This window comes from Ceratotherium simum, chromosome 13 (genome assembly GCF_057802395.1).
Source record: "Ceratotherium simum simum isolate JZ-2026a chromosome 13, ASM5780239v1, whole genome shotgun sequence".
NCBI classification, from domain to species: domain Eukaryota; kingdom Metazoa; phylum Chordata; class Mammalia; order Perissodactyla; family Rhinocerotidae; genus Ceratotherium; species Ceratotherium simum.
This window is the reverse complement of record NC_141912.1, coordinates 37,883,357-38,159,804: the sequence shown is the minus strand read 5'-3', so window position 1 is coordinate 38,159,804 and position 276,448 is coordinate 37,883,357. Positions and strand designations below refer to the sequence as shown.

The 276,448-nt window shown below is 50.0% G+C and overlaps 6 protein-coding genes and 1 pseudogene across 10 annotated transcripts; 2 read left to right on the top strand and 5 right to left on the bottom strand.

The window, feature by feature from the left end:
- Window positions 1-4,999: 4,999 nt before the first annotated feature.
- On the top strand, window positions 5,000-22,706 carry PPIL1 (peptidylprolyl isomerase like 1). 2 transcript variants are annotated; one of them, XM_004424201.2, is made up of 4 exons: window positions 5,000-5,275; window positions 8,261-8,415; window positions 20,869-20,937; window positions 21,511-22,706. In XM_004424201.2, exons 1-4 carry the CDS (start codon window positions 5,220-5,222, stop codon window positions 21,729-21,731), a joined length of 501 nt encoding a protein of 166 aa, XP_004424258.1. In that variant the 5' UTR covers window positions 5,000-5,219; the 3' UTR covers window positions 21,732-22,706. The 2 variants fall into 2 exon arrangements, with proteins under 2 accessions (XP_004424258.1, XP_087294651.1); XM_087438525.1 differs by lacking the exon at window positions 5,000-5,275 and adding an exon at window positions 5,446-5,792.
- A 13,036-nt stretch (window positions 22,707-35,742) lies between these two features.
- On the top strand, window positions 35,743-126,421 carry CPNE5 (copine 5). 3 transcript variants are annotated; one of them, XM_014782759.2, is made up of 22 exons: window positions 35,743-36,381; window positions 51,659-51,699; window positions 52,505-52,551; window positions 75,238-75,341; window positions 77,012-77,051; window positions 77,251-77,327; window positions 78,497-78,556; window positions 80,610-80,660; window positions 80,957-81,020; window positions 91,543-91,646; window positions 96,090-96,194; window positions 104,174-104,215; window positions 106,193-106,268; window positions 111,856-111,909; window positions 115,094-115,155; window positions 119,024-119,070; window positions 120,696-120,877; window positions 121,709-121,836; window positions 122,077-122,179; window positions 122,966-123,023; window positions 123,482-123,555; window positions 124,753-126,421. In XM_014782759.2, exons 1-22 carry the CDS (start codon window positions 36,287-36,289, stop codon window positions 124,969-124,971), a joined length of 1,833 nt encoding a protein of 610 aa, XP_014638245.1. In that variant the 5' UTR covers window positions 35,743-36,286; the 3' UTR covers window positions 124,972-126,421. The 3 variants fall into 3 exon arrangements, with proteins under 3 accessions (XP_014638245.1, XP_004424259.1, XP_087294650.1); XM_004424202.3 differs by lacking the exon at window positions 80,610-80,660; XM_087438524.1 differs by lacking the exons at window positions 35,743-36,381; window positions 51,659-51,699; window positions 52,505-52,551; ... (5 more) ...; window positions 80,957-81,020; window positions 91,543-91,646 and adding an exon at window positions 92,894-92,965.
- A 2,708-nt stretch (window positions 126,422-129,129) lies between these two features.
- LOC101406113 (allatostatin-A receptor-like) lies at window positions 129,130-130,254 on the bottom strand. The gene has a single exon (XM_004424463.2). It carries the CDS (start codon window positions 130,165-130,167, stop codon window positions 129,130-129,132), a length of 1,038 nt encoding a protein of 345 aa, XP_004424520.2. The 5' UTR covers window positions 130,168-130,254.
- Window positions 130,255-134,457: 4,203 nt separating this feature from the next.
- RAB44 (RAB44, member RAS oncogene family) lies at window positions 134,458-165,392 on the bottom strand. The gene is made up of 14 exons (XM_004424464.3): window positions 165,106-165,392; window positions 160,186-160,403; window positions 152,039-152,150; window positions 150,252-150,426; window positions 148,809-148,955; window positions 148,049-148,139; window positions 147,621-147,716; window positions 145,447-145,634; window positions 143,443-144,884; window positions 140,083-140,164; window positions 138,908-139,022; window positions 137,746-137,847; window positions 136,161-136,237; window positions 134,458-134,697 (listed from the first exon to the last, which is right to left on the bottom strand). Exons 2-14 carry the CDS (start codon window positions 160,390-160,392, stop codon window positions 134,607-134,609), a joined length of 2,925 nt encoding a protein of 974 aa, XP_004424521.2. The 5' UTR covers window positions 160,393-160,403; window positions 165,106-165,392; the 3' UTR covers window positions 134,458-134,606.
- Window positions 165,393-172,113: 6,721 nt separating this feature from the next.
- On the bottom strand, window positions 172,114-179,622 carry CDKN1A (cyclin dependent kinase inhibitor 1A). 2 transcript variants are annotated; one of them, XM_004424203.3, is made up of 3 exons: window positions 179,519-179,622; window positions 174,402-174,857; window positions 172,114-173,614 (listed from the first exon to the last, which is right to left on the bottom strand). In XM_004424203.3, exons 2-3 carry the CDS (start codon window positions 174,844-174,846, stop codon window positions 173,565-173,567), a joined length of 495 nt encoding a protein of 164 aa, XP_004424260.1. In that variant the 5' UTR covers window positions 174,847-174,857; window positions 179,519-179,622; the 3' UTR covers window positions 172,114-173,564. The 2 variants fall into 2 exon arrangements, with proteins under 2 accessions (XP_004424260.1, XP_087294649.1); XM_087438523.1 differs by having other exon boundaries at window positions 179,452-179,586.
- A 21,871-nt stretch (window positions 179,623-201,493) lies between these two features.
- LOC101403652 (metallothionein-1 pseudogene) lies at window positions 201,494-201,676 on the bottom strand (annotated as a pseudogene).
- Window positions 201,677-236,085: 34,409 nt separating this feature from the next.
- SRSF3 (serine and arginine rich splicing factor 3) lies at window positions 236,086-243,342 on the bottom strand. The gene is made up of 6 exons (XM_004424204.3): window positions 243,212-243,342; window positions 241,228-241,435; window positions 239,793-239,927; window positions 237,585-237,623; window positions 237,262-237,348; window positions 236,086-237,089 (listed from the first exon to the last, which is right to left on the bottom strand). Exons 2-6 carry the CDS (start codon window positions 241,431-241,433, stop codon window positions 237,062-237,064), a joined length of 495 nt encoding a protein of 164 aa, XP_004424261.1. The 5' UTR covers window positions 241,434-241,435; window positions 243,212-243,342; the 3' UTR covers window positions 236,086-237,061.
- Window positions 243,343-276,448: the final 33,106 nt, after the last annotated feature.

Below are 276,448 nucleotides of genomic sequence, written 5' to 3'. Positions count from 1 at the left end.
CCCGAAATTCGTGCACAAGTACACCAAGATACATACAAGATTATTCCTAGCAGCATTATTTGTAATAGCCATAATCTGGATACACCCCAAATGCCCATTAACAATAGAATATATAAATACATTGTAGTATAGTCATGTAACAGAATGCTATACCGCACTGAAAAATGAAATAATGGTCACTGCATACAACAATTTGGGTATATTTCACAAACATAATGTTAAGCAAAAGAAGCCAGACACAAAGAAATACCTTATGACTCCATTTATATAAATTTCAAAAACAGGGAAAACAAGTCTATGAATTCAGAAGTCAGAAAGTGGTTACCTTTGGGGAGGGGGAGGGGTAATGATTGGTAGTGGGGGCCTCTGTGGAGTTGGAAACATTCTTTTTCTTGATTTGATGGTAGTCACATAGGTGGGTTTGCTTTGTAATAACTAATTAAACTATTACACTTAGGATCTGTCCAGTTTTCTGGATGTATATTATACTTCCATTTAAATTTATACTTAAAAAAAAAAGTGCTCTGGAGGAGTCCAGAGGTCCTAAAAAGTCCATGTCTTCCTGGCCCTTCTTGCCTGCCTCCATACCACAGTCTGAGTGACACTTCCAATGTACAAAATCTGATTCTGCCACTTCACAGGTGCCCTAAGAATCAAGTCCCAAGATCCTTCATGATTCCCTCACACTCAGCTCCAGGACAGCCCAAGAAACACGCTCTGACTGCCTGAGCTCTTACAATGCTCCAGATCTACAAAGAGAGGAAACCTCTCCTGGCTTCTGGCTAACTCCAACATGTTCCAGATCTCAGCTCAGGTTATCACTCTCTGGGAAACCTCTGACTACCCAAAGCCAGCTCTGGAACAACAGCACTCAAGAAGCGTGGCATGCTTCCTTAGTACAGCCCTCACCCCACTCTCCTGTAGCTGTGTGTTTAATTATCTGTGTCTCCTAGAATGGGAGTTCCTTTGGGGCTGGGCACAGTGTATGTGACCCATCTGTATCTTCCTCAGTGCCTAGTGGCTGGTAGGTGCTCCAGGAAAAGATTTAGGGAAGAAGTGAACTTGGAGGTGGCCTGTAAGGATTCAGACATTGGAGCCTGAGAATAGACATTTCAGGCACAAGGCAGAGGAGTGAGAAGATTCAGAAGGAAGGAAGGTATGAGCACATTCTGGGAACCTGGAATGTCGATCTGGCTGAGGCCAAGGCTCCTTATAGAAGAAAAAACAATCTGTAAAGATCAGTTAGTCATAGCCAGAAAGGCCTTGAATTCTAGGACTTTAATCTGTGGGTAGTGGGGAGCCACTGAAGGTTTTTTTTGTGTGTGTGTGAGGAAGATCAGCTCTGAGCTAACATCCATGCTAATCCTCCTCTTTTTGCTGAGGAAGACCAGCTCTGAGCTAACATCTATTGCCAACTCTCCTCCTTTTTTTTCCCCCAAAGCCCCAGCAGATAGATGTATGTCATAGTTGCACATCCTTCTAGTTGCTGTATGTGGGATGCGGCCTCAGCATGGCCAGACAAGTGGTGCGTCGGTGCACGCCCGGGATCCGAACCTGGGCCGCCAGTAGGGGAGCGCATGCACTCAACCGCTAAGCCACGGGGCCGGCCCCCACTGAAGGTTTTTGAGCAGCAGTATGACATGATCAGAGTTCTGCTATGGCCATATACATTCGGTGGGAGGATGAGGGCTAGACTGGAAGAGGAAAAATTAACTTTGGAAAGTTCAAGGGTAAAACAACTTTGATAGTCTAGGTAAAGGAATGGAAGAACGAGAATCCACTCAAGAAACATTTCCCAGGTATAACAGATCAGAAAGGCTACCAGGTAGTAGAACGGTGCGGGGGAAAGGCTTGGGTTCCAGGCCACATGAAATCCTGGTGGGCCTCGGAGCTGGTTGCTTCCTCCTGTCAGTCACTCAGAGCCCTTCACTCTAAAATCTGGCCAGTGGGAGACTGAGACAAAAATCATGAGTGTGGAAGTTCATGGTAACCTGTAATGTGTGTGGGGACGTAGCTAAGGGAGTGTGAGGAGTCACAGTTTTGTCCGGTGACTAGGTCAATAGTGATTCGGGGCACAGGAGGAGGAACTGTTTCAGGGAGAGGATAGGGAGGGAAATGATGGGTAAATCGACTCATTTCATTAGTGTTGGTTTCTCTCTGTTGAGATTTAGAAAAACCCTTGACAAAGTTCCCAGGTAATGGCACCCTGTGTAACAGAATTTCTTGTTTGTGGGTTGGTGCCTTAGCTCTGCTCAGCCACTGGAGGCCCCCTCTGTTCAGGTTCTGGTCTGGAACAGGCCCTGTTTGAATGCTGAACTGAACTGAACCAGGACATGGTCCCTAACTTGGGCTCTTAACAATCTACTTGGAGAGAAGAGAATCTGACACAAGCAGTTAGAAAACAATGGAAGGCGGCACAGAATTCAAGACCAAGAAGAGAGAAGGGGAGAGAGTCTCCTGTAGACAGGAAGAGTAGAGAGCTTTTCGGGAGGAGCTGGGACAAGGGCTTGGGTGAGGTTTGGACAGCATTGCAAGGAAAGAGAACAGCCTGGGCAAAGGCCTGGAAGTGGGAATGTTGGTGGCACATTTAAGGCATGGATAAAATAGTAGGAAATCAGGCTGGAAAAATCGGTGAGGGGCCAATGGTGAAGGAACTTCAAGGCCTGCCAAGTGGTTCAGGACTTGAATAGGCAAAGGGAATCATTTAACATTTCTGGGCAAAGAAGTGACATACTACAAGATATTTTGGGGAGAAAGCTTTGGCTGCTGTGTGTGTAGGATGGATTCGTGGAGGAAAGCCAGAAGGCGGGGAACCCAGCCCGGGGGACTTCTAAATAATCCTGGGGTTAAGGATTATTATTCCCACTGTCTGCAACAGCAGTGGGAATGGGAAGGAAGGGATACAATTTGGGGATCTTTGGAAAAAGAATTGACAGGTCTTGATGATGTGTCACAGGGAGCAGAGAGAAAGAAGATGATCTTCAGGTTTCCAGCTTGAAAAATGATGTTTCTGTAAAAGTTCAAAATTTTGTTTTTAACGAAGGACATTTATTCAGAAGACACATGAAGCTTAGATACAGAATAAATGAAGTAAATACAAGCTTCTCTGATATTTAATGTGAACTATCAGTTATAACTCAGAAAAGGACTCCATGTCTCTTTGTCAACTCCTTCCTGAAGTCACTAACACCCAATGTTCTCTTGGGGACAAAAAGGCCAACAAATACTGAGCCTCTTGAGGAAGGATTTTGGAATGAGACAGCAAGTCACTCTCTTATTCTTGTGTAAAACCCCAATGCATTCTCACTAAGCCTACCAAGTTGTATAGTAAGGAACTAACATATGGTCCAGAGAAAGTCAACTCAAATAACAACAGAATGGACTGATGAAGAAGACTTGTCCATCCAGCTCAAGGGTCACAAAGAGAGCACGAACTTGAGACTGCAGGAGGTATAAAATTAATTGTACCTTACATTAGCACGGCACACATCAGTTTAAAATGTAGTTTTCTGTCCTTTATTCATTCAATGAAACCTGAGCACCCTATGCTCTCAGTACTCTGAGAGGAGGGCACAGAGATGGAGGAAGCCCAGTTCCTCTCTCAAGGAGCTCACTGCTGGCTTGAGCTTTACAATCTTCGATACTTTTATTCCCATTGACGATTAAGGTAAGTAGGATTGAACTGTGGTTAAGAGCACAGGCTTACAGCTGTGGGTATTTGGAGCAAGTTATTTAATATCTGTAAGGCTGAGTTTCCTCAAAGTAAAAAGGGAATAGTAATACCTACCTCGTGGGGCTTTGAAGATTAAGTGTTGTCAAAAGTTCAGAAATAGTGAATGTAAAACCACTGGGAACACTGAAATAGTCATTAGTAAAAGTTTATTGTGCACAAAAACAGTTTGCGAACTGGGAGCACTCAAACCCAGCACGCAGGAGGCTCAGAGGCATATTGTTACAAAGCAGTTTATATAGTGAGGCAGCAGTGCTGTTCATTCTTCATCGTGATTGGTTGTAACATTAGAGTTTTCCCAGTTATAGGGGATGGGTTAAAAGTGGTTACCTCATATCAATTTTGGGGAACAATTTAAGTTTCGTTTGTGACTTTCAGAGGCATTAACAAGAAGCGGCCCAAATTAAGTTTTGCGTGTTTTACAGAATAAGCGAAATTAATTTTGCTTGTGTGGCTAAACTGGTTTGTCTACTCAGGGAATTTTCAAGTCTGGTCTCCATTTGTGTTTGATTTTGAGTGTGAAAGTACACAATAGTGCTTAGCTCGATGCCTGGCACAAAGTAAGCATTCATTAGACGTCCTTATTAAGTGGTGTGCAAAGCATTTACAATATGAGTTTCTTTCTTTCCTGCCCTCCCTCCAAACCTCCTCGCAGTGCCTCTACTTTTCTCCTCCTTTGACCCTGAGCAAACCGTCCTAACAACCCTGAAGCACCATCTATCCCAGCCAGTCGCTCTAAGCCTTGCTCTAGCCCTGATCCCTTTGATCTTCATTCTCCTGTCTCGCCCTTTTCTTATCTCTCATTTTCTTCCCGGCCCTTCCCTTTCCTCTCTCCCCAGACTCCTTGTCTTTGGAGTCTGGAGGCTCAGCTTTGCGGTATGGCTATGAACAAATAAGTCATTTAACTGCGGAGTCTCAGTTTTCACAAGTGAAAAATGGGAATAATAATAATATCTACTTTACAGGATTGCTTTGTGGAGTAGATAAGATAATAAAGTGTAAGCGCTATGTAAGTTGCATAGCGCCTGACAAAAGTTAGTTACTGGTACCTCCCATCTCTATTTTCTTTCATCCTTCTCCCCGCTTTCGGTCCCTGCCCTTTTGTGGGACTAAGAAATTCTTCGAGTTGAAAGTTAGGGCATAACTCCAATCGGAGTTCAGATTTGCTGGTTGTTCCCGCCTTCCACGCCCAAATGAACCAATCAGATCGCCCGGAGAGAGGCGCGGTATCTCCCCTTGCAGACAACGTCTAATGGAGCTTGCACTTTTCTCCGTCCTGGCAGCCGGCCTTTTTCTCGCCTCGCACGCCAGCTTCCTGGCCTTGGAGGATGATTCCTTCCTCTCCCTTGTCCCAGCCACCCAAATCCTGGCATCTAAACAGTAGAACTGGGGAGACCGGGAGACCGGAAGTGTGCGCAGCAGCGGCGGGTCCCCGGCACATCCACGCCGGAAGTAGCTGTTGCCAGAGAAGGATTCCGCGGGCTTCGCCATGGCGGCGATCCCCCCCGACTCCTGGCAGCCGCCCAACGTATTCTTGGAGACCAGGTGAAGAGGGTCGGGCCTCTGGGGCTGGGCTGGCGGAGGCGACGGGGAGCGCGGGCTTCGCCGCGGGGCTCGGTTCCGGCGCGCTCCCCGGGAGGCCGGCCTGCTGCGGAGAGGCGTGGAGAGGCGGCCGTGAGGGCCGCCCGCGGGCTGAGGGGGGGCCGCCTCCCGCGTCCGAGCTCCGCGCCGAGCCCTGAGCGACAGCCGCCTGATTGTCGTCCTCCCTCCCGGTTCATTCATTCAACAAGCGTGTGTGAGTCCACCGGCCAGGGACTGGGATCCGGCATCTGAGGAGACGGGGGTGGATAAGATGCACACGACCTGGCCTTCGGAGCTGGCAGGACCTTGAGGGAGACGGACACGGGTCTTCACGTGATGAGTAGTGCAGGCGCATAAACGAATTATTGGGACACGGGAAGAAGCACATGTTCCCCCATAGACTTGAGCGCCAAACAGCTAGTGCCGTGCCCCTGATGTGTAGCATCCCGTTTAGTTGGATCCTCCTAGCAACTCAGGTCATGTAGGTATTATTCCAGTTTTTTTCCAATTTTAGCGGGGGGAAATGCCAAAATTGACATTAAATGGTTTGACCAAAGCCGCACAGCTAGTGAGTGGGGGAACCCCATTGGAGCCTGATCTGTCCACCTCACGTGATGGGTTCTGTAGCCCCATTCATTCCATTGCCTCTTTGGAAAAAGTTCAAAGCCATCTTTCCAGTGTAGGACAAGTAACCCTAAGTAGCTTCTTGCTGCTACAACACTATAAAATTAAAACTCCGCAGTCTGACGTTCAGGGTGATTTCTTTCGTCTGGCCTTTGTCTACCTCTCTGGCTACGTCTTCTGCCGTTCCCGCATCAGCAGCCAGGGTCCAGCCGCCACGTCCCTTTCTGTTCTTGTCCATGGTACTTCCCGCCAGAGCACAGAGTTCTCTCAGATGCTGCTTTTGCTCCCTGGCCGTCTTCTTCCCGAGCTTCTTATATGGCAAAATTCTATTTCTTCAGGCCCCAACCTGAAATTAATTTCTGAACTCACCTGTTAACATTTTTTTGAATTATAAAATCAATTGAAATTGAAATCCAAGCAGTGTAGAAGTGGATAGAATAAGAAGTGAAAGCCACTCCTCCCTGTAAAAACACTATTTTTTTTTATTTTTTGTGAAGAAGATCGGCCCTGAGCTAACATCCGTGCCAATCCTCCTCTTTTTTTACTGAGGAAGACTGGCCCTGGGCTAACATCCGTGCCCATCTTCCTCCACCTTATATGGGACACCGCCACAGCATGGCCTGACAAGCAGTGCATCAGTGCGTGCCGGGATCCGAACCGGCGAACCCCAGGCCGCCGTAGCGGAGTGCGTGCACCTAACCACTTGTGCCACCGGGCGGACCCCAGAAACTCTATTAATAGTTTGTTGGGTCACCTTCTAGATCTTTTTCTGTGTACATATAAAATGTCTCTTTTGTGTTCTATTTTTTAACAAAAATAGGATCATATGATTATACCGTATATAAGTTTTTCCTGTAATTTGCTTTTCTTTTATTCACTAACACATGAACTCCCCTATAGTATAGATATTTCATATTTTAGTCATTCCCTCTTTGAAGGACATTTAAATTGCTTCTTGTTTTTTGTATGACAAATACTGGAATGAACATCCTTGCACATACTGTATCCTTAAGCGCTTTTGTTAGTTTTCTATAGAATAGATAGGAGTTGAAATTGCTGAATCAAAAGGTATGCACATTTCAGAATTGTATAGATACTTCCTGATTGTCAATCCAGAAATTTATTCCCTGTGTTTTAAATATCCACCAGAGTGTCAGATTCGTAAGGGGAAAAGCACCTAGAACTGTGCCTATCAGAGTAATTGTTAATCTGTGTTGAATCTTAGTAGCGTGAAGGATAAATTACCAGTAGATGGGCTTTTAGAAAGCTATGTTCTAACACATACCACGTATATTTATAGAATGCTTACACTGTGCTAGGCAGTTGGTATTTAGGCTATACAGAGTTGACTCAATTCTCACATCCTTGGAGCATAAAATGTAGGTGAGTGATGGAGTGGAGGGGAAGGCACCTGTCCTAAGGCTTTTACTTCTTCCTTTTTCTTAGCAGTATGGAGTGGGGGTGCTCCTCACATTTGATAGTTGCAAAGGTTTGAAGTCATCAGGTTTGCCTTTGTTGCACTCCTCCTAAACACACACAAACTACCTTTTTTTGTGTGTGTGAGGAGATCAGCCCTGTGCTGACATCTGCCAATCCTCCTCTTTTTTTTGCTGAGGTAGACTGGCCCTGGGCTAACATCCGTGCCCATCTTCCTCCACTTTATATGGGACGCCGCCACAGCATGGCTTGACAAGCGGTGCGTCGGTGCGCGCCCAGGATCCCAACGGACAAACCCCGGGCTTCCACAGCAGAGCGCGTGCACTTAACCACTTGCGCCACCGGGCTGGCCCCACAAACTACCTTTTTTCATTAAAAATTTTTACAAATAGGTAATACATTTACGTGGTTCAAAAATACAACGGTTTAAAAAAGAAATTCATTGAAAATCTTCCTGTCTCCCATTTACCCAGTTCCCATCCCCACCCAGAAACTTAGGCAAATATAAATAAATATGACTCTCGATATTTTAATGTCCTCCTTTTTAAAAAATTTACAAATTAAGTGTAAATTTGTTTTTCCTAATTTAGGTGTTGATTATATGGGTTCCAGATAATTGGTGATTTTTTATATGTAAGATACTAGAATTTTGAGTTGTCTATGGTTGTTATTTTGCTTAAAAGAAGTGCCGGAAGCCCCTGCATGTGTTACTCAGAGGAGATATCTGTGGCTGTGTTATTTGCTTTGTGTTGTTTTCCTTTGCTGAGTGTGATCACAATTTCATGACTTATAAGCTTGAAAACGAAGAGTCGTGGAGCAGTCCCCTGATATTCCTGTTTGCTGTGACCTTGTTCTTGACTGAAGCTCTACTGTCCTCTCCCCCTGCAGCATGGGGATCATTGTGCTGGAGCTGTACTGGAAGCATGCTCCAAAGACCTGTAAGAACTTTGCTGAGTTGGCTCGTCGAGGTTACTACAATGGCACCAAATTCCACAGGATCATCAAAGACTTCATGATCCAGGGAGGTGACCCAACGGGGACAGGTACAGTTAAACTGATGTTAGTTTCTGAAGTCTCATTCTGTCCTAACTGGGTATAAGGCAGCCAGACCTCTCATCCACATACCAGGGACTGAGTTGGTTGATTTCTGCCCTCCCTACCACAAACCCTCCCCACCACCCACCCTCCCCCAAATACACGTGTGGGAATTGGCCAGAAATGGAATTGGCCAGAAACCAGCCTTGATTCTTGGGCTCCATAGAGTTTCTCATAACTTCCATGTGTTGCTTATTAAGAGCAAATAATTTTTGTATGAATTATATTAATGCATAGAGTAGTCTGATAATCAGCAGAAAAGAAAGACATCATTTGCAATGTTTTGGGTTTTTTTTTAAGAATGAAGATGCAAAATAAATAAATGAGTGTTTTACTGTGTATAAGTCACATAATGTCTTATGCAGACAATACCATAGCACTTCCCCTGTGGAGGGCTGCAGCCCTCTACAGCTGAGGCCTTTACTGGCCTGTAGGGATGCAGGTGTGGGAATGTCCTGAGGGTTCAGGCCAGGAGAGAGGCACTGCCCTCAACCTGCTTCCGAGGCAGACGAACTAGAGGACCAGGTTATTCCTGGCCCTGCCAAGTTGTCTGGGCACACCCACTTTCTTTTTTTTTTTAATTGAGGTAATATTGGTTTATAATGCAATGTTTTGAGAAAAAATATTAGATTCATTCATTTAAGAAATTTTGAGCACCTGCTTTGTGTCAGATACTCTTGTAAGCTCTAGGAATATAGCTGTGAACAAAGAAAAAAAATTCTTGCTCTCACTAAGGCAGGAAAAGGATGTGGGGGTGCGAGTTTACTAGAAAGATCAAGGAAGTCCTCTCTGAGAAGATGTTATTGGAGCAGAGATCTGAATGAAATGAGGGGATGAACCTTGTGACTGGGAGAAGAGCATTCTGGGTGGAGGGAAGAGTAGGCCCAGAGGCCCTGAGATAGGAGCCTGTGTAGGAGTTCAGGTAGGACCTTGTAGGGCATGGTGGAGACCTTGGGTTTTATTCTGAATAAGATGGGAGGCATCAGAGAGTTTTGAGCAAAAGAGTGACGTGATCTGACCTACGCTTTAGAAAGATCACCCTGGCTGCTGTTTGGAGAATAGATGTCAGGGAAAGAGTGGGAGCCGGGAGCTAGTTAGGAGGCTGCTATAGTCACCCAGTCTGGAAATACGTGGTTGGACCAGGCTGATAGTAAAGAAGGTGGTAAGAAGTGACTGGATTCAGGTTATGTTTTGATAGAAATGAAGCCAATGGGATTTGCTGAGTTTGGATTGGGCGGCTGGGTGGGTGTGTGAGAGAAAGAGATGGTCAAGGATGACTTGAAGGTTTTTGACTTGAATTTACTGAAATGGGGAAGATCAAGAATTTGGTTTTGGTTTGGGCGCATTACGTTTGAAATACTTGTCAGACCTTCAAGTAGAGATGTTGACGTGAGTGTGGAGTTAAGGAAAGGTCTGAGATGGAGGTATGAATTTGGGAGTTGTCATTATTTAGACAGGATTTATTAGTGAAATTGGTGGATGCTAACACTTATTAGTTACAAGGGCCCTTGCTTCTCAGTCTGCATTTTCTCTCTACTAATTCCTGCTTCTGCTCTTTTGCCTTTAAATAAGCTTGGTTCTCTCTGTGGCAGTCTTTTCTCATCTTGTTTTTTATTTTGTCATTCTCAACTGTCCTTTTTCCTTTATAACCAGAGACATTCCATTTTTTCAATGTATATGGACACATTTCAAAATACAGAATATATAGGAAAGTAGAAAAAAGAACAAAAAAATCACCCATAAGCATATCTTCTAAAGATTCCTAACCACCATTAACTATTCCCCCAATATCCCACTTCTCGGAAATGCTTAATACTAACTTTTGGTGGCCATTATTCTAGACATCTTTCTTCTCAGATATCTATTTAAAAGGACGAATCAATGGATAACTGGCTAAATGGAAATAATTTCAAAAGAATAGGCTATGTCATGCATACTATTATTGTTAAAACAAAAAGTCTTATATTTAATTTTGTATTTATTTGACAGAAAAATTGACTTCCTGCTATGAAAGATGTGACAGTTAGTACTTATATTTCTACCCATTCCTATCTTCCCTTCCCTCATTCCCAGTTTTTGTTGTTCTATTTTTCCCGTGTCAGAGTTTATAACATTTTCCATTCTGCCTCCTTGATTCCCTCAGCTACAGCATGGGATCTACATTTCAGAGGGTTCAGTGCTTACCACTGCTTCCCAAGTGCTAGAGGGCAGAATTTCTTGTTGAGTGGTTTTTATTGCAAGGGCTGGAGGGTGTTATATTTTTGAACTCATTCATGTTGAAGAATTTCTGCCTGTTGCCTTTATACTTAAAAAAGACGGTGACGGGGTGTGCTGTTCTTGGGCCACGCTCATTCCCTCAGATCTTTTTTGCTCCATCACCTTCTGGTTTTAAACATGGCTTTGGAGAATACTGAGGCTAGATTTACTCCTTCCTTCAATTCAGGGAAAATTTTTTTTTTTTTTTTTTTTTTGTGAGGAAGACCAGCCCTGAGCTAACATCCGATGCCAATCCTCCTCTTTTTGCTGAGGAAGAGTGGCCCTGGGCTAACATCTGTGCCCATCTTCCTCTACTTTATGTGGGATGCCGCCACAGCATGGCTTAACAAGCGGTGCGTTGGTGTGCGTCTGGGATCCGAACCGGCGAACCCTGGGCCACCGCAGCGGAGCGTGCGCACTTAACCGCTTGCACCACCAGGCCGGCCCCAGGGAAAATTTTTTGATTTGTATTTCTGAATATTTTCTCTGTTATGCTTATTGGACTTTCTATTTTGGGAAACTAGTTATTCTTTGTCTCATCACCTTGCCTTCATATCTGTCACATTTCTTTTGAGTGTGTGAGATGATGTTTTTCCATTTTTTCCTGTATCCACTGAAATGATCTCAGGTCTTTACCCTGTGCCTTATTCAATTTTTAGTCATTCTGTGCTGTTCTTTACTGCTCTAATTCATTTATTAGCACTGTATTGGTGTCATTTGGCTCTCAATCTGTTTCCTTAGCTCTGCAATCTTTTCACCTTATTCTGTTGATTTACTTTCTGTCTTTGAGCTCTTGTTTTATTGGATTCTTATTTCTTTTGAATCATCTATAGCTTGAGACAGCCATGGAGACGCCTTCTTGGATTATGTTTTCTCCCAGACTGAATTCCTGAGGTGTTTTTTTCTTCCATCCCTCCTTTCTTTCTCTCTTTCTATTTGTTGTATTATGTTTGCATAGTTTCTGTGCCATTTCTTTTCATCTTATCCAGGCTTAATGTCGGCATCTATGTTGTGCTCCCCTTTTCTTTGCTCAGATACAGTGTGAGTGGATTCACTTTGTCTCTTTCCCCCACTATGTGGGACCAGTTGTCTTTCCCACTCCAAATGCTAGATTGCTTTCTCTCCATTTTGTTCTAGCCTAAGAGGGTGTGGGATAGAACACAAGCTCAGCTCATGCTGAGTAAGCCCTTTGTGGGAGGGCTAGCCTCTGTTCTGTCTCCCCAGACTCCATTAAAGCCCTGTCCCAGGGCCCCCTCCACCAGCCAGTGGTGTTCCTCTACCCCCACCCTCGGCTCTGGGTGGTCCCCTGAGTATAGCTGTGGTAGAGGAAAAGGATCCTTCAAACCTTTTCTTTCTCAGCTGGGTCTCTTATAAAGACAGATTAATGGGAGAAAAGCATACAAATTTATTTAAGTTTTACATGACACTGGAGCCTTTATACGGAAATGAAGTCCTGAAGAAGCAGTTACGCCTGAGTGTCTTTATGCTAGGTTTGATGAAGAGTGGACAGTTGTGGGGAAATGTGATAGGACAAAAGGGACATGAGCTGAGTGTGGTAAACTAGGGGCAACTTAGCAGCCCCGTTCTTCCGATTCCTCTTGGTGTCCCTCTGTCTTGGAGATAAGGATGTTCTTTTCCTCCAGGTCTGGGGAAGGCATCTCTCACATGAGGGTCTTAGGACCTGCTTCAAGGGAAGGTCAGAAAGTCCTTCCTGCGCCTGCCATTTCTCAGATTTCTTCAGCTTGAAATATCCAGTATGCCAAGGTGTTGTATTTTGGGGTAGTGTGTACTGAACCCTATCGTGGCCCAGTGCTCCCCCACTTCCAAGATGGCCAGCGCTGGTAGCTTGCCCTGCCACTTCTCAGCGCTCCTGGTGAGTGCAGGCTTCTGCCCACAAGGGCTTCTCCTGAACTTTCTCAGGGTTACTCACCCACTCCCTTTGTTGGCTTGTCAAAATTGGAAGGTGTTTGTGAGAAAATTCTGGGTGACACTTCCTACATTCCTGATTACTACTTTTAGGGAGGACAGGCAGAAGAATCTCCTATTTCTTTTTTTTTTTTTTTGTGAGGAGATCAGCCCTGTGGTAACATCTGCCAATCTTCCTTTTTTTTTTGCTGAGGAAGACTGGCCCTGGGCTAACATCCGTGCCCATCTTCCTCTTCTTTATATGGGACACCACCACAGCATGGCTTGCCAAGCAGTGCGTTGGTGCGCGCCCGGGATCTGAACCGGCGAACCCCAGGCCGCTGTAGCGGAGCGCGCGCACTTAACCGCTTGCGCCACCAGGCTGGCCCCAGAATCTCCTATTTCTTTCCTTGGCTGACTCTTTTCAGAATTTTGGGAAGAAGTTTATTTCCTTTTTATTATTTGGTTGATGCTGGTGAATTTTTGGCTTTGAAAAAATTTGAATTTTTTGTGTTTGCTTCATCAGGTATTGGGGAAGCCAGAGTCTAATCCTGTTTCACTCCTCTTTCTTTATCTGAAGATGTCCTGTCAGCACTTTGATGTATTTCCTTCCTGTCTTCTTCCTCTCTGTTGTTGTTGTTTTTTTGTTTGTTTGTTTTGTTTTTTCTGTGAGGAAGATCAGCCCTGAGCTAACATCCATGCCAATCCTCCTCTTTTTGCTGAGGAAGACCGGCTCTGAGCTAACATCTATTGCCAATCCTCCTCCTTTTTTTTCCCCCAAAGCCCCAGTAGATAGTTGTATGTCATAGTTGCACATCCTTCTAGTTGCTGTATGTGGGACGCGGCCTCAGCATGGCCGGAGAAGGGGTGCGTCGGTGCGCGCCCGGGATCCAAACCTGGGCCGCCAGTAGCGGAGCGTGTGCACTTAACTGCTAAGCCATGGGGCTGACCCTCTGTCGTTGTTGTTATGAGATAAAATTTTAATTTGGAACAGCAGTGAACTGAGAGAATCCATAAGTAGACAAGAATTGGGGGTGACTGAGATGTGAGTTGCTCATGTCAGAGCTTCCCTATATTTCTGTAATTGGTTCACAATCCTTCATAATGTCACATTTCCATGATGTAATTTTAATGAAATTGAATCACTCAAAAGATTTCCAAATAATTGCACCCAGTCTCAAGTATAATTAATGATTGAGCTACGCCTGCTGGCAGGTCTGTGGTGGAAGGCAAACAGGAGTTAGGCCCTCCTTAGGTCAGTGGTACGAACTACTAGCTGATTAGGTAACACTTTTTTGCTAAATACCTCAGATAAGCAGCATGTGGCATCCTGGGCTCTTCAGCCAGTCAGTGTTCCGTTTCCATCCCTGACTGTCCCTTCCTTCAGTCCGACAGCTCTGGAACTATTCTTTCCACAGTCTTTCTGATATGTCTTTGCTGGATGTTTTCCCAACTCAAATACCCGTTGACTTCTTGCTTCATTTTAAACCATTTTTCTTCTTTTAAATTTCCCTATTGTAATAACACTATGCTGGCTCTTTCCTTAGCCCTCTGAATGTCTTTTATCTGTTTCTACTAACTTCTCTTCCTCTCCTCCTTATAAGACCTGGCATTCTATCAAGCTCTTCCTTTCACTCTTGTTCTGCACTTAACCTCACAGTGCTCATCGGCTGCCGTGATTGCAGTGATTAATTACATGCTGATTACGCTGTGCATCACCCTCACTCTGATTTCTTCTCTCCTCTTGGTAGCCCCAGGAACACCTGAAAGTTAACGTATTCAACAGCAAGCTCATTGTTCATTTTATTCATTTGGTGAATATTTGCTAAGAGTCTCCTGGGCATCTTGTGCTATTCTTAGGCCTGTGAGGAGTACTTAAGCCAAGTATTAGAAGCCAAGACATTTTTCTTTTCCTTGCAGTGCTCCCTGCCCTGCCAGGAAGACAAGATGTTCATTATAAGAAATATCTAGAAAGTAACAATATAATAAATGTGCAGTTATATGTGGTATGCTGTGGATTATGTATATAACATGGGTTGGAATAATTCATAATAAGAGAACAAGTACAGTGGAGTGGGATTAGAATGGGAAGGAGGCATATTTTGAGGTGAGCCTTGAAGGAAATGTAGAATTTTAATTCTTGGGAGGTACAGGGAAGGGCATATTAGATTTAGGAAGAAGAATAAGTACAGAGCAGAGGCATGAGTAAACAGAGGGTATGAAGGAGACCTCACCACCACAGCTGTCTCGTCTCACATGCTGGACTGGCTCTGTGACGTAACCTAGCCATCTCTCCATGCCCAGGACAAGTGCACAAGATGTGATTTCTAGGCCCCTGAACTGCATGTTTAGGGGACAGGAAAGCAGCAGTTTAGGGCAGAGTCCGCAGAGTAGAAGGAGATAGCATGGTGGGTAAGATCGGGCCAGGTCATGGAGCCTCCCAGACAGGAGTTCAGATTTGATCTAACATCATTCAGGGATAAGAAATCCCTTATCCCAGGGACTGGGATAAGAAATCCCTTATCCCAGGGACTGGGATAAGAAAAATATGAGAGGAAATTTAATCCAGCCATGGTATATTGCAAAGTAGTATAGTGTGGGAGTGAAGAGCAGGGTTTGTGGAGCTTGGTGGGCTTGGGGTTGAATCTTGGCTTCACATAAACACTTATTAAATGTAGACAAGTTATGTAACCCTGCTGAGCCTTATCTATAAATGGGGAGTGCAGTTATATGCACCTCATGGCTTTATTGTGAGTAGTAAATGAGCTGGTGTTGGTAAAATGGTTAGCATTGGCTTGACACAAAATAGAACCTCAAAAAAGTTGTTAATTCATTTAACAAATGTCTGTTGGACTCCTGCCATGGTCCAGGCATTGTTCTAAGAGCTGGGGATACAATAATGAGTAAGAAAGCCCTCGTGGAGCTCTCATTCTGATGGGAGAGACAGACAGTGAACAATAAGTACATAGTACACTGCAAGTCATGACAAATGATATGGAGAAAATAATGTAGTGTAAGGGGATAGAGCAAGGATTCTCCATCTTGGCACTATGGACATTTTGGGCTGAATATTTTTTTGTTGTGAGAGCGCTGTCCTGTGCATTGTAGGATGTTTAGCTATATCTCTGACCTCTACCTGCTAGATGCCAGTAGAACCCCTCAGTGTGACAACCAAAAAATGTCTCCACACATTGTCCAGTGTTCCCAGTGAGCAAAGGCATTCCTGGTTGAGACTGCTGGAATACAGAGTGAGGGCATGCTATTTTGGATAGTATGATTAGGGAAGACCTCTCTGGTAAGGTGGCATTTGAACAGGCCTCTGAATAAAGTGAAGTAGTGAGCCATGAGACTGCAGGGGCAAGGACGCTCCAGAGGGAACAGCAGTTGGAGGCTTTAGACGAGTGTGTTGGCAGGAAACAGCATGGAGGCCAGTGTACCGGAGCAGGTGAGTGAGGGGAGGAGATAACTCTGGAGGGGAGCAGAGCACTAGGTCATGGAGAGTCTTGTAAATTGTGAAGACTGGATTTTGTCCTAAGGGTGGTGAAATGTCGCTGGAGGATTTTGAACAGAGGACTGCCATGATGAGATTTGTTTTAAAAGGATCCGCCTGGCTTCCAGGTGGAGAATAGACCCGTGTGGAAAGGGGGAGGCAAGGCTGGAAGCAAGGAGACCAATTGGAAGCTTTCACGGTTGCTTCATGTTATACACTACGTGGTTTCCATGCATTATCTCACTTAATTCTCATAACAATCCTATGAGGCTTAAGTACTACTACTATTCCTATTTTATAGACAAGGAAGCTGAGGCTTAGAGAGGGTAAGTATCTTGCTTAACGTTACTCAGCTAGTAAGTGGTGGAGTCAGAACTGAAATCCAGATCCTCTTTGACCCCTGAGGCAAGTGAGAAAGAGAGGACTCCATCTTAAGAACTGCAAAGCTTCTTAGAGAACTGTAGCCTTGTTTCCCACTTGTTAGATCTAGTATCTGGCATTTGCCCTGGTAGTCCAGCAGCTCCACTAGTCAGTTCCCCCTTCCGACTCTGTTAGTAGCAAAGTGATTATATCAATTTGGGATGCTTTTGGCTACAAGTAACAGAAAACTCAACCACAATGACTTAAACAAAGAGCTTTTGTTTTTCTCACGTAACAAAATGTCTGGAGGGAAGCAGTTGCAGGCATTGGTTCAGCTGCCCAGCAGAGCTGTCAGGGACCCAGGCTTGCTGCCTTTCTCCTCCCATTCTTCATGTGTTGGTCTTTGATCTCAAACTTGTCTTATGGTTGCAAGATGGCTGCTGCTGCTGCTCCTGACATCACCTCTGCTTTCAAAGAAGGAAGATGGGGAAAGAGCTGTGGGTAAAAGACAAAGGAGTGTGTTTGTCCCTTTTTATCAGGAAAGCTGTAGCTCTCTGTTATGTCAGTATGTCAGAACTGGGTCATCTGGCTACCCTTAGCTGCAGAAGGGATTGGTCAGTACCTGGCTTCCTTGCCTTTGAGGTTGAGGCAGGCTGTGGAGAGGGGCTGGAAATGTGCAGAGGACAGCTAGCCTGCAGTGTCTGTTGGAGGCTCTCTGGCCAGAAGAGAGGCTTTGATTGGTTTGGTCAGTTGCCTTCTGGTGTCAAATGCCCCAGGCAGAGCTTTCATGGGGCCTCCTTATGAGTCACTGGCCCACCTGTGGCTGCTTTGGGGCTGGATGTTAATCCATGGTCCCATCAGCTGTGGCATGGGAGCCGTGGGGACAAGTAGCACTTAAGGGAAACGCGGGTGAAAACACTACAAGAGATCTGACACCTCTCAGACTGACAAATGTTAGGAAGTCTGGCGGAAGGACCTAGAGCAGGAAGAGTAAGAGAGAGCTAGCACTGGGTGGGTGCACATTGGCGCCACCTCTGGCAAGATAATCAGAAAAATCTAGTGATAGTGAAATACTCATAAGCTGTGACCCTGCATGTCCCCCAAGAGGTGTAGTCCCTGAGAGCTGCTGCACTGTGTTTGGGAGACAGTATAAGAATGGTTATTGCAGGGGCCGGCCCGGTGGCATAGCGGTTAAGTGCAGGCGCTCCGCTGCGGTGGCCCGGGGTTCGCAGGTTCGGATCCCGGGCACGCACCAACGCACCGCTTGTCAAGCCATGCTGTGGCGGCGTCCCATATAAAGTAGAGGAAGATGGGCACGGATGTTAGCTCAGGGCCAGTCTTCCTCAGCAAAAAGAGGAGGATTGGCATCGGATGTTAGCTCAGAACTGATCTTCCTCACAAAAAAAAGAAAAAAAAAAAGAATGGTTATTGCAGCATGGTTTATATTAGCAAAAACATTGGAAAGATCCTGAGTACCCATCAACATGAGAAAAGATAAGATTGGTTTGTAATCATACAGTGGAAAGAATCCTACAGAGGGCTGCATGGAACAAAATGGATGACTATCACTTGCAATGGTGAACCAAAACCACCTAATTGCAGAAGAATCTCTAGAGTGTAATACCATTTATATAAACCTAAAAACATGCAAAACAACAATGCTTTTTTTAGGCATGCGTACATATATAGTAAAAAAGGAAATGCATGGAAATGACAAACTTCTGGTCAAAATAGTGGTTACCTGGGAGGAAAATGTGATTCTTGGAAGCAGTTGTTAGCTAGTGGGAGAGTGCGGAGGAGGGGAGGGATGCAGGGGGTGTGTTCATGGGGTCTTCACTGGATTTGCCACACTTTATTTCTTGAGGGGAGGGTGCATAGTTGTTTGTCATATTGTTCTTTGTATCTTTTGTACGTCTGAAATATTAAATACATTGAATAAATGTTTAAAAGTGAGGACAGCAGAGTAAAAGAACTTTGAGAGTACAGAATTTAGAAAACAGGTCTGGGCTGGCCCCGTGGTGTAGCGGTTAAGTGCGCGCGCTCCGCTGTTGGCAGTCCAGGTTTGGATCCCGGGCGTGCACTGAGGCACCGCTTGTCAGGCCATGCTGTGGCGGCACCCCATATAAAGTGGAGGAAAATAGGCACAGATGTTAGCCCAGGGCCAGTCTTCCTCAGCAAAAAGAAGAGAGGAGGATTGGCATGGATGTTAGCTCAGGGCTGATCTTCCTCACAAAAAAAAAAAAAAAGGAAACAGGTCTGTGCCAATCTCTGGTGTATCTGTACTAGACCAGGCACACAGCAAGTTTTTGACTGCAAAGCTTCCAAATTGTCAGCTTTGTAAGTGATCCTTGACATCTGTGTAGCCTGCTCTGCACCAGAGAACTCTAATCACCTCCTGTCCTCCTACCATCTCTCCCCTACTCCACATGCCCAAAGGAATGTTTTGATTAGAATTATTTGTCTTTCTGACATTTTGCTGCAAACCCTACTGAGTTGAATTAGGTTATGAAAAGATAGCATATTACGAGTAAATGGTGCTGTAGAGACCCAAACTAGTTGCAATTGGTCACACTATGCCTGGTGAGTAAAAAGGGGCATCCATGCTCTTTTGCTCGCATCTCCTTCTGATCGCTTAAAACCCCAGGCTTCGTCTGTGACTCCTGACTGGCCTGTTCTGTAGCTGTCTTCTTGTTCGTGGTGCCATTTATGTGATGGCTTTCAGTTCCTGTAAGGTAGAGGCCTTGAGGTTTCATTCTGGCAGCCCTCAGCTTGCAGGATCACGCTTCCAAGGCTCAGCCTGAGGATTGACAGCGCACTACTGACCTTCATCCTCAGCTTGCTCGCTCAAGCCCTGGAAGGAGGGCTTGACCTCAGTTTTCCCCCACAGCTCTCTTTCTCCTCTCTTGTCTTGAGCCCTAGCACTTCCACTAACCACCCCCTCCCCACAACGTCAGGCAGGAGCCTTGACTCTGTAGTCAGAGGGAACATGTTGGTTATATAATTACTGTTTGGAAGTATACTGGCAGATTGGAATTTTGGAAATGAATTTTTACATAGTTTGGTAGTTCAGTAATTTTCCAGAAGCATAGGTAGCCTGGGCCAGGTGGGAGGTTTCCCCAAGTCTGTTAGGATTCACCCCCGTTCCTCTCTGCGTGAGAACAGTGTTTTCTTCCGGAACCGGGGGCTGTGACAGGCTCCCTGTGGTGGAACATCCTAAAAGGTAAAGCAAAGGATTTTTACCATGGAAACACCTTAGCTGGGCCCAGGGACCTGGGGCTGGACATGGTGCTTTAACATGCTACTTGCACAGCAGGCTGTGGAAGGAGGTGCGCTCCCTGTGTCTGGGCTCTTTTCTGGCTGCCAGGCAAGCAGAGTAAGCTGGTAAATCCAATATTCACCACGTACCAGGCTGTTTTATCTTGGCTGGTCAACTTGGAGAAACCAAAGTAGTTCAACAAGGCATATGGTTGACTAAATAATTGATGAGGAGAGTTACCTCCTATTAGGACATTTTTGCCTAGGGGAAGAACCATATTTAACATATCATTTTGCTCTAAGAACAAAACCTGAGTGCCCTGCACAACGTGCCACTCTTCTGGACATAATATAAATGACATATGTTAGTGATGTTGCTGACAAATCATTCCTAATTCCATAGTTCTTCATATTCTCCTTATGATATGCTACCTCTCCTCTCAATGGGCTCTGCCTACTGTGATATTATTTCTCTCTGCCACTTGGCCACTTATCACTGTCCCTATTTCTCCTTAAGCTGGATATCTTTGACTTAAATGAATTTTATTTTCCTTGATCTAGGTTAAGGGTAGCAAATAGGTTTCAATTCTTATGCCATCTCTGATCCATTAAAAATGTCTGCCTGGAGTTCTGAGTTGGTAAGGATTCAGAGGCAAGTCTAAGCTCAGCAGGGAAGAATGTCAGTGATAGGCACAGGAGTAGGGCTTGGGGCACTCCTGTCTAAAATACTCATAAAAATGTTAAAAATTAAGAAACCTCTTAACACGTCAAACTACAAATGGTAGTTATCTATAAATGGTTAGATTACAGGGGACTTTAATGTTCTCTTGATAAAATGTTCTATGTTTTCTACATTTTTGACAGTGAACATGTATTACTTTAATAAGCAGGAAAAAACACTCTTAGTGTTATTTTGAAAAGAAATGTCTGACTTGAATCAAACCAGTGATTTGAATGTGCTGTGTCAGTGCCTGACTTTGCTGCTGGGCTGTGTGGTTGCAGTATACCTAGCAGGAGGCTAGGTGTGCTCACTGCCTTTTCCTTTCCTGTACTCTAAAAAATCCTGGGCCATGGTTCTTGCTAGGAGGTGGAATGTGGGACTGGCTGATTGGTTTCTCGTCTTCTGATCTGGCAGGTCGAGGTGGTGCATCTATCTATGGCAAACAGTTTGAAGATGAACTTCATCCGGACTTGAAATTCACGGGTAAGTGTGTAATCTGGGTGGGAAGGGGGAATGGATTTTAAAAGCTCACTCTTTTGGCTATGATTCAAGGTGAATGCCTGACACTGTGGCATGGTGCCATGTAGCTGCCCAGCTGCGGCGCCACGAAGAGCCCTGGCGGATTAGAGAGAGCGGCGCCTCCCTCGGAGTCCTGGACAGTTCAGAGTGCTGGTCTGAGTGTTCTAGACTCTACCTCCTTGTTCAATGTTGCCGTTGTAAACTATAGGAAAACAAAAGCTTCCTCAAAAAAGCAGGAGACCTTGGTGGATTTTTGAGGGGAATTGGGAACATGGTCCAGCAGTTAGTGGGGATCATATGGATAGAGGCTGAGGAGTAGGTGAAGGCAAGGAAGATGAGGTCATCAGGGTGTGCAGTCGATGGAGTTTGTGCAAGGGCAGAGAGTCTTCCCTGGGGGAAAGGTTATCTAGGTCTGTGGTTGATGATAGAGGCCAGAACAAAGACTGGCTTCTTTTTGTCCCTAGGATGGTGTAGCAGCTCCAGGCTGGAGCCGTGGGGGTTATTCATACTCTTTCCTCTTTTCCTTTTTCCCACCAGGGGCTGGAATTCTCGCAATGGCCAATGCAGGGCCTGATACCAACGGCAGCCAGTTCTTTGTGACCCTAGCTCCCACTCAGTGGCTTGACGGCAAACACACCATTTTTGGCCGTGTGTGCCAGGGTATAGGAATGGTGAATCGAGTGGGAATGGTGGAAACAAACTCTCAGGACCGCCCTGTGGACGATGTGAAGATCATTAAGGCATACCCTTCTGGGTAGACTTGCTGCTCCCTTGGGCACACACGGGTCCTCTGAGATGGCCCCAGCGAACCAGCTTCCAGATGGTCTAGAATGACACGTGACTCTAAACTTCATTTTGGCCTTGCAAATTGCAGTGCTAAGGAGGCCTGGGGTCTTGGGTGAGTTAGAGATGGAAGTGTATTTTAATAAGATGCTTCTTTTCTCTTCCCCCAGCGCCTAGGTTGACAGAGCATTTGCAGAAATGCCCATACATGATCGTTCACAGGTTACTGCTCACTGTAGATGACCCATACTGCTCCTTCTAGTGTGCATCTGCTCTGATACACTTGGAACAAAGTGAAGCCAACTCTGTCATTTTGCAGTGCCTAACCAAACCTCCTCCTGCGGGGATTTATATTCTGGCCTACACTGCAGTCTTTGGTGGCTGACAGCCACAGAATTCAAAATCAAGTAATGTCTATCAGCCTTCTTAACTCTGTGCATACCTTATTTCAGTCTCCTACATTTGTTGTTCCCGGGAATGTATGCATCTCTATATATTTTCCCTCTCAAAACCAGAAGAACACCAACACTGCTGTTTCTGACACTTAGACATCCCACGCAAAACCACATTGAATTTTTGCCAAATAAAAAATGCGTCCAACAATCAATATTCTAAGAAGGTGTCAAGTGGGGAATGATAATGTGTAGTAATCGAGAAATGAATTTATTAAAAGGAAGCAGAAGCATTGACCATTTTTTCCCCAGGAAGGAGTAGAAGTCTGTAGTGAGCATAAGAACAGACTGAATTCTCCTTACAAAGCAGTATTCTTGTAAAGGAGAAGCACCACTTAAGTTTTTAAGCTAAGACTTTAGAGAAACTAGAAAAGAGTTTTTATACATTGTTTTTTTTAATCATTCTGATTTTTTAGGGGGGGCATGGTGAGAGAAAGGAAGTTAATACCTATGTAATACATAGAAACTTCCAAAATAAAATGCCATTGATGGTTAAAATTGCTGCTGTGGTCTGATTTTAAGTATTGTATGAGGTTCTAGCAGCCATTTTAATCTCTCAAGTAGTATTGCAGGGCTCATCTTCAAGATTTTACAGCGTTTTAGATTAGATTTGTGGATCTCCAGTGGATTGCTCTCATTTGAGAGCAGGTGTGACTTTAAAAAGGCAGTACTAAAGAAGGAAGTTAAGTGATATCTATTAGCATTTCTGAATGAGAGGGAATCACCTGTAGATTAACCAGGGGAATGTGCTGAGAGACCTGAACCATCCCTGGAACTTGGAAGAGATACACCTGCATGTCGCTGTGGGCCCAGAGGCAATATGTGTTGTGGTGTTTGCTTTCTTAAACTGGTCACTCCTTGGTCGAAGAGGGGATTGTACCTTAAATGTTCCTCCTTATCACTCTATATATTTTGGAAATGGTGATTTCTTTTATGGACTGGCCAGACAAGGTTCTATTCCCCAAGTTCAACCTCTTTCTCCATCCTTCTCTCTCTTTTCTCTCAACAACAAAAAAGCAAACTCAACACCAAACTATGTAAATAACTTTGTAATTTCCCAGAGATGGTTTTGAGGTTCAAAGTACTGTTCTGGGAAAGTAGGAATCCATTTCTTTCAGCCTGGACTGGGTGGACATAATTGGATCCACCTCTTGGAGCAAGGAATAAGACACTCATCCACTTACCTCCCAGAATTATAATCCTGAAAATCCCCACTTTCACCTAGGTCAGGGGAGTGGTGGAAACATGTTATCACTCCTTTGAGAAGTAAAGAAGGTTGTGAGTACACTTGGGAGGAGAGCAGCACAGGCAGTTCCTTGTTTCTGGAAAAGCTCACCAAACATATGCCAAGGTGATCACACAGGCAGGCATGTGCCAGTTTTCATAAAGGTATGACTTCACAGAGTGAAACTCGAATTGTTTCACAGTTTCTAGTGATTCTGCCAGTTAGCCAAAGATGTGGAAATTCCTGTTTCCATGTAAAGAGAGTCTGTTTAAAAGGAATCCTGGTTAATCCTTTTGTCATGTGAGTGTCCACACCCTCTCAGGATAAGTACAGGTAGGACAAGACTCATAAAATTATCGGGTGTGCTAGGGCACAGATGGCTCATTTCAGTCACTTCTCAGTAGACTGAGGTGATACCGGGTAGCTTACGAGGAGAAGGCGAGGATGAGTTTATCACTTAGATGGAGATTAATGAAGATAGGTTGTGGGACTGCCAGAGCTAACCAAGGGATGGGAGAGAGAGAGCTTTGGTGGGAAGAGTAGGAGATTCTAGACGTTTTGGAGGAGGCTTAAAGTTGAGAATAGACAAGCCAATGACAGAAGCCTTCAAACAAGTACCCCTGGGATGGGTAAGAAGTTTGGCACCCAGACTATAAAGTGCATGGCTCCCAAGGGCCCTGACCCCGGGCTTCTCACACTTTACCACACGCAAGAATCGGTGGAGGAGTCTACTAGAAAGCAGATCTGGTTTCAGCATCTGGCCAGAGATTCTGCATTTCTAACCAGCTCCGAGGAGATGGTGACTGCTGGTCTGGACAGCACACTTTGAGTAGTGAGATCCTAGAGGTCAATTTTCTCCGACATGGAATTGGGGGCAGGGGTTCCTCAGAGCATGGGGCAGTCAGGACCATAACCAGATCTTCTGCCTCCTAGACCAGCGGTGATCTTGGGAGAGTGAAGATCTTTAACAGCTCTTGAACAGCTCCTGACTTTGCCTGCTAAGATTGAGCTTCACAAATAGTGCTCTTCGTCTTCCATTCCTATTTTAGTACACCGTGGACATCAGACCGTGGAATGTGGCGCTGAGATCCTGTGGGCACCAGGGTGCGTGAGATTGTACAGTTAGTAGACATCACAGAAAATGCAGGGGAGATGTCATCAGCAATGATGACGTTGAAGGAAAAAGGCTCCAGAACCAGATGGCTAGAGTTCAGATCCCAGCTTCATCACTTACCAGCAGCGTGATGAATTAAGTTTCTTAATTTCTCTGTCAGTTTCCTCAGCTATAAAATGGGGATAATGATCCTAACCTCATAAGGCTATTGTGAAGATTAAATGAGCTAGAATAGGTATTTAAAACAGGGACCAGCATTTAAAAAACAGCTCTTGGGCTGGCCCCGTGGCTTAGCGGTTAAGTGCATGCACTCCGCTACTGGCAGCCCGGGTTCGGATCCTGGGCGCGCACCAACGCACCGCTTCTCCAGCCATGCTGGGGCCGCGTCCCACATGCAGCGATTGGAGGAATGTGCAGCTATGACATGCAACTATCTACTGGGGCTTTGGGGGAAAAAATAAATAAAATTAAAAAACAGCTCTCGTTATTCCCAGGGGCCCTTGAAGCCACCACATACCTCTCCCGCCTCTTCATCCCAGCGCACCAGCAGCCTGACCTTGCACACCTCTTCTTCCCACTGGGTTAACCTCTGAGAGCAAAGACTGTGTCTTATTCTCCTCTGGGAGTCCCCTCAGCACCCTATGCAATTCTTTGAGGTTACTGCTGAATGAATAAATAAAAATTTGTTCTCTGTGAGGAAAAGATTGAGATCCATTTGTAGAAATAACTTTACCCCAAGCCTCCAAACCCAGGCTTCAGCTGGTATTGGCAGCAAAGCCTTTCCACTAAGCCCTCTGGAAGTCCTCAGCTTGATTTATTTTTGGATTGTGTCTCCAGAATATGTCAAAATAGCTTTCTCTGTGCAAGGGAAATGATTCCTACCCCCAGATCCTCAAGCCAATCTGAGCCGTCACCGTGGCCCCTTCTGGCACTACATTCTTGCTACGTGGAGAGAAGGAAACATTGAAAAGCACATTTGTTTAAATGGTGGAGTTTACTGCCTCCAAAGCACTTCATGGCCTCAGAGCCCTGGTGCCTGTAGAGAAGGTTACTGCTCTTCAGGTAAGTACCAGGATGGGGGACCTTGCAGCAACATTCTTTTACAGATAAGACAGAAGCAAAGTGCAGGGAAAGAAATCACGCTTGAGTCTCACTCTGAGGTTGGCTTGGTCTGATTTAGAAATTGGATCCTCTGTTCTTCCAAGTGAGTAATTCATGATCCCTAACTGCATCTGAAACCACAGATGGCCAGTTTGGGGCAAGGTTTGTGGAGGGAGATGTGAGGCTTTTGTGTGACCTTGGGTGAATCACTTTACCTCTGGAACTCGGTTTCCTCATTCATCAAGCAAAGATCAAAACTAGGCCCCTTTTAGTCCTCATTTTCTGAATCTAGGTCATTCTGAGAAGATTCCTTCAGCTGCCAAGTTTCCACTTAGCACGCTATTTTAGAAATTCGCCGCTAGAGGCCACTGTGAATACAGTTTAGCCTTGCGGCTGCTTCAAAAGGCAGGAGCCTACCAATGCCTTTTCATGATTCTAAGCCAGGCCTGCCACCCCTTGGATGTGGACAGCCAGCAACTGCTCAGACTGCGAGGGGCCAGAATTGAGATGTCAACCTGGCCCTGAACAGGCTAGAAAGGCTGTCTGTCGGTACACGCCAACCAGACCTCTTTCTTGTCTGCTGGACTAGATGGAGAAGTGCTCCGTGCCTGGTGAGGTTGGATGAGCCCTGGTGACTGGGGCCTGATTCTGCCGCATGCCTCATAAAAGCCAGTTTCCTCTTAGCTGCTTAATATTCCACCTCACAGTTGAAGTCATTCATTCCACAGGTAATTGTGGAGCCCCTCTTGTATACCCAACAACAGGAAATATTATATAATCAGAGAAAGTCAACCAGAAGGAACCTTAGAAGAAAATGAAAAGTTATTGTTGTCCTTTCTCTGTTCCATGATCTGTGGAAGCTTATGTGTATTTTTCTCTTAATCCTCCAAACTAATCTCTGAGGTTGGCATTATTTCCCTTTGCATATGAGCAAACTGAGGACCAAAAGAAAGTAGCACAAAACCTGTACAGAGTGAATGAATGGATGGAGTAATGGGCCCAGGGTTGCGTGGCTAGTAAAAGGCGGGTCCAGGATTTGAACTTGGGAACTTCAGATCCCAAGTTCAGCCCTTTTATCTCCACCTTTGACATACAGAGGAGAAAGATGAGGTGCAGAAGAATGATCTGGTGGCAGGACAGGGGTTAGAACCGGAATCCTCCTGCCTTGTGGGCTGGCTGGGCTGTCAAATCCTGCTGCTCCATCTTAGAGCGGCCCCAGGCGGAGCTGTCTCCAAGCTCCGTCCAAGCAGAGGCTGCACCAGGCCTGCCAAGGCACAGTGGGAGGGAGAGAGGGTGGGAGCACAAATGACCCTAATCAGCGTGTTTACTGGATCATAACTGCATTATCTTCACCACTCAGCTCATCTCGTAGAAATCACTTTCCTCTCCATGAGGCTGTGGCTACAGCCCCATTGAAAAAGCTGCTGCCCTGCGTACCTGTGAGGAAGATTTTGTACAGCAGAAGCGGTGCGGGAGGAGGGAGCAGCAGTATTTCTACTTCCTCATTATGCTGACGGGGAAAAGGGCCATTTCGCATTCCTTGTATAAGAAAAGCCCCCAAAGGAAAGGGAATCCAAGGTTCACAAACTGTCTTTTTGGCAACATTCAGCTCTAAGAGAAAATGTTCCCTTTGTGCCTCCATTTTTGAAATCATTTGTGATGCTGTTTAAGCTAAAACGAGAAGGGAAGGAACTCGTGTTTGGGGAACTTAAAGGCACCAGGTGCTTAACACATATTATTCCATTTACTCCTCTCTGAAGGCCTGGGAACAAGCCATCGCATGTCCACTTCATAGATGAGTCCATTTCATGAATGGAGGCGCCATGTCAGTTGGCTGGGCCTTGGCAGGGCTGAGCTTCAAGCCTGGGGTCTGCTCTCACCCTCCTTCATATCCTGAACTCCCACAGGGAAGGTTTTCTTACCATTCTTTGCCCCCTCCTTCCTCCAGCTCAAAAAACATGGAAACTGGTTTTCAAGCCAGGTCACTGTGTGACCTTGACAACTTCCTTCCCCCAGCCTTAGTTTATCCATCTGTAGAATGAGGGGCCCAGACTTGGTTCCTAACCCCGCTCTGGTCTAAACTTTAACAATTGTATGATGCCATTTTTCTTCTAGGTAGCTTCCAGCCTATCCTCATCTAATTGGAATCTCATACCAACTTGGAGGGTATGGTGGTATGGGTATTATTATCCCCCCCCTTTTTTTTTTTGCTGAGGAAGATTCACCTTGAGCTAACGTCTGTTGCCAATCTTCCTTTTTTGCTTGAGGAAGACTAGCCCTGAGCTAACATCTGTGCCGGTCTTCCCCTGTTTTTCACGTGGGTCACCACCATGGCTTGGCTGACGAGTGGTGTAGGTCCTCACTTGGGATCCGAACCTGTGAACCTGGGTTGCTGAAGTGGAGCGCACCGAACTTAACCGCTACGCCATGAGGCCGGCTTTTTAAGCTGGGGGAACCTGAGAAGCAGGGATACACTGAGGTCACGACATGAGTGGAGAGAACCTGCACTCTGCCTCTTGCCTCCAGGCAGGCAGCAGGCAGCCTCTGAGAGGCTGTCAGCAGCAGCTCCCACAGCCTGACACCTGAGCCTCACCCTGGCTCCTGATAGAATTATCAGAGAACTGGGGAACACGTACTTCCCGTAATCAGGGCAACTTTTCTTAGTTCAGGGGTGGAGGAGGCAAGATTTGAAGTGTGTCTGATGAGCTCCTCTTGCAGTGCAGGGCCCAGAGTTAATAAAACCCAGGCAAATCACAGCCAGCAGCTGGAGATACAAGCAGGTGACCTCCAGAGGCAGGGCCACCAGGACTTTAGCTTCCACGCAAAGCCAGGCTTGTGGCGTTTTGTGCATATTCCAGTTTTCTTGGGCGGCCAGGCAGGCAAGTACAGGCAGCTTGGCATGAAAATGAATTTAGAGCTAAAAAAAAAAACATTTCACCTTTGGTGGCTTTTCAGGCCACCCCATGGCAGGTACAGCCAGGAGAGATGCTAAGGCGCAGTGGTGACGGTGATGGTGACAGAGAATCTGAGGCTTGGGGTGAAATGATAGCCCCAACCCCACTCATCAGCCTAATGTGGGGAGGGGCAGAGAATCCTGAGGCCTAGGCAGACCCTCACAGCAACTGTGGCAGGGGAGAAATGAGAGGGGCTTCTGGGAATAGAATCGATCGAGGCCTCCCAGGTGAAAATCCAGCTGTTCTGACCCTCCCGCAGGCCCGAGCGTGCCCATCAGGAAAGCGTCGAGTGTTGGTGGGAGGCTGGGACTAGAGAGGGACATAGTTTGCTTTTAAGCTTATGAAGAAATGTGAGGACTCACTCTCCATTTCCCAAGCTGCTCCAACAAGAGGAAATGGGCTTATATCAAGTGGAGAGAGAGAGTTCAGGAGGCCCAAGAGCAGACTGGCTGACTAGGGGGTAATGTATTCAAATGCAATTACATCCAGTGAAAAGCAAGAGGGAGGCTGAAGCCTGGGAGAGGCCAGGCTGTGGAGGACCAAAGTCTAAGGACCAATGCCTTCAGGGCACACCCCCTGCTAGCGAGGAGAGGAGAAAATAATCTACTGAGAGGAGTGTTTTGGAGGTTCAGTGAAAGGAGAAACTGGATCAGGTTGGGAGAATCCAGGCTGGCTTCTTGGAAGAGATGGTACCTGAAAGATGGGTAAGATTTGGTGGAAAGGAAAGGGCAGGAGGAAAGGCCAGGGGCAACCAAGCGGGGCAGGCTCTGGTTGGGTGCAAAAGCCCAGTGGTGGGTGTGGGGAGATGGACGGTCACGTTGGCCCTTATTGTGAAAGGCTAGAGATGGCACATTGTGTTTATCAATCAATAGAACATCAAGGGGACCCATCCATTCTTAAAGGAGCTGAGGCGAGACAAGAAAAGATCCAGGAGACTGATTCTAACCAGAGCCCCTGTGAGTTTTTATCTCTAGTTGCTGCTTATTGGAAAACCACCTTGGGCCAGTTTCTTTCCCTTTCTAGGACTCAGTTTCCAGATCCATAAAATGTAGGTGAGTTGCATTATCTTTAAAGTCTTTCGCAGCACTGAGGTTTCCAATACCACAACTAACAGTCCCAGGCTAAATACTGGGTTAAATGTTGGGGGCGGGGGTGGTTAGTGCCAGGCTGTGATGTCTATACTGGACATAGTGAAAAGCCGAAGGGTCAAGCCCTGAGCACAGGTCTCATGGTGCTGGACCAGGCCCTGTGGACCTGTGAGGGGCTGGGGCCCGGGCCTTGTTGGCAGACACTGAGGCTCCTGGACAGGTGCAGAGTGAAGACTGGAAGGAGGCAGTGTGGTGCCAGGCCAAGACACGGGCTTTGGACCCACACAGTCCTGGCGCAGCATGCTGTCTGCCACTCACCTGTGTGAGCTTGGGCAAGTTAAGGTACTGAACTGCTTCAGACTTTAGTTCCTTATCCGTAAAATGGAGCAGATAATGCCCATTATTCTACAGATTCCTAGAACATGAAGTGAAAATGAGTGCTCCAACTCCCCTGGACGGAGCTTCTGAGGAGTCTGGGTCCCTCTCATCTCTACATCCCTGGTGATGACCTAGCACAGCTCATGGCACAGAGGAGTAAAGGTTCGCCCCACGGGACAACAGCATCCTGGAGTTACTGTGAGGATTAACTGTGTGATGGATGTTCAGTTCTCACTGCTGTGCCTATTGCATGGGAGGTCCTTGATACAGAAGACGACTCCCTTCCCTTCTCTGTAGTACTGGCCGAGGGGCCCGAGATTCTCAGTCTGACAGGTGTCAAACAACAATTCAACAGCTGAATTCACAGTAGATGCTCAATAAACGTTTGCTGGACAGAAGGCCAGAGGAGATGTGTGTGGTGGGGATTGGTAGGTGGAAACCAAGGGTCCTCACGAAGGAGTCGATGTTTCAGAGGTGGGGTGGACTCTTCATTCGGTCATTTGACAAACTGAGCCCTGCTATGAGCCAGGCACTGTCTTAAGGGCTGGGAACGCAACCGTGAACAAGACAAGGTCCTTGCCTGCATAAAACTTGTATTCTAGTGGGGGAGACAGACAGGATAGTGCTATGAGGAAAAATAAAGCAGGGTCAGGGGGACGAGAGGAACGAGGCGCTATGTTAGGTAGTGTGGCCAGGAAAGCCTCCATGCAGAGGGGGCATGTGGGCAGAAACCTGAGGGACCTGAGCAACCTGAGGGACCCAGGGGTGAGTGTTCCAGGCTGAGGGAAGAGCAGGTACAGAGGCCCTGAGACAGGAGCCTGCAGGGCCTATAAGGAGGTCAGTGTGACTGGAGTGGGGGCAGAGGTCACCAGGACGGGTGGGGACAGCCCGTAGCTCAGCCAGTCCTTTTCCCGCGGAGTGAGGTGGGAGCCAGGGGAGGGCCTCAAGCAGAGGAGTGCCACAGCCTGACGCTGGCTTCAAGAGGATGCCCTGGCTGGTGTGAAGATTCCAGGAGCTCGACTGTAAGGGGCAGGGAGACTTCCTCACTTGGAAAAGCATGAGTGGCTGGAAGGAAGAAGACGGACGGGAAGTGAGAGAGGAAGCCAGTGCCCACTGGGCTGCAGACAGATGCCAGGGCGGGGCAGGGTGGGAGGCGTGGGTCCTAGGGGCAAGAAAGACTGCCGGACAGGCAGTCTTCCCTTTGCCCAGAGGAAGCACGGACCCAGCTAGCTGGTGCCATGATCTGGGGAGAGGCAGACGGGAGGGGCAGCGTGGGGTTCTGGTTGGGGTGGTGGGGCACTTGGCAGGGAGATCGCCACCCTCCAGGAGGGATGGGGACTGGAGGTGCGGAGAGCCTGTGCCGGCGTTTGCCTCTTCCTCTACCTCAACAGAGCATGGCTTCTCGCCACACCTTCTCAGGCACATCCTCACTGCTCTTGGGTACCTGACCTCACTGTTATTAGTGGAGTTTCTTATCAAGTGAAGAGTCAGGTGACCTTGAGTGCATTACTGCCCCTCTCTAAGCTTTTGAGTAAAAGAATGGGTTTAATCTAGATGGTCTCCAACCAAGCCCCTTCTAGCATTTCTATTAATGGGTGGAGTCAGGCGCTGCATCTCTCCCATCTCCTTACTGCCATGCTGGTTTCAGGTTCCTGTCATGCCCTCTGTCTTTCCTTCTCTCCCCAGGGCTGCCCTGTACGGTGGTGCAGGGTGTGCACTGCACAAGGGCACCCAGCCAAGGAAGTAAGTGGAGGCTCAAATCCAGCCCACACTCTGCTCCTCATGCCATGTGCTCTGGCTGGCTCAGGGCTGTATTTACCCAAAGTAAAGAACATCTTTTTCTAGTTTGTTCTAAGGTGCAATATGGGCAGCCCCCACTTCCCTGTCCCATGCACACTCCTTCGTCTGCTCTTCTGTGTCCCTTTTCTCCTACCATCCCCAGCCTCAAACAGGGCAGATGTGAGGGCAGATCTGGGGGAGGGAGGGAGGGCGGCAGCTGCCTCCTCTGTGAGGAGGTCTGCTCCTAAGCCCCGTTGTGCTTTTCCTCTCCTTATCAATGCTGCAAGTTGCCTCTAGAAATTGCTCTGCCGTCATTAACACTGCGGATTAGGTCAGATGAGAGCGTGTTTGCAGTCTTGGATGGCAAAGGCAAAACGCTGAGCTTATCATTCCCGATCTTCCGGGCATGGCCCATTCCGTGCTCACAGTTCTTAATCAGAAGGACGATTGCTGGCTATGTGGTCGGGTGGGCCAGGCTACGGTTGGTTCTCATCTGGCTGCCAGGCCCAGACAGCACGTCGGCAGTGTGTCTGCAGCACGTCTGTAGCACCTGCTGGCCTGCCCGCTGGCTTGCCTGGACATCACAGGTGACCTCAGTTGCTCGGCACTGTCATATCCCTCAAAGGAGAAATGACCCATCTGATGGCAGTGCCCTTGGGCTGTTTTTGAACCATCAGCAATTCATTTGAGCAAGGACTCTGAGCGTTTTGCCCTGGGCCTGAGCAGCAAGTTTTGTGTTCTGGGGCTCACTGGTTGCCCATGCAGCCGAGGGGTATCTTTCAGACCACCCCTCCGTCAGTGTCTCCTTCTGAAAAGCCTCTGTGGCCGGAGGAGGCCAAGGCCTGTGGCCTTGCATCACGGCCCCTCACCTCCTGGCCTCATATTCTCCATCCGCCACCTTCACCCTGTGCTCCAGCCACACCAGGGTCCCCAAACACAGCTCTCCGGCCCTTACTCATGCTGGTTCCCTGCCGAGAGTGCTGTGCAGCCTTGTCCTCCAGGCAGAAGTTGATCATCAATGCCCTCACCTTGACGGCTTCAGTGTGCTCCTGCTCCACATCCAACTGCCGGCACCTGCATTTCTTCGCCAGAAGCTTTTTCTGGCTTCTGGAACCTGTATTCCCGTTCTGTGCTGGTCAGGCCAGAGGGCCAGGGAATTACCACTCTCAGAAGCTGCCCTCAGCCACTGAGCCACTGGCTGACGCAAGCTGCCATATACACACCCCTGCTCCCTCACCCCTCCACGGGCTGCCTTTGAGGCGTGTTCTACAGGGTCTCCCAGAGCTCCTCAGTGGGAAGGAGCCTAGTTGCTCACGGTGACGACTGGCTTGATAAACCGCCCTTGGCTGCCTTCCCTGTCTCACCCCCACACTCCCCACATATAGCGTTTCCTTAATCTTCCAAATAAACTACCACTCACATTCAAATCTTCCTCTCACGGTCTGCTGCTGGGGGAACCAAACAGACATCATCTGTAATGTCCGTCCCATATCGCCTCCTTTTTGCAGTTTCCCCTGACCCTCCCTTGTTGCCACTCCGGGGGCAGAACTGTTGGTCACTCTTCTCTATTCCCAGGGCCCTTCATACCTGCTTCAACAGCACTGGTCATGCTGCACTGTGGCTTATCTGTCTGCATGTCCTGGGTCCCCACTAGCCTGGGAACTCTTTGGGGACAGATACTATGTCTTTTTGATCTCTTTATTCTCTGAGCCTAGGATAGTGCAGAGTTGGTGCCCAATACAATTTTTTGCCAAAGAGCCAGCAGTGGAAATGCAATGACTAAGAGGGAATGGCGAGAAACAGACAAGTCTAGAATCTTTCTAGAAAGAGACCCAGGGCTGCTACTCCAGAAGCTGTCACATTACAAGGTTACATGGTAGAACATCAGTCCCACCACTCACCTGCTCAGCAACCTGCAATGGCTCCCTACTGTTGTTCTACCCACTGGGCCTAATTTCTTAGATGGCTTTTAAGACCCTCCATCATCTGGCTCCATCCCAAGAGGCAGTCAAGCCTCTTGTTCAGAGTTAGGCTTTGGTCTCAATGGCCTGGGTTCAAATTCTTACTCTGCCAGTTCCCAGCTGGGTGATCATGGGTAAGTTACTTAGGCTCTCCGGGCACTAGCTTCCTTATTTATTAAATGTGGATAATAATACCTCACACCTATAATTATTTTGAGAATTTAAAAATCATGCATGGTCCTTGTGAATATACTAAAAACCAATGAATTGTACACTTTAAAATGGTGACTCTTGTGGTATGTGAATAATATCTCAAAAAAAAATTAAGCATGGTGTTTTTGAAAAATAGAATTGTGGTTATCATCGTTATCAGAGAAGTTTCCCAAGTGGCCCTAGCCCCGGGCCAGGCACGCAGCAGGCACTCAGTAAATACTGGTGGAATGAATGGCATTGTCTAGGACAGGTATGTGAGGGCTGGCGGGTGGCGGGCATAGAGATTCCTAGTCCAGTTTTGCATCCTTCAGGAAAGGAGGCCGGAAATTGTTCTCTGTGGAGAGAAGGCCTCAGGCCCAAACCGGCGAGTGGGGCCTTCCGACCCAGCCGCGCCCCACTGCTCTGGGAATCCCAGCGCCTCTGCCTCTTGCTGTCCATCCCAAGTGGCAGAACCGGGTCCAGCTGATTCGAGCCGTGAGTAGTGGAAAACACTTAATCCAGGCCGAGGAATACGTTCTTATATTTATCTTTGACTCTAGCTGTATCTGATGTTCCGGGAACTAACTTCAAACAGAATCTCGAGGCGCAGGTCAAGGCCTGGCTGCCAAAGTCAAGGCCCAGAGGGCGAGGCTTTCCGGGTCCAGCCTCAGGCTCTTGGCCTCCCCCGGCCCCTTCCCCGGCACAGAGGCGGGTCCTGGTGGGCGCGGAAGAGGAGGCTCCATCACGGCCAACCTTAGACTGAGGCTGAGGAGGGGCTGCGGGGCATTTTCTGGAGACGTGTCTACGCGCGCAGGCCTGGGAGACGCCACAGCGCTGCGACCCAGGCCCGGAAGGGCCAGGCTGGGGCAGGGTGGGGCCTGGCGGGGAGGGCGGCCGCCTGAGAGGTGCCTCAACTCGCCGCTCGCTCCCAGGGCAGGGATCAGAGCCCCGCACACAGCAGGCGCCTACTCAGTGCCGGTGGCATAGAAGCCCGAGGAGCTCGGGCCGCCCTCTCAGTGTGGTGGAGGAGGCTTCTAGACTCGGGTCTGGCTCAGCCGTGTGGTCACGACGGGCTAGGGATGGGGAGGGCGCTGGCGCGTGGCTTAGGTGGCTGACTCGCCGTGGCCAGGCCCGGCGGGAGCCAGAGGAGGGTGGGAGAGGGCCCGTGCACCGACCCTGCCTAGGCCTAACGGCCCTCACTGGGAAACGGAGGCGGCCCCTCCGGGCACTGGGGTCGCCCCCACACGGCTCCCCAGGAGATGTGGAGTCTGTTTCTGGACTGAGACCCCTTGCAAGCCTCTAGGGGGGCGGTGGTGTCTTTTGGGCACTTGTCCCTCCCCACCCCCGCCCCGCATAGACCCTTCTCAAACGGATGCCCCTTGGTTCGCAGAATCCTCTCCCTCCTCCAGTATGGAGACCCTTGAGGAGGGTGGGGAGTCGGGGGCGGGCACAAATGGAGACGCCACGGCCGGGACCATCTCTGGCTGTCACTCCCAGAGGTTCCCAGCAGCTGGAGCCGCGTCCCCACGCCCGCCACGCGCGCGCGCACACACACACACACACACAGACACACACGCTCTCACAGACACACTCACACCCGCGCGCAGACCCCGCCCGCGGCCCCGCCCCGGCCCCTGCGGGCGCCCCCTCCGGCGCTCGCGGGCGGGTCAAGAAGCCCGCCCCGGGTGGCGGGAGGCGAACGCTTCGGGCAGATTTGATTTTCCCGCAGCCCCGGCGCCCCGGAGCCGGAGCCCGAGCCGAGAAGGTGGCGCTCGCAGCCGCGTCCCCAGCCCCGCCGCCGCCCGCGCCGAGACCCAGCGAGAGGCGGCGCAGCCCGGGCGCTCCGGCCACCCCCGCCCTCCCGCGCCCATCCGGCTCCCCACGCCCCTCTCCCTCCCCTGCACCCCTTCTGCCCCCGCCCGTAGCTGCACGCCCCTCTCCCCGCGTCCCTCTCCACGACTCCGCGCGTCCCTCCTTGTGCCCTCTCCTCGCGCCCCGCCGCCTCTCCTCGCTGCGCCCCAGCTCCCTGGGCACCTCGCCCCTCTCCGCTGGGCCCCCAGCCTCCTCGTCGCGTCACCCACACCCCCTGCTCTATCCGCGGCCCCCGCACCCTCCACCCCCCTTCCCTCTCTCACTTCCCACGCCCCCTCTTCGCGCTCCTCTCTCCTCCCTTTGCCGCCCAGCCCCGGCTCCGGAGTTGGGGGAGAGCCCAGGGTTTCCGTTGCTCCGGAGGAGGCGTGAATCGCGCAGGGATTGACTAATTTGGGGTGGGGGGCGCGGCGGGCGATGGAACAGCCCGAGGACATGGCGTCGCTGAGCGAGTTCGACTCCTTGGCGGGCAGCATCCCCGCCACCAAGGTGGAGATCACCGTGTCCTGCAGGTGAGCCGCCCGCTGGCCGGGTCCCCCCGCCCCGCCCCGCCCCGGGAGCCGGGGCACCGCGGCCCCTGCCGCTTCGACCCTGCACATCCGCGCGCCCCATTCCGGAGGGTCCTCGCTTCCAGGACGACCCCCGGGCCTGTCCGGCAAGAGCCCCTGCTTAGCCGCTGGTGGCGACGGCGGAATGGGAAGCCAGGCTTGGGGTCGTATCCCAGAAAGTTTGCACTCTGGGCTGTTGCTGCGAGGAGCTATGAAGACACAGGAACAGGGGTCCAGGCGCCCGAGTGGGGAGAGTAGGGTAGTGAAAGGCTGTACCAGGGTCCTCGCACAGGCTATTTCTCATGAGCCCCTCCCCAAATCGAGAAAGGAGTGATTTGCCCCATCCCTCCCACGCGTGCCGAAGCCTCTGCCTCCTGCGCCCTCCTTTCCTCTCTCCTCCCCCTCCTTTGCCCCGACACCCTCATCCTCCCCTCCCCCACGCAGCCACCGTCCTCGACCCCACGATTCTAAAGCCGTCTTTCACCTCCAGCAACAAAACTGACTCTTGAAAAAGGATCAGATTGACCCATTCCTAGCGAGGTGCAGATAACTGATAACAACTTGAAGTGGCACATTAAAACAGTAACTTGGGTACAAAATCTTAAGCTGAAGGGCTAGAACACTGAGTGTGGACTTTGAGAGTCCAGCATGGGAGAGGGAGAGTGTTTTTACCGGCTACCACCCCCAAATCCTCAGTCAGGTCACACAGGCTTTGGGGGTAACTTCTCCATCTAAGAGCTGGGTCTCCCCCAGGTTCTCCTATCTGAGGGGAAGGCTGCCTCAGGCAGTAAGGAGGTCCAGGTGGAGAAGGGGGTTTTTCCCTAGTGCAGTCACCCTGTGGCTGGCCCAGGGTCACTGCCTTGCTGGGACTGTGAGGGGCACTGTGACCCAGGCATAGCCCACCTTGAGGTTCCTCTGAGATGTCATTCTCCCTGCCCCAAATGACCAACAGCATTTCCAGAGTCCTGGCTGTGCCCTTGTTCCTAATTGCCCACCCATCCTCTTCCAGGCCCCTCTTTGGTCAGACCCTTCGCCCACCCCCATGGCCTCCAACCCTGTATTCCAAAGGTGTGGCATTTGGGAGGTGTAGAGAGAGCCAGAGGAGCTGGGCTGGGCCTTGAGAGAGGGAGGAGTTCGAGGGGATTTGACAGTGAGTGGGAGTGAGGGCTGATGAGGTGGAATGTAGCTGCCCCAGTGCTCCAGGCCCTTCCAGGGGCTTCTGTGACAACTCCCACATCTCCCCCGTGGTCCCACACACAGTGCTGTCAGAATTATCTCCCAGCGCCATTTGCATCTTGGCGGTACTCTGCTGGGAGGTTCCTGATGGCCCATTAGCTCCAGGCTCACCTCCTCAGCCATCAACAGCTGCCACAGCCGGCCCTCCCTTCTCCTGCGGGGCCCACGTCCCAGCGCCTGCCTGCCGCTCCCTCCCAGCCTTCAATCACGCCTGTGTCAGAACTGTCTGTGGATCCTTCCCACCTCCAAGCCTCTGAACGGCCCATTCCCCAACCAGATTTCCCCCCTCCTTCATCTCTGCCAGTTCATGTCCCTCCATCCTGAAAAGTCTGGCCTCGTGCTCCCCACTTCCAGGCCTCCTTCTCACCCATGAGACACCCAGCCTGAATCACTGTCTTCTCTGTCCCCTGGGTCCTGAGTACTCAGCTTGGGCCACAGGGTCACTCACACACTGAGCACTCAACCTCAGAAGACATCTCAGGTGTGTAGACTTCATCGCTCTTCCCCCAAAGCAACTCCATAAGCATTGGAGGGCAGGGATCCCCACCCTGACTCAGACCCACGAACCCTCTCCTCCAGTGGAGAGGCGAGGAGGGAGGGAGGGCACATGCATTGTGGCCTTGGAGTCAGACGCCTTGAAATGGAATCTGCTGCACCACTTGGGACAAATTTTAGCCTCGGTTTCTCTCATTTGTCAAGTGAGAATGATGAACCTGTATTCATTGAGAAACCTTACTCGCCGAGGTAGCGCACGTGCTTGGAAGAGTGGCGTGCAGCAGGTACTCGACAAATAGCGTAGGAGGAATTAACTTAGAGAGTAGAGGGTTGTGAAGCACCCAGCATAGCACTTTGCACTTGCTTGGCACACAGTAGGTGCTCAATAAATAGCTACGATGATTCCTGTAAGGCAGTGGCGCTTGTCCCCTTCTGTCTGCTCTCTAGAAGTGGAGGTGTCCAAAGGACTCAAACCTTTTGCTGAAGATGTACTTAGGCAATCTGAGTTCTTGTGGGATGTGGTTCTGGGATCGACCCTGGTGTGCATTCCCTCTCAGGGGACGTGATCCATCAGCCCGAGGAGGGCCTGACCTCTGCTCCTGCTCTCCTGAAAGCCAGAGGGTGGGGAAGTGGGTAGAAAGGAAAGAGGGAGGAGGAGTCACCTGGAATGGAGGGGAGGCGAGAAAACAATCTGGATGGGCTTGAAATTGTAAATCCGTCTCTGTGCCTCAACCAGGTCCAACACTCTAGTTTCTAGAATAGAGAGAAAGAGAGGAGGAGGAGAGGAGGGGGAGGAGGATGGGGACAAGGGAGAGCTGCACAGAATAGCTTTCTCCAGCATATTCTACACTCCATGGTCACCAGTTAATGAGAGTCAGGTCCTGCTCCCCTGCATCCCGTGGTCAGCACTGACTGGGCCCCAGGAGAGGAGGCTATGGGTGCCCCTGCCCTGAGCATCTAGGTGACTCCTGCTGGTGGGTAGGGAACAGTAGGGCAGGCAGAGGGGATTGGTGGGGTGAGAACTCGAGGGGGCTTCAGAATGGGTGGCTCGGGTTGAGGGGGCCAATGTTTCAGTGAACTGGAAACCAGCATTCCTGAGGGCCAGTTCCCTTTCCTCCCTGCTCCTAAGGAAGGTCCTTGCCGTCTGCTGCAGCCCTAGGAGCTCTCTGCTCTTGCCAGGGGAGGACCTGACCCCCCACCATGTCTATACTAGTACACTCCCTGCCTGGCACAGGGACATGTCAGCCCCAGCACAGGGGCACAGCGGAGGCCCAGCCAAGCCTCTGCTGAAGGCAGATGACACTGTGGGATGGACATGTTCAGGCTCCTGCTTCAGGTAGGGTATCTCTTGGGCTTGTCTATGGTCTACTCCCAAACAATTGTTTATACCAACTTTGGCAAACTCGGGGCTGAAGATTACAGAGTCTCTGTAATCTTATAATTTCAATCTACAGCCTCTGCGCCTGTTGTTTGGCTCAGTGGTTAAGAACATGAGCTGTGGGATCTGTCTACCTGGGCTCAAATCTGAGCTCTGTCTTTGTGACCTTGGGTAAACTACTTAACCCATACCTCAGTTTCCTCATCTGTAAAGGAAGCATAAGAATCCTTATCACAGTTAGAAGCATGAAGTGGGTTAATCCATGAGTAGTAATTTATGTTACCTATTATTTGACACCTGAAAGTAATTAAAAATTTGTCTCTGTAGCTGGGTTCAGGGTTTGTGTGGGTCCTGGAGATCTGATCCATCTAGAGATTTTTATTTTTCCCTTAGCTTTATTGAGATATATTTGACATATTGTGTACATTTAGGGATTCTGAGGGGTTGTTTTGGGAGTGAGTAGGGTAGATGGTTTATGGAACCAGAGACCAGCAGACATTGTAGAAAGTGTGAGCCACGAGCTTCTCCTTCCTCTGATAGTCTGTTCCAGACCTTTATTAGCCTCCCGCAGACCCAATCAAAACTCATCTGTCCCTGTCCCATTCCTCAGGCTCCACTATTTTCCAGGTCTCTGTGTGTCGTCTGATGCAGGAATCTGGACCAGCGTCTTGGTTAGAAAGAGTGATTTGCATTTTTTATGTAACAGGAAACCTTTGCACTTCCTCAGGGTCCTGCTGGAAGAAGCGATGCATGATTCCACGTGGTGGGGCTCCAGAGACCCATGAGGAAGGCAAGAAGTGTGGAGGCCAGAGGCAGGCGGTTGCTCAGCCCTGTTGGAATTGCTCGAGCAGCTGCCCTCTCTTGCCAGCTGGTGTGGGGCTGGTGGGCAGCTGTTGCCTCTGCCCCCGAGATGTTGTTTCTGCTGTCTGTTCAGGTTGGCCTTTCGCTGCCCTGGGGCCGGAGAGGCAGCCTAGCTCAGAAAGGGGTGTGAATGGACTCTGACAGGCAGGGGGAGGGCGGCTCTGGGGAAGAGGGCCTGGGGCAGCGTGGCTGCTGTCAGAGCCAGTGCTGGGAAAAAGAGTCCATTCAGCCATTGAATATGCCAAGGCACTCTTTAGCGGAGCCAGGGGAATAATAACAGTGGGATTTATTGAGTGCTTACTACGTGCTAGGCACTTTACATCTGTATTCGGCCGAACCATATGCCATTGCCTCTCCTCAACTGATTTTGACCTACTCAAATAGCAATTTGGTTCAAACTAGGATTATTATATTAGTTTTCAATTGCTGCGTAACACATTACCACAAACCTAGCGGCTTAAAACAACGGCCATGTATTATGTCACAGTTTCTGGAGGTCAGGAGCCCAGGCGCAGCGGACCTGGCTTCTCGGCTCAGGCTTTCTCCAGGCTGGAATTGAGGTGTCTGCAGGGGCTCTGATCTCATCTGAGGCTTGGAGTCCAAGCCAGCTCCTTTAGGTTTCTGGCAGAATTTGGTTCCTTGCAGCTGTAAGATTAAAGTTCTGTTTTCTTGCCAGTTGTCAGATTGAGGTGGCCCTTAGCTCCTCGAGGCCACCCTCAGGTCCTAGCCACGTGGGCCTCTCACAGCATGGCAGCCGACTTCCTCAAAGCCGGCAGGAGACTCTCTCCCTAGTCTGCTACCGCACAGTCTTATATAAAGTAACAGGAGTGAGGATGCCATCGTATTTCCCAGGTCCCACCCACACTCAGAGGGAGGGGAGTGTGCAGGCTTTTACACCAGTGGGTAGGGATGTTGGGGACCGTCTTAGATTTCTGCCTACCACAATTACTGTATCTTTTTCACCTTACAACAATCCTATGAGTTAGATAGTGTATTTTCCTTTTTTGCTGATTAGGAAATCAGGGCTTGGAGAGATTAAGGGACCTGCCCAAGGTTACACAGTTAGTCTGTTTTGGAGAGGGGGATCCAAATCCAATTTCCTCAGACTTCAAAGCCTTGAGGGCTTCTTGAGGTTGAGGATTGGGGTCCCCATGAGGATCACGGCAGGGGCCTGACTACTAGCCGTGGTAGATGTGACCAAGAAGTAGGCGCTCTCTTTCCAGGGATGGGAGAGGCCATCCTTGCTCAGGGATGCCTCTGGCTCTGGGAGACAAACCCAGAGGAGTCCCCAGGGAACAGAGACCAGAGAGAGTCATGGGATGGCAGCCAACCTTTCATGGCATCCAGACCATATGGTGGTAGCTTACCATCCCTCCTTTCCCAGCCCATAGTTCCCCCTGTCAGACCCAAGGCCATGGCTGGAGATGAGCTACCACTGGGAAGAAAGGGTGAGGAGGAGATGAGGGGAATAAGGCTGGGAAACTTTGGGGCACAGAGGAATCAGGTTCAATTAGGAATGCTTTGGCTGAAGGTAACAGAAAATCTGATAGTGTATCAAACTCAAAATACATTTATTTTTCACAGATCACAATGAATCTGGAGGTAAGTTATCTCCATGCTGGTTTGTCAGCTCACTTTGCCATCAAGGTCCGAGCTATCTTTCTACTCTGCCATCATCCAAGTGCTGGGCCTCATTGTTACAAAATGGCTGCCTTTATTCCAGTTATCACAACCACATCCAAAGACAAGAAGCAAGATAGAGGGCCAAAGGCCTTTCTTTGAAAAGTTCTTTTTATCTGGAAAGCATAATCCCTTCCAAAATCTCTCAGCAGGCTTCCCCTTCTATTTCAATGGCCAAAGCCAGGACTCATGTCTACCCCTAGACTAGTATATTAGTCAGCTTGGGCTGCCAAAACAAAATACCATAGACTGGGTGGCTTAAACAAGACAAATTTATTTCTCACAGTTGTTGATGATGAAAGTCTGAGATCAGGGGGCCAGCATGGTCAAGTTCTGGTGAGGACTGTCTTCCTGGCTTCAGATGGCCACATTCTTGCTGTGTTCTCACATGGCAGAGAAAGAAAGAGAGATCAAGCTCTCTGGTGTCTCTTCTTAGAAGGGCTCTAATCCCATCATGAGGGCCCTACCCTCATGACCTGAAATAACCCTAATTACCTCCCAAAGGCCTCATCTCCAGATACCATCACATTGGGGGTAGTGTTTCAATGTATAACTTTGGGGGGGTACACAATTCAGCCAGTAGCAACAAGGGACAGGAGCCTACCTTCTCTGACTTCAGGGCGTCTCCATCAGGTACCTGGACCAATGTGGATTCTGTTAGCAGGAAGAGAGTGAGGAATGCTTTCTGGATGGACAGCTATGGTCTCTGCCACAAGGAGGCTTTGCAAGTGACCCATGGGCTGCCTGAGCTCCCTGGGGCTACAAGCAGCCTAGAGTTTGGCGTCTCTGAGGACTGGCTCTTCAGATTTTCCTGCAGTCAGTGGACAGCCAGTGTTAGGTGACTGGGGACTGATTTTCCGAGCACAGCTTGGCTGGACCCCTGACTACTTCTCTTCCTGCCAGTTTCCTGGGCAAGAAAAAAGACTTAGTGTGATTTCAAACATTACCAAGAGCCTCTGATCCCTAATATCACTCGCCTCTGCTGTCCTAGCATAGTGCCTGAAAGTCCCAAGAGGAGAGCTTTATGCCTTCGGGTCTTGAAGAATCTTGGGCAGGACACTGAAAGTCAATGCAATTCCTAGCTTACCTTCTCTGAAACCTTGGCTGGGTCATTTAAGTTCTCCAACCTCAGTCTCTCCATCTGTAAAGTGGGGGGAGATACTGGTCCTGTCCACCTCCTATAGGATTGTTGTGAAGTCAGAAGAGATTATGTTTGTGAAGTTCTATATAAATTTGAATGTGCTAAATAAACTTAATAATGATAATAGGTACCAATAACTGAACACTACTGACACATTCATTTATTTGATAACTGATATTGATTGTCATTTGCTATTGAGAGTCTTCTCTGTGCCAAACACATTGCGAAGTGCTGAGGATATAGTGGTGAACAAGATAGACAAATTCCCTCCTCTCATAGAACTCACATTGGCAGGGGTGGGGGTGGGGTGTATAAACAAATATACACATTTTTTATTAACCCAATAATGTCTGGGTAGAGATAAGTGTTCTGCAAGTAAGTTTGTGGTTGTTGACGATGCTTTAGACAGGAGGGGCAGACGACATTGAGCTGAGATCCAAAGGATGAGAAAGCCAGCTGAGGGAGGGTCTGGAGGGAGGGTGATTCAGATAGGGAGAACAGCAAGTGCAAAGGCCCTGTGGCAGAAAAGCCCTTTGTATGCTTGCAAAACTGCAAGGAGCCTAGTGTAGCTGGAGCAGTGTTCGAGATGGGGGAGTGGAGGAGGATGAGGTCAGAGAGGCAATGAGGGCTGCAGATCATAGCCTTGTGACCCATGCTAAGGAGTTTGATTTATTATTCTAACAGCAGTTGGGGAGGGGGTGTGTTAAACAGGAGTGATCTGTTTGGCTTTCTAAAAGAATTTCTCTGGTTACTGTGAAGAGAGTGGACAGGTGGGGGATGGGGAGAGCCAGGAGTTGAGCACATTGCTAGGGAGGAGGCCACTTCAGTATCCAAGTGAGAGACAATGGTGATAGTGGCGTGGGGAAGAGTGGACAGATTTGAGATGTGTTTTTAGAATGGAAACCTTGAAGACTTGATGAATGGGCCAGGAAGGGGCACAAGGGACAGAAGAATGGAGCATGCTTCCTCCATTTCTATTTTAGGCTATTGCCTTCACAACTGCACAAGGCGGGTATGTGACCCCATGCACAGATGAGGAAACTGAGGTTAAATAGCTTGTCCAGGGTCACCGAATTACCATGTGGCCCCGTGGAGATTCTAGCTTGGAAGACTCTGAGGCCAGAGCTCACGCTCTCTTCCCTTGTCCTCGCAGCATGGGAGGGACGATTATTACAATAATTAGTGATAATAAAAATGCAAATAGCTCCAAGAAGGAGCGCTCTTTAAGCCCTATGAAATTGTTTTTTAGACCTTGGCGAGGTGGCTTGGCAGGGAGACAGTGCCTGCGGGTGAGCAACGGGATCTGAAAGGGGAGATGGGCGAGTGCCAGGGCTGGGTGCCACCGTCCCTCTCCTCCGCGGCTCCGTCCTCGCCTTCCCTGGGATTTCTTCTGCCTGTTAGGACTGGGCGCAGGGCAGGAGGACGTGGAAAGCCCTCTGTTCTTCTCTTCTGTTATGCCTTTGAGAGCAGCCCTCATGAGGCCGGGGGCAGGAAATGGAGGAAGGAGAATGTGAGGGGGCACTGCTGGCCAGGATGGGGCTTTGGGAGCCCCTGGGTTTGGGTAACAGAGACGCTCCCCGTGGCACCTCCAGATGGCTTGGGCTTCAGGGTGCAGCCTCAGGGCGCTCCCTGGCGAGCTGGGTGACACTGCGCACACAGCTCAGCCCAGCTGCCTGGCCTGTAGCGTGGGCGATGTGTGCCTCCCAGCATTGGTATGTATGGTGAATAGGGCGACACAGGTTAAGCACCCAACAAAGGATTGGGTGCAGATTCTATGCGTGATTAATGTCATCCCTCTCCCACCCTCTTTGCCTGCCTGAGGGGTTGGCCAGATGTTTGGTGTTGAATTGCTCCGTAGAGAAATGGGGTGTTGCTGGCGGGCCCCTCTGTGGGCCTCTTCAGGATTCCTGTTCCTCCCTGACGGTGGCTCACCTGTCCCCTGTTTGCGCGTGGGCGCTCCAGGTCCTGCTGCAGCCCAGCACTGGGGGCAGGGAGGGGAGAACATGGAGTATCCCTAGAAACCACTTCATTCTCCACAGGCCTTTACTGAGCACTTACTGTATGCAGGCACTGAATTGCAACTTACCATGTGCCAGACATGTTCTAACTGCTCTGCATATATGAACTCTGTTACTTCTCTGAAAACCCCTAGGAGAGGGCCGGCCCTGTGCTTAGCAGTTAAGTGCGCGCGCTCCGCTACTGGCGGCCCGGGTTCGGATCCTGGGCGCGCACCAACACACCGCTTCTCCGGCCATGCTGAGGCCGCGTCCCACGTATGGCAACTAGAAGGATGTGCAACTATGACATACAACTATCTACTGGGGCTTTGGGGAAAAAAAGGAGGATTGGCAATAGATGTTAGCTCAGAGCCAGTCTTCCTCAGCAAAAAGAGGAGGATTAGCATGGATGTTACCTCAGGGCTGATCTTCCTCACACACACACACACACACAAACCCTAGGAGAGAGGGACTGTTGTTACCCCCATTTTACAGATGGGGATACTGAGGCACAGAGAGGCTAAGAGAGGTCATACAGCTAGTAAGCGGCAGGGCTGGGTTTTGGGCCCAGCGAGGAAACCCCAAGTCTGTGCTCTCCACACTTCTCACCTTTTTCTAGAGGGGGGAAGGATGCTGAGGGAGTGTTGTTAGGAAGAAGATAAAATATCTTTTCTTAACCTTTGTAGCCTCATGAGCGTCTTTGGGAATCTGATGAAAGCTCTCCAGAAGGAATGCATCCATATGTACCAATATGCCACAATTTGCTTACAGTTTCAGGGGGTCCATGGACCCCTGTTAAGGACCCCTGGTTCAGGAAAAGCTGAAGGCCAGCATTCTTAATGTGTTTCCTTCTATGCTGTAGGCAGTCATTGCTTAGTGCATCCAGGCAGCGTTCATGGGCTTTGTTTAGAGACAGCCAGGGATGTGTGATGGTCACTGCACCAGCAACTCAGCTCAGGAGCAAACGTGTCTCCCCCCTCAGACTGGGGCTCCCTGAGGGCAGGGCTGTGTCTCCCCTCAGACTGGGGCTCCCTGAGGGCAGGGCTGTGTCTCCCCTCAGACTGGGGCTCCCTGAGGCTGGGCTGTGTCTCCCCTCAGACTGGGGCTCCCTGAGGGCAGGGCTGTGTCTCCCCTCAGACTGGGGCTCCCTGAGGCTGGGCTGTGTCTCCCCTCAGACTGGGGCTCCCTGAGGGCAGGGCTGTGTCTCCCCTCAGACTGGGGCTCCCTGAGGGCAGGGCTGTGTCTCCCCCTCAGACTGGGGCTCCCTGAGGGCAGGGCTGTGTCTCCCCTCAGACTGGGGCTCCCTGAGGGCGGGGCTGTGTCTCTTCCTCTCTCTGACTAGAGAGCCCCTGCTTCTTCTCCCGACTCTCTTAAGCCTCCCAGCTGGGCGAGTGTCATCTTCAGGTCCCCTCCTTTAGCACCAGCAAGGAGCTCTCATTTCGGCTTTCTAGTGCTTTCTTCCTTTGCTGGGGCCTTGGAGACTTCTGAGCTCACCGTGCAGTGCATGGTCATTCTCTCGCTGCCACTGGATTGGAAGTGGTTCCTTGAGGGAGAGCGGGGGGGGGGGGGAAGGGGCCCTCGGCTCTGCTTCCCCAGCCTTGATTTAAGGAAAAAAACAAGCCAAGCTCCAGGCTGCCACATGGACAGCTGAAGGGTTTTGTGCTCTCTTGGAGAAAAAAATATATTTTGCCTGTTGGAAAAGGTTTCTCTTTGAGCTCTCCAAAGATGGAAAGTGGAGAAAAAGCACTTATGGTCTGGTCTCTCTGTGCCCTTGTGGTTCGGGCCCTGCTTTGGGGTGGAAGACCTGATTCCCTCCCCCTTGGCCTCTTACTGGCTGTGTGCCTGTGGGCAAGTCACTCACCGTCTCTGAGCCTGGAGTCCTCAGTGGATCAGGGTGAGGATCATGTAAGAGCCTTCAAGTGCTGCGCACGTGTATGTGGTATTTGGACAGCACAGAGTGTAGAAACACAATGTGTGTGTGGGGGGTGGAGTTTGTTTAAACATGGCTTCCGGGGCCCTGTCCAGACCTACAAAACTGGACTCCGGGAATGGGGCCCAAGAATCTGCCTTTTTACAAGTGGGGGCAGGGGCGAGTCCCAGGAACTGAGAGGCCTATTGCTCATGGGTGAAGGCACCATCTCAAGACCAAGAGGGCAGGCTCAGCGGCCCTGAGGTTTCTGTCAGGAGAGGCAGGTGGGGTGAGGCATGGTTGGGGACGAGTGTGGATGGGGTAGGGAGCAGAGAGGGGCGTAGGGTACAGGGACCCAGGCAAAGGGGCAGGGGGTCCTCAAGGCTGAGAGGAGAGAGGAAGGGAGGCAGGCCAAGGAGGACCCTGAGGCTGGGGTGAGGTGGGGCTGCTGTCAGCCAGTGGGGGGACTCAACACGCACTTCACAATGGGGCACTGGGAATGTATGTGTTGGGGATGGGCTTCCTCAGACCAGTGAGGGTGGAGGTGGCTTGTGTCACCCATCCCATCCGATCTCCCCTTTGTCACCAAGTGAGCCTGAGCATCCACTAGGAGACTCACTGCTCTGCTCAGCACCAGGCTGATGATGACTGACCCATGTGACGAGCCCTACTATGTCCAAGTGCTCCACAGCAGTCCTAAGGGAGGAACTGTTTTTAGCCTCACTTTACAGATGGGGAAACTGAGGCACAGGAAGGCAAGTAACTTGTCCAGACCTGGGATGTGAACCCATGCACTTAACCATTAGGCTCTATAGCTACGAGGAAGTATAGGGGCTGGCCCTGAGCGTGACCAGGCACCATGCTGGAGGGGAGACCAGAGCCTCACTCACCTGTCTGGCCATTCCTTTTGGTCTTCCTTCCTCCATCCAATTTGCCAGGCGCCTGCTCTGAGTCAGGTGCTGGGCTGGCTGGCGTCAGAGGTGGGGTCCCTGCCCTCGAGGAGTGCACAGCCGGTGTGAAAGACAGATGCACCCCTGCTTTTGCAGCCCAGGGTGTGCTAAGTACAGTTATGGGGTCCTACAAGTCAGAGGGTTGCACAGAACAGGCCAGAGAGAGCTCAGGGGAGGGGAGAGGAGGTGGTGGTGCGTCAGTGTCTGTCCAGGGAAGGCAAAATGAAAGAGGAAGGATAGGAATGGGTCTGGAAGGTCGTCTCAGCAGAGTGGAGGGAAGAGGGTTTGTATTACCCTCGGGTGCTGTGGCCAGGATGACCCATGCCCCAGGGCTCAGTGAGAGTCCTGAGGTCACTGGGCAGGGAGCCACTGAAGCAAGATGGCTGGATTCTATTTCTTAGTCCAGCTGTGTGCCTCTCACCCAGCTGGGAGGGCAAGTGGGGCCAAGAAAAGCCTCTTCTGCTTCTCTTTGAAGATAAGAACCCATCTCTTCCTCTCTCTCTCTCTCACACACACACACACACACACACACGCACACACACACACACACACACACATTTAGGCTAAAATTCACGGTCTCACTCTATTTCTCAATAGCCTAGACATGACTAAACCTGAGTTCCAGACCCAAACTTGGAGGAGACCCAGACCTTTGAGAAGTCAATTGACCTCTCTCTGAGTCTCACATTCCTGATTTATGAAGGAATTGGAAAAGGTGACCTCTGAGGTCCCTTCCAGCTTGAACATTCTAGGATTTTATGTAATTATAGAATTTCATTATAGAATTCAAAGATAACCCCCAGCACTTGCTTTAGTAGAGTAGTCCAACCCCCCCACCCCCCCAACCCTCTTCATTACTTTCCAGCTCCTTACCGTGCCTCAAGTTCTACCACTGTAGAGTCATCTTTGGTGTTAAGGCATTTTGTCCTTTCTTTAAGTCAAGACAGACGCTCCTGCCCCTAAACCTAGCACATGGAGGAGAAGGTCAGCTCAGCTATAGATCAGCCCACCTCGGTGTGGACGAGCATATATAAAAGTGATATCTTACCTCTAGCCCCTGCTGTCTACTTTTCAGAGCCGCCTTGTGTATCATTTCATCTGACGCTCACTGCAGTGGGCTGGGAGGTTTATCAGATAGTTTCCAAAGTGACCGCTGGCTGGGAGCAGGTCTGGTGGAGGTGTGGTGGGGGCCAGCAGAGGGGTTGTGTGCCTGTGGGGTCATGGAGGGCTAGCTGGGGGTGGCTGCCTTTGGGGAGAGGCCCCTGAATGAAGAGACTGGAATGGAGGATGGGGATCTGGGGATCCCTCTCTCGGGGACATCTCTGGGAATCTGCTCAGGGCCCAGAGCTGGGGTGATTCATGAGCACCATCTGGGGCCTCCCCAGGCAGCAGGAGATGCCATGTGCTGGCACCAGGTTGCTGCTGCATCCATCTGTCTGTCTGTCAGTTGGTCTTTGGCTCTCACCTCCGGATGGAGGCATGGGCAGTGGGATTGACTGTGGGGTCAAGTTGCCCAGACAGGCTGTCACTCCTGATGGCTTTGGTGATGGTGACCCAAGGTAAAGCCTCCTTCTAGATCTTTCTGACTCTGCCACTGCTTGCTGTGGGGTGTGGCCACTCCTTGCCCCTCCCTGGGCCTCAGTCTCCCCCTCCTCAAGAAGAAGGTAGAACAGATGATCCTAAGGGTTCCATCCAGCTCTGACATTGGGGGTTGGCTGTCAGGAAGCCACACAGACCAGAGTCCATTGTTTCTCCTCTTTGGGAAAGGGGTTCAGGGAGCAGAGGGGTCTGTGGGGGAGTGTGGGAGTGGAGGGAGGAGGTGAGAAGACCCCTGGGGACATCTGGGAGGGAGGTGGGACAAGGCTGAGATGACTGGCAAGGGCAGAGCTTAACTTTAGGGCAGTAGGAGGGAGTCAGTAGCTTGCACAGGCAGGAAGGCTGGTGGGAAGCTCCTTCAGAAGTGGAGCATGAGCGGGCCCTTGCCCAAGTCAACAAGGGTCTTCCATGAGCAGGTCTCCTGGTGGGCCACTGGGGCTCGGTCCCACTGGGCCCCTCTGGGAGACTGTGGGACATGCCTCAGAGCTGTCTCCTGGCGTGGGGCGGTGAGGAAGCGGGTATTTATCCGCCAACACCTGCCCATCATTGGTTGAGGGCTGCCCTGGGGAGCCTAAACTTCCTGGGATTTGCAGCCTGGCCTGCCAGAGAAAGCCCTTGGGAGAGAAGCAGGCCAGGAGGAAACGGTGGGCGAGCACGTACAGGAACTAGGAGGGCTGAGGAGACAGGGGAGGGCATCAACAACCTTCAAGCCTGGCACTATTTTCTCCATTGTACAGATGAGGAAACAGAGGCTCAGAGAGGTTGAGTCGCTTCTCAGCCAGAAACCAAGTTTCCAGTGTCTGTGTTGCTTCCTGCCAGCAACAGGTCACTGTAGAATGAGGGACACCAGATAGGCGGGACATCCCCTTGCCTGATCTCCCTCCGTCTCCACTTTCACATCTGGAAGATGGGATGATGCCTGCCCAATGCTGACCTTGCAGGGCAGTGTGAGGATATTTGCAGAACACTTGGGCCAGAGCCTGACCCATCACGGGGGTTCAATGCATGGGAGCTGTGACTGCGCGGAGGCAGGGCAGGAGGGGCCCAGCACTTACCTGTTCAAAGACCGCTCCGTCCCCAAATGCTGTGTCTTGCTGCAGTGCCTTCAAGTCTGATTATTAGGGCCATGTCTTAGCTCTGGCCTTGACCACAGAAAGACCCTGTTCAAATGGGTCTGCATCCCCTGGGACGTGTAATTCATTAATCCATCAGCACAGATGAGACGATGGAATAAACTGGCTGTAAGTAGAACCCTGAGAGATGGGACACTGGATGGATAAGTTTTGATTGCTTGATTTTTGTTTATTTGTTTGTGTGTGTGTGTGTGTGTGTGTGTTTTGTGAGGAAGATCAGCCCTGAGCTAACATCTGATGCCAATCTTCCTCTTTTTTACTGAGAAGGACTGGCTCTGGGCTAACATCTGTGCCCTTATTCCTCTACTTTATATGGGACGCCGCCACAACATGGCTTGACAAGCAGTGAGTCAGTGTGCGCCTGGAATCCGAACCTGCGAACCCCAGGCCACCGAAGCGGAGCGTGCGCACTTAACCGCTGTGCCACCAGGCCGGCCCCTGATTGCTTGATTTTATTTTGTTTTTTTGAGAGACAGAGAAGTGGTAAGAGGAGAATTTCTAGAACAGGCTAAGACATTGAGCAAATTGGGATTTGGTCCTAGTGCGAGGGGTTGTGGGATGCAGGGCACCTGGGTACACAGGGGCGTGTGTGTGTGTGTGTGTGTGTGTGTGTGTGTGTGTGGCGATGGTGGGCATGGAGGGTAGGAAGTGCCACACTCCCTAGGAAGGCGGTGCTGAGGAACCTCCAAGGTCGGCCAGGCTTTAATGAGCGCCTAATAAACGCGTGCTGAAGGAGCCGCCTGCCCTTCCTGTTTTGCCGAGGCCAGCCCCTCGGCAGCCTCTGGGTCTCAGTAAGAGTCTGAATCCCCCGAGATCACCTCCTCTCCCGAGCTGTGCTAACTCCTGCTCTCTCCCCCTCTTTCAGGAACCTTTTGGACAAAGACATGTTTTCCAAGTCTGACCCACGTAAGTCCTGCTCTGACAATAATAACAGTAACAGGAATAGCTCAGCATCATGACTGATTGCAGCAGCCGACACCAGCGCCTTTACTGAGTGCTAACTATGTGCCAGGCACCGTCTAAGGTGCATCAAGGCTGTTTAATGTTTCGTAGAAGATACTGTCCAGAGAAAGAGAGCCGGGAGGTCTGACCCGTCCCATTCCCCGTACTTGTGAAGCCTCAACACAGCCGAGCTGGTGGGGGAGGGGTCAGGGTGTCTGGGCCAGCAGGTCTGAGTCCCAGGGAAACCAGTGCATTTAAGAGCCCCAACTGGTTGTGATCCAAGGGGACGAGCACTGATTTTGGAGCCTAGGCTTCTAGTCCTGGGCAATGCTGCTCAAGTATATGACCTCAGACAGGTCATTGGCCTTCTCTGAGCCTCAGTTTCCCTTCAGTGAAGTGGCGCTGATGATAATAATGGGCCTCATGAAGCTGCCTTGGGCTCTAATGGGACAAGGCAGTTTCAGATGCTCTCTCCCACCACACCTCTGCCACCCAGTCCTCCATCATGCCAACCTGTCTACCTGCCTCACACTTCACACTTGCTCTGGCCTAGATGCGAATGGCCCCGGACCCCCCTCCCAAAGAGTGCCCCTCCCAGACACACCAATGTTCTAGGCCCGCTTCTCCAGACACCACCCCACCCACACCCAACGGTGCTGCCCAGGCCAGAGTCTCCTGAGGTGCCTGCCCTCCAGGGCCCTCCCCATCTGGGGCCCCTACCTTCCTCTTGGCATGGGGTGTTAACAGTTTTTTTCTCCTCTCCCCACAGTATGTGTCATGTATACTCAAGGGATGGAGAACAAGCAGTGGAGGGAGGTAGGTAAAGCCCCTTTCCCACCCTGGAAACTCCAGCCTGTCCCTGATTGTCTGTCTGTCTGTCTTTTCCTCTGACTCTGGAGTCCTCTCACCTGATGTTTCTAACTGCAGGGGACCATTTAAGTCCCTAGGAAGGAGAGTAAGACATGCAGTGGTGGAGTCTTGTCCCTGCTGGTGCAGGAAGAGACTGAAGGCAGAGGGAAAGTGCCTGTCTGAGCCCCAGTCTGAGGGGGAGACACAGCCCCGTCCTCAGGAGCCCTAGTCTGAGGGGAGACACAGTCCTGTCCTCAGGGAGCCCCAGTCTGAGGGGGAGACACAGCCCTGCCCTCAGGGAGCCCCAGTCTGAGGGGTGATACAGCCCTGCCCTCAGGGAGCCCCAGTATGAGGGGGGGACACAGCCCTGCCCTTAGGGAGCCCCAGTCTGAGGGGAGACACAGTTCTGCCCCAGGGAGCCCCAGTCTGAGGGGTGACACAGCCCTGCCCTCAGGGAGCTCCAGTCTGAGGGGAGACACAGCCCTGCCCTCAGGGAGCCCTAGTCTGAGGGGAGACACAGCCCTGTCCTCAGGGAGCCCCAGTCTGAGGGGGAGACACAGCCCTGCCCTCAGGGAGCCCTAGTCTGAGGGGAGACACAGCCCTGTCCTCAGGGAGCCCTAGTCTGAGGGGAGACACAGCCCTGCCCTCAGGGAGCCCTAGTCTGAGGGGAGACACAGTTTTGCCCCCAGGGAGCCCCAGTCTGAGGGGAGACACAGCCCTGTCCTCAGGGAGCCCCAGTCTGAGGGGGAGACACAGCCCTGCCCTCAGGGAGCCCTAGTCTGAGGGGAGACACAGTTCTGCCCCCAGGGAGCCCCAGTCTGAGGGGACACACAGCCCTGCCCTCAGGGAGTCTGAGAGGGAGACAGAGGGAGTCCAGGCCCACCAAGATCTCTTTGTCTGGTGGCCTGAGACATGGTACAGCATCTAGCACCATGTGTAATCCACAGCAGCCTTCCCATGGTTTCTGACTAAGGTGAGCATGGCTTCAGTTGGGTGATTTCCTGCCCAGAAACCGTTAGTGACTCCCCTTTGCTTTGAATCAAGTCCCAACTCTTTAGCCTGGCTCCCAAGCTCGGCCACAACCCAGGACAACCCACCTTTCCAGCCTTGTCTCAATTGCATCGCCCTCACCCCACTCTGTGTGCCTTTTGCCCCTGTGATAGTGTGTATAAGAAGAGGGCTGACTGGAAAGGCTCACTCTCAAGAATCACAGACTTTTAGTGGGTGGTTGCAGGTCTCCTAGACCTTCAGTCTATTCCCGGCCCAGCAGCCAGAGGGATCCTGTTAAAACCCAAGTCAAATTCTGTCCCTCCTCTGCTCAGAGCCCTCCAGTGCCTCCCATCTTGAAAAACCATAGTCTCTATGATGGTCTACCAGGCCCTCCACTTCCTTCCATTGACTTCCTTCACCTGGCTGACCTTATCTCCTACTGCTCATCCTTTCCGTCACTCCGCTCCAGCCACACCCGCCTCTTCCTGCCTCAGGGCCTTTGCCCTTGCTATTCCTCCTTCCTGGAATGCTCTTTTCCCAGAAGTCCGTGTGGCCCCTTCATGCTTCCCTCAGATCTTGACTAAGACGTCACCCTATCAAGGCCTTCCTTGGCTACCCAATCTAACATTTCTTTTTGTTTGTTTGTTTTTGTGAGGAAGATTAGCCCTGAGCTAACACCTGTTGCCAATCCTCCTCTTTTTACTGAGGAAGATTGGCCCTGCTCCCTGCTCCTCCCTCCCCAGGCTTGGCAGAAGTAAGTGGCCAAAGGATGAATTTTATCCATAAAATACATGGGAAATATTTCCACAGCGGCTGGACTAAAGTTGACTTTTTTGCCCTCTCCAAGACTCCAATTAAAGTGTAAACCAGATTGCTGGGGAAACGTTTAGCCTACTTAAGTGAACTAATTACTTTTAAGGCCTTTTGGCCGAGCTTCACAGAAAGCAGGAATGTGCTAATGTCTTAGTGATTCATTCAGAAAAGTCTAGAAGGGCCTCTTCAGAAGGGCACTGCTCCACTGGCCATTAATTACGTTCTGTAATTGAGACTTGTCTCCCTTTGGGTCAGGGTCCGATCGTCCGCGTTGCATCTTGTTACCACACGCACCCGCAGGGTGGAGCAGAGGAAAGGTGGGAGGCCTTGGTGTCAGATACATCTGTGCTTTGCTCCCGGCTCCAGCCCTTTCTGGAGCTGGCACCTGGAGCAAGTTGCTTAACCTCTCTGTGCCTCAGTTTCTACATGTATAGTTTGTGGATAACACCTACCTTTTAGGTCTGTGGTGAGGGTGAAACAAGATGATGGATGTAACATGCCTGGTGCGTAGTCATTGCTTGGTAAATATCATTGTGTAGCATCATCCAGAGTGTTGGGAGCCTTGCCAGTCATCCCCCCACCCCATTTCAGTCAATATTTGTGACAATAAGCATTTATGAGGTGCCCGGGGAAAGAGGGAGGTGGTCGAAAGAATAGAGCTTCACCAGAAACATGAGCTGGGAGTTTGCAGCCTGGAAGGGGAGAGTCACGTGCATGCATAATCCTAACAGAGGAATTGGTGAGAAGTATCGATGAGAATAAAATGGGAGTTCAGAGGAGAGAAAGTTAAGCCAGAATGCCATGTTTGGCTAAAGCGCTTTGATAGCTCATTGGATTTTTAAAAAATAGAATTTGAACCTAAACCCAAGCCATCTGGTTAAGGGGTGCATGATGTGGAGCAGAGGAGAATGTGGGTCGGAAGGAATTTCCGGGGTCATCTGGTTCAACCTCCGCATTCTATAGAGAGGGCCAGGACTGGAATCAGGTGGCAGGATCAGGGCACTGGACCCCAGAGCAGTGGGAGCATCCACTCGGAGGAGCTGAGCCGAGCTGGGTTTCAGTGAAGCTGGGGGACATGGCACGAGGGCCCAGCAGCAAAGATGGTGGTGTAAGCAAAGGCCCAGAGGGAGGCTGGGATGAGGTCAGTCCAGGTCCTGGGTAGTTGGATGTAAAAAAGGGCTGTTTGTAAAGAAGTGGACAGCGTTTAGGGAAACCAATGAGGGGTGATGAATCACGGGCTGGCATCGGTGGGAAGCTGTTGCTACTCCAGGCCTGAGGAGGTAGGGGGAGGGGGTGGTTCCTGGAACTGCAAGGACGCTTCCTGACAGGAGCAGGGGCCCTCAGTGGAGGACACGGTCAGCTCAGGCAACCTCACCCTCTTCCCACCCTCTGCTCCCTTGCCAGCGCCTCCCACTGGTGGAATCCCACTAGAAGACCTAAAGCGGGGGACCGTTGATGCAGTCCACAGATGTCAGCCTCCCGGGCACAGAGTAGGGTGGAGAAGGGCCGGGAGTGGATTCAGAGGGGCAAACAGAGACCATCCAGAACAGACAGTGAGCAGATGAGTGATACTGGCGTTCAGGGTGTGAGGCTGGCAAGATACAGGAAGAGGCAACTGAAGGGAGCTCATGGCTATCAGGCTGAGGACAGCTGGGATCAGGGGGTCAGAATGTCAGAGCAGGAGGTTCCCTAGAGATCAAGGAGACTGATGCCATTTACGAGAGACAATCAGCACCGTGCCCAGCCTTCAGGGGCAACTGGCAGGGCTCAGCCACATGGGTACTCCTAGGACATAGGCTTCAAGCTGTTTCTGGAGAAGGGAAGATGCATTCAGCCATATCAAGGGCCTACTTCTTTGCCTGATTCTCTGGGTGACCCCCAGAGAAAAGTATCAGGGGTGGAGAATTTAAAGAAAAATCCAGATCTATCTCTATGGAACTGCCCCTGGGATGGTCGACTGCCTTTGCGAGTAAACAGGAACCCCTTCTCACCACTCCCCCTGCTAGTTCATTGCAAAACGTCTGTTAGCTGCATCCTGGCCGAGAGCTAATCATCCTGTGACCGGAGGGAGTCAAGTGCAGGCACAGCAGTTTCTCCAGGCAGGGCCCAGACCCCCGGTGTGCACGAGGCCTCAGAAGGAGGAAAGCTGTTCTCGCAGCCCCTGGCTGCTGGATTTCAGGTGATTTTAACCGTTTGGGTCATTTTAATGCCTTCTGAGAAAGCTCCGTCTTCCTGGCACCTAAATCTGTCACCGCATTTTATGAAAATTGACTCAAGATGTAATTTTAGCCCAGGAAATCAAGCACTATTTGCATCAAGTTTTGCCAGAGCCTTCTGCATGTCCCAGGAAAGGCAGACTGGCCTGGCCGGATAGAAAGAGTCCCAGAAACACTCTGGCTGGGAAGAGGAACATAATAGGGAGTGCCTCTTGGTTCCCCATTTGAAAAGGGGGCAAGGGTGATCCCTGCCCCTCCCTCGCCAGCTGGCTGCCCTGGCCGAGGGCCCCTTGGAAAGAGGGAGATGCGTATCACAGAATCTTAGCATGACCACACCACCTGCAGGGCGTGTAGCCCCAGCCACCACGCCCACACATCCCTCCAGAATGCCCAGTCTATTTTTGAGCAACCTCAGCCCGCTGAACATTTTAACACCAGCTGGGTGGGAATGACAGTTCATCTCTAAATATTCAGGATGATCTTCCTCGGAGCACCTTGATATGTGCCTCCACATAACTCTGACTCAACAAGCATGTGTTGTGCACCTACTGTGTGCCGGGGGAAAATGCTGGGGACACAAAGGGGGCCCAGACACTGTCTACCGCCAGAGGAGCTCACTCTCAATTCAGGGAGGTAACAATAACTGCAATAATAATGCTAATAGCAAAAACTTACGTATCAGTAATGTGCCAGGCACTGTCCTAAGCATTTACATGCTTCATTTAATCCTCACAACAGCTCTGTGAAGGAGGTATCATCATCATAGTCGTCATCATCGTCGTCATCATCATCATCATCATCATCATTGGCCCCAGTTCACAGAGGAGGAAACTGAAGCACAGAGAGGTTCATGTGAAAGTGGTTGCTAGAACCTGATGTTGTAAGAACCATAGTAGAGTTATATATAAAGGGCAAAATTCTGCTTATTCCTAGTTCTGCCCTCCTTACATGTATAAACTAAGTTGGTTTTCTCTTCCACATGCTCTTTCCCTCAATATTTGAGGACAGCTCCTGGGGCCCTGTTAGTCTGCTTTTGGGCAGACTTAGAATGTGACCACTTCTAATGGTAGTTCCTGTTTGTATCACTGTCTCTTGTCCCTTTACCAATGTGGTCACACCTCCGCAACACGTGTCCTTTGTTAATGTTCTTCCCAGAGTGTGTGTCCTGCGCCGTCCACTTCTCCAGCCCAGAGTGTCACGGGCTGGCGCCCTCATCACAGGGGCTTGAACTGAACGATCACCCTCCTCCCTCGGGTCTCTGCACTATGTGTCTGTCTCTGAGGGTTAGACATCTACAGACACTGTCTAGTAGACCACTAGCCTTTTTGGCAAGTGTCTTCGACTTACCTCATATTGAGTTTGAGGGTTCCTGTGTCTTTCTCATGTGAGCTGCTGTCCAAACAGAATTCCTCTAGCTCAGATTTGGCAATCGAGCGTTTGACCCTAAAGGTGAGATTTTACGTTTATCTCTGTGGTGTGTCGTTTGGTAGATTCGGTCTGTTGTTATGGTCTGCAGATCATGTTGAGTTACGCTTGTGCATCATCTTGGTTGTGCCTCCTGGTGCTGGGTCAGCTGCAGTCGTCCTCCACATTAGTGATAAGGGGGTGAATGGGATGGAGTGCTGTGGTCCTCCACTAGAGACCTTTTCCCAGTTTGACCTCAGTTCTCTAGTTGACCTTTGGGGTATACTGTTCAGCCACCTAGGGTCTACATAACTTCGTTATAACCTGTCCAGTATGTCTCGATTTGGTCCTTAAGGACAGTATGAATACAGTCAAATGCCTTGTCAGATGAGGCCCTGAACTTGACGTCCAAAACCGTGGGTTCCCATCCCAGCTCTGGTATTTACTAACTATGTGACTTGGGTGAGGTGTTTATCTTCTCCAAGTGCCAGCTTATTACTTATCTGTGAAATGGGGTTAGGACACCTTCTTGGGAAGACTAAGATAATGCTTGTGAAAATGCTCGGAAATATCAACTGTGAGGTGCCATTGCCCAGCTTGGGCACCTGGGCACTCTGCCACACTGGGAACGGCCACACTTGGAGACCCTGTGAACTAAACCAACCTGCCCGCACCAGGAGACAGCCAATGTTCTTGAACACTCAGGCTTCCTGTGAAACCCGAGACCCCTCCTCAGCCTGGGGCTCCAGGACCCGACTGGCTCCAAGGAGGGAGGTCTTCCGGGAGGAGAGGGGCTTGAAGGGAAGCATCCCAACCCCTTGTGGGAAGAGTTCCTCACCAGGAGGATGGATCGGGGCAAGGATGCCATCATTGCTGTGTCGTGCCCAAACAGAGCGTTGCAGGGTGGCACGCTGGCCGCCAGGATGGTGGCCGCTGACAGTGTGGGACCCCGGCTCCCTGTCTCTCTCGTGCCTTTGTTCCTCCTGGTGTTTCTCTGCCCACGATGTTTATCTGCCTCTCAGGCTGCCCACCAAACCCTGCTTCTCTGGGTGGTGGCCTGTCTGGCTCCTGCCCCCGATCTTTCTCTCTGGCTCTGCCCTGAAGGTCACCCCCACGCACACCCCTGGCAGCCAGCGTCCCTTCTCTTCCCTTTAGCTGCTCCTGAACAAAAAAGCGCTTTTCCCTGGTTCCAGTGGCTCTCAAAATCACAGCTCAGGAATTCACCTGTTGCCCAAGCCTCTGAGACAAAACTTCTTAGCCTGGTGTTAGAGCCTCTCCCACTCGGACTACCCTAAAAGTGGCCACAAGAAAGGAACTACCACTGATTCACCCTGCCGTGTGCTCTGCTGGCTCGTCCCTAATGCTGCACTGACCTGGGAGGGGATGTAGTTGGCTCACATCACAGATAGGAACCAAGGCAGGGTAAGTTGGAGCAGCTCCTGCAAGGCCATGCGGTTAACTGGTGCAGGGTTGGAATTTGAATCTGTTATGAAGCCACCTAACTGCGGTTGGCTGTCCACAGCTGTCGGGCCTTTTGTCAGGCCTCCCACAGTCAGGGGTGGGTGCAGGCGTATCTCTGCTTCCGCTCAACCTTGACACCGGGGCCTACACAACCGTGAAAGCAGGACTTGGGCTGATATCTGCCCCATGCACCTGTGTGTTAGGTTGAACCGTGTGGATTTGCAGTTTGAAAATGTTGGCAGTTTCATATGGTCTGACATTTAAGGTTGGACTCTGCCTAATATTAGCAAATGGCCCCCCATCACACCTCTGTCCTTACAAGCTCATTGAGGTCCCAGGGCCTGCCTCTTGCCTGAAAGGCTCGCTGGAGGCAGGGCAAGGGACTATGTTCCGGCATTGGGAGAATCAGGCCACAGCGGCTTCTATTTGTGGGAGAGCCCCGGGGGTATCAGAAGCCCAGGCCCACTCCTATGGCGTGAGGTCGCTGGTCCCTGCAGATGCTCACACGCTGCTAGTGCCAGTGCTTATGTGCTTGTGTGACACTTCTAACCATCCGTGTGTCTCTCCACACCTTCCTGTTGGCTGTGAAAAATCGTTGCTAACATCCCTGTTGATAAGCTTCTCCATGTATTTGAGGTGAGGGCTTTCAAATGTAACTCCCAGTCCTAGGATGGATGAAACTCATTTACAAAAGTAATTTAGGGCCGGCCCCGTGGCTTAGCGGTTAAGTGCGTGCGCTCCGCTACTGCCGGCCCGGGTTCGGATCCCGGGCGCGCACCAACACACCGCTTCTCCGGCCATGCTGAGGCCGCATCCCACATTCAGCAACTAGAAGGATGTGCAACTATGACATACAACTATCTACTGGGGCTTTGGGGAAAGAAATGAAGGAGGAGGATTGGCAATAGATGTTAGCTCAGAGGCGGTCTTCCTCAGCAAAAAGAGGAAGATTAGCATGGATGTCAGCTCAGGGCTGATCTTCGTCACAAAAAAAAAAAAAGTAATTTGAAGTCTTATATTATAGACAATAGAACACAACCCAAGCTGTCGACTCCAAGCTTTTCTCAGCCTACCTCATGGCCTGTTATCTGCCTTCTTCCCTAGCTCTGTCCTTCCCCTAGCTTCCAAACATTCTGAGCCCCTAGACCGATGCACTTCCCACCCTCGTTCTGTTCCTCCAGAGGAAAGCCTCCAGCCAAGCCCAGGCCTTTATCCAACTCTGATCCCCCTCTAGCTCTCTCTGAGCTCCCCAGACACTCCTATCCAGCAGCCAAGATTGTTTCCGGATAACTCTGATTGTTCAAGCTGCTCAAAGAATCAACGAAGATGTACAGAAAATCTGCTGTGTAACAGTAGGCATCCTTTACTGAGTGCCTGCCGTCTGCCCAGCATCTCATGCTCATCGTCCCTAATCCTTATAACAGCTCTGTAGGCAGGGACAGATTGTCTCCAGACCTCAGAGAGGCGACGAAGCTTACCCCAGGTGGCATGGCTAGGAAACCAGGGTTCTCTCCCCATTGAACCACAGAGGGGGGTGGTGTCATGCTCAGTTCGTGGGAGTCACACAGATCTGGGTTTGTGTCAGGACCCTGGTACTTGGAGCTGTATGGCCTTGTACTAGACACTTACCCTCTTTGAGCCTCAGTTTCCTCACATGTAAAATGGGCAACTAACAATACTTACCTGCTGGATTGTCTAAGGATTAGAGATAACATAGGATAAGTTGGAGGAGCCAGGTAGGCACTTGGTAAAAATAGTATCATTGATGGGCTCTGGGTGCCGGGCAATGTACCAGACAGTGTATGCGCTTTGTCTCAGGTAACCCATTCTATAGATAGCAGCATGGAGGCCAAGAGGAGGGAGTAACTTGAGGAAGACACTGTGCTCTCCTCCAGGGTGCAAAGCTGTAGCAGGGAGGTCCCTGCCCTCAGAGACCTTATGGGGAGCTGGGGAGACCAGACAAAGACACAGAAGGATTTACAAGCCTCGTTTTCTTCATCTTGATGAGGCTGTTGGAAGAGATCCTCTCAGAGGCCCCAAGTTCCAGACCACAACTAGACCAAGAGCCACCCAACTAGTTTAGACGTGAATTCTCAGTACTTTGGAGCGGGGAGAGATCTGGGAGTGCTGGAGGGCTTCCATGGGGAGGTGGCACCAGACCTGGGACTTGAAGGATGGTGGGAGGAAGAAAGGGCATTCCAGGAGTGGGGCCTGACATGAGCCGAGCCTGCAGGTGCAACTGCCCTGCGTGTCCGTGAGATGGCAGTGACTCAGTCTGACTGCGGCCCAGGGAGTGTCGGAGAGACGTGAGCAATCAGCTCGGGAAGGGAGGGCGGCGCCCCGTGGATGTCCTGTTGGGAGTACAAGGTCTTAGGTTTAATCATGGTTTCCAAAGAGTCAGCAGTCAGTGAACAAGCATTTTTTTTTTTTTTTTGCTTATTTATTTATTTCCCCCAAAGCCCCAGTAGATAGCTGTACGTCATAGTTGCACATCCTTCTAGTTGCTGTACGTGGGACGCGGCCTCAGCACGGCCGGAGAAGCGGTGTGTCGGTGCGCGCCGGGGATCCGAACCCTGGCCGCCAGCATCGTAGCGCGCACTTCACCGCTAAGCCACGGGGCCCGCCCTGAACAAGCATTTATTGAGAACCTATTCTATGCCATACACTGATCCAGGCACAGAGTGGAGAACAAGACAGGCAGAGTCCCTGCCTGGAGAGGCTTTGTGTAGTTAGCATAGAAATTGGATAGTTTCAGGTACTGATTAATAAGTATGGTGAAAAAGAAAAAACAGTGTAGTGAGACTGTGACCAGGGAGAAGGGGGCTGCTTTGGTTAGGGGGTGTGGAGGGGGGTCTGATGAGGGGCTTGTGACCCTGGAGTTGAGTCCTGAGTGGTGCCATGCATAAGTCAGGGAGGGGGGTGTTCCGGGTGGAGGGAACAGCAAGTAGAAAGGCTCCGAGGTGGGAACAAACTCACTGCACTCAAAGAACAAAAAGAAGGCCGGTGTAGTTTCAGAGGTGTGAACAATGAAGACAGTGGGCGATATGGTCATGGAGGTTGGCAGGGGCAGATCCAGCAGGGCTTCATAGGCCGTGTAGGAGTTCACACGCTGCTCTAAGTGTGATGGGAAGCTATCTGATGGTTTTGAACAGGGGAGTAATGCGGCCTGGTTTATGTTCCAAAAAGATAGCTCTGGCCGCTGTGTGCAGCGCGGATTGCAGGGGAAAGGGCAGAAGGAGGAAGACGGTTTGCAGTCTTGTGGAGCTCCTCGGATGAGACAGTGGTGGGCAAGGGCAGTGGGGATCCAGTTTGTCCCGTGGCCAAGAATTTAAGTGTGAAATGAAATGACCCGCTGCCTAGCAGGCTGTGAGCCCAATTTGGGATCCCTGATGACCAACATAGGACCTGGCCCCAGTCAAGCAACATAGATCTTTATCAAAAGATTTGAAGTAATGAATTGACCGTTGTTATTGCTAAACCTCAAAGCAGGGACAAGCCTCTCTAGGAGGTGGGCTCCAAGGCGAGCGTGGGGTGGGCTTTCTGGACTCTCCCCCTTTTGCAGAGAGGAGTCTGCCTCTGCAGAGAAAGATCCCTCCTGAGCCTCGGGTCCCTTGGGCAGTCTGTAATGGTCTTTGCTCTTGTCACACAGCTGAATTTTCAGGGGCCTGACTCCCCATCATCAGAAGCAGGCAGTCCAGGACCGAGGCCTGGCACTGGGGACCAGGTGGGTCACGGGCACCTGCTCACAGTCTTAGGGTTAGGGCTTTAAACCTGCTTTGGCACAGTGAGGTGCTGTCACAATGTCCCTTCAAATCCTGACTCTGCCACTTTTCTTAACCCCTCTGAACCTTAGTTTTTTCATCAGTGAAATGGGATCCCGACGCCTGCTCCTTGGGCTGTGGTGGGGACTAAAGGACAGAATCACTCGCACAGTGCCTGGCTGTGCTAATACTTGTAGATATTATTCTTACGCGATACGGTCAGACAAAGCTGGGAGGGGCTGTGTCCCCTGTCCCGCTGCTCCGTCAGGAGGACGACTGACATTCCTACTGCCCTGTGCCGTCTCCACGTCAGCAGCAGCCCGTTATCCCCCTTGACCCTCATCACACCCTAGGTGAGGAAGCAGAGGCATGGAGGGGTCCTTGCTTCACCCAGCAGCTCAGCTAGAAAGTGGCCGAGCTGGGTGTGACGTGCTCTTCTGAGTTGGATCCCTGCTCCTCCCGCTGCCGAGGCCGCTGACTTCCCCAGTGGGCTTTGCTAGCTCCAGGGTTTGATGTGGTGCCTCAGGGGCTGCCTGTGAATTTGTGTGTGGCTCCTGCGCCCCTTCCCCCACTCAAGCAGAGGTGGTTGTTAATTCTGTGTGAGACGTTGGACAGGAGCCCAAGATTTCATTTGAAGAAAGGAGTTTGCTTTTCTAGGAGACCCCGAGGTTTTAGGCCAGGTCCCTTGGTGGCTGATAAAGCTGTTTACCCTTCGGTGTCACTGTCCAGCTGCACTTGGCAGCTGTGGCTGAGCTGTGGAGAGTGGGGGCCCTGAAGTCAAGGTGACTGGTCCAAACCCAGGCCACCACCTCCCCAGCTGGGCTCTTGGGCAAGTGCTTTGGCTCCCAAGCCTGCTGTGAGGATCAGACGAGCTCATTCATGTAAAGTGCCTGGGACGGACGTGGAAAATGCTCGGTAATGGCTCTTCTTATAAGAAGCCCTAAGTGGGAAAATATTGCTTCACCCAGAGGAAGAAACCACTGATGGTATCATTTCATACATCCTAATGCCATTCGGTAGGAACTATAGACTTTTTGGGGTGCACTGGGAGACACAGGCCTTTAGGGCGAGGCTTGCTCAGCCCCCTTCCCCCACGAGCTGCAGCCGGACCTCAGGCCCAGCTGTCCAGGCAGGGGCAAGGGGACAGGCTGGTGGAGAGTACTTGCCAGCAGGTTGGCAGCCAGGCTCATTGGTAAAAGGGCCGTTCCCCCAGAAGCTGGGAGGATTTAACAGATTATCTGGAACCATGGCTAATTAGGAACTAATCTTTTTGGCAGGAAGTCTTTTATTATAAGCTTGGTAAAATTTCACAGGCTGCTGCTGGCGTCTGGGGGCAGAGAGGGAACCTTGTCTGTCCAGGCCTGAGCACCGGGAAAGCCTTTGGAGCCTCAGGTCTCCTCACTCAGGTCCCCCATCTCCACCTCTGCCCTTCTTCACCTAGAGGGCTTAACAAACAGGAAGTGGTCTGGGAGGCCACTAGGCCACAGAAATCATGGTTTGCTCGGTGTGACTTTAGGCAAGACCCTTCCTCTCTCTGGGCCTAGTTTTCCTCACTCTACAAGGAGTGGGTGGCCACAGAATCCTGGACCCCTCCAGTGAGAGAACTTGGCAGACCCAAGATGGTGGTGGGCCTGGCATGAAACCAGGTCCTCTGTGCCCTTCCCCGCAACCCAGGCCCTCCTTCCTGGTGCCCAGACCTCAGGCCATTCTCCTCCCCAGCCCTGGGGGCCCACTTGGCCCCCTGTTCCCAGAGCCAACCTTAGAAAGCACATTCTCTTTTCCTGTTTCTATTTGAGTCAGGTAGCTTTCTGGCCTCTAATTTTAATCCTGGTGAACAGGATTCATGAGGGGCCAGGGCTGGGCTCTGCAACAAGGCTTCTAGAATCCCCAAGTAAGGAGCTGTCAATAATATATGAAAATTACAGGGGAGCTCCGGCTGGGGAAGGGGGGCAGCTTCGAGGTAGAGAGTAGTCTGTCAGCTCCGGCCTCCTTCTGTCCCGGCTAGCACAGCCACTGGGGGCTTTGCAGCTGGGGGGAGGTCTCCGAAGCTTCATCCAGCTATAATTTGTAAAAAGGCAAGAGCTGCATAAATCAGGGACCGGTAAGATTGTTCAGGCTTCCAGAGCCATCCACTCATTACTGAGGCAGGGGACCTCGAGGAACACCACGGGGGGCACGGTGCCTCCGTCACTCCTGGGAGCCCTGGTCCTCCCTCCCTCACCGCTGGGTGCCTCTGGGAGGGTACCACTGGCTCCTGGAGCTCCGTTCCTTCATCTGTAAGACCAGGATGATAATAATATCTCCACGAGGTCAGCGGGGGGCTAAATGAGATCATGGATGTGTGGAAGTGTTTTGAAGATGAGAAGCCATGATACAAAACAGAAGGAGGAGGAGGAGGAGGGTTTGATGGAAGGAAGAAACCTGAGAGAGGGGGCGTCGACAGGCTCCTGGGAGAGCAGGGCACTGCTCAGGGCCAGAGCCCACCTGCCCTGGGCTCTTGTCACGGCCCTTCTCCTACTCGGCTGTGTGAACACCCAACCCCCTTCTCTGCCTCTCTTCTCTCGTTGGTTGAGAGGATCTGGTTCCTTCCAGCTCTGGAATCTTTAGGTTCTAGGTCAACTTGTTAATCAAGGAAATCACAGGAAGGACCAGGACTGGGTGTGTGTGTGTGTGTGTGTGTGTGTGTGTGTGTGTCTAGGGGTTGGGAGTGGGGGTGGAGTGTACCACCCGACCTGGAGAACCACTCAGCCCCACAGGAAGAGTTAACAAGGTGGAAGGGACAGGAGGCACTGCAGCAGTTCAGAGGCTGGGCTGGGGGCAGGAGAACTACAGGAGGAAAGACTGGATAAGACATAGTCCCAGCCTCATTCACAGTATTAACCTCTTATTGGTTAGTGACTAGGTCAACTCCTTGTTGATTTGGAGCCAGACTGCCTGGGTTTAAATCCTGTTCCTACCACCCATTAGCTCTGTGACCTCGGGCAAGTCACTCAATCTCTCTGAGCCTGATGTCAGTTTACTTATCTGTAAAATGAGAATAATAATAGTACTGCCTCATACAGTTGTTATGAAGATTAAATGAGTTAATATATGGAAAACACTTGGTGCCTGGCATGCAGTAGGGCTATGTCAGGGTTATTATCAGTATTGAAGACCAACTCTACAGCTCATGCAGCACTTCACACACATTGCTTTCCATCCTTCCCCTGGAGAAGGAATGATTTGTTCTGTTGTAGCGATGGGGAAATGCACCCTCTGAGGGGTGATCCAGATTGTCTCCTGTAGATAATAAGCAACAGAACCCTGGCCAGTGGGGGTCCTGGGCCTATGGCCTGGCTACCCCTCCACACCACCCTGGCCCCGGGCCCCAATGCCCCCAGCCCTGGGCATTTGCGGGGAGTTGACCCAGATGTTGGGAGACATCCCTGAGCTGCTTGCTGTCGCTGCCCCCCGCAAGTGTGTTGTGAGGAAGAAGGAGGGGCCCAGATTTTAGAAATCTGGAAGCATCAGGAAGAGCCTCTTCCCAGGCTGCCTTGCTCTGCAGCCCCTAGCCAGAGTCAGTGTGTCTGAGCAGCGGCTGAGCCGGCCAAGGGCCCTCCCTCCCCATTCCCCCTCAGCAGCCTCCTTGCCCAAGGGCCCCTCCTGCCTTCCCTCTCCTGCCAGTGGCCAGAGTGCATTTTCTTCTCCAGACCTGGGTCTCTAAGCAAGCCTTACACATTCTACCGGCCTTTTTTCTAACTGAGGCCTGGGGCATTGCTGACCTTGGCATTGTGAGGAGCCCATGCGGAGGGCAGAGCCTGGATTTTAACGGAGCAGCTGATTTGTAAGGGCAAAGGGCTAGCCCTGCATTCTCCCCTCCTTCTTACCCTGTGTGTGAAAGACCTCTGGAGAGAAACCACTCAGAGCTGGGGCCTCCAGAGGGCTCAGGCACAGAGGACCGCTTTAGATGGAGGACAGAAACCTTCTCAGGCATGGAAGGTGAGCAGGAAATGTTAGTGGTTAGGGCCAGGAGCATCTTAGAGAACAAGTATGTTACATAAATCAAATCATTTAAGCCTCTAACAACCCTACAACATGTAGATAAATGGTCATTCCCATTTTATAGAAGAGGAAACTGAGGCACAGAGAGGTGAAGGGATTTGCCTAAGGTTACACAGCCAGTGAGTAGCAGAGGCAGGATTTGAACCCAGGAAGCGTGGCCCCAGACTGCTCTGTTAACAACTTCACTTTACTGCTTTATGCGGGAAACCCTAAGCCTGCCTTCAAAGGTACAATCAGTGATTCGTAAAGCTTTCTGAAGACATGCTTCCCTTTGAGAAACTGATAAAAACCATGGCTCCTCTCCCCAGAAAATGTAGACATGTACAGACAGATATTTGCATTCAATTTCAGGGTGTCACAAACCCACTTCGAGCCCAGGTTCAGAGCCTCAAACCCTCACTCTGGTCTCGCATCGTCCTTCCCTACCTGGCCCTCACTGTGGCACCTGTGTGGATGGGAGGAGGCTGGGGTGGGAGCCCTGGTCCCTGAGAGTCTCCACGGAGGCCCTCAGGTGGGACAGCGTTGCTGGGCCCCTGCATCACAGAGGGCTGTCTCGGGACACTGGGTTTCTCGGCTGCGTGGGCGGGAGTCACGTGCTCAATTGCTGTCTTGACCCTTGGACTGGGCCAAACCTTTGGACAGAGCCAAAACAGCAATTGCTTTACAAGCAGTTGTTTGAGAAGTCAGCAGGGCAATAGACATCCTGGTCGCAAAGACTGATGATTGTGGACTTTCTGAAGATAGAATCAATAGTCAATCAATGTTTAGTGAAGACTAGCTCTTTGCCTCCAACTCCAATGAAAATTCTTGGTAATACAACCTCCCTTCTCTGCCTTTAAAAGCTCCTCACTTTTACTCCCTAGCGGGACACTATTTGGGTTTCTGCCTGAATCTATACTCTCTGAATTGCAATTCTTTGATCCCAAATAAACACTTTCCCTGTTAAACTGGTTTCTGTTTTTGCAGGTTGACACATGAATGTTACACAGTGTCTGGGAAGAGTAGGGAGGACTGTTCTTGGTTTATGTTCAATTGAGTTGGAAATTGTGTGTGTGAATGTGTTTGTGAAAGAGAAAATATATCAGTCAGAGTCCCAGCAGAAAAGAGAAATCTACTCAGTTGGTTTAACTCAAGAGATTTAATGCATTTCTTTCAAAGGTGTGGGTGAGGTTGAGGAAACCCACAGGGGATGGTGCAGCACCCAGGGCCTAGCGTCAGCAGGGAGCTGTTCCCACCCAGACTTGAAGGGGCAGTGGGAGGAGACAGTGCTCTGTCTGTGAGTGAGAGGAGGAGTGTGGTCCTGGAGGTGGGAGGGAACAACCCCTCCCAGAACCATGGTGCTGAGGCTGGGCCAGAGCAGGAGGAAATACCCCCTCCTCTCTCCTCCCATGTTCCGTCCATTGGCCAAACCCAACTGGAACCCACAGGGCCAGGGAACCAGGATGATGGAGTTTGAAGGGAAACCACCTCCTGGAGTGTAGAGCAAGACAGAGAAGGAGCTGGGCGGGGTGGGGGCAGCAGCAGCAGACTCTCCAGCACAGAGGGCAAGATACCAACTCAGTCCAGGCCTGATGACCAGCCCTGTGCCCCCTGCAGGTGGGAGGCCCATGTCTTAAGAGAGGCTTGCCCTCCCGGCCTTGTAGTTGGACGTGGGGCTGGAGGACTTTGCTTGCCTGACCAGGGTTCTGAATCCCAGCCTTGGCTGGCCCTTGTCCCAGGGCAGTGGCAGGACAGCTGACCACCCGCCCCCATAAATCCCAACTTCTGTGTGTAGCAGAGCCCCTGGGAGCCACTTAATTTAGTCCTCAAAGAACTTTCAAGTCTGCCTCCCCTTTGAGGGTCTCACTGGAACTGATGATGTGTAATTAATGCTGCTTAATTGATATTCTTGGGGCTTAGTCATAGAGGTTTTAGGAGCCCTTGGGAGCATCTTTTGTGGCATGTCAGGAGCCTTTCCCACTGGGTTTCGTTGCCAGGAACAAGGAGTGAGCTTTTCAGAGGGTGAATACCCTAATTTCCAGGCTTCTTTCTGATTTGTACTTTCTCTTTTTCCCCCCTGGGAAGCTATCCCAGTCCCTGGGGTCAGGCAGGTCCCCCCTCACCTCCCTGATGGCTCAGCCCCTTCCCCAGTTTCACACCACAGCCCACCCAGTCCACACTTGCCCACCTTCCCAACAATTCTCTAGGGCTCTCTGCATCAGAATCACTTGGTAACACAAAGAGTTCAGGGCTTCCCTTCAGCTTTGTTAATCAGAGAATTCCTGTGCCCACCACTATTTGATGGCCTGTACCCCAGACTGTGAGCAATGTGAGGCCCCCCTCCCATCCTCAGAGCTTGGAGTGTGGACAAAGGGGTTCAGAATGGACCAGAAGGAGGGACAGGCATTTCTAGGGCTGGTTTTGTTCTGGATTACTGGTGGCAAGGGGTTAACCCACCCTCCCCTTCTTCCCTAAGCAGGATTTGCCGCACAGCAGTCAAATCGTAGGCCTCCGTGTGTTCCCACTGCTCCGTGCTCATACCTCATCTCTCCAAGTCCCTTCTGGCTTGAAAACTCTGTAATTCTATGTAGAAGGAAATACAGCCAAACTGATTTTTTTTTTTTAAACATCAGTTTGGTTGTGTTCCTACCATCATTAATAGGGGTGTATATCGGGCCTGACAGGGACCTGGTGGCTTCTTGGATTTTTAAATCTAAGTTTTCACATTTTTTTTCTTTGTTGTTAGCCCAAGTAATGAAGGCTATAAAACATCTTTAGTGAGTCCCTGGGTTGTAGATTTCGCATTTGTTTGTGCCGTGCATATGTTAATTACCCCGAGTCCTGGTCATTCATCACTGCCCAGCCTGGCTCACTTGCTCCCCTTCCTGCTCTAGGATATTCAGGCGGGGCCCTCGGCGTCCCCCTCCCTGTCCTGTTTCCAGGGGAACTCCATTTTCTTCCCTGGCAGAGATCAATCTCTAGGGAATTCCCCTCTATTGAAGCTTCAAGTGCCATTTTAAAAGCAGCGCTGGCATCTTCCCTAATGGGTGCTTTCCTTGGAGTCTCTGCTGGGAGTGGGGTGAGGAGGGAGACCGCACAAAGGAATGTGTGGTCCCTCTGGGCTGGGGTTTGGATAAAATTCTGCCAGAGGGATTTTTTAAGGTGTTCGAGGGAGGAGGGCAGTGCATTGAGGAGGAGGCCCTTCCTTAAACAGTGCATTGAGGAGGAGGCCCTTCCTTAAGGGAGGATTCTCTTGAACCCGGGTATTTACTTAGAATATTCTGCAAGATAGCCATTAGGAGAAATTTTCCTTTTGTCTGAAGACAGGAGGCGTTAAGAATTAGAAAGAGCAGGAGTGGAAAATTTAGGAACTCTTTTGAAACGAGGGTTATACGTTATAAGGGTTATAAACCTGAATTTAGGGGATGGAGCAGGAACCCAGTCTTATTCAACTCGATGGCCTCACCATTGCCTTGCACACAGTGGGGCTTCCATAAATGCTTGGGAAGTAAACTTCATCTTTATTTGATTTTCATAGTGCTCGAGGACTCCTGGCAGTTAGATGAAGTAAAAATATAATGGGCTTTGGAGTTAGACATCTGGGTTTAGATCCCAGCTCTGCCTAGCTGTGTGACCTTGGGAAAGTTACTTAACGTCTCTGATTCTCAGTTTTCTCATTTGTAAAATGGGTAATAACTCACAGGGTTTTGGTGAGAATCCATTAAGATAACTTAATGATCCACTTGATCTATTGGGTATTCAGTAGGGGCTCAGTAAATATTAGTTTTCTTCCTTCCTCCTGCTGTGTTCTTATTCGTCAGTGGTTCTCAACTCCATCTGCACATTAGAATCACGTAGGGAACTTTTTAAAAACAGTCGTTCAGGCCCCACCCTTTGAGGTTCTGATTGAATTGGCCTGTGGTGGGGCCTCAGCATGGGTATTTTTGAAAAGCTCCTCTTGAAGGATACATTTTTTAAAAACATAAAATCAGGGCCGGCCCTGTGGCTTGGTAGTTAAGTGCGCGCGCTGTGATGCTGGTGGCCTGGGTTCGGATCCCGGGTGCACATCAAGGCACCATTTCTCCGTTCATCCTGAGGCCGAGTCCCACATACAGCAACTAGAAGGATGTGCAGCTACGACGTACAACTACCCACTGGGGCTTTGGGGGGAAAAAATAAAATAAATAAAATCTTTAAAAAAATAAAATAAAAAAAAAAAAACATAAAATCATGACTCCCAGAGAAACATAAAATGAACACATGGCAAAGATTTATTTAACTTGTTAATTAATGAGGGAACTAGTAAGATGTTACAACTGGTTCAAATAATTCAAACAGGGCCTGCCCCGTGGCTTAGTGGTTAAGTGCCGGCGCTCCGCTGCTGGCGGCCTGGGTTCGGATCCCAGGTGTGCACCGATGCACCGCTTCTCTGGCCATGCTGAGGTGGCGTCCCACATACAGCAACTAGCAAGATGTGCAACTATGACATACAACTATCTACTGGGGCTTTGGGAAAAAAATAAATAAAATTATAAAAAAAAAAAAACAACAAATAATTCAAACAACACACACACATACAGGCAACCAAGATGCTGAAATGAATTTACAAATAGATGCAAAATTGGTCAATATCCACAGGGTAATAATCAAATCATCAATTGCATCCCAACGAACAAAATCCGTTGAAAAAATAAAATAAACTTGCTCTGACACTCTGGCTGGTTCATTAGTGGCTGAGCCACCTTGCCCTTCACTGCCTGTTCTCCCATCTTCCCAGCTAAGGCTCAGCTGCCCATGATACTCAATACTTTGCCTTTGACCTTCCCTGATTGTTTCACCTTGCCCAGGCCTGGCCAGCCTGCCCTTGGGCCGTACATTTCAATATCTTTCACATTTCCCCAATGATTATAATGTGCAGCCAGGGGGAGGACCCTGCAGTAGACCTTCGTATAAAGCTCTGTTAGCACTGTTATCACGCTGTATTGTAGCTATTTGTGAGTTGTCCCACCTGTGACAGAGAAGTCCTTAAGTACAGGATTCATGTTCTAGTTATGTTGGTAACTCGGCACCTAGCACACTGCCTGGCCTACAGTAGGGGCTTGAAAACTGTTGAATTAATAGTGCAATTGAATTGGATGATAACTCTAAGAAGTAAGCGGGACGAGTGGTGTTATTCTCCTCTTCTGATGAGGAAACTGACGCTTGGAAAGGCTCACACGATTAGCTGTGATGAAGTTGGGACTCACCCACTCATCCAACCTTACTTCATTCAGCAATTCCTGAGTACCTGCCGTGTACCAGGCCCTGGGAGCAGTGAGCTTCTGCCGTCCTTGCCCTCGGGACCTTACAAGCAGAGCAACACGGCTTAGAGAACGTGGGCGAGGTTGCCTGGGTTGTGCCTTGAAGTCAGCAATTATTAGCTGTGTGACCCTGGACAAATTACTTTACTTTTCTGTGTTTTCGTATTCTCATCTGTAAAATGGGGAAGCCTACCATGAAAGGATTAAATAAGGTAATACGGTGTAAGATGTTTAGCACAGTTCCTGGCCCGGTAATCATCCGCAACTGTGAGCCTGTGACTCTGTTAAACACTGTGTCGGGTCCTGGGCTGCAGAGATGAGGGAAACTTGGATCCTCCCGTTGCTTGCGAAACTCAGTCTAGTGGGTGGAAAGAGCCTCAGTAGATCGTCATCAGGGGATGTGCTAAGGGCCGTGATAGGGATGTGAGGAGGAACATGGGAGCACAGCGGGTGGGAGGGGGAGCTGGAGAGCAGGAAGAGCCTCAGTAGATCGTCATCAGGGGATGTGCTAAGGGCCGTGATAGGGATGTGAGGAGGAACATGGGAGCACAGCGGGTGGGAGGGGGAGCTGGAGAGCAGGACTCCTGGGGAGCTGAGTCTTCAAGCGTTAGCAATTGGCCCACATGGGGGGCCCATTAGGAGGCTGCTGCAGTGGCTGAGGCGAGAAGATGATGAGGCCCCAGCAAGGCCACAGCAGAGGAGGCGGGGATGGGAGAGAGAGTTAGCTGGTGGAACTGACAGGAACGAGATGTTGATCAGAGGAGGCGATGAGGGCAAGAAGGTGCCAAATCTCACGCTCCTCAGATGACCCCACGCTGCCTTGGGCAGGAGTTCTCTTTGTAGGTTTCTAACTTAATGCAGGGTGGAAGGGGACACGAGGATATGCCCCGGACAACCTGGGCCTTGCCCACCACACCTGAGAGGGGCCCACACGCGGGCATTTTTCTGGGCTGCAGAGCCCCGTCAAGGAGGACTAGTACTCAGGATTAATTTTTTATTTTGGCAATTACTGCCCAGGTCAAAAAAACATGTTTATATATTAGGAAAGATTAACAACTTATTTAAAATATTTATCGTGCATCTGCCTGTCTTGTCGACTTTGGGGAACCTCGCTCTCTACCTTCAGGGAGCACAGTACAGTGCTTTTATGCTTTAGCTTTTAGCCTCATGCCCCTTTTTGAAACAAAATCTCACTGAAAATGCCCAGTGTGTTGAACAGATGTAAATGAGCTGCTTTGATGGAACTGATGGCCGGGAACCGTGCCCACCCCGCCCTCCTCCATGGCACCAGAAGACTCCCAGAGCCCTATACCACAGTCTGGCCCAGTGGTTCTCAAAGGGAGCTCCCTGCACCAGCAGTGTGGCCATCACCTGCCCTTTTAGAAATGCAGAGTCCCAGGCCTCACCCTATACCTGCTGAATCAGAACCTCTGGGAGTGAGGCCTGCAGTCTGTGTTTTAACAAACCCTTCAGTCAATTCCGATGCCCAGAAATGGGGAGTGACTCGCCTTAAGTCATTTGGGAACTTTAATGGAATTCAGTTATTGAGGGTCTAATGTGTGCAGAATCCTAGAGTATGAGCTGCAGGGGGTACCAAGAAGGTTAAGTCTCTGTGTTAGTTATCTATTGCTGAGTAACACCTTAGTCCAGAGTGTAGCCACTTAAAGAACAGGGCCGTGAATCTGGCTGCAGGCTCGTGGGGTCCTCTGTGTCAGGGTCCCTCACAAGGCTGCAGTCAGCGTGTTGGCCAGGGCCTCAGTCATCTCAGGGTTCAGCTGGGCAGGATCCCCTCTCAGTTCACTCAGTGGTGGTTGGTAGGATTAAGATCCTTCGGGATGGCTGACTGACAGCCGTGGTTCCTTGCTGGCTATTGGCCCAAGGCCACCCTCAGTTCCTTGTCACATGGGCCTCTCCCCAGGGCAGCTCACAACACGGCAGCTGGCTTCCTCAAAGTGAGCAAGCAAGAGAGAGTAAGAGAGGGTGCCCAAGACACAAGTCATAGTGATTTATAACAACCTTGTGCTCTATTCTATTCATTAGAGGTGAGTCACTAGATCCAGCCCACATTCAAGGGGAGGGATTATACAAGGGCATGAATATCAGAAGTGGGAATCTTAAAAGATCCCACAGTTCCTGTCTCTGCCCTTGCATTTATAATTGGAGCATCAAATAAGTACACACCTAACTGTGGAATCAGTTAGAGGACGGTGCATAGGGGCAGGCACAAGTTCAATGGCTGTTCACAGAGAAGTAAAACACTCTGGCTGGAGGAATCTGGAAGGCTTCCTGGAGGAGGCGGCGTTAATAATAGACCTTGAGGGAATGGAGGACATGCCACTGGCTGAGGAGGGGAGGCCAGGTGGAGGACATAGCATAGGCAAAGGCAGTGAGGTGGGAAAGTAAAGGGCCTGCTCAGGGGTCCAGGTATCAAAACCATCCAACTTGGGTGGAGCCTAGAGAGAGCCAGGGAGAATAAAGCTGATGATGGCGATTGGAGCCACAACACGAATGGTTTCCATTGTTAGATGTAGGCGCTCTCGCCTTGACTGGGGATAGGGGATGGGGGCCAGGAGCTGGGAGAGGCATGGCTTCTATTACTAGCGGGGCCAGGACTGAGGGGCTCCCAGCCCAGTGCTCCCTTGCCCCACCAGCCTGGCCCTGAGGTCTACACCCCATCTCCTCTTGCAGTTTGGACGCACTGAAGTCATCGACAATACGCTCAATCCTGACTTTGTACGCAAATTCATTGTGGATTACTTCTTTGAAGAGAAGCAGAACCTCCGTTTCGACCTGTAAGTGGAAGATGGAGCTGGGGGAGGAACCACCGGTGGGAGGTGGGGATACAGGAGATCCCCTTACCAGGGAGGGTGGGGGAGCTGTGATACTAGAGGAGGCCCAGGGCTGGCCTGGGATAAAAGTGACAGTTAACTGAAGTCCAGCCCCACCCTCATCAGGAGATGGAAAGGAGGTAGGGAGAGGCAACAAAGCTGCCCCCCCACCCCCCCATTGTCTCAGTTATGTGTGGGCAGCACTGAGCAAGCTACCTGGCCCTGGGGGGTGGTTGAGGAAAGATCTTGGGGGCAACTCTAGCTCTACCTCTGGGGAGCCCTTTTCTCCGCAGGTAACCAGGGGATCCCCATTGACCTCTCCCTCTGTCCAAGCTTGTTTGGGAGAGGGTCCCCTCCACTCTCCCCTCCCACAGAGGTATCCAGGCTGATGGGGCTCAAGGCATCTGCGTGTTCATCACAGAGATGCAGAGGGCCCCTCTCCTGAGGGTAAGGATGATGGTGGATTTCAGTCTACTGAACAGGTGGGGCAGTGTTGTGTTTTTTTTTTACGGGATGTGGGGTGGCTAGAAAGGACTGTGTCCCGGAGAATTGTGGACAGAGTAGGGAAAAAGGGAGTCTGGGGCCTGGGGGAGCAAAGGAAAAAATGCAGTGGAAGGAAATGACCTTAGAGGGAGTCACGGGAGGACTTGAGGCCAAGGGCAGTCAGTGCAGCCTGTTGTAGAGAAGGCGTCCAGTGACGTTATGGAGAGAGAAGTCCGCAGGGTAGGGGGCTGGTACGAGAATGACTGCCCCTCAGCTGGAGTCATCCTGGCCTAGAATGGCCGGGTGAGTGGGGAGGATGCCGGAGGAAGGGCTCCAGGTGAGTGGGCTCCAGGTGAAGGGAGGTGACCAGCTGCGGGATCAGCCTGTCTGCAGCTGGCCGAGGTGACGGTGTTAATGCCTACCTCCTTCTTGAGTGACCAGGCCCAAGGGCAGGCTGGGAAAGGTGGAACAATCAGGGAAGCTCAAAGGCAAAGTATTGAGTATCACGGGCAGCCGAGCCTTAGCTGGGAAGATGGGAGAACAGGCAGTGAAGGGCAAGGTGGCTCAGCCACTTGTGAACCAGCCAGTGTCAGAGTAAGTTTTATTTTTTGGATTTTTTTTTTCTTTCTCTTTTTTTTTGTGAGGAAGATGAGCCCTGAGCTAACATCCACGCCAATCCTCCTCTTTTTGCTGAGGAAGACTGGCCCTGAGCTAACATCCGTGCCCATCTTGCTCCGCTTTGTATGGGAGGCTGCCACAGCATGGCCTGACAAGCGATGCATCAGTGCGTGCCCAGATCCGAACCCGGGCCTCCAGCAGCGGAGTGCGCACACTTAACCGCTACGCCACAGGCCGGCCCCTATTTTTTCAATTCTTAATGAGGTATAACATATATGTAGTGAAGTGCGCAAACTCCGTGATGCATTTTTACATCTGTGTACACCCGTGTAATCACCACCCAGATCAGGACACAGAGCATGTCCAGCACTCAGGAGGCTCCTATTTGCGCCTCCCAGCCATTACTCTCAGAAATATCCAGTGTGTCAGAGCCTGTTTTTTGGCGAGCAGGGGTCCTGACTTGGCTCAAGAGCCCAGATGGGGTTGGGCAGGCCGCCCCGGCTGCCTTCCCTATCTCTCTGTGTTCCCTGCAGGTACGACGTTGACTCGAAGAGTCCTGATTTATCCAAACACGTGAGTCCCGCCCATGACCGCCCAGAGATTCTGAAAGTCTCTTAAATACCAGACTCTGAGTCTCTGTGACACCGAGTGTGGCAGTCTGATGCTGCATGCTGTTATTTCAGAGCTCTCGCACTTCCGGGGGGGTGATGGGGGTGGTGGGATGGCTGAGAGCAGAGTGGGTGACACTGGTCTTTTCTGTACCCTGATGCAGGATTTCCTGGGCCAGGCCTTCTGCACCCTTGGAGAGATTGTGGGGTCCCCCGGGAGCCGCCTGGAGAAGCCCCTCATGTAAGTGTAGAGGGGAGTGGGGCCTGCCTGGGTTGCTTCCCCAGTGACGGGCCAACTTCTCACCCACCCCTGCTGAGGGCTGGCCCAGGGTAGGGGCAAAGCAGTCGGCCAGTCATGATGGATGATGAGGGATAAGGAGACCCCACAGGGCAGGGTGGTCAGGAAAGGGGCATCAGGCTGGGCTGGGCATCAACCCCCCACTTGCTTCTGCCAAGTCTACACTGGATGCTGTCCCCTCCCCATGATCGATAACTGCAGAATGTGTTATTGTTGCGGGGGTCTCTCTCCCAGGCCTTTGTCTCTGACCCCTAGTAACTGTATGGTAACTTCAGGGACCCCAGAAAGGCCTCCCTGCCCCCCAGAAGATCTCCTCCTCTGGGTTCACAGAAAATAATGATAATAACTCTCAGTTATTGACAACAGGGAGCAAACCCAGGTTAGAGAGGGACTCTGAAGCTTGTAGAATTTGGGGCCCCCAGAGTAAGTGTGTGTCCCTGGTCCACCTTTGGTGGAGGGGAACACCTTCTGGGGGGATTGAGGGAGACTTCGGGTAGGAGATGGCTAGTGAGCTGAGCCTTAAAGGGCAAGCGGGATCTAGGAGATGTTGGGTGTTGGTGAAGGAGGGGGACCTTTCCCCCACTGAAAGTTTCATGTGTCTAAGTCTAGTTGTGTCCCTGGCTGGACCTATGAACAGCTCCCTTTTACTGGGCATCTATTCTGGGCCAGACAGTGTTTTGCTTCCGTGATCCCATGTGATTCTCTCAGCAGTCCCCCCATTTCACAGCCCACACACCGAGGCTCAAAGAAGGAGAGCAGAGGTTCTCGAACTCCTGCAGGCATCGGCGTCATCTGGAGGCTGGCTTGTTAAAGCACGGAATTTTTGGGCTCCACTCCCCAGGTTCTGATCCAGTAGGTCCAGGCTGGGCCCTGAAAATGTACATTTCTAACACATTCCTAGGGGATGCTGATACTGTGGGTCCAGGGACCACACTTTGAGAACCACTGAGGTTTGGGAAGAAGACTTCTCTTTCCTCTGGCCTGTGGCTTTCGGTCCTATTTTGATGTTTGATCCAGAATAGAAGCCTGTCTCCAAGAATCTGGATGCCAAGTGCTCTGGCTCTCAGGACAGGGGTACTCAGCTCATGGCATGCTCTCTCTTCTCTCCACAGGATAGGAGCATTTAGCCTGAATTCCAGGACAGGCAAACCCATGCCAGCTGTTTCCAACGGGTAGGTCACCAGACATCTCTGGCCCTGGAGTCCTCAGACACCCAGCCAGCTCTGCAGAGGGGGCCTAAGAGTCTGGGCCTGGTCCCTGCTTCCGCCACTGTGCATGCAGCTCTCGTCAGGAGGATAGAGAGGGTCCTGGGTCCCTCCTCAAGGGCCCAGGCACTTTGGGCCACTCTGCAGCTGGCCCCTCCCCCATCCAGGCTAGAGCTCAGGCATCCCCAGCCCCAGTGACTCATGGGACTTTAGGGAGCAGAGTGGGGCTTTGAGTTAGGGGCCCTTTCCAGGAAGGTTTCCTCCACCTCCCACCTCTCTCCCTCTTTCCCACCCTTCTCTTTATCCCCTCATCCCCCTTCCCCCCACTGTTTCCACTGCTGGATTTCAGCCTCCTCCTCACAAGATAGATTCAGCTAAATCCTCACTTGTTGCATTTGCTCACCGGCTGCGCTGGGCCAGCCTTGCTCCCCCGGACCCAACCCTGACCATCTGCTTTTGGCTGGCCTCATGCAAACGTGGGCAACACAGACCCTCCCCACTCCTTCCCTCTCCTTCTTTCCTGGTTGGACTCACCCTGGCGGGGGGCAGGGTAGTCAACACCTTGGGGGACCAGCCCAGAGGTGCCCCCTGCAGATGAGCATTTTGGCTGGGTAAGCAGAGCTCCACTGGCCTTTGCTGAGGGCTCCCGGGAGTCAGGGTCCCAGCAGCTGGACTGGCCCCCAGATCAGCTAGATGTGGGATGGGGCCTCCATGGGACCCAGGGATGCTCACAGCCCAGGAAGGGTGTGGATGCTAATTTACAATGGGAGTAGATAAGCAGCAATGGGAGAGGGAGCAGAAGTCAGAGAGAGCAGCCAAGAGGGAGGGCGAGAAAGTCCAGAGGGAGGGAGGCAGAGGGAGAGAAAGGAAGGCCTAGCAGGTTGGGCTGGAGAGGAGGGAAGGAAAGATCAGAAATAGAAGAGGGGCTCAGAGGCAAAGGGAGGAACAGATGCAGAAACACTGGGCGGAGGAGGCTGGTGCTAGGATTCTATCTCCCCGGTCAAACAACTCATATCTTTACTACCAGGGAGGGCCAGACCGGCGGTGGGAGGGGCTTTGGGGCACTCAGCTCAGCTGCTTATGTCTAGGGGGACAAGCTGGCAGGCACTGCCACCTGACTGTGGCAGGGGAACCTCCAGATATGGCCCTTGTCTGCTCACCTGATTTGGAGAGATCTGGGCTGTCTCATGAGCCCCCAGGGTGCCGGCTCCCCTGCCTCCCTTGCCTCCTCTGTTTGGGAGCCTCTCCCTCCAAGAGCTGGCGCTGGGAAGAGCTCCATCAGTGGTTCTCAAAGTGTGTTCCACAGACAGCATGCTGGTGGCCCCGAGGCTGGCTTGAGGTGGGGCTGGATTTTATCAGCTTTGCACAATTGTGAAGCAAAAAGGGCAGGGAGAAAACGATACTCCTTGAGAGCCTTCTCTCTGCCAGGCACTGTGTGTGTACATTAGTAAAATGGATGCTGCAATCACACCCATTCTATGGGCGAGGAAACTGAGGCTCAGAGAGGTGCAGTTATGAGCCCCAAGTCACACAGCTGCTGGACAACCTGACATTTTCTTCTCCCTCCCAGTGGCCCCTGGCTGCACTGGGACCCCCCTGGGTTAGTCCCAAACATCAGAGTGGGATGGGCTGGTGTCTAGGGAGGGGTTCCTCCTGACCCAAGGAAGAGGTGCAGGTCCCCTGGGTGGAGCCCCACCCTGGGAACTTGCCCTCCTGGAGGGGATTCTCTGGGTGGGCTGACCTCATGTCGTGGTTGCCCACCTCATTGAGGAGCCGCCTGGTTGGCCGGGATCTCTCTCTCCCGGAGAGACCCCAGCCAAGGATTTCAAGGGGAGGTGGCCATGGGAGAGAGCCTAGGCAAGCTGCCACTGAGAGTATGTCAGCCTTCCTGCCTTGCTCCCTCTTGCTGCTCTCCCTCCCACCATGAATCAGAGCAGCTCAGAGCTGGAATGTTCTGGGACTCTGGGGGTCAGCTGGGTGCAGGGTGGGGTGGCTAGCCCATGAGGTCTTTTGCCCACAGAAGTGGTCTTTGGATGGAAAGTTTGAGAACCACTGGTCTGGAAGCCTCCGGGTGAGTCTGGATGCTTTTCCAATTCTAGGACTTTCACTGTAGACACTGCCCTTCCTGGCAGGCTCTTGGGAGCAGGGGGCGGGATAGCTGCAGGCTTGAGGGCCTGGCCCAGGAAGCAGTCACTAGGCCACACTGCCTCAAGTGTTTCAGGAGACTCTGTCTTCTCAGGGGCTTTGGGCAGATCTGCAGGATGGTGGGGGTGGGGGGAGGATGGGGAGGGGCTGATGCAGGGAGTGTTCAGGCCTGTGTCTCTGTCTTTGTCTGACTCTCCATTCTTTCATCTTCTCCTCTCCCAGTGGTGTCCCAGGGAAGAAATGTGGCACCATCATCCTGTCTGCTGAGGAGCTCAGCAACTGTAGGGTGAGTGGCAGAGGGACAGGACCTGGTGGGGGCAGGGGTGGGGCACTGATGGAGGGCAGGCTGGCCTCCCTGTGACCCCAGGACCATGAAGACACGGCTCCTCAGTCTGACCTGGCTGTCACAGAATTCTATAAGGTCAGAGCTAGAAGGCGTCTTCCATTTTTACAGCTGAACAGACTGAGGCCCAGAGAGGGGAAGGAACTTACCCACAGTCAGCAGAGCTGGGCTGGGAGCCCTGGCCCCCTGGCTCCCACGCCAGGGCTCCTTCCACTCCCATCACGGCCACCGCTCACGTGTCCTTGAGCCAAGATGGCCTTGGCACCAGTGCTGGCAGCAGCGGGGCCTTGTCAGCCTTGGAGCCTGGGCACTTGGCATTTAGTTGTCATTTTTCACTTTTAGCTCTGGAGTAAGGTGACAGCCTGCACGGGGTTGAGAGAGTGTGGTTAGTGTGTGTGTGTGTGAGAGTGTGAGTGTGGGTATGTGTGTGTGTTGGGAAGCCAGAGTCTGCAATCCCAGGCAGCCCTTGGTTTTGCTTCTTCTGTGGGACTTTGGAGAAGCAGGAGATGGGGACAGCTGAAGGGGTAGCTGAGCACACCAAGAAGGGGCTCAGGGGACCCCATGGCTAATAATAATGATAAAATATAGTAACGATGGTGGTTATTATTTGTCAAGTGATGGGCATTTTACGTAAGTTATCACTGCTCCTGACGACAGTCCTAAGAGGCCGGTACTATTGTTATTCCCATTTCATGGATGAGGAAAGTGAGGCTCAGAGAGGCTGATCATCTGTTCCAGGACAAGAAGTGGCAGAGTCAGGGTTCCAATCCAGGTCAGCCTGATCCTAAATCCTGGGCTCATTCCCCCAAACCATCCGGGCTTGCATGCCTCTCAGGTTAATTAGGAGCCACGGGTAGGAACGCAGTGGGTCCTAGGGAGAAGAGAGGGAAGCAGCGACAGAGTATGAGCACAAGACCAAGCCTGGGGTAACCTGGGCACCCAGCTTCAGGGGTTCCTCCTGACCCAGGGAAGAGGTGCAGGTCGCCTGGGTGGAGCCGCACCCTGGGAACTTGCCCTCCTGGAGGGGATTCTCTAGGTGGGCTGACCTCATGTCATGGTTGCCCACTTCACTGGGGCCGGGTCCAGCTCAGCGGAGGGAGGGAAGAGGAGAAACAAGACTTTCTGACCTTCCTGGGGAGTCAGTGCAACTATTGTACCCACTAGCTATCAATATTTGCCATCTTAGATATTAAAACTGAGAAAAAAATTTAGTGTTAATTTTTTTTAAAATAACAATAGTTTAACCCATTACAGGTTAACATAAATAACATCTTTTTTGAAAAATAACTATATTTTTCAAAACAAAAATCATTTAGTGAGAAGAACGGCCTTGTTTTACATTTTTGTAAATCTCTTTAATGTCTGGCTCAACAGAAGAGAGCTGGATTCTCACATCTGCTTCTGCAGTCAGTCTGTTGTGATATCACTGTCCGGTAACCTCTAGAAAACTCCATGTCTTATTAGCATTATTATGAAAATAGCTTTGGTCTCCTGGAACCCCCAGGGTTCCTGGTCCATACTTTGAGAACTGCTAGTATAGAGGTATAGTAGTGTTAGCCAACATTAATTGAGCAATTATTCTGAGCCACACACTGTGCTAAGTATCAACTTATCTTTACATGTGTCGACCTATTTATCTGATGTATTATAATATATAATGTAATATGTAGTATGGCCTGTTATAATATGTGATGTATTACGGTCCTCATTTTACAGAGAGGTTAAGTGACCTGCCCAAGGGCACACAGCCACTGAATAGAAGCGATTTGAACCCAGGCAGTCTGGTTCTTGAGCTAGAGTCTTTAACCACTAGGTTGTGGTATCTCAACTCTGCTTTCGGGGGCTTCCAGTTGGAGGATAAGACACAGAATCGATAGGACAGTATAGCAATGATCAGATTAACTCATAAGCCACTGCTCGTTCTGGTTTCTCTACTTGCCTGTTTAGCTCAGTGGGTCTAGAGGAACTTGACGGCAGGAATAAACCTCCCCCGATGTACAGACCAAATGTTTTGTAGCAGATGATTATGAAAACTCCTGTGTGTGCTGAGGATCCGGACGCTGCTGGAATTCAGACAAGGGAGAGAACGCAGCTGCAGTGTAGAACAGGGCTTCTCTTTAAGCTCCCTGAGCCTCAGTTTCTCCACCTGTATTTCCGGGCCGATAGGGTTGCTGTGAAGATTAAAGGAGATCATGAGGCGACATGCCCAACAGGTGCCTGGCTCCTAGTGGGTGCCCGGGAAAGGTTGAATCTGTGTTCCTTGGAGCATAAATTCAGTTTCCTCCAAGCTTCTAGCTCAGCAGGTGACTTCCTCCCGAATTTATAATTAAATAAGGTAATGTAAGTGAAAGTGCTTTGGAAATCCTAAAGCTCTAGACAGTGCTGGGTGCTGTTATTGGCCTAGTTTCCGGGGATTGGTAAACAGTCGGCGTTTAATACCTATCAGGCCCCTCCCTCTTCGTCCTCCTTCCCACCCCGCCCTCCCCTCCTTCATCCAGGGAGGGCAGCAGTTTCCTTCATTTAAGCTGTTGGGGGAGCGGGGCTCCCTTCCTTCCTCCTGAGACTGTCAGCCCCTTCTCTTTTGGGGCATCTTTGGCTGAGTCCTAACTTTCCTTAGAACACTTGCAAGGAAAAGAGACTAATCCCCAGCATCTGGCTGAATTAAAATAATTACCTCTGAACGGCTTAGCTTCTGTCATCGCGGCTCAGCATTCAGTGGGAGGATCAAAGGAAGAGGGTGCAGTCTGAGAGACAGCTTTTCACCGGAGCAGGGCATCCTGCTCAAAGGCATACATTCTGCTGAGGTAGACAAACCCTCCCTTCATCCTCGGGGAGGGCGTGGGCGGGTCGCCTGGCCCAGCCAAGCATGAGTGGACCCCAGCGGGTCACCCGCAGGCTGTGAGAGGTTGTAGAAAAGCCTCGCTCATCTGGAATTGAAATACCAAGAAAGGTCCAAACATCAGAATTTGATCCAAAATACTATTCAGTGGTACTTGATGTTGACAATGGTGGCTCCTGAAGGGCCTCTGAATCACCAGACAATTATGCTCAGCAGTAAACTATTGTTATTCTGTGTGACGCTGACCACCATTTGCATAGTCCTCATAGTTGACGAGACTCGCATATTTACACTCTGTTTGGTTCTCACCCCAGGGCTGGGGGCTGGGGAGGTGTGAGTGACCTCGGTTTAGAGATGCAGAGAGGTTGATGGGTTGAAGTGGCCTGAATTTGCTGGGATTCTTAGACTCCTAATCCTTAGGGAGTCTTTCCTACACCCACGAAGCCATCAGCCTTTGTGGTACATGGAGCAGCCATGGGCCTTGTGGTCTTTGTGGACCAATAGCCTTGAGCAGGCTGGGCTTCTAGAGAGAGGCGGGGGGGGGGGGGGCGCAGGGGGGTGTTGCCAATGCGGGTAATAGGCAGCTTCCTGCCCTTCCCTTCCCAGACCCTTGGCTTCCCCTAGGCCTGCCAGGCGCCCAGACCTGCCTCTCTCTGGAATCAGGACTTCCTGGCTCAGGATAGCATGTCCTCACTGCCTGCCAGTCAGGTCCCTGCACACACCAGCAAGAGTGTGCCTCACCTCTCACCAGCCAAGGGAGTCAAGCTTCACACTGCAGCCATCCCCCAACCCCTTAGGTACCCCAGCCTGCTCATGTATTCATTTCATTTCAGCAAATATGCTTTGACTTAGTTATTGCCTTCCCAGAGTTTCCAATTTATGGCGAGAGACAGAAATGCCAATCAGCAATCACAGTACAGCAGTGGTTCTCAACCCTGTTTTTATATCAGATATTTTATAGCACTCTTTACTATCCTGAAGGAAAATTCGTGAATAATACTATATAATATGCCAAAAAAAAGTACAGGCGAGAGAATGAGCCCTTGCAGCTAACTGGGGGAAGATGGGTCTAGGCAGAGAGAATAGCCCATGCAAAGGCCCTGGGGCAGGGGGAGAGTGGTGAGTGATGTCAGAGCGGTGAGGGTGTAGGTGGGAGTAGGGACGAGATTGTACAGAACCTTGTAAGAGGGGAGCTTAGCAGCCTTGAATCCTGACAAAGTCAGAACGCTCATGGTTCTAAAGACAAACTTGAGGGAGAGCCCAGTGTCTCCATGTGGGACGCTGGGGAACAGTCCTGGGAGGAAGGGAGAAAGATAAGAAGAAAGAGGTAAGATGCAGTGGGGGGAAGTGGTGAAGGTTTTCTGAGACTCGAGGGATGCAGGGTGATGTTTAGGGAAGATGCACATTGTGGCTGCACAGATGTAAGTGTCCTGCATGGTGAATGACCAGCACGCGAACATCACCCTTTTAAAAGTTAGTTGTAATTTTTTTTTTTTAAAAGTTAGTTGTAATTTTTTGATCTTAGAAATAATTTCTCTGGCTAAAACAAAACAAAACAATAACATTTTCTCCTGATGCTAAAACAATAACGTGTTCATTATGAACAAGTTGGAAAATACAAAGAATAGAAAAATCACCCAGAGATAATCATTGTTGACATTTTGATGCATTTCCTCCAAGGCTTTTTTCTGGGTGTACATGTATATAGTTTTTTCTTGTAATTAGTAGAATATAGTATCCAGATTTATTTTATTTATTAGTAGAATAGAGTATCCAGATTTATTTGCCCGTGTCATCGACATTCTTGGAAAACATGTATTCAATAGCTGCATATTATTCCTCTATGATATGGATGGGCCATAATTTATTGAATCTATTTTCTTATAGGAAACAATATAATTAATACTGCAGTGAACATCCGCATAGCCGAATGGGTCCATTTTTCTTTTGAACTTTAGTTGGTGGATTTTGGTTAGTATCCCAGACACACAGGCTTAATGAGTGGGTGGGGAAATGGTCAATCTGGAGTTTTCAGCCTCTGAATGACCAAATCAACAGATGCACAGCTGATTGGATCGGTGGAGAAGTTGGTCATTAAGATGGCAGAGAAAAACCAGCTCGACCTCAGCGTGAGCTTGTGAGCAGCAGGGCAAAGTGTTTAAGAACTTGGGCTCCAGATCCAGACCAAATGCCATTGCTTACCAGCTCTGTGACCCTGCACACGTTACTTGACCTTTCTGTGCCTTAGTTTCTTCATTTGTAAAATGGCTTCATTTAAATTTTTGATATTTTATTTATAATGGAAATTGGCATTGATTTTGAATTTTTTTTTTTTTGCTGAGGAGGATTCGCCCTGAGCTAACATCTGTTGCCGATCTTCCTTTTTTTGTGTATGTGAGCCGCCATCACAGCATGGCCACTGACAGATGAGTAGTGTAGGTCCTTGCCTGGGAACTGAACTGGGGCCACCGAAGTGGAGTATGCCCCTTAACCACTAAGCCACGGGGCTGGCCCAATTTTGAAATTTTAAAATATCACATTAAAATTTTTATTTTGATTACTGAGATTTTGGGCACCCCTTAAATTTTTCACTCACCTTATTCTTGTTCTGACCCTGGGGGCTGCCAGCAAGACCCAAGCCAGAGCAGCCTTCCATTCTCCCCTCCTGGGCATTGCCACCCTCTCCTAGCCTTCAGCCCACCGGCTGACCTCTGGGCCTGACCTCTGACCTCCATGGCCCTCTTCTGGGTCAGGGAGGGCTAACGTGCTAGAGTGGGCCAGGCCCCCATGGATTGGAAGGCTGTTTGCTGTGGTCTCCCAAGCAGCCTGATTAACATGCGGAAAGATGCAAATTGAGGCAATCCTGCTGCTTTAGAAGAGCTTAATATGTTTTTTTAAAAGATAGGGTGAAAAGGCAGAAATTGCAGGAAATTATATATTGCAGGAGCTGCTTTATCTTCTTCACAGTTGCTTTCAGAGATGCTTCTGGTTTGGCAATAGCATTTCATGTGCTCAGAGAGCCCCACCCTCAGGCTGAGGCTGTCAAACAGCAGGACCTCTGACCGGCAGCCAGGATTTGCTGCTCCCACATCCTGCTAGCCCAGTCCATCTTACTGCTGCTTCTCCACCCTCTTCCAGGGCTCACACGTGTATCAAGGGTTGATCCATTCTCTAACCCTCATTTAAGGGGAGCAGTTGAAGCCCTGTTCATATGACTGTTGACATAACTCAGAGCCACCTTCAAAACACAGTCCCCAGACAACTAGGTGCACCCATTAGGGAGGAAGCTTGCCTTGGTTACAGCCTAGAGACCTCTCTGAAGCTCTGTCTTATTCCCGTGGATTTGACAATGGCACAACAATACAGATTATCCTAATGGGGTTTGGAAAACGTTCAGGGTCTAGATTGTGTTAGGGAGGGCAGATCAAGTTGAGCAACAAAATCAGCCCCCAGCAAGGCCTCAGGTATTTGCCATCAGTGGGAATAAGGTTGGCTCACTAGTGGATTTTTCCAGTTAGCTGAATTTCAGAACGAGTCTTTTTTTTTTTTTAATTTTACCTAGTTTGTACCTAGGAGGCCTTTGTATTATGGATTTCACACTTCTCTGACTTCTCAAAATGAGGCTACAGAACATAATTAAACTTATCTTGGTGATTCGGGTCATCATTTGGAATCTCAGTCATTAATCTTTGGAGCCAGGTTGTCTTGTTCCCATCCCACCTTCTCCTCTTACTAGCTGTGTGGCTTTGGGCAAGGGTGTTAACCTCTCTGTGCCTCAGTTTTCTCATCTTTAAAATGGGAATAATAATAGTACCTACCTTGTGGGGTTGTTGAAAGAATTAAATGAATTTATAGATGTAAAAATAGTGCCTGAGTCATATTGGGTAGAAGTGTATTACATTGCCATATTGGTAGGTAAACAAGTGTTGAATGTTGGCAATTTCATATGGTTCAGCCCAGTAGTAGATGGCACTCTGCAGATGTTGGCTTCTATTCTTACAGCTGCTCTGTGCCTGGCACCGTGGACTGGCACTTATCATATGCCACACATCTCCTTTGGTCTTCCCAACAGGCTCACAGGGGGCATTATGACTCCATTTTTCCAGAGGAGAACACCAAGACTTAGGTTAAGTTGTTTGCCCCAGGCTGCTCAGCTGGCAGGTGGCAGAGGAGGGGTCCGACCAGGTGGCCTTGGCTCCTTTGTCCTCGTCTCCCTGTCAGTGCTGTGCTGGGACGGTGGCCCTCCCAGTGGAGCACTGAATGGTCCTGGAAGTCGTGGTTCATTAAGTTCTGCATTAACTTTTTTCTGATGTCCCTACTCCCCTTCCTGGTCTTGCAGAGCCCCAAGAGGTTCTCCTAGGAAGCAAAGATAAGAGCTTCTGCCCCTGGATTTTGAGGCATCTGTTTTGGTTGTGGCAAATATATGGATGTCTAGTCAACTAGCGCAGGTTGTGATGCGCGGCTCGCCTGTGTTCGTTCATGTGCACGTGTCACACAGGTGACCTCCAGATGCGTGGGACCACATCTGGAGACACAACCAAGCCGTGTTCTGGGGAAGCTGGAGGGGCCCTGGGTTCCCACACTGTCCGCTGAGTGCCAGCCTTCCCCAGCTGCCGCCCTGTCCCAGTATGCTTGCTCCCTGTGGCACCGGCACCGAAGCCTAAACTTCCCTGGCTTAAAAGGACAGTGGTGGTCGTCCTGGCCAGCACGTCACTTTACAGATGAGGACACTGAGGCTCAGAGAGCTTGAGAGGCTGCTGGGACTAACTGGAACTCAGAGCTCTGGTCCCTTGCTGGGGCTGTCCCCACTGCTCTCCTCAGCAGAGTCTGGTCCCCTCAGTGTTTTCTGATGCCACTGCCTGCTGCCTCTGTGGGGAGGAGCCAGGGCTGGCTTCATGGGCATGCGACCTGTGCAGGCACATAGGGCCTGCGCTTGGTTTACTGCTCTGCTGTCACCGTCTTGAAATTTCTCACTACTTTTTAACAAAGGACCCCACATTTTCCCTTTCTACTAGGCCCCACAAATTAAATAGCCAGTTCTGGGAGGAGCCCACCAGGTCCTCAGCCTCCTCCTTTTTCTAGGCCATGGGATGGGGCTCCCCAGAGAGGCGTTTAAAGCGCTCCCTCCATCCAGCATGGGACAGATAGGAACTTTCTCCTGGGGAGAGACAGTGACTGCTGGGGACGGACTTAGAAGGCTGCGATCTTTCTGGGAGGATGAGAGGGAAAACCCTGAAGTCTAACTGCCTGGTTACCCACTGTGGGACCTTGGGCGTGTGACAACATCTAACAGCCTCAGTTTCCTCAGCTGACAAATGGGGAGAGTAGAGGAATTACTCCATATGGTTGTTCTGAGGATTCAATGAAACAGTGTCTGTAAAGAGAAGGCTTAACGTAGAGCCCCACGTCTAGTAAGTGCTCAGTAAGTCAGCCTTCCTCTTATTCCAAGTCTGAAGTCCTAGGTTTCACAGGAGGATTCCTGGGCCTTCTATGCCTCGGAAGCCCCCAGTGCAGCCTCCTTCTCCCTCCTGGGTGGGCGCTGATGAGGGACATGATAAAAGCTGTCCTTTCCTGGGCACCTGGTGTCCTGGCTGCCGTGCCTCAGCACTGGCCCCTCAGAGCCTCTCTGCAGTAGGCACTTCCGTCCCAGGTCAGCCGGAGCCCAGCCCTCCCTGCCCATACTCGCCCAGAGCCTGAAGAAATCAGGAAGCGGCCTGGCCTCGTGAACTGTGATGCGCTCTCTCAGGGAGCCAGGCGGTGTGCTGGAGGAGGCGTGACTTTGAAATCAGTCCACACGTGTCGAATTTTTGCTCGACCAGTTACCAGCTGGTGATCTTGGGCGGGTTACCTAGCTTCTCTGACCCCCAGCTTCCTTATTTGTAAAAAGCGACGAAGGGTTATTTTGAGGGCCAGATATGATAAGGATGTAAAGCAATGAGCTCAGTGACCGGCCCGCGCGGATGGTATCTAATAAACGTTTGTTGAGTGAGTGAGTGAGTGAATGGAGGGATGCTCTGTGTTTGCTGTTGTCAGAGGTCCTTGAGGGAAGGCATGTGAGGTGGTGGGGGTGGGGGTGGGGCAGGGACAGAGGCCCCCCCCACTGTATGTGGGGGGAGGGGAGAAGTGTCAAATAATCATAATAGCTTGCACACACACAGCACTTACTGTGCACCAGACACTGTTCTCAGCACTGTACTCGTATTAACTCTTTTCATCCTTACAACAAGCCTATGAGGTAGGTGCTGCCAGTACCCCCATTTTATAGATGAGGAAACTGAGCACAGGGAGGGTGAGTAACTTGCCTGGGGTCACACAGCTAGTAAAGGATGGAGGGGAAGCAGGGAGCCTGGCTCCAGTGACCATATTCCTAACTATTATACCGCGCCCCCCCCCCCAACCTTTAACCATGTCCTTCAAGCCTGTGGGAGATTGCATCTTCATCTTCGCCACCATTTTGGTCCTCACTGGGCTGTAAGACACCGATCTCAATAGACTCTCTTCCCTACTGAGAGGAAGAGGGCAGTATGAGAGAGCCGGGTCACTTCCCGACAGGCCCTGGTCCTTGACAGGCCAGGCCCCAGGGACTGTAGGACAGAGCACTGAGCTCTGGCCACTTGGCAGCTGATTTGTCAGGATGCAGGGTTTTCAGGTTGAAGAGGCCACACGGGGCTGGGTGGAGGGGAGGATGTGGGGACATCTCTGCCTAGTGCCCTGTCAGCCTTGGGGAGCTGAGGGGCTAGGGCCTTGGGAGGGGAGGGGTCCAGCCATCCTTGCCAGGGCCTGGGTACCTTCTATGTGCTCTTGGCCTGAGTGTTGGGTCAGCGGGAGCCGTGAGTTGGTCAGGGGAGTCAGAAACCCAGGCTCTGCCTGGTGAACGTGAGGGAGTGGCTCCCTGCCCTGAGCATTAGGCTCCTCGGCTGTGACACGGGTCATGGTCCAGCTACATCTGCCTCAGAGAGTTGGGTGGGCCTCTCGGGAGTTACTGGGTGTGACAGTGGTGCCTAACCTTGAACGTCCTCTAGGAATCACACAAATATGTGAGGCAGTGAGGCCACGTGGACAGAGCCAGCGCTTTGGGGTTGGCAGACCCAGCTCAGAGTGGCCTTGGGTTAGTCATCTCACCTCTCTAAGCCACTGGGAAAACAGTGATGAAATCATGTGCGTTAACGTGACCGAGTGGGTGCGACGTGCCTGCACTCCGCTAAGCACTGTGCACGCTTGGTCTCACGTAGCCCTCACAACACCCTTTGAGGTGTGTACTGTAATCAGCCCCATTTTACAGAGGGGAAACTGAGGCTCTGAGAGATTACCTCCCTTGCCCGAGGTCACACAGCTAGAAAGTGGCAGATCCAGGCTTCAAACTGGGGCAGCCGGCTCCAGAATTGCCCCTCCCGACTACCCCACTAGACCTGCTGGGTGGGGTGTGTGAAGACGAAATGAGACCCTCCAAAGTGTCTGCCCAGGGCCTGGCCCCTAGTCGGTGTGGGGCCAACGTAAGCTGCTGTCCTTTCTAACAGCCTGGTGCCCGGAAGCCTCGTGTTTTCCAGGGGGCTGTGTTTCCACAGGGACTGCGGCGCCCCCAGCCTTCTCCCGCCTCACAGCCGTGTTCTGCCTCCCTCCCACCAGGATGTCGCCACAATGCAGTTCTGTGCCAACAAGCTGGACAAGAAAGATTTCTTTGGGAAGTCTGACCCCTTCCTGGTGTTCTACAGGAGCAACGAGGATGGGACGTGAGTTCTCCAGTCACACTTCACCCCCTGTCTGGGGTCGGGGCTGGGCAGGGTTGTGGTGACTTGCCAGGCGGGATGGCTTGGGCCCACCTCCTCCAGGCGCCGCCCTAGGGCTCCTGCTCTAGAGAGGGCAGGGGCTCAGGTGGAGTCAAGGGCTCCAGCGTAGTGCCCTGGCCCCAAGGATGGGGCGGCGGGGGGTGGGGGCGGCCTCCAAGCCAGCAGTGCCATTCTGAGCGTCTTGGCAATGGTGGGTGCTAGGTATGTTGGAGATGAGGGGACTGGGCAAAAACAGCGCAAGGGCAGGAATGAGCGGCCCCTCTGATAGCCCCTTCCTTCTTCCACACAAATCAGTCCATTTCTCCAAGACCAGCCCTCCTCCACCCACAGCCCTCCGACACCCCACTGCTACATGTCCCCCCACTACTGCACACTCAGCGTAGCAGATCTGGACCCTCTTCCCCGTCTGGCTCCGTGCTCTCCCATAGGCTTCATTCAAAACTTTGAATGTCTTTGAAGCCCCCATTTACTCCTCTCCTCTCCTCTCCTCTCCCTGATCTAGAAGCCACCCACAACGGAAACACACAACACGTTGGCAAGTGTAGGTCAGCGATGTACACAGAGGGACAGATTCTAGGTTGAGGGTCTGGGGACCTAGGTCCTCCCCACCAACCTGCTGTGTGACCCCGGGCAAGTTATGCCCCCTCTCTAGGCCTGTTTTCTCATCAGTGAAATGAACCAGTTGGATTAGGTGTTCTCTGCGGTCTCTAAGCACCACAGCTCTGGGAGGCGGCGGCCACTTACCGCCGGGATTCTGCAGAACGAGGAAGCGATGGGGCCAGAGAGGTTAATTAGAGAAACACTGCTGGAGAAGAACTCCAAAGTAGGTTTTGAAGGAGAAGATGGAAATGGGTCCGTGGGAGGAGGGGCAGGGAGGCATAATGGGCTCGAGAAAAGGCGTGTGCCGAGCAAGTGGGTCCTAAGCAGAGGACAGAAGGCCCCTGCCAAGTTCCCCTTGATTCTGAAATGCTGTTGGGGGGGGGGGGCAGGGGAGCGGCAGGGAGGAGATGTGTTTCAGTTCAAGGGAAAACTGATTTTTAAACCTGAAGGTACAAAACAAGGGAAATTAAGTGTGATTATTTGCATAACAAAAGGATTCTTTGTCTCACCAAAGGACTCCCAGCAGGATTTCTTTAAATAATTCTTGTTGACTTTGACTTGACTTGAGGGAGGGAGGAAAAGGCCTGAGTGATGTTCTGGGTGCCCACGGAAATGTCCACACAGGTCCCTTCCAGAGAGGCAGTGCGGGGTCGCACCAGGAGGTGAGGGCCGGCTGGCCAGGAGGAGGGAGGGATTTTTGGCTTTGGAGCGGGAGAGGGGCGTGTTGCAGAGTGTTTGCCAATGATTGTTCTAGCAGAGAGATGTGTAGGATGGATGGGAAGGGGGCGGGGAAGAGGGAGAGACTCGTGACTGACACGGGGAACAGGTGGGAGGTGCTGAGCGCCCAGGCGAGCGGTGCTGTGGGAATGCAGGAAAGGAGGCGGGGAGGGGAGGACCGGGCAAAAGAGCAGTGTGGAGGCCTCACTCCGCAGACCTTGGGTGGGGACCGAAGTCACAGCCCCCTCCTGGTGGTGGAGCTGCGGGGAACCGGAGTGTTGAAAATGGCAAAGGAGCTGGTCAGATGGGGGAGGCGATGGGAGTTTATTTGGGGGCTGGATCTCTCCAGCAGGGACACCCAGGGCAGCTGGAGAAACCGATCCAGACGCCCCCCCAAGAGGTGGGCCAGTATGCGGGCACCTGCAAAGGGGCAGGTGACAGGTCAGAGGCTGAACTGGTGACAGCAGGGTGGTCACCCAGGGTTTGAAGAGGGGAGAGTGGAAGGTTTGAGAGTCACCCCCAGTTAGGAGGAGGACGGGAGGAGGGTCAGTGAGGGGCCCGGGGGAGAGAGATGTCACGCTTGTCCCACCAGGAGGGATGGGAAGGGAGCATCCACAGAGCTCCTGGCACTGCACCTGCCTTGTCTTCTTCAATCCCGATCACTCCTCTGGGAGTAAGGATGTGATGATGGACAGCGGGGCTGCCTGCCAATTATTAGCTGTGTAACTTGAGGCAAGTCTCGAGCCCAGTGGAGCTTTCTGGAATGATGGAAATGTTCTCTGTCTCACCATTAGCCACATGTAGCTGTTGAACACTTGAAATGGGGCTAGTGCGACCAAGGAACTGAATTTTAAATTTCATTTTGTTTTAGTTGATTTAAATGTAAATAGCCACATGTGGCTAGTGGCTCCCATTCTGGATGGCAAGGCTCTAAGCCCTGCAGCTCGGTTTCTTGGTGTGCACGGTGGGGATATCATCACGCCCTCTCACAGGGGCGCCGTGAGGATTAATGGGTTAATACGTGGAGTTAGAACAGGGCCTGGCAGCAGCATTACTGTTCATGCCGCCGCTTTACAATGAAAGGGAGCTCAGAGAAAGAAAGTCACTTGCCCTGGGCGGCACAGCTGGTGAGCAGTGGCCCTGGGGCTGGAGCCCCATCAGTCTGACCCCGCTGCTTTGCTTAGCGCTCTCCCACATGGGGCCCTGGGTGTGTGTGTTTGTCGGAAGGAATTGAGCTGAGTGGTGAGATGACCACAGGGACCATTTCCACACTAGGGCCTGGTCCCCCACGGCAAGTGCAGCAGGGAGTAGAGGGGCCTGTGGATTGGGGGGCGGGGGCTGCGGCTTGGGGAGCTTAAAGAAAACAATTCCAAGCAAGAGTGTGAAGGAGAAAGCAGACTGCATGGGGTTCAGGAAGAAACAAGAAGGGAGGAAATCGGGCTAATGGCTTAGAAGAGCAGGTCAAGAAGTCTGACTGGCAAAGGAGGGAGACAGAAGTCAGTGGTTCCAAAGAGACGGGGAGATGGGAGGGTCCACAGCAGTTCTATGTGACTGTGCCAGGTGGGAGGGCTCTGGAGCCCAGTTAGGGCTTCTGCACAGGGTGAACTTCTCTCCCTCCCTTCCCCCTTGCTGCTCGTGATTCTCCCTCCTGCCCTCCCCCAGCCTCCTCTTCCTGCCCTACTTGCCTGACCCATCAATGGGCAGCTTCGGCTCCTCCTCTCCCCATCCCCATTCCTGCCCTCGTCACCAGCTCTGGGTGTGTGGGGAGGTCTCCCACATGTATCTCCACACTCCAGTGGGTGGGCGAGAAGGAGCAGAGAAGAGAGACGCTGAGCCGCGGTGACAGGAATGACATTTTGACTTGAAAATTGCCGGAGAAGAAATGGCACAGGCTGTGTGGGCACGGGCAGAGCCCAGGCACTTTCCTGGGTGACCTTTCCAAGCTGGGAGGGAGCTGGGTGGTTGCTGGGAAATCTCAGGGGATGGCCTGGCCCCCAGCTCACTCGGATCCTGGCTGCCCCTCCATGTGGCAGGACGGGCTTCAGGGTTGAGGCCAGGCAGGCATGGCGTGGGGAGTGGGCAGGGACTCTGGGTGGGGGCCACTGGGATAAGCCAACTCTGCACTTATAGTTTGCAAAGCAAGCTCATGGATTCAGACTGGAAGAGCTGAAAGGGTTAGAGATCATCTAAGCCGGGGGCTTTCATTTCACTGGCTTGAAATGCCAGCGAAACCTATGGAAACTCTCCTTTGAGAAATACATTTATTCATTAGTTCATTCCAAAAACATATTTAATGAACAGTCACCAAATGCCAGGCACTGTTCTGGGCACTAGAGATAGACCAGTGATCAAAGAAAACAGGACCCTTGCCCCACAGAGCTCACATTTGAGTGACAGACCATAAAATAAATAAGGAGAAAAATAGACTATCGAATGTCAAATGGTGACAGGTGAAATGGAAGAAAAAGTATGGCAGGGGACTAGGGGATGTCAGAGTCAGGGGACCAGGGGGTTGTAAATGTTAGATATGGTGCTCAGGGCAGGGAGTCACGTCACAGGGTAAAGACCTGAGGGAAGTGAGGAGGTGAGCCATGAACGTGGAAATCTAGGGATAGATGCTCCAGGCCGGGGACAGCAAGCATTCGAAACTCAGACACCCAGTTTCTCTGATGACTTCAGGGGTTCACAGACCCCTAAAGCCCATCCATGGATCCTTCCATGGATCTCAGATGAAGAACGTCTGATAGCAGCCAACTCCCTGGGTTAATGGGGGAGGAAATAGAGGCCCAGAGGGGGACAGGCTTGCTCAAGGTCACACGGAGAGCAGGGCCCAGGACCCGCATCTCCTGACACTCCCCACCTGGTGCAGGAATCCTCTCTGCAGCGTCTCCAGGAAACGGCAGTCTAGTTTCTGCCTGGATGCTGCTAGTGACGGGCAGCTCATCACCGCATGAAGCCGTAGCTTCCATGTCTGGCAGCTGCAGAGATTGACCCGCTGGCCCCTCTGTTGACCTGGATTCTGCCTCCTTTGGGTTCAGGACTGACAGCCTTCCCTCTCTTCTTTGCCAGGTTCACCATCTGCCACAAGACCGAGGTCATGAAGAACACCCTAAACCCAGTCTGGCAAACTTTCTCCATTCCTGTGAGAGCCCTCTGCAATGGGGACTATGACCGGTGAGATGAGAAAGTGTCCCTCCCCAAGCACAGGTGATGTGGGCAGTCCCATCACTGTGGGCGGAGCCTCCCGGAGCTGTGTGCGGGTGCCCGGCACCTCCCTGGGCAGCGTCCACCTTTCATCTCCTCACAGACCTCCCCTCCTCCTGTCCCCCCTCTTCCCTCCCAGTCTGACACCCCCATTGGTGGGAACCTCCCCGGGCTCAGGGGATGAGAGGTGGCTAGGACTCCAGAGACGCCCCGATGGGTGTTGGGGTGCCGTGGCCTGGAGCTCAGCAGCCTGTCTCTTCATTGTTCCCAGTGGATGGGCAGGAGGGGGTGGGACGGTGGCTGTACATGCAGGCAGAGGTGGCCTCGTCCCCGCCAGCTCCAACTCCTGGCTGAGGGACTCTGGGGAGTCAGGATCCCAGGATACTCTCTGCCAGCCAAGTTGCCATCAATGGGGGTGACGGGTGGAGCGCAAAGAGCTCGTGGAGTTTCCTGATGCTACAAAGGCTGCTCTTATTACACTGTAGCTATTGTCATCATCGTTTGAGTGGAGACTGTGGAGCGTAGACACCGGATACCTGATTTCTAATCCTGCCTCTGTGACTAAAAAGCACTTCAACCTGGGCAAACTTTGACCTTTCGGAGCCTCAGTTTCCTTCTCTGTAAAATGGGTATTTAAATGTCTACCCACCTTATAGGGCTGCTTTGAAGCTCACACGACACAACCTACACAGGAAGGCTCTGGTGTGCATAAAATACCAAATTCAGCATTTTGTCCCCAAATGTTTATTGACTCCCTACCGTGCACCAGGCACTGCGCTGGATGCTGGGAAGTCAGCGGGGAACAAAACGCACAGTCTTCACCCTTCACCCAGCCTCCTGGAGTTTATGTGCTAGTCGGGGAGGCAGACACTAATCCAATAATCACACAAAGAAACACATAATTACAGATTGTGGTGAGTGCCGGGGGAGTGGGGCACGTAAGATGGGATTGGTCTGTGTTAAGTCATGAGAACCAGCTTGGTTTCCTGCTGATTGCTGTAGCTGGTGGGCGTGCTGGCCGGGGGTCCGTGGGCAGGGCTGCCCGGGCAGGCTTGAGGAAGCTGGGCCTCTGCTGGCCACTCCGATGGGAACACTGGGACGTCAGAACAGACAGCTCAGGGCATCCTGGCTCGTGGCACTGGCATCAGCTCTGTGGGACCCTGCTCACAGTGGCTACTGACAGTGGTGTGGTGGGGTGAGGGGGAGGAAGGAGCAGATGAACAGCCTCCAGGAACCCCTGGCTCCCTCCCTATTAGGCTGCTGATCCAGGAGAGGAGGTGGCTCCTCTTCCTGCCTCTTGGCCAGACGGAAAAGCCACAGTCTGTCCCACAGGTGGTCACCAAACACCTATTGTGTGCGCAGCCCTGCGCCTCCAGCTGTGTGGCATCAAGGGAATGTAGCGCATTTCCATCGTCAGTGAGCTTGTAGACTGACCGCAGGGAGCTCAGATGTGCACACATGTACTTTAGATAGATAAATAATTGTGCGAGGTGAGACTGGAGACAAAAATAGGCATTCCTGAACCTGTTACGTGTCTGGCCGGGTCCTGGGGCTTCTGGAGTGGTGGGGAAGGGGGGGACAGTCTGGTGGGAGCAGTAGGGTCTAAAGGGGGCTCAGGGAAGGCTGGAAGATGTCGGGGGGGGGGTGGTTGCTGGGGACAGAGGGGTGGGAAGAATGATTCAGATGGAGAGACATGCAGAGGAAGGGAGGGGAAATTCAAGGTTGGGGGATGGGAGAGCATGGCAGTTCAAGTCGCACGGGGTGGAAGGAATTGGAATCTCCAGCCCCACTGTCCAGAGGTTGTTGGGGATCAAACTGACCCCCCACAACCCTCATCCCTAGGGAGGGGCTCCCAGGGCCTCAGAACCTAGCCTTGTGAGGGACAGTGAGGAGGGCAGCTGGGCTCAGAGGCCTGGGCTCACTGTTCAGCCACTGGAGGAGGTGAGGGTGTGGTGGGAGGGTGCTGGTTGTGGGGAAAGCCCAGAGGACCCCGTCTCCCACTCCCAGGCTGAGCCCCAGCCCGGTGTCCCTCCAGGATGATTGGGCAGCTCAGGCTCTTCTCCACAGCCAGGAACAGATTGACCGTGACGTGACTGACAGCGGTGTTAATGGAGGGGGCCAGGCATGTCACGCTGGCCTGGTAATCAAGCAGGCCTGCCCCCCCCCCGCCGAGCCCTAGGGTAACCCACATACCCAATAGCCACTTGGAGGTGCCAGAGTCTGGGAGGCCCTCTCAGGGCAGGAGAGGGAGGGCCTTGGGCAGGGAAACAAGGCCACTGTTCCTCTCCTTCCAAGGCACCTCCTGAAGCCTCATAGAACTCATTTGGTTAAATCCGGCAGCCATGTCTTCCCAGCCAGCCAGGCACTGGGCGCCGTGTTGGGTACTATGGCGGTACTGAGCTATCAGATCCAAGCCTCCCTGTTAGGTTTCCCCCAGGCCAGGGTGGGAGACAGACAGGTAATAATAGTGACAGCAAATGCTCTGGTAACACTTCCATGGTAATTTATGTATACGAACTAGTTAATCCTCCCAGCAATTAATACTGCCTCTGGAAAACGGGACTAATACTATCCACATTTTACAGGTCAGGAAACTGAGGCCCAGAGAGGTTAAGTAACTCACCTGGGATCTGGCTGCCAGTCAATGGCAGAACCAGGACTTGAACCCAGGCAGGCTGGTTCTAGAATCTGTGTTCTTAACCCAGTGCTCTGCTGCCACATGGCCAAGATGTGGTGTGAGTGGGGTGCGTTCGGAGGAAGGGTCTGTGAGCCTCGCTCAGGGGCTCGGGGCAGGTCTGCTTTAGGACTGGAGGTGCAAGGAAGACTCAAAGGGCCGTTACATCTGCCTGGATGTGGGCATGAAAGAGACGCAGAGCGTTAGGGTTTGGAGCTTGGGGACAAGAGGAGATGGTGTCACCAACAGAGATGGGAAGTGTGATACAGAGCCAGAGTAGGTGGCTGTGGGACAGGCATGGCAGTGCTCGGCTGAGGGGAGAGGAGGACAGAGGTCTGGGAGTCCCCAGGACAGGGGCTGGCAGAGGGCAGGTGCCCGAGGCCCCGTGGGGGATGCCACGGGTCAGGAGCAGGAGAAAGAAAAGGAGACGATCAGAGAGAGAGGCTGGGAGCAAGAGGGGGGCGTCTGTGGTCAGGGAGCTGAGAGAGGAGGATTCAAATAGAAGCATCGTCTACTGTTGTGAAAAAGAGGGCCAGAGGGGGAGAACCAGGGATCTGCTGAGAAAGAACAGTTTTCTAAGAATGATGGGTGGAAACCAGTTAAAGATTACTGAGTTTTTAGGACCTGGGCCTAATTGTGTCCTAATTGGTTTAAATACATTATCTTATTTTGTGAATTTAAATTTCACGGTAATCCTAGAAGGTAGGTACTAGTGACATGCCCATTTCACAGATGGGGAACCGGAGGACTGGAGATTATGTAACTTGTGAGGGCAAGGAGAAGGTATATTTCCCTTCTCTGGAGGTCACATCTGGGCTGGCCCCCTGCCTTTGCTATGTCTCCAGTCCACATGAGGCCAAATCCAAGGGACCCAGCTGAGCAGAGCTGGAGTCAGAGGAGATGGATCAGGGACAGAGCCAGTCAGCCCTCCAGTGGAGTGAAGTGGGGTGACGATAGGAAGCACTTCCCCTGCCTTTTCTGAAGTCCCCCTATTCTCTCCTTGAACATCCCGTTAAGCCAGATGCCCCTGGGTCGGGCTGCTGTCACTCGCTCACTCACCCCTCAGTGCTGACTGAGTGGATTTGAAGAGGGTGGTGAGGGCACTGGGTCCTCACCCAGAGAGGGGAGCAGATTCCCGGAGGTGGGGGCTCTCACATCACTGACACCTCACACATGCAGACGCTTAACTCAGAGAGAGGAGGTGAAGTCGCCACCCAGGGTTGCATGGTGCCCCACCGTCCAGGCTTGCCGCTCGCCCCAGGAAGGCCCAGACACTCCTCTTCCTCCTCAAGCCTCCTGGAGTGTTGGACTGACTCAGTCAGTTTAGGGCGAACCCCTCGGGGCCTGTCAGCCCTCGGGACTTGTAAGCAGCAGGGAGATGTGCCTTCTCCTGCCCGGGAGAGGCTCATTAGGAGGCGACCTGCAGCTCGGCCTGGAGGAGACTAGATGGAGCTGCTTGGTGTGCTGGGAGGGAAGCCTGGCGTCTCTGCCAGTGCCCCTCATCCCTGCTGGCCTGCTGAGGCTCACACACACCCGGCTCTGTCACTCTGGCCCCAGGTGTCCAGAGACCCACAGGACACTGGCTCCCAGCCTTGAGGCCTGGCATCGCTACTGACCAGCTGTGCGATTTGGGGAAAGCCACACACTCTGGGCCTCTTTGTGATTTTGTGGAAGGAGGAGGGGGTATTGTTATTGTGTGGCCCACTTCACAAAGTTGTTAGGAGTTCTTAGTCAGCCAACAGATGTTTAATAATAATATTCATAGTACTGAATATGTGCTAGGTACTGTTCTAGAAGCCGAAGATACAGAAGGGAACAAAACAAAATTCCCTGGCCTCGTGGAGTTGACATTTTTGTGGTGAATGGGAATTGTTTGAGGGGACAGGAGCTTGCAAAAAGGCTTGAGTGTTTTAGACGGAAGAGAATGACACATGTCCAACGCTGACTGTGAATGATGTGGTTGACCTCTCACAGCCACTCCAGAGTGGGTGTGATTGTCCCATTTCACAGAGGAGTAAACAGAGCCTCTGAGGGTTAAGCCAGTTGCACAGGGCCACACAGCGAGAACCTGGAGGAGCTGGGATTGCCACCCAGGGTCCTGCCCTGGAGCCTGCCATCGTCCTTCTCCATCTCACTGCCTCCCAGATTAGGGCCTCCATGTTCTGAGCCTTTGTATGCCAAATAAGATGCTCATTTTGTGGAGAGCAGAGGCCCATTTCATTGACTCACCCCCAGGAGCCCCTTCTCATGGGTGCTGCCCCAGAAGTCACAGTCAGTCTGACACGAGCCTTTGTTGTGCCTGTGCTCAGGGGTTGGAAGCCGGGTCTGCAGCCCACATGACACGTGAGGTGACCTGGGGCAGCCCAGCCAGGGGTGGACAGCCACAGAACTGTCAACAGAGTAGTCAGAGTTGTCTCTGGCTTCTGCCACTGCCTTCCTCTGTCTCTGGGCACTGTTTCTCTCACCTCCTGCTCCCCCAAGGCTGGAGGTTGCAGCCTCCAAGCTAATCTGACCCCCAGGCTGCAGCCATCCCTGGAGCCTCGATTGTGATTACGGCTGGACTGAGTTTGCACAGGAATCTCACACTCAGTGGTCTCAACCTCAGCTGCAGGTTCAAGTCCCTTGAGGAGCTTTTAACAATTCCCCGGCCCAGGCTGCACCCCAGACCAATGGATTCTGAATTTCTGGGGTGAGGCATAGGCATCAGGATTGCTAACGCTCCCCAGGGGATCCAGTGTGCAACCGAGTTTAAAAACCAGTGCTCTGGGCCAGCCCCGTGGCTTAGCGGTTCAGTGCGTGCGCTCCAATACTGGCGGCCCAGGTTTGGATCCCGGGCGCACGCCGACACACCGCTTCTCCGGCCATGCTGAGGCCATGTCCCACATACAGCAACTAGAAGGATGTGCAACTATGACATACAACTATCTACTGGGGCTTTGGGGAAAAAAAGGAGGAGAATTGGCAATAGATGTTAGCTCAGAGCCGGTCTTCCTCAGCAAAAAGAGGAGGATTGGCACGGATGTTAGCTCAGGGCTGATCTTCCTCACAAAAAAAAAAAAAGAGAGAGAGGAAAAGAAAAAAAGAAGCTTAAAAATATATATGTATTAAAAAAAACAAAACAAAACCAGTGCTCTTGTCGGAAGAGGTCAGCGGCTCTGGCTGCACGTTAGAATCAGCCAGGGGACCTTTTGAAACTAACTGTGCCTGAGTCCTACACAGACCCATTAAATCAGGCCCTCTGGCCGTGGGATTTTTAAAAAATCTCCCCAGTGATTTTTTTGGGTGTCCAAGGCTGTGGCTGTGACTGGGGTCCTCCTACAGCCTCTGAGTGTGTGGCCCTCACTGTCCTAGTTGCCTGAGGGGCTGGTGTTGGTGATCCGAGGAGAGGCACTCTGCTGGGGTCGCTGAAAGTCCCCTGCAGAGCTGGAGGGCTCTGGGGAAGGACTGGGAGACTTCAGCATTGTGAGCAGGGTCCTGGCTCAGACCCTCTCCACCTGAGCAAGATACTGGGCGCCCTTAGGGCTCAGTCAGTTTCCCCATCCGAAAATAAGGGGGCTGGAGGTCATCACTCCAGAACATTCAAACAGAACCACTTGGGAAGCCTTTAAATAAGATTCTTGGGCCCTGCCCAGAGATGCTGAGAACTGGGCCTGGGGGTCTGTGTGTCTGAAAATCTCCCTGGTGATGTGCCAGGTGTCCAAGCTCGGATGCCACTACAGTCACTTCCAACCTTATCATTCCAAAAATAGGAAATTGCACAGCCCAGGTCCTCAGGCTCGGTGTCCCTGATTTAAGTAAATTTCATATGAAAAACTATCCAGTGTGGCCAAATGCTAATGTGGAGAGAAGAAGGCACTTTTATAGAGACCCACCAGCATGCTGGGGGGTTTTATCAACTTGTCTTTGCAGCTATTCTGCAAGACCGTCATTATCCCTACTTTAAAATGATGGTTTGTGGCTCAGAGAGATTAAATGACATCTCCAGGTCCCACAGCTAAGGGCCTAGCGTCCGAGTCCACACCCCAGCCTCTTTCTAGCTCACCAGCCCACCTTTAGGGGCCTAGTTTTTTTTTCTTTCCACAGTAATTCACCTCAGAGAGACATAGTTTTTTTTTTCAACAATTTAAAGGAATCCTTTAAATGGTGGGCTTCTACACTCGCCCCATTTTACATTTTGGTAAGAAAAATCCAGTTGGTGCACAGCCTACTGGGCATTCCTTCATTCCAGAACAGTTTCTGCACCCTGCGCCCATGCCCCGTGGAGGCTCATCGGAAGGGAGACAGCGCCTCCTTCTGGGGCTCTGGAACCCCAGGGCCAATTCCTCCCAGACCGGAGGAGGTGGGCCGCAGCCATGGGCGAGACAATGAGATGTTAATAGAAGACAGGCCCAAGCAGCCGCCTCTGTGTACCCCATTTAGAACTGAAGGCTGGAGACCCCAGTTCCCCTTGCCTCTCCCACCTCCCCAGACCTGGACCCTGCAGTGGGACCCTGGCAGCTGCCCGACCCCGGGCATCACTGGAGGACCACTGGCACCAAGGGTTAACCCACAACCCTCCACCTCCTTCCTCCGCCTCTGGTCCGCTAGCCCGTTGCCATGGAAACGGGCTAAAAATAAACCGGGCTCCCAAAGCCCAGCCCTATACACAGGAGTCAAAACAAACTAATTAAAGCAGCCAGGCTAAAATGTGAAGATAATTACACCCTCACTCAGGAGCCAGTCATGGGGTGGAAAACCTCAGCAGGCCATCCCCGAGCCAGGGCCCCTGGGCCCACCCCTGATGTGGGGTGCCGGCTCCACACCACTCAGACTCCTCGGAGCCTGGCCTCCCACCACGCAGTCTTGTTACCCCTCCCCAGGAGAGCCCACCCTGCTTAGGCTTGAGATCCGGGGGGTGCCACTCCCACTGCCATGGCCCCACCCCTGATAAATTCACAGTCTGGCTTCATGCTGGGACCTGTGCCCCATCTGGGGTGGCCAAGGAGAAAGTGGGGTGAATTGAAGTCTGAGGCTGTTTTTTCACATCCTCCCTGAAATTTGGGAAAGTCCCTACACAGCTCTGGGTCTGCCTCTGTCCCTAAGACCTTTGCTAAAAGGCCTCAAGTTCCTTGTCTAGTGCCTTTGTCCCTTGGGCTGCTGCCTCCCCACCAAGGGCTGTGGAGCCTGGTGGGTGTCCCTGCATCCCCTTCTGGCCCAGGAGTATGAGAAGGCCCTGTCCTCAAGCCACGTGGGTGCTGGGTCAAGCCCATCCCACCACGGGCCCTTTGCCTTACAGGACCATCAAAGTGGAGGTGTACGACTGGGATCGAGATGGCAGGTAAGCCAGCAGAAGGTCAGCAGGGATGGGGGCAGCCACCGCGGGAAGGTTGGGCCCTGCCCCCACATGGGGAGAGCTGTGCCCAGGCCCCCACCCATGGCAGCTCTGGGGATGAGGGGGCCTGGTTGTTCCTGTGGGAGGTCCACTGCCCCAGTGGCTTGTCCCTGCCCAGCTCCACTGAAAAGCCAGAGGACTTCTGTCCTGCAGGACGTGGTGCGAGGGGCATAAGAGGCCTCTTTTCCTCAAACAGCTGCCTAGTGGCCAGCCAGTGCCTAAAATCTCCCCACATTTTGGAGAATTTAGGATTTTCTGAAATGTGCGCGTTCTAAGGTACAGATAATAGTGACCTGCTGGGCATTCATGGACACGTTCTCTGTGTGAGGCTAAGCATTGTGGGGTGACCAAGATGCAGAAGATGAGCTCAGCCCCCAGAGACTCCCCACAAACTAGCGGGGAGGCCCTCAGCCCATGAGAGGAGCTGTTTGCAGGGAGCAGGGCCTGAGGGAATGGACTATGAGAAGGGTAAGGTTTGACACACACGAATGGACTCAGGAGCCATGAGGCAGGGCCGAGCCTGGCCAGTGGGAGGGCGGTTCCCGCTCGGGGTCTTTGAGAGGCCAGTGCCTTCCCCTTCTGCAGATTGAAGTGCCCCCAAGGAGCCAGTGTCGCTGGGAATTCACAGACAAGGACAAGAACAGACCTCTCACAGCGTTAGTCCAGAACGAGCCTTGGCTCCTACCAGTCTGTTGAACGAAATCCAAATATGTCATCCTGACTTGTGTGACCCCTCCATTCTGAGGCACTACCAGGGAATGTCATACAGGGGCTTTAAGCCCATAATCTCCATTGGTACCTCTCAAGTCTGTGATGTGGACAGGGGATATCATAATGTGCACACACAGCTCTAAGTTAGGCCCAAGGCCCTTCCAGCCTGAGACCTTCCTGTAGAGACACTCCAGTGCCAGCACTACCTCTGTTAACCCACTTCAGGTTTCCACCCATGAGTTGCCTCATCTTACCCTGGAGTTCCCCATACTTCTCCTTTACCAGGGAAAGCTAGGGACAGCCACCAGATGCCATTGGGTCCTGCCATCAAGGAGCTCATGTGTCTGAATGCTGAGAGCTGTAAATATGTAGTCAACATGCAGTGTGGGCTCAAGGAGGGGCAAGGCCCCAGGGACACCTCCCCAGCAGGCACCCCAGACCACCACATTGCCCATGGTCCTCTAGCAGGGACAGTGAGGGTGAAATGCAGCCAACCACAGGGGAGATGGGAGTTCTGCTCTGTATGAGGTTTTGCTGCACTTAACATAAATACACGCTTGTCGGGGCAGAGCCCCAGAAGGTGCGGACACCTCCAGCTGCCTGGATGGACATAGTGCTAATTGTTTTTTCCAAAATGTTATTGGAAAAACGTCAAATACATGGAAAAGTAGAGAGAAGAGTTTAACGAACACTTTTAAGCCTAGCGCCTGAATTTAACAAGTGTTACGTGTTGCCATATTTGCTTTATCTATGTTTTGCTGATGTAATTTAAGTTACAGACATCATGGCTTTTTGGCCTCTAAATATCTCATTGGGAATGTCTAAAAAATAAGGGCATTTTCCTACATAACTACGAATGCCATTATCACACCTGACACATTGAACAATAATTCTTGAATATCATTTCATATTCAAATTTCCCCAGTTGTCCCCAAAATACCTTTTATTGCTGGTTTGTTCAAACAAGAATCAAAGTGGAAGTGGGTCTCATTCTCCAGGGCCCTACTCTTTGCTAAATAACCGTTGGGTTTCTTGCTCCATGGGTGACACTGGACTCTTCCCAGGGACCCAGCCTCTCTGCTGGCGTGTGCCCCTGGAGCAGTGGCCGGGGCAGAATTGGGAGCCAGAGGAAGGGATGTGAGAGGTGGGGGGATGGGCAGAGGTGGCACGAAGCCTGGGCCTTGTGGTCGCAGCAGCAGCCTTCCCTTGCAGCCATGACTTCATTGGAGAGTTTACCACCAGCTACCGGGAGCTGGCCCGAGGGCAGAGCCAATTCAACATCTACGAGGTGAGGTGGACGCCCAAAGTCTGGGGTTTGCTCTGATGATACCTAGCTCCCAGTCGTGGAGGACTACCACGAGCCACGACTGGGGTGTTTGCATGTTCTCCTGTGAGGGGGCTGTCACTGTCCCATTCCGCAGTTGAGGAGACTGAGTCTCAGAGAAGTTAGGGGACTTGCCCAAAGACAAAACCTAGGCTTGTCTGATTCCAAATCACTGAGTTATAGTTCCCCCCGAAAGAGCACTTACAACGGGGTGGGGGATAGAAGTGGTGGTAGGGCAGAAGGTGGGGGACAGTATCACAAAGTTCTGGGCCTGAGGTCCTGAGTTCAAGGTGGCCCTCTGCCTTCAATCAGAACAGTTTCAGAGCCTGCTGAATACCTTATCTTTTCCGGAAGGAAAGAGTCAGAGGAACAGGAGTCAGGATACCTCAGTCTAGACCTGGAGAACCTTGGACAAGGCATCTAGTCTCTGTGGAGAGAAAGCGTTGGCCCTCAAAGGATAGTTTCTGCCGCTGAGCCGCTTCTTGTGTGTGCTCTCCCTCCTGGGAGGTCCTCCCACCTTCCAGATCTGGCTTAGGTCCTTCTCCTCTGGGGGCCTTCCCAGCCACGCCGGCCTCCTGTGCTTTCTCCCTCCTCTGAACTTGCTGGACAGCACAGTTCATGCCAGACCCGCTTAACTGCAGATACTCACAACCCTCATAACTGCCTGGGTTCATAGCCTGACTACCACGTCCTAGCCGTGTGACCTTGGCTAAGTTCCTGAACCACTCTGTGCCGTGCACCCTGAGAATTAAATAAGTTACTAGAACAATGCCCGGCCCCTAGCGAGCAGTGCGTCAGTGCTGTCTTCTAGTATCATCTGTTGAGCACCCGTGTGCTAGGAGATTTACATTTCACAACCGTCCTACAAACTGGCTCTATGCTCACATGAGCAGCACTCAGCGAGGGCAGGTGAAGAGCTGGCTTTGACTCCATCACTGAATCTAAAGCCCTCCATAATTCTGCTCCCTCACCCTGCATCTCTGTTCCCAGTGAGCAGGTCTTGTCATCCAGCTAGACTGAAGCTCCCCAAGGGCAGGCAAGGTGACAACCCATTCTGTTGCCTCCCTTCATGTTGGCCTGGGCAGTGCTGGGCGCACAGTAGGTGCTTATTATACATCCACACATGGAATTCAGCTGAATGAGGAGGCTGCCGTGAAGATGGAGCGTGGGCGAATTTCTTTGAAAGGGCTCTGATCCTCAGAGTTAATTGCTTTGTTTTCCGCATCGACAAAGGGAAGGGCTGTCTTTGTCCCCCCACCCAGGCAGAGAGGAGCGGGCTCTGTCTTTCTCTGGCTTCCTTGAAGGAGATTTTTAGGGAAATGAAGGGAAGAGGTCAGATCTCCTGGAGTTTGGCTTCTAAGGGTGCTTGACAGGCTCAGAAGAGGCTGTGATCTCTCAGGCTAAAAGCAGGAAAGGTTGACTGACTGGTTTTCTTGGTCGTTGATCCCTGCTCCCTTGCAATCAACCAGAGAAACCGCAGCGCTGGGAAGCAGAAGTGCTGTCTTCACACACAAGAAATGCTATCAGGTAGAAAAGGAACTAAATTCTGGCGCCCCCCCGGGGCAGGCCTTGCCCTGCGGGGGGTGTCACTGGGAGGCCGGTTTGGGCTCAGGAAGGCCTTTCTAGAGTCTGAACTGCCTGAAGAGAGAACAGGCTTCTGCCATGAAAGACCCTCATCTCGGGCCTGGCGTCCCCTGGGTGTCGGACTCAATGTCTGTCTGCTGGCTCCTCCTCAGACCCAGCTGAATGCACTGGCTGAAGTCTCCCCCAGCCCTCGCCTCCCTCTGGCCAGCTGGCTTCATCCCTCTGCTGTCATCCGGGGCTACAGCCCCTGGGGAGTCATCCTTGACGCCTCCTGCCCCTCGCCCCACAGCCAGTCCACGCCTGCACCCTACTTCTTCTACCACCTAAACATTCTGACCTTTGTTCCCTTCACTCCCATCCACACCCGCTGTCACCATCTCCCCTGTGTGGGGCTGTGCAACAGCCCCCTGACGGCCTTTCCGCCTCCTTCTGTCCTCCACTCAGTAAATGGGAATCTGACCACATCACTGCCCCGCCTAAAACCTGGCTGTGCATCCCACCCACTGCCTCAGCCTGGTTCACACGGGGGAGTGGGGAGGAGATTCAGAAAAAGCCCCCACCCCAGCTAAGATCCTACCTACCTATGGGGTACAGTCCAAGCTCCTTCACATGGGTACCATGCCCCGGCTACCTGCAGTGCAGCCGTTGGGCGTGTGGAAGTAGACGCGTACACCCACCCCTAGGAGGCCCCTAGGGACTGGCCCTGGCCCCTTCCCTCTGCCCACCCCCACTTCCAGCCCCATCACGCCATCTGAGGCTCTCCGAACTGCCATGCTGGCTCAGCCTCCATGGCTTCATTCACGCCGGTGCCTCCTCTGGGGCCCCTCTCGCTCTTCTTCCCCTGGTTGGGTCTGCTGATCCTTGGAGACTCCTTTTGCATGTTCCTCCTCCAGGAAGCCTTCTCCGCCTGCACACCCACTCCACCCCACAGTCTGAAGTAGATACCTCCTCCTCAGTGCTCCTGTGGCCCCCTGTGGCTATTACCTGTTTATCATACTTCCCCCACCAAAAACCATGAAGTCCTCAAGGGTGGGGCTGGTGTCTCACTCACTGTTGTATCCCCAGAGCCAGCACAGCTCCTGGCCCCTGGGAGCCCCTCAGTGCCCCCTTGCACAGGATGGCAGACCCCAGACCTGCCCTGGGGCCGTAGGGACCCTGGGGATGTGAGAGAGGGAGAGGAGAAGGCTTACAACTCCAGCCCAGGAGTCGGGAGGTTCCTGGCCTGGCCCCTAGGGGGCGCTGGTCCACTGTATGGATCTTCAGAACGCAGCCCCTTAGGGCTGGAGAGGCTGGTAGTGGGAGTGGGGAGTGTGCTCCGGAGCGCATGAAACCTCAGAATAAACAGGGCGCTTCTTCAGCGCCCACTTCACATAAAGATCTGAGAACAAAACATTGCTTTAATATTAAAACAGTTATAATTAGAGAGCGGAAATGAGGAATACGGACTAATTTAAAGATAACACAGAAGACTTCAAAGAAATGTGCTTGTGGCCAGTTCTCTGGATGACGCCCAGCCTCCCCGGAGTCCGTGTTTGTTCTCCTCAGCTGGGAGGGCTATTTTGGAGTAAGAGTTTGAGAGGCACTCAGTTCTAAAAGTTCCACACCCTCATGGGACAGATTGGGAAACTGAGGCACAGTGCAGCATTCGGCTGCAACTGTGCCCCCATCTCAACAGGATACTAGAACGCCTAGTAAGCTGTTTTCCCATGAACGTGTCTGTGAGCACCGCGCCATCTGGGTGCCTTTGTGCCTGTGGAGGCCCCGAGGTTGTTCTGGGCCTTTCTTCCCAGGCTCTCAGTTTCCACCTGCACAGCTTGCCAGCTCTCCCACCTGAACCTCCCACCTGTGCCCCAAATCCAGCTCTTCCTTCCTTCTCTGTCTATCTGCTCACCCCGATCCTCCCTCTCTCCTGCCCCACAGCCACGCCCAGGGCCCAAGATCTGTGGTCTCTTCTTGACAATGCTGTTTTGCCACAGCTTAGTACCTGTTCCAACACCCCCAGGCCCTCCTTACCTCTCACCTGGACTAGTGGTGGTGGTGGTAGTAATAAAAAATAATAGCAGCTAACACCTACATGGTACTTACTACACTGCAGACCCTGTCCTGAGCACTTTACTTGTGTTGACCCAGTAATTCCCCTATCTTTCTATGACGTAGGTGCTAAGGAGACTGAGGCAAAGGGAGGTTAAGTAACTTGCCTAAGGTCACACAGCTATTAGGTGGCAGAACCAGGCAAACATCTCCCTGGATGTCCCTCCTTCTCCCCTTGTACTCACTTCCACCAGGTCCCAGCATCCTGGAGCCTGCTGTGATCTTGTCCCCGATCAGAGTTCCCCGCTGGCTGCTGGGTGATGTTCAGACATTTAACTTGGCATTCTAGGCTCTCTTCCATCCAATTTACTCTTCTACCCCATGGTTCTGCAATCAAACTAGAACCCAGTTCTGTCCACCGCCCCCATGCCCTCCCTCCATCTCTCCATGCCCAAATCCTTCCTGTCCCTCGATGTCTGCCTTCGACACCGCCTGCTCCAGGGAGCCTCCATTGATGCTCCCACCTGGAATGGCCCTTCGTTCCTCCAATTCCCTTCACGTTTCTGACTCCCCTCTATTGCTGGCTCTTGTCACCTATCGCCCCAGGACATATCTTCTTTCTCCAACTGGAGTGAAGATTCTAGAGGAAAGAAACTGGTACCTCTCATCCCCACCCTATGAATATTTGTGAAGGAATGTGTCTGTATTTGCCATCAAGGTGGCACCCACGTATGCAACGCTGGCCTGAGGGCAGGAACCTGGTTTCTAATTCTGTCACTACCCAGACCAGCTGTGTGACCTTAGGCAAATCACTTGGTGTCTCTGTGCCTTCCTTTCCGTATCTCCAGAAGCGGATATCAGTACTCATCCAGACAGAAGAGACCCTGCTAAAGACGCTGCCCCTGCAGGCAGAACAAGAGATGGGGGAGAGCGAGGGGAAATGAGTTCACCAGAAACCTACAGACCACGGAGCAGAGCGGGTGTGAAAACCGCCTTGCTTTGTTTGATGGGAGATTAGGGAAAGGTTGGGCTTAGACTTCCCATGTGAAAAACAAAAGGGCTGGTGAGGCTCACATTAGAGTACAAACGTAGTACCTGTGCAAGACCATGGGGGGCCACAGGGCAAGGTGGCCCCCTGAGCCAGCCCAGGGCTTCTCAGCCTCGGCGCTGGTGGCATCTTGGACAGGATGATCCTCTGTTGTGGGGGGCCGTCCTGTGCGTTGTGTGTGACGTTTACAGCATCCCTTGCCTCTACCTACCTCCCAGTTGTGACAACCAAAAATGTCTCCAGACATTGCCAAATGTCTCCTGGGGGGCACAGATTGCCCTCAGTTGAGCCCACTGCGTTAGCCCACCCACACCTACTGTATACTCAGGCCTGTGATGTAGTCTCTGACGACAGGTCTGGCTTGGAATTAAAGCTTGCACATGGAGAACGCTTAAGGAGGTTCTAACTGCAGGGTAAGGGCGGCAGTCATGGCGGTTTAGCGGGGAACCTCATAGGCCCAGGGCAACCCCAGGGCAGGGTCTTGCAGGAGGAACAGGGAGGATTGGAATTGGCTGAGGGAGGAGGGGAGGGCATTTGGGGTAAGGGGAGCAGCCTGAGCCAACACACGGGGCAGGCGTGGGCAGGGCCCCTTTGCAACATCGGCCTCCTCTGGCTGCAAGGTGTGGAGGGTGTGGGAAAGGAGGTTAAATAAATATTGTTCCAGGTGTGTTTGCTTGTGGGACACTGGGTCTAACTGGGGAGCCCAGTTGTGTAAATCTAAGTGTCAGTCTCTCACAAACCTCCCTGAACCCTCCTCCCCGGAACCCCCGGTTTTCACACCCCACACTCTGCTTGCTGGGGCTGGGGCCACAGCCTGGGGTCAGTGGAAGCCCCGGGGCTCAGCCCTGACTGCTTGGAAAGACTCCTTCTTATCTGTTGTTTCTGCAGGTGATAAACCCGAAAAAGAAAATGAAGAAAAAGAAATATGTGAATTCTGGCACGGTGAGTAGCCGTCCGCTCTCTGCCGGCGGGTGTAGACATTCTGAGCCCTGAGCTAGGTCTGGTGTCAGGAGTCATGCACGTCTGTGTGTGCAGAGTGTGGGAACCACACCTGGAGGGCTGGGGGTGGGGAGGGTTGGGGCCGATGGAGCAACAGCCCAGGGGGTAGACGGTGTGTAGGCGACACAACAGACTGATCAGAATGAGAAATCCCGAGAGAAGCTCCCACAGGCACTTCCTGCAGGAAGGAGAGGAAAAGCAGCAGTATTTACTGGGCCTTGCCCTGGGAAATTCCCCCATGAGGTGCTTTTCACAGGTTGTTTTCTTGAGAGGCAGACATTATCATGTCCTGGTCATCAAAGAGGAAACCTCCCGGCAGCTGGCAGGGAAGTGACTCACCCAGGGTCACAGAGCAAAAAAGTGAGAGAGATGGTTGTCAGCACTATAGTTAGATTCAGAGCTAGCAGCTGCTGTGGGCACTGCCCCCTTAACCGTGACCATCCTGGGGTCACACTGGCCCAGAGGCTTCTCAGGGCTGATCTTTAGGACATTCGTGCATTTATTTAATAAATATTTACTGAGGGCCACCGTGTGCCAGGCGCCGTTCTAGGGTACAGCTGGGAACAAGGCAGACCCCAACCCCTGCCCTCCTGGTGCTTATGTTCTAGTGAGGGGAGACAGAGGACAAATACATATACACACATATCCCCATGTGTGTCAGGTGGTGATGAGTGCTGTGGGAAGAAGTATAATAAGATAAAGGGATAGGGAATGCCAGGGACAAAACTACTATTTTATATAAAGTGGTCAAGGAAAGATGCTCTGAGAAGGTGACGTGAGCAGAGAGTCACAGAAGGTGAGGGAGCAAGTACTAAGGATACTGGGGAAAGAGAATTCTAGCTGTAGGGATCAGCATGTGCAAAGGCCCTGAGGCGGAGCCCACAATGCATTTATAGAACAAGCTAATGTCTTTGCAGTGCAAACACACCCATTTGTACTTTTCCTGTCTCTCCCCCTCTAGAGGTCCATAGCCCCATCAGCTGTTGCAGCCAAACTTAGTCATTCGAGTCAGGCAGACTGCAACTCCAGACCCAGAAGAGGTTGCAGTCAGGGAGCTCTGGGGTTCCTCTGAGGAATCTTATTTTCTCCCTCTGTAAAATGGGGTGGATAAATTATCCCTACTCTGCTTACTGCACAGGGTGGCTGTGACAGACACACGGGAGGTGCAGGAAGACGCAGGCCTGTAAACTCTGCTCATTCAGAGCAGGCTGGCCACCGCTTCTCTGATTGTCACTGTTTCACAGACAGGCCTGGAGTATTATTTCGTTTGTCCCAAGCTGCAGTGTTTCTCAGTGGGCATGCTGTCAGCGTTTGGGGCAGGAGAATTCTTCATCTCACAGGACTTCCCCATACACTGTGGGATGCTTAGCACCCCTGGCCTCAGCCCATAGCTACCAGTAGAGTCCCAGTCATTGTGAGACCCCCAGAACTCTCCCCCACATTCCCAAATGCCCCTTGGGAAGGCAGCACCTTTCCCAGCTGAGAAATCTTGGATGTGCAGCTAAAAATAAAAAGGGTTTGAAAAGCACTGATGCCATCCAGCTTTCTTACTTTAGAGATAAAGAAATGGAGGCCCAGAGAGGAGACGTGATTTGTCCCAGGTCACGCAGTGAGTTAGGGACAGAGCAGGACTAGGCCCAGGGCTCCTGACTTTCCTTTGCTCCAGCATTTCCCAGTCTTCACCATACAGAAATCCCTCAGGTCCAGGATGCTTATGAAAATACAGATGCCCAGGCCAGTTCCCTGGGGTTCCATTTTAGGAGGCCCAGGCTGGGCCCACAAATCTGTGTCTAGTGCTTCTCATACCTTACTTACTATGTGCAGAATCTCCTGGGGTCTTGTTAAAATACCAAGAATCTGCATTTCTAACCAGCGTCAAGGTGATGCTGGTGCTGCTGGTCCAGGGACCACACTTTGAGTGGCAAGTCCCTACATGAATCCCTACGGTCAGGCAGTTTAGGGAATTGCTTCATCCCAGGGCCTGGAGTGGGGTTAGACTCTTGTGAGGAGCTAAAAAAAAGATGAAAGCCCCACCCCAGAAACTCTGATGTAACTGTTTAGGGTTCTCACCTGGGCTGCGAGATGTTTTAAAAGCTCCCCAGGGAGTCTAATGATCATTAGTCAGGGTAGAGGTCACCGCCATAGTCCATTCCTAGTGGAAGGAGGCTTTGTCCACAGAGGGTGGGGGTCTCTGGAGCTCAGTCAGCACTCACAGACCCTCCCATTGCGTTTGAGCTAATGGCTCATTGGCTTTGTTGAGCAGAAGTCTTCACTGACCCTGCCCAGTGAGTCAATAAAGGTGAGTCAATAAACCTGCCCCTGTAGGAGGCTCCCCAAACCCTAGAGTGGAGTTCTCTGACACAGGTCAAAGTTCCTTAGCCCCAGTCTTGCCTCGTTTGATTGATTTTGGCTGCCGGGCTTTCACTTCTCTCCACGATCCTAAATCATCATAATGAGCTGCCAGGTAGCTACCTGTCTTGGCAAAACTGATGCCAAAGTGCCAGGAGGCATAAGTCAAGAGGCCTCTGCTTGGGAGAGGGGGCCCAGCTGGTCAGTTACCCCCAGGGAAAGGACAGACTGCTCATGAGGGTCTTGGGTCTGAGAGGGTGGAGATCGAGAGATGCCAGATGCATGAGGTGGGACAAGTAAGGCTGAAGATAAGCGCAGACCAGAGGCACGTTTCTGGATTAACAGCAGGACATGGAAGCATGGAGCTTGTCAGCATTGGCAGGTTTAGGCCTGTGCCAGGAAGACCCCCTCGCCCTCCACACTCCACACCGGTGTCCACTTAGGGGAAACTTGTGCCCTTGGCTTGAGCCCCTGAGCCCCAGTGACAGAGACAGGGCCCTTGTGGGAGGCAGTTGGCATCAGGTCAAGAGTGCAGGCTCTGGAGTATGACAGACCCGGTTCCCATCTCACTCGGCCACATTGTCGCAGTGTCCTTGGGCACACTGCATCACCTCTTAGAGCCTCAGTTTCCTTGGCTATAAAATGGGTTAGTAATAATGCTTCCTAGGGTTGTTGTGGGCACTGTATGCAATGATGTTTGCAAAACCGGCACCTGCTGAGTGCTCCATAACTGTCAGAAACCAGCTCCTCGCTGACCAAGCTCCCTTTTGTTTTCAAGGTCACGCTGCTTTCCTTTGCTGTGGAGTCAGAGTGCACATTTCTCGACTACATCAAAGGAGGGTGAGAAGAGATGCAGCTCGGTCTCTTTGGCATCAGGGCGAGGGAGGGAGCCCCACACATCGACAGGAGCAGCTCTGGCCCCACTCTGGCCTCTTTGAGGCCCTGGCGGAAGCCTGTGATCTTGGGCTCTGAGCAGACGCCCAGAGCCCTGCCCCTGGATCCTGAGTGGCTGCAGAGGGCGCTCCTGAGCCACGGAGGCCTGCCTGGGTCACATCAGGTCCCCGTGCAGAGGTGGGACCTGGAGGTGGTAGGGACTCCATGACAAAGAGAACCAAGGGCTTTGGGAGGTGGAAAGAGCCCTGGACGAGGGAGTCAGGAGACACAGTTTCCAGACCCCTCTTTGCCATGAGTTTGCTGGGTTACTTTGGGCAGGTCACTTTCCCTCCCTGGGCATCAGTTTTCTTCTCTGTACACACAGAGATTGGAGTTGGGTGAGTTCTAAGGTTCCTTCCTGCTCTGAGCTTCTGTTGCCTCTGGTCTGTCTTGGGGGCAGTAATTAACCTGCCCAGTGTCATCAGGGACCTATAAGGGGCAGAAGGGATTGGGGGATGAGCCAGGGGATGGTCCCAGGACCAACAGGTGGTCAAACACGAGTGTAAGGAGCAGAAAGAACCCGAGGGGTCAGCATCCAGGCCAAGGCAAGCAGGGAAGCCTCGAAGCTCCAGCCGGCAGCTCATGGAAAGAGAGCCTGACTCTGAGGTGAGGTTCTGCCCAGCATGCTCCCTGCTAGGACAGGTACCAGGTCAGGGTGTGGGTAGCTGAGAGCCCACAGGTGCAGGCAGGTGAGTGACTACACCTGTCTGGAGAGGAGACAGGCAGGACAGCTGCCAAAGGCTCATCCCAGCCAAGCGGGCACCTGGCTGCCTGGTTCTCCAGGGCAGAGGGAAGAGCCTGGCCCTGGGAAGCCACACTCACTCTCCCATGACACCACTCCCTGCTGCCTTGAACCCGCAGTCTCAAAGTGGCGAGCTCTGCTTCTGCCCACTGAGCAAGCACCTTCCTCTGAGCCTACTCCAGACCCTGCCTTCACTCCCTTCCCCCATCAAAACTGCTCTGTTCTCTAGCCTATTAAGCAACCACCCCTTACATTTCATAGAACCTGGTAATTTTCAAACCATCCTCATCCTATTTGTCCTTCTCGTTTGCATAGTGACCCCAAATTACAGAACACAGGGCCACAGGCCCAGCCAGTGGCAGAGTTCCCTCTGTCACCACAGGCTGCATTTCTTCCATGGTAATGGATAATCCTGGCCCTGCCTGCCTGACAGCTCCCAGGTGGGGTGTGATGCAGCTGGAGACTGGAGTTAAAGGGCTGGGTGCTGTGACGTCTCATCATCTCATCGAGAAGGAGCCCTCAGCTGGCGCCACGAGTTCGGGGCAAGTTAGAACGCTGGAGCCCGGCCAGCCCTCCCCCACACCTCTCTGGAGAACCCCAGTGACAGAGCTGGCCCCACGGAGCCAGAGCCCAGCCCGCTGCGTGTCCGGGCAGGCAGCCAATGGAGGCATTTGTCTGGGGATCCTCTCCTCCTTGGCCTCCCTCCCCGTCCACCTGGGCCAGGAGGAAAGGTATGGGCACCTCTGCCCTCACTCAGAGATGGAGCTGGTTGCTCAGCAGCCTGCGTTCTGCCCTTAGGCAGGAGAGGCAGGCCTGCAGGGAGTAATTTTCCCACAAAAGTCCCTGCTTTCCAGTCCCTTCCTTCCCTGTGTCGTTTCAGAACCCACAGCAGGGGAAGACTAGTTAAGTTAGTCAGTTAAGGAGTAAAGCCTGCCTCTGCCCTCACCCTTTATTTGGAAGAGCCAGGTGGACAGTGTACCTCAGCTGTAGTCCTGCAGGCCACAACCACCCTCCCAAGGGTGGCCCCGGGAGCAGGGCTCTTACCCTCCAAATGTCTCCCTCTAACAAAGACACCATCTCATTCCACACTGAGAGATCACGACAAACAGCAGATGAATAGAGTAGGTCAACTGCTATGACAAATAATCCCCCCACCTCAAGGCTTAATACAAATAAAAGCTTATTGTTCATTCATGGGGTGGCAGGGATGGGTGGGGAGATGCTCCACACAGTCATTCAGGGACCCAGGCTCTTGCCATCTTGTGGCTCCTTCTCCCTCAGAGGTTGGAGGCTACTGGATGCTCTGTCCCCAGGCAGCAGACGAGGGAGAAAGAGTGTGGGGAGGACTGTCTCTGGCCTGCAGACCCTGCCTTGGGTCTCCTGCTATGTCCTTCACCCTTCCTGGTGAACCTTCATGAAGGTTCCAGCAGCTCAGCCTTGATCAGGTGGAGAGAGGGACCATTTGCTAAACGCAGGTGAGGTGAGCCGTGTCTCATCTTACATCATCCCTAGCCCCAACTTGGAACCAGCAGAGCAGTTTCCCCAAGTGTGATCCCAGAACCCCCTGCTCAGAATCCCTTGATGAGGGCAGGGGATGTTTGTTGAAGAAGCAGATTCTGGGGCCCCACCTCAGACCAACTGAATTGGCATCCCTGGGAGTGGGGTGCTGGGGTCTCCTTTTTAAACAAGCTCCCCTGTTGGCTCTATGCTCACTACCATGTGAGAACCACAAGACTAGACTGTATCAGGGACTCAGGCCTTGTCAGCTTTGTTCTGTCAGCGTCTAGCACAGAACCCAGAACAGCCAAACCCTCAGAACGTTTCAACCCTGAATCTGAGTCCTCAAAACCTAACTTTTTATTGTGGAGAAATTCCAAACACATGCAAAAGTGGAAAGAAGGTATAATGAACCCCCAAGTCTCCTTCACCCAGATTCAACAATTACCAACTCATGGCTGATCTTGATCCATCTACTCTCCCTTTCATCCAGTTATTTTGAAGCAAATCCTAGACATCATATTTCATCCCCCAAATATTTCAGGATGTATCTCTAAAATATAAGGACTCTCTCTTTGTAAAATATAACCACAATACCGTAATCACACCTAAAAATTGACCAGTTCCTTAATACAAAATATCTAGTCAGTGTTCAAATTCCCCCAATTGTCTTATAAAGTTTTTTAATGGGCTTATTTGAACCAGAAATCCAGACAAGATCCATATATGGTGATTGCTTGATTTGTCTCTTTATTCTCTTTTCATCTGTTGGTTCCCCCAAGCAGCTGAAGGATTTGCTAACACAAATTCCTGCAGCTCACCAAGGGATTCTGATTCAGTAGGTCCACAGGGGGCCTGAGACTCCTCACAGGTTCCCGGGTGACCTCGACGCTGCTGGTCAGTGGGCCACTCTTCCAGTAGTGCTCCGACAGAATTTCCCACAGACTGGCTTTCACTGGCTGCATCCCCCGTGGTGTCATTTAACACATTCTTCTGTCCCCTGCATTTCCTGTAAACAACTGGTAGATAGCTCTGGAAGCTCAACAGGAGTCAGGTTCAATTTTTTGGCAAGACAACTTCATGGGTGGTGTTTTGTTCTTCCCTCAGAAGATGCACAATGTCTATTTGTCTCTCTTTTTTGTCAAATAAGTTTTAACCCTGAATCTGACTCCCAATTTGAGCCAGAAATACAACGAGACCCTACTTCACTGGCCTCAGGTGGGCCCAGGGGCAGGGTTTGGGGAGGAAATAAATAACCCTAACCATGTGCCCACACAGAACATAATCATCTTCAGAGAGCTGTCACACTGCCTGACTCTTCTGATGCTCATGACAGTCCTTTGAGGGAGGGCATGGCTGGCGTTACTATCCCAGTTTTCCAGAACCGGAAGGCGATGAGTGACTTCACCAAGGCCACATACCTGGCGAGCAGCGGGGCTGGGGTGGAAGCCAGTTTCTCACTCCCCATCGAGCACTGTTCACCCTCCACAGCCTGCCTCTGTCCAGGTAACTCCTCTGCTGTTCTCCCTCTTCCAGGACCCAGATCAACTTCACAGTGGCCATCGACTTCACGGCCTCCAATGGTGAGTGAGGGGTGGGCAGAGGAGTGGGATGGGGAGGGGGGGCTGGACAGGGGAGGGCTTTTCAGGGCTGTGGTAGTTGGTCCTAGCTCTGGATACCCTCTGGCCTCATCCTCACCGAAGAGGAGGTTCTTAGGAGAACCAAAGATACAACCAAGGTGGGGAAGGTATCCCCAGGTTGGACCATGGTCGCTAACAAATCTGGGCTCTGGGCCTACATACCAAGCCTTGCCCTTGAGGACACCCAGCCTCCCTGGAGGAACAGGACAGTACTACCTGGGCCCACAGAGAGCCCTGGAGCGGAGGTATTACCTCACGGGATCAAATCCCACATCCTCTGTGCAGTCCAACTCACAGGCTGGAGGGAGAACTGGGGTCAAGACTGAGCTCTGTGGGCCTCAGTGGGGGCAGGGATGCAGCCCAGGAACCCCCATCCTCACCCTTGCTGGGGCTGCCCCAGCTTCCTTCCCGACTCTGACCTTCTCCAGTATCGGGCTGTGACCGAGTCGCCAGGAGCAATCAATGCCAAACTTACACGGTTAAAAACAGCACAACCTTCCTTGGATTCTGGACCCTTATTAGCGATGCTCAGTGCTCATTTTTGTGCCAATCAGAAGATGCCCAGGTCTTGTATTCCTCAGGTGTGTCAGAAACCCCTCTTAGGGCTGTGGGCCCGAGCATCATGGAGTGGAAGGATGTCAGCTGGGAGGGGCCTTAGTAATAATAACAGTGAGGAGAGTTGTAATAGTAACACCTGTTTAATCCTCACAACAATCCTATGAGGTGGAGACTATTATTAACCCCATTCTACAGGTGAGGAGACTGAGGCTGAGAGGTTAAGGAACTTATCCAAAATCACACAGCTAGTAGGAGGCAGAGACAGGATTGGTCCCTTGGCAGTCTGTGCTGTACTGCCTCTCATTAATAAATAAGTAAAATATGAACAATATTAGTACTGACAAGGGCTATGGAGAAAATTCAAGCCAGGAAGAAGGATAGGGAGTTTTGGGGGAGGCTGTAACTTTGAATAGCCTATTCAGGGAAGACCACGCTGAGAAGGTGACACTTGAGTAGAGACCCAAAGAGGCAAGGGAGCAAGCCATGTGTAAATCTGCGGAAAAGTGTCCCAGAGCAGAGGGAACAGCCATTGCCAAGACCCTAAGGTGAGAATGGTGAGAGGCTGGGACTGAGTGAGTGACAGGGAGGATGGGAGGAGATGAGGAGAGGGAACTGGAGGCCAGGTCCTGTAGAGCCTTGTGGAGCCTTGTAAAGACGTTGGGTTTAATTCCAGGTGAGATGGGAGCGTTGGAACATTCTGGGCAGAGAAGAGGCGTGATCTAGCTGCTGAGGTTTGACAGGCTCACTGTGGGCACCAGGGCGGAGAAGGGCGACCAGTTAGAAGCCTGCTGTAATCCTATATACAAGAGGAAGGTGGTGTCCTGGAGGAGGGGGAAGTAGGTGGGATTCAGGATATATTTGGAAGGTTTTGAACCAGGATTTGCTAAAGGATTGAATGTGTGGTAAGAGAGAAGGAAGGGAGTCAAGAATAAACAAAGTTCTGGGGGCCCTTGGACACCCTCTTCTGCATTCTCAGCCGGGGTGGCTTGTCCCCACGTCCTGTGCCGCAGGGAACCCCTCGCAGTCCACGTCCCTGCACTACATGAGCCCCTACCAGCTGAACGCCTACGCGCTGGCGCTGACTGCCGTCGGGGAGATCATCCAGCACTATGACAGCGACAAGATGTTCCCCGCCCTCGGCTTCGGGGCCAAGCTGCCCCCTGACGGCAGGGTGTCCCACGAGTTCCCGCTGGTAGGAGTCCGGGGAGAAAGGGCTGAGGGCTGAGCAGGCTGGGGGTGTGGTGCTGAGCGTGGGGTGAGGGCATTTCCCATCCTCCCCGCCTAGGGACTTAAGGTGCAGCCTTTGGGGTGGGGGCTGCCTGTGTCTGTAGGGGGGTTTGTGTCAGGGCATCCAGGAACCCACTCCCCACCTTGCTCACCAACACCTCCCCTCCACATCGGAGCCACCCACAGTGGGCTGGCCTCCTGTTCCCCACAAGACCAAGGTGGAGTGGAGACGTGGCTGCACTGTCCCCCAAGGCCCCCGAAATGAGGATAAAGGGGTGTGGTCGGGCATGGGCAACTGCAGGTAATTCCAGGAACCCCCTGAGATGGGGCCCTCTGGAGATGACCCCTCAGGCCCCCTCCTCTCCCTCCCTCCCATGAACTGGGACACTCAGTCGGTCACTGGATAGCTCACAGAAGGCGTCCCTCATGTGCCTTTGGAGTCCAGGCACTGTGCTGGGCACAGGACACAGGAGGATGGGTCAGCTGCCAGCAGTCATTTTAGGGTGTAGTGCTGCCCGGGGTTCCCTGAGGGAAGCAGCCAGGGCCCTTGGGGGCCTATCTGAGTAGGTACAGGGAGGGGGGCAAAGAGCAGGTAAAGACCTCCCAAGCATGCACTGCCCTTCAGTGGGGGGCCCTGGGGGCTCCCGCCCTTGCCCACCCCCTCACCAGAGAAGCGTCTAGGAGAGCCCAGGTCTGCTGGCCTCCCCACCCCGGCTCTGCCCCCACAGATCACCAGGCTGCCTTCCCTCCCACCCCTCCTTCCTGGGCTCAGCCTCCCCATCATCTGTGCCCCCAGAACGGCAACCAGGAGAACCCCTCGTGCTGTGGCATCGACGGCATCCTGGAGGCCTACCACCACAGCCTGCGCACCGTGCAGCTCTATGGCCCTACCAACTTTGCGCCCGTGGTCACCCACGTGGCCAGGTAAGTGCTCGGGTCACTAGACCCCTGACCCAACGGCTCACAAGGTGTTTGTTTCCACACCTGTCCTCTCAGGAAGGCTGGAGGGAGTGTCTCTGCCCATTGACTCGCCTTTCAGGGAGCCCTGACCCTAAAGAGACCCCCCCATCAAAGAGCTGTCCCCACTAAAGTGTTAAGGGTCTTGGGGGGGGATGACATGCCCAGAGCCCCTCCAGACAGACCTCAGCCCCCGCCCCGCCCCAGGAACGCAGCCGCGGTGCAGGACGGTTCCCAGTACTCGGTGCTGCTCATCATCACCGACGGGGTCATCTCGGACATGGCGCAGACCAAGGAGGCCATCGTCAACGTGAGCAGGGTCGGGATGGGGAGGGGAGGGGTCTCTGCCACTGCTTAGGGGAACCCAGGGGGCGTGCCTTTCCACTCCTTTAGTGACAGGCTTGGGGCGTGGCTTCTCCTCTCCCCACCCTCTTTGGACCACTCCTGGCTTCTCACGCAGAGGCTGGAGGGCCGGGCAGTGGGGTTTGGGGGGTGGAGGGCGCACCGGCTGATGAGGGATCCGGCTGGTGAGCTCTGTACCCACCTCTTAGTCACTCTGGGTGGTCCGCTCCCTCCAGAGGCCCATGGCTCCCTCATTAACCCATCTCTGGGACTGGTGCCCTGGACCCCAGCCTCGCCTGGCCAGGTAGAGGAGGTGGGAGGCCCAGGAACATGGCTCTCCCTACCGACTGGTCTCCCTGTATAAGGGGCCCCAGCCACAGCTGGGTTTCCCTTCGGGCCCACATAAAAGATGCCCCACATGATGGAGGCCCAGTGGCAGAAGAGGGGATGGGGGTGTCTGGCAGAAGCAGACCTGTGACCCATTTCCCCCTCTGCCTCCCTCCCTCTCGACCCCCTCTTCCTCGCTGGTTCCCCACCTCTGTTTCCCTTGGTCTGTGTTCCTGGCTGCCTACCCCCCACCCCCCCAACTCCTTTTTCTGTGTTTCTCTGTGTCTCCATCCTTCTCTCTTCCATTTCTTCCCTGTCATCCTCCCTTTCTTCTTTTGACCCACCCCTTTCTGTCCCTATCCACGACCTACCCTTTCTTTTAATTGGCCCCTTGGTGGGGTTCACCCTCCTCCATGCTCTCTCCCAGGCTGCCAAACTCCCCATGTCCATCATCATCATCGGCGTGGGCCAGGCGGAGTTCGATGGTGAGTCCCCATCCCCCTAGATGTTTCCCCAGAGACTCAGGCCCTTGGGAATGACCCTTCCCAAAATAGTGAGAGAGCACGCCTGGGCGTGGGTGACTGGGTAAGCAGGCAGGGAGTGAGGGTGCGTTTGTTTGCACAGGGAGGGGAGTGTCAGGGTGTGCACCCCACGCCCACAACCCAAGGCTGTGGGGAGGCGGCCCTGAGTCACTCCTCTCTCCTCCAACCCTGGGAGCCTGGGGAGGGTGGGGGAGCTGGACCGCTGGGCTGGAAGTCTGAGACTCACCTCGTTGGGCTCCTCCTGTCTCCTGGCCTCAGTTTCCTCATCTCTAACATGGGAGTCTGGTCCAACAGTCTCTGCCCTGAATTGGCCTGGGATTGGAGGACAAGTCCTCTGTCCTGCCAGGCCCAGGTGCCCACCATTAACTTCCCCCACCCCCATGCCATTCCTCCCCACACAGCCATGGTGGAGCTGGACGGTGATGACGTACGGATCTCCTCCCGGGGGAAGCTGGCCGAGCGGGACATCGTCCAGGTGAAGCCCAGACCCTGCCTGCCCCGTGGCAAATTCTAGAGCCCCTCTAGCCAGGCTGACCTCACACCCCCTTCTGAAGGCTTCTCTGGAAAGGGGCCCTGGAGGGGGCCCTGGGAGCCCCAGAGTGGCCTGGCCACCACAGAAGGGCACAGGAGTCAGTCCTTGGGTCACACTTCTCTGTGGGCTGGTCCCCTCTCTGCCATGTCTGGGACTCACCCCTGACATTGTTGAAGCCCCGACCAGAATGCTCTGCTGTACCCTCCCTGCGCCCCGGGCCCCACGGTCTCTTGCAGAGCACAGACCCTGAGTGCTTGCACCTTCTGCTGGGCTGCCTTGCCAGAGATGGCAAACCCCCCAGTGGCGGAGGCGGTGCCCTTAGTGTTGCTGCAGCCCTCTCCAAGAATGGGCGGCGCTCGGTCCATGGAGTCCGTGGCTTAATATCTCCAAGTAGGAGGGCAAATGTAATGAGCAGACAGGCCTTTGTCCTCAGGGAGTCCCTGCCCAGTCAAGCCTCACAGTGTACCTCAGTAAGCACATCCCTCCTTGAACCTGGCGCAGACTGAGTCCCTGGTGCTTAGGCGATTTGGAATAAAAAACTAACATTTTCCATACCCCCTGGATTAAAAAACCCGGAGTGGGGGAGGGGCCATTTCAGGTGTGGAGACCAACAAAGGGGGCTAGAAACCAGAGCCAGGGCAGCCTGGGAGGCGGGAGCCGGCTGTGCAAGGCCCTGGAGTCAGGAGGGAGCCTGAGGCTCTCAGGGGTGGGGGGCACCCCTGGGGGAAGCCGGAGGGACCTGACTTTAGGCGTTCGCCCAGAGAGGAAAGGGTTTTGAGAAGCAGGGCCAGAGGCAGAGAGGGCTCTGCCTGAGAGCGGGGAAGATGGGAGAGCCCATTTCCGGAAGCCAGGGGGTTCCTTCAGCCTTTCCTGAGTGCCGGCTGAGCGCCTGTGCTTGGTGCCAGGACTCGGGAGGTTAAGGACTCTTGTTCAGGGGTGCCTCCCGGCATGGACTAGGGGCTCATAAGTGTTCCTTGAGTGAGTGAAACAGCAGTGGCTACGAGAATTCACCACGAGGGGCAGGGGTTGAGTGATGTGGGCAGAGGCTGGGGAGGAGGGGGACAGGATCCCAGGCCTGGAGTTTGGCGGGCTAGCGTCCGGCAGGAGAGCTCGCCTGACCCTGCCTTCCCCCCTGGCCAGTTCGTGCCCTTCAGGGACTACGTGGACCGCACGGGCAACCACGTGCTGAGCATGGCGCGCCTGGCCCGCGACGTGCTGGCGGAGATCCCCGACCAGCTGGTGTCCTATATGAAGGCGCAGGGCATCCGCCCGCGCCCCCCGCCCGCCGCCCCCGCGCACTCGCCCCCGCAGTCCCCGGTCCGCACGCCCCCTGCCTCCCCCCTGCACACGCACATCTGAGCCTGGCCTGTGGCAGGGCTGGGGCCTGGGGAGGCCGGCAGAAGGCTGGGCGGGAGCCCCAGACCCCCCTACAGTCCGCCCCGCCCAGCCTTTGGAACGCGTATGCCTGGGAGGCCGGCAGGGGGCGGGGCCTCTGGAGACTCCTCCCCAATTTCCTGGCTTCGCTGACGCTCCAAATCTAGGGAGTTGGGGAGTACTGGTGGTGGAGGTGCGGTTCTGAGCCCCTGCTCTTCTTTTCTCCCCCTGACACCTGGTTCTAGCCCAGCCAGGAAGTTGTTAACAATCAGGAATTTGGGGTCCCCCTCAGCCCACCTGGGCAATCCCTGTGCTCCTGTATCACCCTGAAGCCTGGGCTGGGCCCCCCTCCTCCAGGCCCCGTCCTGCCCCCTCCTGTGGTGTCTACTCCTATACCTGGCCCCTAACCACCCCCCCACCCCCGCAGTATCTGTCGTGTCCCTAGTTCCAGTGAGCCCCGTGAGGCTGATGGGTTTGCAGGAATGCCTGAGCATGTGACTTCCCCCGGGACGCTTGCGTGCAGTGGGAGCCTTGCAGACTGTGAAGGAGAGGCTGTGAGGGTGGACCGTAGGCCCCATGATGGGCCAGGAATGGGGGCTTTTCAGGCACAGAGTCCTTTCTGGTGCCTCTCAAGCCCAGGATGACACTGGTTCCAGACACACAGATCCACAGGCTTCTCCTTGGTATGGGCTCACGGACGCCTCCACAGTTGACTTCCCTCCTCCCCCCAGAGGCTGCTCAGGGTCCTTGGTGCCCACTCCCTGCTGTCCACCTGGAGGCCTGGGCAAGGAGCAGCCCAGCCTCTGTACTCCCACACTGCCCCTCTATCCCACGGGGATAGGAGACGGGAGTCCTGAGTTCAAGCCCTGCCTCCGGCCCTGCCTGCTGTGGGAACCCAAGCCAGGCCCTTCTGCCTTCTGGGTCTCGGTTTCCACGTCTGTGAGGCAAGAGGGTTGACCAGGTGGTCCCGGGTTTACCTTCAGCTCTGATGTCCCGAGAGTCCATTCATCCCGTGGCCAGCTCCCCCATCCCACTCCTCACCAGTGCAGCCCCCTCCCCCAGGCCGTCTTGGCTCTAGGTCCACCCTGTTCCAAGCTGTCACCCCAGATCCACCCTAGTCCTTCAGCTTGGGCTCTGCCGTCTGAGCCAGGGTCCCTGCCCCTGCTGTGGGAAAGGTGGGCCCTCCCAGCCGCCCAGCCTTTACCCACGTGGGGAGCAGGTCATGCATGCCAGTCTCTCCTGCCGCATGGGGCTCCTCGGCCCTCTGAGCCTCCCGTGCCTGGACAGAGACCAGCCCCCCCCACCCCCATCTGCTGCCCCACACCGCTCCCTTCCTGTCATGCATGATGGTGGTGTTTCTACACTGTCTGGTCCCGTGCCCGTCTCTGAGACAGTCTCTGTGTGGAATTTGCCTTAAACTGAAGTAAACTTGGTTCTTTTACTAAGCTTCCCTGTTTTCCTTTCTCCTGTGAAAAATAGCACAGATGGTGCTGTGTGACAGAGTCCGGGTTCTTCTCTCTCTCTTTCTTCAATTCTTTTCAGCTGGATTTACTGAGCAGCTACAATGTGCCCGGGTCTATGCTAGGCACTGGGGATGCAGCAGTGAACAAAACACAGGCCTGCCTCCGCATAGAGCTCGCAGCAAACACAAAAATAAGACGGGGGAACACACAGTAAGCACATAAATAGGTAAATACCGTATTTGCAGGTGGTGATAAGAGTTACAAACAAGAATAAGAAGATAGTGACAGGGTGATATTTTAGATGAGGTGGTCAGGGAGGGCCTCTCTGAGGAGGTGACAGTTAAGATGAGCCCTCAATGAGAGAGGGAGGCAGGCTGATATCTGAGGCCAGAGGGCCCCACATAGAGGAAACAGCAAGTGCAAAGGCCCTGAGGTGGGAGCATGCTTAGTGTGTTTGAAGGACGGCAAGGAGGCCAATGTGGTTGGAGCTGCACTAAGGAGGGGAGAGTGCAGGAGATGGGGTCAGGGAAGTGAAGAATCCAGAATGCATAGGGCCTTGTAGGCCATGGTGAGGAGGTGAGAGAGAGGAGTAACATGATCAGATTATTCTCTGAAATAAATGGGTCCCTTCATTGCGTTTGATCCCCCAGTCACTCATCTCCACAAGTATTTACTGAGTGTTACTGCCAGGCCCGGCTCAGGTCTGGAGACACGGACACACACAGTTGCACCCGCAGGGGGCTACCCCGCAGCTCTGGAGCAAAGAGCAAGGAAATCCCACAACCCTGGGGTAGCGATGCCAAGCCAGCGGGAGGGCCCAGGGCCTGTGGGCACCCAAGGGGGCCTTCTGGCGCAGCCTGGACAACTCACAGGCCATGTCCCCAGGATGAGTTCCTGCTCCTCTGTGCGATGGGACCATCACTCCTCCCTTGCAGGATTATTATGCGGCCATCGGAGTGGCATGTAGGTATGCACACGTGAAGTGTGTGATGTGCAGGGGACCTGCTGCACTTTACGTGCACATTAACACCGTTTTCCTCCTTGTCCCTCTTCACATGTAAATCCCTGTGGCCCTCAGGGACCAGGATCACAGGGAAGGGGCCTGCTCCCTTGTCTGGCAAGTTTGCTCTCGGATCCGCTCTCCAGGCAGCCATTCTCAATCTGCACATCACAAGAAACTTGGTACTAATTACACTAAAGTTTGGGACTTGTTTACTTCTTATGATTTGATAGTAAATTAGAGCTGATTCATGCCGTCCCTGTAATTAGATGCCCCTCTGACTGGCTTTCCAATACGTTTTGAGTGGGAACCGGGTGGGGTCACAACTCAGGAAGAGGGAAGTTCTCGTAACCAGCGGCCCTTTTAACCTCACTTTGGGCGTCGTGGGAAAGGGTCTGGAGGAGATGCCACCTGGCAGAGGAATGAGGCTCAGAGCCACTGCCCTGGGGCACCGAGAGGATTTTTACTGCTCCACACTGTAGCTTCTCTCCTGGGTTCTTTCCCAAGGTGTGTTCCAGGGAACACTGGTTCCCTGGCATGGATTTTGGGGAGCTGCCTGCTCGGAGCCCCTCTCAGAGAGTCCCACTGCCCTTTAGGGTATTCAAGGCTCTGATAAGTCCTATAGCACAGAGACCAGTTTGACTTGGTTCAACCCAATGTTTCCCAAACTTTTTGACCACAAAGTCAGTGTGCGTGTGTGTTTAGCTGTAACACTATTACCAAGCAGAATGTGTTGTCTTGGGAATTTCAGTAGAGAAGATCTCCCTGGTTCCTAGGCCAGTAGAGAAGCCTGAGGCCAGCTCACAGGGGGCCAGAGGGAGGGCATGGAGTTTGGGGATTTCTCAGAGGAGATGGGAAGAATGGAGACCTCCAGTTGGCTCTGAAGAGAAAGAAGGGGCCTCAAAAGGAGCCCCTGCTCCAGCCATGTTGGGAAGAGAAACTACAGGGAGGAAAGGAGGGCGTTCAGAAACTCACAGGACCAGACTCTTGTTGCGTGGTTGACTTTGTGTTCCCTTCCTGGGCTGAGAGGTGGGTGTGACAGAGCTGGGGGAGGGCAGGCAGAGAAGGGAGAGGCGGCTGAAAGGCTCTCCTCGGCTGTGACCCTCCACCCAGGCTGTGGCTGGCCCCTCCCCTCACCCCCACTCAATCCCCAGGCCTTCAGGATTAAGGACCCCAGGCTGTCAGCCCCCAGATCATTCCTCTACCCAACTTCTCTGCCTTTGGAAGTCCCTTTACCACCCTCTTGTCCACTCAGATGCCCCTGAATTAATAAAAAAATGATAACAAGAACAGTAATGACCAACACTCATACTCACTTACTAAGCACCAGGCATCTTCTAGGCACTTTACATGTGTTAAGTAAGTTTATCTTCATAACAGCCCTGTGAAGAAGGTACTAGCATTATCCCATTTTCCAGATGAGAAAACCGAGGCACAGAGATGTTAAGGGACTTGTTCAAGGTCATACAACTAGAAAGTAGTAGAGCCTATAGGTATCTGAGCCCCGAGGTGGAATGGGAACATCGACCTGGTTGCCATTTAGTTGCTGTGTCACCTTTGCTGGGCCACCTGCCCTTTCTGCATCTGTCTCCCCACCAGTAAAACGGAGGGGATGGGCTCTAATGTCACTAAGGGTCTTCCCGGCTCTCTTAAATCTCAGCCTCCCATCAGCCTTTCCTCTCAGACGCCCGCCAGACCCCACCCGTCTCCCGGGGCCCTATCATGGCCTGGCTGGATGCTCTCCATCACCATAGCAGCCCCTCCCAGGCCCCTGGGGTGCCTGGCTGCCGTCTGCCTGCAGAAGAGGTCCCTGAGCCCTGCCCGGAAGGGGCGGGAGAGGTAGAAGCAGAGGATGGGGCTGACGGTACAATTGGAGTAGGCCAGGATGGTGCAGAGGCTGGATGCCACGAAAGCCGTCGTTGTGGCAGGCAGGCCCCTCACGGCTGCTACATAGCCCAGCACGGAGCAGGGCCCCCACATCAGCACGAAGACCACCAGCACTATAAGGATGAGCCCCGTGTTCTCCTGGTGCTCCCGGGTGCTCTCCCCCATGGGGCCACGGGGCTGTGTCCACAGGAGCCAGCCCACGTGGCTGAAAGAGCAGCCCAGCCCCAGCATGCATGGCAGGAAGGCCAGGGCTCCCAGGAGCGTGAAGTAGCAGGAGGTCCGAGTGGGGCTCGGGAGCAGGAGGCAGGCCCGCACCCCCACTGCCTCCTCCTCCACCACGACTCGCTGGAACAGCCAGTTGGGCAAGGACGCAGTGAGGCCCAGGACCCACATGGCCCCACAGAGAAGCAGGCAGGCACCCCGGCTGGACGGGAGGGCCGCATCAGGCCGGGCCACTGCCACATGGCGCAGAAGAGCCGTGGCCACCATGCTGTAGAAGGTGCAGAACATGGTGGCATTGTTGGTGGCCTGGCTGATGGTGCAGACCGCTGGGCCCAGCCACCAGTCGCGCCTCAGGAAGCTCAGCAGAAGCACCGGCACCACGCAGGCCAGGAAGAGCAGGTCGGACACCGTGATGTTCACCATGAGGCTGTCCGTCAGGGCAAGGAGCGGGCAGGGGGCGCCGGGGCCCCGGCCCACCACCAGCAGCATGAGCCCGTTGGCCAGCAGCCCCACCAGCAGGATGAGGCCGCAGACCCCGGCGAAGACGAGTCGGAGCAGTGGCTCGGGTGTGGCTCTGAGCCCCGCGGTGACCGTGGTGTTGGGCTCCATCCTGCTGCTCTGGACACACAAGGACAGCGTAGAAACCAGCCCGAGGCCGCCCCCCTCCTTCCCTGTTGAGCCCCCCTCCTTTCCCAGACCCTGCGTCCAGTGGGTGCCCTGGCATGCATTAGCCCCTTTAGACCTCACAACAACCTGATGGGACAGGCTCGTCAACGCCCTGGGTTCAAATCCCGACCCTTCTCCTTGGTAGCTCCATGACCTTGGGAAAATTACCTAATGTTTCTCTACCTCAGTTTCCTCAACCGTAAATAAGTGAGGAAATAAAGAGAATAAAACAGATGTCAACAGGAACTGTCGCTAAAGGGCGAGATTCAGGTAATTTTCATTTTCTTCTTTTTAATTTCTATTTCTAAAATTTCTGCAGGGAGTACAAATTAAATCTGATAAATGAATATCATATATATGTATATGATGTTTTTTAAACAAAACCTTGCCCTGCCTGTGAAACAAGCAGATTTTTATTTGAAGTTCAAGTACGAAGGTCCATGTGCAAGGGCTTTGAGAAGGCATAACGCCCCTACCAGTGGTTCCCTGCACATTGGAGTCATCTGAGGAGTTTCAAAAATACTAATGCAGGGGTCCCACCCCCAGAGATGTGATTTGATTGGTCTGGGCTTTGAAAGATCCCAGATGACTGTAAGGGGCAGACCAGTTCGGGAGCCGTGCCCTCTACACTTGTGCGGTGCTGGCGCCTGGCGGGGGGGCGGGCAGGGGGGGCAGGAGGGAGAGCGCTGCACCCCAGCTGTCAGATCTTCCTCCTCACTCCCCCTCCTTCCCACGCTGAAGACATGGGGAGCCCCCGACTGAGAGGACTCAGGCCGGGAGATGGGGTCTAGGCATCCCAGAGTCATCCCAGGGGCCGATGTCTCCGCCTGCCACCCCGCAGACCAGGCCGGGACCCCCAGCTTTAGTGAGGAGAGACTTGCCCATTAACTCAACAAATAAATATTTCCTGAGCGCTTACCCTGAGCCAGGTTCTGGGATCCAGCAGCAAACAAGACACTGGAGTCCTGATTCTAGTCCCCATCCCCTTTTCTCCTGCACTGGGGGTGGGGGCTGGAGAGACTCCTCTCTATCCGGCTCAGAGCCAGGGCTGGGGTCCCCCGAGCCCCTCCTGCAGAGCCCTGCCTAGGAGACTTGCTTGGTCTCTGGGCGCCATGGCAGCAACCTGCCTGAGGGCAGCCGAGAAGAGACTGGAGAGGGGACCTCTGCAAATTCTGCCACCTACACCCCTCCTGGGTCTCAGTTCCAGGGCCTGCAGGGGAAGGAGGAATGAGGCTCCAGCCCCAACACCCTGACTGCCCTGGATGAAAGCTGTATTTGAGCCCCTCTCTCAGCATTTGTCACCGCTTGTTTGTTTCTTCCACCTGGCCCAGCCCTGCCTGCAGTGACCTGACTGGAGGGTGAGGAGGGAAAGAGAGAGGGAAGAGGAGAGGGATGGGGAGAGGGAAAGACAGGCTTGAGGACCTGGCCCCTGCTCCACCCAAGTGTCCTTACCTGCCTATGAGACGCTCCATAACTTCACGGGTAAGCTTGTGGGCGCTGGAGCCTGGGTTCAAAACGCCCCCACCACCACTTGCTGGCTGTGTGACTGTGGACAAGATACTCAGTCCTCTATGCCTCACTTTCCTCATGTGTAAAATGGAATAACAAGCCCAGTCTCATAGGGTTGATGTGAGGATTAAATGAGGTAATACAAGTTAAGTGCCTGGCACGTAGTAGGTGCTTGGCAAATGATGGCTGTTGTTCTGCTCCTGCCCACCCTCAGTTCCCAAAGCTCTCTTCCCTAACACCCCTGCCCAGGCTCTGTTTTATCCTCCTGCCTTCCCCTTCTCACTCCTCACCCTGAGCTCCATCAGCCCAGTCCCACCCTCCTTTTCTTAATCAGCCTCAAGCTAAGTTGTGACCAGAGCCCCCTTGGCTGACATGGCCTGAGAACTCACCATTTGCCTGGAAGTTCACTCTGAAGTCTACCTTGAGTCCCTCCTGCTGCTCTCCTCACCAGCTTCGTGCTGCTCTGAGGTTCCTGGGCCCTGCTTGCTGACTTGGAGCCCTTTGACACCGGGAAAGACTGGCAGCCCCTCCACGGCTGTACTCTGCACAGAAGCTGGATCTAGCCCGACAAAGCCAAGAGAGGGCTCTGGGCAGGTGTGCAGTCCTTTCTAGCACCCACCTCTAGGGAACCTGAGCCAGCTGCCTGAGGCCGGGGCAGAGCTGAGATGGGAGGGGCAGGCCCGGGGGCCACTTCTGTACTGGGTCCCCCAAAGGACAGGGGCTCTATCCACTCTGCCAGCTCTCCCAGGAATCACAGCCTGCCTGCCTGCCTCATTAGCTCACGGGCCCACAGGACAGAGGTGTCGGTGCCTGCCAGGGCCCCAGACCCCAGAGAGAAGGCCATTAGCAACAGCAGGACCTGTCCCCACCCTCGCCCAGGGCCGGGCATCACTCACTGCAAGCCCACCTCTCCATCTCCCCGTCTCTCTGTCTTTCTCTCTGTCTTTCTCCGAATATACTACAGCCTAAAAATTGCTCGGATCAGGGAGAGGCTTGTGGGCTGATGGAGAGGATCCGTGGAAAGAGAAGACATTGGGGGTAAGAAAGAATCAGTGAGGCGGTCCAGTGAGAGAACTGGCTGGATCACAGGAATCACCCCGCAGATAGTCTAAAGGTTGAATGGGGTCCATTAAGGACATCGGATCCAACCTTTGGTAGCTTCTGATGCCTGAATCTTCTCCACCTCACCTCTTGCCAAGCGTCACCTGGCTTCTGCTTTGTATGCCTCTAGTGACAGAGAGCTTACTGCTGCTGAAGCGTCCCTTTTAGAATTGAGCAGAGGGATAGGGGCCAAGAGTGGAGACTTTGATTAAACAAGCAGGAAGGCCCTGTCCCCTATCTCCTGCCCTCCCTCTTTCTCCTTCGTTCTCTCTCTGCACGTCTGTCTCCTGAGCTGTCTTTGCTTGTCTCTCTGTGACACTGGGGTTTCCTCTGATTCAGCTGCAGAATTCACTGGTACCCGAATGATTACAAGGTTCCAAACTCAGCACCTTGCACACACTGGGCTCGAACACGGTGAGCATTATTGTGGTTAACGGTAAGAGGAGACAGACAACTTTGCAGCAAACACAGATGACAGGAGATAGTCCAACACTGAGAGGCCGTCTCTCTCAGGCTCTTAAAGCAGGATCCCCAAGGGCACTGAAAACGCAGCCCCGGTTACCATGTGCAGCCATCTTTCACGAGGCAAATGTTGTGCAATTCTGGGAACTCCCACGAAAGTTCCAAAGAGGAGCCCATGAGTGATCTGAATCCAGTTTCCCTGGCTGCTCCCCAGGCACCATCAGCCACACCCCAGCTGCACCTCGAGGGCATCCAGAAAGTGACACCTCAGGGCAGGGGGCTGCCCCAGGGGACACCATGGCCTTGGGGTAGGGGGCGGGATCCCCGAATGTGACCACTTAGAGGCAGATCTTGGGGAAAGGGAGTGGGGTTGGGGTTCAGGGAGACGGGGGAGGGGGAAGGGGGCATATCAGGGGCTATCAGAACACTGCTCTTCCCCAGGAATCGGATTCTGCTCAGAAGACACCCCACACTAGCAAACAGATACGGTGAGTGAGACGGGGTTCGCCAGCTGTGCCCGGCCCGGACAGTGGGGCTGCTTTAATGAACAGAGTACTTTGTCATTAACATGCTAGACCGATTCGTAATCAGCACCAAAGCAAGCCGCTTGAAAAGTTTCTTTCCCTCCTCTCAGCATTTATTTTTATTTCTGATTATATAAGGAATACCCAGTCACTGTAGATCTGAAAATACAAATACATATAAAAAGGAAAATAACACCCCCGCACATTCACCCTATAATTTTACCACCCAGAGATATGTGGCCAATACTGTGGTGTATTTTCCTTAAGTTGTTTTTCTAGACTTTTCCTTTCTTTAAAAAGTTTTAGGGGCCGGCCCGGTGGCGCAAGCGGTTAAGTGCGCGCGCTCCGCTGCGGCGGCCCGGGGTTCGCTGGTTCGGATCCCGGGCGCGCACCGACGCACTGCTTGGCAAGCCATGCTGTGGCGGCGTCCCATATAAAGTGGAGGAAGATGGGCACAGATGTTAGCCCAGGGCCGTCTTCCTCAGCAAAAAAAGAGGAGGATTGGCGGATGTTAGCACAGGGCTGATCTCCTCACAAAAAAAAAAAAAAAAAAAAGTTTTAAACTCCGCCCCGGCCCCAGCCTTATTTACCCATCACAGGCCTCATCTGGAGTGCGAAGGGTAGGTTAGCGTCGCCCCTGCCCTGGGATCCGAGTCCTGACCTGGGGAGGATTTTCCTGAACTGCCGAGCTGGCCCTCTCTGTTGTTGCTGTGTCCAGGCAGTGGGACAGGCGCTGAGGAGCAGGAAGCCCGGGGGCTGGCCGTCCTACCCGGCCGGGCCAGGGGGTCAGAAGCAGCAGACGGCTCTCTTCCGTGGCCTCTCCGGGGCCACCTCCACCAGCGAGCTCTTCAGGCGCTCTTCCTGCATCTTGAGTGACCTGTGTGACGACCCCAGGCGTCAGTCCTCTCTCTCACCTCCCGGGGGCAGCAGGGAAGGGCCCGTGGGTGCAGCTGGGGGGCTGGCGGGCTGCACCCCCTGAGCTTCCTCTCCCACCTGCTCTGCCCCTGCCCTGCGTTCCACACGGCACCAGGAAAATAGGGCCAGGGAGACTTGGGCCTTCTGTCTCTTTTCTGGCATTCTTTCCAGCCTACTGTGTGCCAGGCCCTGTGCAAGGGACTCTGATGACGACAATGAAGCCAACGTGTCCCTGCCTTGAGTGGTGAGGGAGACACAGAGGGGAAGAGTGATCAGGACCCAGGAGTGGGGAAGCACACAGGGGGCCTTAACACCAAGTCCTGGATTCCGGGATGAAGGAGGCAGCGTCGGAGCTGAGACGGAGCAGCGGACAAGGGTTCACTAGTAGAAAAGGGGGGTGCATTCCAGGCGGTGGGAAAGGCTCAGGGTCAAGAGAGGGCCTGGGGGTTGGGGAAGTAAAAGTAAAAAGTTCATTCCTTCACTCATTCATTCATTCACTCACAACATGTTTACTGTGTGCCAGGCACTGTGCTAAACCGTAAAGCCTAAGGGACTGAATGGCCAGAGAGAAGCCGTGGAGACAGAAGGGGTTCAGGGCTCCGTGGGCCTGGAAGCCACAGTCAGGAACTGGGGCTTTTATCCTAAAGCAAAGGGAAGCTACTGAGCAGTTGTCTGCCAGAGGGCATCGTAGGGGGATCAGGTTTACAGTTCAGCAAGCTCACTCTAGCGGCTTCGTCAGAGCGGGGACTCAGAGACCCTCCGGTCTAATACCCCTTCCCCGACTCATTTCAATCACTTATTGAGCACCTAGTCTGTGCCAGGCCGGGGAATGGGGGGAGGGGCTGAACCAAGCAGACATGGCTCTGTCCTCCCAGAGCTAGGAGCTACCTTCCCGTGTGGGAGGCCGACGGCAACAAGGAAACAGACAAGGAAACAGACAAAGGCCTGTGCAATTACAGTGTGTCAAGAAGGGCTGTGAAGGACACAACAGAGGATGATGATCCAGAACAGTTGGGGGGGGAGGCCCCTCTGAGTGACTGAAGCTTAGCAAGAGAGAGAGAGAGAGTGTGTGTGTGTGCAGGTGCACACAGGGACAGGATGATGGCACTGGAGATGATGCAGCCCATTGTGAGGCATTTGGATTTTATTCTAAATTCATTGGAAGTTACTAGAAGGTGGGGAGCTGGAAAGTGACTCTCTGGCTGCGCTTTACAGATGGGAAGACTGAGGCTCAAAGAGGGGCCATGAGACTTCTGGGACGTGATGCAGCTAATGGGACTGGTAGGACTGGAGGCAGAAGGCTCTCTGCATGGTGCTCTCCCTCCGTCCCCAGACTGGTGAGCCCCACGATGTCACAGGTGTTCCTCAGAGTGGCCTCCTGTCCCACAGGGAGGATTCTGGGTGGGGAGCGCGGGGCACACTCACCGGGCCAGGGTCACCATGGGCTCCAGGATGTTGTGACCCCAGGCAGCACTGCACTCTCCGAAGGAGACCCCCAGCTCCTGCAGGCCAGACAGACGGGGTGTGGGTGCCTGGGAGAGTCTAGGCGCAGCCCCCACCACCAAAGGCCTGGCAGTCAGACAGTCACACCCAGTACGTCCCTAGGCCAACCCCAGCAGGCGAGGCAGCCACAGTCCCCAGCCTCACCCTGCTGCCCACCGTCCCTCCACCCTGGCTGGCCAAGGTGTCAGAGACGTCGCCCCGGAACATTCCACAGCCCTCAGAGTGACAGAGGGAAGCCTGTGTCCCGACTTGGAGAAATGCCCTTGGGGACATTTTTAAACCATTAGTTATGTTTTTTTGATTTAAAAAATATTTAATTGGGAGAAATATTAGAAAATACAGCATAAAAAAGAATAAGTACAAAATATAAACTGCTATTCGGGTATATATTGCCATTCGGTTTTATATAATCTTTTATTGGGGGGCATAGGCTACATGTCATTAGACTGTTGGGGTAGAGCCTATGAAATCGCTGTTTCGGTGCGCCCCAAACAGTCCCCTCGCTGCCATCTCATAGTGGTCAGCCTAACCTGTGCCCAGATTGGCACCTGCTTTCCTGACTTCACCTTATTTATAAGCATTCACTCCACACCTTTAAATATTTTTCCAGAGCAGGATTCTTAAAGGCAAATGCTAGCCTCTCCCAGGAACCTCTACGATTTAACCACCAACGGCTGCCAAATGTTTGTTCTGATAAATCATACTGTAAAGAACATCCTCATAGAAACATGTTTGATTATACATTATACCCGGGTATCCGTTAACGTTATTCTCTGAGGGATTATTATTTCTGATTCTCTCTTAGGATAAGTTCCTGGAGGAGGAATTACTATGTCAAAGAGATGAGCCACTACTTTTAAGAGGGAAAAATTCCCACCAACCAGGAGCCGCAGTGATGACTCAGGATCATGAGAAGTGAGAGGAGACAGGAAGGAAATACAGCATGGAAAGGCCAGGAGGGGTGGGTCGGAGGCGGGCGGGGAGTGATTCTTTTTTCCTTCTTTGTTATTTTCCAGATTTTCTGGGATGTGGTCAAATTCTATTCGTAAATAAGTAGTATCCACCGTCTGGGGGTGGGGTTTTTGATGCCATCTTCCCAGGAAAGAATTTGGGTCTTAAGATAGAATAAATTAGAAGGAGTGTTATGTTAATTAGAGACCAGAGACGAAGTTAAGATTTGATTGGGAATTTTAAGTGAAGCTTTTAAAACCTTTTGACTCTGAGGATTTTTTTACGCAGTCAGGACATTGTGTGGGATCTGCTAATTCAACATTGAGGTTCAGCGTCAGGCCCCCCGTTACAGCCTCGTGTTTGGGTCTAAGGCCGGGGTGGGTGGAGGTAGACGTGGCCAGGCTGCTGTCCACTCTCCTGGCCTTTGGCAGGACAGGGGCGAGAATGGGCCATGGGTCCTTCTTGGGTGCCCAGGCCAGGAAGACCTATTCACTACCCTCCAGGGAGGAGTCTGCCCAGTCCAGGCAGGGGGAGGGTCCGATGCCCAGATGCTCACCTGGGCCAGTTGCTGCCCAGCCTCCGTGGGCACCTGCCGCTCCTCCTCGCAGTCCGTCTTGTTTCCCAGGAGAAGGATGACCACGTCGTCCGGCCCCGCCTCCTGCACACAGAACACGCTCCCTCAGCCACACACGCTGAGCGCCTGCTGTGTGCCAGGCCCTGGGTGGATTTGGTCCTGCCCTCCAGGACACTGACCGTGTGCCTCCTCCCTGCACATACACACACACCTTTCCATGTCACACTCACTCCACACCCTTCCACCTTGATGCTTCCCCTTCCATCTGCAGTGAGTCTGCCCCTCCTCTCTGCCTGCAAACATGTCACCCACTTTCCAAGGCCAACCTCAAAGGCACCTCCCCCAGGAAGCCCTCCTGGTTTGCTCCTGCCCATGCCCCTCTCTTCCTGTCTGTGCTGAACAGCCCAGCACTTGATTACACAGGCTGCCTTGGCTCGTTTCCTAATTGTTTCATGGACAATAATAATAACAGCTCTGTTTACTGAGTGCTTACTGTATACCAGGTGCTGTGCTGAAAGCAATTATATCAGTTAATCCCCACAACTCCTCTATGAGAGAAGTTGGAAATTTCTAGCTCAGAGAGGTTAAGTCACTTGTCCAAGGTCACAGAGTTGGGGTGGGGTAGTTGGGGTCCAAACCTAGGTCCTGTCAGACCCCAGAGCCCTGCTCCCCTCATACATTACCTTACCCACTTCTTTTGCAACTCTTTAACTAGACTAGAAACTTCTAGAGAGAAGACAATATGTCTTGCTTCATACCCCTACTGCAGAATTTCGGTATATATGTATCAGTTAAGTACATGGGGAAAGAACTAGAGATGCGTGGACAGAGGCGTTATCACCTCGAGTAGTAATAGAATTGCATTATTACCAGGTGTTAACAAGACATCACAGAGCTGCTGTATGTAGGAAAGAAATGTTCATGTGATAAAGGAAGTAGTTTGTTTTGGAGGCCATAGTACGTGGTTGTGGTTTCTTTATGCTACTATACTCCCAGCCCATCCAGCCACACGCCCTCAGTGAGTCATGTCACCCACGTGTCTGTTATGTCATTTATAATCCTAGGAGAATAGGGGGAGTGGGCAGGATACCAGCTCCCTCTTGACTCCAAAAACTGAGGCCAACCCCAGCAGCCATCAGCTCACCTGGAGACAGTCCAGCCAGTAGCGCACGTGGGCAAAGCTCTCCTGGGAGGTCACGTCGTACATGAGCACCACTCCGTCGGCCTTGCGGAGCAGCTGCCGCGTCATGCTGTGGTACCTGGGGCCCAGAGTTTGTGTGAGGCCAGGCCTGGTGGGCTGACCCCAGGCCCTGGCCTCTCTAGGCGTCAGCCACTCCATCTGCAAAGTGGGACAATCAACCGTTCCCACTTCTAATTGCTCCCCTTCAGACAGCGTAGTTATTGTTGAATAGGTAATGGTTCTCAGGGCTCAAATTTCAAAAGGTACCAAAGGCACCCAGTGAAAAGTCTGTCCCCCCGACCCTACCCCCAACCTGCAGCCACCCACTCCCCTTCCCCAGAGGTGACCAGGGTTTCCAGTTTCTTAAATATTTTTCCAGAGGTATTTTATGAATATACATAAACTTATATGTGCATGCACACGCATACATATAATACACACACACACCCTTTGTCCCAATTAACACAAATACAGTGTAAAACACTTACGGTACTCGCTAATGTTCAGTAATCTGTACTTTGTTTTTTCCCATTAATAAAATGTCTGGGAAGTATTTCCCTATTGGTCCATAAAGAGGGTCTTGCATCTTTTTTGTGGCTTCATAATATTCTACTGTGTGGACAGAGCCCAACTTACTTAACCGCTCCACTACTGATGCCGTTTAGGTTGTTCCCAAGGTTTCGTAATATAAACGATGTTGCTGAGGACGGTCTTGGCCCTTTGACATTATAGTCACGTGTGAGTTTGTCAGTAGAATGAGTTTCTGGAAGTGGAACTGTTGGGTCACAGAAGATGTGCCTTTCACATTTTACGTTTGCTCACTACCGCCTAACTGGAAAGTGGAAGGCCAGCGTTTTCAGGACAGGCGATTGGGCGGCCGTCCCGAGGGCCATGTTGGGATGACCTTCACAGATGCCCTGCCAGGCCGAGGGGGCCTCTGGGTCTGCTGCCTGGTCTCCCCCATGGGCCTCGACGCATGTCTCCTTCCCCGACCCCCTGAATCTTAGGGGGCGGATGCCTCTTTTTCCCTCGGTTGCCTCTTGCCCACGTTGGTTCCTCAAGGTTGGGGCTGCCCTCCACTGCCCGCACCCCGGGCTCAGCCCGGGTCCCAATATTACTAGTGTAGACAGTGTCATCACCTCTCCTGGCCAGCCGTGTCCCAGAGCTGCAGTGCAAAGCACTCGTTGTCCACCAGCAGGGTTTTGACCCGAAAATCCACTCCTAGGACACACAGAGGCGGGTTAGGCCTACTTCCAAGTTACCATCCAGGACTTCTAGCCAAGGCCTGTCCCCAACACCAGTGGGGGACAACCAGTGGGATGGGAACCTTCCGCTGCTGGGCTGCCCTCTGCTCTCCAAAGCCCATCCATCCTCCAGAGCCCCTCTCCTCCAAAAAGCCTTCCCTGACCACCTAGCCCACGGGGTTCACTCCCGCACCCCGATGTAGGTGCCAACGCAAGGCACCATGCGTTGTTCTGACCTCCACGAACACAGCTGTCTTCCCGACTGCACAGCAATGTTTATCCCTCAGGCCACGCAGGAAAATCAGTTTCATTGTTTGATTTTTATACTACTCCTTGTTTCGCTCCCTAATTATTGCACGCATCTTCCCCCTTCAACCAGACAGCAGGGCAGACAGGCAGCCAGAGGGTAGGAGGAGCACTGGCTTCAGGGAAGACTGACAAGGCTGTGAGTTGTCCACCCTCTGCCACTGTACCAGCTGTGTGACCTCAGGCAAGTCACTTCACCTCTCTGAGCCCGCCTTCCTCTTCTGCAAGGTGGCAATTCAGAAAGACCCACATTGGAGGGTGGTTGGGAGGATTAAATGACTCCTGTCCAAGGTTCAGCCCAGTTTCTGGGGGGGGGGGGGTGCTTGACAGGAGACAATTTTTATTATCATTATTAATTCTTATCTCGCTGAACCCCAGCCCCTCAAATTTCACAGCTCCACCCCTCCCTGTGGTCATGATTCAGCATGACCCTGGAAATTCTTTCTGTCCCTGGAAATATGGAGGGAATAGTGAAATCCCAGGGAGGTTTGGAATCTTTGGGGTGCACCTTCCTGCCAACCCCCACTTCCCGAGGAAAGCAGGTGGGGTGGGGGGTGATGGAGAGGGGCTTCGTTGTCTCCGTCACCCCCCCCCCCCTTTCCTAATGGAGCCCTGAGGCTGCAGAGCCCACTGCCCGCCCTGGGTCAGCTCAGGAAAGGGGCTGTTCCTTCTATCAGCCCTGAGCTGGTAGGGGGCTTTCTCAAGGTCTCTGACGCTGACCCCCATAGGCACCAGCTGCTGCCCCCCGGTAGTGATTGAAACCGTAACCCCCTCCCCGCCCCAAGCTCTGGACGCTGGGAGAAGCTGGGAGAAGCGGCTGCCCAGGAGGCCTGACCTCAGCAAAGTGCTGAAGCGGCAGCTTGTCTGCAGCATCCACTTCTCTTTACTGCCCTCTTTCCCGAAGGCCTCAGGAAGCCCAGGGTCTGCGGGAACCTCTGTCTCTAATTCGCGCACCCCCCACCCCGTGATAAAATCCAGCCTCTGCTTAAATACTCACCGTGTAATCTATTGAACAACTCTAATGATTATTCTTTGCATTTAATAACTCCTCATTTACTTCTACTTTTCCACCTCCCTGCCCACGCCCTCCTCAACCCACCCATGTGTCCCTACACTCTCCCCAAAGCATGTTACAGCTTAACCACGTAAACTGTTAGGAATATAACGTTTTCTCCTTCCCCAGGAATCTGCGGTTTTACACGAGCAGCCCCAGGGAGACGGCCAGGCTGAACCAAGGGCGGGTGGAACTCCTGGGGTCGGGCATGTGCTAGGAAGGCAGGTGGCCCTGGGTGTGAACTGTGGGGCCCAGCTAGGGCAAGAAACTTAATCAGGTCTCCAATTCTGTTTTCCTCATCTGTAAAATGGGGATAGATATGGGAAAGCCTGGCAAAAATGCACATTCAGATATAACTCAATTGGCTCTGGCTCTGGGCCTCCACCCAGCCCTGTTCTCGAATGCAGGCAGGCCGTTGTTCCCATCTTCTGAGAGAGGGAGGCAGGAATGCAGGAGGGTGATGCTGAGGGGGGAAAGTTCATGATGAGGAAGCCAGAATAGTCCCCAGTGATAATTATGCCAGATGGATGACAGCCACCAAGGGGCACCAACCCACAGCTGGGACTGGGACAGACCTGGATCTGCACCTGGCTCTCAGGTACCCCCGGCAGGCCAGGAGTGCCTGCAGCCTTGCCCTGTCTTTTGACAATTATGCAACCTGTGCTTTTCTTGATTGAATTTTATGGAACCTTCTCACCACATAATAACGAGGGAGGCTCAATTATAGGAGAGTTGTTGTAAGCAACAAGACGCGTATGGAAGATGCCTGGTGCACTGCAGGTGGTCAGCAACCAGGAGTTTCGATAATTAATGAGTGGCCTTGCAGACCCTGTGACCCTGCTGTACATCAGGCCAGGCCTGCTGCGGGGTCCCCCTTCCCAAAGACACTGTGTTTTTAACTGGCTCCCCAGCTGAGGATTCTTAGGCAGAGAAAAGTCTGAGAACTTGTCGTGGGGCCTCTTTGGCGTGAGGGGTGTCATTTACCCACTAACCTGGCCCTGGTCCCCAGGCAGCACGTGCCCCGGCTGACACACAGACGTGGATCGCTCCATCTCTGTCCCTAAGCGGATCTCCCTTTCAACCCCACGAGCTCATTTTCTGTTGCTCTATACGGTGGGCATATAACCCGATATTTTCAGGGAGAGGAGGCTTTGTGCTTTGGGGCATGTCGTTTGCAGGAGCCACTGAATTAGACTTTATCAAATATTTACTTATAATGATAACAATAAAAATAGTATTTATCGATATTACATGCCAGATACTATCCTAAGAGCTTGACATGTATTAACTGAACTCATCCTTACACCTGCTCTAGGAAGTCAGCACGATTATTGTCCCCATTACGCAGATGAGAGTTTGGGGGCTCAGAGCAGTTAAATAATTTGCCCAAGTTCATACTGCTTGTAAGTGGCCGAGCTGGGATTTGAACTCAGGCACCTGGGTTCCTAACTTACCACACTCTGCATCTACATTCTCTATAAAATACTCAACTTGCCCAAGGCGGCTTCCTGCCAGGGCCTGACTGACGGGCCTGGGGCTGGTCACGGACAAATCCGCCCAGTAGGGCCCCTACAGTGGCCTGCTCATGGGCCACGTGGGTGGGGACTTGTTTTCACCCTCCACCAGCGCTGGCACCTAAATTGCGGGGTGCTTTGTGGATGGGGCACATTAAAAGCTAATCAGGTCAATACAGAAAAAGCAAATTACCTGTAGTTAGAGATGATTAGTAAAATAGCAAGATTATGCCCATATAAAATATTGTCTAATGCAGGGCCTGTGGCCAGAACAGAACCTGCAGCTCCTTCAGGGATGGCTCGCTCTGGGCCTGCTCCGGCTTACTGGTCGAGGCCCCCGGGTCTCCCCTCCCCGCCGTGCCCTCCCCGGCGGGCCCTTACCCACGGTGGCCGTCAGCCCAGTGGCGAAGGAGTTCTGGTGCAGTAGGTACAGGAAGGAGGTTTTGCCCACGTTCGAGTCTCCCAGGAAGATGACGTGGAAGACGTAGTCAGGGTTGGCTGAAGGCTCACTGGCCGTGTGGTCCCCTGGGGCTGGGGGCAGCCCAGCCTCCCCGGAGTCCGTTCCTGGGTCTTCAGGCCTGTGCTCTGCCCTCGGCTCCCTGGATGGAGAGGGGCCTTGTTCTACTTCTGCATGAGCAACTGTGGGTGGGGCTTCCAGCTCAGCCGTGGTGGGGAGGGTGTGTGTGGGCTCCCGGGGCCCTGCTGCATCCCCAGGCTGAACCCCCATGGAGGGAGAGCCCCCTGGGGGTGACGGTTTTCCAGGAGCCTGAGCCTGTGGTGTGTCATACGGGAGAGGACCAGGCGGAGAACCTTGCTGGGGGAGTTCTGAACGCCCAGTTTTCAGGCTGTGAGCCTCAACTGGCTGCTCTGAACTGCCATCCTGCCCTCCTTGGTCTGCTTCTTTCCTTTCCTCAGCCCCGGACTCCTCTTCCAGACTCTGGCGAGGGAGGGCAGGCAGCCCGTCTGGCCCGAGGGCCTGGCCGTGAGCTTCTCTGAGCCCCCCAAGACAGCCCTCCTGCACGTGGCCCGGCTTGCCCTGCTCCAGTTCCTCTGTGGGAGCCTGGCCCACAGGCTCCAGACCCTGGGAGGGCTCAGCCAGCCCCGGTGTGAGGGGTCCGGCTCGCAGGGACCCCCCGCCTGGCTCAGGGCCAGCAGTGTACGGGTCCTGACAGAGGGCCTCTCTCTGCCTGGGCGGCGTGGCTGGGACAGGCCCAGGCCCGGGGCCTTCGTCATCTGGGTTTGAGGCCTGGAACTGTTCGCTGGGCCCAGCTGGAGCCTGGGCAGGGGGAGAGTTCACATGGGGAGGGGGTCCATCCTCCAAAGGAACGAGCACTTTGAGTGCGGCTGCCCCCACGGCCCCGGACTCCCCAGTTGGGGTCTCCGGCAGACCCCAGGAGAAGTGGTCCTCGGGGCCGGGTGCTGCTTCCTCCTTAGGTTCCAGGCTGTGAGGCTCGACAGGCCGCTCTGAACGGATGTCCTGCCCATCCGGGTCCACGTCTTTGCCTTCCTCGGCCCTGGAAGGCACCCCAGGGGGGCTCCTTGGAGCCCCATCCGGATCTGAAGATGGGTTCTGTTCAAACAGCCCAGCATGTGGTTCTGAGATGGAGATCTGCCTGATCACTCGGGGTGTCGGGGGGTCTGAAGGGGACCTTGGGGTCTGGGGCGGGCTCCAGGAGAGCTGCAGAAATTTCTGCTGGGGGCTACTGAAGTTGCTCAGGAGAAGGTCCCAGTCATCATTGTCCCCAAACAGTTCTGGCAGGGGAGCCTCCTCAGAGGAGACTGCCTGAGGGTCTGGAGCCTTCTCTTCACCTGCTCCGGGGACACTGGAAAGGGTACGGGGAAGCTAAGATCAGGGGAGGGGCAGGTAGATGTCACACCAATCCCGCCTACATCCCTCACCATCAGCCTCACACCTCGCGGCCCGCCCTCCCGCCCAGTCTTTGGGCAGACAGTCCTGCTTACCTGGCCTGCGCCCCCCACTCCTCCCCCTCATCCAATCATGCTCATCCTTCCAGGCCTATATGAAGCCTCACCTCCTCCAGGAAGCCTTCCTTGAGCATTCTGGCCCATCCCACTCCTCTAAGCTTAACAAGCAGAGTGAGTGCCTGCCAGGGACCCAGCACTGCACTAGACCCAGTGTTGGTGTGTGCGTGTGTGTTTGAACCCCACTTGTGTGATCTTGGGCACATGACTTTCCCCTCTCCATGCCTCAGTTTCCTCGTCTGAGAAATGGGCATGATGATCGCAGCCTGGCAGGGTTGTCATGAGGTTTAAGGAGGGAGACCGTGTGTTCTGGGCCTGACAGAGCCTCAGAGGACAGAACCTCCCTCCCCTCTTGCAGGGAGCCCCTGTCTCCCCCTCAGCCCAGGCACGGCAGCTGCTTGCCTCGCTTCCTCCTCCATCTGCCAGGATACGCGGCTCCTGGCGGCATTCAGGTGCCCTCTGGTCACCTGCAGCTGCCCCCGCACCTCCTCCAGCTGCCCAGCCAGGTCACGCTCGGCCTCCCGAAGCTGCTGGTTCTCGGCGCTGGCCTCCTGGTGTGAGCCACTGAGGCGGTGGAGCTGGGCCTCCAGCTGCAGGGTGGAGGGTGAAGAGGAGAGAGGCCCAGTTGCCCTCCAGGGCAACCAGCAGCCTCCCGAGACCACTGTGGGCATAGACTCCAGGCTCCCGGAGACCAAGTTTAAAACAGGATTGGGAGTGGGGTTACCCCTCATTGGTCTAATTAGCCCCATTCCCTCCCACCGAGGGGAGACATTGGAATTGTCGGGGTAGGGAGGAGAGGCAACTGTGTAAGAAACACAACTGCCAGCGCCGCCAGGGCCCAGATGTAAACAGGAGCACACTCTCCTCTGCTCGAAACTCTGTGATGGCTGCTCCTCTCTGAGCCCACATGGTCTGCAGGGAGCTCCCGATCCAGCAGCAAGTCACATAACTCGGGGATGAAGAGCTGCTTGACCCCGCGGAGTGGGAGACAAAGCCCTCACAAGGGCCTCCAGGGCCCTGCACAGTCTCCCCCACCCCACCCCTGTGACATCCCTGACCTCCTCTCTCACTACTCCTCAGTGTGCTCCAGCCCCCAGGTCCCCTTGCTGTTCCTTGAATATTGACAGTGTATGCCTACCTCAGGGCCTTTGCACTCGCTGTTCCCTCTGCCTGGACAGCTCTGCCTCCACATACCACACGGCCCACCCCTCACCCTTTTCAGGTCTCTACACCAGGTCATCATCTCAGTGAGCCTTCTTGACTCTCCTATCAAAGCCCTCCCATCCCCCTGCCCTGCTTTACTTTATTCTCCTTAGCAGTTCCACTATCTGATGTGTTATAGATTTTACTTGCTTATTTTATCATCCGCCTCCATGACTAGACAATAACTCCATGGGCAAGGGTTTGTGCGTATCAGGTCCCTCAGAACCTAGAACAGTGCCTGGCACATGGTAGGTGTGCCAGAAATAGTTGTTGGGTGAAGGAATGAATGGCCTGAGGGGAGAGGCTTCATATCGCCTGTGGGACAAAATGGCCCCATGTGGAAAGTCCAACCTCCTCTCTTGGCAGAAGGGGCCGGCCTCCATTTCCCAGGAGCAGCTGTGCAGAGGCGGCTGGGAAATCAACCCGTGTCAGGAGGGTGAGGCCAGGTGGCAGGGCCAGCCGAGGCCGTGGTGGGGAAGCTCCGGGAACCTCGTCCAGTGCGCAGGGGTGCTGGTGGCCTGGGTTACAGCAGATGGGGACTTACTATGGTCAGTGCCTGAAGCTGAGGGAGGAAGAGACAGTCGGGCAGGGCCTCAGACCCAAAGACAGCCACAACGCCAACTGGAAGTGACCATAGGCCACGAGACCTGGGGCGTCGGGGCAGCAGGTAATCTGACAGGGAGACTAGGTCAGCTTCAGAGACAGTAACAACTGTGATGTATAAAGAACCTACTACGTGCCAGGCACCATCTTATGCCCTCAAATATAGTATCCCTAGTCATCACGACAGCCTTCTAAGGCAAGAGTTCTGATCTCTGTTTCTCTGATGAGGAAACCAAGGCTCAGAGAGGTTAAAAACCTGCCCGAGGTCACTCAGCTGACAGTGGAGACCAGAGCTGAACCACCCTATCACCAAGCCTCTCCAACACTGAGACCTCATGCTTGCCCAGTGCTCACCTGTTTCAAGATGCTTCCCCATTTACTCTCTCATTTCATACAACTAGCCCATGAGATGCAGTAGATGTGGCTAGACCCATTTTACAGGTGGAGAAACTGAGGCCGAGACAAGCAACGTTATGTCCTCAGATTTGCATGGCTCTTAAGGAACAGCAGGGACTTTCTGACCCAAGTGCCAGTGCTCCCACTGTACTACCTGGCCCGGTCGCAGACAGGGGCCCAAGACACCTCATTCCCAGGGGGCTACTCTCATCTGGAAGCCCAGCCAGCCCAGTGAATCCTCAGGGCTGGGCTGGTGGCTTCAGGCTGACTTATCCAGTCAGAATCAGAGAGCATTCACGGCAGGTCCATGGAGATGGGGGTGAGAGTCTGGAAATCCTCAGAAACTGGGCCCCCGGGGAAGGCATGTCACTCACCTCCCTCTGGCCCTCAGTCAGCTGCTGTACCTCATGCTCCTTGGCCTCCAGGAGCTCCTGCATCTGGGAGCTGAGGGCCAGGTCCCGGGAGTTGCTCTGGGGAGCAGAGAGGTCTCAGCCCCTGAACCGCAGAATCTAAGACCCAGCTGGGCCAGGCAGCCCTCCCCACACTTCACCCAGGCCTGGGGTGCAGGGTCCAGGACGTCCCAGCAAGGAGGGGTCTCAGGACAGCTTCCCTGGCTAGGGGCTGGACTGTGGCAACAAGGATACTGAGGCCCAGGGAGTGGAAGGACTGGCTCCGGGGGACACGGCGAGACCCGGCAGAGATGCGCAGGGGGCCCAGGCTCAGCGCCCGCCTCCGGCTCCCCCACTGGCCGGTCAGCAGCCCCTTAGCCAGCAGCGGAGTCCAAGCTGCCCGGGGAGCCCACCTCAGCCTGCAGCTGCTGCTTCTCCCGGCGGATCTGCTGCTCCATCTCCTCGTAGAGCTGCTGGACCTCGCGGTGGTGCTGAGAGTCCCGCCTGCGAGGGGTGGGCAGTGGGGCAGGCAGCCCGTCAGCACCCTGGGACCCTGCAGCTGGCAGGGGTGGTCTGGGCCTGGGTTTGGGATCCACCCTGCTGCTCACCTCGCTCTGCCAGAGGTCACTGAGCCTTGTCACCCGGAGAACACTCATCCCAGGAACAGCTTCCTGACCCACGCGCCTTTGACGTGGTCACCCTGATCCCCTCACACTGACCCCTGTAACCGTCACCAAAATACTGGTTCCCCGGCCCTGTCACATGGTCCCCATCGCCCCTTCACTCTGTCCCCACTTCCTGCTGCCACCATCCCCCCACCCCCATAACTCAGAGGCCCTGGCAGGGCTGCGCCCGTGCCAACCCCAGGGTCACCACACGCATTGTAGTCTACGTGAGCAGGGCCCCTGGAGTGGGTGCCACAGTGGCCCTGCACCAGGCACGCTAGCCATTCCCCTTCCCGCTAAAGGCCCAAGTCTGTCCTCCCCAACAGGTCCCCTAAGTCACCCCTTCTTGTAGCTCAGTTCCGCCCCATCCAGCTCCCAGGCCCTGCTGGGGACCCCTGGCCTCCATTCTTCTGGAGCTGAAAGGATTCAATGAAGATTCAACTAAAATGTGAAGAGTCCCCACTATGCGCCGGATAGCGGGTGGGCGAGGCAGCCGGCCTCCACTCACTTCCTCAGGCTCAGCTCCAGAGCCTCCTTGTCGGCCCGGGCCTCCTGCAGGCGGCTGGTCATCTTGGCCAGAAAGGCCTCCAGGTTGCCCGCCAGCTGGGGCTCCTCCTGCCGCAGCTTCCCCCACAGCTGCCAGATCTCCGCCTGCCTGGGGAGGGGAGGAGAGCCAGAGACTAGATGCGAGGTGGGACCAGGAAGCAGAGGGAGCCCACTCCTCAGTTTTAATGACAGCACTCCAAGAAACTTGGGAACCTAGGCCACAAAACTCCATTTACACCCTACAAGGTGCAATTCAAGTGCCACCTCCTCCAGGAAACTTTCCCAGATGTGCCCTCTCCCCTGTTGAATCCTCACAGCACTTTGTCTCTCTATTGTTTGGTGATTAATTGTGGCATGTGGGGACCTGGGGGACTCGACGACCCGGGGCTTCCATCTGCCTTCTCTCTTCTCCCACTCTGTAGCTGTGCGGCCTTTGGCAAGTCTCAGGCCCTCTCTGGGCTTATTTGTAAAATGGGGAGGCTGATACCTGCTCAGCGAGGTTGCTGGAGAGTGAGAGACACGCCCAGCGAAAGCACCAGCTTAGGGCCTGGCACACAGGTGGCGCTGGATAAATGCGGCTTTCATACGCTACACGCAGATTTAATTGTTATGAAGACAGATGCCAGAGGGCAGAGCCCAGGCCAAGCTTCCAAGTGAGTAAGTGGCTCCCCACCACGCCTGCCCCGCCAGCCTGCACCCCAAGTCCCGCCCTGCTTGCCCCACAACCCCCCGGCCTCCTCTCTGAGAGGCTGTCCTCACACAGCCCTGTGGGGTGGGCGAAGCCGGGAGCACGCGAGAGGGTGGTTCCCTCGCTAGCTCCAACAGACCCATGGGGCCGGGGGGTGGGACAGGGGCATTTTCGGGCGGGGCCCCTGTTCTCTGAGCGTGAGTGACCCCCATGAGCCCAGAGACTGAGACAGTCTGGAGGAAATGCCCTCCTGTTTCCATACCCACCCAACCCCGGGCATCACCAGGTCTGAAATCACTCCACTGGGGACCCTCTCTTTGGGTTAAGAAAGGCACCCCCAGGGAGCCTTGTGTTTTTAGGAATATGAGTACCCTTGGAGGCTGATAGCTCAACTCACTGATCCTTCTGGGGCGTGACCCTGTAGGACAGGACAGGGCGGGGGGGGGGGGGGGGAAGGACTCGTTGTGAGCAGGCGTTCTCCACACACGGCTTCATTTAACCCCACAGCAGCTCTACGCTCGCTCTGCAGCCGGAGACACAGAGGTCAGAGGTCAGGCCACTTGCCCCAGGTCACACAGCTAACAAGTGGCCAAATCAGAATTTGCACCCAGCTCTACCTGGCAGCCTCCCCGCTTGGCACTGTGTCCAGGCGAGTCCTCACCCCCACCGCCCCGCGGTGGCTTCCCTCGCCCCCACCACACACTGAGCTGGCCTTACTCGGGAAGTAAGTGGCCGGCCTCCAGCTGCTTCATGAAGGCGAAGAACGCCTCTTTCTCCTCTGCGTTGGCCTCCTCCAGCCCTGGGAGGCTGGTGGCCAAGGATCCTTGCTTGGAGGGCGGTGGCCTCCTTCTGCGGAGCCTGTGGGTTCTCGGGCTGGAGCCAAAGATGTTCTCTATGGGACAGAGGGGGACAGAAGGGAGCAGAGCGGGGTTGGACCCAGCCCCCTGCCCTGCTGCAGTCCTTGAAGAAGTAATTATATCCGTGTCAATCACATTTATGCAGGGCCATGTTCATGCGTTCCTCATATCAACCTTGGGAGTCTACTCAAGGTGGACACTGTGCCCATTTTACAGATGAACATCTCAGGCCCGGAGAGACCAAAAGACTTGCTGGAAGTCACACAGCAGCTCCACAGTGGCCAACAGAGTCTTCTCTCACTTAGTCAAGGCATATTTACAGAGCATCTACTATGTGCTGGGGACAAAAGTGGCCAAAATCCCTGCCCTGGAGGAGCTGACATTCTAGCGAGAGCTGAAAGGGACACATTTTTAAAGTAAATTTGCTAAGTGAACTACAGGAATAAACAGAGTAATTTCCATTGAGGGACTGGACAGGGTCTACTTCAGAAGAGGTGGTCAGGTGTGTCCTGAGGAGGTGACAGGAACTGAGATGTGAATAACAAGAAGGAGCCAGCCATGTGGATTTCTCGGGAAGTGAATTCCAGGCAGAGAGGGCAGCAGATGCAAAGGCCCTGAGGTAGGAGCCAGACTGGCAGACGGGTAGAGGTGACTGGCCCTGAGGGAGCCCAAGGCGGTGGCGAGTCTGGACGGTGCTGCCCTGCAGGCCCGGGCAGGAGTTTGGATTTTGTTCCACAGGCATTGGAAGGTCCCTGGCATGGTGGGCCTGACTGGATACAGGTGTGAAGATGGCCCCTTGGGGCTGCACGGACAACACTGTTCCCTCTGCCCCTCCCCTACCAACCCCTGACCCCCTGATTCCAGGCCCTGATTCTCCCTCCCCACTCCCAGCTTCTCAATCACCAGAAGTGGAGCAACCACCTCCTGCGGCGGCCTCGACCTGTGAATGCAGATTCCTGGCCTCCCTCTCCATTGTCCCTCAAATTTTGGAGGCTCAGCAGACCTGAGAACTCTGGATGGCTTTGCAGACATTTAGGATGAACTGTGCTCTGCAGGGTCTCTGCAAGGACACCACACCTTCCATTCCCCGGGCCGGAAGGTCTTCCCCATGGAGATCAGTGGAGAATTGTGCCCTGCAGCCTTGGTCTCTCTAGGTTCTTTTGGGCCTATCTGAGAGGCAGGTGTTGGAGTGTGGTCCTGCTTGGTGGGGGCTCAGGGGCTGGGAAGCCCCCACGCCCTAAATAGCACCCTCTGCAGCTCCCTGGGGCCTGGAATTCCCTTACTTAGAAAGCAAGCCTGGAGGCCTCTCTCTGGAGGAGGAGGAGGATGCTGAGGGGAGCCCCCAGCCAATGACCTGCCCTCACTGGTGGGAAAGGAAGTGAGAGGTCTCCTGGGCTAGAGTCTTAAGGCTCAGCTCTGCTTTGAACCAACTGCCGTCCCCACCCAGGCTCGGTGTCCTGTCTCCACAGTAATCTGTAATAGCATCCACACCCCGAACTGCTCTGGTGGGTGTTTTGAAGGTTCTCCGGCTAGTAAGGTGTCAGTGTTGACTCTCCTGTCAGCCCAGCCTCGCCCTGTGCTGGGCGCACTGCAGGGGACGCCTGGCGGTGTAGCAAGTCCCCAGACGCCCTCCCAGGACAGACATACTGAGCCCAGAGCTGAATTCTTCGAGGGAGAGGCGTCCCTTCCGCTCCACGTCCACCCAGTCGAAGATCATCCCCGGCTCCTCCTCGCCGCCCAGGAAGCTGAACTTGGCTACCTGGAAGGAAGGGGTGAGTTGAGCAGCCGTTCCCACTGGGAGAGCTCTGGGCCACTCTCAAAAAAAGAGAGGTATTTGTCTCCAGCCACCCCCACCTCTCCTCTCCCCAGTTTTGGAGTCCCACCCCCATCCTGACCCTGGGCCTACCCTTGAGGCTCCTGGACACCATCCAAGACAGCCTCTCAGCAGAGCCTTGAACTTCCTCCAACTCTTTTCCCCTCCTTCATCCAACATCAAACCTTATCTCTCCTGAGTTGCATCCCTTTAGGATCCTAATGAAGGACAATAGCTAATCCTCCCCAGAATGTGTTTATCAGCCTCCAAAAATTATCTGGAACTTGAAAATAAGTCCAAAACGTGGACAGCACATCCTTTCAGTACTCTACTGGGGCAAAGGCCACCCAAGCATTTTCTAGACTATAAGCATGTACTTACTTCATCTCTCGGGACTGATTAAAGGTCCCAGACTAAATGAAGTCACATGGGAACTTGTAGATTTTGTCTAGGAGGGATGTAAATAACATTTGTCTGATGGGACAGATAACCCCAAAGATTTGTGGCCTGTTGGACATTAACCAGCTTTTGAAAATCTAACTCAGCAATCTGATGCTAACATGTCTTTGTTAAATTATCTGGCTTTTTAAATGCTCTTTCAACCATTCATCACATTTCTCATTAATTAATGAGTTTAATAATATCTTTGATGTAGATTCTTTTTTTGTCTTTTTTTAAAATTTTTTGTCGTCGTTGTTGACGAAGATTCACCCTGAGCTGACATCTGTGCCAATCTTCCTCCATTTTATATGTGGGCTGCTGCCACAGCATGGCTGATGAGTGGCGTATATCCACGCCCAGGATTCGAACCTGCGAACCTGGGCTGCCAAAGCGGAGCTCATTGAATATAACCACTACACAAGGGGCTGGCCCCATAGGTTCATTCTATATTTGTCTCAGGGTTGTGATTTTACCGTTTTGGCAATTATACTTCAGCAGTTTTGGAGGTTCTGTGGAGATGCCCCAGTGGACTCTGCTGTCAGAACCAAATCAACCATATTGCTGGAGAAGAACCCCTCATGGGCTCTGAGCCCAGGCACTTCTTGGCACTTGGAAGGAAGCCCAAGTGCAGTAGGACTTTAAGTTCGCTGGCTCTCTGTTTCTCTAGTTTTTCTTTCTTTCTTTTCTTTTCTTTTTTTTTGCTGATTTTGTGTGCTTGTTTTTGGTGGCAGCAATGATGGGGAATTTGATTTTACGGCCTCACCTTTGGTGATCTCTGTGGGCTGCATGAGGGAGACCTAGGTCTGTTGGTTGAGAGACAACAGAGAATCTGGTTTGCTAATCTTTTGTCGGTGGTTGGTAGTGTTTGTTTTTCTATGTATGACCTCAAATCAGTTAAGAATTTTGTACCCAGTGGGAAGAACAGTTCTCTGAGATCTGGGCTGGTGAGTTTGTGTTTCTGTGTTTACTTTTGATCCGTGGCTGGAGTTGTAGAAATGAAGTCAGACACTCTCTACATACGTCTGTAATTCAGAAAGGCGTTTAGAGTGTGAAATATTACCTGGAGGGTATTAGTAAGGAGCACTACGTCTCTCAAAGAAGTTCTGTGTTGATTGGTTTGTTGAGACAAATAAGTTCTTCTAGAAACCTAATATTCCCCCAAATCACAGAAAATAAACTGAACATCTAATGCTTTAAAGGTGCTAGAATTTTGTTTTTTAATCCCTTTTACAAGAAATTCCTAGCTCAAAAAACTTTTAAGGAGCCATGTTCACATAATTAAGGTGAATTTTTAGACAAATTAGATTGGCTTAATGATTTTGGCTTATAAAACACAAATAATAGCCATTTGTGCTTTCTCTGCCTTATATTAAGTATAATACAGTTATACATTCTACTTTTTATAAAATCTCGATTTGTTTTTATAAAGGAACTAGTTAATCTGAATTTCCTATTTTTCTCATTTTTTCTTACTGATCAAATAAGCCAACATTATCCGTACATAATGTTTAAGATCATAAAAATGTAAATTTATGTTCAACTAAATCAATGCATTATTCTAACAAATTTTACATCAATAGTACTTCTATTTTGTAGTGTGTCACCTGAAATACAATTTCCAAGGTCCTTAGGTAACTTGAAAAATGTGAATATTAAATTAAGTTAATTAATAAATAATTTGGGGCTATCTGGATATTTCTAAGAAGTGTTTAATACTGAAACATTGATTGCTAAGCATAGTTTTAAGTTTACATCCTTTTACTTCTTATTTTTACATGCTAGAGAGCAGCTATGTCTTCGGGTCACGTTAATGCATGAATTCATTTTTGCCACTTTAAATAGTTGTGCCAGAGAAAGCAAGGACTCAAGTAGATATTTGCACACCCGTGTTCATAGCAGCAATATTCACAACAACAAAAATATGGAAGCAACTCAAATGTCCATCAAGGGATGAATGGATAGACAAAATGTGTTACATACATACAAGGGAATATCATTCACTCTTAAAAAGGAAAGGAATTCGGAAGTTTGCTACAACATGGATGAACTTTGAGGACGTTATGGTAAGTGAAATAAGCCAGTTGCAAAAAGACAAATACTGGATGATTCCACTTACATGAGGTACCTAGAGTGATCAAATTCATAGAGACAGAAAGTAGAATCGAGGTTACCAGGGGCTGGGGAGACAAGAGAATGGGAGTTAGTGTTAACAGAGTTTCGGTTAGAGGAGAAGAAAAAGTTCTGGAGATGGATGGTAGTGACAGTTGCACAACAATGTGAATATACTTAATGCCACTGAACTGTACACATAAAAATGGTTAAAATAGTAAATTTTATGTTATGTGGTTTTTTTATTTTTATTTTTTGTTGAGGAAGATTGGCCCTGAGCTAACATCTGTGCCAGTCTTCCTCTATTTTGTATGTGGGTTGCCACCACAGCATGGCCACCGATGAGTGGTGTAGGTCCACATCCAGGAACCGAACCCAGGCTGCTGAAGCAGAGCGCACCGAAGCCAACCACTAGGCCATGGGGCTGGCCCCTGAATTTTATGGTATGTATATTTTATCACAATTTTTTTTTTAAAGCTGTGCATGGGATATGTGTGACTGTCGAAAGCTGTGTTATGTGTGTTTGTGAGCTTTGCTAGTCTACTAAAATGCTTGTGTAAGACAGACAGTTCTCGGTTACTGACCCCCCAGTTCTTTCTGTGAAATAGAGGTTAATTACTTTGGTTAAACGTTATAATCACTAGAGATGTTTGAGACTATACTAGGAACAACAGCGACGGAGAAATACAGCTGTGTCTGCAAGGGAAGTGGGATGTGGTTTTGCTTTCCAAGGGGAAGGGGAGAGGTTTTTGTCTTAAATGTCTGGTTGCTCCAGAACACGAAAAAGGATAAAAAGGCAAAACCTGAATGGATATAGAGAGTTGTAGAGGGTTTGCTGAAAGGGTATCTTATTGGCCTTGATTTATAATACCTGAGTCTAAAAATAAGCTATGAAATAGGTTAACATTTTGCCAAATTTGGCTCAGTTTTCCTAAGTTTAAAAATAAATTTCTAAAAAACTTGTGAAACTTTTACTGCCACATGTTATGTTGATGCAAAACTAGAATTTGGCTCCATCACTATTAAAATGATAAATTGCTTTTAGGGTTCTTAGCAAAGGTTAAAAAGAGGTGACTATTTATCTTCCGTGTAAGTTGCTCAGATAACTGATTCCATATCTCAGCAGGATGATTTTCTCTGCTTTGTTTTGGCTTTATCGTGTTCTAATTTTTTAAAAAACAAAAATCTAAGGCATCTCTCTTATAAAAGAGCTAAATATCCTTGCAATTGTGTTACTTTCTTCTAGGTTTGTTTCAAAATATTTTATTTTATTGTCGCTTTGATTAAATGGGTATCCAAGTACTATTTCTGAGGCTCCCATGATCCTATCTTAATCTAGTGCCCAAATCTTCTCTGATAGCTCTTTTGATTTTGCCTGCCCTATATCAGATCATAAATTTGGGGAAAAAAATAAAAATTTCAGAATATCTTTCTCTACATTTATTAAATACCTCACCACTATTACAAGAGCATCAAGAAATAACAAGTGTTGGTGAGGATGTGGAGAAAAGGGAACCCTTGTACACTGTTGGTGGGAATGTAAATTGGTGCAGCCACTATGGAAAACAATATGGAGATGCTTCAAAAAATTAAAAATAGAACTACCATATGATCCAGCAATCACACTTCTGGGTATTTATCTGAAGAAAATAAAAACACTAATTCGAAAAGATATATACACCTCCATGTTCACTGCAGCATTATTTTTAATAGCCAAGATATGGAAACAACCTAAATGTCCATTGACGGATGAATGGATAAAGAAAATGTGGTATATATACATACGATGGAATATTATACAGCCATAAAAAAGAATGAAATCTTACCATTTGTGACAACATGGATGGCCCTTGAGAGCATTATGCTAGGTAAAATAAGTCAGACAGAGAAAGATAAAAATTCCATATGACCTCACTTATATGTGGAATCTAAAAAAAGACAAAATTGAGCTCAGGGATATAGAGAACAGACTGGTGGTTGGCTGAGGCAGAGGGTGGGGAGTGGACAAAAATGAGCACAGGGGATCAAAAGGTAGAAGTTTCCAGTTATGAAATGCGTAAGTCACAGGGATGTAATATGCAGCATGGTGACTATAGCTAACAATAGTATATTGCATATTTGAAAGTAGCTAGGAGAGTGACTCTTGAAAGTTCTAGTCACAAGGAAAAAAGTTTGATAACTACATACGGTGACAGACGTTAACTGGACTTATTGTGGTGATCATTTTGCAACATAAAAATATCAAATCATTATATTGTACACCTGAAACTAATATAATGTTATGTCAATTACACCTCAATTAAAAAAACGAAAAAATCATTTTTGAAAATTATAAGGAAATTCTTATTTCAAAGCCTTTAAGCTAAAATATTTCTGAAGTTCTTTTGGACAATATAGATAACTTATAACGTATTTTAAAAGTTCATTAAGATTAATTAATACAATTGTGTTTAACACCTGCTCCTAAAAACTGACCATTATCAATAAAGAAAAATCTTGTAATATTTGCTGCATGTAGAAGAAAATAAAAACTGGAGCTTTTAACCTGTAACCCAAAATCTAATATCAAATATGACTTGAGTTAAAAGAAAAAAGAGCATTAGAGGAAGAACTGTCACATCAGAAGAGATTTTCAACCTTTCCTGGGCTAAGTTTATATGGGTAAATGCTATTAATATAAATATGTAAGAAATTGTATGCTTTATGGGAAAGCCCTAGAGATTTCTCAATGCCTTTGCTATTCATAATTTGTTCTTATCTTCAGGAAAAACACTGATCAAAGCCTGATGAACTAGTCATTTACTGTATCCCGGTAGAGAACTTTCCTCTCTTCCACTCTGATATTATTAGTTACTGTAATAAATAACCACAGCCTTTCAGTCTTGTTACTAAATAAGTTTCTGCATTCTTACCCTTGCCTGAAGGCTCAGTTAAAAGCTGCAGGCCGCAGAGCTGTGTCTTCCACAAAGGACAGACTCAAAACTCTGCGGAAGACTCGACCAGGTTCTGTGAACCATTGACGCTTTACTGAGGTACAGGCTTCTAAGCTGACATTAGCCGACTTTCAGACTGAGCTGGCAGACTGACAATTTCTAGGTCTCTTTCGAGTCCAGAAACAGCCAGCTCACCCAAGATCCAGCGGAACAGGAATTAATTACATGGGCCTGAAAGAATGGTTCAATGAAATCTAGTTGTGGTTATTTGTTGGGAATACAGTTGGCATTATTTTTTATTGTTCTATTTTTATGGATCTATAAGGAAGTTCTTTCTCTGTCTTCTTGAGCTGTCTCTAACCTTCGGTTTAGTAGCTTATTGCTTTTGTAAACTGAAACTAAACATTTTAAATGGTATCTGAATCTCACTGACCCTCTCCTGCCAGTATATTTTACTGGCAATATAGTTACACGGCAATAGAGTTCTTTACACAAGTTCCATGACAATATAGTTATTTACACAGGTTCCATGGCAATGTAGTTCTTCACACAGGCTCAGTAAGAATCAGTCCTCCCTTTTGCTGGGATATAATTGGATAAATCAATTGTGTAACTGGAGTATCATATTGGAGAATAATTCTCATTTAATCGGGTGTGACATGTCCACTGTAAGGAACCCCCATGAAGCTAATGCCTGCAAGGCCCTCCCAGGAGGCTGGCCTGGAACCAGGTGACAAGGAAGGCCCCTTCTGGGCAGGAGAGGGACCTCAGAAAAATTGGGAACCTCAGGAAGAGAGGAAGCCACTCACATTTACAGGTGCTGCGGGTAGAAGCTGGTGGAGAGAGTCTTGGGCGTGGTTTCCTCACCTCAGGATAGAAGGCGGGTGGCCAACCCATCCCAGTTTGCCCAAGACTTTCCAGGTTTTAGCACTGACAGTGCCACGTCCCAGGTGCCCTCCAGTCCCAGGCAAACTGGTTTTGAAAGTCCAACCTGAGATTCCACATGAAAACTTCTGGACAGAAGCTGAAATGACTCAATACTGAAAGTCGAGGTTTGCAAAGCAAACTCACGGAGGCCCACCCGTTTCATTTACACCCTCACTGCTCCTATGGAAATAATCAAACCAAACCCAATGAGACTAGCCTTTTTTATATCAAGAATAAACTTTGGAGGTTATTTATGATCAAAGAAAAACTATCTGAAACTTAGAAATAAGGCAAAAAAGTAGACAGCACACCCTTTCAATAACATATGGGGGTAAAGACTTCCCAGGCATTGTCTAGACTGGAGGAATTCACTTAGTTCATTTCACTGTTTACCTTTAATTAAAAGTCCCAGACTTACTGTAGTTACTTGTTAACTTGTAGATTTTTGTCCAGAAGAGATGAAAATAATTTTTGTCTAGTAGAACAGATAATCCCAAAGATTTATGGCCAGTTGGACATTAGCCATTTTAAAAATTGAACTCAGCAATCTTATCTTAACACTCCTGTCAAATACCCCATAAATATCTGAGCTTCTCGAATGCTCTTTGAACACGTCATAACGTGTTACTGGTTCCCTCATTAATTAATAACAGTAACTAATTAGATAAGATCTTTGATAAGCATTCATTTTATATTTACTCAAAAGTCTTTTTTTTTTTACCCTTTTGAAAATTAGATTTTAACATCAGCTCTTTGTATCTTGTTGTGGCCCTGAGGGTGGGATATAGGAAGGGTCAGTGTATTTTTATTTTTTTTATTTTTTATTTTTGTGAGGAAGATCAGCCCTGAGCTAACATCCATGCTAATCCTCCTCTTTTTGCTGAGGAAGACGGGCTCTGAGCTAACATCTATTGCCAATCCTCTTCCTTTTTTTTCCCCCAAAGCCCCAGTAGATAGTTGTATGTCTTAGTTGCACATCCTTCTAGTTGCTGTATGTGGGATGCGGCCTCAGCATGGCCGGAGAAGCGGTGCGACGGTGCTAGCCTGGGATCAGAACCCCGGCCGACAGTATCGGGGCCCGCGCACTTAACCGCTAAGCCACGGGGCCGGCCTCAGTTTTGATGGAGGAAGGGCAAAGTCTGGTGTATGGAGCAGTATCTGGAGGGCACAGCAGGCCAGCGAGACTCTAGCAACCCATGTAGGCCCCTTTGCAGGGAATGAGGAAAAACCGAAGAGTAATCTGTCATCAACATGGCTTGATTTCCAAGGCTCTGACTGCTCCCCAAGATAAACTTCCCTGCTCAATGGACCTAAAATTACACCATTTGCAAGTTATTGCTTTGGCTTAAAGTCCTTTCCTTTGTTAAAATGTAACATTTGTGGAAGAGGGTAACACATAAAGCCTTATCAGTCATTTACATGTTAGTATAAACAAGTGCTTGGCCTTTTCTGAAAGCAGATTTTAAATGAGACAAAAGGGAAAGAGCAGGCAAGCCCTGACTTCCTGCCATGGGGAGTCTCAGGAGGCTGCAGACAAGGGATTCGGGGGTGGGATGGGGTCTTAGACTCACCGCCAGGTCCTCGCGGGTGACAAAGCCCCTCTCCTTGGCGCCACAGTCCTGGAAGAACCTCTGCAGCTCTGCAGCTGCCTGGGAGGACCAGGACTCCGGCTCTGGGGTCACGGGGGCATCCTGGCCATCAGCCAGCTCTGGAGTCTGCCGCCAGCGGCTGGAGCCCAGCTTCCGGCCTTTTCGGGGCACTCTCTGTCCGCTCTCCATGCTGCTTTAGCCTGGGGACAGAGGAGAGGCGAGGGGGCACTGGGCTGCTGGACACAGTCCCTCCGTGCTCCACACCCTCCCATAGCCCCCCATCTGCACGGCTGACGCAGCCCTGCCTGATCAAACCCCCGCGGGCCTCTCTGACCTGACGCCCACCCCACCTCCCGGCCTCCAGCACATCCCGCTCGGGGCCTTCGCCCTTTCGTCCCTCTACCTGGAATCCTCAGCTGTCCAAAGGCTTCTCTGGCCATTACCTAAAGAGCCCCCGTGCAGGACAGGGTCTGTTTTTGACTTGGGGGCGGTTACACAGCGTGGGCCGGGAGCTGCCGTCTGAAGGACCAGGAGCAGCTGGCTGAGCCGGCTCTCCTGCGGCTCCTGCAGCCACTTTCCTCACGTGTGGCTGCATCACACTGACCCACTGCAGCTGTCCGGGAGCCCCCTCCGCTGTCGCCTCCTCCCTCTCTCAGTCTCGCCTCGCCTCCAACCTTTCTTTCTCCTCCACACCATTGCTCTCCTCCTTCCACACGTGCACCAGGGAATCGGTAGCCCCCCGCCCCCCGCCACACACACACACACACACACACACACACACACACACGGCTCCTATGGCCTTGCCCGACGCGCCCCTCCTTCACCCCTCACCCCCACACCCCAACGGTCTGTGTCAACCCTTCTGAACCACGCGCCACTCCCGGAATTCCAGATTCCCTCCCGTCCTTGCTCCCTGTGCCCCAGACAGCCCCGATCCTCTCACCTCCTTGCCCAGCTGATACCTCTTCTGCTTTCACCTTAGAGGCCTCCTCCTCCAAGAAGCCTTCCCTGCAGCCACCCCCACACTTCAAGCAGGGTTCATGCCCCCCTTGTCTGTGGCCCCGTGATGTTCTGAGCTCCCCCTATGGATGTCACTGTGCGCCTGAGTCCACATCGCTCCCAGCTCCTTAGCACACAGTAGGGGCTCAAGTAAGGGTTGTCCAATTCATTAATTGAGGTCCCTTCATCTGTCGCTGAAGGTCTTAGGACAGTCAGTCGATTGATAAGGATTTTGATGGATAAGGATTTGTGCAGGTGAGGCCCCGGGGCGGGAGATAGGGAGGATGGAGCCTGAAAGGGATAGATAGTCTGGGCCTGCCCTGGGGGGAATAAGTCTGGGGTACATAAAACTGTATGGGATGGGAGGGGCTTGATGTGTACACAGTTAGGCAGCTTCCTGTGGGCCGTGGGACCTGAGCCAAGCTCTAAAGGAGGTGGGCAGCATTTAAAAGCAGTGAACAGCATGTGCAAAGGAACTGAGGCAGCAGGAACAAGACGCCCCCTCTGGGCTTTCTCTGTTGGGGCCAAAGGTCACAGGCAGCCTGAGAAGAAGCGTCTGGGAGCTCTGCTTCAGGGATGATGGGCTCGTTGCAGGGGACTGAAGCCACTGGTCCAGCCTCCCCTTGAGCAAGTTCCCTCCCACAGATTGCATAGGACTTGAATGAAGTAAGTCCTCTCCCTGGGGAGGTCCCCAAACCTTAAAGTAGAGTCTCTCTCTCTCCCCACCAGTCTTTCTCTCTCTCTCTTCCTGTCTGTTTTGTCTCTCTATCTGTTTCTCCATCACTCTGTCTCTTTGTCTCTCTCTCTAGGGGCCTTCAAAGCCTATTTCAGAAGCAGTTTTAAGATCGTAGACGTAACACTGCAGTGGTGCTCTGGAGCCAGATCTTAGGGGCTCTCGGGAGCCAACTGTGTTCCCCTCTTCCTAACTCGGTGGCTTGGAATCAGCACTGTGGGAGTATATATAGCACGAGAAGTGGCTAATGCTGCAAATCAGGACGTTTTCCCCCCAAAGAACAGTTAGCAACATGCCTCTTCTGAGAAAACTTCGTGCTGCCCAAACTCTCCCCGAGATCTAGCATGCATTTAAGTGACAAGCGTTTAGTGAGCAGCGACTAAATGCCGGCGGAGTGGTAAGCAGGCCTGCCACGATGCACATGGTTCCCTTAGGCGAATTAGGAAAAGGCGCCCCTTCCTCCTGGCAATGCGTCCTACCCTCTTGACCCACAGACGTGGAAAAGGAGGCCCAGGAGAGGAAGGGACTTCCAGTCAGTGCTCTGGAGTCAGACAGGCCTCTGTCTCTCCCAGGCCTGCCACTCGCTAGCTGTGTGACCTTGGGCAAGTCACTTAACGGCCCTGTGCCTCAGTTTCCTCACTGGAATGTGAGACTAATATTGACCACACAGGGTTGCCGCAAGGATTAGACAAGATAATTAAAGTTGAAACACCACCTCCCATTCCCCATCACAGCCCACCTCCCCTTTTGTCTTTACTGTCTCTTAGCACTTGTCACATTATTCGTTTATTTTGTCAATTTCCCATCTCCTCTTACTGAAATACAAGCCTCCTGTGAGTGGGGGGTTCACCCTTCTGATCACTGCTCCCTCCCAAATGCCTAGAACAGGGCCTCCCACGCAGCCAGCACTCAGCAGACAACTGTTGACTGTATAATCCACGTAAAGCACTCATGGCTCTGCCCAGCATGCAGTGACCGCTGGGGAAAGGTAGCAATGACAATGGTGGTGACGACATGGATTAGGGTGAAATTCCAGTGGAGCCTCATAAAAGCCAGGTACTGTACAGACACGATGTATCCCCACTTGACAGATGAGGAAACTGAGGGACGAGCCTCTGACCTGTCCCAGCCATGACGTCGGGAGCAGCACCGGCACCAGATCAACTCTCCTGTTTGGTCATGGGGTGGACTTCCCCCAAGACCACTTCCTGGAGAGGTGCCTCCTCAGTGGGCAGAAGGCCCCTCTGAGATCACAGACGCCCGATGGAGCGGCCATGCTGGCACAGGGGCTTCACTGGAGCGGGGCAGAGCGGGCAGCCTTTGCTCGGGGTTGTGAGACTTGGGACAAGTTTCACATGTACTTCTGCTGATAGAGATAACACTCGTGAGGCAGCAAGATAAGATTCCCAGTGCAGAAGCTTCTAGAACAGAAGCGCTAGGGGAAGAGTCTGCTGTGACGTGGGTGCCACATTGCTGAGCCTGTCAGGCTCCCACAAGTAAAGGAAATTAGAATCCTAAAGTAAATTCCCTGTGGCCCTATCCCAGGACATGGGACGCTCTTGACATCCCTTTCAAGGATGGTTCTGGTGGAGCTGCACCTCCACGGCCCGTCTCCAGCAGTCCCCTGGTGTTTTATAAGAAAGCAGCGCCGGGCCGGCCCTGTGGCTTGGCGGTTAAGTGCGCGCGCTGCGATGCTGGCGGCCCGGGTTCGGATCCCGGGTGCGCATCGAGGCACCACTTCTCCGTTCATCCTGAGGCCGAGTCCCACATACAGCAACTAGAAGGATGTGCAGCTACGACACACAACTATCCACTGGGGCTTTGGGGGGAAAAAATAAAATAAATAAAATCTTAAAAAAAAAAAAAAAAAGAAAGCAGCGCCTTCTGGACACCTCAGCCAGCCCCCACTCTGTCACGGGCCTCAGGATCTGAGCCGGTCAACCCTTCCTTCCCTGGAGGGTCACTCAGCACCCCTGCCTTGCCTGTCAGGAGGCCTGGGGCAGAAAGGCAGCAGGTGCCCTACCACCAGTCCTGCCTCAAAGTACCTGTCACCGTCAGTCAGGGGCAGTGTACCCCCCCCACAGCCTTACAGCACACCCTAAAAGCAGTCTGTGCCCCCTTAATGGCCAGACATGGCCACTCAGAGACAGTGGGGACACCCTTCAGTCAATCCTCACATGCCTGTCCAGGCGTGCCCACACACACACACACGCATGCCCACACACACACAGACACATGCTCCCGCCTCAGCCAGCTTCCACTCAGTCAGCCATCACCCACCACTCCCTCACGGTCAGCTCTCTCACAGTCGGACGTGACATCTCTCACGGCCACTGGCGTGTATGAAGGTCCCTGCCACTCAGAGTCACTCAGAACAACACCCCTACAGTCAGCCAGCAGGGGCACCCCTCTGTCACGCCCCCTCCTCTGTCACATCCCCCTCACCGGGTCATCACTACGTCACACCTTTAACAGTCAGAAGCCCCCTTGTGACCAAGGACACACGTATGCACACCCCCCAGCACTGCTACCTCGCCCCACATCCCCCAAGAAATCGGACAGTTTGAAGCCAAACTTGAGAGCAAATGAGTCCCGCTCCCAGGCATCTCTAGGAACCAGCTCCTTGCTGTGGGATTCAGAGGGAGCAGGCACCTCAGGCCTCCTGTAAGGAACTAGAGAGCATATCAGAAGGATGGGGTAGGGGACAGTGGCAGAATTACAACACAGCATCTACAGGTGCCTTAGGGCCTCCCCCAATTCCATCCTTCTCTCACCAAAGGGGCGAGGAACTGGGTCTGCTCTCCGCTCCGCTTACTTCAGTAACTACAAATAATAACAATAGTCACAGAACCAAAATTGCCCAAGTTAGTGGGTCTGAGAGACCACCTAGTGCCTCGTTCTGGTCTACTCACCCTCTCTCTTCCCCTCACTAACGTGATAGAGAAACTGAGGCTGTGAGAAGCCCGGTGACTTGCCCAAGGTCACATGACCATTTGAGGCTAAGTAATGTATCCCAGCCTCCTGCCCTGTGCCCTCCACTAGACCATGCAGACCACGCACTAGACCAAACTCACACCCTTGTCACAGGAACTAGAAGGGGACCGCTGCTCCCTCCCCGATCCTCGCCCCTCCAAAGAAAAGAAGCGTTGCAACTCTGGGGTGGCTCCCACCTCTCAAAGGCTCCCAGCTGTGCGAGCAGCCCCGTGCCTCCTGGACCCGGCGATGAGGCAACGACTGCCCCGAGGAGCCCACGCGCTCTGGAGCTGTTAACAGTCGTGTCTCTTGCTTAATCACTCTTTCCGTCCCCAGCGAGCCAATCTCCTGTGCTAATCTCTGGGACTTCCTGTAGAAGTGACCACTGGTTAGCCTTTCACAACCTTGCCTGGTGCTCCCGAGGCCCCCTGGCCCTAGAATCTTGGAACTGCTGGTGGTGGGAGGGAGGCCCTTCTAAGCAGAGGCTCCGAAGGGTGAGGTGGACGGCTCAAGGTCACCCAGGCCTCAGTGGCAAAGCCAGAACTCGGATCCCACTCTCCGGTTGCCAGGGTGATGCCATGCCTCATCGCAGCCAGAGTGTTGATGGGCACAGTTATGGCTCAAGCTGGGTGTACGGAGTGAGCCGGGGTAAGTGCCCACCATGTCTTACTGCAGGTCCTCACTCTCAGACAGCGTCTTGGAACACCAGGGGGGCTTACGTCCAAATCATCTTTTAGAGAATAGTCTAACCTAATACCAAAATATGTCATAGAGCTACAACTATCAGAACGGTGTGGTACTGGAGCATGAAGATAAGTGGACAAATCAATGGTACAGAATAAAGAAATAGACTCAAATATATATGGGAATTCAGTGTATGATAAAGGTGGCATTTCAAATTGGCGAGAAAAGATGGTTTATTCAAGGAACCATTGGGAGAATGAGCGAGGTATCTGCAAAAAATCAAGCTGGAGGCCTAACTCGAAAGTAATTCCAGATGGATCAAAATTTAAGCATTAAAAAATCATATAATTATATGCTGTTTGGAATTTGCTTCAAAATAATCAAAGGACGAGGGGAACAGGTGGGGCATACATGCAATAACACAGGCCCTGGCTCTGTTCTAATTACTGTTGAAGCTGGTGGGGAACCCGCTGGCTCATTCTGTTCTTCTCTCTGCTTTTGTGTGTGTCTGAACAAATGCCATAAGGGATCATGGGATAATTTTAAAATAATCTTGGAGCAGGCCAGGCCTTTCCAGGCATAACACAAAGCATTAGAAGCCATAAAAGAAAAGATTGAGACATTTGACTATATAGAAATTTTAAAATTGAAAAAAAAAAGACTGAATAGCAAAAAAAAAAAAGTCACCATTGACAAATCAAAGGGCAAACAAGGGGTCAGCCTAGTGGCGCAAGCGGCTAAGTGCGCACCCTCCGCTGCACGGCCCTGCTTTCCCTGGGTCGGACCCCGGGCACGCACGGACGCACTGCTTGGCAGGCCATGCTGTGACAGCATCCCATATAAAGTGGAGGAAGATGGGCACGGATGTTAGCCCAGGGCCAGTCTTCCTCGGCAAAAAAAAAAAAAAAAAAAGGGCAAACAAGCTGAAAAAATATTCCCATATCACAGAAAATAAACTAATTTCCTCCTTATATCATGAGTTCCTACAGATCAATGAAAAATCAATAACGCATTGGAGAAATTGGCACCATATGTGAATAGACAATTCACTGGAAAAAATATCAATTGCTTTTAAACACATGAAAAAATGTGTATCTTCATTCATAATAAAAGAAATAAAAAATGAAACTATAATGAGATATCATTTTAAGTTATCCAATCAATAAAACTTAAAAAAAAAATAACACGCTATGTTATAAAGGATGTAGGAAGACACTTGCACACGTTGTTGGTAAGAACAGAAACTGCTACCCCCCGTTCACGAAAAGAAATGTGGTGATATCCATCAACATTTAAAACGCAAAAAGCTTTTTACTCAGCAATTTCACTTCTAGTCATTTGTCCCACAGGTGATGTAAAAAATGACGATATGAGAGGATATTCATTACAGCATTGTCTAGAGTAGCAAAGGATTGGAAACCACCTAAATTTCCATCAACAGGGAACTGGTTAAAAAAGCTCTAATACGTCTACCTAATGGCCAACTACGCAGCTGTGAAGAAAACGAGAAAGATCCAAGTGGACCAGTATGGAATGACCTTCTAAATACATCGTTAAACAGAAAAAGTAAGGTGTGAAACAGTGAATACAGTATGCTTTGCATAAAGAAAAGACTGTGCATGTGTGGATGAAATTTACGCTACATAAATGCACGTGTTCATATCTGTTTATAGATGTATAGAATATTTCTGACAGAAGATACAAGAAACGGGTAGCAGTTGGGCTGAGGAGAAAAAGTGTTGGGGTGGAGAGAGATGAAGAAGATTTGCCATCTTTGTACATTACCCATTCAAAAATAAATTTAAGAATAATTTGTACATATTCAGAGAGAGAATGACAAAGGAAACATGGTACAATGTTAACATTCAGAAACTGTTGGGGAAGGGTATATGGGAATTATTTTACTATTTTTGCAACGTTTCTGTATGTCTGAAGTTATTTCAAAACAAAAGGTTTAGAAATTTTTCAAAATTAATAAATTTAATTTCTAAATAAACATACATTCTCACAAGCAACCATCCGTTCACCCCTTTTTTACCACTGGGAAATCAATACTCAGAGAGTTTCTAAGGTTTTATTGAACTAAATAAGGCATTAATTTTTTTATTCAACAATTATTTATTGAGAACCTAATATGCGCCAGACACTGTGGTAGGCACTGAGGATACAAAAGTGAAAAAAAAAAAGGACAAGAAAAAAATCCATATGTAATACAACGTCTGGTAGCAGTAAATATTATGAAGAAAGTAAAGCAGAGTGAAGGGATACAACGGGGGGGAGGTGTATTTTAGATGGGGTGGTCCGGGGGAAGCCTGTCTGAGGAGGTGGTACTGGAATAGAGTATATGAGGAAGGAGAGTGCTCGGGGAGGAGGAACAGTGAGTGCAAAGGCCCTGAGGCAGGAGCAGGCTTTGTGTATGTGAGGAACAGTGAGGAGACCAGGGTGGCTGGAGCAGGGAATGGAGGCAAGAGTGGAGCTGAGGTCAGAGGTAACAGACAGACCGACCTGTAGGCCACGTAAGGACCTGGGGTTTTGCTGTAAGTGAGATGGAAGCCATTGGAGGGTGACATGACCCAGCGTAGGTTTTCAGTGATGCCCGTGGCTGCTCTCATTGTGGAGAATAGACTGCACTAGACAGAGGCAGAGCAGGGGGACCAGTGAGGAGGCTGTTCCAACAACCCACACGGGAAGTGACGGCTCCGACAGGAGGGCAGCAGTGGACGTGATGACGAGAGGTGACTGGACTCTGGATATATTCTGAAAGTAGCGCCAACAAATCCAGGACCGTTTCTCTCCAGGTCGGGCCTCTCTCGGGGAACAGAGTGAGGTTGCATGTTTAAGACCCAGCCCCAGGATCTCAGGGCCTCCCCAGTTCATTTGCCCCCACCCCAGCAGCCCACCTCCCAACCATGGAAGTAGCAGAGGCTCGGAGAAGGCGGGGGAGGAGGTGAACAACCCTCTGAGCTCCAGGGAGCCGAGTCCGCGGGTGGGGAGAGCCCAGCCCTGCCCGCCCTCTGCTCCGGCCCAGGGGGAGAACCCGCCCAGGAGCCAACTGGCAGGAGGTCATCCACCAGTGCTAGGGAAAAAGTTAGATCCAGAAAGTTTCCTTTTTGGAAACAGTGGAGCTAATTTTACAATGCAGCGTCGCTGGACTTGAAAACACTGAGCTCAGAAAGTAAACCTTACCAACACTGAACAAGGATCTAAGACAGTGAGGCCGTTTTGTGAATGGGAAAGTTTTCACACTCGCTCCTTTTCAGTTCCCTAAAGACTTGAATTCCCTGCACGGTGTAGTGACCCTGAAGCGAGATGCTCTGTTCTGGGGTGCAGTGGCCAGAGTTGGGGCCCACTAGGAGGCCCGGGTCCCCTGCCTCCAGCCGCCGGCTCGGAACCACCTCTAGATGGAGCTCAGGAGGGCCGGCAATCGCGCGGGGAGCCAGGGCAGGGAGCTTGTTGTGAAGCTGAATTTACGTAGCACACTTCACGTAAGGTTGAGAAAACCCAAGTTACATCAAAGACTGAGGAGACCGTCCCCGCAGGCCTCCTCGCAGAACTGTCACGGTGTGGGGGCCTGGGCGAGGCACTTCCCCTTCCTGGTTTATGGAGCAGGTGTATGGCCTGGGTCGTGAGCCGGGATATCCTGGCTCCCCACCGCTTCTAGGGGCGGGACCTCAGGCAAGTGGCTTAGGAGGTTGCTGCCTCAGTTTCTCATCCGTAAACACAGGCATGCTAGGGCCCGCCTCGTAGCTTTGTTGTAAGGATGAAATGCTATAAAGCACATAAAGCATTTGGAACAAAGTTCGGTAGGTAATAATTGATGTTACCCTTTGTTATTTCTGTGATTGTTAAAAGAAGGAAACTGCGTTAAAGAATCTCCAACTTCTCCCTCCTACCGACGTGCAGACGGCCTTGTTCATATGCCAGACCTCCTGTCAAGTGACGAGGGGCGCCACCTGGGAGCCGGGATGGGCGGGCGGGGCCCAGGATGGGGGCTAGGGTGGGGTTTGTGAGAGGAGTGCTCCCGTCAGGAAGGAAATTCAAGCCACAGGGAATCATTCATTCATGCAACAAAGATTTATTGAGCACCTACTATGTGCCAAACACTTTCTAGGTGCTGGGATACAGCAGGGACAAAACAGGCAAAGACCCCCAGCCAAGGAGCTCACATTTCTTACCCCATGGTGGAAGGGGGAAGCCACAGTGATGTTTGCCAATGTGCTCACCAGGGCGGTAGGCTGGCTGAAGGGTAGTTAGGGCAGCCATGCTGATGCCCCACCCGGGTCCCCCAGGCCCACCTCTGTGTTCACCTGAAGCTTTGGTAAATAGTTCCTGGCAGGCATATAGCTTCTCACCTCAAATGCTTGCGTCCTTCTGGATTTCTCCAGCATCACAGGAACTTGTTCCACCTGCGAGGAGCAACCTGGGCTAGCCCCTGGAGGCCGCCCTCAATCAGCAATGGATGGTGGTAGGAGTACCCAGAGGTACCTAGGCGAGTACCGCAGAGGGACAACTCTGGGGCTCGTTCCACACGGTCTCCTCAGACCTCTAGCGGGTCTAGGTCCCAGATGCACACAGCAGAGCTGCTCACCAACACCTCTGTCGGTTTTCCCTTTCCTTTCTCCCATTCTCCTCTCTCCCACTTGTGCTTCCAGGGACCACCTCCCAAGTAAACCACCTGGGGAAAAGGGAATAACCAGATCTTTTGACGTCTGTTGGATGCAAAGTGTATTTACACTGGTACCAGGTGACCCCGAATACCATTACAACCTCCTTTTAGAGTAGGGGACATATGAGGCCAGTGGTGAACGGAGTCCTGGCCAGATTCATCTCAGGGTCCAATGGGTCTGTGGCTATTTCCTAGTCCCTGAGTGCAAATTGGGATGGATACAGTTAGCAGTTGGCAGAACCCTCACACTGGTTCCCTAATCTATAGAAAAGAGGACCAACCAGAAGTCTCTAAAATCATTCCAAGATAGTAAATCAGAGGCAATTCCACATCCCAGGTAGAATTGCAGAGATCAGCGCTCCCCTCAAAGACTTAAAGGATACAGGGTGATCCCCATCGTACCCCCATTCCTTCCACCCCATATTGCTCCTGTGAAAATGAAATGAAGCATGGTCATTGATGGTTATTCACGTGGCCCTAACTGCAGCCATTATAGCAGATATGGTGTTGGTACTAGAATAGTCTACACAGCCTCTGACTGTAAGAAGCTAACAATATAGCCAATGCATTCTTTCCAATCCATATCAGGAAAGAGGATCAAAAGTGGGTCACATTCACATTCCCTTCAAAAGTTCAGAAACCTATCACGTTAGTTAAGTTTTCAGTGGTCAAATGAACTGGGGCATGATGGGTAGTCTCTCTATGGGAAAGGACAAGTTATTATACTGTGGACATCCTACCCCCAAAAAGAGGCATAGCGCTGGTGGGCCAATTTGGGTTTTGGAGACAGTATACTAAATACATCTCCAGCCCATTTACTGGGTGACTTGGGAAGCTGCCATGTTTGAGTGGAGTCCAGGGCAAGAGCCTCTGCAGCAGGTCCACGCTATGGGACAGCGCTTGGGACATCCGACCCAGCATATCCCATGGTACTAGAAATATCCATGGGAGATAAGTAGACAGTGTGGAGACTCTGAAAAGCCCCAATGGGAGAGTCTCATCTCAGACCACTAGGGTTCTAGAGCAAAGCCACGCCCTGAACAGCAGAGAATTATTCAACATTTGAACTGTAGCTCTTGGCCAAATTGCAGAATCAAGAGCAAATAAAGGATTACTGTTTTAAACCACTAAGTCTTGGGTGGTTAATTATAAATAGATAATCAGAACATACATGTAACAGTATTGTTCCTTTTTAAGGCTGTATACTATTCCACTATATAAATATATCACCATTTACACATCTATTCTTCTGTTATGGACAGTTAGGTTGTTTGCAGTTTGGGTCTGGTAAGAATAATGCTGCTATGAACATGTCCTTTGGTGGAAATTATGTACTCATTTCTCTTGAGAACAAACCTGGGAATAGAATTCCTGGGTCATAGAGTAAGCATGAGGGGAAGCATCTTTATAAGATATGGTTTTCCAAAGTGGTTGAAATATTTTATACTTCCACCAACAAGGTATAAGAGGCCCAGTTGGTCTGTATCTTGCCAACACTTGGCATCATCAGTTTTTTTCATCTTAGTCATTCTGGTAGGTATTTGGTGGTGTCTTATTGTGGTTTTAATTTGCATTTACTCGATGAGTAATGATGTCAAGCTATGATATGTTCTTTACTAAAAAAGACCACACAACAAACCAAAATATTGACCGTTGGCAATTTTTGCAAAGGTGTGATGATTTGTTTTTGTTTTTCTGTTATTTGTCTTTTTTGCCTCATGGTCTTTCTGTTTGCAAAGATTTCTGCATTTTTTAAATTTAAATGCTTAATTTTTAAAGTTATAAAAACAACTTTAAAAACCTCTGCCTACTTATAAACGTCAAGATATATTGACCACAACAGCACTATTACAAGTAAAGTCATTAGGATTTATTGAGCACCTGCTGTATAGCAGCACTGTGGGAGGGGCTGTGAAGGACACAGAGCAGTACAGGACGTGGTCCCTGCCCTCGAGAGGCTTACAGTCTAGGTGGAGACAGGAGAACCAGGACACATGAGGAGCCGGGAGAAAACAGTCCAGGCCAGGATGTGACAGGAGCTGAAAGGAGTTCGGAGTCAGGGGCTCAATGTTCAGTGCCAGGAAAGACAACAACTTAACAACTCCCAGGCCCAGACCAGCCCACTAGTGTGCCCTGTCCACAGCCTCTACTCCCACCATCTTAAAACACCTGACTCCTCATTCAGCTGTTTTTCAAAGTGCGACAACATGGGGGAGGGTGACGCAGATGGGAAGGGCCTTGGATGAGTTCCAGGGGCTGATGTCACTCTCTCCCTCCTAGAAAAATCCGCTTACCCTACACAAAACCCGAAGACAGAGCGCTTCCCTCTCAAGGAGGCCTGTCAGACCACCCAGGTCCCTCACCCCGAGAGCCAGGAGGAGGCGGCAGTCACTGCTTGAGCTGCCTGAGGTAGAACTGGAGACCCCTACTTCGAGCATGGCCCTTCCCCTTCCAGTCCACTGAGTTGGGAGGGACAGGCGCCCCAGAGCTGCCACCCAGGGCTGAGAGGGTACTAGACAGAAGGACATCGGGGAGGGGAGAGGAAGACTGGGGGAGGGGAGAGCCCAGCTGTGGCTGTAGCATCTGGGCTCCTTGAAAAGTGCAGGGAAGGCCGACAGAGTGGAGGACAAACACTGAGGCTGGGACCCTGTGGGAAGCAGGGGGGCGGGAGGGGAGGCGGGGCGGTTTGCTACGGGACCCTACCTTCCCCAGGTGTCACAGGACAGAGTGGGGGAATCAAGGGCCAGGAGGGTGCCAAGTCCCCAGCCCTGCCCTAGGCTGTGCCCACCTCGAGGTAACCCTGCCCAACCTCAGAGGAGGCGAGGGGCCTCCAAAGTTTAGATGATGCCCCCACTCTGCTGGGCCCCCTTCAAAGTGCTATCTGTTTACTTCTCAAATTGTAAGGAATTCAGATCTAAGAATGCAGGAAAGGGGCGGGATTTTGTAAAGCCCATGAGACAGTGAGCAGAGGGAGGCCCCTCCGGAGAGTACCCCCCATCGGTGAGGGTCACACCAGCCCCACCTCACCTCCGGGAGAGACAAAACGGAGAGCAGAGGATGAGAGGGTTTTAAATAATAGTTCACATAATAAAAATACCTAGCCCTCTAATAAGCCTATTATTCTGCTAATGTTTTTTTTTAAAATAGTTATAATGCCGGAGGCTGGGGGCAGGTGGCAAGCAGGGTATGTACATGAGGAGGAGTTTAAATTAAAACACAAATAATAATTAAGACGCACAAACTGAAGGACTGATGCAACAGATGTGGGAGGGGCCTGCGGCAGCCCCTCATTTCCAGGAAGGCAGGTTAGGGCTTCCTCTTGGAGAAGACCAGCCGGCGTTTGGAGTGGTAGAAATCTGAGGAGAGAGAAGAGAAGTCAGCCAGGCCGGGAGGAAGAGGGAAACGGCGGCACGGTGCTCTAAGGATACATGAAACGCTCTCTATGAAGGCTCTGGTCTAGGGGCCGGCAGAGTAAGTGCTCCAATCCCAGCATCACTCGCTCATTATTTGTCAAGCACCTACTGTGTGCCAGACACCATCCTAGGTGCCAGGGACTCAGCAATGAACGAGAGATACAGACCCCTTTCTCACGGAGATAAGATCCTGGTGGGGGAGACGGACAATGTTAAGACAAGGAAGCAGCTGTTGATGGTGAAAAAGTGCCGAAGAGAACAAAATCGGCAGGGAAAGGGGACAGGGAGCGTGTGTGCGCGTGTGTGCGTGTGATGGGGAAGGGGAGTTAAGTTGGGACAGGGCAGTCGGGAAATTACTATCATTAGTTTTCTCTACACTGCAAATTTGCTGTGGGACCTTAGGCAAATCACTCTACCTCTCTGAGCTCTGTTTCCTTGCCTATAAAGGAGTGGCAAGAATGTCATTTGGTACAGGATTGCTATAAGGACTAAGCAAAACTCGCCTTAGAAACTTAGCAAAGGGCCTGGCATATAATGAATGTTCCCAATAAATGTATGCTAGTTGGTCTTGACTGCAGACTTGCTGTGTGGCCTTAGGCAAGTCGCTTCCCCTCTCTGGGCCTGTTTCCCCCTACGCCTAATGGGCAAGCTGGACCAGACAGGTTAGCCCTTGCACCACGAACTCTGAGAGCCTTTGTCCGCTAGTGTCCTTCCCTGCACCTGGCCTCACCTGTCATGCTGGTCTGCCGCCGTTTTCGGCCCTGAGAGGTGCCAGGCCCCCCTGGGGACCCCTCTGGCCGCTCAGGGGAGTGAGGCAGGAGGGTGCAGGACAGCGACAGGTCCACGTGGTCCTCCTCAGCTGTCCCCTGCAGCAGGGCAGGCGAGGTGCTGGGCCGCTTGCCCCCTCCCAGGTCGTCCCGGCCGCCCCGGGGCCTGGGGGACAGGTAGATCTTGGGCAGGCCGAGGCCCCGCACGCGCTCCCAGGCGAAGTCGCCCTCCAGCGGCGTCTCGGTGACAAAGTCGAAGTTCCATCGCTCTCGGGCCTCCTGCACGCAGCTGGCCATCAGTGCGTCGCAGTCTCGGCGCAGCTGCTCACTGTCCACCGGGCCGAAGAGGCGGCGGCAGGCCCTGCTGGCCCGCGGGATCTGCTGAGCATCCCTGGGTGGCTCCGACATGGCGCCTGCGGCTGAGACACAAGGGGGCCCAGGTCACTCGGGAAACTGGACCCTCCCTTCCCAGGCCATGCTTTTCTGTGCAACCTCAGCGGAGGTCTTCCTTCTAGAACATGATAAAGGGTCTCTCTGGCTCCTTCCAGCTGATTTTCCACCACCTCTGTCCACAGGCCCCCCTAACCCCCCCATAGACACTGGGTGGGGGCAGAGTTCCGCCAGCCTGGCAGCGCAGTGTCACTGAGGCAGCGGGCAGCTGAAGGGCAAGCTAGTCAACAAAGGCAAGTTGACTGCAACAGCAGGGAGCAGGGTCCTGTTTACCACCACGTGTTATCAGCTAAAATCAATTTGCTTTCCCCCGAGAGGTGTCCCTCCTGGGTGTGAATGCCCTGAGTACGTACTTGCGAATTGCCAGAGTCCAGCAGTTTCCCAACCCCAGCCAGGCCAGGAGGTCAGTTCCCAAATGAACGGACAGGCCGACAGCTCCGCCAGCGTCCTGAATCTCCCGCCCAGATGCCCATGTGGGTAACCCTGCTCTGGATCTTAAAAGTACCCTGGACTTTGGGGTAAAAAACACGTGGGTTCTAGTCCTAGCTCTGCCACTTAAAAAGCCACTTAAGGGGCAGACCTCGTGGCTTAGTGGTTAAGTTCAAGCGCTCCGCTTCAGCGACCCGGGGTTCGCAGGTTCGGATCCCAGGTGCGGACCAACACACCACTTATCAAGCCAGGCTGTGGCAGCGTTCCATATACAAAATAGAGGACAATGGGTATAGACGTTAGCTCAGGGCCAATCTTCCTCAGCAAAAAAGAGGAAGATTGGCAACAGATGTTAGCCCAGGGCCAGTCCTCCTCATCAAAAAAAAAAAAAAAGTCACTTAATGTCTCTGGGCCTCAGTTTCCTCATCTGTAAAGTAGGGCTGTGTGAGAGTTTCAAGGGCACGGATGTGGAAGCATGCTCAAACCATTGGTCGGGGAGTCCCTTCAGGCAAGGCAGATGGAAGACTCGAGAGGCCGTGTCCTGTGGTTGAGAGTGAGGGCTCTGGAGCCAGACTGCCTGGATTGGAATCCAGGCTCTGCTGGGTGATGCTGGCAAGGGCTTACTGTCTCTGGGCTCTATTTTACTCAAATGTAAAACGGAGCACAGGAAGAGTGCACGTCTCAGAGGACAGATGTGATGATTAACTGAGTGAATGGAGGTGATGTGCTCAGAGCGGAACCTGGTATACAGAAGTCTTATTAATTCCCTCTGCCTTCTGGCTGAGCCTCCTCCCCTTCACGCCCCTGCCACCACCTCCCTCAGACAGCAGCTGACAGGTGCTGTGGGCTGAGGGCCTTTCCCAAGGATGTCATCAGGCGGGTGGCCTGGGGGTGAGGAGGAGCTGGGCAGGGCAGGGCAGGGCGCTGATCTCTCGCAGGCTGAGCCACATCCTGCCAGGCACATCAGGTGATCCGAAGTCTAGACGACCTCAAAGCCCCTGCCCTCTGTTGCCGGCATCCAAGGAACCCGTTTTGCAGGCGAAGAAAATTAAAGGCAGCCGGTCTACCCGGTTCCTCTCCTCTGCTTCAGGAGAAGGAGGGTGAGTTTGCCCATGAGGGTGGCTGGCACCCGCCTGCCCTGCTCTGGCCAGGCTCCAGGAGTGCGCGGCTGCACGACCTCAGCAGGGACTGGGTTTTCCTGGGGACAAGTCCTGATTTACAGGCTCTGAGGGCGAAAGCTCTGCTGAGTGACCTCCTGGGGCAGGAAGCCCTGGCCCCGTGCCACATCTACCCCTCCCCACTCCACCTCTCACACTGAGTGGAGCCCACCATCTCAGCTGAAGGGGAGGGGAGGCACTAGGCGAACTTAGACCAACTTTAAAGGGCAGGAGTTCGAACAGATATGAGACTTGTCCCCACACCACACAGCTAAAAAGGCCGAGGGCCACTGCTCCATAGATGGGTTACACAGTACAGTGGGCAGGGCCCTAAAATAACCTTTGCCCACTCTCTTCAGGGCAAGGGTTGGTATTCTTTTATGTATTTTTATGTGTCAAGGGCTGTTCTAAGAAGTTTACAAATATTAATTTTCCCAAAAAGTGAGTATACTAGCTCTTTTTCACAGAAGAGGTAACCAAGGCTCAGAGAAGTTAAGTAACTTGCCCAAGGTCACACAGCTCACAAGTGGCACGGCCAGGATTTGAAGCCAGGCCTACTTGCCCTGGGCTCTGTGCTCTGGTGTTGAGCCCTACTTCCTCCCTAATTTTGAGGTTTCTTAACCAGAGAGGCCCAGCAGAACCACTTGGGAAGCTTTTTCAAAATATAGATTGATAGGCCCCTCCCTCCCTAGACCAACTTAACTCAAATAGGAGGAGACTTAAACAAGTGTTTGGCGGTTGCCCAGATGGGCACTCTTGGGGTGCCCGCCAAGAGAGGACACACAGGATGGCTGAAATGGACACTCTGGGTCTCAGTGCCCCATTGGCACCAGGAGAAGCCTGCCTGGGTCTTTATCCGGGAGCTGGATATTCCCTGGCTTCTAGGAGCTGAAGATGGAACCAGAGTCCAGGCAGGGGCCCTCTCTCCTGCCACCACCTCTTCCTTTATGGCTCTCATAGGCTCCCCATCAAAATCTGCTCTCCCGCCCATTATCATAACTCCCAGCTCAGCGGGCACTCAGCAACACAACTCTTAGTTTTACAAACACGTAACTGAGAATAGCTTCCTTTGCAGGTCTTTGTGCCTTAGACTTCAACCATATTTTAATCCCCAAGTAAATAGTGAGCACTCGGTAAACACTGTTGAACCAATGGGGTGCTCTTTTTAAGCGGCGTTGGGGGCGCGGGGATCAGCCCAGGGGCAGCGGCGGGAAGGAGAGGCGGGCGAAGCCGCGCTCCGCGGGAAGGCGCGTTTGCTACTCGCGCCGGGGCCGCGAGGGGGCGCTGGCCCCCAGGAAATCACGCGCAGGGTGGGAGGGGTGTGGGCCGAGCCCGGGACAGGGGCCGGGAGTCGTGATGAGTCAGTTTCCTGCAAGGCGCTCCCCGCCCGCCAAAACTGCACTTCCACTCCGGCTGCGCGTCACCCCGGGTGGGGAGGGGGAGAGCGGGAGGGGGCCGGGGGCCGCGAACACGTCACGCTGAGCCAGCCAGGCTTCCGAAACCCCCGCCACTGTTAGGAAACCGCGCGCTCTCGCGCCGTCTCTGTGACACGCACACACGCGCGCACACACACCGCACGCACTCCACCTTATCTCCACACCCAAAGCACGGGATGAGTCAGATCCCTGGAAAATAAAAATAGACCGGAGTAAGGAAAACAAAACCGCTCGAAAGGCCTCCCCGAAACGCGACGTGGAGGGAGGGACGGGGGGAGGGAGCCGCCCGGGCGCCCTAAAGCGCCAAACCCAGTTCCAAGATTCTTTTCCGCGCGAGGAGGGCGCAAGGGTCCCCCGAGGGCCCGGGACAGGGCGGACGCGCTGTGGTCCGCGCTGGGCAGCTGTGTCCCAAGGACCACTCGCCCCCCTGCTCCGCCCAGTCCGGTCTCCCTCGGAGAGGGAATTCTCGACTAGGTTGGGGGCGCCCGGGCCCCCGGATGCAGGCGACAGAGGCCCTGAGCAGCGTCGCGCCCCCTGAAGCCCCACCCCTCAAAGACGCGACCCCACCCCGGCGGGGGCTGCGCGGCCCGCAGCGCCGCAGAACACGGCTCCCGCCCCGAGCCCATCGGCGCGCCCCAAGGGCAGGCTGGGCCGGGGGCTCCAGGCGGCGGGAGGGAGGTGGGGAGGACTCCTGCGCCTCCCGGACTGACCCGCGTGCGCGAGCCCACTCAGCGCGGGGCCGCGGCTCCGGGTCCCCGAGAGTGCGCCGTGGGGCGGGGACCGGACACCCGGTCCTGGATCTCCCGGTGTCTGGGCTTCCCTGGGAACACTCTGTGCCAGCCAAATAGGTCACTGTGTTTATGGAGGGGACAAACCGAGGAGGGGTAGGGAAGGAGACTTCTGCGTCGCCACTGTCCCCCAGCCCGGGCGGGGTTCTGATCTCACTCGGCCCGTTCCCCGGGGTCTCCTTGTCACCGTGAGTCACCCTCTCGCTTGCCCTTAAGGGACGTGTCCTGACACGTTCCCATGGGCCAGGGACACAGCTCGCGCTGACCTCAGCGCCACCGGGTGGCGGACACGGCGGCGTCGAGGACCCAGACCTCAGGGGTTCGGGCCGGGGCGGCACCGATCAGATCCGAGAGCCGCCCGGGAGCGGATCCCAGAGGAACCTGCTCGGGTCGGCGCTCCCCGCCCCTCCCGGGCCCCTCGGCGGACAGGGGTGCATCCTTACGCCGCGAGCGAGCCGCGCGGGGGGCCCGGGGCGCACCCGCCGGGCGGAGAGCTCCTGGGGCGGCGGGTCCACACCTTCCCCCGCCCCAGCTGTGTTTCAAGGGGACGGCAGCGTGGCAGGGGACCTTCATACTGTGCTCCCTCCCCAACACATCCCGACCCCCGTCACACGCGCACTTACAGACACCCGTGTGCGCAACGCCGAGACCCACGCGCAGACCCACTCACGTCATTCACCTGTGAACACAGCACACACCCCCGGATACACACGTCCCCGCGGACACAACACACAGACATGCAGGGATACACACACGGACACGCTCAGCTCAGCTCAAAGCCGCCTCCTGGGTCCGCTCTTGCCCGCCGTGGCTCCCTCACCTCCTCCGAGGGTCTCGGGGGTCTCCGTGAATCCGCGGCCGGCTCCGGGTCTCCGAGCTACCGACCGGGGCAGCTGCTCACACCTCCGCTGGCGCCGCCGGGCGCAGCCCAGATAAAAAGGCTCGGCCCTGGAGGCGGGACCGCTGGCTCCACCCCCAGCGCGCCTGGACCGCCTCCCGGGACCCGCGGCTGCTCCCCGGGCCTGGCCGCGCTCCAGCTCCTCGGAGCTCCGAGGCCGACGTCGCGTGCTGCCAGAGCGCGCTCCCTTCCCCGCACCCCCGGCCTGGGTTGTGCGCTTGACACATTTCCCCACGAATTGAGCCACAAATCTGGGTATTTTTAGCTGGGGAGAGAGTTGGCGCTCCCCAGAAGGGGATGGCGTTGTTAGGATGAGCCCCTTTCTGGCCCACTGCGGGCCGACTCTGGGCAAGGATTTACCGAAAGCAGCTGAAAAGACCAGGGGTGACGTTAATAAATGAAAGTCCTTAAATAATAAAAATGATGCGTCTCACTTTGCACTCCCCAGAAAAGCCCCACTCCACCAGCGCTGTTCCCGCGGATCCCTCACTACACCTCCTCTCCCCGAGCACCTGGGGCACCCAGACACCCCAACAGAGCCTCTGGGAGGCCAGAACGGAATTCAATCCCCTTTATTTCACAAACGAAGAAACTGAGGCCCACAGAACTAAAGGGATGCAAAGCTGTTGCTCATCAAATGCCTCGGGGAAGGAGGGAATTGGAGACACTTCCCAGAAAAGGCCCACGTCTTTCCAGGGGAAATCTGACATTGAACTAAGCTCCCCACCCCCTCCTGCTCCCCACACCCACCTCTCTCTCACCTCAACAGAAGAAACCTCTGTGACTGCAGCTGATTTGATGGCAGGAAGGGCAGAAGGATTTGGTGAGTTGTCTCCTGGATATTCCCCACACAGCCCACATTCACTGCTGGGTAAACTGAGGCTCAGAGAAGTTCATTGACCTGACTCAGGTCACACAGCAAATAAATGGCTGTGGTTGGAACATAGGCCTTTTGCGTCTCACCCAGAGCTCTCTGCCTGTTGCCCCCTCTATTTCAGTGGCTCTAGAAACACGAGAATGGGGAGACACCAGCACCCCTCATTTCCAGGCAGCTTACTGAGGTGACATTGAGGAAGGACAGTTCTGGAAATGTCCACTGGCGCTCTTGACTGATACAGAAGCAGGTGAGGTGCCCATCTGCTCCTTCCTACCTCCGCACCCCCCAGCCCTGCTTGCACCTCACCTTTGCCTCCTTCCTTCACCTAAAACATTTGCAGTTTCTGCTTTTAAAAAAATTGCAGAGAACAGAGTGTTAATCTGAACACAATTCCCACTAAAAAATAGAATCCACGCTTGGAGCAGCTGCAGTTGCTGACACCTAGGGCTGTTCGGCGTCTGGAAATCTCTGCCCGGACATGCCCAGTTTTCTTCCTCTAATGCAGCTGACCTCAGGGAGGACAGGCCTCCTCCTTCACTGCTGGGATGGAGCCAGGGTAGGGGTGGGAGGGCGTGGCACCTGACCCTCTGGCCTGCCTGGTATTGGAGTCAGGCCAGGGTTGTAGCCAGACCTCAGGAGGGCCTCAAACAGGCCAGGACCCCAGGACCAGCCCCCTGCTCCCCAGCTCCTTTCTCCACACCCCCAACACACACACCCACACCACCCGAAGCCTAGGTTGTCAAATGTCCAGCAGGGGACAAGCATCTCCTCCTGCCTTAAATCCCCTTGGCTTTCAGGCATTTCAAATAGACTTGACATTGTCTGCCTGTTTACTCTGGGGAAAAAAATTTTTTAATGAAGGCTTGTATTGAATTACTTAAAGTTTTGTGGTCCTGAGCTTCACAATGAAATAATTCTTTTTGTTGTTGTTGTTGGGAAGTGAGGTTTTTTTTAATAACTTCTAGCTCAACACCACCACCACAACAGAATTCAACAAATATTTATTATGCACCTACTAAGTGTCTAGTGCTTCAGTACTCAAAAGAAAGTGTCCAACCCTACACCTGAACGCGTAGCTAGGCATGCCCTTAAGGAGGACTTGCGCCCTGAAGAGAGCAAAGGAGAAGGTTGTTAGAAGTCACACTCCCCAAACACACACACACACACACACACACACACACACACACGTGTGCACAGAACAGGTCCCAGGCCAATCTCAAGGGATCTGCTGCAAACCACATATTCCGTTCAGAGAAATTCAGACCAAGCTCTCGCAGGGGTCTCTGGGGGTCTTCTGTCTCCTACCACCCTCCTCTCCCCCCAAAGCAGGCAGCCCCAGGGACAAAACAGCCACTGGCCTCTTCTATGTCAGGGCTCAGCATGTTGAGACATGTTTTTGAGGGCCAGAGAGCCAGTCAGGACCGCAGCCTGCTGCCCAGGCATGCTCCCCAGGCATGCTCCCCAGGAAGCAAGCAGCTTAGGGACGGAGCGAGGCTCAGCCTGGGGGCGAGAGGGTCCAGATCAGCCCCCACCCAGGAGGCAGGTGATGACGGAAAGGAAAGGTGGAAAGCTGGAGCCTGAAGAAGGAGGATGTGAGGAGGGCTCAGAGGTGTCTGCAGGAGTACCCAGGAAGGGAGAGGAAGTTCTGGGAACAATGTCACCATTTCTCAGAAAAGGCCCGGGGAGTCCCAAACAGGGGCAGTCAGCTTTCAGAGGAATTTACCTCCGCACAGGCCTTCTAAGAAGTGAGACCCCAGAAAAGAGGGAGAACAGAGATATTATTATACTACTGAGCAGAAGAAGCCTTGCTTACTTTTTTTTTTTTTTTTTGAGGAAGAAGGAGATTGGGAACCCCCACCCTGACCTTCTGGAGGCTTTACCCAGCCAGTACAAAGATCAGGACTGACCACAGAGTTAGGCAGAGAAATTTGTAACAGAATTTCTGCCACATAAACACTTCTAGCCTCCCTAAGCTAGAAATTTCACCTTGCCTAAGCCTGAAATTTCACCGTTAGAAATTCATTCCTTTGGCATGAATTCTTGCTTCATCAGATAAGATCATGTAGGCAAAGTGCTTAGCATAGTGCCTGGCACATAGAAATCACTCCATGAATACTAGTTATTATTATTGCTCTACAAATGCCCCTGGGGAAGGCATCCCTTGGAATTGAGTAATCATTTATACTTTGGGGTATCTTAGGTAGGTTTCCCAGAAAACACACTCTACAGTAGAGACTTGCTTGAAGGAGGTTTCTTGGGACTGCATTTGCAATCAGCATCTGTGGGACCATAAAGGAAACAGGATTGGGCAGAGAGAGGAGCTGGGCCGAGATGGAGGCTGGAGGCCCCAGAGAGACCTCTGTTGAGCCCACAGGGAGCTCTGGAGCTAGGAGTTCCCTGAATGGAAGCAAGGGGGTTGGGCTTTTGTACCCCTGCTTCCACCAGTCTTTTGGATGTGGCTGTCCCTGGAGCAGAGGGGTGCATGAACTTGGGCAAGAGAGCTCCTTTATCTGAGGCTGATTCCTAAAGAAGGGCTCAGCTGAAGCATCAGTGCCAACACTCGCAACAGCCAGTGGGGAGAACGAGTGCCTGGCTCCTGCAGAGGCTTCTGGGTGGCACAGCACAGAGTGAATGAGTTGATCAGATCATTTAGGGACTAGAAGGTGGTGAGGAAATGCTGTGAACACAGGCCACCTGAGGAGTGAAGGGCTCTCTGTACCTTTGCACATATTGTTCACTCTTCTTGGAATCAGTGTTCCTTACCAACCTACCTCATCTCTACTCCTTTCTCCACGTGTTGAACTCCTATTGATCCTTCATGACCCAACCTACGTGACCCCTTGTGGGGAGGCCTTCTCAGGGCTCCCTCTGGCTCCCAGAGCTCCTGGTGAGTAATCCACTCACTGTGCTTCGCTGGCCTGCTGGGTTTACATGCCTGTGGCATCCTCTGAGCTGGGAACTGGTGGGGATAAGCCATATTTTATTCATCTTTGTACCTTCAAGGCCTAGCAGCCTCAGCCGGAGTTCAATCAATATTTATGGAAGGGCCATTTTTGACTTGCACTCTGAGGTTAGGCTTTAGTGCCGCTGCATCTGAGCCCTCTCTTTTATTTATTCATTTGTCTGTTCACTCATTCATGCATTAAAATATATATATATATATATATATATAAAAAATTAACATTCACTGCTCAACCCAAAAACTGGAACATTACAAATCACCGACACCTTCCGGTGAGTTCCTCTACTATCCTGATCCCTTCCTCCCCCACCCCGAAGTAGACAGTATCTTGAATTTTATGTTGGACTTTCCTTTGTTTTCAGTAGTTTTGTCACATGTGACCAAGACAGGAATGCTCACCCGTTTTTCTCTGTGCCCTCCTACATTTCCCAGCACCCTCTGCAGTTTAGACAGGGTCGTGTGACTAGTTCTAGCCAATGAAATATGAACATAAGTGACATTGGTCTCTTTAGGGCTGAGGCCAAGTGAATTCTCCAGCATTTCTGTCCTCCGCGGCTGTGGCAGAAGTGAAGTCTCATGTCCCAGATGGCACCACGTCAACGTGGTGGCCCTCCACCAGCCTGGGTTCCTGAGTGACTGTGTGGAGCAGAGAGCGTAGGACAGATACGTGAGGAAGAAGTCACCCTTTGCTGTGTGAAGTCACTGAAATGTGGAGATTATCCAGTGGCTAAGATTTATCCACGTGGCTGTGGGGGGTTGTGGTTTGCGGAAGTCTGTGGCACCCAGGGAAGTACGTCTCTGGGTATTCACACTCTTTTGTAGTTGTCTCCCCTTAAATATATCTGGCTTGTGACACTTTTAGTCAATAGAATGGGACAGAAGTAACCCTGTGCCCATTCCAGGCCTAAGCCTGGAGAAAGTCTAGCAAGTTCTGCTTTTCCATTCCTGGGGGCCTTGAGCCCCCTGTGAGAAGCTGGATTACTCTGAGACCCCCGTGCTGTGAGCAGTCATGTGAAGAGGCGGTCTGAGATAACCGAGCCCTGCCCCCCCGTTAGCTCCAGCTGATCGGGCTGACAGCCAGCATATGAGGGGCCCATCCTGAAAGCTGGTCTTTCAGCCCTAGTTGAGCCTCCCCAGTTGAAGCCTCATGGAGTAGAGACAAGCCATCCCCTGAGCCCTGCCTAAATTGCAGAATTGTGAGCAAATAAATGACTGGGGTTGCCACTCTCTTTTAATGGTTTGTTACGCAGCGATCCATAATTAAAACCGGGCTCCGTGCTTTTCACTGTTATTTAAAGTCCAGTGATCCCTTCTCCTGTCAAGGGGCATGGGGGTTATTTCCGATTTTGTGTTCCTATGCATAGGGCTGCTGTGATTATTCTCTCCCGGGTCTCTGGGGCACATGGACGAGAGTTTCTCTTGGATACACACCGAGGAGTAGAACTGCCCACAATCCTCCTGTCACGGGAGAAGTGGATGGAGAAGCACCCGCACCAGGTGTCTGGGCCTCACTGTCTGTCTGCCTCTCTCAGAGTTATTGGAACAAGTAGAAAGCACTGAACATGTGTTGGGGATTATCATTGCTTGCATTTTTGTAGAGGAACAAAAATGACTCCAAAGGAATGAAGCATGAATGGTGGAATTTCAGATACCGTGACACCTGAGAGTAGACACTTGGTGGCAAGGGGAACTGCCCACAGACACGGAGTTCAGTCCCCTGAGCTGGCCTTCGGAGCCCCCAAGATATCTCTCTACCCAGGCCCCTTGGCTCAGAACAGCCTCTGGATGATCCCAAAGAGTAGGAATTATGCATTCTTTCATTTTTTTCTTCTCTAACAAATTGTCTTAAGCCCCTCCCAAGAAAAAGCCCCAGCATACATCAAAGTTCTGAGGGTCTTGGGTTTGGATCCTCTGATTTCAGATGCCTTATCTCCCTCCTCACCATCCCTACCTCCTCCCTCCTCTATCCAGGACACGTGTTTTAGGCTCATATTACAGATGGGGAAATGGAGGCTCCAGAAGGTGTGGGCCTTGGCTGAGGTGACATAGGCAGGGAGTCAGGACAGACTCAAGGCTCTGGCTATAGCCCCACCCACTCCTCTCCCCCCCATCAGCTGCTTGTCCTTGTCTCTGCTTCCCTAGGATGGCTCTGAGTGTCACACATGGTCATAATGCCACCAGAGACACTGTGGAATGCAACAGCTGCAACTCCTAAGCCTGAAAGGCTGGTGGCCCAGTGGAGCCAAAGTCAGAGCCTGGGCGGAGAGGATGTCCCTCCCCCACCCTTGGCGGTTTCTAACAACCCTGCACCTGCTGGGAGAGAAACTTGCCGAGTCTCCTCTTGGATGCGTGCAAGCAGCTCAGGGCTGGACTTAGGGAGAAAAGTGGGGGTATGTGTTAGGATGACGCTAGCCATTGCAACAAACATACTCTCAAATTTCAGTGATAGCCCAATAGCAGTTTATTTCTCACTCGCATTTGAGTACAGTCGAGGGGTTCTGGTTGGCGAGGGGCAGACCTCTCTGTGTTGATTCGGGGACTCAGGCTCCTTGCATCCTGTGGCTCACCATATCCTAGGGCCCTCGGATCTCTGCTTCCAGCTGGAGGAAAGAGAAAGAGCGTGAAGGAGGCACGTGCATTTCTTCACACCTGGCTCAGAGGTGACCCACATCATTGCCCACCCACCTTCCATTGGTGAGAACCTGTCCTATGGCCCACCTGGATGCGAAAGCGTCCATGTAGTCCCTAGATGGGGCACAGATTTGTGATGACCTGCTAGCTGTCTGTGCCACAGAAAGAGAACGAGGTGGATTCCTCTCCCCACTCTTCCCACAAGAGAATCTTTTCCAGCCCAGTCTCTGGACCTGGCCACAAGAAGAAGAACAGCGCCACCTCTGAGCTGTGTGAGCCTGTACCTCAACGTCTTCATCTATAAAATGGGTACTTTCATGTCCGTGATCTTACAACCTCCCTGAGAGGTTAAAAAAAACGAGGTAGATGTGATGTCCCCAGTTCCCAAAGAAGGAAACCAGGACACAAAGAGACAGTGTGACTTGTCTAAAGTCACATAGCAGGATCCAACTTCCCCTTTCTGGTACACAAGTTTGTTTGGTTTTCTTTTGTTTTGTTTTTATTAGTCAACATCAAAGTCTGCCGAGAAGTCACTGGACTGAAATGCAGGAAAATCCCTTACTCAGCAAATCCATCTGAAAACCTCCTTGGGGCCCAAGAGGATTACTAAGAAAAGGTGGCCTTTTTTTTTTTTTTTTTTTTTGCCCAAAATGCAATGTACATTGCAGGTACAGAGATTGACAGGTTCTTGATGGGCTATGTGGCACCCAGCTGGGACCTGGTGGGGATAGGGAGCTTGCTCTGGTGAGACTTCAGGGAAGGCCTAATCCTCCTGTATCACCTTGCAGATGCCTGAACTCCCCCTGCTAGACCTTCCTCCCTCTAGCTCAGTGATTCTCAGCACAGAGATGGGGAGGAAAGCGAACTCCATTTTGAAAAATGCTCAGATCCAACATACACATGGGCTCTCTCAGGAAGGAGACATAGAAACAATGACAGTGGTGGTCTCTGGGGAGAGGAGCAGGTCCACTGTGTTGCCCACATCCAGGGGCACCATTAGCACCATCGAGTCTGGGTGGACGGCACCCCCTGGAGTTGTGCTGTGCAGTCTGCCTCTCAGGCTGTGAGGCCTCATAAAATATTTTTTAAATAGTTAATACCATTTCAAATAATAATTAACAGAATTAAAAAACATATTCCAATTTCTGACCCTATGTGAACCTACCACATCAAAATTGGGCGACGGCCAGACAGCAACACAAGTGTACAGGTATTTTGAAAAACCTCCCCGGGTGATGGAAACCTCCCCACCCTCCTGCCTCACGCTTCGGGAACTCTGATTTACTCTGTCCAGCCACTGGGCCCCCTTTCTCACCTCTCAGCAGACCCTTCCATCTCCGTGAGAATGAGAGAACTAAGAATAGATTCTGTCACTAAGAGGGGAAAGGGAGGAGGGAGCCAGGATTTGGGGGAGGAGGGTGGGAGCTCAAGGCTGAGGGAGCAGAAGGCCAGCTTTGCCTCATGGTCAGCCGGGTCCCCCACACCCCTGCAGCCCTGAAACACGCCCCCATCCATTCCGGCCCTCTCCCCGCCCCAGTGCATCGCATCAGCATCTCTGGCCTGCCCAGCTCAGGCTTGGCCTTGCCCAGGCTTGCCTTTTGTTGCATCATCCCCTGGCCTCTGCCTCGCAGGGTGCCAGGGGAGCAAGCCGCCCACTCACCGCTGGATAAAACCAGCTAATTATATCACCCAGAGACCCAAGGTGGGAGCATGGGGGCATTTTTCAGCTCACCCAGCCTGTTTCTGCTTGCTATGCATGATTGATATTGATTTTTCAAAATAATAATAACAACTACAACCAGGAAGAAATCGCCTGGGGCCGTAGAGCATGCTGCTGAAACCAGAGCCAGGGTCTACCTGCTGCTCCCGGAGAGACCTACCTGGCACTCAGCCTAGAAAACTAAAACCAAATCTCTTGACCCCCAAACCCGGGCTCAACAAATGAAGTGGCTCTGAGGACAGGACACAGTAGAATCAGCAGACTCAGAAAGACAACATTGCTTTGACAGCATCAATAACAGCAGCACAGTAACATATTTTTTCAAAAATCTGTAAGATTCTATTTGTAGTTTAGTCAAAAGTGCAGAGTTTTGTTTTTCCATAATTACCTGTATTTATTTTTTGCGGAGATAATACATTCAAATGGTTCACAGTCAAAAGAGGCACAATGATATGCAGTGAAAGCTCTCCCTCCCGCCCCTGCCCTCCAGCCATCCATTTCCTTCCTGGAGGCTGTGCCTGGTTGCTGTGTCTCCTTCCAGGACAGTCTGTGAACATCCAGGTCCACAGTCTTTCATCCAAAACCCTTGGGGATAGATGGGTGTTAGAATCCAGAACTTTTCAGATTTTAGACAGGCAATAGGTGTGTATAACATATATTCTGTAACAACCCCCACGTCCATAGGCTTTGTATAGGATGACCCATCACCCTGGTTTTAGCACCGAAAGTTCCATGCCCAAGGAACCCTTCAGTCCTAGGCAAACAGGATGATGGGTCACCCAGGTCTGAGGTGTAAGGTTTTCAGACCAACAGAGAGAATAACTACAAATGGCTTCACAGCCTTTCAGCTCTGGTTTCGCTACCAAATACCTTTGCCACAAACCAAAGAAAAGCCTTTGGCTTTTCCGAGTTTTCTGCATTTTGGAATTGTGGAGGATGGATGGTGGACCTGTAAGCAAATATGTATGTATTCTTTTCACCCGCCCGGAGGGAAACACTGTGTTGGGCACCTTGCTTTATTCACTAAATTTGTCTTCGAGCTGTTCCACATCGGTACAGAGAACGCCCCCAGTTCCTTGTCACTGCTGCAGAGTACTCCACGGTGTGGATGAACGTTTAGGCTCTCTCCAGTCTTTCGCTATTACAGCGGGTGGCAGAGGAGGAATCAGATGTTCATCCCTAATGCTTTTTTGTGACGGAGAATTTGAGTCAAGCCTGCTCAGAAGCGGAGGGAGAGACGAGAAGACCTGCTGAGGTCTCCCAGACCACCCGTGCCTGCTCATCCACTTACACCATGAAAAGTCATTCACATTAAGAATGATTTAGTATTTTGGTGGTGAACATGATGTAGTCCATGCAGAAATAGAAGTACAATGATGTACACCTGAAATTTTTACAATGTTATAAACCAATGTTACTGCAATAAACAAAAAATTAAAAAAATAAATAAAGAAAAAAAAAGAAAAAAAAGAATGATTTTTCCGGGCCGGCCCCGTGTCATAGCGGTTAAGTGCGCGCACTCCGCTGCTAGCGGCCCAGGGTTCAGATCCCGGGCGCGCACAGACTCACCGCTTGTTAGCCCGTGCTGTGGCCGCGTCCCACATAAAGTGGAGGAAGATAGGCACCGATGTTAGCTCAGGGCCAGTCTTCCTCAGCAAAAAGAGGAGGATTGGCATAGATGTTAGCTCAGGGCTGATCTTCCTCACAAAAAAAAAAAAAAAGAATGAGTTTTCCAAGCAAGAAAACAACTTACATTCAGACCCACTGTATTAGGGTTCTCCAGAGAAACAGAACCAATAGAGTGGGGAGAAAGAGAAAGAGATTGATTGCTTATAAGGAATTGGTTCATGCAATTGCGGGGACCGGCAAATCCACAATCTGTAGGGCAGGCTGGCAGGCTGGGGGTTTCAGCAGGTGTCGATGTTGCAGTCTTGAGTCTGAAGGCAGTCTGGAGGCAGAATTTCTTCTTGGGTAGTGGGAACCTCAGTCTTTTCTCTCAGGCCTTCAACTGATTGGATGAGGCCCACCTACATTATGGAAAGTAATCAGCTTTACTCAAAGTGTACTGATTTAAATGTTAATCACACCTAAAAAATACCGTTGTAGCAACACCTAGCCTTGTGTTTGACCAAAAACTGGGTACCAAGTTGATACAAATTAACCATCACACCTACTTAACACCTCAGCTCTTCAGCTTTGAGTGTTTGTCAGGGATGTGAATGGCCCCACCTTCCTAGAGTTCACACTTGCAGAGGAGACAAAGTTGGGGCACATGAAACAATCGCAAAGAGTAGGAAGGAGTGTAGTGTGGGATAAATTGCGAGTTTCTGAGCACAGCCTAGAAAAGTCCTCCCAAATATAGTCCAGAAAGCCAGAGGGACACTGGGAGTTCCTGCCTAACATTGCAACAAGCAGCCTTCCTCTCCTGTTGATTTCACTCATTTTTAAATAAAAACATAAGTCTTCAATAAAGTGGACCAGCAGAGCAGCATTAATAAAGCCTAAATGTAAGGGGAACACAAGCTGTCAATCAAGAACACAGTAGGACAGGGCTCCCTTCTCCCTGACCTGTGACTGTTCATCCATTTCAGTGTCTGGTTGACTCTCCAGACTTAACACATTTTCCCAACTAGACTTGTAGTTGCGTGCCTAAGCTGCCAACCACTGGGATTTCAGAGGCTTCTTATATTCAAAAGGCCTTCCAGCTTCCCCTGTCTGCCAAGGACTTTGCTCCACCCCAGGAGACAGCCATTTCCCTGCTGGGTTTCCTTGAGATCAAAACAGACCCAGAGTATATTCATTCATTCATTCATTCACTCATTCATTCATGATATTACCAGCCCAAATGGTGACAAGTAGAGGCTGTGGCTGCAAGAGGAGACATGAAATACTATGCACTGGGAACAAAGGAAAACAGGCTCACCTGGACAAAAATACCACCCAGCTAGGTGTCTGGGGACCAGGACCAGTTAAAGAAAGGAGCTGGATATCGGCAGAGGGGCCTTGGAAATCTGAATGAGGAGTCCCTTTCCTAAAACCAAGGGACGATTCAGCTGGGGCAGAAATTTATGCAAAGATGGAAATCTTCCATAAGAAAGAGGAGACACAATTATAAATATAACATCGCCAGCACACTCCCCAGGCAAATGAGAATCGTGGAAGCCCCCTTCATCACCGTCACCACATATCCACCTCTGAGAGCAGCTAAATAAGGATCAGGGAGGGAGCTGTGTACGTGCAAGGAGTGGCATCTGGGGCCAAAACTAAAGGACCAGAGTCACCTGGGTGGGAGGAGGACGCAGGAGAGGCAAGAGAGAGGCTGGGGCCATCCCGCAGTGCCCAGCTCAGCCCGGCTCATGCATCCCAGACCCCCTGCTGGCTCTACACAGGGTGTTTGGGTGGTTCCTCACCCCCATTTCCTGGCCCCCCTCATATAACAGTAATAATAGTAACGGTAATAATTAGTATTCTGGCAGCTCACATTTATTGAGCACTTTCTATGTGCCAGGCACTGTTCTAGGCACTTTACCCGTAGTTACTGTTACTTTTTATGACAACTCCATGAGTAAAGCATCATTGCTTTCATCCCCATTTTAAAGATTAGGAAACTGAGGTAGAGATAGAGATTAAATCATGTGCCAGAGCCAGACAGAGACCAAAGAAGGATTTGAACCCAGACAGGGTGGCTCCAGAGGCAAAGCTCTTAACCACTAATAACAGTCACAGCTCACACGTAGGTCCTGATTACCCTGTGGCAGCTGCTCTTCTGTGTTCACATGCATCAGCTCAACTAATCCTCACAGGTACCACCATTATCCCCACTTTACAGATGTGACAGCCAAAGCACAGAAAGGTCAAGGCGCTTGCCCAGATCACACAGCTGGGAAGCTGCAGAAGAGGGACTTGAATTTAGGGAGTCTGATTCTAGAACTCTACCCCTGTGTCATGCTGGATTTAAGGGTAATTTGAGAGCAGTGGCCATGGCTTACATTTCTCTGCATCACGTGAGGTGCCAACACTGTAGAATTTAATAAGCACTCAATAAATAGTCAACTAATCTTCTTCTAAAATTACCCTTCCTGGTGCATACAAAAATCATATTCCAAGTTCATTGTAGAAAATCTGGAAAATACAGCAAGGCTCCAAGAAGAAATGCAAGTCATCCTCACCATAGCAGGGATAACCACGGCTAACGTCTTGGTGTCTTTCCAGCCGGTGTTACAAAATAGGGATCCCACTCTCTGTCTTGTTTTGTAATCTCCTTTTTCTCACTTATCAATACATCACAAACATTTTCCCATGTCCGTACCCTTTCTTCTGCAATTTCCCCAGAGGAATAATCTGTGATTGCTCAAGTGTCCTGCTCAGGGTGCTGCCAAGCAATGAACCAGACTGTCCCCCATAAGCAGTCCCGTCCCCAGGGGCCTCCCCACAAAAGCTCCCTCCCACCAGCTCCATCCCCCACATGCCCACCCTATACACCTGACTGTCTTCTACTTCCTGGCATCTCTGGAAAGTTCATGACATTCCCTCTGCCTTCCTTCTTAGACTCAGGGTCTCTTCCACTCTAGCCAAGGGTGCGTCCCCATCCTTCTCAACCCTCCTACCTCTACTATCCTGTTTTCCCCTCTCCAAGTCACTCTGCACTCTTCTCATACCCTCCCTCAGCCATGATCAAACTTCCCCATTCTGTGCCCCATTCCCTCAGGACTTGCTAGAGACAATCCTGCTGCATCAGCAAGCTGGCATTAGGCGATGTCTGTTGCAATGCACAGAGTGACAGGGAGACAATGCCAGCTAAGGTGCTGGAGGCTGCAGCTTGGGAGTCCATCCCAGGAATACAGGTGCATTTTGAGCAGGGGCCTTCGAAGCACAATGCTTTACCTAAAATCAGTCTCTCCTGGTGTGATTTCAAGCTACCAGACAGGGCCTGTGGGGGAGATTTTGGTGCAGGGAGCTCTTTTGATGTACCTTAAACCCCAACAGGGAGGCGGAGGCCTAATCCACCCTGAGGGTGGGGCGGCCTGGGCGCCTTGCCCCATTAGGACGGAATGAAAAGCTTTTGAAGGTGGTGGCTCAAGACAGGTGGTTTCTTGATTCTAGCCACGGTGTCTCAGCCAAGATAGGGGAGCGAGGGGGGCTGTGCAGACAGCTGGCAGGAGGGGGGAAGCCTGGGTGTGGTGAGCAGGGAGATAGGACTTCTTCTAGACTTGCTCTGGCTGACTGTGCTGTGTGACCTCAAGCAGGTGCCTGTGTTCCTCTGGCATCATTGTCATAATAGCACCTCCACTACCTACCGCATAGGTTTTTGTAAGCAGCAGATAAGTTCAGTAAAAGTGCTTTGCCAAGGGTAAAACCCCAAAGTCAGGTGTGAGCCTCTCTGCCTTTTTCCTTTTTGTTGGAGGGTGCTGACAACAACTTCGTTTTTAAGGCGTTTCCTCCCTAGTTGCATTTCCCCCTACAGACAAGGGGGGTAGAGGACTTGGTGCTCAGAGGGCCACACCTGGATCCCCTTAGCTCTGGGCTATTTCCACCCCTAATCTCACTGCCCCCAGAGCAGCTCAGATTTTATCGCTGGTATCTTTTAGGGGACCAGGCCTGATTCATCTGAACCATGTGTGGGGGTGACAACTGCCCTGGATGGCCCAGAATTGAGGGGTTTCTCAGAGCACAGGACTGTCTGTGCTAAAACCAGGCCAGTTCTGGGCTTTCCAAGATGGCTGGTCACCGTAGGTGTACCTAGGCGTTGTGTGGTTCAGGTATGGGTGTGGTTTTGTCTGGTGTGGTTATATATATGTCCAGTGTGCCGAGGGGTGGGTATGTGTGTGATTATTCATGTTTGTGCACAGTGGGTGTAGTGTGGATCCGTTGGTACATTTGGGTTTTGTGCCTTGGGTGTATGTTGCTGAGTGTGTGAAGACGTGATGTGTGCATGGGTTTGTAACATGCATATGTGTAGGGCTTGGATAGCGTGTTGGATTTAGTATGGTATAGGCAATGCACACATGCGGTTTGTGTGCAACGAATGTGTATTTTCTCATCAGAGGTTTAAGTGTATATTTTGTATTTTGTGTAGTGTGGAACGTATGCATGTCATTTGTGTGAGGCGGGAACAGCGCGTTGGGCTGTGTGTGTGCGAAGTCTAACTCCGTGTGTGGGTGTGAGTGACTCGTGTAGTCTCTTGGCAAATACATAGTGTTTCTAGCGTGTGCATGTGTAAGTGGGGTGCGCCAATGTGTGTGTGTTGTGTGTGCCGTGTTTGGCGTGTTGCGGGAGGTATTCTCTTCTTTGGACAGCAGACTGAATGCTGTGCATATGTTGTGAGTTCTATGTTAGGTGTGAGACGTGCGTTTGTGTGCAGATGCAGTCATGTTGTGCTTTGCGCATGCTCCGAGCGCGTGCCATGGTTGAGTTTGTTGAGTGTGAGGGAGTGTCATTTGTGGGCCAAAAGCAGAGTGTGTTGTGTGTGCAGGTGTGTGCGGTGAGCAGGTGTGCATGCTGCTCGAGTGGGACGCGCGGTAGGAGGTGGCAGGAGGTTGGCGGCACGGTGGGGGCCCTCCACCGTGAGGCCGGGGCTGCGGTCCCGCCACCTGGACACGCTGAGACAGGACCTCCGCTCGCTGCCGCCTGGCCCGGGCCCGACCTGCGGGGCATTCTGGGAAGCGGGCCACGCCCACCGCGGGGGCCGCCGGGAGCCGGGGAGGTGGCGCTGGAAAGGGAATGGTACCCAGGCGCGTTGCTCCTCAGCTGCTGGGGCTGGGCTCGTTAAGAGCCGCTCGGTGACTAAATTGTCTTACTTAGTGACTCTTGCTGCTCGAGCGCCGTTCCCCGTACGTGTCCTTCCCCGTCTGATCCTCACGGCCAGCCCCACCGCACAGGTGAGTTACCTGAGGCTCCGAGAGGTGAAGGAACCCGCCCCACCTGCTCCCTAACGCCCCAACTTGATGCAAGTGAATTTACGGCGAGAAAAACGCCACAGGAAAACAGAACTCTCTGGATAGCGTGACCCCGAGTTTCCCCAAAAACCTGTCGAAAGGTGCTTGCCAAAATCTCTTCTAAGACCCTTCTGAATTTCTCGCCCGTGATGCAAAGGGAATCTAGGTTTAGTGCCACGAAAACAAGGTTGGAAGAATGAAGATGTTAGATAAGCTTGTATGGTAGAATATGATACTTCCCAGAGGGTATGTAGTTGAATAATAAAGAAGCTAATTGTCCAAAATTATATTTAATACCCATCGTGGAGTGAAGGATTAACATCTCTTTTTAAACCCCCCATAGTCGTATTTCAGATTTGCTTCTGGTGGGGTCTACCTCCTTCTCCACCTTCTCCTCCTTCCTTCCTTCCGTCTTTCTTCATTCCTTTCTTTTTCTTTCTTCTACCATATTTTCTTGTGTATTTGATCTGTTAGGTTGAATCATATGTAATTGTCCTTTATAAAGATAAAAACCAGGCAATGTCATATGTTCAACCTAATACATTTTGCAAAGTTCTTTTATATTTTACAATGTGCAGGGGAATGGTTTATGTTTGATTAGAGTTGCAGAAGTCCTGAGATTCTCACTGATTGGAGAAGCTTGCACTTTTGTATTCTGGCTAAAGAGGTGGCGACGGTGTGCTGGAGCCAGCTAGTACTGGCTCACCACGTGATGGTGAAATATTTGAGAATTGTGCCAGCCAGTTGTTAAACCATTGGTAGCTTGAAATTGGCCACGGAGGGAATATTTACACCATGGAAATTGGTTTCCCTCTCCCCCTCCTGGGATCCAGTTCACCAGCACATTTCTGGTTGGTTGGCTCATCTTAGGCCAAGTGAAGTCACAGTGAAATCAGTTTCCCCAGAACCACATAGATCTCCAAATAGAAATCGAGACTGTGGGAAGAGTGGAATGGATGTTGAGGAGGCAACTAACGAGCTCAGCGGTTTTGGGAGGAAACATTGAAAACTTGGGGATGAGCTATTGCAGTTCATAATTATAGTTCATTTTATTTAGCATTTTTCAACCATTTACTATGTGCCAGGCACTGTTTGAAGCACTTTATATGTGTTAACTCATTTTATCCCCAGAATGACCTTATGAGGTGGATATCGTTAATATCCCCATTTTACAAGTGGAGAAACTGAGGCTCAGAGAGGCTAAGTAACTTGGCCAAGGTTATACAGATAGTGGGTGGTAGAACTTGGCTTTGACCCCAGGCTATCTAACTCCAGGACATATGCTCTTAACTACTATGCTACATTGCCTATATTATATCTGTTAGGTTATGCTGCAGTAACAACCCCAAAATCTCAGTATCTTACAATAATAAAGGTTTATTCTTACTCACATTACATGTTGGCTGTGTGTCAGCTGTGGTTCTGCTTTGTATGTCTTGTTCTGGGACTCAGACTGAAGAAGCAGCCCCTGTCTTGGCTTTTCCCCCAAGAAAAGAGCAATTCTAGTAACATGTGATAATTCTTAAGATTCAAGTAATGTGTAGCATACATTACTTTTTGTGACATTCCATTGGTCAGAGCACATCATATGGCCAAGCTTGACTCAATGGGGGCTGAGAAATAGTTTCCCCTTCTCCCAGGCATTAGTCACATGGCAACCTGCTTGGTAGTGAATAATTGGGAACTGTTTTAGGTTAGGTTCCCCAGAAGTAGACCCTGAGTCAAGGATTTGTGGGTAAGTGATTTATTAAGGAAGTTTTCCTAGGAGAATCTGGAAGAGGAGAGGGGGAGCAGAACAGGGAAGGAGACAAAGCTAAGATGGGGTATAGTTTCAGGCAAAGTCCTGGGCTGAGCCTCACCCTGCAGGGGGTTGTGGAGTGTAAATTATACCTCAGAGTCTATCCCAACTCCAGCAGGGGAGCTAGGCTTTCATATTTCCACAGCTGTCAATCATTGTTTAATCATTGATTAAGCTCCAAGGGGACATAAGCAACTGAGCACTTTTGGCTTTCTGAACCTGGGTGAAGCAGCTCTGGTAGCCCTGGAGCAGTCCTTCAGAAAAAGTCACAGGTGCATGGCTCTTAGAAACAAAGTCACACTGAAGTGGGGAGAAGGGACAGAACCTGAAAAGAGATCTGAGAACATCTGGGCAGAGCACCAGTAATGTCTACTAAAGGAACATTAATGCCATCTACCACACTGCCTTTATTTTATGCTGTCTTATTTTGACGTCAAAGGTATGATATTGTTTCTCCTATAGCTAATGGCATGTCTTTGATGCTGGGTAAAGGGCCCACAGTTTGCTCCTATTGGAACAATAGGCAATGGGGAGTCATTATAGGTTTTTCAGTAACCCAGTGTGATGAGCACATGTGTCTAACACTGAAATCTTTCCAGAGTAAAGAAGGACGTGCGCCATACTGCAATACAGTTCTGACAGTGATCACCCAGAGTTAGCATAGCCCCCACAGGTTAAGGGCACATCCCCAATAAGACTGCCCCATTCAGACACCAGCTGCAAGTTTAAGGGTCCCCAGGCCATCCTTACTTCTGACCAATTGGCTATAAATTCAGCAGTTCACATGATGCCCTCAGGTTCTATAATTTGCTAGGATGAATTATAGATCTCAAGAAAGTGCTATACTTAATGATTACAGTTTTGCTATAAAGGATACAAATCAGAACCAGCCAAATGAAGAGACACATAGGGTGAGGTTTGGGAGGATCTCAAACATGGACTTTCCACACTCCCTCCCTGTGGAATCAGGACATATCACCTTCTCTGAACATCCATGCATTCACCAACTAGGAAGCTCACCTGAGGTTTGGGTGTCCAGAGTTTTTACTGGGGCTTCATTATATGCACGATTGATTGAACTCAATGTCCAGCCCCTCTCCCCTCCCCAGAGGAAGTTGGGTTGATACCATGTGGCCGAAATCCCCAGCCCTCTAATCACATTGTTGGTCTCCCTCCCTAATTAAATGAGTCACTCATTAACATAAACTCAGGTGTGGTCTGAGGGCCCCACCATGATTAACAAAGACACTCCTATCACTCAGGAAAAATCGGGATGGGTTTAGAAGCTCCCTTCCAAGAACCCAGGACAAAGACCAGACAAATTCTTTATTATACAACATGTATCATCAGATTGAAGAATCGTATTGAACCCTGAGCAGAATCTTTTCTGAATTCCATAGGTAGACATACATGTAAGAGCAAATACGGTACACCAAAGACAAAAAAACACACAAAATCTCAAAAAAAAATCTCAAAAAAATCAGGGAAATAAGACAGATAACCTACAAAGGAACTAAAATAGAGTAACAGCAGACTTATCTTCAACAGCAATGGAGGCCGGAAGATAATGGAATGATATCTCCAAGAGAATTCTGAAGTAGTTGCTCTTTCTTACTGCGAGGTAAAACAAAATAATTATAGGATAGTCTAGTAATGTTTATCTGTCATCATGAGGGAATGTTAATCTGTTATTGAAGTTATCCATTTAAAAGCAAAAACATTATTTTACTGTTTTCTGATGTATATCATTCCAAAATATAGCACCCATCCTTCCCTTCTTAACTGAGGGTTCAGGTTCAACATTAGTGTGCTCTTAGAGAGTGAGGCTCCCAGGGGTTACTGGGGCCTGCTGGGCTGTGTGCCCCCACATTAAATGGTCTCACACTGCTGTGCTTTATACTTCTCTCTGCTCTTTATAATTGTCTCACTGCAGCAGCAGTTTTATTGAGCCTCTTAATCCATTGCTGCGTTTAATATGCATTTGTCTGAATATGGGTCAAGGGTTTCTCCATCTTCCTAACGTCTATAGCTCACTAGTTATATGTGGCAGATTATATTTTCTAAAAAAGGATACATCCCATCCAACATGCTCTCCTTACAAGGTAATGTTGACACTCCACCCATCATGTGTGCTTTCTCCCCTTGAATCTGAGTGGGTCTGTGATGCTGTGTGACTTCCAAGGTCATAAAAGGTGATAACAGCTTCCACTCAGTCCTCTAGGAATGCTTGTTCTTGGAACCTAATCACCATGCCACAAGGAAGGGTGACACCACATGGAGAGGCCACATGTAGGTGTCTGGCACACAGCCCCAGCTGAGGCCCCTTTCAATAGCCAGCACCAATCTCCAGCCAGGTGATGAGTGAGTGAATGAATGAATGAGTGAGTGAATGAGTGAATGAATGAGGGAGGGAGGGAGCCTGCAGGTGATTCCAGCCCCAGCCTTCAAGCCACCCCAGCTGATGCCAAGTGGAGCAGAAACGAGCTGTCCCTGCAGAGCCCTGCCCAAATTACAGATTTCTGAGCAAAAGAAGTGATGGTTGTTTTAAGCCTCTGAGTTGGGGTGGTATCCTTCACAGCAATAGATAGCTGGACGACTCTGTGACTACTTTTTGCTCACTGCTTAAAAGCTGCTCCGTGTGACTTGGTTGGAGCCCTTTGGGAGCTGTTAACCCAAAGGTGTCCTTTGCCAATTGTAAGGAAGTTCCAGCCTTATAAATTATTTCAAGTTTCCTCCTGCTCTAGACAAAGCTTCTTTGGTTTCAGAGAAGAGAAGAAACTCATTCAAATTACCTCAGGAAAAGGGGGTTTAATGAAAGGATACAGAGGGCTCGCGGGAATCCAAGAACAGGACCTGCTGCACGGCGCGGCCTCGTGGCAGCTGCGGCTGTTTTTATCTGTATATGTTTGTAGCTTTTCTGCCACTCTCTGCACATAGACTCGACTCTTTTCTCATTACATGGGCTTGGTTTATTGATTCATCAATTCGGAAGTGGATCATCACACCTTTCCCCACTTCCTAGTCCCCCTCCACATCACAGCTTTTATGATTCAAGTGCCACTACTGATCGGGTGCCAAGTTTTCAGTTCTCTGAAGGGCATCTGATGGAAACAGCTCCTCTTTGCTCAGCGAGGTCCCACAAAGCACAAGTAGCTGGGCTCCTGACATCCGAACTGAGCTTGGGCAGGTGTCCATCCTGGGGCAGGCCGCTGGAACCCTGGAGGGCAGGTTTTGAGGTAAGGAGTCCTCTGGAAGGGGTGTGGGTGGGTCATGCAGTGATTGACATCTCCAGAACACCTCCTCATCAAGGCTGTTGTCTCCTCCTGGCCAGAAAATGAAAGCTGACATGGGCACAAGCGTGACCTCCTGATGAGAGCAGCACAGAATCAGGAACGGCCAGCCCAGGGGAGGGTCAGGAATGCGGGAGGATGAAGAGGAACCATGTCTGGTGGCAGGCGGTGGGACGTGCAGGCCTTGGTCAAGCTTGCAGGTGGCACTTCGCCCTTGGAAGCTGCATGGTGTCCTGCATACACAGTCTCTGGAGTCCAGCAGACTCGGAGTTCAAATTCCAGGTCAGCTAATTTAAAAGCTTGAGACCTCAGGCAAATTACCCTCTCTGAGCCTTGATATCTTCATCTGTAAAATGGGGATAACAGCACCAGCCTTGCAGGGTGAGGGTGGGAATTAAATGAAATGACTCTGTTAAATGTTTAACAGGGTTTGGCTCATCACTGCCGCTCACTAAACGTGAACTCCTTTCTTCTCCGACTTGGGAGTTGGAGTTCCCCCTTCAAGGTTGTGAAATGTGCTGGGTCACAGATCCTGTGACTGAAGGTCAAAAGGTTTCTCACCCAATCACTCACACCCTCAAAGGAGTTCCCTGCCTCAGGGCTTTGCAAAGGTGAGACAAGCCTGCGTGGGTCCAGAAACACCATGATGGGGTGACCAGCCTCACCCTGTTTCAATTCCTAAAAATCTGGAAAACAAGAATTAGACTGCATATAGTTTGGAGTCATAACCAAGAAACATACACGTTAGAAATAAATGAATAGAAATGTACGGTGCAGCGACACTGAAGCCGTGCTTTTGGATGGTCCCACTTGTTTTAAGAACTCAGTGAAATTATGAAACCATCAGGCAGATCTCAGTCCCCTGAAAACTCTCGCTCAGGCAGTTCCACAGCTCTGTGCAGTGGCAGTCGCTGAATGTCGAGCATCGCACATTAAATGCCCGCACGGAGGCCCCTAGGCTGAGGGAAGGGGCACTGGATCAGGAGTCCCAGGCCTGGGGTCCATCCCATCCTTGCTGCTGACTAGCTCTGTGTCCTTGGACAAGTCCGTTTCCCTCTCCAAGCCTGGGTCTCCACACCTATAAAATAGGAAAGTTGGACCAGATGATTTCCAAGAGGCCTCAAACTCAAGTAGGGAAGGGGTATCTTAGTGATTAAAAGAAAAGAACCCTTAGAGTTACCCAGACATCAGTTCAAATCCTGTCTCTACCACTGTTAGTGGTGTGACCCTGGGCAAGTTGTTTAACCTCTAGACACCTCGGTTTCCTTATTGGTAAACTGGGGATAGTTATAGTGTAAAGGTGTTGTGAAGAGTAAAAAAGACAATCCGTGAGTGCATGTAACACAATGCCTTGCCCATAGTAAGTTCTCAATGAATGTTAAATATTATTGTCAGTGAACAGGGATTTATTTTTTTCACCATATGATTTCACCCATATGTGGAAGATAAACAAATACACGGACAAAGAGAACAGATTAGTGGCTACCAGAGGGGAAAGGGGTTAGGGGGTGGGCATAAGGGGTAAAGGGGCACATATATATGGTGACTGACAAATAATAATGTACAACCGAAATCTCACAATGCTACAAACCATTATGACTTCAATAAAAAAAAAAAAATGCAGGTCTGTGTGTGTATGTGTATGTGTTGCTCTATTTCCATCGGGAGCAGGCTCTCCCCGACGTCAGGCGCAGCAGCCGCACTTGCCCAACGCCCTTTTGCAGACACAGCCCTGGGCACACGTGGCGCAGCCCACAGAGCAGCATTAGCAGCAGCTCTAGCAGGCGGTACGTTTGCACTCTTTGCATTTGCAGGAGCCGGTACAGGTGCAGGAGCCGCCAGTGGAACAGGAGCACTTGGGGTCCATGTGGAGCCAAGGGGAGGCCAGAGGTCCAAAGCTGGTGATGAAGACGCAGTGGGGCTGCTGGAAGGCGTGGTTGAATGGGGATTTAAAAAAATATTTTTGAAAGCATAGCTCCATTAATCATGTTGACCTCTGGGGCTCCCCAGGCCAGAATCAGTGGGTTTCTGGAGCATCAAAAGAGGAGCAGAGGTTGGGGGCCAGCCCAGTGGCATAGCAGTTAAGTTCACGAATTCCACTTTGGCAGCCCAGGGTTCGCCGGTTCAGATCCTGGGCATGGACCTACTCACCACTCATCAAGCCACGCTGAGGTGGCGTCCCATATAGAAAAGCTACAACTCTACAGCTATGATATACAACTATGTCCTGGGGCTTTGGGGACAAAAAAGAAAAAAAGAGGAAGATGAGCAACAGATGTTAGCTCAGCGCCAATCTTCCTCAAAAAAAAAAAAAAAAAAGGAGCAGAGGGCCAGCCCTGGTGGCCTAGTGGTTAAGTTCAGCACACACTCCGCTTTGGCATCCTGGGTTCAGTTCTTGGGCGCAGACCTACACCACTCATCTATCAGTGGCCATGTTGTGGCAGCAGCTCACATACAAAATAGAGGAAGATTGGCAACAGCTGTTAGCTCAGAGTGACTCTTCCTCAGTAAAAAAAGAAAAAAAACAACAACAACAAAAAAAGAGAAGCAGATACCAGTTTGTACAACAAAGTCATTGCTCTCCTTCAACTAACAAGTTTCCCTTTTTTGACGGGGTGGTGGGGGTGCTCCTTGCAAGTCAGTAATCTTGAAAGTCAGGCTTTGGGGAGAAGGAAATGATTGTATAAATGTTTTCAGCCTGGAGGACTTGACCATTAAGGTTACTGTAAGCCAGGCTAGAGAGAACTCAGTATATGGCACAGAGCACTATTTCTCTAACTTCCCTGGGAGGGAACTAAATATGGATTCCTGGGTCCCACCCCACATCTACTTGATCTGACTCTCCGGAACCGGCATTTTAAACCACTGCCCCAGCCACTGCTTCTTGTCAGGGAAGTTTAGGAAACCCTGGCAGAGAGGGTGTGCCCACCCTTCAGGCCCTGGTGCGTTGTGGGGAGGAGAAGGAGAGGGGGAGGGGAAGCAATAGGTTCTATGTGTGAGAATTGACCCTTCCCCAAGGTGGCATGGGGGGAGGGAGGGGAAGGAAAGGGAGAAATGGCCCTATTAAAGAGATGACTGAATACTTATCTCCTAGCTGCAGTTTGAATGGGAACAGACCAAGATGCCTGCTTGGCAAGTTGTCCCCTCCCTTCCTAGCTCCCACTCCCTGAGGTGGGGCTCATGAGACAGGTTAAATCAGAAACAGGAAAAAATAAGAAAGAAAGAACATCTTCTTTGCACATCTGAGTGTCCTGTGAGTGAACCGTTGCTCGTTATGTCACAACATCATTGTCATCAAAATGTCATACCGTTGTCATCAAGAAGTCTTCAGCCAAGAGTCTCTCCAGCTCTGAAGCCTACAGGTCTGGGTCACTCCAGAGCTAAGCCAGGTTTGGGCCCCTTTATGTCCAGGAAGCTGCCCTCACCCTCGGGGCAGGAGCCAGAAGCACCAGTCTGGCTGGGAAATGGCTTGGGGGCAGGAGGCTGGGGATCAGATCTTCCCCAAGGGATCACACAGCCACCAAATTAAAGGGTGAGCCCACGTAGATGGATTTTGAAATCCCAGATCAGTGTGCTTCCCTGGCCTTGGCCTTCTGAGTTGCCCCTCTGGTCACACTGCTCCTGGGCTGAATGGTTCGTGTCCCTTGGGCTCTGCACGCTTTCTGAGTGGGATGCCCTTTTCTTCTTTTTCTAGTCACTTCTCACTCTGCCCTGGGGCAGATGAAAAACTCTAAAATTCTGGACATCCTTTGATTATTAAATGTGGAACTAATAATAATAATAAACTCAAATTTGAATTCTCATTTATATAGTTTTTAAATTTTAAAAAGTTGTGGTAAAATACAGGGCCGGCCCCGTGGCTTGGCGGTTGGGTGCATGCGCTCTGCTGCTGGCGGCCCGGGGTTCGGGTCCCGGCGCGCGGCCGCGCTGCCTCTCCGGCCATGCTGAAACGCATCCCACGTACAGCAGCTGGAGGGATGTGCAGCTATGGCGTGCAGCTATCTACTGGGGCTTTGGAGGGAAAAAAATAAAGAAAGAAAATCTTAAAAAAAAAAAAAAGTTGTGGTAAAATACATATAACAAAATTTACCATTTTAAAGTATACAATTCAGTGGCATTTAGTACATTCACAATGTTGTGCAACCATCACCACTGTTTAGTTCCTGAACATTTCCATCATCTCAAAAGGAAACCCCATACCCAGTAAGTGGTCACTCTCCATTTCTCCCTCCCCCCAGCCACTGGCAACCGCTAATCTGCTTTTTGTCTCTACGGATTTGCCTATTCTGGATATTTCATGTAAGTGGAATCATACAATATGTGGCCTTCTGTGTCTGGCTTCTTGCACTTAGCATAATGTTTTCAAGGTGCATCCATGTTGTCATGTATCAGTACTTCATTCCTTTTTGAGATTGAATAGTATTCCATCATATTGATATGCCACGTTTTGTTTATCCATTCATCAGCTGACGTCCTTTATATTTTGAAAGTGCTTTCATATACATTATGTCACCTGATCCCCACAAAAAGTCTGGGAGGTAGTCAGGGCAGGTACTATTCATTATTATTAATGAATAATACCGCCAGCCTGGTGGTGTAGTGGTTGAGTTCACATGCTCCACTTTGGTGGGCCAGGGTTTGCGGGTTTGGATCCCTGGCGTTGGCCAACACACTGCTTGTCAAGCCATGCCATGGCAGCGTCCCTCATACAAAACAGAGGAAGATTGTTACAGATGTTAGCTCAGGGACAATCTATCTCACCAAAAGGAAAAAAAAGAAAAGAAACTTAGGGGCTGGCTTAGTGGTGTAGTGGTTAAGTTCACGCACTCCACTTTGGTGGCCTGGGTTCAAGGGTTCGGACCCCGGGTGTGGACCTACACACCCACGTACAAAGTAGAGGAAGATTGGAACAGGTGTTAGCTCAGGGACATTCTTCTTCACCAAAAAAAAAAAAAGATTAATACCTATTTTACAGATGAGGAGACTGAGGCTCCTAAAGGTGGAATTACTTGTTCAAGGTCCCATAGCTGGTTAATGGCAGACCCAGAATCAGAACCCAGGTCTCTTGAGTTTGGAGGACCAAAACCTTTGTTGGGCAGTTTGCTTTGTAATCCCTAGCAGTGTCCTTCCACCAAGAAGATTCTGAGTGGACATGTGCTCACTGTGGCAAGGCAGGTGAGGACCAGTGAGGGTTCAGCCTTTGGACAGGCCTAATTGTAGACAGGCCTAATTTTGTCCATTGGTGAAGTTGGTCACTGCCTACAAGGCCTGATCTTGCCAGGCCTCTTCTCAGACCTCCTTGAGGACTCCCCTTCCACCTCTGCATGAAGCACTCTCGCCTTAGGACGCCATAGGAGGCTGGAGCCAGGGAGGGTGGACACTGGGTCTTGTTCCCCTACACTCTCCCAGCACCAAGCCTATACACTCTCCCAGCACCAAGCCTAGCAGTCGAGGCTCCATAAATGTTTGCCAACTAAGACATTTTAAGGGCCTGAGGGTGCTCTGATGTTTTGCTCTCTCTCCCCAGCAACAAGTCACCAGTAGCAATCTCCCGCCATCCAGAGCAACCCCTTGGGCCTTGTTACTTGGAATGAATAACAAGCAATTAGGAAGCTTTAGCTCTTTAGCACCAATCAGCAGGACTTTGGGGAGTGGAATCCCACTCTGCAGCAGTGAGGGTTTCATTCCTGCTAAAATAACAACCAAACCACATAATGAAGAGTTTGGAAAACTCAACAAAGGAACAAAAATGACCCATAATCGTACTACCCTAACATAACTGTTATTTTGAAGAACTCCCTTCCACTAGATTCCCTCCCTCCTTTCCTTCCTTCCTTCTTCCCTTCCTTCCTTCCTTCCTCTGTCATGAAAGTAATACAAAATATTGTAATATTTTAAAAACTACCTAATATCTCACCCCCGGAGACAACTATTGTGAACATTTTGCATATTTGCTTCCAGTCTTTTTCAATACCTTGTTTTCATAATTGAGATAATACAGAATATACAATTCCCTTAGTATATATGTATTTTCTTATATCACTAATTTTTTTCTAATAATAAAAGCAATATGTGTCTATTATAGAAATTTCTGGAAAAAATTACCAAAAAAGAAGGAGATAAAAATTACCTAGAATGTTCCTTCCACAGATAGAAATTTTAACATGCACTTATTTTACATAGTTAAAATACCACTAAATAGTTTTTAATCTTTTTTCCTACCTATCTTATAAGCATTTTCCCACGTTGCCACATAGTCTTTATAATTAATTTTATTTTTTATTTTAATTTTTAATAGGTAACACATTGACATGGTACAGTATTCAAAAGATTCAAAGGATATTCAGGGCTGGCCCCGTGGCTTAGCGGTTAAGTGCGCGCGCTCCACCGCTGGTGGCCCGGGGTTCGGATCCTGGGCGCGCACCAACGCACCGCTTCTCCCGCCACGCTGAGGCCACGTCCCACGTACAGCAACTAGAAGGATGTGCAGCTATGACATACAACTATCTACTGGGGCTTTGGGGGGAAAAAATAAATAAAATCTTTAAAAAATAAAAATAAAAGGATATTCAATGGAAAGGTTTCTTCCCATCTCGTTCTCCATTTGCACATTTTTCCTCCCACAGGACCCACTGTTACCTGTTTCTTGTGAATCCTCTGTGAAGGACCCTTCTATGCATATCTAAACAAATATGTGTGTATTTAAATGTATTCCTTCCCCATCGCCCTATTTTTTAGGCAAAGAATAGTGAACTACCACACTCTTCCTTGCCTTCCTTTTTTTTTTTTATAATTTTATTTATTTATTTTCCCCCAAAGCCCCAGTAGATAGTTGCATGTCATAGCTGCACATCCTTCTAGTTGCTGTATGTGGGACGCGGCCTCAGCATGGCTGGAGAAGCGGTGTGTCGGTGCGTGCCCGGGATCCGAACCCGGGCCGCCAGCAGCAGAGCGCGTGCACTTAACCGCTAAGCCACGGGGCCGGTCCTGTCTTGCCTTCCTTTTTAACTCAACAGTATATCTTATATCTTAGAGGTCTTCCTATTTCTATTCAAAGAGAGCTTCCTCAATCTTTCCTTTTTTTTTTTATACCACATAGGATTCCACTCTGTATAGGTGTAGCATAACCAGGGTTCAACTAAGCCCCATAGATGAACATTTGTTTCCAATCTGTTGCAAACAATACCACACTGACTAACATTGCACATGTATCATTGTGAGCATCCATTTGTCCAATAAAATCCCAGAAGGGGAATTGCTGGGTCAAGAAGTGCATGCATTTATAATTTTGATCGATATGGCCAAATTGCTCTCTGTAGTCTAGCAGCAGCAGCAGACGACGACGGAACCCAGTGTCTAGCCTTAATTCCTTTCCCCATCTTTTGTTATCCCTAAATAACAGTTCGGACCAGCTTCAGGCAAAAACCAGTTTCCCTTCATGGCCACTCAAATGCAGTCTGCACTATACTGAAGGCCTATTAGATGACAGGCATGAGACACAGGTACTGGCCCTGGGGGCTGGTCTGGGAGCTCGTGGGGGCTGGTGGGGGGCCGAGGAGGAGGGGATATGTCAGAAGAGCCCCTGCCCCTGCCGACCTGCCCTAAACTCCCGCAGAGGAGCAGCTGGGTCTGTTTTTGCTCTCCTTGTCCCAGCAGCCAGCAGAGCACAGCGGAGGTAGCAGCATTCAATATACGTTGAGTGGATAAATGATTAAATAATTGAATGTCTGGTGTGGAGGAAGGCAGAAAGGTGCCAGGGCGGGGGCATCCGTCAGGACAGGTTTCACAGAGAAGAGCATTCGAGGGCCTCTTTTTGGAGGATTGATTTCACCCAGTGGAATTCTGGGCCTGAGGGGCTGAATTTTTGTTGGCCTCCTGACTCACAAAGGACAGTTGCGTGAGGGGGATGACAGGAATGATCTGGGGGCAAATCTGAATGGGTGGGGTATGGGGAGCCCTCTGATGAGCCCTGGACAATGAGCATCTCCAAAATAAGGCAGAAGGTCTCTGAGTTGACACAGAGGAGGAGAAGCGAGATGGCTAGTGAGGACTGCCAAAGAGAAGTGTCCCGGGCCCCACTCTGGCGCAGAGTGCAGCTGCTGCGTGGGGAATGACCCCTCTCCCTCCCCCACCCCAGACTCAGGTACACCCTGCACAGTCCAGAGTCCACACCCTGCTGGGGGAGGGTGCAGAGGATGCCCGCCCCCTGCTTATCAACCAGATTCCAAACTCCAAAAGTGGGTTCGATGGCTCAGAAGCTGCAGCTGTATCTCCAGGAAGGCAGGTGCCCATTTGTCTTTGGGGAGGAAACCAGCATGGTTTCAGCTCCTCTAGTTCATTTCCTAGAATTTTAGAAAGACAAAACTGTTAAAGATCTGGTTCTTACAGAAAATCAAGTACCACCCTGTCCACTACCAGCCCACCCATTTTACAGATGAGGAAACTGAGGCCCAGAGAGGGGAGATGGACTGCCTCTGGTCACACAGAGAATTAGAGGCAACGCTAGGTCTAGAAACAGAGCTCCCGACTCTGTATCCAGTGTTCTCTGCTCTGAACCAGGGGATGGAGGTCAGGATGGTGACCTAGATGTGGCTCTGGGGCCAGAGAGGGGAGACCAGTGCAGGGGCTGGAGGCAGGGTCAGAGCCAGGGAAGGGGTGGGGGTCAGCTACCTACACCTGTCCCAGCTGCTGGGTTATAAATCCTCCAGGAATTCCAGATATTCCACTCATGTCTAGGTTCCCTGCTTGGAAGCAGGCTGGCCAGCATGGGTTTCAGAGAGGCCTCGGCCCAGAGAAGAAAGGCATGTCATGGAGAGAAACGGCCTGGCTAAAGGAGGGGGTTGCTGGGCCACCAGGTTCAAGGGACCTCCTTGGGAGAGCTGTCCCAGCCCTGCACTCCCCTCCCAGGGGCCCAGGGTGACTTCTAGCAGTGACTCAGGGCTTGCGGGCAATGTTCCTGGGAGCCCAGCCAGAGTGCGGCGGCAGGGGGTGGGAGGGGGGCGTTGGCGGCAGGCCCAGACCCCGCTGTTTCCTGGACAAAGGGTGGGGGGTCACCCCTCCTGGCCTCCTGAGACACTGACTCACCTTTGGAAGCTGCTTTGAGAGTTTACCAGAACTTGATTTTATCTGCATAAAATCCTCAGGAGAGTCTCACCTTGGGGTTTAGCCTCTAAAATACCTTTCTAGATACCCCTGAGCCCCTGGCCCACCCCCAGCCTGGGATTCCTGAGGGGTGAGGGGCACGTGCATTCCTTTCTCCTGAGGTGGAAGAGGACAAAAATAGTTCACCTTCTAGAGCAGACAAACCTGAATACAATGATGAAATAACAAAATGATGAAATAACGAAACTGCCTCTTACATCAATGGCTGGGTGCCTGCAGGTTCCTTGGCTCCTGGTAATCCTCACAGCACCCCTGTGAGTGGGTTTTGTAAGTCCCCTTCTACAGATAGGGAAACTGAGGCTCAGGGAAGTCGTGTCACTTGTTCCAGAACACAGAGAGGAAAGAACCCAAGGCCAGGGCTCCACAGCTATTGATCTGGACAAAGTGACTCCGCCCACTTCAGGCCCTCACCCTGAGGGCCCAGCCCCCACCCCGCCCCAGGCCTCCCCTGGACAGCTGGCTGCTTTTCAATCATAAACTCACTCAAAGAGAAATTGAAAAACATTTGGTCATTGTTTTTTCAGACTTTTGGGATTGTAACTCAGTAAGAAATGCAGTAACCAGATACACAAAGGTAATTCATAGCATTTGGAATAATTTGTCATTATTTTTTATTTGTTTATTTACAAATATGTAAAACCAAACGCAAGTTTCATGAAATAATGCTTCCCCTCACTGCCTGAGACGCACTCGGACATTTTCTATTCTCTGCTATTCTGTGTCATTATTTTTGAAAAGTGCTCATGTGACTCATTAAATTGATTCCGTGACTGAAGTTTGAAAGGCACCTTGGTGGATGGCAGCTGGGTCCCCCCACCTTTGTCTGCAGGTGGGCGAAGCGGGCAGTGAGAACGGGGGTCCGAGTTTGTGCACTCTGTGCCTGGCATTGAACTGCGCCCTCCGGGGCCAGAGGAAAAGAGACACCTGCCTGGATCTCGCCCTCCCGTCATTTATAAGCAGAGGAACAAGACTTCCCACTGGTAAAACAAGGCTGACACGCGTTCGAGGTGGAAAGGATGGGTGCCTCTTCAGGACTGCATTAGTCTGCTCGGGCTGCCATGACAAAAACCACAGACTGGGCGCTAAATTTACCTTCTCACAGCTCTGGAGGCTGGACGTCCAAGATCAAGGTGCCTGATCAAGATCAGGACATCCAAGCCTGATTTCTCCCGAGGCCTCTCTCCTTAGAGTGCCGATGGCCGACCTCTTGCTGCCTCTTGACATGGTCGTCGCTCCGTGCACGCACCCCTGGTGTCACTCTGGTGTCCTAATCTCTTCTTACGAGGACACCAGTCAGATTGGATTAGGGCCCTTCCTAATGGCCTCATTTTAACTTAAATACCTCTTTAAAGGCCCTGTTTCCAAATACAGTCTCATTCTAAGGTACTGGGGATCACAGCTTCAACATATGAATTTAGGGGCACACAATTCAGTCCACAACAAGGACCTACTACGTATGCAGCACATTAGCTTGTCGTCTTCACCCCAGCCTGGGCGCTGTGCGCCTTACTGCTGTTTTAAAGACAGTAGGCTGGTGTTGGGCCAGGCTGGCAATGGCTCAGGGTCCGCCAGCTGGCAAAATGGCGCAGCATTTGGGTTCACACTCTGCCCTCTCACATGTCGCCTTTTGTGGGAGAAGCAGATGGAGCTGGGCTGAGTTTTAAAAGCCGTCCTTCAGATGGATGGGGGATGAGTGAGGCTGGAGGGGCGAGAGGAGGCAGTGCCTGGGCAGGATCTCGTTGCTTTCTCCAGATGGAAGGAAGAGGAGACGGCTTTCCAGGCAAGGAGCAGGAGAGCTGGAAGGCCCTCCTGAGAACTCAGTCCCCCTGAGAACCCCTCCCATTTCATTGGTGAGGAAACTGAGGCCCGGAGAGGAGGAAGTGATGCAGTGCTTCACATGGTGTATCTGCATGTGGGTCTTCTCTTCTCTCCTCAAAGCCAGCGGCTTTGTGGGTTTCTCTGTGCTCCCTGTAGGGCCCAGCGTGCCTTTCAGAGTGGAGACTCAGGTGTTGACAGGAGACTCTAGACAGTAGACACTGGGAGGAAATGGGACAGTGGGGGGTCTCAACTTTACACACCTCTAACAGTGTGTAAATGTGTGCACCACACCTGAGAAAAAAGCAAGAAATTGCTGATCACAAACACTCCTAGAGCATGAGGATGTGGATTACATAGACATAGACACACACACACACACACATACACATATACACACAGACATATACACGCACACACACACAGATACACACACACTTCTTTCCTCTTTTTTAAACTTTCCACACAGAGAGACACCCTTCAGCCAACATGGAGTCAGCATCAGAGGGTCCTTCTCTCTGCGGTCTCCTCTTCCCTCTTCTCCCTGAATCTGCTGGAATTCTCCAGATCCTCCCAGGTTTCTTCAAGTGAGGTTTTTGCTAGACAAACTGATCTTCCTTTGACTGAAATAGATCACCTCTCCAAGTGTCTGTTATTTTGCTGAAAGACTTGCCCAGTGGTGTGCTGGTAAGTGTTGAACAACCAGCTCTCCAGGGGAAAAAAACATAGATACATCAATAACTTCGAAATAATCAATAATAATAGAATTGTAGTAAAGTCACTAGGAAGTGATGAGTTTTGAGTATATATTACTTTTGTTTTTAATATAGTTTATTTAATTGTGAGTTTATATCATGCATTCTCAACAGGGGTGAAATTGGTTCTCGGTGGGGGACAAACCAATCTTACTCTTTGTATATATAAAGCACAGACTTACATCTGGTACATAAACAGACATGTCTGTGCTATTAAAATTTCATGGGGAGGATGGTAGGAGATTAGGGAAAAAAATGTCTGAAAAGGCTCCTTAGGAGGCAATAATGAACAAAGATTGAGAAATACTGGTGCACATAATTTAATTTCTAATGGTGGCTGTGTTTAACAAGCAACTCACAAAATGCCTGAATATTTAGCAGTTGGCTCTTGCAAGCCTGTGTGAGCCGGCTTCGCACACCCGAAGACCTGCCTACCTGGGGTGAGGCGGTGGGAACGAAGTGGGAGAGGGAGAGACAAACCCCCTCTGCCACCGGAGCAGTACACCAGGTTGGTAGGAAAGATGGTGTGCGAGGGATGTTAGGGGGCAAAGAGAGTCTCTGGACCCCCACAAATCAATGGGGGCTGCCGCCTCTGTCAGCCACTGAGTCCCTGCCCAAGACCCTGGGTCCTGGCCATGTCATCCCCTCAGGTGGTTCCCCTGTCCTCCAACAGCGCCAGGGCCTAGTCAGCGTGGCAGATGGGTGGTGGCATCCTGCAGGGTCCCCTGACCCAACAGGGCACAAGAGGGATTTGTGCACACACCCTCACCCCGCCCTGGAAGGGAGGCTCCGAGAATTCAAATCGTCTTTCTCCAGTGCCTCTGGTCCGGTAGTTCTGCTGAAAAGCCGACCTCAGGCAGGCGTGGGGGGTCAGGAAGGGAGGGGCTTGTTTTCCCATTGGAAACCAGAGGGGCCCATTTATTGATGTTCCTCCTCATCAGCTGTTCCCAGCAATCAGGATGACACAGCCCTCAATGCCTGATTAGGTTGGGCCCATGGAAACTTGGACAGCTTTGGGCCCCTCTCAGTGCTTCTGAGGGTGGAGGTGGGGGTTGGGGACCCCAGGCATGCAGATCCCAACAGATGCCAGCATGGGGCCCCCCACTGGGCCTTCAGCCATTGTGAGGGTGACTGGGTGAGGGAGGGGGGTGCCCTCCCGGGAGCATTAACAGTGGTTGCGCTAATTGCTTCGGGGGAACCGGTCCAGAGTCAGCCAAAGGCACTTTGTTTTCTGTAAATAGGGCCGAGAGGAGGCACCCGGGAACCTGGGAAGAGGCGGTTCCCTTTCTTCCCTCTAGTCTGCCTCTCCCCGTCTCCTGATCCATTAGGAGGCTAGGGCCTTGCCCGCTCATCCCGGAGGCTTTCTGGATCCGCACAAAACCTCCACATGGCTCCTCAGAATCTCGTTCTCCCAAGGCCCAGCTGCCTCCCAAAAGGGTCAGGCTAAGAAACCGCCCCAAACAGCACCGTTCCTCTCCAGCCTCGCCTTTCCCTTTCCCTGCCCTGCAAAATGGGCTCGATCATTGCCTTCCCACCCAGTCAAGGAGTGGAGGTTAACTGGTGTGTGTTGAGTGCTCCAAGACTCCCACTGGAGGCTCTGGTGGTTGCAGGGAGGGGCAGTCATCATCCATTTGTGCCCCCAGCTGCTCCTCTGAGTCTTCTTTTTACAAAGGTCATTTATATGGTGCACTCGTTTGCTCACTCTCCAAAGACTCACTGGGGACTTGCCCCACTCCGCATCCCGCAGGACTGTCCCTGTTGGTCCCTAGATGAGCTTCCAGGTGGTGGCTTTTTCAGGAGTCCCCTGAGGCCAGCCTGTTACTCAGAGCTGAGGGAGGCTGGGACCCGCAGTAGCAGGTAATAGCCAGTGTCCAGCATGATCCAGGCAGGGTTGGCCATAGGGCTCCAGACCGGAGAGCTGGGGTCCCAACAGGGGGGCTACATCCCTCCCAACAGGGAGGGCTGGCCGAGGTCAGCCGGCCAGAGTGCAGCGTAGGACTTGCAGGCCTCATACTCACCATGCCTCTCCACCTCAGAGCCTTTGCACATGCTCTTCCCTCTGCCTGGAACTCTCCTCTTACTTTTCTTCATTTGATTAACTCCCACTCATCTTTCTGCCCCAGCCCAATCATCACTTCCTCCAGGCAGCAGCCTTCTCTCATCTCCATGTTTATGACAAAGCTCTGTGCTTACAGTTTTCATAGCAAAGGGAACCTGTTTTTGGAGCTAACATTTTGGGGGGTGGAAATTTGATTAATGTCTGTGTCTCCACAAGAAGCTTCCCAAGAACAGGTAGAATGTCTTTTTTGCTCATCGTTAAACCCCACTCTCAAGATTTATTGAATGAATGGATGGAATGAGTTACCACCTCTGTGAGGCCCTCCCCACCTGGCATTCTCCACCTTGTGCTGAAATCAGCTATTTACATGTCTGTCTCTCTAGGACTTGAGGCAGTGAGGTAACTTTGTGAAGAATCTGGGTAGTGGAGCCACACGGATTCCATTCATATTCAGGCTCTGCCACTTACTGGCTAAATAATAACCTTAGGCAAGTTACTAAAGTCTCTGTGCCTCAGTTTCCCCATCTATAAAATGAGGGTAATAGTAAATGGATTAATACATGTGAGATGCTGAGAGCAGGGTTGGGCAGGTGAGTGTGCCAATGAATGGGGGTGCTCTTACTATATCCGTGTCTCTGGCACCCAGCCCCCAGGGCCTGGGGCATAGTAGATGTTCCTTAAAAGTCTTATCGATTGAACCAGCAACGTTGAGATTGGTCCTAGAAAGAAGAAAACTGAGAGATGGGAGAGTGTGTGCGGGAGGTGAGGATGGAGGGTTCCCATGGGTAGAGAGAAGTTGGACAACCAGAAACCCAGCTGCCCCAGCAGCCCCTACCCTAGCCGGGCTTTTTCCGCCTGACTGCCGGCAGTAGTTCATTCCAGGAGCGGCAGTTGATTCCAGTCTGCATGTGTTTCCAGCACTCGCAGAAGCAGCCTCATGGTTTCCCCTCCGAGACACCAGCACCACCAGCTGGCAGTCCCTCCCCCAACGTCTGGGTTTCAGCTCCATGGCCGTCCTCCAAGATTCTAAGTTCTGACAACTGCAACCTTTCTGCTGTGTTCCTCCAGCCCCAGGGAGGCCCTACAGCTTCCTGGTTGTGACCCCATGATACCATGACACCTTGGCATTCTCTCTTTGCCTTTTCAGTTCTTCAGAACCTAATTAACAATTCTTCATCGTAGATTCTCTCTGTTACAATGCCCACTGTGGTTTCTGTCTCCTGACTGGACCCTGGCTGACACGCTGACAGCTCCTCCACCTGAGGCTCGTGGTGATCCGGCTAGAAGCAGCAGCCGGGCCCCTACACAGCCGCCCTGCCTCAACTCTAAGGGGAAACAGCTGCTCCGGCCCCTTTTCGGGAGTCCTATGACTCGAGAGAGATGTGCTGCTCGCAGGGATAACTAATCAGCCCTGGAAAACTGGGCCAACAGTTAAACCACACAAACAAAAGAGCTGCAGCTCCACACAGAACCGCCTGCTGGGGCAGATGCCAAGACAAACAGCCGCGGTGCCCGGGGGCCCCACCGGGGCTGCAGGATTCCCGGGCCCGCGTGGAGGCCCCTCCCGAAGGAGGGGCTGAGCCCTAGACTCTCCTTCCTGGACTCCAAGTCTCCCTTCATTCCTTCCAGGATTCTCTGGAACAGGCTGTGCTGTTCCACTCTAGAACCTTCTGGTAAAATGTGGACCTTTCCAGGGCTTACCTCACCCACTGAATGTCAAAGACAGTGAAGTGCAAATTAGATTCTTCTGGAGAGTTTCTGAAACTACTGATGTCTTGGCCCCACCCCACAGATTCTGGTCTGGCCCAGCCCAGCATTGGTATTTATTAAAACTCCCAAGTGATTCCACTGTACGGTCAGGATTGAAATCCACCAAGTTAAAAGAACGTCTTAGGACTGCAGTTCCCAAATTTGCGAGTACATCACATCACCTGGAGGGCATGCTAAATCACAGACTGCCAAGCCTCACCCCAAGTTTCCAGTTCAGTAGTTCTGGGGCAGGGCCCGAGAATGTGCATTTCTTACAAGTTCCTGGCTGATGCTCCTGGTCTGGGGACCACACTTTGAGAACCTCTGGCCATGAAGTCGGACAGCCCAGGTTCAAATCCCAGCTCTGCCAGATGCAGCTGACTATCCACCTGACAGGGTTTTGTGAGGACGGAAAGACATAACTTGGACAAAGAGCCTCACACAGTCCCTGCATGTAATCATGTCCAATGAACGTTGTTGTCACTGTGATTGTGAGGATTAGCAGGCAAGGTGACAGAAATCTTGAGTTACAGGATGTGACTGCACCATGGTTTTCATCAGAGCCTCAGCTTCCCCGTCTGTAAAATGGGATAATGATACCCTGGCTCAGCCCACGTTACAGATTGTGGAAGGATCAAAGGAGTTCCCCGATGTGAAAGTGTTTTGGATACTGTGAAGCCCAGTAGGGGTGTTTTACTAGAAAGGGTCAGGCAGGCACAGCCCCGTCCTGGAGCCATAGCGTAGGGCTCCTTGCTCACGCAGACATCTGAAACAGCAGCTTCACACGCTGGGGAGAGAGGAATCTCCAGCTGTCTGCATGCCTCCCTGCCACTCTCAGGTGATGGGCACGCCTGCGTGGGGGAACGGCCAGCTGGCTCCTCAACCACGTAAGGGGAAGAGATGGGGGCTTTGGCGCTCAGCCACCCCCATCCCACCAGTATTTCTGCTAAGAAAAGGAATGTGGTGGAAGAGACCGAAGTTGTGCAATCAAAGGCTTCCCTCCCCAGTCCTGACCATACAATTTCCATCTTGGGGCCCTTCCTCCCTGATCCCACCCTCTCCTTTTCCCCATCTGCTCACCCACGCACCTCCACCCACCTGGCTTCAGGGAGGGGAGATGGGCAAAAGCTACATCCCCGGGAAAGCCGAGAGGGCAGGGAGGACATGGCTGTTCTGCTCAGACTAGGAACTCACTTGTCCACCTGGTTCTATCCCTCTTTAGTTCAACTCACAGACACATAGTGCACGTCTGCTGGTGTAAGGCTAACAGGCTAGTTAATATTAATGCTTTCCACATTAAAAAAAAAAAAAAAAAAAACCTATTTGGGAGGAATGGCCTCACAGGGGCTGAGTGCCCTTGGCACTCAGAAAGAGCTGGAGCCCTTGGCAGTGAGGACATGAAAAATGAGTCGGCCCCCACACTGCTTGTCGGGAGGGGCAATCAGGCCTGATTTTACTTAGGGGAAATTTGGCAGAACAGGTCAAAAGCCTGAAAATGGGCATACTCTGACCCGGGGATTCAGGTCTGGGGATTCCATCCTAAGGAAATGTCACAAAATGATCAGCCTGGGGCCGGCCCCGTGGCTTAGCGGTTAAGTGCGCTGGCTCCGCTGCTGGCGACCCAGGTTCGGATCCCGGGCGCGCACCAACGCACCACTTGTCCGGCCATGCTGAGGCCGCGTCCCACATACAGCAACTAGAAGGGTGTGCAACTATGACATACAACTATCTACTGAGGCTTTGGTGGGGGGGAAGGAGGAGGATTGGCAATAGATGTTAGCTCAGAGCCGGTCTTCCTCAGCAAAAAAAGGAGGATTAGTATGGATGTTAGCTCAGGGCTGATCTTCCTGACACACACAAAAAAAATGATCAGCCTGGTTTGAGTCTTGGCTCCAATGGTGGGTGACCTTGGGAGTTATGGTCTGATCCCCAAAATGAGGCTTAATAATCACATACCACCACAGGGCTGAGGAAGAAGTGAGACAATGCCTTGCATGCAGTAAGTGCTCACTGATCTTGGTGTCTTGGTTGGGGTTCCCCCAAATGCAGACTCCAAGACAAGGATTTGGGGGGATGAGTCCGGAAGGCAGGGGGGCTGTGAGACAGGGAGGGAAGGAAGCCCACGCAGCGTGCCTTTATCAAGCTCCACACTGAATGAGCTGCCTGCTTGGGAAAATGCCCAGAAGTAGAGTCAGGAAGGTGAGGGTACCTCAGTGTCTCTATTCCTTTAAGTCTTGCTTTTAAAATGCTCAGGAATGTCCGCCTCCAAAATTCTTTTACCTGAGAGAAAAATAAAGCTTTCTCTGGTTTAAGCCACTTATTTTGCTTTTCTGTTACACGCAGCTGAATTTAATCCTTATCTGAAGCTGGAGGCCAGTGGCTGTCCCATCAGGAAGTTGTCCAAGGGACCCACCGTGGAGACCCAATGGCACAGGCAGGTGCTGTGGTGTCAACATCACACCAGGGAAATGATCTCACCTACTCACCCTATCCACCCTCTTGGAGCCTAATTACGCAATGAAAAAAGTCCTTCTAGGTAGGGGTTCATCCCCTTTGCCCAAATCCCCGGGTGTGTGGCACCTCCTTGCTGCTCAGGTGCCACGGCACCTCTCCAACACGTGCTCCATGCCCCCCACCCCTTCCTGCGCTCTTCTTCACACCTTTTCTGCTCCGTGTGCCCTTCTCCTTGGCTCTGCTGTTAGGCAACAGCTAGGACGTCTGGCAAGTGGATTGGTGTTACTGGGTTAATGTGTCACCCTCCCAAGTAGCAGATGTGCGTTTTTGATGGGGCCAGGAGACACGGCCGTATGCCCAGAGCTGAATGACGTGAGGCTCACCAGAAAAACAAGAGGCCGCCCTGCTGCTGGTCGCACTTCCTCTGCTCCACTCCCGTTTCCTCCACCATCCCATCCCCTCCCTTGGCACAGCTGGCCATGGCCACAGCTCCTACTTCAGCAAATGCCAGGTCCCCACCCTCCACCGCCATTTGGCCGGAGCTCACATACTGAAAGCGAAAGGAGGAGTTGGAACAGAAAGAAAAATAATAAAACCACTGAAAGAGAAGAAACAGCTGGCAGAATATTGGAAAAATTCCCGGGCAGGAATCCCCAGCCCTCAAGAGCTGTGCCAGGCTGAGGACGTTCTTAAAGGGCAATCTTGAAATTCGTTCTTAACCTTGCTGCCAGCTCATGGGAGCACCTGACCCCTGGCCCCCACCCCGCCCCAGAGCGGGTATGTGCACGAAGTTGGAGTTGTTCTGAGGGTCAGAGCAGAGCTAGGGTGGGAAGGAGAGGGTAGGACTAAAGGAGGTACTGGGAGTGGGCATGGACCCTGGTATGTGGGCCAAACTGTGCCTGAGGGTCCAGGCCCTTCTGGGATTCCAGGGGACAGGCCCTTCCCTGAGGCAGAACACGGCAAGGAGAAAGCTTGGCAGAGCCGTGTGGCCAAGAGGGCGTGCGTGCAGGTGCGGGGAGGGACACTCTGAGAGGCTGCGCTGGCAGCAGCCAAAAAATAAAGTTGGCTGCTCTTCCCTAAGCCAGAGTGAGATCCTACATCCGTTCAGGAACCGTGGATGAAAACTGGAAGAGGGTGAAACAGGGATCTGGCTTGTGCTTCTGGGCATCTGGAGCAGGCACAGCAGCGGATGGCAGGCAGGGAGACCAGAGCAGTGGTATCAGCCTGCAGGACAGCATGGCTCCAGCCGCGCACAGGGACCTGCAGGCTGGCCACCAACAGGGGCTGGCGCCGGGATTGCCGATGAAGACGTGTGAAGGGGCCTGCAGTGCAGGGCTGGCAGGAGGGGACTCGGGACGGAGGGGAATGGGAGTGGGTCTGCAACCCACCTGAACACCGAGTTTGGGGATTGGCTGATGGAATTTGGAGAGACGGACCAAGGCCGGACATTGCACAAATCATCAGGCATCTGGCCGAGCCTGGGAGGCCCTCTGAGCCTCTCGTTGTGGGCTTAGGGCTTGATCCACCAGAAAGGCCTCCTCACCCCTCATGAATTGCAATTTATGATAATAAAAAGAAGAATCCACAGTAAACTAGTAGTCAGTCCTCTCTGATGGGGAGGGAACAATTTCTGCCAAGTTCATTAATTCCAGGCAAGGTTTGGCCTGAGAAATGTTCCAAGCCCTATCTACTGATTCTTCTCTGTCTTTACTCCTCTCCCCCTCCTCAGTGAGGCAGGGGGCTGCACTGCCCTCTGAACCCCCAAGTCCCTTGATCCACCTGCCGCCCCAGTTGACTCCACACACACCCTAGGTTAATCTTCCGAAAGCGCTGGCTCCCCACTCCCCGCGCCCGGCATTCACCAGCCTCCAGCCAAGCCCACGTGACCTGGTGACCTGGCCTCTCCCTGTCCTCCTGAGGGTAGTGGAGGAGCGGAGTGTCCCGGTCGGGTCAGAGCACAGGCGCTGGGTTCAGATTGTGCCTCCACCACTCAGTGCCTACGCTTCCTCATCCAGGAACTAGAGGTAATAACCACATCTACTTTATGTGGGTGTTTTGAGGATTAATGAGTAAATAAATATAAAGTACTTAAAACAGTGCCAGGCAGGTAGTGAGCTATTATAATTTATATTTTTGTTATTCACTGGACTGTCCACCAAGGAAGGATTCTTGTTTTGTTCACCAACTTCATCCGAGTGACTCGAACAGTTTCTAGCACAGAGTAGAGGCTTAAGGAATGTGTGTTGAATTTATTTATTGTTGTAAACTCTCTGTTCTGACCAAACTCTTCCCTGTAACATACTTCATACACTCCTGCCTCCATGCCTTTGCTCATGCCATTCCCGCCTCTTGAAGGGCCATACCCCGTCCAACCTAATTCTTCCTACTACTTCGAATTTCCAGCCCCAGCCTCCCCTCCCCTCGGAGGCCCTTCCTGGCTCAGAACCTGCACAAAACAAGCGCTCAGTATAGGCTCGGTGGTTTGTGGCTGGGTTTTTTTTTATGCTTTGGCTCCAAAGCAGATTTTCCCCACGGAATTGGCACTTAGTGCTCCCTGCCTCCTGGGGTGGCCCCTAAGCAGCGGAGCACCCCTGCTACTATACACGCCCTTTATCTTGTGACTTTGACATTCAGAGAGGGCTTCCCAGGTGAAGCCACCTGAATAACTAGACATACTAGGCCTGTGGTCTCCAAACCACAGTTTCTGGGCTTCCTCCTTGGTGAGTTGAGAGACATGGCATCTGTTGGCCTGAGAAAGACGAGCCAGGCGGCCCCACATCAACAGGCTGCCTTCCGCCCTGGACGGGCGACAGCTGCCTGTAACTTGGCTGTTTACGCACTAAAAAAAGAAATTCCATGGTGACCAGCTGACTCAAGCCAGCTCCCGATGTGAGGCGGTAGTTTCAAAAGAATCCCTGATGACACCAAATGCTCTCCACCCAGTCCTTAATGAAAAGAAGAGGGAAAGCAAGGGCCAACTTGAGCAGGACTGTGTGTGAGTCAGCCCTCCAAAACGCCTGGAGGGTTCAGCGGCAGAGCTGGAGCTGGATCTAGAAGGTGTCAGCCTAATAGCCCCCTCCAGGCAGGCTTGTGCCCTACAAACTCCTGTCCCCAGAGATGGGGCAGTCACCACTTCCTGAGAAGGCCCATTCCACCACTAGGAAGGTGTTCTCTGGAAGGCTGGGGGCAGGCAGAGAACAGGAGGCTGACCTTTCCAGTGGTAGGTATGGACCAGGCTGGACATGGGCCCCCTCAAATAGTGTGAATTCATGTTTTCTCCACAACCAACAGACGCGCTCTGATCACATGCTAGGCCTTCTTCTAAGTGTGCTACATAAGTAGCTCTCTTTTAATCCTCACACAGGGCCAGGAAGGCAGGCCCCATTATTTCTACCATTTTACAGGTGGAGAAAGTGAAGCCCAGGGAGATTAACTATCCCACCTGCACCACTTGAAAAAGGCTGGGCTGCATGGAAACTGGCTCTGCTGGGCCCAGAGTCCACTCTCTGAGTCTGGGGCTAAGTGGAATTGAGTGTGGGCCCTTCCTCTCCCATTAGAGCGCCACTTCCTCCTCTCCAATACCGCCGCCATGCTTCCTGCCTCCCAGTCGCTACTATCTGCGTGAACTTTGCGCTCTGCCCTGTTGACCCAGGAGAAGGGCTCACTGATAAAGAGGACATCGCCCAGGTTTATAGTTTCCTCCCAGCCTCTCTGGCGACACCTGAGCCTGCTGCTTCCCCCTTCCCTTAACCCTCAACTTATAGTCACACTCTCAGACTCATGTACACAGTCTCCCCGTCACCCTCAGTAACACACATACACAATCACATATTCGCATATAGACACACAGAAGCACTCATACGCTCACACACACACACACACACACATGCACGTCACCCACCTCTGTGGTCATTAATGGGTGAGGACTGAAGGCTTGGAGATTTACTTTCTAGAAAATCATGCCTGCCTCTCCTTACTGCTCTTCCCCAGCCACTGGGGTTACAGGCTTCGTCATCATTTTCATGTTGGATAAATGAGCGGCTCTGGAAGGACCATGGTCCCTCCTTCCCAGGCTCGCAGGCAAACCTGGATGTCCTTTGCACGGAGTTGGGAACCAGCTTTCCTCCCCATGGTGCCACCTTGTGACCTGAGCCCAGAACTGCGGGTTCTGTGCCCAGGGGATAACCACCTCCCAGGGAGGTTTCAGCAGCCAGGTGGGCTGTTAGGGGAGGTCTATACCCAACTGTCCCCCGCCTACAGATGGGCAAGCTGAGTAAATGAAGACGCCCTCTTCCTCCATCTGCTCCTCACAGGCACACTCCGTTGGTATGGGAGATGAGCGGGTGTGCCACTTGGACCTGCGTGTGGCAGGACCCTATGGCCACCGAGCCTACAATCGTCATACAATCACAGGATTATTCGCCTATATACGTGTCCTCTTGACATCCTTAGAATCATCCTAATAGTGGATCGGGCTAAACTTTGGTGAGAATGTGGCAACAGCAGGTGACTGTGTGCCCTCTGACACTAACCCCGGGGGGCTTCTCTTCAGCTTTCCCTAAGGCCTTGGAGGGTCTGCCTGGGGCCTCTGGCCTGGAGCTTGAGCTCACAGAGACAGGTGAGACTGCCTCTCCCCTAACCTCACTTGCCCACCCAGGTCACTTTTGCAGGCCTCTGCCTTTGGTGAGGCAGCCCAGGAGGTGTCCCCACCTTTCCTCCTTGAGCCCAGAGCCCATGTGTTTCAGGCAGAGGGATTTCACCCTGACTCTTATTTTCAGTGTTTTGTTTTTGGTCCCACAGTGCAGTGGGATGCGTTAACCCAACTCCCGGGGGGATGGCTCACAGTCCTCACTGGTCCTGGCTAGTCCCCTGTAGTTTTATGTATTCCCCTTCACCCTGTAGGTCACTCCCATTCCCCTGCCCAGTGGGCAGCCGTTCTAGTATATCCTTTTATTTGTATGTGTTCTAAAGTGCAGGGTTTTATAGGCATGTATTGCCACATAGCACTGCACAGTGCCTTATTCTTTCATTACCATTTTTGTACCAGTGTTATTTCACGTGTTTGGGGGCAGAGTTAATGGATACACGTCGGGGAGTGGTAGTGCCTTAAAAGTTCACTGAGACTCTGCATTAATGATTATGGAAGTGACTGCACTTTCTCACTGAGTTGTTTCCTAGAACACAACCTCACGATAGTGGACCAGGGGTGTGCGAATGGGCACGGCTGTCCGGAGGCCGGGGTCCTCCCCTCAGCTCTGCCACAGATTCACCAAGGCCTCCAGCAGGTCTTTCACCCTCTGGCCCCTGGGTCCTCAGCCATTAAACGGCAGGTTAAACTAAGGCTCTTCTAAGGTCTACTTTGAATAGTCTTTGACATCCAGAAAGCTGGTGTCTAGGATTCACCAGCTGTCGAATTCATTTATTCATCAACCAGATTCTTACTGAACACCTACCCCAAAGCCAGACTGTCTAGGTTCCAATCCCAGCTTCCTCACTTGCTGCTTATGTGACACTGAGCAACTTACTTAACCTTTCTGTGCCTCTGTTTCCTAAAATGGAGACAGTAGTAACACCAACTCTCTGAGGATGCTCTGAAGATTAAAGGACTTAATACAGGTGAACAGTGCCTGGCACCTACCAAGCATTTGGTAAAGGTGATTGCTTTTCTCATTTAAACCTTATAATAGCCCTATGAAGTAGTATAATTAGTTCCATTTTACAGATGACAAGACGAAGGCTCAAGGCGCAAAGTAACTTGCCCAGGCTTGCATAATAGTTTTACCAGGAGCCAAGCCAGGTCTCCAGACTCTGAATGCTGTGCTCTTCCCACCAGAGACAGCCATAGGACCTCAATCCCAATGTACAACCTGGAGATGTTGTGCAAAACCTCTTGATGCTGATCTGAGTGACAAGAAGTAACCCAGGGGCCATTGTGCAGACAACTCCTAGCCCTAGCGGTCTTCAGTCCTCGTGAGCATCCTTCACCCACTGGGCTTTCTGAGAAGGAACCTGCTTCTTTCAGGGCTTTCCTGGCTATCCGTGTTCACCGAGCAGCCTCTGAAGCACTGTGAATCCCAGCGCCAGGCCCTTGCTAGCATATACACACAGCCGTGCCGTGTGGAAGAGCAGGGCCTGAGGCGGCAGGCCTTGGTTGTAGTCCCGGCTGTGGCATTTCCTCCCTCCGGGTAAGTTATCTTCCTTCTCTAAGCTTCAGTTCCCACAACTGTACAGTGGGGGCAGTAACTCTTAACAGAGCGGTGTGAGAATGAAGTTTTAAGAGACTATTCCAATCTTGATCAAATACTAACACTTGCCTGACCCCTGCAGAACAAAATTATCACCCACTGTATGCATTTAACATTTTTCCTTTCCCCTCCAGGAAGATGACCATCTGGATCTGCCATCCTCACAAAGAAACAACCTTATGCTTTCTCTGGAGTTGCCAAATCCTAGAATGTCAGTGCTGGACAGGATCTTGCAGGCATCTGGTCCCAGTGTGGCAGCCTTGTCTCCTGTCAAGGGCCGCCTTTACCTGAAGCAGTCAGAGCTAGGCTGCAACGACACTGTGGTCCATGTGCTCCAGGGTGCAGTGTGGAGAGGGCGCAGCCACGTGCCACCTCTAGCCCAACTGCCCCCTCCTCCAGATGGGCAAACTGACTCAGTGAAGATCCCTCCTCTTCCTTCACCTGACCCTCAGGGCTACCAGATCTACTGCCGTGTTGACACAGCAGATAGATTTGTGGGCCACCTGGACCAGCATAGGGCAGGGACTATGTCACACGTGATTACTTACAATCATCACACAATTAGGGTTCATAGGCCGATGTCTTTATCTTTTTGGCATTCTTTAGACTTATACTAATGGTAGATTTCAGGGAACAATTTGCCCACAATCCACTTGACCTCCACTTCGGTGCATAATTTTAACCATTGAAACAGTGCATATTTGTTACTTTAGGCACTAAAACAGTGCATGCTTGTTTCCTTTAGAAAACAATGGAAATATTTGCCAAGACAGTCAGTTAGAAAACAGGAAAGGCCAGAAGAAAGCAAACATAGAGTAAAAAGGACCCTTTAAGGGGCTGGCCCGGTGGCATAGTAGTTAAGTTTGCACGCTCCACTTCAGCAGCCCAGGGTTCGCAGTTCAGATCCCGGGCGCAGACCTATGCACTGCTTATCAAGCCATGCTGTGGCGGCGTCCCACATATAAAATAGAGAAAGACAGGCACAGATGTTAGCTCAGGGCCAATCTTCCTCACCAAAAGAAAAAAAAGAGCACCCTTTAAAATGAGGGAAAAGCCCAGAAGGACAGCACTTATGTGCTAACCCAGTATCCCCAGGAAAGCAAAACTGAGGGGCCAAAAACCTCCACCTAAATGGGTTGTTTATTCACAACCCACCCACTCCCAGGACTCCAGGACTGGACTGGTCATGAAATAGGAGTTTTTCTTCAGTGGGGAATGGTAAGGACCTCAAGTTGTCATGAGAGAAATACGGTATGGGCACAGGCTCCTGGCACACACGGGAGTTAGGGACAGGTGTCTTGAGATCCACCTGTGGGCACCTCAATGCAGGGCACCTCTGATGCCCCTCCTGGTCCTGACATGAGTGCTGGGCTTGGACTCAGAAGCTGTGGGTTTGAAACCTGGCTTAACCTTCCTACTATCTGCGTGACCTTGGGAAAGGTACTTCCTCTTTGTGCAATTCAGTTTCCTCATTTGCAAAGTGGGGCCATGATATCACCTCTCTAACACCCTCTAAACACCAATGAAGAAACTTCCCACTCCAAGCACAAGAATGAAGAGAACAGGATGGAAAAAACTACTTATGAAAACCAGCAGCTATTGGGTCATCTTTTTCCTTTTTTGTTTATATGTGTTTCCCAATTTTTCTACCATAGTCATGGATTACCTTTGAATTAAACACGGGTAATTAAAGAGGATGGAGTAGAGAAGATGTGAAGGAAAATGCTGAGCTCGGCAGCTTCTGGGGCCTCTCCTGTGCCAGGCACAGTTGTTGACGCATTACATGCCTTCCCTCAGGTTTTTGTCCCAACAAGCCTGGAAAGGGAAGCAGTGTGGCTCCCACTTCTCGGCTGCTGCAGAGACCGAGTTCCCAGAGAAGTCAAAGCTTCAATATTATGAGAGGCCACGGTGACGTGCCAGGAGCGGGTATACAAATGCAGGGCGGTATTATCAAGGTCAGCCCTGGGGAAAGCAGAACCTTCTCCGTCTCCTGCAACATGACCACAGAGCCTCTGAGAAAACCCTTCCCCATCAGAGCGATACTCCAGGAAACCGCTTCTGGGAGACCTGCTCTGGGTCAAGATCAGGTTAATTTATGATTAAATAACAGCCTTGTGTCCAGCCAAAGGTTTCAGTGTATGAACTTACTTTTAAAACATTTGCTCCTGTATAGAAAAATTGCTTGCACGTGGTATTCTCCTCTTCAGCAGCAACACAAGGCATTCTCTAAACAAAAATGCTAATTATGTGATAAACATCTCCTAAAAATGTTTCAATATGAACGCTTTCTGAAAAAAGAAAACAAAGAGCAAGTTAAATTTCTAAACATCCTGCCATTTGTAAGCAGATTGCTTCTTTGAAAAGGCCAAGGCTGATAAATGGTATTTCTGAAATCCTAGGAGTAGGTTGCCCACCTGTTCTCCCATGTTCCAGAGCCACCACCTGTCGCCAACGTGTCTGCACCCTGGTAACACAGCACCCCACCCGACGACGCTGCCCTGCCCTGATAGAAACCGAGGCTGACGGGGCAAGGCTCTGAGCCGCCCAGAGGAATGGGGCAGAAAAGTCCCTCTGCAGCTTGGAAAACTCTCCTTAAAAGAGCCAGCAGCAGTCTCATGCTCACAGGTGTCTCCTGTTGCTCAAGAGTCCCAATCTGGCCACAGCAAGGGAAGTGATTAAAAAAAGCAGAGGATCGGGGGCAGCCTTGGGGGCTGGCACAGGCACAAACCACCGGGTGAATCAGACCTGCCCTGACTCCTGGAACCTCGTACTGTTTGCCCTCTGTCTGAGGCTTTATCTGCCAGGGAGATGGGCAAGCGGCCAAGGCCTTCTCAGGTGAGGGGTTGAACAGCCCGGCTGCGGCATGCTGCCACACCAGATGTCATGACTGGTCACTCAGAGCACGGGGCCACGAGTCAGGAGGCTGAACACCAGGAGATGGCCCCAGCTGGGCTCCATGAGTCTGAGCGCCTCACTCGCCGTTCCTTCACCTCGGGCTCTCCATCTGCAGGGGAGGTGCGGGTGGCATGAGGAATTCTCATACTGCGATGCAGGAGGCTCACAGACATGTGACTGGGTTTAAAATATGAACACGTATGTCTAACGATTTTTTTAAGTATTTTTTTAAACGTAAAACCTATTCAACCATATGCATATTAACATGTTGAAGTGAAGCTGTGCTTTAGGTTGTTTTGGGCTAGACTTTCCTATCCTGTCACTTCTGGGACTGCCAAATGAGGTGCTGAAAAATGTTACCATTTGCATTTACTTCTCTGTACAACCAAAATACAGGAAAAATTGGTTTCTGAGGTCTATCTAAGACTGCATTCATCAAAACAACATTATTTTCCCTGTCTTTATAACCCAATATTATCTACTAGAACGTGTACTTTTTATAATAATACCATTTAAATTGTTTTACATATTTTATAAATTTCATTCCAAAAAAAAGGTTTGGCTTGTTTTCAAGTTTGAAAATCAACATCCCCAATGACCTCTAAGTTCTCCTCTAGCTCTCACTTTCTAATCTTCAATTCTAAATCCTGAACAAATTCAAAGGGTCTTAAACTTGTCAGTCCACATAAAACCTTGAAGTCTCCTGCCTTTGCTTTTACCCACATTGCTTGCCTTTATACAGCCAGCTTTCTATCCAAATTCCATTCTACAACACTTAGCTCACATACAATCTCTTCCACACAAAACACTTCACAAGAGGCTTGGACCTAAGCCTCAGTTTCTTCACCTGCAAAATGAGGTAACAGAACCTCCCTCAATTGGTGAGATGTTAAGTGAGCTGGTAGTATGTATATGCACTAAAACACAGCAAAATGCTGGCACAGGAGTTTAAGGAATGCTAATTATTACTACTGTCTTTGTTACTGTCAAAGTGGAAAAGGCTTTGGAGTCAACGGGGACTCAATTCTACTAAACAGATAAAGGTGTGACCTCAGGCAAAGAATTTGGCCCAATATTCTCAATGGGACAGTACTGCCTCCTAGTGGGTTGTTGGTAATCTGATTTTTTTTTTTTTTTTATGGTTGTCACACTGGCCAGGGAGCATAACTAGCTTTAGGGGAAGGAGTTGGAAATATTAAATGTCTGGCACACAAAGAACTGCCCATGCCCACGGGACTGAACCAACTACAGGTATATAATATTATTATAAGTGCTTGCAAAAAGCCGTTATAGAGTGAATAAATGGAAAAAAGACATTGTCTAGAAATACTGAATAATTACCCTGTGCATTCAGACTACTCAATTTTTCCTAATCCAGTTACTCCCCTTCTATCAAAGGATATATACTATTTAATACTTACACAGTATTTAAGTTCCAGGAACCGTTTTGAGCACATTTCATGTCTTAATTCACTTAAACTCTCATAACTCCATGGGATAGGTACTTCATCATTTACTTCCCTCTGTCCCATGAGTTATTTTTGACATTCCAGTGTTAATGCCCAGCCCATTTGTGAGAATATTGCACTTCCTCATTTCTCCAATTCAGCAGTCTGTTATTTGTCTTGGCGTGTTATCTTTACTTCAATTAAGCTTATTTCCCCCTCTCTCATCATATTCAAATAAGTCTGGTCTATCATGACTTCCTGGCTCTAGCTCTTATTCTGGTGTCTCTGTGTGTCTTCCCTCTTCATTTTCCTGTAGGGCAGGTATGGAATGGCTTCAGGTGGGCTCAAGCATCTGACTTAGGTACAGTCATACCTAACACTTACATACAGAAATACATACTATTTCATAAACTGCTTTCCTTTTATGTTTTATATTTTAGTTAAGGCTTCATTTTTTAAAAAATAACGAATGTAGAAAATGGATTTCACTTCAGAATAGTCAGAAGTCATTACAAAACACTTTTTTTACAAAAAGGGGGTCCAAGGGTTGAGACCACTCTCCGTCTGAGCTTCTTGAGTAAATGGGAGATAATAACCCCAACATCACAGTTGATAATGAGAAAAAGCACCATACGTGTGCTCAACATACGGTAATTCAGTTTTAGTTCCCCTCCCATCTGCTTGTCTACCTTTGGTCTCCCACACCTTGCTCAAGGGGTATCCTCAACACCAGCACAGTGAACGTGCTCAATGAAGGAGCAAAGAAAGCAGCATTTTCTGATGACAACAATCTCATCCAGCTGCTAAGTGACACCAAGGCAGGCACCCAAGGGATGCTGGGAGTTTTCAATCCAGCTCCACAGTCTCTACAGACACAGAACCAGGGCTGCCTCTCCCAGTGAGGTTAAAAGGCAAGAACAGGGATGGGCAAATACCCTATAAGTACGTTTTTGTTATCCCCAACTTTACAAATAAATAAGAAATTAAGGAAAATAAGTGACTTGCCCCAAGCTCACAGCCAAAAGCTGGATATCTGATTCCAGGCTGGCCTAATTTGAAAACTCATTTTTTTTTTTAAAGATTTTATTTATTTATTTTTTTCCCAAAGCCCCAGTAGATAGTTGTATGTCATAGCTGCACATCCTTCCAGTCGCTGCATGTGGGACTCGGCCTCAGGATGGACGGAGAAGTGGTGCCTTGATGCGCACCCGGGATCCGAACCCGGGCCACCAGCATTGCAGAGCGCGCACTTAACCACCAAGCCACAGGGCCGGCCCTGAAAACTCATTTTTAAAGAGCCACCTAATACTGTTCTAATCCTTCATCCTACCTTTCCCACCTGCCTACCCCTGTGGCTTGAGAAGCCCTTTCTTGAAATCTGCCCAGACTCGTTTAATCACAAATGTCCCTTTGACCCTGGACCCCTCAAATTGATGTCCCCTCAAACTGAAGACTCAAAAGTGGGTAAGGACAGGGTCAGTAGAAACACACTCCCAGTATGCACTGGGGAATGCAAAATTGTATTGGGGGCACTCTTGCCTGCCCAGCATCAAAAGGAGTCCATTTTGCTTCAAAGCCATTCCTTGAGTGCTTACTGCATACCAGTCAGTGTGAGCCTGCTACATAAGCTATTGTTTACTGATCAGTGTCGTGCCAAGTGCCGTATATGTGTCACATCACTACATTCCCAAGATATTAACAGAATGAGCTAGTTTCCTATTGTTATCCCCATTTTACAACTGAAAAAAATGAAACTCCAGAGATTATGTAGCTGGTCCAAAGTCATTGAGCTCTAAGCGAGGAAGCCCGGATTCAAACCCTGGCTACTGGCTTCAAAACCTGAAGGCCTTAACATGATACTGCTCCCTGGAACTAGCACTGGATAAGCTGTTGGGGCAGTCCTTGTGTCCCTGCGTGACCTTGCTGAAATCCACCTTCTCATCTGTATACATAAGACTGGGACTATGGACTCTAAGGCTCCTTCCAGTAACCTGGATTACACCACTGCAGCCCAGTCACTGCTGGGCTGCGACCTTGGACAACTTGTCAGGCTTCCTCTGTACTTAAATCTCTTCCTCAGTAAAGTAGAATAACACCACCTGCATTTTTTTTTTTTTTTTTTTTTTGCTGAGCAAGATTGGCCCTGGGCTAAGATCTGTGCCCATCTTCCTCTACTCTACATGGGACGCCGCCACAACATGGCTTGACAAGCGGTGCATCAGTCCGTGCCCAGGATCCGAACCTGCGAACCCCAGGCTGCCTAAGCAGAGTGCATGCACTTAACCGCTATTCCCACAGGGCCAGCCCCACATCTGCCTTATTACTAACACCCTTTTGGATCATTTTCTTCCTGTCAACTGCTGTCAAGTCCAAAAATTGGCCCTGGTTCAAGAACCAGTCTTGGATGATGCACATGGTAAGTACTTAAAAAACCTCTCCTTCCATCCACCTTTGAGAATTAATCAAAATCATTTGAGGAAAGGAATGGAACATTCTTCCAGGTCAATAGGCTGCAACTGCTCGTGGACAATTGAACAGCTTTAATCACCAAGTCCGCCGTCAAATTTTAAGTGATCACTCAAATGTGCCTGCTTAAACCACATCAGTATTTTCTTTACTGGCAACTAAGAAATGCCACACAATAGATAACTTGTGCCACCCGGTTTTGAAACCAGAGAAAGTGCTCTCATGGATCTTGGCAACAGCCTTACCTAGCCATGGAATTCTGCTGTGTTCCCCATGAGATTCCATTAAAAAAAAAGGTGAGGAAGATAATTGTACACTTTATAAAGTTGAAAAAGCTCATTAAAAAGCCCCCCAAGTTTGCTGTTTCCCAGTCCTCACCTAAAATGCAATACTCACCAACGTTGCTCACATTCCTCAAAGGGTTAACACCACAGGGGTGGTGTCAGCCGTGGCAACTGGTCATAGGTTTGAAGCATGCCCATGACAAGGTTAATACTGAACATGGACAGACGGAATCAATGCCAATCCATCCCCTTTAGCACAGCTTTATCCTTGACAGTGACAACATTTTAGTCATACTGAGCATCACTAAGCATCAGAACAAAGACAGGTAGGCCTCTACCAAATACCTTAACTGCTTAGCAATTGTGGTACCTGCCCAAGTGACAGCATATATTGTAGATTTATATAGTATATACACCTCACATGTGCATGCTTCAGATGTGTAAAAAGGAAAAAGCTGAAGGTCACATGGGTAGCATTTCTAGCTGTATAAATACTTACCACATATGCCTTTCCACAAAAAAACAAAAATTTTAACCAGTTACCTCTAGAAAGACTGGAGAAGGTCTTTTCCAATGTACGTACAATTTACATTTTTTACCATGAGCATGTTTTACAATTAAAGACACGTCCTAACTCCTGACAATCACTGAATGGCAATAAAATGGCATGTTACAATTGGGTTGAGAAAGTAAAAATGTCATGGAACAGAAAATAAGGGCTTTGGGGTCAAGGCTCGCCTGGGTTCTAAATATACTACTTGTCTAGTAGGATGAGTAATGAAATGTTTGAGGAACTTTTTTTTTTAACAGTGATACTCACCTCTCAAGTGCTTACACATCACATAAAAGGCCCTGCACAATGTTTGGCAGCGTGGTACTCAGAGAAAATGTCCATTCCTGGAGGCCATAGCTGGCCTGTGGCCCAAGAGTGGACATGGGCGGCAAGGGAGAAGCAAGAAAAAGAAATAGAAAACAAAAAAAACTCTTCCTTTCCTGACCACTCCAACTGTCTTCACTGAAGCTTCCAGCACCCCAAAGTGGCTACTTTCAAAAATTCAGTTCTTAGCCTTCTCCAAATTTATCAGTGTGTTCACCTACAACTTGTTAAAGTGGGTGACCTCCCAATCTCACTCCTGGAAGCCAATTTCACATCAAATGGACTGCTATACATTGCCAACTTAAGTCCCAGAGACTGCCAATTCAGTAAACTTCTTGTCACAGTTAAATCCCAGACAGCTGGGGTACATGAGCCAGGCACTTCCTTAGGGCAGCCCAACCCTCCCAACTTCTTGGCCTTCCTGCCAGTACTAAAGTTGGACAAGCTATTCCACACCTGCTTATCCGGCAGTAAGGCTGAAGACAATTAAAATCATCATACTGGAACCACTTCAAATTTATGGTTTTAGAACCCTTTTAGTTTTACTTTCAAACCCTAACACATCTGTGCCCTCAATTGCTCCTGTCCTCTAAACTTCTTTATGGCACTCACTCATTTCACCACCACCTCAGATTCTTGACATAGCCTCTCCTTATTTGAGAGCTCTGCCTTTAGCGCCCCCAGCACCTTGCCATCTGACTCAATCCCCTAGTTTTCCTCTGCTAAGGGGCTTTTCAAAAAGCCCTCAACTGAAGATTACTTGCCACCTCACTCCAGGTCCAAAAGCCTTTTTCCCAAGGGATCTAAAGCCCTACAACCAACACCTCTTAAATTATCCTAATCTGCAAGAGAGGTGAACATAAATTGCTTAGTCCAAGGTCTCTACATCCTAAAGTTGAACTGAGGCGAAACACAAATATTACATATTTTCCTTCCAGACACTAGTGTTGTACCTTATTGCTGGACCCTATTCCCCACTAAGGCTCGTGTCATGGACTGCCATGTGGGTAAGGTGTTACACAAAAAACAATTAAATGATAAATCAACGTCCTAATTTGTATTAATTTTGTAAAGCACTTTTTGAAAAAAAATGGTTTTATCTAAACTAAAAATAAATTTCCTCATCATAGAGAAATTCTGGTGACAGAAAGCCAGCTGGAATGTGTTCAAAACGAAGTTTTAAGCCAGCTGCCTAAGCTTAAAAATATTTACAAATTGTTTCCTGAGGGAGTTATTCTTTCAAAAAAACTTTTAGCTCTCAAAACTTAGAAGTGTTTTTTATACTGATCATTTACTTTTCCAGATGATCCAGACAAATAGCAACCTGCCCTCCTCAAAAGGGCAGCATTATAGAAGCATTCAGCAACTTCCCCTCTTGGCTCTGATTTGCAGTTTGGGGGCTTGCCAACAAGCAAAAACCAACCACCAAAGGATGCTAACTTGCCTCAAATCGAAATCTGAACGAGGTCTCGACCGAAACAAAGGTGCACATTCACAAGTAAACAGAACTTTAAAGAGAGGGAAAGTCACCCACAGACTATTTTTCTAAGAAGGCCTATTTTGCTCTGGAAATAAAAGTGAAATATTCTCCATCTCAAGACCTCTCCAAATGATGACTAGCAAGGAAGTGAAGTATCAATGTTCCCAGAGATTTATTTTCACTTCCTCAAGATTAAGTACACACATGTACTTATAGTAAAGACACTATATGGCCAGATTCTAGGACTTTAATACAATGTTTTATGTATGTCAGAACTGAGGAAAAACTAAAGATGAGAAGAGTAATGTTCTACACATGTATTTCACGTATTAATCTGGGAAACATTTCAGCTGTTGTCACATGTTCCAGATAATTAAATAGAAAGAACTGGGATACTAAATGACAAGTCTAAATACCATATGAATTTCTGCAATCCCAATAAGGGAAAAGTTGCACGAACAAAATTAGGCAATTATACTATGCTTATCAAAAGACAAATTTTCAGTGCTCTCTTCTCAGAACCTTATCAGTGTGCTACAGCTGAATTCTTCTGAAGTATCCAATGAGTCTTTAATAGGATGAAGATAATTTGTGTGGACATATAAAATCGAATTCAACACTATCAGATTGTTTTGATAAAAATATACTCCAACCCAGTTTTTCTTCAGCTACTTTAATTATAAAACTCTTTCATGTTCTCAAAAAAATGGAAACCAGAAGGCAACAGTCTAGTACAAAAATATACAACTGGAAGACATTATCACCAACTAGATCTGATAACTAAATCATGTTCAGAATTCTGAAAATAAAAGCACATTAAGAAGAAGTACTAAACCAGTGGTTCTTATATAACCAGGGATGTTTATCACCTGGGAGAATTCTTCCAAATAACACACGGCTACATCACCCTAAAAAACTGAGTCAATGGGCCTGGAATCAGGCTGTGATATTTTCAAAAACTTCTATGATCAACACCATTCCTGATAAAAATGAGGAACTTCCATGCAGGTACAGGTGAGCCCAACTAAACGGGTAGACAGGCCATCTCTAATAAAATGATCTTTGAAAGAACTGTAAAAAAGTATATCAACAGTAGATAAAAACTATTTACATCTCATGAAATTAATATTTCTCTGGCTAATCTGTCTTCACCTTTCTGCTTAAGATATGGAGGTCAAAAGTAACCCACAATGAACTGAGAACCACAGCTCATCAAATATTCCTGAAAACATAAAAACTAATCATAATCCTTAGATGTTTCCTTAAATTATCACCAAGTATTATTAATAGTGACCTCTAGTGAGCACCTGTAGTCATTACACTGCAAGTCAAAAGTTTTTGTGACTGCTTTCAGTATCACCTTCAACTCAGAGAAGTCATGGCAAAACCGGCTAATGGGACTTGCAATTTTAGAAATTACAATAACTTCACAACTTTCAACAGCCACAATCTGTGCAATCTAAGGTTTTAATAATTTCTATCTTCCATATTTTTTAAAAGCCATAAAATTGTGCTAGAGCTTCTGGTTAAAGTGATGGCAAAAACTGGACCCTAAGTCAGGCGAACTCCTTAAGGTCAACTACATGTCAGATTCTGTATTAGCCACATTATACTACTCATAATCTATTATCCTTTTTACAGAAACCCTTCCAATTTAAGATTCTGCAAGTTGTGTACTGCCAAAAATGCCTATATAAATGTCCAGTTATAAGGAAAGTGTTTTAATTATTGATGTGCCATATTGTATTACACTTCCGTAACTTTAGTTATTTTGCCTTGTTTTTAGGATATGAGGAAATGCCAAAAGGCCCAAAGCTAGAGCTCCCATTACATCAACAGCCAGTCTTAAGTGTATTCTGCAATATGGCTCATACTGAACCATTCTCCCTTGTGACACCAAGGACTCTCCTCCCTCATTGATATTCACATGAAAGGTTAAGAAGGACCACTGGAAATATTCTGTTTAGGACCTACATCTTATAAAATATCCTTATAGGTTGAACTCTTAATGCAATGACTTATCTTTAATATTAAAGAAAGTCAGTACAGCATAATCCAAAACTATCTTGAAATAGCACATTTAAGGAAACTAAGCCACAAGACTGTTGCATTATGATTTAATCTAATTGCACAAAAATTTGAAATTACAACTCCTCTGAATTTCTAAGAGGAAGATTATGCATGCCTCCATATTCAATGCTGCACTGTTACATTTGAACCAGAGTGAATTTTACATCATGACGGATCAATTTAGAATTCCCATGCAACACCTCAAATTACATAAAATGGAAGCAACTTTTAAAGCTTTGTGGAAAGTTCTCATGCTAATGATTAAAAGTCCTTTTTTATGGGCAACTTTGGGTTATAATGTACCAGGCTGCTATACTTTAAAATGTTGGTCACTGAGTATCATGGACTTTGAACTGGCTTCTATTCCTAAAAAATGGTAAGTACTAACAATCACTTAAGGTGACAACCAAAAATTCCCTTCACTTTAAAAGCCTCAATTATGTTTCTTATAAAATAACATATGTATAACCAACTACTTTCCATGGGACAAGAACTATGTTAATAGTGGGTTCGACTATTACACAATTATGCCAATATTTTATTAATTCAAAAGCACTTTACAAGAAAATATAAGTATGGCTTCCAATAGGAATGTTATACCTGGACTTGTTACCAAGCTCATAGATTTTAGTTTTGCAAGGAAAAACAGGCTTTCAGGTTAAACAACAATTTGTAACCAAAACTTTAATCCCAAGGATTCTCACAAAACATATTACAAATGACAGCATGAAAAGAATTCTTGCACAGTTAACTCAAAGTTCAGCTCTACAATGTACCCTTAAACTGGCAGGACACTGGTATCTTGAATAGTCTCAAATTTCCAAATAAACAATGTCACAAAGAGCTATGTATTCATATACAGCAATCACATAAGGAACTTATGACTTAAAGCAAAGGTAAACTAACTTTCTTGAAACTTCTTAGATTCTACACCAACTAGACAACCTCTGCCCAGTGTGAAGACTAGTTGGATTCTTTAAAAAAAAAAAAAAAAACAGAAAAAAAAAACCCTCCAATTTAGTTTACTGGTGCAGCTTTAATTTTTACCTGCTGGCTTGTGTTCACAGCAGCTTTTAAAGACTGCTTTTTCAACTACAGCTGCATACTATATCCCAGCTACAGAAAAAGTCAGTCTTAGTTCAATTTTTGCCAGTTTTGTTTCCATCATATTCAACATCACACTTTAGCTGGGCCGGCATTAGAGGTTTATTATCAGTCTATGCAAGACTAAATAAAGTTCAAAGCAAATTCAATCTTGCTTAAGGGAACATTGTAAAGTAACAATTAGTATTACATGCCTCATATGTTCCATTTCAAACCATAGAGAATTACACATGTATGTGTCACTGTTCCAAAAGACAAAAAATGAACAGCTAAAACATCTTAAAAATGCACCAAGCTTATGAAGTCTCAAACAAAACTTGAATTTTCTGTACATACTCCTGTCAAATGAAGTTATTTCCTGTACACCCCTCCTCTTGCAAACTGGTCTTCTATTTCCTTTCATTTGACCTAGATCGGCTAAAAAACAGAAAAACAAAAGTTATGTAACTTGGTGACACTCAGCGACAAAACATTCAAAGATTTTTATGGTAAAAAATTATACCAAAATGGCATAGGAGAAGACCTATTTCTGTTTTTATTATATTATGCATGCAAGGTCTTAAATGGCTCAAGTCATCAAAGATCTTACCTACGGGACCTAGAGAAGGATCGGGACGGCTTATGATTTCTCTCCCGGGACAGTGATCTCTCTCTCCTCCTATCTCTCGAAAGGGACCTAAAATCAGAAGGAAAAGAAGAGGGCCATCCAGGATTATACACAACAAATATCACTAACAAGTCTTTGAAAACTAAAAGCTGACTCATTCTTACAACTTAACACTGGCTCTATATACAACTTGATTCATTACTAAAATCAAGGTCTATTAACTATTGACTAAGTCATTTGGAAAATAGCTTAGGAATAGTAGAAACACTGCCACTTCTGAGAACATGGCCACAAGAGTTTTTTACCTGCTCCGGCTGCGGGAGAAGCTTCTCCGTCTTGGAGATCTAAAAGCAGAAACAGGAAAATCAGGCTAATCGTCAATTAGCATTTATGGCGTGAGGCATTTCCCAACTTTTCAATCTCACTGTTGGGCCCAGTGAATGTGCCGAAGAACTGGCACCCATCGTCCAAAAAAAAAAAAAAAAAAAAAAAAAAAAGAAAAGAAAAAAAAAGGCACAGAAGGATTAAGGAACCAAAAGCTCAAGTGAAAAGCAGGTATTCCAACCATGGATTCACTTTAATAAAGAATGCTTCACAGCAGATCTGTCCAATGCAAAACTTCATGTCAAACTAACTTCACTACCCAAACACCACACCAAAATGTAGTCCCACAAGTAGTTCCAAAAACAGTACCATAAACCAGTATTTGGAACCCATGCAAACCTATAAGTCCATGACAAGACTTAGGTACCAGGTGGATAGTGTAATTTTGTGAAAACGCGATAGGTGTAAATACTGATGCCATTAAGTGCTACATTAGAACTGCATTTGTGATCGTCACATTTAAGAGTGTGTTTAGGCTTATCAAAATTACCTTAGCTTGGCCCACTTCACCCCCAAAATTTTAAATTTTTGAAAACTGTTAGTAAAACCATTTAAAGGTGATAGGATTCAACAAATTTTTGCTAGAAAGGAAAGCTAAATCTGTTAGAGTTATTAAAATTTTTAGTTTGGCATCTCACACATGCAAATAAGTTTCACGTGAAGGTCTAGTTACATTATCAGTTCCCTATCACCCTTAAAAGTTTTATTCAAGCAATATATATGTACGTTACCATTCAATTATGCACAGCCAGCCTTTGATCCAGAAAAAAGAATTACTTTAAGCCGCTTACTCCTTATTTTAACCAGCAGTAAACTGTATAAGCAGGAAAAACTTACTAGTTTTGGGTTTCAACAAGCTAGAAATGGTGAGGTGAGGCTGCCGGACTGACGGCCAGGAAGAATTTGCTGAAAAGGTTTTGCCAGATGTTGCGTTGGATTTAGTTGGTTGGCGAAGGGGGTGTTGTGGATTTTTCCTGCTTTTTTGTTAGCCGAAGGCTGCTGCTGTAGTTGTTGTGAAGACATTTGGTAAATAAACAGCTGAGCTGATTGGCCAGGAATGTGTGGGCGGTCGAGGTGGCTGCTGCCGATTTGGTTAAGGTTGGAGAGAAGGCTGAGAGAAAACAGCATGCTCGGGAACCAAAGGGCGGTGCAACCTGACGACTGGCCATGCCTGGGTCATGTGAAACGACACCAGCCAAGCTGAATGGGGCGCGCTGGTCACATGACGCTGAAAGGGCTAGTTGACTGGCTAATGCAGACTCAGAGGGTGGTGAGAAGAGACATGATGGTGACTCTGTAACGGGGTTCATTTTTATTAATAGATGGACCAAAAAGCACAAAAAAAAATGAAAAACAAGCCATCAGTACAACCATCTATTAGCTAACAAATACTCTTTATTATGTGGGCAACAGTGTGTTTGTTTTTCAAAATAGCAAAAGGGGCAAGATTTTGAACTCCTATCTCCTAGAAGGACTTCACTCACCTGTAAGAGGTAAATTCAGTCCTATAGAAACTATTTTGGAGGTTTGAGGAGATGTGGAGTTAGCATCCAGACAATACTGCCTGGTCCAAGAATGATGCCATTGTCAATTATAAAAAAACTGAATTCTCTCCTACTTGGGTTTGAAGAACAGATGACTGGGATTACTTTTTTAGCCCCCTTTATTGGTCAGTGACTTAAGTTAGTTTCAGAATTTCTACTTTACCAGTTGTAACATTAAAACAGCTGCCTGTTTGATAAATATTACAATCGAGCTAACACTAAAAAAACACATTTTTGTGAAGAGCTAGAGTTGAATGTAATGTTTGTCATTATGGAGTCAAGAAATGGAAAAAGGCCTAAACTGAAGTATAAAGGAAGACTTGGAAAGATGCAACTAGAAGATGAACTAGAAGACAGATCCAAGATAGAAGTTACTGACTACCAACATGAACAATGACCTAAAGACAAAAGCCAACACTCAGCACAACTCACATACCCCAAACTACACCCAGCCAATGTTGCATAATAAACCTCCGATTCTTCACAATTACGTTTAAAACCCACCAACAAACTTTAAGAGAAATACCTGCTCCTATTAGCTACTCCATTACACCAATACCTCTAAACACGCTCTCTCTTAAGTACCTGCGTCGAGGTGGAGGACTCCTTCTCCGATAATCATCTCGAGGGCGGCGACCCCAAGAGGGAGGTGGGCCACGATTTCTACTTCTCTTTTCACCATTCGACAGTTCCACTCTTACCCGGCAGCCACACAGTGTTCTGGGTGGGAGAGAAATTATTAAATTTAAAGCACCCCAACTGATTTTCTAAGAGACATGTCTTAAAGCAAAAAAAGAGCCATTCTTAATTAGCTTCTTTGCAAAGAACACATCTGAATGCCTGTAGAATCCTTAACACCAAAACAAGCTTTAATTCCCTTATTTTTTCCAGTAAAGGAAACCAACTTCCTTACATTTTATTGCACTGCTCGAGTCAGTCTGATCATGGGGCTCGGTGTTAACAGGTGCAATTTAAGTCTGAAAAGCCCTGCAATCATCCTCACAGAACTAATTCATCTGTACATCCTGTTGTGACTTCTTCAGTAGAGATCCCAGCAATCGTTTACTCATGTTACTACACTGGTCTCCCTCCTCCCCCCATCCCTCTCCAAGTAAACAGAGCAGGAAACAGGGAAGAAGCATTTTGGCATTTGACATCACCCTCTCCCCTCAATCATCAACAATAGGTGATAAACATGAAATTGCAGCTGAGAGGAGGAGAAAAAGACAGTTATTTATCGCCCACCTCTTCAGTGGTCCACAACCATTAAGTTTAGACAAGCCACTATATTTGGACAGTGACTGGGAAGAGGTAGTGCCCCGGAAAAATTTGTTTCCCGAATCTGCTTGGATAAATGACCTTTCACGCAGCTTTACAGCCAACCCTCAGGTCTTTTAATTTTTTGGTTTCATGAAATCCAATGGTTTTCAAATGCAAGGAAGGAGGGGGAGAAGGCCAACACATGTTTGCTCTAAGACTCAGGTGTTACTAACCAGCTAGCTAATAGGACCCTGTAAATACAAAGGGAAATAACCATATGATCCACACTTCCTAGATGAAATATTTCAAAACACATCCAATATAATGGTACAATAAACCGCCATGTAACCATCCTCCAGCTACAATTATCAGTTGGTGGCCATTCTTACTTAAAAGAGGATATTTTATTCCACAATTGTTTTAGAAACAATTCCAAAGCTGACAATGCTTTGTGGGGGATTTAGATTAAAATGTTTCAACCATATTTTGGATGCAGCTATCCACCCACTGCAAATAGACTATTAAACTTAACTATTTTCTTGAACAGCCAAGTGAATAAAAAGAAACTTTTCCTGCGTATTTCCACTAAAACTGTTTAAGTCCTTTTTTGATTGCACAAAATGTTTATGTATATATATCTCCAGTAACATCAATTTCAGATAGCCAAGAAGCCATCTCAAAGCCATGTATCCTAGAGATTTTAAATACTAAAAACACTAGCAACATATTTACTATTAGCATAAATTGATCGTTAAATTACCTCCCATCTAGCTCTCGGACAGCATCGGCTGCATCTCGGGGATCTTCAAATTCAACAAAAGCAAAGCCGGGAGGGTTTCTAGCAACCCACACACTTCGGAGTGGTCCATAATAACCAAAAGCTCGTTCCAATTCAGTCTTGTTACCATTGTTTCCAAGATTACCTACATAAACCTTACAGTCCAATGGACAGGAATCACGATGCATTTCTGTAATAAAAAAAATACCCAAAATGTTAATCATTTACCCAAATAGACACAATGCAAAACAGATCCTTAGGCAAGACTTCCAAAATACTAAAAATCAATCAAGTAAAAGTACTACCCTTGAAACAGTCATTTCACCCTCATAGTTACTGATAACCACCAGGAAGCCAGGACAAACTGCTAAGAAAAAATGCCTCCCTGAGAAGTGAGGGGAAGAAAACACTGGAAGAACATTTACTACAATCTGGGCACTGCATTAGCCTTACCCTGTCCTTTCAATCGTTCTCAAAAAGAAAGCACTTAGAAAAGTAGGATAACCTACTCAGAAGCAAATCCTGGAGACATGAAAACAATGCTAAACATAAAAACAGTAGTTAAGGCTAAATCAGAAAAGTGATACTAACGAGCCCTCATAAGGCAAAACTTAACCAGCTTCATTCTTCACGCAGCAAAACAGCATTAGTTTTTTAAAATATACCTCATAGCAGCACTATTCTCGACAGCCTAAAGGTGTTAACCTCAACGTCCATCAATGGATAAGCAAAATATATTATCCATACAATGGATTATTCGGGAATGAAGTAGTGATAAATGCTACAAACGCGGGTGAACCGCGAAAACACGCTAAGTTATAAAAGCCAGACACTAAAGTGCACATATTACGATGCCATGTATATGAACGAGACCCAAAATAGGTAAAGCCAGAGACGGCAGATTAGTGGTTACCAGGGATTGGGGGAGGAGAGTGGCAAGGGAAACGGCAAGTGGCTGCTTAATGGGTACACATCTCCTTAGGGGGTAATAAAAATGTTTTGCAACTAGAGAAATGTGATGGTTGCACAACACTGTGCATGTACTAAACACCCCTGAACTGCACACTTTTAAAATGAACCTTAGGTTAATTTCACTTCAGGAGGGAAAAAACCAGGTATCTGTTACGCAAGAATTGACTGCATTTTGGGGGCTTATGTTTGATAAACTTTCAATACTTAAAATCGCCTCAGCAGTAAAATCACATCAACCGACAAGCCAGGCTGAACTGCATAAAAGAGAAGTCTACCCAGTAACTCAGCTGAAGTGCTTTTCCTCAACTCCACGTTCCTCTCACCCTGAGCTTCTCCAATTAAAAAAACCAGTCCAGACACATCCTATTGGCGTGACCCCACCCTGTGCCCAGAACTTCTGAGACCAAACCATTGCTGGGAATTGTTTTAAAAAACTCTGCCGTGAACCCGCTTCAAGCCTAAGTATAACGGGAAAGAGCTGCAAAAACAACGCAGCTCAAGGAAGATCGGTTTTAAGAAAAGTGGGTTCGAGCTGTAAAAAGTGAAATCAAATTAACAAAGTATGAAAATAGAGCTGAGTACAGAAATCACTTAATATGGATCGCAAGGTCCACTCTTGATTAATAACTGGAGAAAAAATCCTCAGAAGCTTCCTAAAAAAACGTGGGGCCAAAAAAAAAAAAAAAAGGCGCCATAAATTGAAAGGCCGCAGCCCGGAGTACAATTCGGTTGCCGGCTCCCCCGACCTTCGCCTCAGCCCTCGGGTAATCCCACACCCCGGTTCACCCCCAGCGAGGGTTATAAACACCTCCACTTCAAGGCCGGGGTACATTCTCCGATGGGCCAAGAGCCCCCGCCACCGCGCCGCGCTGAACGTCACAAAATGGCGGCGGCGTCTCTTTGTCTCCATCCGGAGCCGCCATTGGGCCTGGTCCCACCTCGCGAGCGTTAAGTTCCATTTCCCACTTCACTCCTTTACTCGCTGGTCTCTTACCGAGATCTTCGGTTACAAATGCGGAGGCTCAAATCCACACACCCTCGGACGGGTCTTCCCGCTCCCCTCCCTCCCGGATCCCGCAGCTGCTCCCGCGAATCCGGCGTCCACGAAATGGCGGACCACCGCCTTCTCCTCGCCCGTATTTATAGGCCATCCTGGAGTCACATGATTGGAGGGGCTCGCCCAATGAGAGGCGGAAGAGGCCGTGACGTAGCGGCTACAAACGCAACCAGAAGCGCGGTTGCCGGGACGGTACTTCGGCTGCGCCGCCTGTTCCGTGGAGACGTGTGCTGCCGCGCTCTCGTTGCCTCAGGCCTGCTGCTCCCTCGGGTGTTGTTCCCCCATCGCCGACCTCTCAGTTACCCTCAGTCCCCTCTGCCCCATCTCCAGATAGGCTGGAGTTTAATAACACCTCCGCCGTCACTCCCAAATCCTGATAGAACCATTGCTCCTAATAAGATGCAGGTACTGCACGAATTGGTTAATTACTTCATCCCCGTGAGCGGTTAGGCTGGAACTAAGACCATCGCGTTTACAAACGTGCTTCAGAGTATCTCCAAGGTCACTGAGCTGTTTGTGACCGAGTGCCACCAGATTGTTCCCGCCCAGGTCCCACACATATGGAACAGCCCGATCCTGGAAAGTGCCCACATCTGGCTGGTTTCCCGCCTCTCACCCAAAGGGCAGGATTTGGCAGAGACGAGTGGCGTCATCGTCTTGGATTCTTAAAATGTTTAATAAAAACTCAAAGGCAAATGAGACTGGTCAGGGCCACCTGGAAACTACGACCTTTAGCAAATAATAGTAAAAGGAAGTTCCTCAAAAGGATTGAATGTAAATTCTGGGCCCCCAAATAAATGCCGGGAAGGGCAGCTCTGGCCTTTCTCCTGGAAAAGGCAGCTGTATTATTGACCGGGGGTGGGGGTGGGGTCCGCGGGCCACTCACACCTTCCTCTGTTTTCCTCTTCCCCTGGAAGACAGAGCCACAAGAATAATTAACTGTCGGGAGAGAAATACCGCGATTGTGTAAGAAAAATCAGCAAGATCTCCCTCTCCTCTCCGGTATAGTGAGTTCAGCTAGAAAGTCTATCTGGCGTCCTGGAGTCTGACTTAATGCTAAAATTTTTTAAATCTCTCCAGAAAAAAAAAGAAAAAAACCCACAATAATCACCTGTATATTCAGTCACTGGCTGAGAGATATGCCAATTATTTACTTATATTTTATCTCTCCCAGGTATTTTCTTTTGAAGCCTTATCTCTTATTGTGGCTCTGAAAGGTTTACCCATAGTAGAATTTAAAAAATGCAAAGATTTAATCTTTCTGAGCCTTAGTCTCCTCACCTGTAAAAGGGATTTCATACTGCAAGGGAAGAGGAGGTGTGAAAAATACAGTTGTTGAGCCAGGCCTGTGCTGGCCTTCTCTGGGGCGTTTCCCAGGTGAGGGGGGATTCTAGCAAACCCTTTGTCGTCTTACTTTTCTTTCCTTCTCTAAATGTTTTTCTCTTCTGGCTCACTTATATTTGCCTTGATTTGCTCCTCTCCTCTGTGTAAGCTTTTCTCCTTTTTAAAATTTTATTTCCTTCTATCAAAGCAAAGGCTTTGACGTCAGTCTACAGTCCTGCTGCTACTTAACTGCTGAAGTGTCCAGAAGAATTCCTTAACCTCTCTCAGGATTGGTTTCCTCTCTGTCAAGTGGGCTAATAATACCAGCCCTGCAGGGTTGTTATGTGAAGTTTCCTCGCACAGGAACTTCAGCTTTTGTCTATTGTGGTCACTCTTGCATCCCCAAGTCCCCACAGACAAGCTTGGTATGCAGCAGGCGATCACTACGTATTTGTTTAATTATTTAATTAATTAAAAGAAGTGATGTATGTAAATCTCCTGGCACAATCTCTGCTCAAAAAATACTCTTTTTAAATGTTGTTTTCACATCTCAGTATCCTTTGCCACCCTTTTTCCTGCTTTTTTGTTTGTGTGTGATGCTAGTCTAGAATGCATCTTTCTTTTTTTTTTTTAAAGATTTTATTTATTTTATTTTTCCCCCCAAAGCCCCAGTGGATAGTTGTATGTCGTAGCTGCACATCCTTCTAGTTGCTGTATGTGGGACTCGGCCTCAGGATGAACGGAGAAGTGGTGCCTTGATGCGCACCCGGGATCCGAACCCGGGCCACCAGCATCACAGCGCGTGCACTTAACCACCAAGCCACAGGGCCAGCCCTAGAATGCATCTTTCAATGGAGCCCTCTTAGTCCCTCCAACTGTATTCTGGAATACATTTTGAACTGCCTCTGGCTATCCACACACACCTTCCATCTTCTGGTAACTTCAGCCAAGTGAATTATCCATTTAAATTATGGAATGTTTAATGTTCCTTTAAATTTATTCTACCACCAGTCACTCTTGTCTAGACCCCAGAACCACATGAAGCTTCAAGAGGACGTATCAGAATTTCTTGGTAGGGACAGGGAATGAGGATCATATGTTGTAGTGAGCATCTCTTGATTTTCTTTGGGGAGCTTTCTCACAGTAGACTATGTTATTGATTAGGGTGTGGTTGGGCCCTACACCCCACTTTTTCAGGGGTAGGGACATGACCACCCCTGGTTAATTAAATCGTTCCATTTCTGAGCCCCTCCCTGCCCCATTAGTTCAGGAATGAAAGAGTAATCTAATCAGACTAGATTAGATTAATTCCAGCACTGCTGCTAGGCCAACCAGAGACAGATGTGCTCATTTCCTCTGACTAATGGGGTCCTGAACCAGGGCAGCCATCCTGTTTCCAGGAGGGAAGAAGCTGTCTGCAGTGGACACAACCTAAAGGGAGGGAGAGCTGGGAGGTAGGGAATGAGGAGCCTTGGAACTCTTGTTTAAGAAGTCCTAAACCCAGTTCCACTTTTGGAATTCCCAGTTATTTGAATATACAAGTGCCCCACCTCTTCCTCCAATTTACTTAAGCCACTTTGAGTTGGTTTTTTTCTTGTCACTTACAGAAAGATCCCAGATACAGAAATTACTCTGACACAGCTTCTCACTACCTCAAGTGAAAACCATGGCACTAAAATTGACTTCCAATTCTAAGATTCACTCATTACCAAGTCACTAAGTACTTTTTTTAAAATTAAATTTAAGGCCGGCCCCGTGGCTTGGTGGTTAAGTGAGTGCGCTCCACTGCTGGCGACCCGAGTTCGGATCCCGGGCTCCCACCGGCGCACTGCTTCTCCGGCCATGCTGAGGCCGCGTCCCACATACAGCAACTAGAAGGATGTGCAGCCATGACACACAACTATCTACTGGGGCTTTGGGGGGAAAAAATAAATAAATAAAATCTTTAAAAAAATAAATAAATAAATAAAATAAAATTAAATTAAATTTAAGAAAGTACTGATGGCCCACCATTAATACCTACGTATAAGAATCAATGCTTTAAATGTTGTGAGTTCGTTAAGTAGTTCATTAACTACTTGCTTCAGTCAAGGTCCTGGTGGGAAGCAGATGGCCCGATCAACAAGGAGTTAACTGCAGAGGTAATTTACAGAGTTGTGGGCAGCATTAAGGAAACCTACCAGGGGAGATGGGACCCCCACCCCCCAGAGGCAGCTCTTAGGCCCAATGGAGCACGAAAAGGAGCAGGGTTACCAGAACCAGCCAAGTTCTCTACAGAAGAGAGGTTACTATGGCCTTGGGGAGAGAAACTGCAGCAGCCCAGTTTTGGGTGGATCTGAGGTGGAATTGAAGCTGGTACCTGAGGGTTACCGTAGATATTAAACCAATTTCCTGTTTTCCTTTTTAGTTTGAGGGGTGACTCAGGGGTCTCAAAGATTTGTGAGCTTGTTTTGCAGAAGACAGAGAATGCCTTTGGGGAGGTCATGGATCACCAGATGGCCATGGCCCGCCCTCAGCAGCCGTTGATGGCCCAGAAGTCAGATTGCCCAGGGGCTTATCGGGAGTGACCCCTTTGTTTCTCCAAAGCTCCTCCTGCCAAGCCCTTTAGCTCTGTACAAACCCCCTGCTTTCTGCTTTTAGACGAGGCAGATTTGAGTGAACCCATGTTCCCACTTCTCGTCTTGGCCAACTCCAATGGGGCCTTTCTCCATCTCCAAGCACCGATGTCTCAGTGTTTGGCTTATTGCCCATCAGGCACATGAATTTGAGATTCAGAGGTTCAGTATCAGAATAACTGGACCACTCTCTCTTCCCTTAGTCCCATCTTTTGATGATGCCTTCTATTGCCCAAAACCATCTGGAAACCTGAGGGCAAGAGAGGTGAGTGATGTAAGCCTAGAGATCAGCCTCCCAGGGCACAGAGCAGGGCAGTGAAGACTGGAAAACTGATCTAGGGCTGTGCTGTCCAATATGACAGCCACCAGGCATATGTGGTTATTTGAGTCTGAATTGAGATGTGCTGTAAATGTAAAATACGTGCTAGATTTCAAACACTTAGTATGAAAAAAAAAGTAAAATATCTCACTAATTCTTTATTTTTATTACCTATTGAAATGATAATATTTTTGAGGTATTGGGTTAAATAAACTATATTATTAAAATTAACTTATCTGTTTCTCTATACTTTTTGTGTGTGTGTGAGGATGATTACCCTGAGCTAACATCTGTTGCTAATCCTCCTCTTTTTGCTGAGGAAGATTGGCCCTGGGCTAACATCTGTACCCATCTTCCTCTACTTTATATGTGGGACGCCGCCACAGCGTGGCTTGACAAGCAGTGCGTAGGTCGGCGCCCGGGATCTGAACCTGCGAAACCCAGGCTACCAAAGCGGCGCATAGGAACTTAACTGGTACGCCACCCGGCCAGCCCCTCTTTATACTTTTTAACTGTGGCTACTAAAACAGTTCAAGTTACATATGTGGCTTATGTTACATTTCTATTGGACAGTGTTGATCTTGTCAATGCACAATAACCAATAACCATTTTATAAATAAGAGAAATAAGGTGAGTTTTACTTGAGCCAGAATGAGGATTATAACCCAGGAAGGCCTTAGAAAGCGTTCCAGAGAAGCATGGTTTTCAGTACAGTTTTATATCTTTTTAGAACAAAGAACATACATTAAACATGCCCAGGATACATTTTCATCAAAGTTTCAAAGGGTATTTAGCTGCAAATTAGCAGGTCAACACGACCCTGATGTCGGGAAAGGGACTAATCCAAGCGTTACCAATAGAGAATAGGAGGGGAAGTGTGCATTCTTATCTTAAGAGAGTGCATGCTTTACTTTAATGGTTAAGCAGATGTACAATGTATGTTTGATAGGCCGTTAAGTCAGGCTTTTTAGTTCAAGCCGAATCAGTTTTGAACCTGAATAGTTACCCCACATACCTCAATATGTGAAAATCTCTTGTCAGTCTACAGGGACAAATGGAAAATAAACACCACACACAATTGCAGCAAATAATCACTTAAAAACTCGTTTTACTTTAATATCCTGAACAATTGTGTGAAAACAGTGTTTCTGCAAATTACGTAGTTGTAAGCTTTTTAAAAATTGCTTTGATACTTTATCAGCCTTCTATGTGTTTTTATATGATTCCCTGAAATGTTTTTTGGATCATATTACAAATTTAACCATCATTCATTCATTCAAGAGGTATTTATTAGGTACCTCCTATTTTCCAAACACTGAGATGGATTTGGAGGAAAAAGTAGTAAGCTAAAACAGAACCTCAGGCTGCCATCATGGGGCTAAGTTCCCATATAGAGGGGGATAGAGAAAGAATCACACAAGTAGTTGTGAAATTATTTATACGCAAAATGGTCTGGAGAGGGAAATGGTGCCTTAAAAACATATCATAGGAGAGATTGGCCTGATTAGGTAGACCAAGGAAGGCTTCCGGAGGAAGTGAGGATTGAGCAAAAACAGGCGGTATCAGGCAAGGTTTGTGGGAGGAGTGAGAAAATGTTCCTAGAAGAGGGTACAGAATGTGTAATGTTCCTATAGGAAGTAGAGGATTTAAAAAAAAAGCCTGTGTGGCTGAAGTACAGAGTGAAGGATAGATTTGAAATTTTATTAATAATATGTATGGGGCCGGCCCCGTGGCTTAGCGGTTAAGTGCTCGCGCTCCGCTACTGGCGGCCTGGGTTCTGATCCCAGGGGGTGCACCGATGCACCACTTGTCCAGCCATGCTGAGGCTGCGTCCCACATACAGCAACTAGAAGGATGTGCAACTATGACATACAACTATCTACTGGTGCTTTGGGGGGGAAAAAAAAAGGAGGAGGATTGGCAATAGATGTTAGCTCAGAGCCTGTCTTCCTCAGCAAAAAGAGGAGGATTAGCACAGATGTTAGCTCAGGGCTGATCTTTCTCACAAAAAAATAATAATAATAATATGTAAAATACTCATTTTATACATGCATTTATTCATATATCAACAAGTACTTACCAACTGCCTAACTGCTTTCAAGAAGCAAAGATGAATCAATTCAGTCAGTCAGTCAATAAACATTAACTGAGCACTTACTATGTTTCTCTCTAGAAGGCTCAGAGAGCTGCTATAATGTATATTAGATGTATGTGCACCCAGGAGACTCTCCCCCCTCACCCACTTAGAAGATTCCAGGTGACAACTGGACTTTTTATTGTCTGAGGGGGAGCTCTTGTGCCTGGAAAGGAATAACAATTGATTCTGGTGTTTTGCTTACTATTAAATTTATCAAAGTTTCAAATTCTCCTTTTTTTTTCTCGCTGCAGTATATACTTGTATATGCTAGTTGTAAGTCCTTCTGGTTCTTCTATGTGAGCTGCCGCCACAGCATGGCTGCTGACAGACGAGTGGTGTGGCTCCATGTCCAGGAACCAGACCCTGGCCACTGAAGCAGAACACGCCAAACTTTAACCACTAGGCCATCAGGACTGGCTCTCCAAAGTTTCAAATTCTTAAATCCAGTTCTTTTTGTATGGTTAAGCAAAATTTCCAATCATTGTTACTTTACTTTCTAAAAATCTAATACTTTTAAGATCAATAATTCCCACTGTCCTTAGATAAATCTTTAATTGAATCAGAAGTTAAGCAGAATTTTCCCAAATAATTAACCTTATTTACACACTTGACTGATTTAATTCTTTTAAATATATCAACCAACATTTGTACATTTAATACATTTAATTTTCTGAAACATTTCAAAGGTCTAACTTAAAATTCTAACAGGCAAGACATCCGATGTTCATGGATTAGAAGACTCAATATAGTTAAGATGGCAATACTACCCAAAGCAATCTACATATTCAATGCAATCTCTATCAAAATTCTAAAGACCTTTTTTAGGGAAATAGAAAAGCCAATCCTCAAATTCATATAGAATTGCAAGGGGCCCCAAACAGCCAAAATAATATTGAAAAATAAGAACAAATTTCGAGGACTCGCATTTCCCAATTTCAAAACTTACTACAAAGCTATAGTAACCAATACATTGTAGTATTAGTATAAGGATAAACATATAGACCAATAGAACAGAATTGGGAGTCCAGAAATAAACCCATTCATCTATAGCCAACTAATTTTTGACAAGGGCCAAGACTATTCAATGGGGAAAAAAAAGTCTCTTCAACAAATGGTATTGAGACAACTGGATATCCACATGCAAAAAAATGAAGTTGAACCCCTAACTAATACCATATACAAAAATTAACTGCCAATGGGTCAACAACCTAAGTATTAGATTTAAAACCATAAAACTCTTATAAGAAAACATAGGGGAAAATCTTCATGACCTTGGATTTGGTGATGGATTTCTAGATATGATACCAAAAGCACAAGCGACTAAAGAAAAAATAGTTAAACTGAACTTCATCAAAATTAAAAATGTTTGTGCATTAAAGGGCATTACTAAGAAAGTGAAAAGGCAACTTTTGTGTAATAAAGAATTTGTCTGGGACAAACCTTTGTTCCAGGTTCCTGGCATTGAACTTCTAAAACCCTTGGAATTTCCTGAGCAACCACATGATTAGAGGGTTGGGACTTTGAGCCAGCTCTACCTCGGGGGAGAGGAGAGGTGGCTGGAGATTGAGTTCAATCATGTAGCCAACAATTTAATCAATCAAGTGTACGTAATGAAACTCCCATTAAAAACACTGGACTGCAGGTTAGTGGAGCTTCCTGGTTGGTGAACACATTAATGTGCTGGAAGGGTGATGCACCCTGATTCTATGAGGAGAGGGCACAGAAGCTCTGTGTTGGGGACCCTCCCACACCTTGCCCTATGCATTTCTCTATTTGCCTGTTGCTGATCTGTATCCTTTATAATAAAAGTGGAATGGCGAGTATAGTGGTTTCTTGAGTTCTGTGACTCATTCTTGTGAATTATCAAACCTGAGGGGGTCCTGGGTGCCCCCACCTTTGTAGCCACATGTTCAGAAGTGCAGGTGGCCTGGAGGCCCCAAGAAATTGAGGCTGGCTTCTGAAATGGAGATAGTCTTGTCAGGAACCATGCCCTTAAACCTATAGTGCCTGATGCTAACTCTGGGTGGCAACTGTCAGAATTGGATTGCAGTACACCAGTTGGTATTGCAACAGTTGGGGTTGAAATGTAATAACAACCTACGGAATGGGAGGAAATATGTGCAAATCATAAATCTGATAAGGGTCCAGTAACTAGAACTAGTATAAAGCACTCTTACAACTCAACAACAAAAAGACAAACAACCCAATTAAAAAATGAGCAAACTACTTGAATAGACACTCCTCCAAAGAAGATATACAACTGGCCAACAACCACATGAAATATGCTCAACATCATTAGTCATCAGGAAAATGCAAATCAAAACCACAATGAGGTACAACTTCACACCCATTAGGATGGCTATAATAATAATTTTTTTAAAAAGGAAAATAACAGGGCCAGCCCCGACGGCCTAGTGGTTAAGTTCGGTGTGCTCTGCTTCAGTGGCTCGGGTTCAGTTCCTGAGCGTGGAACTTATCTGTTAGCGGCCATGCTGTGGCAGCAGCTCACATGAAAAAAAAAAAAAAGAAAAAAGAGGAAGACCGGCAACGGATGTTAGCTCAGGGTGAATCATCCTCAGTGGAAAAAAAAAAAAGAAAAATAACAAATGTTGGTGAGGATGTAGAGAAATTAGAATCCTCATGTGTAGCTGGTGGGAATTTAAAATAGTGCAGCTGTTGTGGAAGTTTTGCAGTTCCTCATAATGTTAAACATAGAATTATCTTATGACCTAGTAATTCCACTTCTAGATATATACCTAAAAGAATTGAAAACTGCTATTCGAACAAGTACATGTACATGCATGTTCACAGCAGCACTATTCACAATTGCCAAAAGGTAGGAACGGCTCAAATGTCCATTAATGGATAAACAAATTATAATGTATAGATACAATGGAATATGATTCAGCTCTAAGAAGGAATGACGTACGCTCCATGCTACGACATAGATGAACCTCGAAAACATTATGCTAAGTGAAAGAAGCCAGTCACAAAAGGTCACGTATTATATGACCCCATTTATATGAAATATCCAGGATGGATAAATTCACAGGAATAGAATGCAGATTGGTGGTTGTCAGGGAAGAGGGGGGTGGTGGGAAGCAGCTTCTTAATGGGCACCAGGTTTCCTTTTGGGGTCATGAAAATATTTTGGAACTAGGTAGAGGTGGTGGTTGTACCACATTGTGAATGCACTAAATGCTGCTGAATTGTTCACCTTAAAATGATAAATTTTATGTTATGTGAATTTCACCTCAATTTAAAAAAAGAAAGAAAATTATAACAAGCAAAAGTGTTCTAAGCCTCTAAGCAACTTTTATAAATCTAATGTAATGGACTGGATGTTTGTGTCCCCACAAATTCATATGTTGAGACTCGAATTCCAATGTGATGGTATTTTGAGGTGTGGCCTTTGGGAGGTCATTAGGCCAAGAGGATGGAGCCCTCATTAATGGGATTAGTGGCCTTATAAGAGGCCAGAACCCTCTAGCCCTCTTTCGGCCATGTGACGTACATGGAGAAGTTGGCAGTCTGCAACCCAGAGGAGAGCTCTCACCAGAACCCAACCACGATGGCACCCTGATGTCAGACTTCTAGCCTCCAGAACTGTGAGAAACACATTTATGTTGTTTATAAGCCACCCCGTCTATGGTAGTTTGTTATAGCAACCTAAACTAAGACATCTAATAAATCAAATCTATAGATATGATGTCCGAGTTTCAATTCTGGACCAGGATATAGGATCTGAACACTGACTAAATATTTGATGACATTAAGGAATTATTAATTTTTAAACAATTATCATGATACTATACTTTATTATTATTATTATTATTATTATTATTTTGCTGAGGAAGATTCACCCTGAGCTAACATCTATGCCAATCTTCCTCTATTTGGTATGTGGGTCGCCGCCACAGTATGGCCACTGATGAGTGGTGTAGGTCCACGCCCAGAAACCAAACCTGTGCCACTGAAGCGGAGTGCGCCGAACTTAACCACTAGGCCAGGGGGCCAGCCCCAACTTATGATTTTTTAAGTCCCTGTCTTTTAGAGGTACATGCTGAAATACACATGAAATGATATGATGTTCTGGATTTGCTTCAAAATAATATGGGGGTGGGGGAAGTGGATTAGGGGTATAGATAAAATGAGATTGACTATGAGCTGAGAGTTGTTGAAGCTGGGTAATGGGTACATGGGGTTCAGTATACTCTTCTGTCTACTTTTGTTATATGTTTAAAATTTTCCATAATTAAAAAGTAAAAAAAAAAAAAAAAAGAGGAAAAGAAAAGGAGAAAAGCCACAAGAGGAGAGCAGGAAAAGAAGGAGAAAAAGAATAATTATGCTGCTGCTGATGTCATAACAGTGTAGCATTTTAAAGATTACGGGACATTTACATTCAGTAACTCAGAAGAGACAGGCTAGCTCACAGCTTCTTCCCCAACCTCTTCCCTGCCAGCCACCAGATCCCTGCCTGCCTCAAGACCGAGGCCAGCCTGACACACAGAAGACAATAAATATTCATCGAAAGTGAGTATGAAGGCTCCCATTCTCAGCCCTCCCCACACTTGCCCAGAGGCTCTGCAGCAATCTTCTCAGCTTCGGTCTTAAAGAAAAGAGAGACTGTGAGGTAGGGACCCCTGGCAATTGCATGCCTTGCTCCTAGTCTCTTTCCAGCCTACCCAAGCTTGTCTTGATTGCTTCTGATTGCTTGCCACATATTTCAGAATTAAGTGACAAATGTACCCAGATAAAGCTTTATTCTCCAGACAAAAACCTATAACTTGCTTCGTGAGTTTTTGTTGTTTGTTTTTGTCTTAAAGTTTAAGAGGCAGGGCCAGCAAATGAGGGCTGTTCGTTTCAGGTTATAGTTCATGGTTCTATTCAGGTTATACTTCCTCTCATTCGCAGTGTTGTGTCCTGGGAAAGTTTAGTCCACTCAAAGTGTGTCACAGAATCAAAAACGTTGAGAAACACTGAAACAGCAAAGAGGAATTATGTATATAAGGAAATTGGCAAGACTGGCGGCCATTTAGTGGGTTTTAAGAGGATTCACAACTATTCTTAACCACCCCTCCACCAAAAAAAAACCCCCCACGTGTTACAGAACAATGCAGGCATGATCCATTTTTCAAATATATAAGTATGATGTGTGTGTGTATGTGTGTATATGCACATGTATACACATAAACTTATATACACACATATATATAGACAGAGAAAAAAGTAGGAAATGTTATATTTCAAAATGATAGTATTTACCTCTAGGTGGTGACATGTTGAGGATTTTTTTTTAGCTATTTGTTTCTCTGTATGGTCAATTTTCTATCATTATATTTTAATAGAGAGTAATAAAAGTTCTTTTTATTGAAGAGCCAAAATACCTAAAATATAGTTCGGCTTTACAACTTTTATTTTAAATTGGTCCACAGTTAGTTTCCGATAATCCTCAGTTAATTATCTGATTTCTCCTAGTCTGGGGGTGTCACATGACCACTGAAGTTTGTGAGACCTCTGAGAGCATTTGAGTAATTCTATTTCCCTGACACTACTCCTACCAAATACCTTTCTCCACATGCAACAACTCCTCCCTTCCCCCAACACACACAATAAGTTTCACTGTGGTTTTCTCTGGAATTTACCTGATTTATAAAATGTAAGTATAGCAGTTGAAACAAGTGGGAATTGGGATACAGAGAGGTTAAGTAACTTGCCCAAAGTCACACAGCTTGTACAGGATGGAGATGGGATTCAAACCCCCAGTCTGGCTCTGAGGCCTGGTGATAACTTGAGGAGTGGAATGCAGTAATGCTCAGAAATTGTGGCCATTTGAGAAGGCTGCTTTTGGAGTCTCTGAGTGTGTGTGTTTGTTTTTTCGGCTCCCCACATTCCTCTGGGAGCCCCAAGAAACAACATTTTACGTGAGCAGATGTCTTTCCTCGCTGTGCCCAGCCCCCAGCGGCAGCTCAGTTCCTGAGCCTCCTTTGCTGATTTCAGCTCCACCCGCTTCCCCCCTCGGTGGCGCCTGAACTTCAATGCCTGCCTCAATATATTACCTTATTTGGTTCTCAGACCCACAAAGAGGTCTGGAAAAGGATCCAAGCCAGAATAAAAGGATTGCTTGTGCAGCTAGGGAATGAGAAATCTTTATTTCAGTGACCCTGGCTCACGCTCTGGAAATCACAAATACAGAAAAACAAGTTTGGCCTCAAAAGCAACTAGAAGCAGCAGCTGAAGAGGGCAGAGCGGAGGTGTCAGGATGTCACAATTTTTAGTGTGTGCTTACTGCTGTTTTTTGAAAGAGATCTGTCTTCATTCACCTCCCCCATGGCTAGCTTGCTTTCTTTCCTGAGTTTCTAGAGTTTACACACCAATCTGAGGAAACTCAGACCCAGAAAGTATAATAAAATTTTAGGTAGCTGGTGCCATAGCTGTCATCATTTAGCATATGCTTATGCGGAGCCCTTACAACCTTTTAAACCCAGTTCAGAGAGTCCCTCTTTCTCTCTCTTATGCTCTCTCTCTCTTTTTTTTTTTTTGCTTGAGGAAGAGTCTCCCTGAGCTAACATCTGTGCCAATCTTCTCTATCTTGTATGTGGGTCACCGCCTCAGCATGGCTGACGAGTGGTGTAGGTCTGCGCCCGGGATCTGAACCCATGAACTCAGGCCGTAGAAGCAGAGCGTGTCGAGCTTAACCACTACGCCCTGGGCGGGCCCCTTTCTCTCTCTCTGCACACACACACTCTCTCTCTTATTTAATCCTTGAAACTCTCTAAGGTAGGTAGTCTTATTACCTCCATTTTATGGCTGTAAAAAACTGAGCACAAGAGGTTAAGTCACTTGCCCAAGGTCCCAGAGCTCAGAATCACGGAGCCAGTTTTGACCCCTGCAGTCAGGATACTAACCACAGGCCCAGACTGCTTCTGAGGCCCCAGGTGTCTGGAATCCTTGTCCTACTTGACCTGTCAAATTTCAGCCTACTGGTTCTCTTCCTCTTGCGTCTCTGTCCTCGCTCGCCCAGTTTTGCAAGTTCCCAACTCTGGCTCCTCGTTCTCAGTGCCTTTCACTGTACTTCTTCCACTGCCCACTAATGCAGGGAGCCTCAGAGTTCCCTCTTGGTTTCTGCCTGACTCCCTGTGTGTGTCCCTCCAGGAGGGACCTCATCTAATTTCAGGACCTAAGTTCTTTGCTTTGTCTTTGGTGGGGCGCCTATTCCTCCACTTCTGAACCATGCATCCAACTACACATGCTTCTTCCTTATGTCCCCAATGTACTTCAGATCCCGATTCACTATCTTTCCATCCTGTGCCCCACATCAGAGTCTCACTGCCTCCAGGCCATGAGCCTCATGGCTGTCATACCTGACCCCTGCCTACCCTCTAGTTATCTCATCTTTCCTTTCCAGAAAAAAGCTGTGTACCTCTGCATTGTGTCCCCTTTGCCTAGAATGCCCTAGCCTAGGTTTTACCAACTTTTGATTCCAACAATAAGAAATAGATGTGAGGGGCCGGCCTGGTGGTGCAAGCGGTTAAGTGCGTGCGCTCCGCTGTGGCGGCCCAGGGTTCCCAGGTTCGGATCCCAGGCGTGCACCGACGCACCACTTGGCAAGCCATGCTGTGGTGGCGTCCCATATAAAGTGGAGGAGGATGGGCACGGATGTTAGCCCAGGGCCAGTCTTCCTCAGCAAAAAGAGGAGGATTGGCAGATGTTAGCTCAGGGCCGGTCTTCCTCACAAAAAAAAAAAAAAGAAAAGAAATACACGTGACATCACAACCTAGTACCCACAAGTTCATGACTCAAAGGTATGCAGTGTCTAGGCTGTCTCAACAGTGGTTGACACCATGTTCATGTTCAAGTTAGAATATAGCTGCTAGGTCACACCAGTTAGAATTCCAATCTAGTTTGTGTCCACACCCAGGTGAGTTATTCAAAATATTTAACCATAGTTCAGCCTAGATCCTAGCTAATCAAAACGGTCATGGGAGGGTGGCAAGAGAAGAGACTGGGTGCTGGGGGTGCGTGGAAAATAGGCACGAGAGTTGGGGGCAGTTCTTAAGCAGCAGTCATCTACCAACAAACATAGAAGTATTTGAATATTTTAACAACTGCTACCCCTGTTCCAGAACCTTCCAGCTGAACATCAGCTCTGTCTACCCCTTAGCTTCCATGTCCCTTACTGACTTCACCATCTAATCCCCCTTTTGGATTCCTGGCTTTTCTGCCACTTTCTGCTTTCTGCCCCATCCTTGCTTGGAAAAGAGCCCAGGAGGTCACCCCTAATTAATTCTAATTTCTGAAAGGAAAGCAGTCTGCTCAGATGGAAGTCAACGAAGGGGGCTTTCATGGCAAAGGAATATATTCGAGGCCTGTTGGGCCACAGTGTTCAGCTTCTGCCTCATTCCAGCAGGTGCTGGGAAGGGCAGCACAACAGCCTGTGAGACACTCGGTAATGACCTTGCTGTGAATGAAGGAGTTAATGACAGGGAGATGAAGCATTTCTAAATAGACTCCCACCATGTTACTAGGTAGCAGGTGCCCCGTACAGGCATACTGTGACAAGTCTTCAAAGTACCTTGGCAACGGAAACCTTTTATTTTAGAAGCAAACTCTTATCAGGATTCTTGATTGTTGGCTAAGATTGAGACCTTGAGCAACTTCCTCAAGCTCTTTTGAGTCTCACTGTTATATCTTTCATATTGCAAAATGGGAAAACAAGAATGATTTACCTGAATCAAAAAGGTGCATGAGGATTAAAACAACTCTTTGTTTTGAAAATTGGCAATTAAAGGGAAAGAATTAAACATTTAACCTCCCTTCTAGTGGGAACTATATTTAGGACATATTTAGGATAACTACACAATTTCAGTTGGTGAGAGAAAGCTCTATTTTACTGAAGAATGCCAGCTAATCAATGTAGAAATAATGTTGGAATTTTTGTGTGTGTGTGTGAAGAAGATTGGCTCTGAGCTAACATCTGTTGCCAATCCTCCTCTTTTTGCTAAGGAAAATTAGCCCTGAGCTAACATCTGTGCCCATCCTCCTCTATTTTGTATATGGGACACCACCACACATGGCTTGATGAGCAGTGCGTAGGTCCACGCCTGGGATTCGAACCTGCGAACCCTGGGCCGCTGAAGCAGAATGCGTGAACTTAACCACTACTCCACCGGTCCAGCCCCTAATGTTGGAAATTTAAAATCAGCATTTTGCAAGCTCTAATGAAATTGACTCAAGGATTATCAGCTAGTGTTAAAATCCACCTATTAGAATGGCTAAAATTAAAAAGCCTGAACATACTAAATGTTGGTGAGGATGCAGAGGAATTGAAACTCTCATACAATGCTGTTGGGAATGTAAAACATACAACCACTGTGGAAAACAGTTTGGTAATTTCTTAAAAAGTTAAACATGTAACCACCATACGACTCAGCCATTTTACTCCTAGATATTTACCCAAGAGAATTGAAAGCATATATCCATACAAAGATTTATAAATAAATGTTCATAGCAGCTTTCTTTGTAATAGCCCAAAAAGGCTCTTTGAAGAGATTAAGGGTGTGACTCATAAATCCCCTCATGCATCTCAACAAAAGAAAAAATAGAGATGAGATTATCTGGGAAAGATAACTGGAGCAGCCTCTTGTCTACTGGAGTGAATCCCCATGACATGCACAGGAGACCCACAAGGCTCTTGAGAATTTTGTACCAGCAGAAACACTGACAGCTTGGACTGGGGGGACAGAGAGAAGATAAAATGAAAGAAGTCTGTTGGGCCCCCAAAATTCTACAGACAGGAAGCAGACTGATAAAACTACTTAGCTGTAAACATGTGCACCTTTCATGAGAAAGGAAGGATGACTCAGAGGACAGAGCCTTGGACCCAGAGAACAGAGCTGAGAGCCATAGGGTATTATTCCCAGCCCTTAAAACCTAATGAAGTTTACCTGGCTGGATTTTGAAATTTCTTGGGACCAGTGATTCTTTTTTTCCTTTTACTTTTTTACTTTTTGAATGGAAATGTCAGTAACTGTTATCCTATGCCAGTCCTGCCATTTCTTTGGGGAACAGAAAACTTATTTTCTAGTTTCACAGGTCCACAGATGGAGAGGAATTTTGCCCCAGCTTGGATTATATCCAGAGTCTGACCCATATCTAATTTGGATGATTTCAGCGATGAAATTTAGATGAGATTTTGGACTTTGAGTTGATGCTATAAGGGGTTGAGACGTTTTTGGGCCTTGGAATGTGGTGAATATACGTGGCATATCAGATGGACATAAATCTGTGGGCATCACAGAGCAGATTGTGGTAGGCAAAATAATGGTCCCTCAAAGATGTCCACATCCTAATCCCAGGAACCTATGAATATGTATGTTACATGACAAAATGGAATTAAGGTAGCAGATAGAATTAAGGTTGCTAACCAAATGACCTTAAAATGGGGAGATTATCCTGGATTATCTGGGTAGGCCCTATATAATCCCAAGGGTTCTTAAAGGTGGAAGAGAGAGTCAGAGGGAGAGATGACTACGAAGAATGGTCAGAGAGACGCAACATTGTGGGCTTTTAGGATAGACAAAGGGGACCATGAGCCAAGGAATGTGGACAGCCTCTAGGAGCTGGAAAAGGCAAGGAAATGGATGCTGCCCTGAAGCTTCCACATAGGAACACAGCCCTGCTGACACCTTGATTTAAGGTGGTGAGGGCCATGTTGAATTTCTAACCTACAGCACTGTAAGATAATAAATGTTGTGTTGTTTTAAGCCACTAAATTTGTGATAATTTGTTACAGCAGCAATAGACGATCAATACAGTACCATTTACAAATGTGCTTGTATGCCAATTATACCTAAATAAAGCTGTTAAAAATTAAACAAATGGTTGATAGAGAATTGGACACACAAATAGTGCCAATTAGTACTATATTGGTTTGCTTTTAGTCTCAAATTGGGGGTGGGGTAGATGTAACTGGATAATCAGGAGAATCAGACTGTCATTCCCCTAAGATTGGTTCAATCTTGGCATCAGTAATGGGTCTAGACATTAGGTGTCTTCTGATGATGTAATATGAATACACAACACTACTTAAACTGTAGTCTAGCCAAAATGCTTAAATTGAGTCTCTCACACCTTTAGATGTAACTTTTAATTTACAGTAAATGCAGGGTGCAAGATAAACACTGGCATGAGGAAGTAGACAGACAAATCAGAAAGTGGAACATTCTGTAGGACAGCTGGCCTGGTCCCTCAGAAAGTCAATGTCATGACAAAAGGATTAGGAGATACTAAAGGCCATATCAACCAGATCAATGAGCAGTCCTGCACCAATACTGGTTTCAACAAATTTGCTATAAAGGACATTTTGGGGGGAAATTTTAATATGTTCTGGATATTAAATAAAATGAAAGTTTATAAAAGTGAAAAGGAAGAGGTTGGTGACTGAAAAAAGGATTATAAAATAATATGAAGCATATGATTTTATTTGAGTTAAAACGTATATGTATAGAAAAGATCCTGAAAGTTATTCACTAAGATGTTAACAGTGGTGATCTCTGGGTAAGGGGAGGATGATATTTTCTTATTCTTGCTTACTTGGACTTTCTAACTTGATACCCTGCTTATGTGTGATTTTATAATAATAAAGCATTATTTCTAAAAAGAATATTAGGAGCACATGAGACATCAGATAATAGAAATAAAGCATTTGGACTACATTATCCATACCTGTGGCTACTCCACAGGGTCTAGCTCTGTGATAATAACTAACATCTACTGAGGGCTCACAAGGTGCCTGGCATATCTCTAATTGCTTTGCCTGTATTCATTCAGAGGTTTTCAAACCTTCTGGATGGTGACTTACAATAAGAAATACATTTCACAGAGCAATGCAGCACTCTCATACATACACACTTTCACACTGTACACAATGGAAACAAAAGCTTTCAGAAAACAATTACCTCCCCTGAATGTGTGCAATGCATTCTGATATCTTCTGTTAGATTGTATTCTGATTCTATTTCATTTTTTTAAAAAATGCTGTTAATCCATTAAATTGATTTCATGACCCACTAATGGGTCTTTTTTCTTTTTATTTTGGTGAGGAAGATTGGCCCTGAGCTAACATCTGTGCCAATCTTCCTCTATTTTGTATGCAGGATGCCACCACAGCATGGCTTGATGAGAGGTGTGTAGGCGGCGCCTGGGATCCAAACCGACAAACCCTGGGCTGCTGAAGTGGAGCGCACGAACTTAACCACTACGCCAACAGGCCGGTCCCCCACTAATGGGTCTTGACCTGCAGTTTGAGAAACCCTTTTAACTCATTTAATACACTTACACACAGACACGCACAAACTCCTATGAAGCAGGAACTATCATTGTACCCATTTTTCAGAAGAGGAAATTCTAGCACAGAGATGGTAAATAACTTGTCTAAGCACACACAGCTAACGATGATGTGGGAGAACTGGGATTCCAACCCAGGGAGCCAGCTCCAAAGCCTGCTCTCTCTCACAGGGCCTCTCTCATCCCCCCAGACACATGGCAATAAATGAGTATCTAATGATATATGTTTCTGATTCTCCAAAGGAGTGATGCAAGTAGTATTTGAACAGGGCACTCTGTTAAGGTTATTGGAGTTTTCAAGGTTACAGCAGATTTAGGGAGTGGAAGTCATATTTTCCGACTCTTGTAATTCATGATTAACAATGGTTTTACGTGACGAGCAAAGATTTCAAAGTCACATAATTCTGGGTTCAAATATTGGCTCCATACCGGTGACAGATCCAGATTTTGTGGGGAATGAAGCTTATACAACTTTGAAAACTCCTCTTAAGGAGGAGAAGAAAGCTTGTGGATACAGAGCTGGGTGCAGGGCCTTGAAAGGGGCTCATGTAAGACAGGGGCCTGTGGCTTGGGCTTCAGCAGCTTCCTGCTTAGTCTGGTCTTAGACTCGGTCTGCTCTTCATTAGCTCTTCACTTCTTTTTTTTTTTTTCTTGTGAGGAAGACTGGCCCTGAGCTAACATCCGTGCCCATCTTCCTCCACTTTATGTGGGACGCCACCACAGCATGGCCTGACAAGCGGTGCGTCAGTACGCGCCCGGGATCTGAACCTGGGCCGCCAGCAGCGGAGCGCACACACTTAACCACTACGCCATGGGGCCGGCCCCAGCTCTTCACTTCTGACACTCAGCTTTTTAATCTCTGAAACGGGAGTAACAGTTCCTGTTTCTCATGGATGCCAGAAGGGCAACTGGAAGAACCTAGCTGAAGGGCCTAGTACAATGTTCATTGAGTATGTACTCAAAAATGATTGTTAATATTAATAATGATGATGATGATTTAAAAAATAGAGGGCCAGTCCCGGTGGCCTAGTGGTTAAGTTCGGTGTGCTCCACTTTGGTGGCCTGGGTTCAGTTCCTGGGCATGGACCTACACCACTCATCTGTCAGCGGCCAGGCTGTGGTGGCGGCTCACATACAAAAGAGGAAGATTGGCAGTGGATGTTAGCTCAGGGTGAACCTTCATCAGCCAAAAAAAAAAAAAAAAAATTGAATACTTCAATTAGAAGCCAGTTTCTAAGTAGCGTTTTGAAATAAAAACAGGATATGGAGAAAAATTATTTTGTCAGTTTATTTAAGCCTCAGCTTTGCAACTCAGCTCTCCCTGGAGTCCAATTATTTTGGTTTCTCCAAAGCTCTCTCTCCAAGGAGATGTCTAAGTGAGGATAAGAAAGCAGAGCTTCCAAAAACAAAGGCAGATAGAGTATCATGGGAGAAAGTGGTCTGCAGGGACCTCCAAAGGCCATGTTTCCACTGTGCGTATGTCAAGAAGAAGAAAAGATATTTCACCATTTTAAGTCTTTCTCAATCAGCCAAAGGAAGGCAGATTTCAAGGCGCATTTTGGTGCTGAGAGAGAAGGCAGCTAGACAGACTCCATCCCAGCAGTGTCAAGTTTTAGTTTCGGGCAGGCAGGCACTTTGCGCTTGTTGTTCTGCTGTGTCCTGAGGGATTATCAAAAAGCAAGAGGCCTTTGGAGTCGGCTTCCTGCTCCTGGAGAACCAGTAGTATTTGCAGAAAAGCATGAGGTCACTTTGCCTTCCACTTGCATCTTACATTCTCCTCCCAGGGCTTGAGATTCTGAAAAAAAGGAGGTATGTTAATAATACAGATTTACAAGAAAATGTGATGAGAGTCTTTCTCAAACATGTAGCTTCTCTTGGTTATCTGTGGGCTTTTTGTTTGGGGCAACTGTGTTATTTCATTTAGGTAATAAATAATAAATGAGGATATGTGGGAAGAAAAAGGTCAAAAAATGGTAGGAGGTAATTAGATTAATTAGGTAATTAAGGGGAGATATGTGGGTGATTATTAACTTTCTTGCTAGCTACATTTAGGCACAAATACATGTTTTATTTTTCTTAATATTTACAAATGACTCATACTCTTTGCTCTTCAGCAGTCACAAAATCTTCACATTTTCCCCCAGAAATTCCTCTGTGTAATGTTGAAGATGAAACAACACTTCTTTTTCTACTCTCTGGCAAAATGACTTTTTTCCATCTGCTATATCTATTTATTTACTAAGGACATCAGGAAGTTCTGGTTCATCTGCTGTCTCCAAACCCACATTCCCTAGATTCTCAGTATCCACAGTACTGTGTCAGAAGGCTACTGTGGAATATTAACCGGTGGCCTTTGTCCCCAGGATTTTCTTTTCTCCATGGCCTTTCCCCCCATTCAGTGAACTAAACCTTTGTTAATTCAGGGAAGGGTGGACCCAGCAGAAAGAAGGAGACTTTTCCTGGCTTGGAGCCAGGACCCTGGGAGAAACAGAAAAGACTCATGTGCAAAAACAACGCTCAGGGCTGCAAGAGTCCACTCCACCTCCAGATGAGATCAGGGGCCCGGCCTGAGGAGAACTCAGAACTCAGAAGCGTGTGCATTCCAGGCCCTGTGCTGTGCCCCCATCACTGGACCAGGCCTTCTGGGGTGGGAGTTAGGAACAGGGAGGAAAATGATGCCCTGATAACGGTTTTGGTGTCTTCAGTGGTTGTTAGGTGGAATTTCACATGAAGAGGCTGTGTGGCCACTATCGGGCCACTCTCAGGGACCACTGCTTTAATCATTTCCAATGATCACTTTGGAGGAAGTCTGGAAAAGCATAGGGAAAAAATTAAAATGTGTGAGGAGAATGAAGGAGAGCACTCAGATCCCTTTAAACTAGCCTTCATGAGGACTGTGAGCTCCAAGTACATTTCAGCTGGGCCAGCATAGCACATGATATTCAGCAGCAGAAAGCCACCCTCTCCTGTGTCTTGGTGCCACAGAAGTCCCTGGACATTAGACACAACTCAGGGGAAAAGTTGGGGGTGTAGAATGACTCTAACACATCTAATTGCAATCTGTGTTAATTGCTCCTCAGGCAAAGCACAGGAAGCCATGTGGACTGGTCTAGGGTGACAGGGAAGGGCGCCCTGAGCTGAGACCTGAAGGGTGAGTTAGAGATAACTAGGTGTTTGTGAAGGTAGAAAGAAAATACAGTCCCTGGGCTGGCAGTTACCCAGTGAGCCACCCAGAACCATTTACAAAATACTGTCATGAGGGAAACAGCAAGGAAACAAGGAGCAGGGACTGGTCAATAGTGGCAAATGCTGCAGAGAGGCCAAAGCAAATGAAGACCATTGGATTAAAGAAGACGGAAGACATTGGTGTTGACTTTGTCAAGAATAGTTTCAGCAGACTGTGGAGAGAAAGCAAAATTGCAGGGGGCTGGGGGGCCGGCCCCGTGGCGTAGCGGTTAAGTGCTCGCGCTCAGCTGCTGGCGGCCCAGGTTCGGTTCCTGGGCGCACACCAACGCACCGCTTGTCAGGCCATGCTGTGGCGGCATCCCACATAAAGTGGAGGAAGATGGGCACGGATGTTAGCTCAGGGCCAGTCTTCCTCAGCAAAAAGAGGAGAATCGGCATGGATGTTAGCTCAGTTTGGTTGTGATCTTCCTCACAAAAAAAAAAAATTGATGGAGGCTGAGACATTTGGGAGATGTAGAAATAAAGATGGTAAACAGAGAAAACTCTTTCATGAAATATGGCTCTAAAGGGAATGGTAAGGGGCAGTAGTGGGAGCTGGACATGGGGTCAAGGCAGAGGGTTTTACATTGGGGAGACTCTGAATATGTATAAACGTTGATAGGAAGCAGCAAGTAGAGAGAACCAGTAAAAGAGAGAGGACGGAGAGGGTGGACACTCAGTAGCAAAGGACCCCTGAGGAACTAGGAAATTGGCCTAAAAAGGAGGAAAGTGAAGATGTCTATAGATTTGGTGGCAGAAGGGGAGGGAGCTGTCTAAGGGTCTCTGTGAAGGGGGAGGTGATAGGATCTGCTAATTGGGGTAGAAAGGATTAGCAAAATCAAAGAATTGAAGCAAGCAGAAAAGATTTACAATAGCTAGTAGAGTGGGTACAAATTCCAGATGTGCAAGAAAAACCTTATATTTCGTACCTTTATTTCTATTTTGAGCTCTCATTCCTCTAGGTGGCCGATGCTTCATCTCAGTCAATTCAAGAGGAGATGACAAGGAGGCAGCCGGATTCATGGGTCTGGAGCTCAGAGAAGGGAAATGGGCTGAAAACATCATTTGGGGGTCATCAGAACACAGTTTGTCTCTGGCGTCCCAGGAGACATTGACATGGCTCAGGGAGAGAGGAGGACACAGAGCCAAACCTGGAAAAACTCCAACATTTAAAGGCCTAGTAGAGAAAGGAAAATCAGCAAGGAGACTCAAGGAAGAAACAAAAGCAGGAGAGTCTCACATTACAGAACTAAGGGAAGTGAATATTTTAAGTAAGTGAAATAAGAGATCAACTAGGGTTAGGATGATAAAATATGCGTGGGTGTCATGTCTTCTTTCTTTGGTTGGGGCACAAAAAACAGTGAGAAGATATAACCATAATATAATCATACCTACTCTTTATTGAGTACACAGTGCTTGATCATATCACTCAACCAACCAATCAATCAACCACATATTAACTGAGAACACACCATGTGCTAAACTGTGCTGGAGACGATGTTTCTTCTCATGGTGCTCAGCAGGGCTTCTCAAGCTTTCTCATTGTCACACATAAAAAAACGATAATATTTGTGCATCCCCTGAGGTAAATGGATGACGAGGCTCTTCAAGGCTGCGTGGCCCCCTTGGCTACACTGAGGGCTTGGAGATCAATATCTCATCATCCCCTGCCTCTGACACAGATTCTTTCTGCTCCTATAGTGAGAACAACTATAGAGGAGTTTTATTGTTATGAGGGCAGAGCTGGGGACCACCCAGGGTAAGAGCTGCTAGTGGTCATTAGGGGGTTAGTCAGAGCCTTGGAGAATGAGGCAGCTTTCAAAAGCTTAAAAAAAAAAGCCACATTAGATTGTTCAGTTTTCAGTAATGAGGAGGGGGTGGGAAGAGAGTGCAGAGAGAGAGAGAGAGGGAGAAAAGTTTATTCTAAAAATTAAGAAGAGGGGAAAACCTATTCTAAAAATTAGGAAGATTAAGCCTTGAGGATCTTGAAGCAGTCTGAGATTCAACCTTAAGATTTAGGAGGTGAAAACACTTATGAATTTCTGGCATAAGTTCGTCCGTGGGCACTGATGTCCGTTCTGATTGTGCACGGTACACAGGCGGAAGCACCTTGAGAGAATCTTGTTTCCTACAATAGAGTGCAACCGAAACAGGACTTCAGGGATCAAAGCAGATTGTCAATGGAATAATGGAGTTCACTATTAAAAAGAACTCCTTTTAAATTAATTCATTTTGATATATCCATCATTGGAAAATTACACAACCCTTAAAAAAAAGAAGCAGTTCTATTTGTCCTGATATGGAAGGATTTCCAAGATCTGATTTTTTTTAAAAATTTTATTTATTTATTTTTCCCCAAAGCCCCAGTAGATAGCTGTATGTCATAGCTGCACATCCTTCTAGTTGCTGTATGTGGGACGCGGCCTCAGCATGGCCAGGGAAGTGGTGCGTCGGTGCACGCCCGGGATCCGAACCCAGGGCCGCCAGCAGCAGAGCGCGTGCACTTAACCGCTAAGCCATGGGGCCAGCCCTCCAAGATCTGTTTTTAAGTGAAAAGTACAAGGTGCAAAAAAGTGCGTTTGGAGTACTATTTTCAGAAAAGGATATTATGGATATGTTTGCATATGCAAAGAATACGGAAGGATACACGAGAAACTGATGACAAAAGTAGCCCATGGGGAGGGGAGCTCGGTGACCAGGGATCAAGGTGGAACATTTTCATCATATACTCTTTTGAATTTTGTACTGAGTATAAGTATTATTTGTTTAAGAAATAAATATATGTAAATACACAAAAGATGCCTTTGGTGAATCATTTTCCATGGTTCATTTGTAATACAAACAGCCACTCCCTATTTTGCTTTGGAAATGTTGCTATTTGTGTACTGGATTCTCTTAAAGCATGAAATACCGGAGTCCTAACCACACCCTGAGTGCTCTAAATTCGAGGTCACTGACAAAACCAGCTATGCAAGTGTGACTTTCCAAACGGCCAAACATTGTCAAGAGAGACAGAGTGAGTGGCAGGGGGCTTGATGCACTCCCAGCATCTGAGAATGTCAGAGAGAAGGGACCATGGAGAGAGTTGGACAATCTTTCTTTTTTTTGCTGAGGAAGATTCACCCTGAGCTAACATCTGTTGCCAGTCTTCCTCTCTTTTTGCTTGAGGAAGATTAGTCCTGAGCTAATATCTGCACCAATCTTCTTCTACTTTGTATGTGGGTCACCGCCACAGCATGGCTGACGAGTGGTGTAGGGCCATGCCTGGGATCTGAACTCATAAACCTGGGCCGCAGAAGCAGAATGTGCCGAACTTAACCACTAGGCCACGGGGCCAGCCCCTACAATCTCCTTTCTTTTTTAAAAATTTTTAATTTAATTTAATTTTTAAATTTATTTTTATTTTATTTTTTTAATGAGGTCATATCAGTTTATAACATATACATTTCAAGTGTACAGTATTATATTTCAACTTCTAATAGACTGCATCATGTTTACTGGCAAAAGTCTAGTTGCCATCTGTCACCATACACACTTTACCCTAAAAGGGTACCCCTTTACCCTTTTAGCCCTCCCTGCTCCTTTCTTTATAAATGAGGAAACTAACGGCTAAAGGGAAGAGACTTGCCTAATAAAGAGATCACGCCATTTTGCGTAAATAAGGGAGAAAAATAAGTTTCTATATCCATATTTGCATAAAGATCACTGGAAAGGGGCCGGCCCTGTGGCGCAAGCAGTTAAGTGTGCGCGCTCTGCTGCGGCGGCCCGGGGTTCGCTGGTTTGGATCCTGGGTGCGCACCGACGCACCGCTTGGCACGCCATGCTGTGGCGGCGTCCCATATAAAGTAGAGGAAGATGGGCATGGATGTTAGCCCAGGGCCAGTCTTCCTCAGCAAAAAGAGGAGGTTTGGCAGATGTTAGCTCAGGGCCGATCTTCCTCACAAAAAAAAAAAAAGAACTCTGGAAATACGCAAAACACTATTACGAACAGTTAACTATGTGGAGAGGGAAGGTGAGAACTGGGAGGGTGGGAGACAGAGGTAGGAATGAGATTTTCACTTGGAACATTTTATAATCCTTGATCTGTTTTTGAGCAATACAAACCTATTTAAACACTTTTAGAGATGGACCATGACATCTGCACGACTTACAATTCAGCTTTCAAGGAAGACATCATGAGGCTGTAGGCTCAGAGATAAATGAAGAATCCGGTGTTGAAACCACACGTTAGCACTTTTGAAGCAGTACGTTTGAAACACTGAAATGCCTGTCTGAATTATTTTACCACATTGAGATTTGTTTGAGATAACATGGGCCATCAGCTGGGCTTAGATCTCATTTATGATTATAGGCAGATTTATCAAAATGGTGCAGTAACAGTCCATCACCAGTCTGTGGATCCAGTCATATGGAGAGGCACGATGTGGCAGGAGAGAGATCAGTGGACAGGGAGTCAGGAAACCTGGTTCTAACCCAGCTTTGCAATTTAATTCACCTGTAACTTCGGGCAAACAATTCCTCTCCTTAGGTCAGTTTTCACATCTGTAAAATGGAAAGATTAGATGAAGCGATCTCTAGGTTCCTTTTTAGCTCTGATATTATTGGATTCTGAAACAGTTGTTAGCAATTTGGAACAAAAGAGGAATTTATGAGATCATTTTTCAAAGCCAAGAGATGGTAACGGGCTGCTTTTGGGTCTGCTTTTGCTTCCTTGACTTGAAGCTACACAAGAACTAGCAAGTGATCTTCTGTGCCCCTTTCTCCTATGACCACACACAGCCCCCCGATGTGACCATCTAGTTTAGGGAAATGTTAATCAGTGCTCCATGAAATATCTCAGATACATTTGGAGAATCCTGTATAACAAACGCTCCTGATGAAGAGTCTCAATGCTATTAAAGGTGCTGAGAAATCCTGCAATAAAGAAACTCATAATTTTACTTAACCTGGCTTTTTCCAAACTTATGGATATGGAATAATTTGGTGTGTCCTATTACCTCTATTTAGAACAAATGGGATTCCCACGCCTCCATTTTTAGGGAACTTATGAGATCAGCTACCAGTCGGCAGTTGGGACAGTTCTTGGGCCTCTGCAAATATGGGAAGATTTAGCACATTCCTAAGGGAGTCTGAGAGTCTTGTGATTCACGCAGCTCTCCACCCCACCAGTTGAAACAAAACCTTTCAACAGTGGGAGCCTCAGAAACTCCCTTGTTTTACAGAAAGTTTCCCATCTAAGCACGATGAGGTCAGTGGATATCTTATCCCTTTCACTTCTGGCTTTCAGATTTATTTTTGCTTTGGAGAACTTGTTTTTGTCACTCTTTTTGCTCAGAAATTATAGTTCTGTTTCTCTCCTTGCTCCATAAGGTTTGTAGAATCTCTTCCCTCCCAAACAGGTAAATGGGAAAAGTTTATGCATTGTTTGGGTCCTGGACCTGCCACGCTCACATCCTTCATTAGTTTTTGAGAATTTTCACCCTCAACTCCTAAAGAAACTCTGACTCATCATGACACACGCACACACACACACACATACAGTCATTTGGAAACAATTAATTTAAAATCTGTATTTCTTAAGACTTCTCAATTATTTTGGCCCCATCATTAAGCATTCAGTTTAAAGAAAATAAAAATCTCTAAGAAAGCAAAATCATATGATCAAAGCTATCATTGTATTATGTGTTGGCATGTCTGTAAGTCTGAAACCAAGAAATAATATGAAACGCTACTTTTGCATTTAGTGCTTACTTTACTTCGAGGTTTTCAGGTCTGTAGCCTAAGCACTAGGGTAAAAATGACCAGTCAGACAGCTGTTGCAGGCCTGGCTAATTACACAAATGCTTCCCCGAAGGACTGGAGCTGCAAATAAATTCTCTTTCTCCTGGCCAGGCTTGGTTATTTGCAGTTACCACAGAGCATATGCTGTCTGAGCTCAGCACTGTACCTCCTGCTCTCCTAGGACAGTGGGAAAGAAACGGAGATGAGAAGGCAGCTGGATGGGGTAGAGGAGGTGCCCACTGACTCTCCCATTCACTTTATCTACCCTCGCACAGTTCCATGATGGGTTGTCTTAATTCACTTGGGAAGTATTTACCGAAAACTATGGTTGATATTTACAGATTACGTGGGAGGGGGACACTAAAGAGAAAAAAAAACATGGTGGGAGAAAGATTACTTGGGAGGATGGAGGGTGTAATGTTTAATTTTATGTGTCAACTTAGCTAGGCTATGGTGCCCAGTGTGGTCAAACACTACTCTAGATGTTGTTGTGAAGGTATATATTAGATAAGGTTAACATTTATAGGGGCCAGCCCAGTGGCATAGTGGTTAAGTTCGTGTGCTCCACTTAGGCGGCCCAGGGTCCGGTGTGGGGCAGACCTACACACTGCTCATCAAGCCATGCTGTGGCAGCATCCCACATACAAAATAGAGGAAGACTGCCACAGATGCTAGCTCAGGGCCAATCTTGCTCACCAAAAAACCCCAAAAAAACAAAAAAACAAAATGCAAGAAAAACCCATTTATAGTCACTTGACTTTAGGTTAAGCAAATGACCCTCCATGATGTGGGTGGGCCTCATCCAGTCGGTTGAAGGCCTTAAGAGCAAAGTCTGAAGTGTCCCAAGGAAGAAGGAATTCTACCTCAAGATGACAACATAGAAACCCTGAGTTTCCAGCCTGCTAGCCTGCCCTACAGATTTGGGACTTGCTAGTTCCCACAATCATGTGAGCCAGTTCCTTAAAACAAATCCGTCTCTTTTTCTCTCTCTCCTATTGCTACTGTTTCTCTGGAGAACCCTCACTAATACAGAGGGCTCCAGGAAGGAAGATCCTAGAGAAAAAAATGGAGCTGACAGACTGTGAGTTTGACCATAATCTTAGAAAAGTTGTCCAGTTTTGGCAGAGAGCTTGCAGACAAATTAGTGATAGATATTTTAAAGATTTTATTTATTCAGTTTTTTCCCCCCAAAGCCCCAGTAGATAGTTGTATGTCATAGGTTCACATCCTTCTAGTTGCTGTACGTGGGACTCGGCCTCGCGTTGGACGGAGAAGTGGTGCCTCGGGGCGCTCCCGGGATCCGAACCCGGGCCGCCAGCATCAGAGCGCGCGCACCCAACCGCCAAGCCACGGAGCCGGCCCAGTGATAGATATTTTAAAGGGAAGGGAAATATTGAGGCGATTGTTAACTCCAGGGAAAACAAAAAATGGTACAAGGAGATAGGGTAATTATTCTGCCCTGCTTGGCTCAGTTGTAAACACCGAATACTGATTTAAGAAGAATGGCAGTGGTAGAAGAAGTTATGGGGAAGTTGTGGTGTGAGTTAAAATCTCATCTTCATTGAGGAAATTAAAAAATATCTGGGCCGGCCCTGTGGCTTGGTGGTTAAGTGCGCGTGCTGCGATGCTGGTGGCCCAGGTTTGGATCCCGGGTGCGCATCGAGGCACCGCTTCTCTGTTCATCCTGGGGCCGAGTCCCACATGCAGCAGCTAGAAGGATGTGCAGCTACGACACACAACTATCCACTGGGGCTTTGGGGGGAAAAAATAAAATAAACAAAATCTTTAAAAAAAAAAAAATCTAAAACTTAAGAAATAGCAACAATACTTAGAACAAGGAGGTAAATAGCAGAAGAAACAACTAAAAGTGCTGAAAGCAGCTGCTTCTGCTGAGTGAGTCCAGTGGGAGTGGGTGGGGCAGGGAATTGCTGTTTATCGTTATAAGTCTCGTAGATCGTCTGGTCTCTTTCAAGTCCATACGTGTATTACTTTGATAAAAATAAAAACTAAATTAAAAGTTATGTGGGTCCAATGTGGAAAATTTGGAAAGTACAGAAAAGTATAAGGAAGAAAATAATAATTATTCATAATTCTTCCACTCCGAGAAAGCAAGTATGCACATTTTAGAGGAACAGAATTATTAAATAAATTTGTTGAGATTAAATTGTCAGAGCTTGAGGATTTAAAAATATCACAACTTAGATATAAATGAACAAATACTAACAGTATAATTAACTATATGGGTAACATTGTAGGTATAATTATATACAGTATAATCATATACAGTATGATCCCATATGTGTTTATATGTGTGTTAGAAAGTAGTCTGGAGGGATACTCACCAAAATGTCAGTTGGTAGTGACCAGGGCTGGGACTAGGGTGGGCAGTAAGGTGCCCTGGACACACAAGGTGAGGAGGTGCTTACTCTCAGGGTCATGCAAGTGCAGGGGCTGCACCTGAGCTTAAGAGCCTCCTTCAATGCTGTGCCCTAGGTGCCTCACTTACCTCACCCGAGTCTGGCCCTGGTAGGGACCTTGGGCTGCTGGATCATGGGCACTTTCCCCTTCTTATTCTTCCCTTAGATATATGTTCAAGTTGCTTGCTACTCCAAGTCTGGTACGTGCACCAGCGGCATTAGCATCACCTGGGAGCTTGTTGGACATGCAGAATCTCAGCTCTGCTCAGACCTTCTCAATCAGAATCTGTAGTTTAACTGAATCCCAGGGGATGTGTGTGCACGCTAAAATTTGAGAAGCACTGGGCTAGCAGGCACCAAGCACAGTTCCTATCCTCTTCTGGGAGGAATATTCAGAGGCAACTGATCTCATCACGTCCAATGGGTGGGGCACACACTGCCGGGGGTAAGATGCCTGTCCTTTAGAGGACTGTGGTCTTTGCTGAGAGGCTGAGCTTCAGCTGGTGAAGCAACTGCAGGTCAGCCTGATGGAGAAGCAGCAGGTGGTTCCCTTGGGACAAAGAACAATTTGGGGGCCAGCGCCAGTGGCCTAGGGGTTAAGTTGGGCAGGCTCTGCTTGGGCAGCCTGGATTTAAAGAGAAGGGAAAGGCTAGTGGGTCCGAAACTGGGGAAAAGAGCAGACAAAAAAGTGCTAATATTTAAACCAAGTAACTCAAGTCCCAGGGGGATAAAGAATAACTTGGTACACTATAAGGTTGTTTTTTCCAAGAGCTTTTAGAGAAATCTGTTATAAAACTGAGAAGCTTGGATTGGGTGAATTATATTGTAATTATAATTACATGAGGGCAGAAATAATATACAATAGAAAATATAAAGGGATTGACTCTGTTCAGTGTTCCCATTAATCAGAAGTCAATTAATAAGGGTTCTGCTATATGTCAGTTCTCCATTTAGATTAGTAAATCAGATTAGAAGAGAACAGCAAAGTAATATATACTACTATGGCAGACATTATTAACTGGATTAACACAATATCCATTCCCAACCCCTTTCTTCTTTGCCTGCTTCCATTACAGAGCATAAAAAAGCTGAGTACTTGCTTTCCCAAGAAGGGTAGCCACGTGATACAATTCTGGCCAATGAGCCCTCTGTGTAGGTCTCTAGAAACTGTATGAAGCAGCCACCACTCTTTGGAACAGATTCAGAGTGATCTTTTCAGGGCCTGGAGTAGGGTGAGGTGAGCAAGACACTCGCCTTGGTACAAGATTTATGAGGGCGGGGAAAAACTCAGTAATCAAGATAATATGTTAAAAAATAAAAATTAATGCAAAAAAATCCATGATGAACAAAATAGCAACATTTAAAATAAAGGCCGCATCTGACAACACCAGTATTAGAGTGAGGCAAATGAGGCTGAGTGCTGCAAGTACAGGGTCAGATCACCCTAGTTTCCAACTCACAGTCTGGGGTGGGTATAAGTGGCACTTAGGTTTTGTGCCCACACCCTAGGTGCAAAGGAGTCTAGGAGAGAGGATATCTGGAATCAGCAGTTTTGATAGTGAGAAGTGGGAAACGCATGAAAAGGATTCAGGAGCTGGGTGGTCAAAAAGAATGACAAATATCCACTACACTTTTTGGAGTCATGGTAAAATGTCATCACCTGGATCCATGTAGGGAGAGCAGCATATTCTGGCTGGGTTATTTTGAGGAAAACTTTAGTATTTATTAAACTTAGGGTGCAGATAAATTAATATAGGACTATGGACAGCAGAGAATGAAATCCCTCTTCTGAAACTGGGAAGGTTCCAAGGAAAACATAAGGTTTGATCTGGGCTTTAGAGGAAGGAAAGGGGGAAAGCAGAAAGAACACTGAATTCGCAGTCAGAAAATGGGGTACCCTACTTCCCTACTTGGCTTAATAGCTGTGAGAATTCAGGCAAGTCCGTTTGCTTCTCTCAGTATTAGTTACTTTATGTGTAAAATGTCATCCTATGCAACCTGCCAAAGAGTTGTGAGGATCAACTGAGATTAAATGAGTGAACGCAGTTTATAAACGGAAAAGCACTATGCAAACATCTAGTACTGTTATTAAGTCATTAAGGATGGGAAGGAGTTGGACACAAAAGGCATTGGGGGAGAACGGCCTCTAGGCAGAGAGAATGAAAGGTGAAGTGGTTTTCGCAAGAGGCCAGACAAAAGGAAACTGGGCTTTGAAGTCTAAAAAGATGAAAGCAGTCAAGGAAGACCTATACTTTTAAGATCATTAAGGAAACAAAGCCTGGGACCCCAAGCTTGAAGGATCAAACTAAGCCCTATGGTCTTACAAACAGTTACACAAGAGAGTGAGGCAGGGTAATATCACAAAACACCCTAATGAATGACTTGCACACATGCTTCTTTCGCACCCTGGATGGCCTCTTTGAAGTCAGGCGGGGACCATGCCTTACTCAGCTTTGTTTCCAGGAGCGTGACAATTTCTGGTCAAGAGCACTCTGCTCCATTCTCTTGACCCCAAGAGGTGGTACAGGCTAAGCGGTTGGGTAGCATTGAAAAGCAGGTTCCTCGGGGCACACTGGGACCCCCTCCTGGTAGCCCACGTCCAAACCTATGAGAGCTCGCCCGATCCCAGCGTAAAGCGTGTTAATCCTGACTCAAGGAATAGTACGTGGGGCCAAGGGCTCCTGCAGACCTGTTACTACGACGGTCGAAAATCAAGGGAAGGTGGGCGATGAGGACTATATAGGTGATAAAATTTCATAGAACTACAGATGAGCGCGAGCACGCAGAGACACGCACAAATGCATGCATGCCAAACTGGTTGACCTGAGTAAGGTTTGTAATTCAGGTAATTGTATTGGATGAGTTAGTCGTCTTGTGCCGGGGTCAATTTCCTGGTTTTGATGATGTAGTATAGTTATGTAAGATGTTGAGGGAAGCTGGGTGGGTGATGGGTATATGGGACCTCTTTATGCTAATTTTACAACTTTTTGTGAATCTATAACTATTTCG

Excerpts from the sequence above, each read along its gene's own strand:
- PPIL1 (XM_087438525.1), top strand. The coding sequence starts at position 5,698 with ATGTTCCCCCATAGACTTGAGCGCCAAACAGCTAGTGCCGTGCCCCTG. Across the intron at positions 5,793-8,260 it reads CTCCTAGCAACTCAGGTCAT|CATGGGGATCATTGTGCTGG; the intron begins GTAGGTATTATT and ends CTCCCCCTGCAG. Across the intron at positions 8,416-20,868 it reads AGGTGACCCAACGGGGACAG|GTCGAGGTGGTGCATCTATC; the intron begins GTACAGTTAAAC and ends CTGATCTGGCAG.
- CPNE5 (XM_014782759.2), top strand. The coding sequence starts at position 36,287 with ATGGAACAGCCCGAGGACATGGCGTCGCTGAGCGAGTTCGACTCCTTG. Across the intron at positions 111,910-115,093 it reads AATATGTGAATTCTGGCACG|GTCACGCTGCTTTCCTTTGC; the intron begins GTGAGTAGCCGT and ends TTTGTTTTCAAG. Across the intron at positions 123,556-124,752 it reads CCGAGCGGGACATCGTCCAG|TTCGTGCCCTTCAGGGACTA; the intron begins GTGAAGCCCAGA and ends CCCCCTGGCCAG.
- LOC101406113 (XM_004424463.2), bottom strand. The coding sequence starts at position 130,167 with ATGGAGCCCAACACCACGGTCACCGCGGGGCTCAGAGCCACACCCGAG.
- RAB44 (XM_004424464.3), bottom strand. The coding sequence starts at position 160,392 with ATGGAGAGCGGACAGAGAGTGCCCCGAAAAGGCCGGAAGCTGGGCTCC. Across the intron at positions 148,956-150,251 it reads GCCGGCCACTTACTTCCCGA|GCAGGCGGAGATCTGGCAGC; the intron begins GTAAGGCCAGCT and ends TCCCCTCCCCAG. Across the intron at positions 145,635-147,620 it reads TGACTGAGGGCCAGAGGGAG|CTGGAGGCCCAGCTCCACCG; the intron begins GTGAGTGACATG and ends TCCACCCTGCAG.
- CDKN1A (XM_004424203.3), bottom strand. The coding sequence starts at position 174,846 with ATGTCGGAGCCACCCAGGGATGCTCAGCAGATCCCGCGGGCCAGCAGG. Across the intron at positions 173,615-174,401 it reads GCGGCAGACCAGCATGACAG|ATTTCTACCACTCCAAACGC; the intron begins GTGAGGCCAGGT and ends CTCTCTCCTCAG.
- SRSF3 (XM_004424204.3), bottom strand. The coding sequence starts at position 241,433 with ATGCATCGTGATTCCTGTCCATTGGACTGTAAGGTTTATGTAGGTAAT. Across the intron at positions 239,928-241,227 it reads GTCCGAGAGCTAGATGGGAG|AACACTGTGTGGCTGCCGGG; the intron begins GTAATTTAACGA and ends TCTCCCACCCAG. Across the intron at positions 237,624-239,792 it reads AGTCCTCCACCTCGACGCAG|ATCTCCAAGACGGAGAAGCT; the intron begins GTACTTAAGAGA and ends TTCTGCTTTTAG.